The sequence below is a fragment of the Rhamphochromis longiceps genome, linkage group LG6 (genome assembly GCF_057381845.1).
Source record: "Rhamphochromis longiceps isolate RC_006_pf linkage group LG6, R_longiceps_female_GT1.1, whole genome shotgun sequence".
NCBI classification, from domain to species: Eukaryota; Metazoa; Chordata; class Actinopteri; order Cichliformes; family Cichlidae; genus Rhamphochromis; species Rhamphochromis longiceps.
In genome coordinates this window covers 29,356,564-29,615,831 of record NC_140562.1, presented here as the reverse complement: position 1 = coordinate 29,615,831, position 259,268 = coordinate 29,356,564, and the positions used below count along the sequence as shown (strand labels likewise).

Sequence of the window (259,268 nt, the reverse complement as noted above, 5' to 3'; positions counted from 1 at the left end):
TGAATGTGTCAACCACTATACCATAGAGCCATCTGTCTTTTAGCCACACAGGTCAAAAAAACTAAAGACATGCATACAAACACAACGTTTTATCAAGGCAGCAGACTCACAAACAGCCTTTTTCAGTAAATATATGAACCAATGCCTCCTCATGCAGGTTGTTTTCACAAATTTGACCAAAATTACCAAAAGTAACAACATTTTCTGTATTTTTTTTATTTGGTGTGTTGTAGTTTTCATTTTCTAATATTTTTTCCTAAATGTTTTCAATTTTGAGTTTGAGTTTGAGTTAACTAAAATAACCTCAGTCTGAACCAGACATTTCTTTGGGAGTTTGAGTTATTCCCCTGAGGTTGTCTTTCTATTAATCTGCCTGGAGGACTAAACGACTCCATGTCTTTTTGTTTTTACCACTGACATACCTATCTGCAACCTGATTATATTACTTTCTAGTGGGACAATAACAATAACACTAAACCTTGAACATTTTATTGTGGAAAATAAAACCCTTCTTAAGCACAGTCATTCCGTCTTTGTTCACCGGAGACTGAAGCCCGGCCTGTTGAATATGAACTGGGTTAAAGTTACAGACAGTAGTGAAGAGTTTTGATCAATGTCCCCAACTTATAAACTTCAGAAGTATTCTATAGTATAGTATGTTATGTTTTCTAGCTGGCTTTGTGGTGTCCTGATGACATAAAAAAAAATGTAAAACATCTTGATGTGGTACAATGTGATCATACTACCTCAAGATGTCATAGATCATAGATTGATTGTTTGTTTGTTTTCTTATAAAATTCTTATAAAATATAGACTTTTTTAGTAGATACACTTAGGAATAAAATCTCCCGAGGACAATCTTAAAGATAAAGTCTCTGACAAACAGTTTAATGGCCAGATGAGTTTATTTCCGCTGATTTTTCATAACGAATTAAGCAGATACCTCCAGTTGATTCTAAATATCAAGTCTCAATTTGTTGGTGGTTGATTGGAACTCTCAATATGATTTCAAAAGACATAAAGCTGCCAGTGAATGAGGCCATTTAGACTGAAAAAAAAAAACAACAACAAAAAAACCCAAACAATAAATGATCACAGAGAAAAACATTAAAAGTGGCAAAATCAACAATCTGCAATCATACAAAGGAATGAACTGGACAGCAGCACCAAAAGTCCTGAAAGTCGTACCAGTGCCAAAATCTCCAATCACAACATGAATCATGAATGGAAATACAGAGGAATTACAGTAGGGAGCACTGGTTACACTCAAGAACATTAGATTAGGCTTTGCCAGACATCATCTAAAGAGTCAGCACAGCTCTAAAAACAAAAAGAAACCTTTGGGCAGTTGAAACCAAAGTTTACCTGGGAAGAAGTATGAAGAAGAAAAGAAACGGCTCATGGGCATGTATGGCTGCAAGTGAAATCGGGTCACTAATGTTTATTGATGATATGACTGCCGATAGCAGCAGCAGGAAGAACTGTGAAGTGTGCAGGGCTATACTCTCTGCTTAGATGCAACCAGCTGGTGCAAAACTGATAGGACTTTGTGTTACAGTGCAAATGGATAATGATGCAAAACAAATGTACGTAACCCAAGAAGTCCTTAAAGGCAAAGAAAAGAGAAATTCTTCAATGTCAATGTCAGTCATCTGATCTCATCCCAACAGAGCATGCTCAGTTTCTGATGGCAAAAGTGAATGCAGACAGACCCACAAACAAGCAGCCCTTGAAGGTGAAGGCCACAGTGGCATAACAGAGCATTTCAAGAAAGGAAACACAGCAGTTGGTGATATTTATGGTTTCAATCACTCCTTGTGTTGAAATTGTTACTCTGACCAGTTACTTTTGAGCTTCCAAAAATCTGGGACTGCATATAAAAATGACTGCAATCCCGAAACAGTTAATGCAAAATTTTTACTTTCAACCTCTTGAATAAAAGTTAAAAGTCTGCTTTTTAGTCACATTTCCATTCTTTGATTTAAAATGTAATTTAATATGACGTATAGAGAAATCGAAAAAGCGGATTTGTCCAGAAAGTTAATGCCCAAACTGCATACTAGATAAACATATTTTCATCCAAATCTGGTATTGTCGGAAAAAGCTGGCAGTCGGGCTTTCACAAAGTTACACATTCATGGACCGTTTCCTTCCAGTATGTGAATAATTCTAATGCATTACTTCCTGGAGTAACTTTATTGTCACAGTTTATGACGGGCCATCTTTTATATGGTGTACTTGTCATTTGAATAAACAGAAACAAAAGCCGCCTGTTCAGCTTTTAACCCCCACAACAAGCTGCTGACGTGTCATTCGTTTATTCAAATATTTACTGGTGTCTTTCTAGAGAATGGTATAAATGAACAGGAGTCCAAAGATTCCCAGTTCAATACTGGGAGGAGACACAAATCCTTTTGCAGTTATATCAGGAAGGCCTTTAGATATCTGCCAAATCACACATCCGGAGCTACCTGATGTGGCAACCCTTGAGAATAAGGAAGCAAGAAAAGCAGATCTAACCTGTCAGTACAGCCTTTTGTTGAAAAGCAGTGAAACAACAGAGGGGCTCTACAAAAATACTGATTGTAAAATGCACACAGTCACAGTCTGGAGGTTTGTTTAAATACTAAAGGGGCAATTGAATGGAAGAAGGAGGCAATAGTTTGTAAACTGTGCCCTCTAGTGGAGAATGATCATGCTGTAGCTGGAGGACTAGACCTTGAATGCTTTTTAAACACAGTCGCATAACCTTGAATTACTACTTATCTTGCTGGTAAATAAGGTTGATACTACAAATGTCACCCACATGAGTGCATGTGATAAAAAACCTACAAATAAACCAGATTCATTTACCTTTCCTAATCTTTCTCATTGTATGCGCTAATGTTAAATAGTGATTCTGGGAAGCAGAAACTGAGAAGAAGGGAGGGGAAAGTGACTTTTAAAGCCCAGGCTTGTATATGAGAAAGTTAAACACTGGTTCTGTTATAAGACTGTCAGCTAGTCTGCTTTCAACAGCCAGCATGTGATCACGTCACGGGTGACAGAGCACAATCAAGTCTAATGGCGCAATGATGGGATGCCAAGGGAGAGGCTAAGAAACTGCTTGCGGGAATACATGGGAAGGAGACTGTTTGTTTACACGGGGAACATAAACTCATTATTGCTTTACAGTCAAAGGCAGCAGGAACACCTGTTGAATGACCGGCCCAGCTGATGAGACAGTGTTTCAAAAGTCTTTCTGAAACTGTGCGAGTATACTTTGAGTGTTTACGCATACACGTAAAAATCCCAGACCTCCAGGTTGAATTTAGGTTAATTGTGCATCAAGAATTCTAATTTAGTGATTCATTCTAATAAATTCCCACAACTGTTAATGTTTTCTTACCGTTATATTTATTTATTTATAATTCTTTCTTATCAGCACTGCAGTCATTTCTGCCAATAAAAAATTATATGCGGTTGTGTGCTAGGACAAGAAAAGACTTTTATTTAAAAGATATTGATATCTTATATGTTTTTCTATAACCAGATGAATACCTATGGGATATTTGGTGCTGTTAGGCAGCAAATAGCAAACATTAGACCATGTTTTACAAGAATGGTGTTCATACTTCCTCTATGCTGAAGGAGACTGAAGGTCTTTCCATTCAACTGTTGAAAAAACTTCTATATCTGTTGATGTTCTTTTGTTGTTGTTGTAAATATTCTCTCTTATTTTTTAATTAAAAGCATTCTAAATAAAAGTCGCAGCATAATTAGTGTTTGTGGAATCAGCCCAGATCGGATTAGTTTGAACTCCGAGATCAAGCTCACCTTTCAAATGTTATGTTTTTATGACCGTCTTTTCCACACTTGCTTTGAAACTAAAATCCTCTCAGTCTGGCAACCATCCACGACCTGGACTTTTAAGCTGGGTGTGATGTCTGGTCTGGTGTGGGAATTGTGACACCTTCTTTGCATTAAACGCAGGTGAGAATTGGCAGCCACCTACATAAAAAGACTCCCTCCGCCATACTGGCAAAGCACTGACAGCAAGGTTGCCATTTGGAACCTTGGACCACAAACTACCAGACAAAGATTTCTTTTTTAATTAAATGTTTTAAAGTCAATAGTGGTAAATTTTAAAATAATTTCAGTGTTTCAAGTCATTTCTGCCAGTTATCCAACTTTTCCTCAGAGTATGGCTCTCCTCATCGCCTTTATCTTTTTGTCAAGTTGGACAGCGGCGGCTCTTACACTTCCTTACAGCTCGTATGTGAAAGGATCCAGGGTTGATTTTGAGTCATCTGGCAGCGGACCAGAGGAACCTGTCCGGGGGATTGTCAAGGTTGTGCAGCTGGACCATCATACCCTGACCCAGTCTGGATTCTTCAGAAGAGGACTGACCCCCAGAAGAGCCCCTTCCCACAGTACCAGACTGCCCTTCCCTTCCTTCTTGTCTCGCGGTCGTCCAGGTCAGGCTCTGGGCAACAAGGCTCCTGTAAATCCACTACACAACCTGCGCCCTAAAAACCCCACTGAGTTAGAGCTAAAGAAGAAGCAGGGCCTGCAAATGTGGCAGAAAGTCATAGATAAAGGCGGCAAGATGTCTTTGCCAGTGAACCTGAAGGACATGAAGCAGACATGCACTGCAGTACCTTTCACTCAGGTAAGAGCCAAAGAATCATACGTTTTCAGTTCTTTGCCCATTAATATGCACATGCAAATCAGCGTCAGGTTAACTGACTTCTTACACGACTACACAGAATATTGGAAATTTCTCACTGTTAGTCACATTAGTGTTGATTTTTTTTAAAAAAAAGATTATTACAGTCTGCATTAGCTGTGGTGTTGAAGCGCTGATTTTTACTTTCTCAGAGGTAAAGGAAACATTTATGTCTATAGCTGCTGTGTTTACCCTAAACCTGACCCTCGCTGTCATCTTCCCAGCATGTGACAGCAGATGGATGCGAAACAGTGACAGTACACAACAAGCTGTGTTTCGGCCAATGCAGCTCCCTCTTTGTCCCGTCTGAAGGAGAGTTTGAAGGACTGAGTCCTGAGACAGGAGCCTTCCACCGGCGGGCCCCCTGCTCCCGCTGTGCACCATCAAAAGCTCAGACTGTTACTGTGCCTCTGCGCTGTGGAGCCGACGTCCGGGAGAAGCGAGTGATGGTGGTGGAAGAGTGCAAGTGTGAGACAGGCCGTGAAGAAAAGAGCGCCATGGCTGCAGGTTCCAGGCACGTGTAACACTGTAAAAGCTGCTGCAACAAGGCTTCATGACATTTTGTGCTGTCTGAATGCAATCCTGTGTTGCAAATCACATAGAAATTCAAGTAGGAGACAAGTTTTTAATTTGAATCAAATCACAGCCAAAGTGAGCCACTATTTTTCATAAACGATAAAGTGATTATTTTAATAGCTGGAACAAATATTTGTATGTGTAATCGTATGTGTATCTGTATTTGTGAGTCTGAATGTATTATTCAGAAGGTAAACGTTCTGGTGGCTTCTCCCACCATCGCTTGTTGACAAAGTGACCTGAGCTTCGGTCACGCATTTTTCTGTCGCAACAAAAGAAACGGTCCACACTGGACTTATGATTAAAAGTGTGTTTAGATTAATCTAAACTGAAATATTGTGATCTGTGATATTGTCATTAAAATGTCCTCTTTGTCCGCATTCCTTTTTTTCCTGGCATTGCTAATTAGTTTTCTGCCAACACTGTTGGATTTACAAGAGCAATTTAGTTTGCCTGCAAAGCTCAAGTAAAAAACATGAAGAGCATTTGTTGTTTTTTTTCCCTCCCACTCTTGTATTCAAGCATTCAAGTGTCAGCTTCTATATTTTATTAAAAAGCCGTGTTCCATCGACTTTTAGCACATAGCACTTACATCTGAAAGCACCGAACTAGACAGCAAGCAGGCTATTGAGCACAAGTACTTAGCGGTAAGCAAACATAATTGTTTCAGCATGGACCCCTGAATTATGTATAGGCACCACCTATTCTCATGCCCAATCTCTTTTCAAGCTAGCTGTGGGAATTTGAACATCCTTCACCACAGATGCACTTGAGCAAGAGGGCATGTGTGATTATGTGTGTATGTGCTTTTCCCCCCCCCCGTTAGAGCCCATAAAACCTATTATTCATTTATATCCTGGCACCTGGGCCTGGTAAAGTGAACTCATCCCACACATCCCTACATACATTCCCAGAGGAGCATAAAGAAGGGGGCTCTTTACGTCGCCTTGGCATGTTGTCAAAATGGCTGCTTAGATGGCCATTTGCATTCACGTGGGCTTTCTGAAAAAGTGAAAGCGTTCATTGCACTACGGGGGTGCATTGAGTCCCTTGGATTCCATTAGCATGTGATTAACATCTTGCGTTGATGGCTATATTTTCCGAGATTGATGGGACAAATATTTGCCCAGGTCTTAACTGTGAAGAATTAGGGGCCACTTTTAATCAGGCACTTGTTTTCTTTTTCTTTTTTTCCCTCTATACGTAGACATATAGAGAAGGTGGAGAGCTTGGGAGACTCACACGACAATGAACAAATTCCTCATAGTGAAGAGGGTTGTTTGTGAAATGTCAAAGTCTGAGTAATCTATAACTAATCATGGCTGTATTTCCCTAAATGTCATTATGCAATAGCGCATTTGCCATCAGTCCGCATGATGATGTTAACAAAGAAAGAGTGATGAGCTCACTATCTTCTCCCTGTATCACCCTCTTTCCAATCTTTTTTTTTCCTGGAAGAAGAGAGATTAAAAAAAAAGAAAAATGGGCATAGTGAGGGGAGGGGAGGATGAAGACGGTTGTTGATTGAACAAACAAGGTGCACAAGAGATTGCACCACTTAGCAAGACAGATGTCAGCCCCCTTTGCATTGTGGGATCCGGTGGAGCACTCCTGTGTCATTAAGGATGGCCTGGTTCCCATGGCGAGGGGAAAGGAAGGAGCGAAAGGAGGAGGGCCTGCTGCCAAGTTCAGCGCCTCGGGGATCAGATCAGCGTCACGGGGTGCTAAGTGGCCTAGTTAGCGCTTTAAAACGCACAATGAGCTGCCTGCTTTTTCTCTCGCTGTGTGTGTAGGCCTTTTAACTGTCAGACATGGAAATGGTTGGGAGGTATGTGTGATGGGTATATGTGTGTGTGTGTGTGTGTGTGTGTGTGTGGGGGGGGGGGGGGTTGGAGGGTGGGGTGGAACTCAAGAAATATTACTTAAGTCAAGGTGAATTTAAAGGAAACTGAATGATAAAGTGAGACTTATAGGTGCCCATTTTGCTCATTATTGAAAAGTTATATATATATTTTTTCCTTCATTATAATAATATATTAAGTGCTCATTGAAGTATTTTATGATTCATAGTAAGAAAAGGAAAATTACCACACTGAACCAGTTTGATGCTGATGAAATCTTTCCATTGATTTCCTGGCCTTTCCTACCTTTGCTGGCTACTTGGTTGGTTGTAGCTAAATCACCGTGCTACTCTGGACCATATACCGTAAGTAAAAATAACTTAATGCGTTTTTTTCCCTTTTTGTTTTTTTCTGTAGCAGTAACTGACAAAATTGAGATCACAGCATGATGTGCTAAGCTATCAGCTAGCTAGCGAGCTTGGTTAGCAAGGTGCACCCATTGCACAGAGATAAAATACCTCAAAATAGTGTTAAATGACAAATAAAAAATAACAATATAACTTACCAAACATTTCTTGGGTGGCCCATTAGTAGAATTAACCACACTGTGTGATTATACTAGCGCTACCAAATACCACTAAACGTGTGGGTAGCTGTGGTTTAGGTGTTAGGGCAGGTGATCTACCAAACTGGAAGGCATGTTGGCAAGTTGGCATGCCTGACTATCCTTAAGAAAAATACTTCATATTATCCCTGATGCAGCCATTGTGAATGTGTGTGTGAATGTTGGAAAGGGCTTAGGCATAGATAAAAATGCTATGTAAATGTATGTATGTGTGTTTTATTGAGTGAAATAGTGAACACTTTGAGTGCTCAAGTGAGTAAGAAGGACAAGTACCACCAAGTCCATTTAATTTAACTTCAATTTTATTTACATAGCATCAAATCACAGGAATTGTTGTGTCAAGGTGCTTTATTTTCTTATGGCGAAGAGACTCCCTCAATAATAGTGAGAAAACGCCAACAATCAGATGACCTATGAGCAAGCACTAGGCAACAGTGGTAAGGAAAAACTTTGGTAAAACAGTGGTAAGGAAAAACTCCCTTTTAAGAGAAAGAAATCTGACTCAGGGAGGGACAGCACTCTGCTGCAACATGGGAGGTGAGGGGACGAGTGCCAGAAATTAATAATAACTAATGTTTAAATACAGTGATGTATAAACACAGAGAATGAAAAGAAAAAGAAGAAGAAACACACTGCCCCCAGCAGTCAAGGCTTACTGTAGCATAACTAAAAGAGTAACCCTCTTTTAGGGAGTAACCTTATCTCTTAGAGCAGCAGTCCCCAACCTTTTTTGCCTCACGGACCGGTTTATGCCCGACAATATTTTCACGGACCGGCCTTTAAGGTGTCGCGGATAAATACAACAAAATAAAACTAGTACCGGTACCGAAAAAAAGAAGATTTATTCATAACACACATGAAAAGACCCAGGAAAACCGAGTTAACGATAAAAACGATAACAAAATAACGCTGAAAAACGATAAAAACCATGAAAACCATACATTTCACACCTCAACTTTCGCGGCCCGGTACCAAACGACTCAAGGACCGGTACCGGTCTGAGGCCCGGGGGTTGGGGACCGCTGTCTTAGAGCCACCTACTCCAACCCTAACTACAAGCTTAATCAAAATTAAGGACATTTTTAAGCATAATCTTAAAAATAGAGAGATTGTCTGTCTCTAATATAGAAACTGGGAGCTGGTTCCACAGAAGAGGGTCCTGGAAGCTGAAGGCTTTGCCTCCCAGTCTACTTTTAAATATCCTAGGAACTACAAGTAAGGCAGACGTCTGAGAGCAAAGTGTTCTTTTGGGGCGATACGGTACTACGAGGTCTTTAAGATGAGACTTGATTCAGCAGTTTGAAGGAGAAGGATTTTAAATTTGTTTCTGGATTTAACAGGAAGCCAGTGAAGCTCATATGGAAGAAATATGTTTTTTCTTTTTAGTCCCGCTCAGTACTCTAGCTGCAGTGCTCTGAATCAATCAAAGGCTTTTCAGAGAGTGTTTAGAACAACCTGGTTATAATAAATTACAGTGGTCCAACCTAGAAGTAACAAATGCACTGGTTTTTCAGCATCACTCTGATACACAATGTTTTTAATTTTAGAGATATTGCACAAATGCAAGAAAGCAGTCTTACATATTTGTTTAATGTGTGTGTGCTGAAAGACATATCCTGCTCAATAATGACTCCAAGATTCCTCACAGTGTTACTGGAGGCCAAGGCAATCCCATCCAGAATATGTATCTGGTTAGACAATATGTTTCTATGATTTTTAGGGCCAGTTTACCACAAACTCAGATGATGGATACAGTTTACTGGTTTGATGGAGCAATAGTGAAGCCTGACCTGCCAGCTATAATGTGGTCACACCTTAAAAATACAAAGTTTAAGTCTTAATAGATGGTACAGTTGGGGAACCTTTTAACATCTATGGGGATTTAATGTGCCCTTTTTAAAGCTAGCCTCAAGTATTTGTTGAAGGCACTGCAGTTTTTGGCACTTTAGTGCTGGCTTTATGTTTTCGCCCTGGAGCTTGTTGCTTAGTTTGGACCTGAGTGGAGTAGTGATCATGCTCCTAGATCTGGCATCTGCGGGTAAGGGTGAACAGGGGTCCAGGATGCACTCTCTGGAAATAAATTTGAATGGTGAAGAGGTATACCAGAAGGATTATTTGTAAGACCTGTTAAGTCATAGGTGAGATGGTGTGTTATCACCTAAATCCCCGCAGTAGAGGTCTACTGCTGTAGGTGTCAGGTTCTAGGTGAGAGTGTGTCTGTTCCACAGTTATAACATCCATTTCCCCTCTGATGCAGCAGTACATGTTCACTCTGTGGTGTTAGTGTGGACCAGCTGGTCAGAGTTGGCTCTGCTGGAGATGGCGCCCCGGGCTAGGCCTGCCAGCCTACTGCCATTCTGCCTGACTGCCAACCTGCCCGCCAGACTGTCTGTTGGGTGCTTAGCAGAACAAAGATAGGTGTAGCCCTACAAAAGTTTGTTATTGGATAAAATGTTGATGTAGTTTTAACCAGTAACCATAGTAAAATAACTGAATGGGTTTTTCTGGTTCTGTGTGAGTTAGACTTTTGCTAATCTGACACTGTAAGGTGAAGGGGGTTTATTTTATTTCTTTAAAAGGTTTTACAAGAGATTGAAACAACATTTAATTCAATTACAACCTGATTTAATGTGGAGAAGACGGAGCAAGACATCACATGAGATTCAGTTAAGGAACACCTTGGCAAGTCTGCTGACCATAGGCCAGTTTTTTGTGGCTTCCAGTAAAGCCAGGCCAACACTTCTTCCTTTCATTATTTTAAAAGAATGCAGATGGATTAAAAGCGCTTATACAAAGCTAAACTGTCACCAGACAATAGTCCGTGGTTTCGAGTTTACAGCTCTCAAATACCCTCCCTCTTGTGCTCTCAGCTATTTACGTGCACACACCCAGAGCCTGCTCAACCAAGGGCTACAAGCAGACCACAAATGGAAAACACAACTCCATAAATCTCATTTATTACCTTTAGATTTCACACAATCTCTTAATCAAGATTATATGACTCTATCGCTAAAATTTTGACATTGCTTAGCAGTTGAAACGTGGTAAATGAGAATTTTTTATGTTCAGAAATGCATTGCTTTAAAAGATTAAGTCTAAGCATAGAAATGTGGATTGATGTAAAAATGTAACATTGCCTGATATAAGCTCAATGTGATTTGGCTGTTCTTATGAAATATGTTCACAACGTTTGTAGTTTCTCTTAAAATAATCATGTAAACACAGAAAGAGGTTTTGAAAGCTGCAATCATTCTTCCTGCACACACCTACCACTTACACACTTAGTTATTTGTCTATTTTTCAGACTCAACTAAGAGACCAACAGTATCCTTAACCTGCTTTTTTATTATCTGATGATCCCTAAGATGCAGCATCTGTAGTTTCTCTAAAAAAGTTCTATTTCATTAAGAGTGATATTTGAGTGATTTCTATCTGCATTTGATGATATTTGTATTTGTTTGGGTTGTACTTGTGAATATATTTGTGGTGATTATTGCTGCTGAGTGTCGAGCTGTCAGTAAACCCTCTGCTGGAGTGTGATGATGATAGCAATGTCGCTGTGGCAGGTGCGGTCCTGCATGCCATGCAGGTGATGTCTCTCATGCTCACTTAGCTAATGACTCCAATTAAAGTAATTAAGAGCTGGCATGGTGAAACCTGCTCACTCTTCCACTGCCAACCCATCCATTCCCCTTCCTTTTAAGCAACACACATCAGCGCCCACCTCATACCACTACATGCCATCATCTGCTGAACTACTTCCTTCTGCTCTCTTGCCTTCCCTTCATTTTTCTCCCTCGAGCACCTCGTCCTCGTCGTTATGTCAAAACTATCCTGCGCCCCTGTTCCTTCTGAGGCCTTTGAAAGAAACATGAAGCCTAAAATCAGCTAAACGCTCCACTCCAGAAGCACTTAAGAGACCCTCAGCTCAACTTATTGTCACACAGACAGCTACGGAAGGGGAAGACCAAAGGCTGGGTCCGACAGGAGGAAGAGGCGAGTTAAAGAGGGAGAGGGGATGCAAGCCAGGTCCTAACGAGGGGAAAGATAATTGTTTTGTTTTGTTAGGGGCCCTTCTTCAGTATGGAGGGAGTTGAAATGACATGCCGCACATGGTTTCTGGATGAAGTGATGAAAGGGAGGGGTTGAGAGATGCAAGCTTGATGCAAGAGTGCTGAATTAGTAGGGAAAGGGGGTGCAGCACCAAAAATGCAGCAGTAATAGTACTGAAAAAAAAAAACCTCCAAAGAGTTGTAGTCACAATGAAAAACCGGAGGCTGCTAAGTGGTTTTTACACTGACAGATTCACAAGCTCCCATGAAACTTTGATGCACGTTTGGTGCACGTTGTTTGTTCCATTTACGGGACTTCTATAACATTTCAATGTCAAAATACACATTAATCACAGAGTATTTCAATATCACAGTCCACAAATTCCAACAGTGGGAAAGACCACTCTGAGCCAACTTGGAGACACAACTTTGGCTACCGGGCCTGGTCAGATTTATCAAAATTTATGAAACGGCAAACATATGAATCTCTGGTGTCTTGGTGTTCTTTCAGCACTTGGATTCCCAGACTGACAGACGAAGTGCCTGGATTTGTAGCTGGCGTGGCAGCACAAGCACTTTTCCAGAATCTCATCCCATTTTCTGTGAGAAAAAAAGACTTTGATGTGAACCCTGGGCTTACCTCCCCCTGTTTTCCTCATGTGTTCGCCCACTCCAGCGTAGTTCCCTTTTATTTATCTTTAACATCTGACCAGAAGCTAAGATGAGAAATAAGTAAAAGAGCAAAAAAGAAAAGAGGGGGAAAAAGAAGAGGCCTTTCACAGTGAGAAACATCACTGGTTGTTTCTCACTCGATTCAGGATATTCTTTCATGGTGAGCCGAGAACTGAAAGCCTCGCAAAAAGCCATCATCATCAAATTTACAGCTGAGCACACTTTGGTAATCTGGCTACTAACAGCATCAAGCAAATTATCCTGGTGGACTGTCTGCTTGAGCCAGACCAGCGAATCACCTCCAGAAGCCTGTCACCACTTCCATGAAGATAAATGGTATCATTACACAGTCTCCATCATGCATTAGCTGATCTGGAATCTGCTTTCTGCAAAAGTGGGAATGGCTACGGATTACACTCAGCCATCGGATAACACTGACAAAATGTGTGACAAACATTGGTAACCGTCTCTCTCTTTCTTTTTTTTTTTTGAAAGCGCTCGTTGGGATGCAGCACCGGATTATGTGTTGCAAAGCAGTTCATCTTGAATGGGGCTCATGAAACACGCATTTTTGTTCGGACTGCTAATAAGATCAGGACCACTACAGACACAATTCATCCAGCACATTTTGCCAGTGTCATAGATATCTGTCCGCAAACAGTGATCCATCAAACAGTCATCATCACAGTGGGCAGAGGAGGAGTAGTATCATGCCAGTGTGTGAGAAAGAGAAAGAAGAAGAGTGATTGAGAGACAGACATACGCATAGGGGGTGGGGGTACAAAGGGGGGAGGTGGGGGGGCAGTGCGCCAGTGTTCAAGAGAGATAGGCCAAGTGAGAAAGCGAGGCAGTGTGTGCATGCTGGAGTTTGTGTGGAGGGGTACAGAGGAGGGGTGCAGGTGGCATGGAGCTGGCGCAGGCCTGGCCCACTGTCCCCTGGCAGTGCCAGGCTCCATCTGTCATCAGCAGGAACATCTGCAGCCCAAGGTGCCCTTGTCACCCAGCGTTAGAGTAACGAGTTTGGCGTTTCCATTAGTCCAGGGCCCTCGCCTGCCCGTCCAGTTCTAGCCAAAACCATGGCATTTTGGGTGTGAGCTAGTGTGTGTTTGTCTGCGAATGAGTGTGTGTCTAGATATGAGACTGGGAGAGTGCGAATGAGGGAGCGAGCAAGCTGTGGGTGACTGGATTTGTTTGTCAGTTTGTACGCGTGTATGTGTGCGTGCGTGGCCGCGTGTGTCTGTGTTTGTAAGAGCAGGGGATGCCAAGCCAAAACAACATGGCAGTGCAGAGCGTTGACCCAGCTGGGTTGAGCCGGCATGTCGAGTCATGTCCCCTCCTGATGTCAGACCCAATCTCTGGTCCTCTTTCCTTCTCACTCTCACTCACTCTTTCCCCCTCTCTCATCTTTCTGTCTTCCATCTGTCCACCTCCCTCTTATCTGCCCTCTCTCCCTTACCTCTCTCTGGCCCTTGTAGTCTCCTCCCTCCTTGTATGAAAAGTCCTTTCACACCCAGAGTCTATACTAAAATTCTGCCTCTGAACGCTACTCATATTTTATGCCCCCCACCCCAAAAAAAAAACAAAAAACAGATGGCACTTCTTTCCCGTTTTCCTCTTTTCATCCTCCTCTCTGAGCTCTCCTCCTCCCTCCCTCTTTTCCCCATGTTTCTTTCCATCCAGCCGGTGTAGCACTGATCCTAACTGGCAGTCCACCTGTTTATTCTCTCTTTTCACCCACTCTCTAATTTAAAAAAAAAACGGAATCAATTCTGTCTCTCTCAAGGGAAGCAACATGGATCCATTATTTCTTATTGTAGCTATAACTTTCACATGACATTTTGTTAGGACCAAACACGGATTTGACAGTTATCAAATTCCCCGTGAACAAGATGGTTGCTGTTTATATCTGCGCCACATGGTGGCTCTAACGAGCAGCAATTCTTCTTGATATTAATGAACCCAGTTTGGCTGCGTTTGTGTCACTTACTCCTAGAATACTAATCAGACAAACAGGAGCGCATCCGAATAAGATAAGATTGATTATTCTTTTCCATTTTCTGTATTAAAAGAAGGCGTGCATCATAAATCAGCTCTGACAGCATCTATGAGATGTTAGCCTGAAGGTGTGAGGGAAATTAGATTCCTCTTAATAAAAAAAAGCCCCACATTGAGGACTCTAGTGTGAGCTGAGAGTCTCTGACATGCAAACGTATACACAAATGCTCACTTAAATGTGACAGACATTTTTTTTTCTTTGCTAAAGCTTATTCTTTGACACTCAAAAAAAAAAGCCCAGCCACTTCCTGTGAGAGAGGAGAGAGTTTTATGCTATAGTCCAGATTTCATTCACTCTCTTCCTTTCTTGGCCCTGTCCTTTAAAGGTTTCTCATCCCCTTATCGACAGTTTAAAAAAAAGTGTGTGGCGATAGAGTGAGTGAGATAGAAAAGGAGAGCCACAGTGAGATAAAGAAAAGGGAAGCGACAACTGCTAATCAATAAGATTTCTCCAACCTCGCTTTTTTTTTTCTCTCCCCCCGAGGCCCGCGGCATTCAAGACGAGCCAAGACGAACTTGGCATTGTCGAGCACGCCTTAAAAAGAAACACCTGCGAGGTGGAAGACTTAAAAAAAAAACAGAAGAAAAAAAAAATCCTGCTTTTCGCAGCTCTTAAAAATGTTGGCAAATGTTCCATGGGTTTTCTGGGAACAAAACAGTAAAAAGAAAGAGCTTCCATGCAAGTGAAGACAAAAGGGATGGTTTTCCATAGAGATGGAGGTGTCATTACACTAGAGACGGTTGCCAGATTTGGACTTATCTTACCCCCCTCTCCTCCCCATCCCCACGCCCGTCCTTGTAGCTATGCGATCTTAGTTGATTACCAGTGCTTCGAGCGGTGTTCAGAAAGCAAATAATGGAGAGCAAAATTTAGCTGTTGATAAAATATGTTTGTGGCTTTAGATGGGAAGATGGGATCGGTGGGGAATGCGCAGAGAGACAAAGATGGAGAAAGCTAGGGAGGGATGGGAGAGAGGAGAGAGAGGAAACTGGAGGGGGGGGGGGGGGGTAACTAAAACAGATGGCACTCTTGGCATCCACCTCTCTCTTAAATCTGTTTCTGCTGTTTTTCTCATGTGCACGAGGCTTTAACCCTGTGGTAACCTGTGTCCCAGCCTGACCCCGAACCTAACTGCTGTATGTAACAAGCTCGCCGTGTGGGTTTGTGTGTATCCGTGTTCATCTCTAGCACCTCTCTGTCTGCACACCCCTCTAATCGGCACCCTATGGAAGTGAGTATCAGCTGTTTTTAAAGCCTCGCTTTCATTTTTGATATGCATCTACATCTTATTTTATCTAAATGGGCTACTCTGGTATTTGTGCTGAGCTTGCCCTCTGCTCTCCTGACTCTCGGGAATCAAGTTCACTCACATTCTTTCCCCTCAGAAGCTCCAAATTTCTGATTTCTTTTTGTATGATTTTGCAGCGTTGACAGTGACAGATTTTCATTATTATTAGGTGGCAGAATACAACTATGTGCAACAATCAAGTACAGTCTGGAGAGTTTCTTTTTTCAGAACATCTCTGAAGGACATGCTACATTTATCTGACAAAGAAGATTACTTTTAGGTCAAGTGTCTACAAAATACAGTCCATTAATAGTGAAACTCTTACATAAAGTACATCAACTGGCAGCATTTCAAGAAGTAACACTTGCCTGTTCATTAATAAATGTTACAATAATAAAATCACACCAGCAGTGTTATATTGTACATTTTGTTGTTGTTGCTTTGGACTTTTTTGTTCACTTTTAAATCGTGCAGTCGTAGCTTTTATACTTCTTTGAGGGATCTGAATACCTCGTCCGTCACAAAAAATGAATGGTGCTCTTCGTATTTTGACTGCGTGCAAAAAGTCTCATGCACCAATTTGCAAAGGCTCTTCGTTCAGTCCACGCACTGCAGTTTCAGATCAGATCGTCTGAGCCTATTTTGTCAGTTTTGAGATTTCTCGGCAATGCAGAAGAAATATTTTTCCACTGGTGAAAGGAGACATTTTAGAAACATATTTGGGATAAAATAACTAAATTATTCGGGAGAATGTGAAAAACAACATTGCCGCTCGTGACTGATAGAAGAAATATCATCATATGGCTTCAAACACCTGGGATGTCGACTGTGTATTTAGGCCACGTCCGTTGCTCAGTAGGTAAAAACATCCATGTGCTGACTCCCATAGACAGACTACAGATTTCCCTCAATGCACATCACTTATATGTGGGGTGCTGCAATGGTGTGTGCTCATTTGCATAATCTCCCATTTAAAAAGGGATGTGCTGGAAGCCGTTGGGAGGGGGTGGTGGGGTGTTGATGGTAAGGGCCAGGGTTGGGAGGTGGGAGGGTGTACAAAGTGCCCATTGTGCAGTCCCAGGATAGGGAAAATGCCCTGTAGGGCCTGGTTTGTGCATGTGTGTGTGTGTGTGTGAGTGTTTATCTATGTGTCTGTGTGGGAGCCACACCTGTCAGAAGAGCCTGAGGGAAGCAATGGGATCACTATAATGAGTGTGTACATGTCCATATACGTGTCTCTGTGTGTGAAGCAGATATAGTCAAAGGGATTTCATTAAGAGGGACAAGAGCATTAAAAACTGTGGGCTATATCAATCTTTTATGTCCTAATTGTTTCCCTTTATTAACTTGGCTTGTTACCATGCCATTTTCTCTTTCTCAGTCGCTGTCAAAAACACACACATGGTCACACATACTCCCACTCACTTTCTCCCGCACTCAGCAGTAACCACACTTAGCAGCAGCATGATTTGATTACTTCTCTTCATCATGCCAAATCATAATCTACCCAAGACGCAGCAGGCCGATAGGATCAGACTGGAGAAATAATGGTAAAATCTGATTTTTTTTTTTATTTTTTTTTTAGGGGGGTGGGGGGGGGGGGGCTTTTGAGGAAAAGAATCCAGAAGTGCCGAAATGGCTGATGGCTATGTCTCTAATGGTAAAATGTAATGCTCAGCAATCTGCTTAATATCCCCGCCGCACTCGTTAGATTAGTGAACATTAAGGAGATTGGAAGATTTGCACTCTTTTGTTTTCCTATAGCAACACAGGGGCATAGAGACTACACTGCTAATGATAAGGAACCAGAGGTACGGAGAGGTTTAAGGTGCATGAGGGGGTTACTAAGCTGCTGCGATTTCAGTTATGGAGGATGTGAAACAGATGAACTAACGCAACTGTTGTTTAGGGCAGCCGAGATGTAACTCACACACATACACCCAAAAAAACAGAGTGAGAACCATTTCTGAGACCACACAGCGGCACAAAGATCATTGTAAATAATATTCTTTCTTTCACCGCTATGGGAAACAGTAGCAGCCCGAAGTCGTCCCCCTATTAATGACTAATTCCTCGGCTGGATTGGCTCAGGGCAAGACAGAGAGCGGTGTGTGACCACCACCAGTTAAAGCAGGGCCGTGCTGGGATTCAGAACGTTATCGGAGCTCAAAGTCCTAATTCCACACTGGGAATACTGCCATGGGTAACATAATAAGTCCACTTTAGATCTGAGGGAGAGAGAAAAAGGTTTTGTTTTGTTTTTTTATTCTGGAGTCTTGGCTCCTTCTGCGGTAAAGTTCCTTAGGCGAGTGTAAACAGATCAACAGAAAAACAGCTATTTTATTTTGCAGGCTCCCAGCAGTTGTGCGAGCTAATAAGAATAACTATTAAACTCATGTTCTGGTTCCCAGGGAGGGATTTTTTTTTCCTTTTTCTTTTGAGAGAAGGCAAATTATATGACCTGAGCTCCGTAGGGTGTTTTATATTGCTAGGGTGAAGCCAAGCTGAACACATTAGTACTGCACATATCCACTGCAAGTGCAGGACTTGTCACAAGCTTATTTTCCAAAGCCTTCACAATCCTGTCTTTCTTCTTACTGGCCTGCTCAATGCTCGAAGCTTACATAGAAAAAATAAACTGTCATTTAAGAAGGAAAAAAAAGATTATTTTGGATAGCTATCATCACTTTTTCGTTTCAGGGGGGTGAGTGTTTGGGGGGATTTTTTTTTGGCCATTTTTTCTAAAGCAGTCCTTTCTTATCGGCTGGGTGAAGCTTTGACAAAGCCCGAGATGATCCACATACCTTGTTGCTTGCAAAGGTCACACATGGCCTCGGGGGTGCAAACAAGAGGGACACAAACTTGTTCATAACACGCAAACTTTTCCTCACATTTTTATGTAGGTGGAATGCTTTTTGTATTTATTATTTCAAAACCTGATAAGTTACCCCTCTTGTAGCCTCTCCTTGTGAGCTCGACTGTAAGAGAAAGTTCATGTCCCTGACACAAGTTTGATTTTTGTACTAATTTAAGGCACCGCACTTATCTAAATAAGCAGAATAACTCATCCTGACTGGATTAAACAGCAGACATTTATTTGAGGCATTTTTCGGTATTGTTTTGCACTTTTTGTTTTTATATCATATTGTTTTGTATTTCAAAATTTATTTGAGTGATACTTTATTACTAAAGTGGTATTGCTAGTGTGTAAGTCCACGCAGAGATGGAGTGAATATGAAGCAAAGTACAATATGAAGGTATTTGAATGGTGTAGATTAGTGTGTACAGAACCATTGTTTAGGTTAAAAGCCACTGAAATTAAAAAACAAAACACTGTGCACTGATCCCATATAATAATATACTGATTCTAAGTAGCTTTTTGTTATAGAGTAGGGGTGTTAAACATACAGCCCGCAGGCTAAAACTGGCAAACTAAAGGGTAGCTTTGGAAACTGCTGACCTTTCACAGTTTTCATTTAACTGTATGGTCGCTGGTCATCTTACAAACAAAGACAAAACCCTGGCCTGTCATTATTCCAAAGTAAATAAAGTATGAAAGAGCAATAATTGTTTTTTATTGTTAGTATTCAATTTAATGACTGAGACATTTTTTTTACTCTTTAAAACTGATTTTCAGGGTTTTTACATAGTAAAAAAAAGGACACTTTCTTTAAATTCATAAATAATTTTTGATAAATTGCCTACAAGATAAACTCCTTTTTTTCTTACAATGAGGTCCCAAAGAGCTGTGCTGATGTGTTTCTACAGCAGTGTTTCTTTATAATGTGGAAAAACTGTTGCAATCGCATTCCTTTTTCTTAAGGCACATCTGGAATTAAATGTGTAGTTAAACGTCTTTACATTTAAAGTAAGGGAAACTATTTGTTGTTTTTATTTTTTATCTTTTTTATCTCCAGGTTTTGTTTCTTTTTTTTCCCAGAAAATAGCTTTACTGGTCTTTTCACTCTAAGTTAAAATTAGACTGCTTTTGGCCAATGATGTAAAATGATTTTGACACTTCTGGTATTGAGTGTGTTCATAATCTCCTAATGATGTATTCTTGCACCTGACAGAATCTAGGTTATACAATCACTCTATATGCTACCGATGCACATTATTCAGCCACAATGTGATGCACAAAAGGTAATGGAGGAGATGAAATAAATATCCAGTGGGTGTCGGTGAGACACGGCCAAAATATCTTGGAAAACTCAATATAACTATTCAATACTACCAAAGCTATAACGATGTGTGGTTTAGAAGTGTAACTGGGAGTGACACACTTTTATTCACTTTTCATATCAAGTATCATTTCATAATATTTAAATATATATATGTCTATAAATTACTGAAATACTTTTAACCTACTTTTTTTGTATTTTTGTTCAACACATTCTGACTCAGTACCATGATGATTAGTATATGGTGTATAAAATGAATATGTGCTGTTGGAGCTGTGGGACACAGCCGTGTACAATGGAGACAACGGACACCAGAGGCTCCGTTCATGAAATGTGAGATCACAGTGACATCATATATAAGCCACTAGAGGCCACTAGAGGGATAAGAGTCCATAGGATTGTACAGATGTACAGTACTGGCACTGTAAGAGGGCAAAGCGGGGTCTCTTTCAACTTCAGGGGGGATTTGAGAAGTTTTTCATTTCTTGAAAAGGTTTACAAAATATAATTACTCCTTTATGTCATGATTGATGGGTGTTTTTAGCATTCACTGGGTTAAATAGACACACAAAAAAATGACCAAAGCACCACTTTTCCATTTCTATTGCTTGAGAAAAAAGGAAATTATAGTTTCAGTTGTTAGATGTTGCACAATTTAGAGGAAAGGCAGACTTAAATCAACATGAATTCAACCTAAATTAGAGATATGTGGTGCTTGCTCAAGCTTCCCATTATTTTCAGTATTAGTAGGGAATAGATTTACACTAAAGTGTGTAGTGAAATCCAGGGGTTGGCTGTGATAGTGTCGTTTAACCAATGCAATACAACTTTGATAATCATAAAAAACAAGCAAAATTAATTGTCATATATTACTCATAATGTACACAAATCACAGTCAGTCTGACTAATATAGCCATGACCTTTGCAGTCATTGCTATCAGTTGTGTACTGTTTATGCAGTATATGAGGAATTACAAGTAAATTCAAGGATAATTACTTTGGATAAAAGTGCACTAAATAAATGCACATGCACATTCAAAGTCACACACAAGCATTAGCAGAAACAAATAAAGATGCCAGTATGAAAACATTAACCATCAGTGGGAATCCAGAGCCAATTTTAAAGTTAGCACTTGGATTTGAGACTCTCACGGGTAAGTTTAACCAAAACAAACACAGAATGTACTCGCAGAAAATACATGTATGCTGTTCGCTCTTAGCCAGTTCTTTTGTTGTTGAGTTTATTAATAATATGTCAAAGCCAAACACATGTTCTGTTATGTTTTTATGCTATGTTCAGCACTGAGACAGTGAGATTAAATGCAGACTTCAATCGCTAAAATTTTCTTAATAAGTTGTCCAAAATATATCGCAGTCATCCACAGAACAGAAGAGGAGATTAGAGTCTTCTGGAGTGTTTGCATGCGTATGTATGTTGAGGAATATAGCGATCTGTAAGCATGAGCTGCAGGAGAAAAGTTGAACTCTGTCACAGTCATTGCTGTTGTGTTTTCTACCAGCGTCTAAGCATTTAGCTGCGGTTGGCAAACGATGTCCATCGAGCACGCACACACGCATGCATGCTCACATACACACATACACAATTGTATTCTTTATAAGGTGCCCGCTGATGTCATGGCAACCCCATATCCTTAGCAAGAGAGAAGATGTTGTGTGCCAAAAAAATGCCATGGTAACTTTTTTTCTGAAAACCATGTTGCCCAGAAACCTTTGAAGCTTATTAAGTGAAACCAGTAGGGAGACCAATGGACAGAGAGAGGGCGAGTGGGGAATGAGGAACTGGGGAAAGAGAGAGACAGAGAGGGATGGTAGTGTGTCCTGTTCCCGGGCCAAAGTGGGTCTTTGTTTTAGGGAAGGGAACATTGTGAACCTGCGGTGAGGAGGGGCAGCTAGCTCACTAATGGCGCCTTCAGTGAATTCTGCCGTGGAGATGATGAGGCCAGCTAAACTTGTTATGATGGATTATCAAATTTTGTTTATAAGAAAAGGTTACTATTGACGCAGAGTTTATAATTTTTCATCTGATTTTGAGAGCTCCACAAAGATGTGGCTAAAAAGCAATATTTAGTGGAGCGTGTGTGTATGTGTGTGCGCGCACGGGCCGTCATTTGGCTTCATTTAAGTGTATATCTGTGTGTGTGAGACTGCATTTTTACCCATGATTATGTCCCTGGATGCAAAGTATGTGTATGCGTGCTCTGTGTATGTCCTGTTCTCTCTGTGCAAATGTGTCCAAGACTGTTTATATATATGTGTGCGCAGGTGTGTGTGTGTCTGTGTGTGCATGTGCCCTCACTGTGTAATTAAATCAGTCCATTTCTCCTTGAATTAGCTCGCGGCGCCAGCGGTGCTGCCCAGTGAGACAGTGTCAGGGTCTGCCAGTTTCATTAGCCCTGATGGATGACCTCATGACAAGCACCGCACTCACCTACACTTCAAAGAGAGCGCACCAACTTTGGACGTGTGGAAAAGTGAATGTGTGTATGCATGTACATGCCAGCATGTGTGCCAACAGGGACAACAGCAGGGGTTTTTCATTTCATGCCACCGTGGCCCTCTGAAACACCTCAGTGTGTGTGTGTTGCATATGTGTATTTCAGCATTGTAGTTCTGCACACAGAGCCATTGCAGTTACTTCTCTGTGTTTTCAATCATTTGTGCAAGTATGCGTGTGTGCATGCAAAACACCGCCTTGCGCTGGGTGTTGTCCTTGTTGCACCGTGTGTGTGTTTGTATGTATGCGACAGCATCACTTTGCGCATGTCTGTGCGTACTGTGTACACTGTGCACCAGGGCAGGGCTGGGCACTTAGTTAGGGTTTTTGGTGGCGATTTCCATATTGCCTGGGGTCATGTGGGCAAGGTGCCAACTCCTGGTGCTGTGGGTGCCCGCTGAGGCGTGGGGAGATTAAAGCCGGCGCACGGTGCCACAAAGGGGCTTGTCTAGTGCTTTTTAATTCCCCTAAATTAGGGCATGGTGCCAAAGCAGCTCCCTGCTATGGCAAACACTCCATAACTGGCACCATAACTACCTCTCAGCAAGACTCGTAGAATGAGGGAGCGAGAGAGAGTGAACACTGGGAGAAAACACTCCCTCTCTCTTCTCTTTGCACACTCAGTCGCACGTACTTGCATACTTGTAATCAGTAGTTTCTAGCTTTCGCTAGTTTGCTGGGGGACGCCTTGAATACACCGTTGTTAAGTTCATCTCATTAACTGCACTCAGCTGCAGTGATGTCAGAATCAGTTATGGAATGTGCATGTGAGCGTGTGTGTTAGAGTGAATGTGTGCGTGCATGCAAATGTGCATACCCTAAGGGCAGTGGCAGGCCACTAAAGTAACAGTAGGTGGACACTTGGTCTGTATTTGTGTGTGTCTGCATATTTGCGCATGTGTTTGTGTGAGCGTGTGCATTAATGCCCTCGGGGTAGTGGCATGCAGCTAAAGGGCTAGTGTACGGACACTGGGGTGTGTGTGTGTTTGTCAGGTCTCCGTGGTCCTTTTCTGTGTCTGCCTAATCCAAATCCACTCTCTGAGGTGCTGCGTTGGCATCAGTGCATCGTCTCAGCATACTGCCAGGGCCTGTTGGTTCACCATAGGATCTCTGATACCTTTGTATCCTGTCTCTTACATTTCTGTATGTGATCCAGTATTTTAGTTGTATAGAGTCATGTACAGCATTCCTTTCAAATCAATAATAACAATAAAATTAATAATAACAAAAGGAATAAGCAGGTTCTTTTCTTTGTCATTCTTGTCTTGTTTTGTTTTGGGGGGTTTTGTAAGACTTATTCAGCCTTTTGTCAAAACATAAAACCCAAGTATGATGCAATATATGGGCCTGGATAATGTTTTCTGTGCATCTGTGCATATGTGTCTGCATACAAACGCCTGTGTTAATCCCAGTCTCTCCCAGCATCTGGAGCCTTGACACAGTTTAAAGGGCTGGCTGTGTCCGCAAAGAGCTGGGCCAGTGCTCGCAAACACATACACGCAGCCGCACACACACACTCACACAGCTATCTAGGGCACCAGAAGGCCTCGGCAACGCCAAGGCAGAGGCTGCCCACTTTGGCACCATGAGGTGGGGCTGCGCTGGCGCTTTGGGGGAGAGAGAAATGGCAAGGGTGTGTGGTAGGTGCTGGGATAGAGGAGAGGAGATGGGTGGATGGGGGTGAGGTGTATATCTATGTGCGTTTGTCTGCGTATTGGTGAAGGGAGGGGAGGGCACCTGGCATGTGATAATAACCCTGGGAAAACGCCCATTCCCTCTGAAGAGGAAGGTGCAGAGGGAGGAGGGTGTGTGAGAGAGAAAGACAGAATGAGATGCAGGCATGAAAACAGGCACGTGTGTGTGTGTGTGTGTGTGTGTGTGTGTGTGTGTGTGTGTGTGTGTGTGTGTGTGTGTGTGTGTGTGTGTGTGTTGGGCTTGAGTTTGGCTGTTGAAGACACAAACTCCAATCTTGGAGCAGTCCATCCTAGTGTTCTTATGCTAATGCTGATTCTGTCATAGCTTGGAGGACAGGTGCTATATTTCATTCACAGCTAGACACGAAAGAAGAAGAAAAGGGAGACCTCATTTTGTCTCTTTCGCTGTTCATTGTGTCCCTAAAATACATCTCCATCTTCCTCTAAAGATCAAAATAATAATTCTGGAAACTTTTGGACGCATTCACACACAAACACATATGCACACAGTGCTGAGACGGGGTACTATCTCCCTCTCTTGATGCCGTCTGCACCCCTACAGACACCCCCCACACCCGCTGTACTACCTCCTCTCCTCTACGTAGCACCACAGATGCCCATGTTGCCCTGCAACAGCTGTCTCACCATGTGCCCTACCAAGTGTTGCCACCCAACGGAGGGGAGAGGAAGTGAGGAGGAGGGAGGATCAGAGTGGGAAGGGAGGGAGGGTGCTGAATTTTGGATGGGAGGAACCAGGTCATGAATATTAATTTCCCTTTTTCACTCCAAAAAGGAGCTGCCGATGTCTACATGGTGACCGCAGTTCTTGCTTTGTACTAATTATCAATGTGTAATCATAATTTTTTATTGCACCCTGGCTCACTCGCTCTTTCTGTTTCTGTCTCCCTCTGTCTGGCTGTTTCTGCGAGTCTCTCTTCTCATTTGGTTCTGGATTTGGTCGAGGTGATGGCCAGTGCCCATATTTCCCCCCCCGGTCACAGGAAGCCCTGGAAGCAGAGTGGAGAAGGAGGAAACCACAGTTGCGGGGCTCCGTCCTATTGGTGCAGCAGGTTAGCGGCACGTTTGGTGACCAATAACCAGAAGGGGTTGCATAGTAACAGCAGGACGTGGAGAGAGGGTATTTTCAAATGCAAACACTGGTCCAACATGTCAGGTGCAGGATCCAGACTCGATCCAGTGACAGAACAAAATGGAGGGCCAGGATGGTGTGCCGCCATTTTGGAGCAAAATATTTTGAGTATGCATGCCATGTCTCCTAATTATGTAGAAATAAGCAGTTTAAACTGCAGTGCAAAGAAGTGGCAACAAAATGACCTTGAGCAACAGCGTCAGCTGACAAAATAAAATCGTCGCTAGCGGTTGATTAATGACCGAATAATCAACAGTATTTTCTTTTACTGTAATTTAATTAAGTGTAATTCAAAGGTGCCAACGTCACGACTAAGCCGCTCTAAATATTCAGCAAATTACTCAAAATTCATTCAAAGACAGACATCTGTGCTCACAGAGGAAGCCATACCTGTGACTTTCTTTTTTTATTTTGAAATTGGAAAAGTAAATCAATGAGGCATTAAAGATGCCAGGACAGATGGATGTGAAAGTAGAGTACCATCCAATAAACCGATGCCACATATTCTTCCCCTGTGGTCTTTCTGCATGCTAAATAAATGCAGATGAGACCCTGAGACGCCCAAATTAAAGAAAACTAATAAAAAAGTATAGGGAAAAGTACAACAACAAAAAAAAGAGTTGTGAGTTAGTGTGGCATAGCACCCTCCTTGTGTATTTGTTCATTTAATTTTGAAGGGATGAAAGCAGACAGGCATAAAGAGGGGCAGACGTAGAGAGATCACAGCATCGTGTACCGTATTGGTGGGTAGTGTGCCACACAGTCTGCCTCCTAAAGCAATAAATCTGAAACAGCATAATAGATAAACGCAATTCAGAACACAAAATACCCTGCGAGGGAAAACTAATAAAAAACTGAGTGATTAAGTGGAATCAGAGCTCTTAGGCAGTATCTGGAGATGGGGGCTGTCGCCATACAAAGACCAGAGCGGGCCAACACAACAGATGAGAGAGCATAGGGACGGGGGGCCGAGAAAACGAGGGCTAAAAGCAGAGGGAACGAGAGACAGATGATGGAAGTGAGGAAAGGAGAGATGGAGGAGAGAGAGAAAGTGAGGGATGGATGGGGCAGCAGATCAGAGGGAGCCTCTAGTGTGTCTTGCTCTCCCTTTAAAGAAGAGCCAGGAAAACAGATTAGGAGTCCTCTTTTCTCCTGGGGAAGCACGCGCGCACACACACACACCACACACACACATACCTTCCATTTAACCACCGTCCCCCCTCCTCGTCACACAAACATAAAACTAACTAACTTTTACGCTGCACCCGCCGCTGACCTGCCCGGCCCAGAACAAATTCGCTCGGTGCTGAAGTCGTCCTCGCTCTCAGAATGGGAGGAGACACAGAGCCACAATGACAGCCTGTGTGCTGCCGTTTAGGTGACCTCACATCAGTTCACGTTTGCTAACTGTTTATGACACAAAGAAGAGTATCTGCCTGCTTCAGAAGGATGCGAACACAAAAAGCAATCGTCCGTACAAATACAGGGAGCTACTGTGTCCCTGTGAGTAGGTAATGTGGCTCATATTTTCTTCTCACTTGAAGATAAATAACATAACTTAGGGTTATATTTAAATGATTCGTCTGACTAGGTATTTATTTGCATTGTCAGATATATGAAAAGCAATTGTGTAAAAATAAACTCCCACCAGTTTCCCATCTTCAAATTGTTCCTTTTGCTCGCTTAATACTCCAAAAAAAAAAACCCAGAATATTCAAACATGGCAAGGAAACGCAGCAAATCTCCACCATGAACAAGCTGGAACCAATAAATGTCTAGATTTGGAAAAAAATAAAATAACCGTCAATCATCTAATAAATTAGTCACCTAATTATTTTTAGTTCTTAATTATAATATCCCCGTTATCCAGCTAGTAATCTGACGTGAAATATGTGATTCAGAACTGTGCTTATGCTTTATCAGTTTCACTTTGTGCGTGTATGTGGCGTGCCATCAAAACTGTGCCCAGTGTGAGCTACTGATAAACCACCGCACTGACTATAGCACAAAGACACATGCACACACACTAAGCTCGTCTCGCTTTAATTCTAGGAAAGGTGAGGTCTCTCTTCAGAAAGCCAAACGGCTCTTCGCGTCCTCATGTCACGTACTCCCGATGCATCACCAACATTTGTCTCAGAGTAAAATTTGCAGTTAGACAAATCAGTGAAGCCGTACGTTATGCTTTACTGCACACTTTGATAAACAGTAATGGAAAAAGCATTCAAATCCTAAACTTCTTACTGAAACAATAACACGCTTTAGAAGCACTAAAAAGCCTGCAGACGGTAACAACTGCTGACTTTACAACAAAGCGTCATTTTTTATGACATTGTCCACTTTTGCCATATTGGGTTTTTTCTCCAAATCACCCAGAAATTACATGAGGTGGATAAAAAAAAGTATAAAATTTCCCTCTGACCATGTAGTGATGCAACCTAATCAATAAAAAATATAAACCTCAAGCCAAACTGCAAGTATTTCAAAACTGTGCTTAATAATTGAGTTAACAGCAGCTTTCAGTACATTTACCTTCAGTCCTTTTTTCTTAAAAATACTATCAATTTAAAGGATTTTTTCTCTCATTGTCAGACAGTTCCTGCTAGAGTTCACTAGTTCAGCCTAAAAGGGAGCACATGCTGAAAAGGGTTTCCTCACACATGTCCTCTATGACTTCAAAAGAGTGCAGCCATATAAAAAAATCGTAATAATACCTAAACAATAATGAAAATTATTTCGCGAGGACCCTTTTTGACATGAAGTGCCTTCAGAGGTGTTGGATATTATTGCCAAACAATGAATATGTTACTCCCACAGGCTTCATTTAAATTATTTTTTTCACCGTTCTTATCTGTTGTATATTGTTTAGAAATCAACCTTGTGCTCCCAGATGCAGCTGCCTTTAAATTAACCCCCACATTCCCTGTTTTAACTCAAAATATTCAACAGTAGAATTTTTTTTTTTTTTTTAAAAAGAGGTTAAAAAATATGATTCCAGAATTAAGGTGATATCAGTCTTTAGGTGGCTCATATTATTTTTTCAGTTTCCTTACAGTTAAAAAAAACAAACTACTATATAAGCACTGAGGGGTGGGATGGGGAATTACAGCTTATAATAAAAACCTAAATTGTGCTCTCCTCTATAGGTCTGTAAGGCACCATAACGCCATGATCACAATGTCTCTGAGTCGAGTACCACATGTGGCACATTCATGCCCTATCTCTCCTGCCAAATTTCCTGTCTGTGTAAGCCGTATAATGTAAAATAACAAGAAATAAACATTTAAATGAATCTTCATTTCCAGATAATTTCAGAATCACCTGATGTCAGTTTAGAGGTTTAGATCATGGTGAGCGCTTTATTGCTGTCCCCCAGTGGGGGAAAAATCTCCGGATTGAAGCTGCTGCCTCGAAATCTGTAGGTTAAAAAGTCTCCATGACTCTGTAGTGGGAATGTGCTCAGCTGGCAGCAGCAATGTGAACATACTCCACCCTCCATCCGTGCCAGGGCCGGGCATTCCTCACCCCTCCAATGGCCAGTTACTACCCGCTCTTTTTCTCTGCGTTGCACACAAGCGCACACAGACTTATTCTCTTTTGGCCCCTGTGCAACTACTTGAAGCTAACTATTTCCTCCTTTCCTTCTTTCCTTGCCACATACATTTCTCCATTTCCTCCTTCCATCCATGCTTGGTTCTATTTCTATTTCCGCTCTCTTCCGTGTTTTCCCCTTCAACAACACTCCATCTCCTCAGCGCTTTCCTTCAGCTGCTCGCTGATTTGAGTTTATTTGCATGGCAGAGCGTAAAAGATGCAGACAGTGTGAGCAGGGCCAGCAGAGCCCTCCCGTGTCCATCCAGGCCGGGGCTGAGATTTGTAATGCTAGACAACACTCTGCAATGCAGGGATAAAACCTCGGCCACCGCACACAAAAAGAGCCTTGTCTTTTTTCTTTTTTTTTTCGCCCCCCTTTCCTTTCCACCGCTTACTGCACTTTTGGAGATGCAGATTTCTGCGAGGCTTTTCTTTCAGCAGGGACAGGAATAAAGACTGCAGAGAGGGAAAAATGATAGTTCCAGTTTGAGTTTGATGTATGGCCTCGATGCAGGGTATATTTTTGTTTAGCTTTCACTGCAGCACGCGGCGGTGAGATCAGGCTGGGAGTAGATGTCAGTAGTGCTGCAGTCAAGAGTCAGAGTGAAGTGGTTTAAAAAGAAGAAAGGCAGCACGACTCGGGCCTTCGGTTTGTATTTGCCATTTCTGTTGTAGATGTGCAGTCCACTCCTTCTGGCACTATTATAGATCCCAGATTTGGTTTCTTATATCTTCTTTTTTTTCAGTGTTGCTATATATACTTTGTTTGATTGTTTCTTTATAGCGGTCATGTGTGGCTTTGCAAACATAGCTGCGTGTGATCTTTACTAGTAGAATTATACATGCAGTAGCTGCTGAAGCTATTGGACTGAGCTCACAGTTTTGTTTGCATTGTTTTCTCCATTTTCTTTTTCCTTTATTTATAGTGGTTATAGATTTGGTGAATGCCTTTCTGCCACACTTGTTCAGATTAGATAAATCAGCTTCTGTGTTTTTTGGGCCATTACGTTTGACAAATGTGAGTTATTTGAGCTTTTAGTTTGGGGGCCAGAAAGAGAACCACATAAACAGACACAGATTTGCTGGGTTGTTTTCTGAATTGCTTAAAAAGAGATGATTCTTTCTAAATGCTTAAAGGATATTTCAGGTTTTTCCCTAGCACGCCCCGTCTCCCCTTCATTATACACCTCAGTATTTAGTAATTTCTTCAATAAAGTGTGTACCTGTTGATTGAAGTTTGGCAGTGCGCTCTGTTTGGCAAACTCCAGTTCTGCCTTGTATTTCGTGCCTCTAATCTTGCAAACATGTAATGACACCAAGTCCATCACTGATGAGTGAATATTTACAATATCTCAGTGCCATCCACTGAGCAGCTCCGTGTCTCATTCAGCATTAGTGTTCTTCTGATAATTAGTTTTGTCCGTGTCAATCATGGTTTGCAGTTATATTCCAGCTTGGAATGTGAAACTTGTCATTTGGAGTAAAAAGAAGAAGAAAAAAATTCCCCTGATTCGTTTTGGGGTTTACAGACAAGCATTTTGGACTTAGAAAAACTCCTTCTATGTTGTCTAAACTTTGCTTGCCTGATCCCACAATGTGCCCTTCTTTTCTCGCAGTGAGGTTTAGAGAACTTATTGCCCACATAATGCTGGGTCTTAAAACAGCGTGCTATCAGAGCCATTGTGGTCTGCAGTAATGGCTGGTTTAGGGGGTTGTGGTGAGACTCACTGCTCAGGGCTTTCATTAGCTCAAATCTCAGCCTAATTGATGCTCATAAGTTGCCTCGCATGATTAGGACTAGTGAAAGCCAACAAATGTCCTTCAACTTTTGAGGCATATCAACTAAATATATATTTTTTTTAATGTTCTATTCCAAGAAACATCAGAGGAAGGCATTAAGTCTTCTGAGACTTCTCCTCCTTCTTGTATTTTGTTTTAATGACAAATAATCTTCTCTTTATTAGCGCACTGCCTGTTTCCACTAAACGCAGCTTAATATTTAAATACCTGGAAAAACACAAACAGTTTTAAGGGCCTCACATTAAAATAAGACCAGCTGCCCAGCCCCCTCGCCTTTTTTTTTTTATTATAAATCAGGACTGTACACTTGGGTTTTAAGGGGTATTTATTATTTTCTTCTTCTTTTTTTTTTGGGTTGTATGGAAGCCCCAAACGCAATTTCATTGTTCTTGACAATGACAATAAATAAATAAATACTAAATACTAAGAAAAACATGGGAAATGTTGAAACCAGGTCAACTGCTAAACATATGGTGCCTCAGCATCAGGAGGAAGAAGTATAAATTATTATTTATGACACATTAATAAACAAATACATGCAGTTTTGCCTCTGTGTTATATTTATCAGCTTTAATTATTACATTTTAAACAATGTTTTTGCGACGGCCATCGGACTTTTTTGCGTTTTTATTTATTTATTTTTTTGTTTTTGTGGATTTTATTTATTTGAGAAAACAATTTGAGATGTATAATTCCGTGTAATACTGTCGACGTTATTTACGTTATTAAAACCATTCCGTTTTATAATGCAGGTGTAATTCTGCCTTTGAAATTTCAAGCGGAAATGTACATCTAAAGAAAACGAAGGGGGTATTTAAAGTTTCAGTTTCTCGTTTTTTCAGCGTCCTCAGAGATTCCGTGTTTTAAATACCTGTGGATTTTCCCCCATCTATGTTTTTTATTTATGCCATATTTTTACTTTAATTTTATAGTGTTTTGATTTTACGTTTTTTTCGGATTTTTAATCTCTTGTTTTATTTACGGTGTTTTTTCCCCTCAAATACCTGGTTGTTGATTAAAACACCTGTCTTGATGTCTTGTTAATATTTTTCCAACGATTTTCACTAAACAGCTTTAAAACAAAGCTACGTGATTTTTTTTTATTATTATTATTATTATTGCTAGTACAAAAACACCTTTCGATTTTTATCATCTCATTTTTTCTTTTTTTTCCGGAAGCAGATTCGTTACCTGAAGCTTGTAGAAGTTTCTGTGGGCCTGCGGTAAGTTCCGGGCTACAGTGGGCTGTGCTGAGTACACAGTGCGCGCTCACTGTGCTGTTATTTGTACTTTAATTAAGAGTTAAGAAAAAAGAGGGGGGGGGACCGTGTTGTGGGATTATTTGGGGTTTAGAGGCACAGTTTGGTGTTTTTCCAATTAACTGGTCACTCTCCAACCAGGCCGTTGGGCATGTGTGGGCTTCAGCATCTGTAAAAAAAAAAAAGAAGAAGAAGAAGAAGAAGAAGAAGAAGGGGAGAGAGAGAGACCAGAATTAATATTAAAAGTAAATAAATAAAGTATTGGGAAAGTTCAAGGTACAAACTGTGAAACTTAACAAGACGCTTGAGGTAGAAAGCCTCTGTCATTCAATCAATTAATAAAAATGTTAATGTAACATTAGGAATTATTATTAATAATAATAGTATCATTGTTATACTCATTATCATCGTCATTATTGTTATTATTATTTGTGCAGGCTCCTACTCCTCTTTCATACTTTAAGTCATTCACCAACTTTAGTATTCAAGCCAATCATTCATCTGATTGTTGAACTTACCAGTAATCGCTTACCTCGACGTCTACCTGCAGTTTGTTTTATGCCTAAACAAATAAGATCCTATTAGTTATTTAAACAAAATTATCATTGAATTAAAAATGTCAGAAATATGTAAATAATAGAGAGAGTGAGGGTCAACATTTTGAAGGCCTAGTCATTTTTTTTCCCTCTTTTTCAAAATAATTCCATAAAAATAATTTTATGATAAACAAAAGGAAAATGTGTTTGTAATACAGGTCCTTGTATCAATTAAAGGAGGCGATAAATTGTTGACCTACTAAGTGTTAGGTTACGTGGTTTCTGCTCAGTCTCGTCATATTTTGGTCAGTCTTGGTTGTCTCCAGTATTAAAACAAAATTAAAACTACAGAAAAACAAATAAAAACGACACTTGTTCGTATCTCCCTGCTGTTGGGTAACTGGGCCACAGGGGCCTCCGTTTCTAAACAATAATAACAACAATAACAACCCCGCACATGTCATCCCGCCACAGACGCAAACCGAATAATCGAAATTATGCTGAAACAAAAACAAATTCATTTAGAGATGATTAATTGATGTGGCCAAATGTGTGGGGAGGTCAGCGTTTAATTATTTATAAACCCTCATGTTGGAGGAATGTCATTAGGCTGTTTTCTCCCCCCCTCTCTCTCTCTCTCTCTAAAGAAGAGAGGCAGATAACTCCACACGCACAGCTGAAAATAAAAGCAGAAATAAGGCCAAATTCTGATTTATCCAGACGATGTGTATCAGATTCATCTGCAACAACGAAAATATTTAGTTTGTTGCTTTGATTTGAACCAGCCGTTTCTAACTGTAGAGGAAAGCCCGAAGGTTGAGTATGAAACAAGAAACGGCCAAGTTTTGAATGTGACTGGCGTGTGAACAGGTTGAGTGACCAAATCTGCACAAAATCTTCCAGATATTTTTGTTTTCTCCAGAGTTTATTTTTAAATCACTCTTATCTGCTTTTTTTAAAGTGACTTTTTCATTCTTAGATTATGTCCTTTAGGCCCCACGGTGTCCCCACAAATTCTCCTGGCCAATTTCATTTGAATCAAAATCTGTTCCAGGTGATGTATCCAAGTTTACATTAAAAGAAGAAGAAACTTTCTTAAATTGAAACTTGACATCAGAAAGCACGTGCACCAAGTGTCTTATGTGGCAGGCCTGCTGGATCTGGCCGTTGTCCTTAAAATCTCTGGAGCAATAAACAGTTTCTTAAAACACGTGGTTGCTTTTTGGTAAAGTGGAGAGAGTGGTTTTTTTTTTGTTTGTTTTTTTTAAATCATGTTGGTGAGAATGTCTGCGATATCTCAGATGAATTTGATCCTGTTGCTTCACAGCGTCACATCCTGACAGTCACATGCAAAATACCCTTAGTGCTACAGATATTGATGGAAATCAAACAAAGTAAGTTTTGGGATTGAGGAAAGCGGTCCTGCTTGGCTGCTCAGTAAATGACAGCTGACTTTTCCCCCTTTTTTATATTATCAGATGCGTGGACACACAGAGCACAGCTTATATCTATGGCCAGGTTGTCATTAAAATAACATATCATCCTTTAGTGGCCCGATCTTTGTTCTTGGGTTGTAAACATTAAAAAAAAAAACACCACACACATAAAAACCGAGCAGCTCTGCTCTCGCTCGGCCGTCCCCACAGAGTCACTCTGCAAACTTCAGGCGGTAGGTAGGAGCCGGCGCAGCTCTCTAATCCCTGCAGCCCGTGATTTAGCCTCTGGTCCTCCTAATGCTCCTAAAGCCCCAGCTGCTCTCCTGGCCGCTCCGCTCTCTCCGCGACAGACTGCACACCGCTCGCTTTATTAATAATTCACCTAATAATTCACCAGTTCGACGCTGCCGCCTGAAGCACCGGCCCCCCACTGTAAACAACTGCCCCAATTCCCCGTCTATTATTTTGTGTATGTGCGTGTAAACAGGGCGCATGCTGCTGAGGTGAGCTATTTAGTGGCTGATATTTTGGGAGGGAGGGAAGAGCAAGGCAATCTATCGCTGCCGGAGCGCACGGCGAGCTTCCATTTTTACGCACCGAGGCATCCAGAGCCCCGCCGAAGCCGCGACCGACGACGTATCGCTGTACAGGCATTCCTCTATCGGCGAGGCTGTAGCGATTTGAAGAGGCACGACGCAAGCTGCTCTTTCATCTCGTCAGCTTTGAGGAGGAGGCGGCGAGGGACCAGGGGTGTCCCCCCCGTTTGCGTGTAACTCCGTGCGTGTGCTTGCGTGTGTTTGTGTGCGTTCGGATCAAGAGAGAGGAGAGAGAGAGAGAGATACGAGGGTAAAACAGATCGGACGCGCGGCATAGGAGACAGCTGCTTTTGGACACGTTTTGGACACAGAAGCTGATCGACCGCAAAGGCTGCACACGGAAAAATAATAGAAACAAAACTTACTCTGCGTCACTTCTCCCGTCCATTATTATTTTGGGTTATTTTTTTGATTTTTTTTAAACCCGTATTATCAGTATTAATTCGGGGAGGGTTTTTTTTTTAGCATCTCCCAGTCTGCTGGAGTTTTGCCGCCGAAGGACGCACCTCGGGACTTAGACGCAGACGTCTCCCTCACTTCTTTCTGCGGGACATGGGCGCATCTGACGCCAAACAGCGGTAGACGGAAGGCTCGGAGCTGGTGTCTTCGTTTCCTTCTATCGCTTTCAGAGTGGACCGACTTTTGAAAGAGCGTGTTTTTTTCTCTATCTGGGCCTAAAGCCGACGTGTTTAAAGGTCCTTTTTTGCTTCCGGCAACAGCGAAGAGACTAAGTCTTCCTCTCTCATCTCTCACTCCCTCTCTCACTTTTTTGGAAGCTGAACTTTTAAAGGAAAATGGGGCATTGAGAGGGTTGGCAGATCTCCCCACGCTATAATGGTACGTGCTGTGTAACTCAATAGTTCCTTTCTGTTGGCTCTATAGGGTAAAGTCTATAGGGCTGGAAATAAACAAAACATGCTTGCACTTATTTCAGGGCTCTAATTTCTTTGTAAAGAACTTTTGTTGCGGATGGATTTGGTGCTAGAGTTCTGGGCCACAACACACCTGTGTGCGTCCCTGTGCACGTGCGTGTATGCGCGCGTGCAGATGTAAAAGTAACTCAACTCGTTTGTCTGCCAAATGTAATTACAAAGCGTCTAAATGAGCCGCGATTGAATAAACATTCAGTACTGAGCGCTGAGTGTTAAATATTATTCTCACACACTGCCTTGTTTTTCCTACAGCTCCGTGCATTTTATGACCAAAGTGATTTTCATTTATTTGTTAACAATAAGCTACTTTTTTGTTGCAGTTCTTTTTCGTGAAATTTCTCCCACAGTGCTCTCAAATATCTGCAGCTGTAATAATTATGTGCATGGCATGTGTTCAAAATTAATTTTCTCCACATTTAAATCAGTGCAATTCTCCTTTCTGGCGCGTTAACGTGCATCGAGTGGCCCTGTAGACAGAGTCTGATCTTTGCTGCTAAAGTCACACAAAATAAAAGCAAAGGTAAATCTTAAAGACTCGCACAGTGATCGTGTGTGGACGATTATTACTGCTGTACTGGTTATTATTATGCCCTAAGAATCGCAATAAATTAACGTGGCGCACGACTCTCGCGCGTTACTCCACCTTGCACTCGCCGACTCGAGTCTTTTCTATCAGAAGGCGGCTGCTCTTTTTTATCAATGGGCACTTCATTTGCGTAGCTGATGACACTTTATAGCGACTACAAGGGGGTGGGGAGGTGAGGTGACACACAGACCATCTTTGTGCCCTCAGAACAAGCGCTGAGAGTCCTCAGAAAGAGCAAGTAGCATAAATTAGAGCACCTCCGAAGCATTTAATATTGATCTGAAAATCGGATGATGACGATGAGCTCATTATCTCTCTAAATCCAGCAGCATTTGGAGATAAATATCAGATTTTATCATCAATATCTTCTCTAAAACTGCTACAGCAATATTGAAAATGCAAGGCTGTGACCATCAGCTTTACGTGATCTCTATTAACTCAAAGCTTTACGTTTTAAAATGTCCTAATAAAAATGCAGCATTATCATTGCTAAATCAACTTAAGAGATTGAAGCAGAAGATTCCATTATTTTTGGTATTTTGTTTAAGCTATTTTTACTCATAGATTTCTGATTAAATTTGCTAAACCTGTGAAGTATTTTAAGGTGATAGCGATGGTTGTTTACTGCAACATAGAAATAACAGACTGCACTGTGAAATACTTTGTAGATCATCCGATATGTTTCAGTATCTCACTATTACAATCCTGTAATATAACTCTTACCTCTTACTCTTGCTCACACGTCTTCACCTCAAATATCGATGCTGTTACACACAAATACTCATCTACCTTCCTGAAAGTTTGAGACCTGTTTTAGAACAGTCAATCCTTAGAAATAAAACAGTGAGAGTTTATTTAGACTGAAACCGTATCTGATTATAATGTTTCTGGGAATGCACACGGAATCTCACAAATGATAAGCACCAAAGATACAGGAGGGGAAAAAATGTATAAACTTGGCACTCGGATAATTACAGATCTGTCTCTTTATCATACTGAGTGAGTATACATAACAAAAACACTTTAAAAATAATACACACATATATATATCTATCTATATATTTATATATAGATAGATATATAGATTCGCGGTCACTGACATGATCAAATATTGCCTGTATATGCAGCATTACTTTAAAGAGCATTAGCAGAAGTGTTCATTCACTTTTTGCACATTTATCATCGGCCGCCAACTTTGCACGAGCACCCTGATTGCTCTCTACATGAAGGGCGCATAGCCCACACGTTGTCACGTGTTTTTTTTATGGGTTATAAATGTCAGCCTTACGTGACATCGAGGGGGTCACCTACCAAAAACTTTTTCTTGCCCCAGCTGCCCTGACTCACAGTCATACCTGCTAAACAACAACACAGACAGGCCCCAAGATGCTCAAGATGTCAAATTCTAGGCCGCATGTGTCTTCTGATGTCAGCTTTCCAATTATCTGTCTATATATCTTAAGGTAAGCCAAACATTAGACAATTGTTCGTAATTGGCAGTGATAATACGATGCTCATTTTGTTTTGATTCTCGGCCTATAATTTCACAGTTGGTTGCGCTGCGGTTGTTGCAGAGAAAACGTGCCAACCACAGAAGCTGTCAGTCAAATAAAAGTCAAGAAACTTATTGGTGCCAAGTTGGGAGGTGGGCGTAAACCTTTTACCAGATTATTAAATACATTTTCAAAGTACCATTTCAGTTAAGATGGAAGTGGGTGAGACATTTGAAATGAGCTCAACGCGCTGCCTCCTTGAGTCACATTGTGTGTGTGTGTGTGTGTGTGTGTGTGTGTGTGTGTGTGTGTGTGTGTGTGTGTGTGTGTAACTCCATGCTTCCCGGTCTTTGTGGTAAACTCTACTGTATTAGAACCATAACCACAAGAAAATCTCCCCACGGATCAGTCCTTGTGTGACACAATGGGTTGATTGTCCCAGCCCAAACCTCATTGTTAAATGCATTAACCAGAGTAGCTAGACCTTAGTTGAATGTGGTTTGGACCTTCAAATAAGAGAATGAATAAGGACCCATGTACAAAGAAGGGTGCCAGTGGCATTGGGTTACTTAATGTGCCAAGGGGGCGTTTGGTGCAAGCAAGTGTGTCAGTGAAATGTTGCTGGTTCAGTTCAGTGTTACAACTGGCATGGTATTATCATAAGGCCACAGCCATAGCCTATCCTGTCTAGCAAGATTAGTAGTTGACAGGCAAGTTGCCAGGCCAAGTGCATCTTGGGGTGTGTCACAATGAGCGCTCTGTTCAGACCTGTTTAACCGAACAGTTTTGGTCAACAAAGATGTTTTTTTAATAAAGCAATGCTGGCGTAGTTTCACTATCTATCTGGCATTCAGGTGATTCACCTCACCTCACCTTTAAATTAAACCGCAAACCAGCTTGTATGAATTTCTCACACAAGTCAAATATCTTTTTACTCGAGGCATCTATTTTTTTAATACACCAGCAGTCAGGCCTCTTGAACAGACTCGCTTTTCACACGATGTGCCTCCCGCCTTATCCAGGATCCCAACATTTAGTATTATTGTGTAAAACACAACTGCACAATTAAGCCAAATGCAATCTTCAGCTCTGCGTCTTGGCTGTACTTCTGACCCAAGCAAACCTTCAGGACTCACGAGTGGAGTGAAATAATTAGCCCCACTCTACTCAGCCATCCATCCATCATTTTTTTAATGCAGCCCCTCGGTTTCTCATCTTCTTTCTTAGCCTCCCTGTTTTCTCGTCACCCCCCCTGAGAAGGCTGTGTGAAAAATCGTATTTTTCCAACGTTTCTCCCCGAGGCAGCTTTGGCAGGGACTCACACGGCGGCCATTTCTGCCTTTCATACACTCCTCACACACCATGGAACAGATCGCCGGTGCGGCCTGGCATCTTTGAAGTGGTTGCCATCTCACGCAGGTTGGCTGGACTGTTTTCCTCTCCCCATCCCCCTATTTTCATCCTGTGCCTTAAACTTGGCAGTGTTGCTTTTCAGGCACCAAATAACGATGATAAAAACATGGTTGAGACACAATGGTGGTTATAATAACCATGTTTTTTTAAAAGAAAGAAAAAGAAAAAAGCGGGATCAACAGTGCTGGTAGTGGTTGTGGTTCATGATTGTGGGGCGGCCAGGATAAAGGTTTTGTGGAAACAAGGAGAGGGCTGCACCAGGTGTGTGACAAGTGTAAGTTTTTATGTGTAGGTGGTGAATTAGTGTGCAAGTGTGTGTTTTTGTGTGTAACTGCTAATGTGATATGCAGAGAGACAGAAAGCGAGGAAAGGTGGGGCGATGTGTGTGTGTGGTTGGGGGGGGGGGGGGGATCATTGATATGATGCCATTCATTTGCTTTAAAATGGAGCCACCTGAGAACAAATTCCACCATCAGGGCCTTTCATACACAAAGCTCTGTAGAGGTGTGTTTGTAAGTACATGTGTGAGTGTACGTGCAGTGCGAGAGCAGGTTTCGGAGATCTCACCTCCAAAGAATTTGGCCATATGGTCGTCAACACTAAATCCAAAGAGAGAGCGAGTGAGCCAAGGAAAGAGAAGTGTCTTCTTTTGTCAGTGAAGGCAGAAAGAAAGGCAGCTTAAAACACACCATATACAGATACCTTAGATCAGATGGCTCAGACAAATAAATAAATAAAAATCCTCCACTGCATCCCTTACTCCACATATTTGTGAAGTAGGAAAATCTGTCTCAATTAACACATTTGCATTGGGCGATGATGGACTCCAAATAGGTCACTGACTCAATCTCCCGCCTCCGAATCTTCCCTCTAAAATGTTAATTAAGCAGGGCTTTGAGATTTTTTCGCTCAGGGCTGGCCATATGGGCCGGGCATATGTTCTATATATATAGTACAATATATAATTCATACACTGCTGCAGGAGAGAGTGTTTGGGGGCCCTGGAGTTTTTTTTAGGGGTTTACTACAAAGGGAATCAGTATGTTCTGGCCTCCCCAGTGCCAGGTACAGAGCTTAGCCTATTCATTAGCTTCATGTTATTCATTGTTGTACAATAGGATTGAGGTTCATCAACACCTGTTTTTCTGGCGAACATAAAGTGGGTGTTTAAATTCCTCTTTGTTGGATGGTTAATATGAAATGAGAGCAAATTATCTACTGTTGGAGTTCAATTGTTGTTGGGGTTTTTGGTTGTTTGTTTTATGTGTGTTATGTTGCTCTTCCTGAAGTCAGGTTAAATGATAGCTAATGCTGAGATTCTGGGGGTACGAAAACCTACAAATGTACAAAAGGTTTTCTCAAATAGTCAGCGCTCCCAGTTGTCCCACTGCCATCCAGCCAGACACCCATTCACCAGCAGCACTGGGCAGCAGCAGCCAATAAAAACAGCTCTTTCCCACCCGCAGCTTTTTGGGTTCGACTCAACCAATCAGGGTAGGCTTGCTGGTGCACCTGACGCTGTTTCTGGCCAGGGACAGCCAATCACAGAGGCTCCAGCACACCTGATGCATTGTGGTCTGCTTGCTGGTAGTCAGCAGGCTCGCACTGCTGTGGACCCCACCACAGGTGTCGTGGATCCAGGCCATTATTCTGCCTGCCAGCCAATCAGAGGCGTCATTTCATTATCAGACACATGTGGCCTGGCAGAATCTGAGTGCTTGCATTTTGTCGTGTGTGTGTGTGTGTGTGTGGATCTGCATGTCTATTAGCATGGATGTGTATTTGTGGATGTGAGGGACTCTATTACCCCATTCCCATAATGCCTTGCTCTCTTATCAGCAGGCCTCTCTGACTCTGAATCCCAGCTTCATCATCATTTTGAAACTCGTGTTGCCCCCTCAAGGAGTCGAGAGCCTCAGCAATAAAAAAGGGCTAAAAATAGGAAAAAGAAAACAATGTTTATGGACTAATAAAGATGATTAAGAATCGCACAATTGCAGAAAAATGGAAGGTTTGCGAGTGCAGATTATCTGTAATAAAAAGCTGAGGGGAGAGATTGGGGAGAGAGGGAGAAAGAGAGTTAGCCATACAGACCTCTCATTGCGAAGGATATGAATAGCCTTTGTTTTCACCACAACTCAGGGCTGTGTGGTCTGCCAACGTCTGGCTCTTATTATGGGGTTTGTGTCTGTGTGTCTGCGTAAGTGGCATGCACGTGTATATCGGTGTGTGTGTGTGCGCTGGTACGTGTTGCAGTGTGTTTGCGCGTGAAGCAGAGTGAACATGGGTGTGGAAAAAATGTATATGCATATGGGCGATTATATTTTCAAGAGGGTTAGACTATATGCGTGTGCATTTCGGCATTTCCACACACATGCAGTGTTTTCTCTCTGCTCCCGTTCGCTGAATAAATGTGGCATGGGGTCTTGGGCTGGCACAAGCGCGTGTGCATGCTTTTTTATCCGTTAAAGTTGTGAAATGAAATAGGATTTCACAGAACGGCACAGCGGCTGTGGGATTTGGGCTCCCTTCGGCTAAGTAGAGTGGGATAGGTTGATCCAATCAACTGCAGAACTGCAAGGAGAGCCTATTTCACAGCTCCGGGCCCTGCCAGAACCCTGCCTGCCCGCCTGCCTGCTTGACTTAGAATACAAATGAAGCTCCCTGAATGCACACCTACACACATATGCATGCATACACCCTTGTACTTACAGACAATCTGACTGGGGATTTATAGTGCAAGTGTTGTGGAGCTTCTGTGGAGAAATGAAACCAGTTGGGGTTAAAAGACTGTTTCACACGGAGCGGGTACATTTTAGGGTTACGTCTCACAAAGAGGAGGGAAGGAAAATCACAATTTCGTTTTGCCACAATCTAAATTACACTGGTTTAAACAAATTAACAGAGTGTTGTGAGATTGCTTTAAATGTTGCAATACTTCTTAAATATACTATATGTTATTAAAGAGCAACGAAATCCAATTATAATATTTAATTTAATAAATATTAAAATGATATAAAATATATGCTGGGCTAAAATCTGTGCTGTATTTGTTCCACATTTCGCAGCATGACTTTTCAGCTACATGGAAACAATTTTAACTGAATAACTATTTCTCTGTTTTTCAGGCTACTGACACCTACCTGGTGAACGACGATCCCACTAGAGGCCCAGGGATGCCTGAATGTTTCCTCGTGTCTGATACATATAGGGTATACACATCCCCAAAATACATACACACTGCAAGCTCTCTGTATCTGTCCTTTTAATTGCACTGATGTCCCAAGATATATTTCCTGGACACAAAAAAACAAAAAAGGAACCCAGTCCCTCTCTGTTTTTCTTTTGTAGGGGGGAGGACTTTTTTAAAGTACAAAAGCCTCATTAGTGCATTCATTTGACATGGTCCGACCACAGCATAGGAAACACTATGCTACCTTCATTCTTGCCATGATGAATGTTTGTTTCTAGGGTTCCATTAATGTGTTCAGAAAATACATCCACATTTTGTGTTGACGTTGTGCTATTAGCTCGCTCATATGTCCATTTCCTCCGCACACACACACACACACACAAAAAAATTCCCACACGTCTTCATGAATGTTCTCAGTTCATCTGTCAGTTGCGCTGACATGTGGCAAAAGTGCCCTGCAAAAACACTGTTTCCTAAAAATGTCAACTTTTCCGTGACATGTATTTTTATAAGGGATTATTTAGGCTTGGCAGAAAATTGGTTTTGTTGCAGATTCATGTGGAGGACACGCGTCACGTGCAGGGCAAAAGTTAGAAGCCAGTTAAAGCAAAGAAAAATATACTTGACGTTATAAAAGTGAAATTTTTCTGGAGGATACTGCCTGGGTTACATGTTATACATATGGTAATTTTCACAAATATTTCCCCCCCCAAAAAAAATCAGCTTTCAGAATGAGTTTGGCGATAACTGCTAGACTGCCTGGAAAATTGTTCTTTTGGCCTACACGCTTCAATATGACTTGTTCCATTTTCCACTTTTAAAACAAACTAATTATGACATAATCCCAGCAAAATAAATCTATACGTCTTTATTACAGCTGAATACAAATATGGTAAAAATGCACAAATCCAAAGCCGTCAGAGTATGACATATAGTAAACACATTTTTTTAAAAAGCAGCAGGCCTAACACAGTGCTCTGCATACACACTCACAAACAGATCCATAGTCTCTGGGATCCACACTGTATATGATATGCTTGTTAGCCGTGGCGGCCGGTCAGCCATGTCTTTCTGACTGCATATGCCTGTATGCATTTGACTGGCATGCCGCTTCGCAGGCAGACGTAAACAGCTTACTCAAACAATATTTACACTGTATGCCGTAGTAAACGGTACAGTTGCACAATATTCTGTTCACATATTTCCTGCCTTTTGAAAGGCAGCCTCAACCACCTGTCTCACACATTTAGCATGCTAATGGCAGTATCAGTATGCTACATCACATTCAATATTTAATGGCCTAGCCACAGGCATTGGTAAACAACAAGGATATGAGTAGTGCTGTGTGTCAATGGGAGACCGCAACATGCTAACTTTAGGCACGCCATATGGTTTTCTCATGTGCTTTTTAATGGCAAGCGTAGTCTCAGAAACCACTAGATCCCTGTGCGCTCGAGGGGCTTTCAAAGGTGATGTTGAGACCTGACTGTTTGATTATAGGCAGAGAGTTTGGAAAGAAAGCCCAAGCGTCAGTGTTTTGTAACTTCTGCGGTCGGTTGCTATAGTTTGTTTGTTGCAGCCAAGTGCCTGTGTTGAATACTGAGATGGACACCTAATGTCAGACTGAAGCCAGAAACAAAGACAACCAGTAAAATCAGGCAGCAGAAAGGGAGAGTGTGTGTGTGATGAGGACAGCAAAAAAAAGAAAGAAAGAAACTAAAGAAAGGGAGAATAGCTGAAGATTATGAGACAGAAAAGGAGAAAGTGACACTAAAAAGACCCACTGAGAAAGAGAAAAAATGGGGTAGACAGAAAGAAAAAGAGGGAAAGCGAGAGAGCGGACAAAAGCTTTGGGGTTTGGGCCTGTGCCGTGGTGGGGTGTGGTTTGGAAAGAGGAGAGACTTTGGGAAAAGAACACTACACCTCAATATGTTTTACTGTCTTTCACTTCAATTTAGATTTTTCTCTCTTTTTCTTCTGGGTGAAATTCTTTTTCTGGTTGTTTGTGCCAATATATCTTTGACCAACAGACATTTGTGTTCATGAATGCACTGAAACTGTGAGTGTGTGTGTGTCTGTCTCTACTGTACACTATATGCATGTGCGTTTGTGGTGTAGGTTTCTATGTATGCTACATAGGCTGAGGTCTCGTAAAGTTGCACAGCTTCATCCCCCCCCAGAAAAACTTGGCATCCAAGCACGAGGGTGACTTCAACCCCCAAAACCGCACCCTTGCGCACACATGTGGGTGGGAGCAAAAACTTTTGCACAACTGGAACACATACGCACACGGAGACTTGCACATATAGAATTGTATTCACACACAGGCACACGCATGCTTCCAAATACTAATGCTCGCTCTCTCTCTTCTCACTAATGCTCGCTCTCTCTCTTCTCACACACACACACACACACACACACACACACACATGCACAAGGCAGAGGCTTATGTATAATTGCAGGCACTCTGCCTGCATATATGAGTTTGATTAGGCTGAGGAGCAGGGAGCGGGTGAGGATAAAGCCAAGCCTGATTAGAACCAGAGTGTATTGCTTCCATACAATAGAGGCACAATGAGACCGGTTTAGAGCACTTTGCACAAGTTCAGGTATCTTTTGTCGACATAAACATATACCGTATACTGGAATATGACTTGGATTCAGTTAAAAACAAAAGCAGAAATAGCAAAGCAAAATGTATCATGGCTGAAAAAAATGACTCTTAGACAGCAGAATTTACAACTTGCTGTAATAATTTTGGACTTGTTTAGGTTCATGAATATGCCTGCCATTGTAAATATTTAAGTCTGGTTATAACTTTCAGATGATGAGCTCTTTAGTTAAAACGAGCGGCACGCAGCATCTCAAGCTAAAGCGGAGCTGCAGAGTCAGGGCTCATGTTGAGCTCTGACACCTTGTAAAATGCATTAAATAAAAATAGGCGGTCCAGATTTAATGAGATGTTTCAGCAGTATGAAAAGCCGACCCTACCGCGCACGTTTACTTTACAGTAACACATAGTCAAGTTAACAATCGGGCCCCCTTCAACAAACTTGTAAGACATTTAAATAGCTTGTACGCAGAAAGCTTTGTGCCACCATCCAGATGACTGGCTGACAAAGGACCACAGCATAATCTGAGCTGTAAATTTAAAACTTTCTTCTTTTTTTTTGGTCTTTCTATTTTGGTTACACTTGGGTTTGCTTCTGCATTCTTCATAAGAGCAAAGGATATGAAAGCAGAAAAGGGATCTTTTTGAGGAAATCTGCCACCTCAATCACTTGTGTTTGCTCTGGCACTTGTGTTTGCTCTGGCAAACACAAGTGATTGGCAAAGATTTTTAAGACAGTTTTGTCAAAGTAAATATCCCTGCACCAAAAAAAGATTCCGTTTTTTTTACATGACCAAAAGACTGCAAACATAGATAGATAGATAGATAGATAGATAGATAGATAAAAAAAACATTATTTAACAGAACTAAAAGCTTAGATTTCTGCTTCCGAAGTGTTTAAATCATGTAGTAAAATATAAGCGAAATCCCATGCCACATTTACAAAAGTATTACTATCTTTAAAATACAACGAGCTGACTGCTCTGCCCGCACAGTACCACAGGCGCACATTGAGCCCCTGTAGTTCTGCAGGAATACTGTAGCTCAAGCGACTTTTCTTTGGGGGATTTAGCGAAGCGTTGATTCTTAAAGAAAGAAAAGAAAAGAGAAAAGAAACGTTTAAATAACGATCGTTTCAAACATAATGTTAGGTTTGTGACGATCTGATAGAAAAGCGGGGAGGAAGAGAGAGAGAGTGAGTGAGAGAGAGGGAGCGTTAGAGAGAAAGAGGGAGGGAGGGAGGCAGGGAGAGAGAGCAGCAAAAACTTTCCTCTAAAGTTAGCGCGGAGCTTTCACTGCAAGTGAGGCGGGGTTACAGCCTGGACTGAGCCACAGCGGCTTTGCAATGCGGCACCGCAGCGAACCTCCATCCAACTTTGTTATCAGCAACTCCAAATTTCATCTGTAGACTCCAACATGTACTCCCCTTACTGCTTGACACAGGTATGGAAGAAAATCGCCGTTTTAAGGCTCCGGCGCTTTGCTTTTTTCCCTTCCCCCCCGGTGTAGCGCGCCTCCGGTTTGTTTTTACTGTACGTGGTTTACAGTGTTGTGTCGCCTGTCGCGCTGCTACTTGTCATTTGCTGCGTACGAAGGAGCTTTTCCCAACTCTGCTCTCTTTTCCCCGATAGTGTTTAACCTCCCTCGCTCTCTCACTCTCTCTCCCTCTCTCGCGCTCTCTCTCTCCCCCTTTCTTTTTAATGGCACTCCTCCAACGGGCTTTCTTGTGCGTCTCATTGCGCATGGTTTGGAGAGAAAATGGCGCTTCTCCCAAATCTATTTTATATAAAACGGAGGTTGGAGAAAGGGGAAGAGGGGCTGGGTGTCCTGACAGCTTGCGACTAATTCCAGACAAACGGAGGCAATAACCGGTTTTATCCATAAAGCTCATGAACGAGTTTTAATGAAGCTTCTTGAGTAGTAAAATCTTCTTCTTTTTTTAAGGTTTCTAACTTACGGCTGTAGGGTGGTCTGCCAGTTTTCAGCCGCGGGGGCCTTTAAGGGTCACGTCCTAGATGCAATCTTAACTGGATTTATCATATTCTGCAACAGCAGAAACAAAACAAAGTGCTTTATTTTATTTATTTATTTTTAATTGTTTTTTGGGTTGTTTTTTTTTAGCCAAATAAGAAATTGTGGGCAAGTGTGCATGTGTGTGTTCTCGGTGGTGTCAGATTGATTAATGACAAAACGGAGGTGCCCTTTAAATAAACAACAGAACCACTCCGTAATATTTGCATAATCATTGTATGAAAGTCAGTATAGGTGGAAGCTTTTTAGGGATTCTCCCGGTTAAAAAAAGCGGGAGAATGTAATGTGCGTAATTTTAAAGGCCGTGGATCAGGTACAGGTTCTACACAGAGGAATAAGTTAAGTTAAAAAAAAGTTTAGATCAATTTGCTTTAAAACATTTTCTTTAAACTGCAGCTTTTAACTGAGATCTGTGAATATTTAGCTCACAGGTTTTCACCTAAATTCGAAATTACAGACTTAGTTTTGACCTTTCAAGGCTCATTTCCTCTAAGCATTTCTGCCACTGTGCACTAAAACGCTGCATTATCTTGTTTCACCTCATACCCTATAATGTTCCTTTGATATATATCTGTAAACTGTGCAATAGAAATAAACTCGAGATTAAAGGAAAACACAGGACTAGGACAACCTTCAAACCTTTGTTTTTGTCTTTGTTGATTTTTTGACAGAAGTGACGTAGAGCTTAGGCTTTATTTTTCTTTTTGTTTCATTTTTCATAACAGTGAATACATTGTCTTTATGAGCTCGGCTTGTGTTGTTTCAGTGAGTAAGGAGCCTTTATCTGTAAATCAAAACAGATCATATCACAGGCCTCGGGAGATCAAAGGTCACGCTGTAAATGACCTTTTTCATTTTCTTTACAGCGCCGCACTTTTTGTGCCCGACAGAGCACATACATTTAAAGTTATGTTTATTCAAGTTATATTAGAACAGTCACTGCAGAGTTAACAGATGAGGACCACAGGAGCGCCGAGCCTGCTGCTCCAGGCCACCGCAGGTCCGTTTTCCCCTTCTGCCGCTCGGCTTATCAAATTCACACACCGGGATAAAAGCACTTTTTTTATTTGCACGCACGTCACCAGCAAGCCTTTATTTAAAGGTGGAGTTAATAATTACCGTTTAATATCAGTCGGCCCATTTGTCAGTAAGAAATGATTTTTTTTAAACACAAGCTTCAGTTACCTGTAAGTTACAGCCTGCAGTGCAATAAATGCCAATTATAAGGCTTATGATGTATAATTTTTGCGCATTAATTTGACTTTTGAAACATAATAAAATCACAGTTTGGCTTCCAGCCTGCGTGTTACATTTCAATGATACAGGAAGGTCACGGCCTGCAGCCCTGCGTTTCTTTTAGTCCTACAAAATGCTTTACTGTAATATTCATACGTTTTGCAAAAAATGTATTCCAAACCATATTGTAGCTGCACAGCCTTTTGCAGTGGAGCAGAGAATTGTAATCATTCCTTTCCTTAAACAGAACAGTCTGGTTTCGAGAGCTCCGAGGAAAACATGCAGGATTCCTTCTCACAGTTATTTCAGGCCTTCAGACCAGACCTGTTTTGCTTTTTCTTTGACTGAAACTAAAGTATAATGTGTATGCATGTGTGTATGTCTCTTCTCCGTTAGTTTGTTTTTACGTAAAAAAAAACAAAAACTAAAAAACAAACCCGGAATCACAGGCATCCCTAGAAACGCGTCGGCCTCCTTCTCTTTCTTCCCGCTTTCTCTTGACTGTTCTGCCGTCTGCAGGTTTTATAGTCAGAATGACATTTAATAATCAATAGCCCATTTGATTTGCCCCGTAAAATAAGTCCAGCAGCCCTACTGCATATTTAGTACAGATAATTTTCCGAGCCTGGCGGTATGAGGCGAGGTCCGCATCGAGTTTCCTCTTTCTTTCCATTAATTAAAATTAATTGGCAGCAGATCCTCTCACACGAGCGCCGCATGGACTCGTGCTGCCCATATGCGTGATACATATTGATCTGCTTAGGCTGCTGTTACTACGTCTACGGGTCTAGTGACAGATATCAAGCAAAGCTGGTTTGTTTGCATTCTCTCGTATCTCCTTGAGAGCTCGTGTTTGTATGTCGAGTATATTAAGATAACACCAGTCAAAGATTAACCCCAAAGACGCCCGTGCATCCTGCTTCTTTCACACCTGTAATTGAAACATGACTTAAACATTTGCATTAATTTATGCTCTGCTCTTTTTAATTATCTTTTGATGCGTCATTAAAACGGAATACACGCCATTTGTGTGTGTGTGTGTGTGTGTGTGTGTGTGTGGGGGGGGGGGGGTTCACATGAGTATACACACGGATGCTGACGTGCGTAATGTAGATTGCTTGTAGCCTAACCATCCATCCATCCTTCCACATTCGTCCAGTGACTCCATTAAGAGTTTGTTCTTGATCACTGTCGTGTAAATAATTCACAAATCACAGAAAACATGTAAAAGTGGTGTAAACAACCTACAATGCATTATTAATGCTGATAAAAGCTTTTTTGGAATAGCCTGGTAGGTGACGGACCGACGAGCCAAAGTAGCGGTGCAAAACATTGCCAAACATTAGCAGGAGTTGGTTTTTTGTTTTTTTGCGTACGCGTGGCATTGTTTCACGTCCCTGTGACGGGAAATGCATTTGCATGAAGTTTTATTGCGGCTTGAAGGTCGAGGGGGGCGGGGGCGTCGTTAATTAAAACTTCTATGTGCTGCGTTTTTGAATTCGGTTATTTCAGACTGCTGTTAAGTCCCGTTTATCCAAAATGAAATGGGTTGCTAGCGCCAAATTCTGAAGCTTTTGCCGCAAAATAAGAAATGTTTAACAATGTGCCGGGAGATTGTTTAACTGCTCCCCTCGCAGTTCACGCGCAGAACATTTTTATTTGTTCACTTGATTCTCGCTTATACGCCATTCATGTCCTATTATACGCACTTCTTAAGGGTTTTAGATTTTTTTTTGGACTTCAAATGAGTCCTTGAAATTCACTCGGCCATGTGCGATTGGCTGAGCCATTAGAAGCATGAAGTGAAATGTGCACAGGCTACAATAGCCGTGCCATATAGCAATAGCACAAGGGGGGGGGAGTGAAGATGTTGCAGACAGTATCTTTGGTGATAGAGATAAAAGCATTTTTATCGCAACCAAACAGCCAAGTGAATCACTGTATATGGAGCAGCGCACAATATGTGTGGCAATCTGTGTGAAATTCACACAGCCAGTTTCTATACAGTTAGACTGTCCAAATCAAATATTCATTCTTAAGCCGAATTTTGAGATTGTTCTTTTTCCTGTTTCCACCTAGAAGTCGCCATTGTCACAAAGGGTCAAATGTTCAAGACACATGGCGTCACAGCTAACTACCTGCTAGTGTGTGCTTTTTGTGTGCGTACAGTACTTGTTTTTCCGTCCCGTTTTGGGCCACGGCTCTCCTGCGTCAGCGTAGGTTCTGGTTTCACTGGGACCGGTCAGTGACTGCTGGTGTAAGCCGAGGTGGGTCTGCATGATCTGGTAACATACCAATCCTTACCGGCATCACTTTGCACCCACACATGCACACACACTCCCTATAATCCTGCGCACACATAGCTAGTTTGCAGGCACAGCTCTGTTGTGGTGGACGGTAAGCAGGGTGAAAATGGCCAACTGCAGGCCAAGGGCAAGCAGGCAGTGAGTTGTAGGCAGAACCCAGGGGTACACTGTGTTCTTTTTACTTATTCATCCTTTGCTAGAGGCAGACAAGGTCCAACTTACGCTCCTTGGCCCCGAGTGAGAGCTGGTAGGCAGGCACGAAGGAACGCATAAGAAATGGCACATGATGATGTCAGTTTAGCAGTGTCTAAATACATTTGGATCACGGGCTACCAATAAATGTGCCTGATATGTGTGAGGGATTGATGTGTGCCTAAATTAACTTAAATTGTTACTCAAAATTTTGAAATCACATGCATAGTGTCAAACGGTAGTCTATACTAAAATTATGAGTTTTTGTTTGTAACGTCACCAAAAAAGAAAAAAATATGCAATTGAAGGACCCATAAAGCCCCAGACCTATAGCCTAAGGTAGCTCTTGGACAGTCGTCCTATGGCAGTGTGTGTTTGTTTGAATGTGGGTGAATCTGTCTTGGAGGTGATTTAAATCCAACACAGTGGCGCTCTGTTTATCCCTTATCTGTGCAGTCTTCCCAACTGCCCATAGAAAATGGATTTATCATGCTTAACCGAGGCACTTGGCACAATCCGGTAATAGGTGGCTGTCCTCTGGATGGATGAGCATGTGTTTGTGTGGCCGATATGCGCGTGTTTATGTGTGGCCTTGTGCACATGTTACCTCCTCCCTGTCCTCTGCCTTCTAGTGTGGATTAGGTTTAGGTTGATCTGTGGCCAGTGGTAGCAGGCGGCCCCTATAGCGGTCTTATGTTGGTCTGAGATAGTTTTGTTTACCGAGCCATACTGCACACACATGTATGCATGAAGATACGCAAACTCATCCGAAAAGAGAATGAACACTCACGTAATGTTATAGACTGATAGACAGACGCGTTCAGGAGCGGGAGCAGCAGCAGCAGAGTCGAAATCCCCTCACTGTGCTGATACTGGGAACGCTGCTCCGACTTTAGCCTTTGCCAGTTTTCGTCACGGGGGTGGAAAATGCTCCAAAATCAAATTTTCACAATTGTCCCTCAGAGCTTTTGTTGTGGCTTTGCTCACTATGCGATATAATTTTAATCTTGGCTGGGGTACGAATTAAGTGTGTAAAGTGCTCGTGTGATTGACTGATAATTGCATATCCTCCCTGTGCAAGACTGTTATTTTTTTCTCAGGTTTCAGAATCAGAGGTGCAACAACTAGCAGTTTACAGTCATTTAACGTGAAAAGACTTTAGTTTGCCAGCAAAAGAGATGAAATCATCAGACGAGGGAAATGTGAGAAACCACTAAGGAATCAAGAGATGAGAAGATGCAAGAGCCAAAGAAGTGCGCTGCTCTTGCATCTGCTTGGGACAGACTCCCCTTCACCTTCATCCCCACTTCTCCTTCTCCTCCACACCCCTCCACCTTCTCAATTAGCTCCCTTTTAAAGAGAAGTAACGGTTAGTGAGTGATCGGCATTGTTCGAGGATGAGCTTCAGTTGTTGTTGTTGTTTGTCTCACCCTCTCCCTGTATCTTGCTCCATCCCCCTCCTGTGTGACCCGTTGGTGTGTTTTTCGTTCTTTTTGATTTTCTCAGAGGCTTTTTTTTTTCCTTTTTTTTTGTGGGGGTAACCCCACTGAATGGGACAATGCAGCCTAGCGTGAAATTAAAGCTCTTAGTTAGTTTGGAGTTGCTCAAAAGAGGATTTTACACATGCATGCATTCATCACCCTCCCATACGCTATAGATATAGCTAATTAGAGGAAGTATACCCTATTTCGAGCATCAAGAGCCCAATTAAAAGAGTAGGGGAAACCTCAGTGAGTGAGATCTAGGCCAAATCAGCTCAGTGAAAGCAATTCTGTTTCCTTGCGTGTGAACAGTATGGCTCCTTCCTTAATCCAGGCGGGAAAATATGGACGAGGCTGATATGAGAAGAGTGCAAGTTTCATTAACATATGCATGTCACGTACTCAGTAAGAAAATCAAGAAAACATTCTGATTGATCATCCTGACAGGCGAGCGTCAGATTCAAAACAGATTGGGCTGCTCTTGCTGACTCTTCCAAGTCTCATTTTGGAAGTAGTCTGCACCAAAATGTCTGTCATGTGTGCACATTTCTGTTGTTCACGTCAAAGACATTTATTTGTGCTTTTTTCCCCCCCCCAATCAGTTAAAACAGCCTTGTGATTGTTTTGCCTCGTCGGAAAAAGTTGGCGTTCTCCTTAAACAAACAGATCATAAAAGTGTAGGCATTTCGAATTAAATGCAAGCAAAGCAATCGCAGGCTACTGTTCGACACCTAAGCCTTTGCCAATATGTTTACTGTATTTTTAAATGGTTATTGATGGCAATATATAGGGCAGGCTGTATAGCCACGACAGCCCAGTGTGTTGAATGACTGGCTAAGGTCATTTATTTTTGACTGGGCTCTGTGTACATTTGTGTGAGTTAGAAGAGGCATTGCGGTGCAGGGCTGCAGCAGCCACGGGAGCGTTAGCCAAAAAATCAACCAGGCCAAACGAACATGTCTGACATTTGTTACGGATGCGCTTGCAAACTCCCAATCACCGTGATTCTCTTTGACAATTGTAATTCCCCGTATTATTAAGTAACGCACACACATGTGTGTGCACACACATTTCTGTTCAGCCATGTGTCCGCAGTGTATCTGCGGACACAGAGGTCTGCAGTTCCAACTGCAGCCAGGGAATCCAGTTAGTGAGTCAGACTTTGTGGAACAAAGTGTGCTGCTCTCTGATTTTCTCCCTCTCACTCTGTCTGTCTCTCTCTCTCTCACTCCTGTTGAGAGCGCTGGCAGCTCGCCAGGGGTGGAAAAATCTATAAGCCGTTGCGTAATATACCATATCTTTACCTTGGTTGAACCCAGCGCAAGATCCACAGCTGTGTGAGCACACAAACAGAGAAATGAGTGTGCTCGTGCCCCGTGTGTGTGAGGCAGAGAGAAAGAGGCCACAGACAGAGGGAGAGAGACACACAGAGTGGCTTCTTTGTGGCCAGTTTTCACTGTGTACCCTCATATAAACAGTATCACACCACTTTGATCAAATGCTGCTGACAATTTTTTTTTTCTTAAGTGGACCGAGCATAGTGTTCTAATCACTCTCTGGAGAAACTAAGCTCAGGCCACATAAGATTTATCTGTTTTTGAGGCGGCCGATGTCAAAAATGGAAATCAAATTAGGTCCATGTTTTGCTTGCATGACATATGAACTCCATGGAAACGCCACTGTACTTCCAAAGTCAGAGGGGTGAGCGTATCGCTCTTCACGAGGTACTTGTGCTCTGTGCATAACTTCAGGGAGGAAATTAGAATATCGAATAAATTAAAGTGTATCCGGCCTCTCATGTTTGGCACGCTTCCTCTCATTCGATTCACAAGATTGGGGTTTGCTGTGTTTGGAGCTGTTTGTGCAAGTGCAGGCCTCGCTCGCAGTGTCCATCTGCACCTGAAGCTTCTTCGGGAGCAGTCGCTGTTTATACTCCTGTGGGAGGGAGTGTAATGTTTTGATTGGATGCCTCTGAACGCTGTGTAGCTGCTGACTTTCAGACTTTTGTACTGAGCGCGCCTTCGTTCATGGGTGTCAGCTCTGTTATAGAGATATTCTTATAAATGGCAAAAAAAAAAAAACACAAAAAAACTCCAAAAGAAACAAAAATAAATGTGTGAGTAAAGAGTTTGAGCTTCTTTCCAAAGCGTGCGGGTCTCCGTGTGATCATTTAAGTAAAACGAAATGCCAAATATTGTCTAATCAGTCCTCCATCTTAACTAATATGATCAATCCAGGCAGTGATATTAGCCATCTGAAATTCACATGATAGGACTGATTCATTTTTGATTATGCTGATTGCTATTAAATGGTCTGTAATGACTACTGATAATCCCCATATGCAGCTCAGAACTCTGGATTCGCTGGGAGGCTGTTGTTTGTTAATGCACCACTGAAACCTAAAACACATACAGATGTGTGTGTGTGGGACAAAACCACAAACCCAATCGAGATCCCTTGCCATTGTTTCAGTGCATGCTCGTGCTTAATTTTTACCGGGCTCGCTTATGGAAATGTTTGAGCGGACGTGCAGAGTAAACCCCACCACCCCCACCCGCGTATTCAACTCATTTTTTTCCCTCCCCTTCAGCTACGCAGTGTAAAGGGTCAAACTGTTAGTGTGGTGATGGTGGTTTGGACCCGGAGGGCGGGCGGGGGGGTGACAGCTCTATGAGGGAGGTAGCTTCATTTGGGTGGAAGAAGGATACTGCATCATTTTTCACCTCATGTATTGCATATGTATGCCTGTGTATACTGTGTAAACGTTTGTGAGACTGACTGCTGATATGTTTGTGTTTATTGACTCAAAGAGACAGGCCGTGGCTGCGTACACAGCGGTGTACGGGTGGCAGGGGTCCAGGACTGGGGGAAACGTGTGTGTTTAAAGTACACACAGGCCTAATTATGCTGATTTAAGCATTCTTGCGGTCCTCCCTCTGGCTTGTGGTGTGTTAACTGGCACTGGGGCGTCCAGCAGAGAGCGAGAGAGGCAGTGAGGGAGTGACGGAAAAGATTGAAAAAAAAAAAAGAAAAAGAAGACAGAAATAGAATAGGGCAACCTTAATCAAAAGACTGATTAAAATTAATAAGGAGGTCGGCAAAAAGAGAAATGGTGGCAGTTTAAAGTACTCAAACACAGCAAGAGTAACTGAAAAAGGTCCCAGATGCTAGCGAAACAGGGGAAAAACATACAGCACTATCAAACTTCCCGGCAGGTTTTTTCCCTCCTCACTTTGGGGTTACGAGCGCGCCCGCTCTTCATATTTATTTTTATATTCAGATGTTATGGATTGCTCCGGGAAAAGGCTGTCCCTTTTCCCAGCAGAGGAATTAATACTGTTTGAATGTTCTTCCTGCAGTCGAAAAAGAAGGAATTTTTGCAATGGAGTTTAAAAAGGTTTATTAGTTAAATCCTGACCGGTGCTAAATAAACAGGCTAGGGATGATTAAAATGAACCCTTGTTTGTTTACTCTCTAATTTCTGGCCTGTGTGCATGTGTGCACCTGTCTCCTGTCTTTTAAGTGGTGCAGTTAAGATTGTAAACTATCCAAAAAAACAGAAAATGTTTTTTTTTCCTTTTTTGTCGGGTGAAATTTTTTTTTTTTTAAGGAATTGTAAATACGTGTGCGTTTAGAAGGAGTTTTGCAACTTTACTTCATGAGTTTGTTACCTGAAAAGTATCCAAGCATTAAAAGGTACATAAAGAGCCTGCACAGGTTCCTCCTATAACACAGCCGAGCGGAGATTGATGATGTTGGCCAATGTGTGTTCAAGCTGCTTTTCATGCAGGTGATAAAATCCCGCTGGAGACGAAGGCAGGGCCGCTCGGTGTCTCTGGGTTCATTCACTGCACTCTCTGAGACGGGCTCAAGCAACACCAAAACTCACATGTGTTTTCATTTGAAAGACGCTCTCACTTTCATACACCTCATTTCTTTATACTTTTTTCTGCCCCCCCTTTTTTTAATAGATGTGTTTGCCTATCTTTGTTTTTCTCTATCATTCCTCATCAACTCCCCCAGCTCTCTTTTTTGCTCGCATTACATCTGTTACCTCAACCATTTCTTGTGTATTTTACCTCATTCTTTCCAGCCCCCTCTCCTTTCTTTCATTCCCTCAGGAGGAGCCATAGTCTTATCTGGGATATGTTGGATTTGGTGAGCTTAAAAGCCACTTTACTAACTCCCTGTCTGCCTCTCCTGAGAACAGCACGAGCTATCTTAAACAGTTTCACCATTCACCAGGCTTTGTCCATTGGAATGCTGCTCAATGGGCAACTTTTTACTCCCTATTGGCTTTTTATGCTAATCCTTTACCTGGCTTTCCATCTTCTGGACCTCCTTCCCTTCTCTGTTTCTCGTTCTGCCTCTTTTCTGTTCCTCCGCTGTCTAAAATACTTGATATACACATATTGGGTTTCTTTGGTGATGTGAAGGAATGCTAATGCATCATAACCATATTATAGTACTTAGAGTAGGCAAACGGTGCCAAGTGCTATCTGGAGAATCAAATCTCTGCACAAGAGCCTTTTCTCTGCTTCAGAGTGAAAAACGGTGTTCACATTTTGATTTTCCTCTCTGGACATACATAAAGCCGAAAGCCCGTCTAAAATTTGCTGAAACAATGGTGTTGTTGTATTCAATAATGCAATTTCTCCAGGAATGGGAAAGCTAGCCTAAATAAAGATGAGGCCAAATCCTATTTTGCATCTGATCCAGGGCATACTGTGCTTTCTTCTCTGTGTATGCGAATAAATGTTTGGACGTTTTGCATATACTGTTACGACAATCTGGTCACAGGGACTTTTAAAAGCATTTGAATACCGTAACTGAAATTTAGTAAACAAAATATTTATTTGAATGCTTGAAGAGTGTAACCAAATTATAAGTGCAAATCCAGAAGCAATCCTAACAGGATATGATCAGACCCCGGGCAGGCCCTCTCTGGCGTATGGCAGGCAAACTGGAGTGAGGGATTTGCTCGTTTTATTATTAGGGCCGGCTTGTGTTGTTGATGGAGCGGCTCCATCCATGTTGACTCACAGAAAGACAGCGGTGATGGCTACACTGAGCAGGGGTGTCAGGCTTGGCTGATGACTCCAACTCCCCAAACAGCACTGCAAAGGCAAACCCTTCTTTGTGTGCGCGTGTGCGTATGTATTTGAGTTAGTGGTGTGTTTCTGTGTGCGCGCGCATGTGTGTGTGTGTCTGTGGAGGCCATACTGCAGTTGTGTGTGTATCTTTCTGCGTGTGTGTCTTTCAGTCCTGACAGCCAAGAAGCTTCAGCAGCATCTGACGTGGCAGCTCTTGCTGCTTTCAGTCCAGCTCTTTCCTTCTGGCTCACTTTTCTGTGATACTATCTTTTCATACAATCACATGTTTATAAATGGAGACTGCCTGTTGTTTCATACCGGACCGGTTTTGCTGAAGGTTTATCAAGTCTCTGCAAAACTGTAAATTTCGCTTAAAATAATATTGCAGGAATACTTTTTTTTTTTTGTAGTGACGAATATTTTTTTTGTTTTTAGAACAATAAAACTGAGCAGGATACTCGAATTAAAACACACACGCACACACACACACGGACATATCTGGCAAGATCCAGTTTAAGGACTGCAAGGGCACATTTGGTTACATGTAAACAGTACTCCACTTACATGTTATACCAACTCTCAACACAATAGGGGGATTTTCTAGCTAAGGGCAATTGCAAAATACCACCTATAAATCAACCAGATGCAAGCTATTATGTAGTTATTTCCATATACTGCAGCGTAAAAGGATATACTGTTCTTTTGTTTTAAATTGTACTTTCATAATTGCACTTATACTCTATAAATTAGAGTGGAGAAAATGGCATTTTTAGTAATAACTGCAACAATCAAATACATATGCATCGTCAGTATATGTGAAACTCTTAACTTAATTTAAAGTTTGGATCAGTATCCAGGTTTTTTTTTCCCTTCCTCATTTTTTCCTCCCAGGCTGTGAGGTGCCTTTTTATCGAGGTGGGTTCCCGCCACTTTATGTCCCCTCTGAGGACATGTACTTATGGCTGTCTGCCTGTGGTGCTGTGGTGCTCCTGAGGTCTGAGCGAGGTGGTAGTTTAGGCTGGGGAAGTCAATAAGCGTGGTCACAGAGGAGATAACTGCACACACACTCTCCCAGAGGCGCCCGTCTGCATGGTGTGTCTGTCTGTCCTCCCCCTGGCTTTTATGGAAGATTCATCTTTAAAAAAGAAAAGCATTGGTTTGAGAGGATTTAACTTTCACAATGATTTGTGTGTGTGTGTGGTTGAGGGCTCTTTGTTTCTCACTTCACATGTGTTTGTGTTCTCAGTTTCCTCTGGCCTGGCATGGTGGCTGCCCCTATAGGCAGTGCCGTGCAAAATGGGCAAAGCGACCTTTAACCCTTAAACTGCTGCCTTAGAGATATGCATAACTTGCTATCAAGAGCCAAACCCCATCAAGCATTGCAGAGATTAAGACCCAGCTCTCAGGAGGCCATATGGAACAGACACCTTTAGCCCTAATGGGATCAGAGTCACATAGGAAGCCACTTGGAGCAGCAACTGACTCTTAACCCCTAACACCAACTTAGTGCAGACGAGCAAGAGTGCGCGGGCAAAGGCCCAGCTCATATCATGCCACAGGGAGCGGGCACCGTTTAACCCTCACAGTGCCAACCTATCAAGGGCGAAACTCCAACTTATATGATAAGCAGAATTAAATCTGCAAGCTTCGGAGTTCCTGATAGGGAGCTGATGTGGAACTTGGATTGTAACGCCAGGGGGTCAGTGCTCCAAACATTTTTAGTGTTCTAGCTGTACATGTGGTCACCGGGCTGTTGTTTGTTAGGGGTATTTCCTCCATAAAAGCCCTTTTCATCCAGTTAATTTCAATCTGCAGTGCTTTTATGTCCTTGTAAAACATCGGCTTCCCGAAAACAAAAGCTAAAAGTGTGTTTTTACATTTAGAAACTCGATTATGAATTATAAAAAATTGTTTTCAGACTATTTGACTCTTAACCAACTAAAATGAAGCCACAAAAAGCAGACGGACTGCCAGTCTAGTGACAAAATGCTGTAGCAATTTCATTTTATTCTTAGTAAATAAGCATATTAGGAATCAGTGCTGTTTCACCGACATTTTGAAAGTCTATTTTGCTACACTTGTAATCTCTGAAAGCATTGTATTTTTAAAAAAAGAAGAAGAACGCTAATTTTAAAACATGTAATTATGTCAAATCTAATTTCTCTCATGCAGTTTTTCCCCTTTTGTGAAAAGAGAGTGTTAATAGATTGAACAAAGACTCAGGGAAAAATCAAGGAAGCAATCAGTCACACAAAACAGGTAATAAATTCACAGGAAATATACGGACAATCGTGCCAAACAGTTTCTTTCAAACAATCTACTTAGCGATAAATGCTGACAGATGATATAATGGTTATAAAAACTGGAAGAGATCAAGAAAAACAGGGATTTCTGGAAGAGACTCTTTCCCTTTAAGAAATATAAACAGGGTATGTGTTATAGCATGAGTGGCTGTATGAGAGCGAGAGAGAGAGAAAGAGGGTAAAGCTAGTTTCTGCACTTGCCTGTCTGAAACCGGGCGAGGAATGAGTGCACAAGTTTGAATCTGGGTGAGTCAAGCTGCGCGAGGGAGAGGCAGCGAGAAAAAGGAGTTCCACGGTGAAAGGAGGGAGAGAGATGCTCGAAGATGGATAGCAGCTGAAAGAAAGGGGGAGCTCAGGCAAATTGGTCGGAGTGAGAGTGTGAGTGAAGCAGCAAAAAGCAGAGGGAGGGATAGTTGAAGTGCAACAACAAGATGAAGTGCAGGAAAGGGAAAGTGTTAGCAAGAGAGGGATTGCAGAGTAAGAGGTGAAAGGAATAAATGAAGGAATGGAGGAGTAGGTGATGGTGGGGGGCACGGAATGAATGTGTGTGTTGGGCTAGTGGTGAATCATTTGCATAAAGGGTGAGGGCACTCTGCCCAGCTTTGGGGAGAGGTTGGCATCTCGCCTTGCCGACTGGCAGAACGAGGACCAGGGAGGAATAAAAGAATGAGGGGGGAGTGAAAGAGTGAGAGAGAAAGTCTCTCAATAGTGCATCTCTTGTGCGAGGAGTAGCAGGCCTTGGCTACTGCTGGAGCAGGGCATGGCGGGGAGGGGATATCTGGTTTCATTATCTGCTCGATTCCTGCTGTATTTGCTAATCATGAGGTTCAAAGCCCTTGCTGCAGCTGTAGGCAGGGCACGGTAGCCAGTCTGTGCCGCTGGCATGTGCCGACTGGAACGCTGTAGGTGTGTGCAGCATGCACTTCAGTTTGGAGTGAGACAGAAAGTGTGAGACAGACGTTATGGCTTCCCTTTACTGAGGCAGAAAGCTGCCACACTCTGTCATCCCCCCTCAATCTCTCTCTCTGTGTTTCACACGCATGCACACTCTTAAGTGCCACACTGCCTACTTGACCTTATCAAGAATGGCTGCCCTTGTCGAGGGGAATTGCTGTATTCAGTTCTATTGCAATGTCCTGTCGGAAAATGCCACCTCCAGCAGTATCTGTTCGTTCGCGTGTGCATTTGGTGACGCTACAGAACCACACATACGGTAGTAATCTATACTGTATGTATTCATTTAGGAATTGCCTGCGAGTAATCCTATACCATACCGTCTAGCTGCAGCTACATGTCGGAGTGGTTTATTAAATAGTTGTTTGCAAAATGCAGTGCAGATCCTCCTAATTTAGTTTGAGCGCTCCCATCGCGCTGTAATATCTAAACATTCTTTCTAATTGACGGCACTGATATCAGGATTAGCATCCAGTTTTGGATCAGAGGGGCAAAAGTCTAACGTTTCACGCAGCCTTCTTTAAAGTGCCCACAAAACATTTAGCGTTTGCCACATCTAAAGAGAAAAATTCAGATATATTTAACAAGCTGTGTTCTCCGACTCCAAATTTAATTCTGTTCTCCAAACATTTTCAGAACATAAATTGGGAGTATGACTCACTTGTGAGGTTAAAGCCCTGTTTACAATTAACTGTGTAAGGTGAAATTTATGCAAATGGACCAGAGTCATAGAAAAACCACATAAACCTCAGGAAAATCCTGGCTGAACAAATTTTGGATGCTTAAAAAGAAACACAAAGAGCCCTTGATCTTATCTTTGATGTGCTTACATTTGAGGCTGAAACAGTCTGCAAGACAAACCCGTCATACAAACGAGAAAACATATTTGAGTATAAAATTACCCAGGTCTGCAGTTGTGTCAGAAGCCCCGGCTTGCTATCAGTCCTTGTGTCTCTGGAGCTGTTTAAAGCTCGCTTGCTCTGTCTTTCTCTCTCAGCCTCATGCCACAAATGGCTTCCAGACTTTCACACATAGTAATGCTTCAGTGTGTAAACAGGCGTAATTACACACGATGCGCAGACACACTTTTAACATCAATCTGTGCCGTTGGGAGGAAGAGAGCAGAAAAAGAGGAAGTTTTTCCTTTTTTTAATTCTTCCAAGGATTGAAATGGATGAAAAGGTTTTGAGGACAAAAGCGAATGAGTGGCAGGGATGAGACATTAAGGAGGACATTTCAAGAGAAATGCTGTGTGTCTGTGTCTGAATGTGATGGAACAAAAAAGGAAATAAATTTTGTTAGCGTTCCCAAGGAAATCGCATTTCATATGAACTTCTCGATGTTCCTTTTTTAATATCTCCGAGAACAGTGAGGTCACTAAATTTCCACCTTCTAATGGCGAGATGATACATCCAATCAGGCGTTCTCTTCGGCACCCGATTTTCCCATGTTTCTTATATGAAGGAAACATGAAAATTTCTCTTACCGAAACTTTTTTCTCTCTGCTGTTTCCATTTTCTTTTGTGTACAAATTTTAAAAAGGCATTATACACATATGGCATAAAATAGTTAGAACTCCATGTTTCACCAAGTCTCTGAAAAATATTTGATTCCTATAAAAAGCAAAAACAACTGAAGAAACTTTAACCGAAAATGGTTTTTTTTGAAGACACACACACACACTTGCACATGCATGCATGCACACACACGCGCACACACACACACACACACACACACACACACACACACACACACACACAATGATTCAGATCTCTCACAGTGCTTCCTTTATATCACCATAGTCTTTTTCAATATGTGATTTTACACAACAGATGTCAAAGTTGAATTACAGTTGTGACATGTCCTGATGTGCTGAAAATTTCACGAGCTTTCTCTCCGTCTTTCTCTCCTTTTCTCTCTCTCTCTCTGTGTGTGTGTGTGTGTGTGTGTGTGTGTGTGTGTGTGTGTGTGTGTGTGTGTGTGTGTGTGTGTGTGTGTGTGTGTGTGTGTGTAGCCTGATTTTACAGGATCATCTAGATATAAAATAACAGAAAACCTGTGAAAGAAATATAACTTCAACAGACAAATCTGGCGTTCAGCAATATGGTTGCATAATCTTAAAACATTATTTTAAGTTTAGGTTCAATTTATATTATAGTAAATATATTGTAAAATAAAATAAAAACAACATTTGGAGCAGTGGTACATTTAGGTGTAGCTATAAAATATAATACACATTCATGATGCCCCTTTTTAACTGATTATTGCTAAAAAAAAAAACACTTTTTAAAATAACTTATTAAAGAAAAAATTATGTCTCCCTTGAAAAAGTTTTAAAAAGTCTTTGGTATTACTTAGTTTCAAATGTATAATAAATTGACAGCATTTAATCTATTTTGGCAATTACAAGTAAGGTTAAAAAAATAACTTGTTATAGAAAGCTCAGATTTTAAAATTTGAATAATCTCTAAAAATGTAAATTATTTAGGTCATGAAGAAAATATGAGCAAATGACATTTATTACATGAATTTTGTTTTAAGTTTTTCTTTTAAATTTCTGCATGACTTTGAATCACACAATTTAAAAGAAGAAAATAAATAAAACACCCTTTTTTGCTATTAACCTGAAATATTTCACCTGCAAAACACTGACATCAAATGTAAGAATGTAATGTCTGCTTTCTTACTGTTACATCAGCGTGCAGGATGTGGCATAAAGCAGGCCTAAGTGTCGAGAAATTTCCTCCCACGTGTCCTGAGTTTATTTTTGCTCCTTTGATATTTATTTGCACACTTAGACTGATACCGCAAATTCATCTCAGGTAAACACGACAATGTGGGAAACAGGCCAAAGTTATGCTTGTTAAAATTAATTGCATCGTAAACACTGAGGCGGGTAGAAACTATTGCTCCTTTCTAAAATCGATCGATATTTCTTATAGCTAAATTGAGGCTCTTTATAAATATGTAATGAAAAAAAAGAAGCAAGCCACATAAACGCTTTAGAGCAGCTGTGATTGATTTTACTCTGATTAACATGTGTTTTCACAGAGGTAACACTTTATAGCCTAATGCTAAGCCTATGTTAGCAGCAGGAATTGAACTAGCATACATTTTTATTAGTTTATCATTAGTTTGACCCCCTTTGTAGTGGGTAGGCCTCTCAACAGAGACAGCCTCAGAGCTCTTTTTTTGGCGTGAGAAAGAGGGACGTTTGATTTGAACAGGTTTCGTATTTAGAGCAGTCGACTTCAAGGCCTGCAATTTATTTTTACAGAGCAACATAAAAAGTCTAATTCAGAAACAGACCGACGGATGCTGGGAACGACGGTCGTGGAGGTTAACGGGCGCTATCAGCCAAGAACCAAACGCTAAACATTTTTTGCCTTTCTTTTTCTGAAGATGGTGAAAATGGTGGGCTTCGTTGTTTCAGAGGTGAGAGTATTAATTTTCATAGTGTTTTGGGAAATGTAGGAAGACGAGGTGCAGGCCCTTTTCTGATGGAGGATAGGCCACACAGAGGGGTTTTTCTCATTTAAAGGATTTAATGTTGACTCGAATTTAATGCTATTTTAATTCAATTTTTGGACTCATTTCGTAGCCCCTGCTATTTAAACAGTTAAAGTAATCCCCGAGCCAGCCTTACGTGACAAACTGGTTTAATGAGTAAACTCAAACGGAGCGCTCTTGTTAATTTTCTCCGAATTGTTGAACACGGTGATTTATTTATTTTTTTATAGGTTTCTTAACTCTGGTGTTTTGTTGGTGCTTGAAGCCTCAATAAAACCTGAGTTTGGATTTCATTTCTCTGCTGCTCTCTGCGTTTGTAACGTGTCAGGGCTGGAGCGGAGTGGAGTGAGTGGAGATTGGCTCGCCCGGACTGACCGAACAAAGGTCGTCATTTTCTGAAAGACAGAGCATGGCATGCAGAGATAAGAGGAGCGCTCTCTTACATTATTGCAGCGCAGATACCTACAGAGCGCCGTGGCTCAGGCCTGGAAAAACTGCCACTGTTTCTTCTGCCGTGAAGAATTGTGGGCAAACAGGAGAAATCTTCCTTAATGAGCTGAAGGAGCTGCGGGTTTGAAAATGTCAAAAAAAGGACACATTAAACAGCGGGGTGCCACACAGACTGATTTCTTAGCCAAAATAATAAAAGATTTTTTTTCTTTAACTGCAATTTGTGCACAAACCTCAATGGCTGTGCATAATTTTGCATTTGGTCCAGTTTATGATCATAAGAAGGAGGCCCTGTAGCAGATTTAACTAAGTGATTTTAAAAGGGTTTTTTTGTTTCTTTTAGAGTGATTATAGGGGGGGGGGGGGCTGGTAGGGGTATTGTTTTTTTGCATAGTATCTGCAGTTTATTTGCTTAATGTTACAGATAAAATTTTATCTCGTAATAGGATACCTTCAGTTTTTCATCCTGTTTTTGCGGTATGAAGATTTAACAGGAGTTATGTTGTTCAAAAAATGTCTCAGGGCTCATCCGCTAAAGAAAACACGTCGCTTCGGACAATGGATTGGTTTTCATTTCCCTGATATGAATCTTGGTTATCATTTCGCTTGTCAGTAATGTGATGATATTGAGGAAGTAACTGCAGTGCTTGGCACATAGCTCTCCTGTTCTTTGTCTGTGGCCCATTCATTAAAAAAAGTCTAGATCCCTTCAGTCTTTTCAAATAAGTGGCAAACACACCTCCGTTATTATTCTTCAAAAACAAAAACAAACACACACATCCTATTTAATTCCATCTCCTCATGTTCCATTTGCCTGTTTTTTTTTTTTTCTTTCTCTTGCCTCCACCATCTTCTCTCATTCCCACATTATTCACGTGTTCAGCGTGGCTGTGTGAGGCAGGCGTATGCTAGCACGAACAATCGGCACCCGGCCCGGCTCAGCCTGGTCCAGATGGGGTCTGTACCCCCCTTCCTCCCCCAACAGTAGCAGCCAGTCAGCCAGCCAGCCAGGCAACCAACTAGCCAGCTAGCTACCCACCTGGGTAGCCAACCAGTCATTCACCCAGCCCGTCATGCGGCCTTTCAGCCAACCTGGCAGCCAGCTTGTCAGCCATTCAGTGGACCAGCCAGTCATCCAGGCTGCAGCTCCTCTGTCAGACGCTGACAGAGGGAGCAGGCCAGGCTAAATCTGATGGTCCTGGGAGCCAACCAGAGGACTCTGGCCTTTGTAGGGCGTTCACACAGACAGCCTGTCCCGTTGCACAGCAGGGGGCTTCAACTCACAATCAAATGAACGGACCCTCAACTTTGCCACATGACAAGTTAGCTTTTTATGGCTGCCCACTGTCAAGATTCCAGTTTTGACAATGTCTCTGTAATTCCTGTGAGCCTTGTGGACTAATTCATGTAATTTGGACTGCGTAAATGGGTAAATGTGTTCCTTTTTTGTAAATTGGGAGAATGACATTTAAATGCACTTCTAGGGAGTGGAGCAGTATTTCACATCAAATCATCACAGAGATATTATTTTTCTGACAAATGCATCCGATTATGTTGAATCGGCCCTCGGTGGGAGCCTTTGTGTCAGATATTTCTCGCCTGGTGCTCTGGGCACAGCTTGTACCTCTGAGGTCGTGTGAGTCAGCCAATGAGGATGAGACAACTTGCTGTCCAGAGCAGCTACGCAGGCCCATGCTCCCTCACTTTCTGCTGCTGTTAAGTCCCAATTATGTGTCATTGTGGGATTCATAATGCAGCACGATGAAAATATGGGCAATTAACTGGCTGCAGAATGAAAATATTATTGTCCTTACTATTATAAAGACCAGCATATCTAAAGCTGAATGCATTCGACTCAACTTTGCAATTACAGGAAGCTGTGTAGTCTGTTTTTGATAGTTTTATAAGGCTTAAGCTATATAGGCTACTTGCATAAACCCATCCACCACAGCATTTTGAGGCATCATTGTCAATCAGATCCAGCTTCTCACCCACAAACAAGACAACTCTCCAATTTGATAACAGAAACTTTTAATGTGTTTCTGTTTCTATGGTGCTGGAGCTATTAAAGTGGAGTAACAGGAAAAGGAAAAAAAGGAGGCGAAGGGGCCAGTTTGGATGTAAGACTGCATTTTGAAACAGGAGAGCATGTTTTTGGATGGTATTTTTTGTTTTGGGGGGTGGAGGGGGGTCTTTTTCTCCCCCCTCCTCTCTTTGTTTGTGTGGTAAATCCAGGAGCAGCTGCTGGTCTCAGGGTCTAGTGGGATTTTGGGTCTGTGTTTTCTCATGCCATCCCATGCCAAGGTGGTGTAACGCGAGCAGAGAGAGAGAGAAAGAGAGAGAGAGCGGGAGAGGGGTGTTTCAGGAGTGGGGGGTGCAGTTAGAGAGTGAGCTGGTTTGTTGGGATGGCTGTGACCATGTTGGTGACGAAGGTGGTGAGGGAGGGAGAAGTGTGGGGGGGGGAGCTTTAGGAGGCGGGTGCTGTCTGGATGCATGTAAAATTAATATCCTCTGGACTTTGCCTTTGCACTAGATTGGAACTTGTCTGTTTGGCTAATGACGTGCCTTCTGCCTGCACCACACACAATCCACCCCCTCCCGCCCTCTCTCCACTACCAGTCACCAACCATCCACACCCCCACCTCTTTGCTTCTCCCTCTGCCATCTCTCTCTTCCCTCCTTTTCAGTGCTTTGAGCGTGCGTATTGGCTGGGCTGTTTGAGACTCGATGCCAAATAGGTGGGCCCTCTGCGTGTTGGCACAGACTCAGTCAATGGTTAGAGACGGAAAGTGGAGAGGAAGAGAGAAAGAGAGAGACAGAGTTGGAGAGAAAGAGGGGGAAAAAAGAAGCTGCACTCGGGTTTGCCAGCGGTCGTGCACAGTCTTCCAACATTGATTCGGTCCTCTTGTTTTTGTTTTTTTTCCCCTTCTTCTCCTCTGTCCGCACCCCCCTTGTCCAGCTCTCTCTCTCCCTCTGCGTGAGTCTTATGCAGATCAGAATTGAACCAATAGCACGCGCTGCTTTGCCAGCCATTTTTTTTTTTATTTTTGTTTTTCATCAAGATATTTTCTCTGCATGTTTTTGCAAACAAAGAAAGAAGCTTGTTTTAATTTTTGACAATTTTATTATTTTGCTGCACTATCTGTTTTATTTTATTTGTGCACACCCAGCTCCTTTTTTTCATCCTTTTAGACACAGAGATTGCTAAACTTTCTACACTCCTTCTGCTCTGCTCTTGCACAGCACCTCTCCTGCAGCTCTTGCTACAGTACCTCCTGTGTTCTTGTGCTGGTATTACACTGCACCCCCTGGCCTGTCTCCTCTTTCTCAGCTTTTTTGCCCCCTGCTGCTTTTATTGGACAGTTTATCAGCTTCTTTTTTTTGCTTCTTTTTTTCCCCCTCACTCTTTTGTTTTCAGCATTACTTCAGCGCCTTTTTTGACTCTACAATCCAGTTATTGTACTGGCTCTGCATTTTAAGTTTCTTTGCAATCGACGGGGTGAATTTATGATGAGAGAGCAAAATGGTAACTACCATGTAATTCTTGTTTTATTCACAAATATTTTTTGATCGTTACTGTTAAGCACTTTTGAGTGCAGGCGCAGTTGTATTATTTATGGACAAATATTTTATGTTGTGGCTTTTCAGCGAGACGGCTTTAATTTTATTAATCAGAATTTGGCATGTGCGTTCTTCTTGATTATGTTAGTGTTTTAAGCATTGTATAATACGCGTGGTCAGTTTGGATTATGTTTTAGAAATGTTGTGTTTTTACTTGACTTTTTGATACTTACTATACTGCTTTTGAGAATAATACTGTTTATGTTTAGTAATGGATTAGGATGGCACTATTTTTTATTTATAACTAGCACATTTGTTTATATTTAACCAGACAAACAACATTTACACAAATATCTCATGGAGACAAGTCTCATATTTTTTCTGTCTCATCTCTTACCTCAGTCATTCAGTGATGTGTTGTTCAGTGGTTTGTGAAGTGTGTCCTTCGGTGCGATGTGTCTGTATTAGAGAGCGCAAGGTATCTTTCCGTCTCTCTCTCTCTCTCTCTCTCTCTCTCTCTCTCTCTCTCTCTCTCTCTCTCTCTCTCTCTCCCTCTCCCTCCCTCCCTCCCTCTCTCTCTCTCTCTCTCTCTCTCTCTCTCTCTCTCTCTCTCTCTCTCTCTCTCTCTCTCTCTCTCTCTCTCTCTCTCTCTCTCTCCCTCTCTCTCTCTCCCTCTCTCTCTGCGCCTCTCATTCTCTCCCTCCACTCACACGGAGCAGGCGCCGCTCCTCCATGCTGCGCGCCGGTGCTAACTGCCTCTCCTCTCTCTTCCCCTCCTCACCCCCTCTCCCTCTCTCCCCATCCTTCTCTCCCCCATTCTCCCCCTCTCTTTCCAATGCCTCCTCCTGCTTCCCCCCCTCCTCCCTCTCCTCATCCACCCTCCCCCCATCTTCCTCCCTCATCCAGGATGAATTCCACCCCTTCATCGAGGCCCTTCTGCCCCATGTCCGCGCCTTCGCCTACACCTGGTTCAACCTGCAGGCCCGCAAGCGTAAATACTTCAAAAAGCACGAGAAGCGCATGTCCAAGGAGGAAGAGCGTGCAGTGAAGGATGAACTGCTGGGAGAGAAGCCAGAGATCAAGCAGAAGTGGGCTTCACGCCTGTTGGCCAAGCTCCGCAAGGACATCCGGCCTGAGTTCCGTGAGGACTTTGTGCTCACCATCACGGGCAAAAAGCCCCCCTGCTGCGTGCTGTCCAACCCCGACCAGAAGGGCAAAATACGTCGCATCGACTGCCTGCGCCAGGCTGACAAGGTGTGGCGGCTGGACCTGGTGATGGTCATCCTGTTTAAGGGCAGCCCCTTGGAGAGCACGGACGGAGAACGACTGGTCAAGTCACCGCAGTGCACCAACCCTGGCCTGTGCGTCCAGCCACACCACATCGGAGTGTCCGTCAAGGAGCTGGACCTCTACCTGGCCTACTTCGTCCACACGCCAGGTATGTGAGAAACTGGACATCAGACACTAATTGAGAGGGATGCCAGCACGTAAACACTCGCCACATGTAATCATGTCGGTGTGCTTTTAGGATCGCGCTAACATTTTAACAATTTGAAACACAACACACTATAATTTGCAATATAGTAAAATATAGAAAATGACAAAAAACATAAAAAGAATAACGTAAAAGTAAAAATATTCAGAGACATAATAAAACCCTTTTTACTACTACGGAGGGAACGTTAAAGTAATAACTAAGCAGTTAAAAGGTAAGAAAAAAATAATAAAGTAAAGATTTATCTCTCAGATTAACAAAGTGAAAGTCCCTGCTTGCTTTTGTTCCCACAGAAAACAGCGGGTACGTGTTTGTTCTTTTAATATTTTTCTTTTCTTCATCTGTTTCTTGGGGTTTGTTTACATGACAACGTAGTATCAACAGTAATAAAAAAGAATTTGTTAGTGTGTGTCAGGGGCATACGTCCAGCGTGCTCTGGCAAGTAAGCGTTCATTATTCTGAGCGAGGCATTTGCGGCTTCATATGAGCATGTATTTTGTGTGTGTGTGTGTTTTGTTTTTTTCCTAGGAAAGAATTTGCATGCTTGTGTGTGTCTGTGTGTGTTTGAGTGACTGTTTTTTTATGAGATGAAATTTCTGTGTTTTTTGCGCAATGAATTTTGCACAAAGAAGAGTCACTGTTTATAGTATTGTACACAGTCTGTCGAGGTATATCTGCCATGGTAAGGCCATTGTAGCCAGAAATCATCATTTGGCCGCAGCCCAGGTTGTGTGTGTGCTTGTGTATTTATGTGTGTGTGTATGTGTGTGAGAGAGAGAGAGAAAGTGAACAGAGCCGTGAGCCTCCTGCTCTCAGGCCGCAGGCTGCTGCCGCCTTCACCGTCTGCCTGAACGTTAGCACCACGTTGGACCTGGCTGCCAAACTCACACTCACACACAAAACGCCAATGCTCAAAGACAGCCAGTACTATTGCAGCCACCTTCACACCCATACACACACATACAAACACAGCTAAATAAAGATACACACACACTCTTTTTAAAAAAAAAAGGAAAAAAGAAAAGAAAAACAACTCTGTCATCTCTGCAGCGCACTTTCACACGTAAAGGCAAACACGGTTTTAGTCACGATTGCGTACACACACCCACACAGCACACACGTTCGGCCAAGGACTATCACAGATACAGTTTAATACAGCCAAACATTGTTGTATCGCAGCCACCATCATGGATACACACACTCACACCCGGCCAAACATCACTATAGCCTCCAGTGCGCATACTCCTCACACACACAGCCAAAACACTGGCTGTGTTGTAGTTTTCCCCCCCACATTGCAAAAAAAAAAAAAAAAAAACTGTCAGAGAAGCCACACACACGCAGACACACACACACATAATATATCTCACAGCCAAATCTTTCAAATACACACTGCTTAACCATTTGCTGGCTACATATACAAACACACACTCATGACCTAATATTATGTCAGCTGGAATTTTCTGGAAATTTCAAACAGTGACTCAACCCGCACATATATATACAGCATATCCCAATCACTGTCCAAATACACACACACACACACACGCGCGCGCTCGTGTCTGCCGAGGCACAACTCTTACACTGGGCATTAACATTACTCTAGCCAAATGCTATCATAGGTGATCCTTAGGCTCTCTCTCTCTGACACACACACACACACACACACACACACACACACACACACACACACACACACACACACACACACACACGCAAAATATCAATCCAGGCCAAATAACTCACAGCCTGAGCCAAACCCTGGCAGCAGTTCCAGCTTCACTTTGTTGGTCTCTCTGTGGCGGTAATAAACCATAGGTTGCGGCCATATTAGAGCATACTGAGAGAATATCAACAGTGTTTGGGTTTTTGTTTTTGTAGATGTAATTGATTGTATTTTTTTTAAATTTATAATCAAATTTAATCACGAAAAAAATGTCTCTTATAAAGATTTATTGGTATACTGGTGCATTTCGGGTCAGTTCTGTTTTACGCAAATGAAAATGTCTCCCCTTGTAAATTTTGCAAAATTAGTTTAATCATAAAATGAAAACTAAATCAAATGGCACGCATATTTTAAGAGGTTATTTTTAATCTTTCAAATATTTTAAATTCATGGAGAAAGCAAAATGGCATGCTGGACAAAGGAATAAAGGAACACACCAATGAACAACAGAAAATATTTTATTCATGGTGTAATTCTGTGTATATTAGTTTAAGTAATTGAAGCTGCTTGGGTTTAAAACCGAGTGTGTAAAGGTTGCTACAGATGTTCTGATGTGTCCATACACACAAATGTAATTGAATTGCACTAAATTTCCTTTACCTGTACTGATGACGTCAGCCGTCCAATTTTCGGGTTCTTGGCATGTATTCATCACCGCAGCACTTAGTTTTACAACAGTATAGTAAAACACGTGACTACTTGGAGGCCCTTCCCAGTGCGCTGCCCATTCATAATGTCGGCTTACTGGATACTTTGTCTTATCTTATCTGACTAATACAATATATAATTATACAATAGTGTGCCTCAGCACTTTTATCTTATTCCAAAGAGCCGATTTTCACTTTAAGTCCTTGTTGGAGAGCTGCTTTGGGGTCTACACCAAGTGCAAACTTTCCGTGAGGTCAGCACACTTGTCTTTCCTTTGCTTTTAACTCACATTTAGGAAATGGGCATCAAGGCCTTCCGTTTCTCTGTTGCACTCATCTGTTACAGTGATGTGTGGTTGTGTGTTTTCCTTTTCCACTCACTTGCACAGTGAATGACAAGATGTGCTCATTGTTTGTTTTTGTTTGGTTTGTATTTTGTCGGTCTTTAGCATCTGTCTTCCTCGCTCCTCTTTGATCCCGTGCACACTTTTGTTTTGTCTCCTTAAACATCGCCTTCATTGTTGCTCTCACAGAGGTAAAGCCTCCGCTGATCTCTTTTGTTTATATTGTAGGAGACTCGGAGAGAGAGTGAGGGAGAGAGAGCACGTTGGGAAGCAGAAGAGGCTACAATAGTGATTGTTCTGTTTGGCAGCACCCGGGCCCCGTTGGTGTGGGAAGAAGAGAAAGACGTCTTGTGTTTTGTTTATGACAGAGTGGCAAAAGCTGCCACGGGGAATCTCTGGGCTTGCCGTCAGGCTTTCTCAGACTGTTCTGCAGCCAGCCAGCCTTTGAGATCCTCTCTGTTACAGAGCATAACACACCGCAGCCGTAACAGAACAAACCACGATGCCACAATACAAAACCTTCTCCGCCTGTTTTCAGGCACCTCAGATAAAGAGTAAAAAAAAAAAAGCAGACAGAGCAACATGTCTTTGAAACTGAATGACTTTGTAACTGAAATGCTGGCAGAGAAATAGATGAGAGGGAAAGAGGGGCTGTGGTGCAGTACAGTGAGTAGTGTATTTTTAGTGTTTATTAAGAGTGAGTGACTGGTATATTATAATGGAGATAGTGATCTCTTGGCCCGGAAGTGCCAAGGGTCTGCCAGAGCACCGAACACTGCCAGTGTCCAGTTGATAACCCATGAATGGAGCGCTTTGGATAGGCTTACACGTACTTCACCGTACTAGCCTGGATGTAGTTCTCACTTCTGTTACTCTGACTACTGCATAGGTGGCTGCAGCTGTACACCATCTGAGGAGAAGTTATTGCTCCTCCTCACAGTATTCAGTGGACTATTTGATTTATAATCTTTGGGCTGTTTTAGATTAAACTCAGCACATTTCTGATTTATTCGAGGTCGGAAAAATAGAAGATTAAAAAAAACATTTGTCAGGTCCAAAGTTAGCTCTATGCACTTAGTCATAGCTTGGAAAGCATTTTTCCAGCGTTTTATTTTTTTTTTTTCCCCTTTTTCTTTTGTACACCGTAAGTGTGATCATGAAAAGATGTTTCAAATGTGTTTCCAATCAAAAGTGCAGTACAGGAAATTTGCAGTCACTCTGAGGGAGGTGTGAAATGTGCTCGCCGTGCCATTTCTGCCATGACCGCTCCACACTCCACGCTCTGTAGTGCCAGATCCCGCCTCTCTCTCACTATAGCAGTAGTCATGCCTTGGACATTGCTGTGAGAAAGCCCAGAGAAGCCTTAGTGTTGTGGCCAGCCCCCCAGCCAATTCACTGACCACAGCTAGGATTCACAAATAAAACCCTACTTGCGTTCATCACTATGCAAAACTCTAGAGTTTATGGGGATGAAAAAGGTAATTAAATGTGTGAGGAAAAAAGGTGAAAAAATGTAGTAACAGGAAAGGGAGAGAAAAAGAGAAAGGAATCCTGACACTCAGGAATCACGTGAATTGTTTGTGACATCTTAAAAGTTAAAGGAATACTCTGATGGATTCCACAGGTCTTCTTTTCCCCATAGCTCGTTGTTTTTTCCCTGTGAAAATAATCTGTTGTTAATTACTTCCTGGATCTCCTCTCAGACTCCCATGACATCACAAGGTTTGAGTGGACTATCCTTGTGTGCAAGCACAGCTTAGGATGGCCGTCAGCAGTGAAGTTTTGATTAAATGAAATCTTGACACTCGGGAGGGGGGGGTCGGTTAGGTCTGAGGCTTTTCTGTTGTGTGTGTGGTGGGAACAGGGCCCACGTCAGCTAAGAAAAGCTCTCCAAATGCAGAGCAGCTTTGGCATCAGCAAATGTTTACTGATGACTCTCGTTTAGTCGGGTCTTTTGCACATCTCTGCCTTTCTGTCTGGCCTCAGGGACGCGTTGAGGTGGCTATGTATCAAATCTAAAGGGTTAAGACGCAGGGAGAGCCCCGTCACATTAGAGAGGCCGAGTGAGAGGGAGTCTTCTCACACTATTCTTGGCTTCAGAAAAAAGTCTGTGTATTTGGATAGCTATTGCTATCCGTCTAGCCAAAGCCCTGTTGTGTACTCATTCGTTCCAAAACACGCGCACACATACACAGACGCGAGGCTAACATTGGGGTGTCACAGACGCACATAGATTGATCCAAAACCGCAGGGTCTGCATTTATCTCATGAGACCATGATGACACAAGCTGACTCGAGGGAAAATTAGAAAAACAAAAAAACACGAGAAAGGCGAGTCAAAGACAATGTTGTTGTGTTTGGTGTCCCATTAAATTGACCAGTGACAACTGGCATGCTCCTTGATACGGTGCCTTTTGTCCTAGAAAAGCTCTCCGCTTTTTTTGGTTTTACATAACGATCATAAGCCTCCATTTCTTTGGCTGTGCCTGACTCGGGAGAGAGTAAAACCCATGAACAATTCTGGTCTACCCGCATCTGTTTCCTTTTGTGTGAAGAGTTTCAGTGTCGGAGATATGCGGTAAATAGATTATTCCAGTGAAATTGGGAGGCCATCACTATGGTGAAGGAGACAAATAAGACAGTTTGTGCTATTTGGCTCTTTTACTGGTTTTTCTCAGATGCCCTGTGTCTTTTTGAATGAACCCAGCTGTCAGACTTTTTTCCTGCTCCCCATGGGAAGAAGCACTGCAGCGTAAACGCAAAGCAGGTAGAGCAGCAGAAAAGCAAAAGGAAATTTTCAGCGTTCTGTGGTTTTCATGATTAGGGGAAAAAACGTCTCAAATTAAACAATTTACATTTCTTTGGATACTAATTGTGCATATCTTTTTTTCCTTATAGTATTTTAATTTATTGCAGTGCTCATTTTAAATTTACAACTACACAATTTTAGATTTCCACAAATTAAATTAACCTTTAATTTAAATTTTGGCCCAGTGGTGATGTGTTCAAAATAATATCTTGAAATACATTATGCAAATTAAAGTAAATGTATCTTTATTATTTTCACTAATTTAATAATGTAACACATTGTTGCTATTTTTCCGCCTAAATTACTCTTCGGACTGGCATGTAATACATGCTTAGCAGTTTTTTGTTTATTTGAAAGAAAAGACGAGTGTTTTCACACGCTGCCGAGCCTAGTCTAATACCTACTGTTGAGATTTAATTGCACATTAAAACACAGTAACGTTTGTTAAATAAAAATGGGTGTAGGCTAAGCCACGCCATGCAGTGATAAAAACTGCATTCTTTACTTGAGCTGAGTGGGCTTTTTAACATTTTTTATTAGGAGAAAAACTAAAGTGTAAAAAAAGAAGGGGGGGGGGGCAAGAAAAAGAGATGAAAAGAAAGAGGTTATTGAGAAAAAAGAGAGTCAGAAGCAGCGAGGGGGAGGTATTGTCTGTATTAATACTGTGTCTTCCCAGTGCCGGGTCTCTTTTCAGGCTTTTGTAGCGGCGCCAACCATGAAATGTGTCTGTCCCCAAAAACCATATACCCACTCAGGAGGGTTTCCCGACCTCAGAGAGACAGAGAGGAGGAGGAAGAGGAGGAGAAGGAGCAGGAGAAAGAGCGCTATGGCCAATGCTCAATCTCAGACAGGCCAGCCAGAAAGGAGGGAGAGCCAGGGAACACGGCTTATTCACCGGGCTGCACTCACAGCGAGGCCCTGGCAAAGGCTGCTGAGTCTGGCTAATGGCAGTATTCAGTGCCACACAGCAATAGGCGTGCTATAATAAGTACCTCAGTACTGTGTTTCAAATCCAAGGCACTATTACTTATGTTTCTGTTGTTTTTATTAAATTTTTCCCCGCATAGTTATTTTTCTTAAGAGAAGCGGTTTTGCTGAGTTTGTTTTGTTGAATTAAAAGTTGGGTCAGTACCGATTTAGAAAAAAGAAATAAAAATATCATCTATTTCATTTTATTTTACACATGTGGGTTGAAGAATAATGAAATTATTATGTGGGCGAATTTAACACGGCAAAGGAGTCTAATGTTGAAAGTGAGAGGAGTTGTGTCGGCGGTCGCTTTTGGCACGATGCTATCTCCCTGCATGGAAGACGCCAAATTTTCATGATATTCCCTGCCAACCTCCTCCCTCTGATCCTCTCTTTCTTCTCTTTTCTTTCCTTCGCTTGTTCCGCTTTTCTTTTATTCCTCTTTAAGGTTCAAATGAATGCCCTCCCCTAGCCTCATTAACACCCTGGACTTCTATTTGCAGCTACAAAAAAATGTAAAATAACTTGTAAGCACAAACATTTTAGCACTCAATAGGACCATTTTTCTCAGTTTTAATGAAAGCAGGCCATCACACATGTGGAGGCTTTGAACCTTGATTTTTTTTTTTTAGTGGCCAAAGATGTTTTGTCACCAGTCATTTTTTTATATTTCAAATTACAGAAAAACCTTCAACACTCTTTATGGTTAGTATGTAATGCCTTAGTTTATTTTTACATTTGTTTATTTGTCAGTCAAAGTATTTTTGTGTATGCAGTCAGGCTGGATTGCAGTTTAGTTTCCCTTCTGGATAAATGTAGTCCTTTCACTTTATGATATTTGCTTAACTCATTATTTAATTTGGTTGCTTATTATTTTCTGGTTAAAACATCATCACACTGAGATGGTCCGTCTTTCCGAAAAAGCCGCTCTTAGATGTTTGGAGGAAAAAGAACTTCATGAAGGCTTCATTTGATGTTTGTTACACCGTGAGAAGGAGAGCAGTTTAGAGAAGACAGAAAGGGGGGTGGGGGTGAATAAGTGAGCTAGCCGAGAAGCACAGCAAAATGCAGAGAATCAAATTTGGCATGCGTCTGTGTAAGCGAGTAAGCTTCAAATCAGTTTGGACACAGATCTAGGACACTAGACGTAGAGAAGAAAGCGGGATGAAACGGGATAGGGAACAACATGGAATTGGGAGCAGGCATAGTGTGTATATTTTGTATTTATGTTGAGCATATAGGGGGTGTAGTTAAGGGGAGGATGAGGGGGCTGGTGGATGAGGATGCGGTTTGTTGGGGAAAGGTGGTTGACGCGGGGGGTGTTTTGGTAGAGTGTCCCTCAATGACGACTTGAAAAACAGGCCGGTAAATAAATGCGAGTGGCGGTAAACAAGGCTCGGCGCTTCATCAAAAGACCCCATTCATCTGTGAACAGGAGAGTCTCTCTTTTCTCTGAGGAGACAGAAAAAGGAACCCACTGACGCTGACGAGAGGACGGCGCTTGTTTAGATAACAGGATGAGTTTGGAGTGAAATGGCATTAGTGTGTGTGTGTCTATGTGTGCGTGTTCACGTTTGAGTTTGAGCGAGCTTGGAGGGGTGTGCAGAGCAGGTGGAAAGTGGACAGAGTCTCAGCGAGTGGAGTAAGGTGGGGGCAGAGATAGTGTTTTGTTTTTTGTGTGTGTGTTTGTTCTTTATCACTACCATGGATTCAGGAAAGGATGGTGTTTTCAGGGGTTAGAATTAAGGACTAAAGACGGTGTGTGTTTGTGTGTCTAGTACAAAGCAGTGTAGTGGGTGGTGGTGGGGGGTTCTTTTGGCAACGTTTATGTGTGTAAGCACAGGCGTGCATATGTGTGAGAGTGCATATGTGCATATGTCTGCTCATTATACATGGTTATTTTTTCCAGACCAAGCACTATGCTCTACTTTGCATGATTTACAGTACTATGAGCCAAGCAGGCGTCTTTTTTTAGATTCAGAGTTTGGAAGGAGAAGAGTTTTGGGGTCTCAGGGACACCGTGGTGAACTGGCCACAGCAAGGTGTTATGCTTCACTCTCTGTTTCAGCTGTTTATAATTCAGCTCGTCGGCCCGTCGGCCAAGGGAGCCAGGTGTAAACTAACTGCTAAAAGTCCTATGGCGCATTTCTGTTGTGAAAACTTTCTCATTAAGAGGAGATGAATTTATGAACACGAAGATCAGGGTTAAGTCACCTCCAACCACTTAGTGAATTGTAATTGAAAGAGCGGAGCGGGAAGCCAAGTGAGGGGCGTCTTTTAAAAGCTTTTATTTGGTTTATGTTTAATTGTGTTACACTTGAGTGTGACTGTTAACAGCTCTGACTCTTTTAAACTTGCCTGTAATTGTTAAGAGCACGTCTTGTTTATAGTCGCGGCCTTGTGCAGTAAGACGCGAGAAGTGCATCTGTCACTTTGCAACTTGAGTGATCTGACAGCTGAGCTTTATACTTTTCATTTACAACCTTGGAGCAGCGGAAGACATGCAGTACTTTCATCTTGTCATTGACAATGTTAAGAGACTCTTAAAAACCCTTTGTGTAGGTAGCAGCAGCATCCACCACACACAGTATCGCAGTTTCTCTGTTGCCGTCTGTCTTATTTTTGGGGGATGAATGATTTAATTTTAATGTCCTTCCATTAATATGTTTTTCTACACTGACTGGTACAGGCTTTTTTTCGTTTGTTTTTTTAGTCAGAAATCCCCCCTTCTCTCTGTCCCCTTTCTTGCCACCCCAAAGTCCCCCTCCCCAGTCCACCGCCTGTTCCCCTCACGTTTATTGGACCCAAATTCGGCTGCCACCATGGCAACCCGGGCTCCCAGGGAACCTTGCCTGGGTGCAATCCAAGGTGCCTTCAGGGTGGCACTGGCTGGCGTTGTCTGCGTCAGTGGGCTGTCACCACGGCAGGTTGCTGCGACAAGGCCAGCCCGGTTGTGGCCTGCCTCAGTGGGAGTGCTAGCTCGCTAACCTCCTTTAACTAACTACTAGCTAACATGACCTGCCATATCCGGTGACAGTAGCTGCCGCTTCAACTGCTGCAGGCCTCGGCAACTGCAACGTGGGGGAAGCAGGGGAAGCGTTTCACCAGTACGCATATTGATGTGGCATGGCTGGGTGCCCATTGCTGCCTCCCACATGAAAGAAAACAGGGAGAGAGACGAGAGAGTGAGAGGGAGAAAGATGGTATAGAGATGCGTTTTCAGTGTGTAATATATGAGTATATACATTTATTTAAACAATGCTCTTCTCTTGGGGTGTGTAAACATTCAGCTGCACATATTTGGCTCCGCATGTGTTGCCAAAGCACGTGTATGATCTATAAATGCATGATTATGATCTGTGTACATCATCATGCATCTGTTGAGGCAATATGGTTTTATGACTGATGCCGACAACCATCAGTGGCCCAACAATTCGAACGACAAGTGAAATTAAAACATGATGGTGTATTGTTTAGTTCTTGTTTTTCTTTTCAGATTGCATTTTTTTTTCTCCTCCACAAAGTGTGTGACTGTATGCTTCTGTGTAAGTGCATGGCTTTGTCTGTACAGTCATCTGTTTTATCCTGTTTAATTGCAAACAAAACAAATAGGTGACACACAGACTGTTCGTACTTAATGGGATGATAATGTTAGTGCGATCCAGATTGTATGCTAAATAGAAAAGGACACTTGTGAATGGTTGTATTTATTTGTGCTTTTTCCAGACAGTGGAAATCCTGCAACACTTTGGGCACATTTTCTCTTTGCATGGATTGGCACCTGGTGCATCCACCCACCTTTTTTCCTTCAAACACACACATACACACAGGCCAAGCGCAAACTGCTGAAACCTAGTCAGTGGGTAGTCTGGTACAGTAGGGATTCGTGCAGTGCTTATTCTTACCTCAGCTTTATCCAGCGAGGCATTCCTGCTGTGGCACTGTAAACAATGCAAGGCCTGCTGACTTAGAGCATCGTAAGTGGTAACACTTTTCAGGACTATATGAAGCCCTGTATAGTTTCTATATATAACCACTTCAGAGTAACTGTGATGCTCTTTTTTTGTGGTGCACCTATAGAGTTTGGACTACAGTTAAAGGCAGGTAGCACATTTCAGAGGTTCACCCAATTAAAGCTACATCCAGAACATGTTCAGAAGCTAAAAGTAGCTGCGGAAAAGTGACTAATCGCTTAAAATTATGACTAGAAAAAGCAGTTTAGGCAGCACTCCATTTGGAGACTTTGTAGCCACTCTGAGTGCTCTCCATGCACTACATTCCAGCTCTAAACTGCACAGAGTAGTTAAGGGTAGGGCAACACATTGGCTCTGCAGGGAAGGAATGGATATCTCATCACCCTGCTTTCCTAAACTGTGAGTCGGTATCCCTAAGTTGCCTTGGGCCAATCACTGTTAACAGTTGGGCTCCACTTGATGAAAATACCAGTTTACAATTTACCTGGTCTGGGGTTCAGAAGTACTTTACTAGAGGGACTTCTGGGCAGTTTGGGTACAGCTTGGTATTAAATCTCTTTGACTGGGTCTTTTATATTTTACACCACTCTTTTATCTTTTATCAATTTTCCTCTCTCTTTGAGAACAAAGTCAGCGTTTCTTCCTTACTCCTAAGTGAGTTCAGACGGGCCAGAGAGACGGTGCATTCGTCACGCGAGGTGTGTAAGGAGATATGATGTGTGATGCATGACGGTGCAGCGTACGCGCTCAGAGCTGCCAGCTGGTGTAAAGGGGCCAGAGGTAGAAAGTTTAACAGAGAAAGAAAAGTTTGACAGTGAATCATTTAACACTGTATAAACTGCAGATGAATTATTGTTAAATTCCTCCTTCCTTTTCTGATTCTCTCATTTTCTGTAGTCTCTTTCTCTCTTTCTCTTCCCTGACCTTAAATTGAGGGTTAGATTGAGGATAGTGACGGGCTAATGAGCCCCTTTTTCCTGCAATTACACCCCTCTCTCCTATTCCCTCTGTCTCTCGCTGTTTCCATCTCAAGTTCTCTGTTTTAGCATTGTCTGTTCATTTTTTTCTTTCAGGCAAATTATTCAGTTTCCTTAATCTCTTCTGTCTCATGTTTCTCCTTTCCCCAGTTTCCCTTTTTTCCTGTCACCTTCTTAGAAAGTAGTGGTAAATCAAGATGGCACTCCATCTTTTAAGGCGACATGATGGTCAATTAAAGAAATCTGGTCCTAATTTGTAGTTGATTGCTATCTGAGATTTTGGATGGAAACTCAGCTTGTTAATAAAGAAAAAATGCAGAACCCTGCTTCCTTCTCTTTGCTCCCTCCTTTGTTTTCATTTGATTAGACTTTTTATTTTGGCTTACTCTTCGCGTTGGCTTCATGTAGTTTTGTTTTTTCTTCATTGCTCTCTGAATTACACTTACTCAAAATCAAGAGTACATTTTTAGTTTATGTAGTGAAGATTGGAAAGTATATTTTACCTTACCATATTATTCACGTGGTGCTCTTGGTTGTTGGCATATTGGCAACACATCTTGGTATACAGGCTCATTTTTTCTTTCCACACTCTCTTTCACTTAGTGGGTCTAATTTGTCTCTTAAACACAGAGAAACTTTTGTATATGTGTATTAACATGTTTAACTGGAGGTGTACATGGAAAAAATGACATGATTTCTTTTCCTTTCATGGTGCCTGGTTGCTGTTTGTGTTTAGCTTGATTGCTAACCCGCTGTGTCTTCCTCCCCACTGTGCGCTGGCCATGAACTGGAGCAGAGTTTTCAAGGGTTTCGTGGCCCTTCCTGCTTTTTAATTCTATGACATAATGTGTCTATACAGAGTAAAAACCACTGCTCTTTACTAGTCTAACATCCTTGGAACAATTAGAGCCTCGAAGGCTATGGATGTGAGTTTAAAACAGTTCATACATGTTAAGCATGCATATGTTGATGTTGGTGCAAGATCACGGTTATTTTTAATTTATTTAATGATTAAAGTATTTGACAGCATGTCACCGTCGAGGCTTGCCTTTAGCTGTATTGTCACCATGCGTTTGAATAACAGTGGTGTGGCTTAGTAAGTTAGATTAAAGCTCTGGTGCCCAGCAATCACCCAACCTGTTAAAATGGCCTTGAACAAGACACTGAATACCCAGCAGCTCCAGAGGTGTTACTCTGTAACCAACCCCAATCTTTGACCCCTCTGAGCACTGCAACAGGAGTAAAGAATTTTTAAAGGAGTTCAGTGGAGTATCACATTATTAGTAAACCCTAGCATACAGCCATGATCTTTGGTTCGTGAATACCTTGCACAGGTGATAATGGGAAGCTACCTCCTGGCCTAGCAGCAGTTGCTTCACATCTTTTCTCCGTGCCTTGTGCCAAGTAAAAGTCACTTTGAATGCTAAATCCTTGCATAGTGTGCAGTGCTAACAAGTCCCAATCTAGGCTGATCCCTATTAATACAATGGGTCATGATCAGACTAAAAACTGTAGCATTCAGCTGCCCTCCATGTGGCCTGTTGTTATGGCAGGGTCAGTTCAATGACAGCCCAAGAGATTTTAACACAAGGAGAAAAATATGCAAGTTGCTGAGTTCTGACTGTATGTAACACATATGTGGCTGTTTTTGATTAAAAGTTGTTGTTGTAATTGTGGGGCTTAAAATGCCAGGTGGCGGATGTGTCCCACTAATCCCCTATCTAATTTCGAGGTCCAGGGGTGAAGCTCTTAATCCGAAACACACACATACGCACGTTCATGGTCTTGCAAACACACAGGCACACATGTACCTATTCACAGTCACTCCAACACACACACACATTCACCCACAAACACACATATGGACATGCACGTGTCCCTGGTCCTCTCTGTTAACTGCGTTCATGCAAAGTTTTAAAACTTTCAGAAACCCCCGACTTACTTAGTAATGCTTTAATATATGCGCACACCTGCAGACACTCATAAAACATTGTTAACTTCATAAATTTATGCGCTTGTGCTTTGCCTTCATTCCTCCATAAATACATACACAAGTGTATAATATATTAATGGAAGTTGGTTGGCCTTTCTGTCTATTTTGCTTCCTCTTAGCCTTTCACTGACGTGATTACTTTTTATGACAAAGGTTGTTGCTACACATCAGGCCATATTAAGGTACACTTGAGACTGAAGAAAGTGTCAGAGATACTGGGAGATAAGGTAGTTGGCTGCCTGCTCCACCCTTTTACCTCAGTTCACCCCTGCTCCTCTCCACTCTGCTGTATGTAGGTCAGCCACACCGCACACACGCCACACTCAATGGATAGCTACAGTGTAACATGGGGAATGTCTGCAATGATTAGCCTTTCACAGCTTCTGTTGGATTTTAACTTGCGCTAAAGTTTAAACAATAAAAATGTGGTGCTTCACTGAACTTTTGTTTATCTTTGATTTTTGTATCAGTTTAACTTTATAATAGCTTTCTTCAGGATTAGTGTTTATCTGTTAGTCTTTTACTGTCTGGCGTTATTTAAATTTGCAGCCTTAAAATAAGTTTTACTTTTAACTACTAGGTGACTTTGTGCCTCTATAGCCTGTTGATAGTGGTATTTCTTTACTGTAAATGGCTCAGCATACTTCCATTTCTTCTTTGTCTTTGTCTCATCCTGTTACCTTATGGTGGCAGGTGTGGTGGCCATGTGTTTTAAGTATGTCTAGTAGTTTACAGCCCAAGCTAAGAGGGAGAGGAAGGAGGGAAGCATGCAGAGAGGGAGGAGGAACCGCCTTGCCCCGGGCGTAGGGTCATCTCAGGTGAAATGTCTCTGGGCACGTGGGCATGTCTAAAAGAAAAGAGGGAGGAGTCAGAGGAGGAGTTTGTTGAGACATGCGATAGGCACAAAAAAAAGTTTGTGATAGGAAAGGAGATCAGAAGAACAGCCAGTCTCATGAAAGAATAGCACAGATACAGTTTTCTAATCAGTTCGGGGTTTTTTTTGTTATACATACGAAGAGCCTAGATGTAGAATTTAATGGCTTGGAATTAAGGGGAGGGAAGGATATGGAGGGAGTAACTCCTGTCCAGACTGCTGTACTGTGAATGCAGAGGGAGTTCCTAATAAAGGAAAAATATGCATCTTGAGTGATACATTAAGTGACCAGGACAGTGTTGTGACTTTTTCATGATAGCAACAAGATGTGTGTTCAGACTGGGAGTACTGAGAAAGGTGCCTCGTCAGGGGACCTCTGTCAGTAACGTTGTGGAGAAAGTTTTCGAAACTCAAGGAGGGAAAATAAAATGAGGGTTTTGGGGGGGTGGGGGTGACGCATGATTTCCCAAGCTCAGATATGAAAAGAGGGCGGAGTGGTAGAGAGAGAGAGGGCGGAAAGGACAAAAACAGAGAGAATTGGGGAGGTGGCAAGAGGAAGAGAGAGGCTGCAAAGAGAGGGGGAATGTGAGAGAGAGAGAGAGAGAGAGAGAGCAAGCTTCTCTGCAGGGTGGGTTTCCTGAGGTCACAGTACTGAATATCACAGAGGAATGTGGAATGCTGAATCGCTGCCAAGGCAAACACACCGGCCGCACCACCGCTGCCCCCAATGGCTGTCAAGGGTCGTTTTATATACGCACAAAGGGAGGCAAACACAAAGTCATATATGTGCGTGAGCATATGTGGAGTACAATCACACAGAATGCCTAGCTCACACACATGCCTGCACTTGTAGAAAGATTCGTGCTGTCAGCACCTGCAGAAGACGTCACCTCTAGCAGCCGACAGCGGGGCTGATGTGATCCCATCGCAAGATGGTCTCTAGTTTGTAGCAGTTGCTGACAGCGCAGAACAGTAATCAGCCACAAAGTTTATACCACAGTTCTCCGCAGCCGTCATTAGAAGGGATGTTCTTGTTTTCAAATGAGCAGTATGTAGAATTGTTTTCATTAGTTTATGTGTGTAGAAGGACCATTAAAATGGACCGTGACAGAATAGCTGAAATGCAAGGAGCTGTAAGTTATTGCAGCTGTGACACAAACTTGCACGAGCGCGCACACACACACACACACACACACACAGAGGAAATACACACGTATAGACATGTGCGTCTACAGTTACGCACAAAGTGAATGACTCATTTACTGCAGGTTGGAAAAACATGTTAAAACACACTCACACATACACTGATCCAGTGACTCATACGCCATGCATACACATGCTAAGCCAGTGTTTGATGTTTTGTCAAGGATTTAGGTTATATCCGCCAGAGGCTAAAAATAAATGCATGAAAGATGTAGAGGCTAGATCACCTTTGAAGACTTCATTTCATGCACAAATGATGAAAAAGCAGAGAGATAAAGTTCTCATCCAAGGGACAAGAAACTCTGTACTCCGCGTTCATTCATACCAAAGTCAAATGAAAATCGTTTTAAACATGCTCATTGGATTGAGTGAAGGACAGTGAAATACAAATTCATATAGGTTCAACGGGATGGAGGATGGGATGCACTTCAGAACAGTATGCAGTCATGCATGGATGTGTGAGTGTGACCATTTTAGTGTGTGAGCATATAAGGATTTACTTGCCCCAGCTCACAGGTCCCAATAAAGGTTAACAAGACAAATTGCTAGGTCTCTGTCTGTGGTTGTTTTTCTAGCTGTTGCGCATTTAGTAATCCCACCCTTTTTCCTTGTGTGCGTGAGCATGTTTAACTGTCTTTTTTTTCCCTTCCACCTCCTCTACCCTCCCTCTGTCTCGGAGCATGCCAGGGTCAGAGGTCATAACAACTGAGCCACTCCATCGTTCTTTGATGTGGTGCGCCACACAGATGCGTGCACACACATGCACTCGTGCACACACACATGCAGACACACCAAGGTCAAGTCAAGACAAACAGCCCTCACACTCAGGGCCTTGTGCCTCAGTTTGCTCTCTCAAAGCGCTGACAGCCAAAAAAGAAAAAACAAGGCCAAGGCTTTGATGTGCTCCCATGTTTGCCACATGCACATTAGCAGGTTTTGACAACACCCCCTTAGACCTGGGAAAGGGGCACATCTTTGTGCTTCGGAGCTGCAATGTATGAGCATGAAGAATTGATGTACTTTGTGTCCACAAAGACAAAAAAACTATAGTTTATATTGAGATGAGAAATGCTCAGATGGATGTGGTTGCAGGCATGTGGTGAAAACCCAGAGTCTGAATATTATCCCTGTAAGATCAAGTGCAACATTAACCAGACCTTTCCGTTTTTGGTTGGAGGCTTGGAAGCAGGTTGCAGGAACAGGTAAAATGTTTTGAACCTAAACCAAAAATCTCTTGGACCAACTGAGTGCGATGCTTTATGCTACTATTGCAAGCCCATTATTTTGCTCATAATGTAGACAGACTATGTGACATGTCACTAGAGGTCTTCATCCAGACTATTATTCAATGCTCTTTTTTTTTCATAATCTAATTTATAAATTGGCAACTTTATGCCCTACAGGGACCTTTCCCAACCAGTGTTTGTGTTTTCTGTTTAAAGATCATCAGTCAGTGTCTAAAAGTAGGCCGGTTCTAGCGTTTGTTCACACCACAGGAGTTTAAATGAGCTCATTTAATTTGCGCAAGTGTTTGTATGCGCCCATATGTATTTATTTATGCGGTTGCTCACACATGTACAGCCAGAATGCATGTGTGTGTTTTTCATTCTGTCCACACCCTGTCATCTCCCTTCATCCCTCTGTTCTTTCCCTCCCTCGCTCTTAGCTGTGCAGTTGGGAGAGGCAGGCCCGAAGTCAAAAGTGCAAGTGTGCCGCTTGGCTGATGAGTCACAGAGAGGCAGCTTTCCCCCACTGTTTGTAAATATGTGGTTACCCTAATTGAACGCAGCTCCAGTTCCTAACAACTTTCATTTCTTCTTCTTTTTCTGAGTGTGTGTGTGTGTGTGTGTGTGTGTGTGTGTGTGTGTGTGTGTGTGTGACCACAGCTGGAGGAGCAGGAATCACATGACTGTGACAGTCGCAGTGGAAAAAAAAATTGCACATACATACAGTCACATATAACAAAGATGGAGAGATCCACTCACGCGCACACCTGGGGTCCAATTTTTACTGGGCGAGAGAGGGTTGTAACAAATCTTTCTACGTCTCTGCTTTTCCTTCTTTCTCACACACGTGCACGCACAGAGCAACTTTAACATCTCTCCATAATTACAGGCTCTAAGTTCCCAGTCTGGAGGCTGTGGTTTGGCTGCCCCTCCTCTCCCTCCATTAAGACACTAAACAGCGTGTGTCACTCAGCACTTGGACAACTCCTCCCCAGAGGTGGCAGCAGGGGGCCAATAAATGTACACTCTAATACACACATAAGCACACACACAATCACACTTTATGTCTCTCACTAACATACACACACACACACACACACACACACACACACACACACACACACACACACACACACACACACACACACACACACACACACACACAGCAGGTGTTAGTGAGGGGCCAGTAAATGTTTTCCCTGAGGGCTTTGTCTGGGTGGCACTGTCAGTGCTACTGCCAACTACCAAAGCTCATCTCTGTCCATTTTAAGATAAGATGAGATAAGATAAGGTAAGGTAGGGCAATTTATTGTCTCTCATACGAGGAAATCGTTCTGGAAAAGAACAAAAACCAATAAACATCACAACAGAAAACCTAAATGGGCAGATGTTTTTGCAAATTTGCTAACATAAATTTTACTAATTGCAGGAAAGCTTTGTAGAATTAACAAAGCCAGCCTCATGTTAACTAAATTGCAGACTACCCCAAGGTGTGATATTACCCTGTTATGAGACAGAATTGCCAAAGTATTGCACTTTGCTATTGCTATCCTCAAACTAACATTGAAATAGGAACTCCTCTAATCTCCTTGGCTAACTGGGTGAGGGAATTAGATTTTGCTAGTCACCAGCGTATCAGCCTGAATCTAGCATATCAGCTCCAATCTGATGCTCAGCCACAACAACATGCTGGTTTTGTGGGAGTGAAGCGAAGCAATGGGAAAAACAAGCAATCCCTTTTCATTTAAAACATCGCTATCACAGCTTGCATCTTGATAAACCTTGACCCTGGTGTTAATCCTGCCCATCGTGCTGATTGCCTAATTATTGGTCATCCTGAAGTTGTATATTGGACCACTAGATTGTTAGGCAATAAATTGCCAGAGTCCCAGAGGAACAAGATTCAAGCATCCAGGCAAAGAAAATCTTGCTGTGTACTCCTAATTTTGTAAAACATCCTAATATGTCTTTCTGTTAAACTTACTTTTGCTGATACGCATTATCAAGTCTCTTATCTCTTATTTTGGCCTCCTGACTTAACTGCAACTTCCTGTGATATCTGTGCAGACTCAGAATTGGGCTTTACTAAAATTGTCTCTGCCAACCCTTATCATTGCAGCATAGACTTAGAAATGTCATATTTAGGTCCTTAAATAGTTTTAATAGAACTAATTAGATTATGTCCTCCTTCTTAAGCCCAGGAGCACCTGGTACAGAATTAGACTTTATTTTAACCTATTTTTTCTTATGTAGCAGTTTTTTTTCCTACAGTCCTACCTTGACTTAACTTACTGATCCATGAGCCTTTTAGTAAACAAACATGAGAAAATGTTCCCCGGATTTAAGCCTATTGACTTCATCCTGTGCAATTCTAGAAGGCGGTCTGATACAAAATCCTTTTTAATTTATCTTACAGCACCTTGATCTTTAAAGTTTGGCTTTAAAGAACCTTCACAGACAAAGTTTGGCTTTGTTGGCGGCTGGGTGCATATGAAGATTTAGTAACTTTACCTCTTCTAACTGAACCCTGAAATCATCACCTTTAGGGCTGCCACAAACGATTATTTTGATAGTCGACTAGTCACCGATTATTTTTGCGATTAGTCGACTAAGCAGATCATCATCCATTGGACGCAAAACTACAGCTTATTGCACCAGCAGCATCTGCTCTTATATAACTATCATTAGCTTACAGCTTTAAGTGTTTATTCTTAGTTAGCGTATTGTCTGTCTTGTCTTAATGTTGGTTTAAAATGGAGCACTGTAACAAAAAATAATTTCCCCCAGGGATCAATAAAGTATTCTGATTCTGATTAAGGTCTGTGCTAACTAAAAATAAAGACAAGATGATAGTTTATTAAATTTTAATGAAATTTGCGGATTGTTTCGGTGAAGTTTAATAAACTCCTTGCTATCTAAAATATGACAGGACACTGGAGTATATTCTGGAGCATCTCACACTTCTGATAATCAGTTGTCTGCTACTAAAAAAAAAAAAGCCAAACAATAACATTTTAAGTTATCTAAGTGACTCATATATATTTAACCTGAGTAGCGAAAGACGGCGGTGGGTTTGAAAACGATTTGCGGGGAGTCCGGTGTTCTCACGGCGCTAGTGAGCCTAGCCCCCGGCTCGCTAACGAGCTAGTGGGTAACAGATGTCTCCGAAAACGTCGGAGCGCTTTTGAAAATATGTGGTGTCCTGATAAACTGAGCAGATATTTGAGGTTTACACAGCTACATTCTCGCCTGAAAATATGTTAAACGTTTATTTTGTGACCCAGAAAGAATAATAAGAGTAACATTAAAACTAACCAGCTGCCGCCATTGTTGGAAACTGCGCTGGGCCGCGCTATGAATTCTGGGACACAGCTTCTTCTTCTTCTTCTTCGGGGTTTAACGGTAGCTGACATCCTTGTACATGCAATGCTGCCATCTTCTGTTTCAGTCCGTTATTACACTCTTAAATCCTGCCACTTATTCCTGCGTCTTTTGTGATCTTACAAAGCTTCAAACGACGCGTCGACTATTAAATCAGTCGTCGACGATTTTGATAGTCGACGTAATCGTGACTAGTCGACAAATCGTGGCAGCCCTAATCACCTTGTTTGCTCAGTTATCATCATCACTAGAGAAAGATTTTGTTGATTTGAATTTGTTGCTGAGTTTTTAAAATAAGAATCAGCTTGTTAAAATCAGTTTAATGACATTAATTAATGAAGTTTAAAAATAAAACGATCTCAGAATTGCCTCTGTGGGAAATGATGAACCAGTTGTAAACATTAGGGTAGCGATACAAACAATATATAGGTTCAGATATACACTTTTAGCTGTAGCATTCTCACTTCCTGCTCCCTTGTTACACCATTGCATTGGCTCTTGGTGTTTATTCTGTCACCTGCAGCTCCATCTGTGCCAATTTTTACACTGCAATTCATCTGTACCTAATTTGAATTTGATTTGATTTACCTATGATGACTTGTGCTTGACCTTCCACTTAGGGTCATGGCACAGTCAACTCCAGGAGTTTTTTGACCCTGCACGGACTAACCAGTCTGTGTGTGGTGGAGACATATTGGTGTTAGGATTTCTGGCCTAGTCTAGTGTTGTTAATGACCGATTAATCGACTGGTGACAGTATATCTCAGTGCCAAAGCAGCTTAGCCTCTCTGAGCACAGCCAGAACACCCTGTGATTGTGTGTTGCACATGTGGGGACATTTGTGTAGCAACACCACACTGCTATAGCACATTTGCCTATCCCAAAGTACACGACGGAATGAACTGTACCAGCTGTATGTCACTAATAATTCCTCTGCATTTGTAAGGTAAGCACCATGATTACCACTGTGCAATACGATTAGCGGTGTATGATCAAAAAGCAACATGGGCAAAAGAGTTAGTGACTAAAGGAAACACATGCAGCTGTGCAGACCCGATGAAATAAGCACATATGCACGCTCATGCACACACTGGTCGGACGTTAAACACAGTTTAAATCCACTCGAGGATTACAAATCCACTTATAGTGGGTCAACTTGACGATGTCAGCTGCTGATCCCACACAGATCCTGCGGCCCTTTCACATCGCTTCATGTTGCAAATTTGAAAGAAAAAAATATGAACATGGTGAATTCCCCAGTGGGTAGTTGCAATGCATGTGTGCACGAGGGAAAAATGCATGCACATAGTCACTGCAGGGCATTACGGCCACGCTGTTTTCTGTGTGTAGTCCAGATGCTGAGACCTTGCACTCTGTGGAGACTGAGAACCGCTGCGTGTTTTACAAGAAGACCAAATAAGAGAGTGTAGCAGCAAGGAGTGAAGAGCAGAGCTTTTGCATCTGTTTTTGTATTAGCATGGTCCAGTGAAGGAGTACATCGTCTGAATGAGTAATGACACATATGATATTGACTTTAATCACATCTGTTTATGTGATTTCATCTCCCTCCATTCCCATTGGACCTCCCCTAGTTCTTGGATTGGGCTGCTGCCTGGTCTGCCAAAAATAATCACTTGTTTGCTGCTATTTACTTAAATCTGTCAAAGAGGCACTGTTGGAGCTCATGCTGTTATGGTTCTCTCTTTTGCACTGTGTGTATCTGCATTTGTGTATGCATATCTTTAAAAGGATGTGCCAATGTCTAATGTCCTATACTGTTTTGTCAGTTGTGTGTGAGAGTCAAACGTATCCAGGGATCCCAAGCCAGTGGATACACACACACACACTCTGTCTTTCGCATACACACATGCAACTAGAGCCAGCTAGCTAAAGAGTGTGATACGCCTCAAGATCTATGTGAGTAGAAACCTGGCAGACACACTGGGTTCATCTCACCATCTCTCAGTGTGAGACTAGAGGTCTGTGAAAAAAAAAACATCCTCAGACTATAACACACACACACACGCACGCACGCACATGCTCCCAGCGCCTTAGAGAAGTAAAGACGTGTCAGACAGTGGTGTTGGGGGAGATTTGTGTGGTTTGGATGTTTGCCTTGGTCAGATGAGCGATGTCATTTTTCCTCCTACTTTATGAAAAACGAAGGAGGGGGAGAGTGAATGGTCAAAGAGCATGCCAGGTGAGAGGATGCCAGGCAGATGTCAGCTCACACTTCCCCTCCCTTCTTCTTCAGCTTATGTTCTTTCTTCATTTTCTGTCTTGGTCCTGTTTAATCATTTCTGCTAACTCCCCTCTCTCTCATCTTTTCGCTTTTCACTTTGGAGTCTGGAGGCAGGCTGCTCCCAGCTGGAAATGGGTCTGAAAGCATCCAGGGATATATCAATTATTATTAAACCCACTCTTTGGTTGCCAAATACCTCATCACTCATGTGAACACATGCACAAATATGCACACATACACACACCACCTGACAAAGTGAAGCAACCACATTTCTGACAGACGATAGACATTTAAAAAGAAGAACAAAACAGCATCTTTCTGATTAGAAATTGAGGGGTTGGTCTTCCGCAATTTGATGTTAAAATGGTAAACATATGTCAAAGCTGTCTTCTCAGAGTACAAACTTGCAGAGCATCTTTTTGGAAGTCCTCTTTGTTATGCCGTTGATCCCACCACACCCAGTGGCCTGCGGTCCTTGTCCAAACTACACATTTGCAATCAATCCCAGGCTCATTAAACCCTCTAAACACACTTTCTGTGATGAAGACATTAAGACTTGAGCTCACTTAACAAAAGTCAAATGGTTGCCTTAAAATGATGAGCTAAACTGTTGTTTAAGGAAATATTTTCTTCATGTCGTGTTAAATTTTGCATCCTGCTCATTTTAATTGATGTTATTCACCTGTTTTGCATTTATTTGACAAGCCATTCAAAACAGGTGAAACATACATTAGGTACCAGATAATTTTCTACAGGACAGCTTTCCACTTTGCTACAGCAGGTATTTAACAGGGAGTTAAAACACTGAAATTATTTTTAGAGAGAAAAGCTTGTTGTTGCATTGCATTGTTTAAAGATCAAGTTAATTTTAAAAATGAATGGGGTGGAGGTGAGGACACACACCTGCAGATGTGCAGTACTTTGTATGCAATAGTGGAAGAGATCAAAGAGGTGCAATTCACATTGAAATGCATGAGGCAGAAACTTTTACAGCTTCCTGCATTTACATGAGGTTAATGAGATGAAATTATAGCATGACAGCACATGCACATCTTCTGAAATGTAAAGCTTCAAATCAGTAGTTGGTAAATGTTATGACTGTTTCACTATAGGAGACTGCATTAGTTAAAATATCAAGCGAATAAACTGCAACAGCTATAGATGCATTTTTTATTCTTAAAATATCTGAATAGTGCACAATTAGCATTGCAAGACTTCATTCAGTACACTGCAGCTCATGTATGTGAAACATGAACTCAGTTACACTTTTAGTTTAAATCAAGTGTAGATGTCTGTGTCAGTATTCCTTTTGGTAGTAGACTGTATTGCTTTCACTTCCTCCCTCCATTATTCGTTGCTGTGTCTGCACGCGCTCAGAAAAATCTGAGATAGCAGAGCTTATTTTCCTCCTGTTAGAAGAAGCCATTCATTATACTGGTCTTACTTAAACAGGATGAAAAACAACTTCCCCAGAACAAGGTAATACACCTATCACTGTGGACACGAAGCCAAGGAATCCATTGTACTTTCGTGAGCATTAAACATTTTTCCTGTTAATCACTCGACACCCACAGGAGGTAACAGGACATGGCGTCTTCTCATATCTTCCATATTTATTCCATAGTTATTGTTCAGATAACAGCTCGTCTTTAAGGAATGTTCTACAGCACAAAGTTTGTGATTCAACCAACACAGACGTCTTCCATCAAAGTGTATGAGTGGTAAAAAAAAAAAAAAAAAATTACAAACAGTCAAAAGATTGCACAAATTACCACAGCCCCTAAGAGGAGTTTAAAAAAACCTCTCTGCTAAAAATCATAGACTATTCAAATAACTGAAAATAACTACTAATAAGAAAACCTAAACAATAGAGATAGAGATTACTTTATTTAGTTTATTTAGGTTCCCTGCTACTTTAATTAGAGGTTTTTAAAATCTAATTTTAATTTTAAGTCGCAGTCTATTGGATTTAATCTGAATTTTGAATTCCAACATGTGGTTGCCTGTGAGTCATGATCTGAGGTTTTCTTGGTATTATGTCCATTCATCCAAGAATCCTTTAGGAAATTCCTTTGAATTAAGAAACTTTTTGTTTTCCAGTAGTTCAGATGTTATAAAGTTTTTGAACATTTATACATTATTTGAAATCCTTTTTTTTTTTAAATCAATGTGTTATTAATTGTATTTTGTCCTGTGTCATCCTATAATATCACTTAATACCTGTTAATCATGTCAAAAGTCAAGTTTCTGTGGTTGAACTTGAACTTGATCCTGATCCTGAACCAGAGCTGTTGCTTTCCCTCTCCTTTCTCTCTCTCCCTCCCGCCCTGTCTCTCTGTCTCTCTCCCCTCACCCCCCTCCCTCATTGTTGGGATTAAGGAGCAGTGGCCGCATCAAAGGCCTGTCACCACTAGAGTTAATGGAGCGTCACACATGTGCATTCACACACACAGATCATGAGAGACAGGTCCTGCAACTTGAGATGGGGGTATTTGGAGATTTGGGATGGGGGTATTAACAGTATACAAAGGAAAGAGAGAATGCTAAAGAATGGGTTAGAGGGCAGGGTATGGAAAGCATGTGTGAAAATGAAATGTTACAGTACAGACTCTAATAAATCCTGTGTGTGAGCATGCAATTATGAAAAAAGCTGGAGCAATGAGAGGTCATGGTTAGAGGTCGAATCCTTTAAGAGTACATGGGGGAAGTTTGTATTCATAAGAAGGAAAGAAGAGCGGCACTTGTTCAATGTAAAGTCTAATGTCATGCTTGCTTACACTTCAAACAGAAAGACCCTTTATTCACTGGAGAGAAATGTATACTGTTATCAGACACACACATGTTACTGGCAAGCATAGATTATATACATAACCACACACAATGACGTGCACCTTCCTGAAATATACTCCCACACACATACACAAATGAACGCATACCAGCAGAGCTGGGTTAACAGGGTACAGTTCCTGTTACTTCCCTGATCAAACAATGGCAGCTCTATTACAGGCCTGACAACCCAGACTATGTCGAGAGAGAGACAGATGCAAAAAGAGAAGGAGAGAGGCGGAAAGAAAGGGGGCAGACAGAGATAGAAGGGGCAGCAGGCTGAAGAAAAGCAGTCAACAAAACAGGCTTGCCAGAAAAAAAGAGGCTCAGAAGGAGAAAAGAGAGATCTTGTTACATACAGGATATACTGTAGAGTCCTCCAGGGTTTTGTCTCCTTAGAAGTTGCAAGACAGAAACTGTATTTCATTACCTGAATCCAAATAGCCACCTGTGTTGTGGGAATGACTTCGGCTGCATGTGGATTTGTGCTTGCTCTATTCACAAGCCCAGAAATATGAATTTGAGTTGTGCATGTGCTTCTCTCCAGTGTGCTGTACATTAGGAAGTGGCCAGACAGTGTTTTGTCCCTTCTGTTTGACACCAGCGTGTACAGAGCCCCTGTAAGGACACAACCTTTGCTTGGAACAAGCCACCCCTGTGTTTTCCCTCCTCCTTCTCCTCCTTCTCCTTCTGCATATCCTGCCTGCCCCGTCTCTCCAGGAAACGCTCCTCCTCCTCCCTTCCTTCCTCCCTCCCTCCCTCCCTCCCTCCCTCCCTACCTCCTCACCCCCACTTCACTGCTGTCTGGGCCTTTATCACTCCTCTGCCTCCTTCCTCTTTCTATCTATCTGTTAGGATGAAAGAGTCAGTGAGGGAGTACGTGTGAGGGAGCATTCCCTGTGTGCATAATTGTCTGCGTGTGTGTGTGGGTGAGCACTTATGTGTCTTTGTGTGTACATGCGTCTTTGTCTGTGCAAGTGTGTCTTTGTATATGTGATTAAAATTCTGTTGACTCTAGCGAGCTAGCTGTGTGAGGGCTTCCATTGAGTCAGAGCAGGTGGGCTCCTGCTTCTACAGTCCTGCTAATCACTCCTTCCTCTGGGTGACTGACTGGGTCAGGCAAAGGGCAGCTGACATACAGACAGCCCACTGTTGATGCCAAATAGTGAGGAGAAGTCAGTGGATGGTGAGACCTTGCTAGGTCCCACCCCCAAAATTGGTCAGCTGTTCCGTTTTTCATGTGGACTTTTCTGTGATTTCCTTACTTAAATGCTTAAGAAATATGTGTTCGTTTTTACAATATAAATTTTACAATATAAATTTAGTGCCCAGAGCAAAGTACACTGCTTTGCAGCACCTGTAAAAATTCATTCACAGTACAAATGTATTTTAAAATGACTCAGCCTGTCCAGCTGTCAAACAATGCTGGCAATAAGACAAACTTTCATCACTGAATGGATGTAAGAGACAGTTTTGGTTGTTAGACAAAATAGAAACTCAGCATTACATCATGTAATAGGCAGGTGTAATTGTTGCTGTGCTATTAGTGGCATCACTTTTTTGTATTTTAGATTATTCAGTAAATTGACTATAGGATGAAAATATGAAGTCCTTTATGGATGAACATAGTTATTCTGTGTGTTTGTTCTCTGATCATAGGGAAAGTTGAGGAATACTTTTGCTTCTTTCAGGGGTTTTTTTCTTTTCAAATGAATCATCTGTGTTTGTCACTTTTTCTGTGCTTGAGCTTGTCAGATCCACCAAAGCTTCAGATCAGCCTGGTGGAAGCATGGGTATGGGCATGATAAAGTTGAAAGTTTCCAAGATGGGAAGTCTGTGAACAGCATGACTGCTGTCTTGGCCACCGGTCAGATAAGCTTCTGTCATACACTGAGACAGCTCATTAACCCTGTGAGTCGACAGACTGACTACATCAGATAGCCAGTCACTCACTCAGGAGGGCTTTTTTTAAATTCTATGGATGGATGATGGATGAATTTTTTTAGTATGTTAGTATTCTTTGTTTTTTCATACTGTCATAGTAAAGTATCTGCGGTTTATGTCCATGACTGGCTGCTCCCAAAGAGAAGAATTGATTTTTGAATTTACATGTAGCAGCCAGGTTTTTATGGAGATTCACACTTTTGTGTAATTCATGTCTTTTATCTGGTTTGCGATTTTAATTGTCATGTGAGGATCAGAGATATTCACAAAGCTTTAGTCCTTTAAAGCTGGAGACAGTTACTCTAAATTGTGTGTCTTGGAATCCAAAATAATGAAATAGAGCTAAAAGTCAGAGCAAAATAAAGTCTAAAGTCTGTCATTTACAGGATGTAGGACATCTGCACACACAGCAAGAATTTGGTTGCTCTCTTGCCCGTTGTCTACTTGTCAACTATCCAGTAGCTGTCAGTAAACCTGTGGCAAATAAAATCCGCAGTGAATGAAAACATGTTTCTTGACTTGTGCCTTAAGCCGAGTTTCCTCAGTAAGCTAGTGTGCATGAAAATTTGGAGAATGAGACAGATGAAGAGAACAGGGAGATGAGTCTACCAGCCCTGGCATTAAGGGCCTTCCAGCACAGCTGCAGACTGAGACTGAGATGCACCAGTGGAAAGAGAGAAACTGCATTTGCGTTTTTCTTTGATCAGTTGGGGGAAGGGGAACCACTCATGTTTTGTTTTTTTTATGTATGTGTGTGCCTCCGACTTTATTCCATCTTTTATCTGTGTACATATACGGTTTCATGTAAACGCATAAAGAGTCTGCTCTCTGTCCTCTATAAAATTTTTATATCTGACCAAATGGCTGAAAGTCAGTCTGCAATCATCACTTACAAACTTATTGGATGCATGTAAAGATTATGAGAAGTCTTCAAAAATATGCTAGGACTAACAGCCTAACAGTGTATCAATAAAAAATATTTTTCAAGTAACGCTCAATCCTTTTAATAAGGAAAAATGGGAACCATGTATTATGTGACTCATATGCTTCAGTAATGGAATTTAAAAACATTATCCAAGTGGAGGCTTAAGTCAGATGTATGTGTATCTATTTCTGAAGTACCCAGCTATATATTTCTATTCTGGACTAGTGCCCAGTGCTGCCTATGGCTCCTTTCCTGGCTTGCTTCCAGTCCAAACTACAGATACACCAACCAGACTGGTTGAAGCATTAGCAGTGAAAGAAGATCACCTCTAATCTCTGATTTAAAAAAAATGAAAAAAGAAGAAGTTACATAAAGTATTGTGAGCTGTGGAGTATTATTTCAGATACTTTGGCTACCAACCAAGACATTCTTAAATCTGGCAGGGACTGCAGTACTTTTTTTGTGCGTGTCCCCCTCGTGCAGAAAGTACAGAGGGCTCATTGTGTCTTTTTCTGTCTGGGTAAGGAGGGGGAGCATTTGTGTGCACCATCCAGAGAGTGCGTACCTTCCCTGCAAAACCCTGCCTAAGTATGTTGTAAAGCAAAGATGAAAGTGAGTGTGTTAAATAGAAATCCACCTCCTGTTTCTTCCCTCCTTCCCCTCCCGCTCTTCCTATTTCCCTCCATCCATCTCCTTCTTTTCTCCAGCATTGGTATTTTTTTCTGTTCCCTTTTTCCCTATCAGGCTTAATGCCTGCTTACAGCTCCATTTACGCTGCATGCGTGGAAATTGGGTTGGGGATCTTGTGGGTTTTGTGTCCTTGGAGATAACCAATGTGTGGGAGGTGACAAAGGTAGTGTAAGCTGTTAGTGTGTGTGTTTTAGCATGTGCATGTGTGAGAGAGAGAGAGTCTGCTTTAAGTGCAGGAATAGATCTCTGACAAATGGAAGTGCGGAGGGGTATGCATCTGTCAGTGTTGTTTGAAAAGCCAGAAGAGTGGTAATCTGAGCGAGTCACTCCACCTTGTGTTTGATACACTCCGCATCTCAGCTCGGCCTGCGTCGCACAGCTGTGTTCTGCTTTGAGTAGTCAGGCCACTCTTTCGTTGAGCTGATGAGCTTTTGGCTTTCATTCATCAATTTCTCATCAAAGTTACATACACTGGAAAACTGTGGTGTGACTAAAAAAACAAAAATCTTGTAATCGGCCAATAAATGGCAATGCAGTCTCTCAAGAAATGAGCACCACTGGTACCAATAATGTGTTGTGATGTGCTGTCATAATGACTATAAGTGTTTTCCTCCACTCAAGTTATTTGAGCTGTTAGACAGTTTGTACTTATATAATTGATTGAGGCCCAGAAGCTAATCCTTCATGACCGGTTGCTGCTTTTTAAAATACGAATTTTAGACTTTTATGGGTTTACTTTGTTTAGATATTGTGCCGTGTTATGATTGGAAGGGAGGTTCTGTTTTAAATAAAGATTTTACTCTTATTTCAATCAAGATCACCTCTGACTGTTTTCTCAATGAGATTCAAACTAAAGTAAAAACAAAAAAAAAAAAAGCTTACATTTTGATGCCAGCTTTTAGTCACCTTACTCTAAACTAAATTAAGTTATGCATGTTTTTTCTGTTTTTTTTCCTTTCTGTCTTCTTTCAAATTCCTCTCTTTCACTCACCTTCCCATCTGTGTTTCTCTCCATCCTGAAGTGATTAGCATGGCCCCATCATCAGCATCACCATTAGTGTCGTCATGGTCCTTTATATCCCCACTAGTTCAATCGGTAATCCTCTCTAAACAATCCCTCATAGCCCTGATTCACCATTAGCTTATCAATAAGCCCAAATAATCACTATCAGCTACAAAGAAGCCAAAGCAGGAGGATCTGTGGCGGTCAGCCCAACCCAAAAGCTAATAATAAGCCCTTACTGGGCCTTACGCCTCAGGCTGAACTGCATGATTTGTGGCTGAGCACTGAGCCCCAGCCAGCTTGATCTAAAACAGTCTGACACTGGCTTATTGATCACGCACATTGATTCAGATGGGAGTGAGTGCTAATACACATGAACTCAACGCCAGAATGAACTCCATCCCAGTATGTCATTAACTTTTATTTCACATTAACCATACCACCTCAGTCCTCTTGACTCTCTCTGCCTGCTATCTCAGAAGAGAGAGTCAATCAACGAGGGCGTCAGCAGTTTCACCACAAAACCCTCAAGTGGATTACATCACCACCTCTTGTTAATGTCTGTCACAAGCCATCACCATGTTGTTGACTTCATGCAGTCATCTACTCAACTTTTAGTATAGCTAGATATTGGAACCAGTTGTATCCAGTCATAGCGAGCCACAGGCATGACCTCTTTGTCACTGAGAAGTACTGGATTTTGATTCTCTGCAGTGGAATACAGTTTCCCTCTTTCGTTCTTGCTTTCTGACTTCCATTGTTTCCTTCATCTTCTATTTGTCTTTCCATCTTTCTGTCTGCCTTGTAAAAAATGAGCAGTTTTTTTCTGGAGGTAAACACAGCCCCCATACAGCACACATCTGCAGGATTGTGTAACAGGATATGGAATTTAGTAGCCTATCTACATAAACCATTGGACGCACACCCTGTATTCTCATTCCTACAGTCTGCCAGGGTTTCCCCTATAGGCTGGAAAAGGAAAGGTGAGCAAGTCTCGAGTTACAAAAAATGTAAACAAAGAAGAAAGAGTGGGTATTGATATTACAAATTAGGTGCAATCAAAAATGTTTGCATTAAGTGAAAAGGAGTGGAAAGACATACGTTTGTATGTGTTTGAGATAGGGAGAGGTTAAATTGTGAAACAGAAATAAACAGTAATGAAGTGAGAGGAAAAAAGGAGTCAACCAAGCAGAGTGGTGACTGAGAGGGAAGAAGAATAATTAAAAGACAGAGAATGATCGAGCTTTGGGAGGAGGGTAATTGCAGGAAAGGGTGATTATTAGTTCGTCACTATCCCCAGTCTGGAGGCTCCCAGACCAAGGCCACGGATAAGTGAAATCATATGGCTGTCTCATCACAGAGCAGAAAGAGAGAGTGCTGATGAATGCAGACGCTTTCAATGAAGCAGTAAACATTAATTCAAAAACGCTCTTTGACAAATCCACCTCATTTATGCTATAGCCCATATGGCTCTATGAGTGAGCGCCTGTGTTAATGTGTGCATCTTTACATCCCTAATGCACATTCTTCATCTTTATGTATCCAACACTTTTGTTTTAGGACTCTTTCGGTGATTGCAATCAAGTGAATGAGTAGTGGTGAGTGAAATAGTCACACCATACAGTTAAGTGTCCATGAAATAAGTGCCACTGCAGAATCCTTCATTGTTGAACAATGAAGGATTCTGCAGTGGCACAAAGCTATAGGAAAGCCTCGTTGGTATGAGGAAGACAACACCTTAAATCTTCATAAAATACAATCTAGCCGTAGTAAAGAAACAGAAGGAAGATGTTTGTATTTGTTTTCAATTTAATTATATCTTTCTATACCAGGTGTCACAAACCAGGTGTGACCAATGGATTTGTTTCTGTACTGACAGTTATAGAAAATAGCAGGGGAAGTGATGACAGATTGGTCTTACTAAAAACTTTACATTTATGATAAAACCTGTCTAACTGAATATATGCTGTATATTTTATTGGTAAAACTATGGCAGAGTAGTTCATAAATTGTTTTTATTCAGCATTTATAGCCATAGAAGGCTTTGTCAGGAACTCATAAACAGAATTAAACACAATTTACAGGAAACGTTACAAATTCAGTAATGTTATAAATTTTGTTTATATTCTGTGATTATATGACAAAAGCAAATATTTGTGTAGCAAATGATATAAGAGCCTGTATAAGTGGAAGTGTTTGCCCCCATCTGTTAAAGGAAAAACTTTCTCTGAAAAGTAAATTAAATGAAAAAAAATGTTTACAAAAATATAAAGAGTTTAGTCTAGTTTCTGTACTATTTTATCTTGGTCATGAATTAAAAAACAAACAAAGAAACCAACTTTATTTGCTCTTAAGATCTGTGGTTGTAAATCCCCAGGGGAGCTGCACTACCAAAGATAACACTAATGCACTTTTAATCTCAGCCATTCACTTAGCAAGGATATTTACAGTTTTCTAGAGAAAGGCTTGCCTGAGGGAGACGCTTCAAAAACAAAAAGAGCTGCATGGAGAAGAGTGATGATGTTTTTGTTTTTTAGAGATAGCACGAGTAGCCCCAGCCTTTTAGATGAAGCTCAGCTCATTCTGCAGTGGTGTTATGTGGTTTTCTTTAACTCTTATTCACTCAGGCAGGCTAAATGATTCATTGTTTTCATTTAAGGAAGACACCTGTAGACATGTGCGCGAGTGGAGGGAGTATTTCACACATAAAGCCACTCTCATTGACATGGCATCAGATACTGATGGTTTATCAAACTCACTGAGACATGAACACATTTCAGACATCTGCTCAAGTGTGTTAAAGGTGTTTTTGTAATATTGGATGCTCAGTGCAAATGCTCATTTTTAAAAAAGCTGTAAAGTCCACATAGATGAGAAGAAAGGTAGCAGTGCTGTAAAGTGTTAATTTTAAGCCTGTGTCGGACCTTTGTTTTTTAAGTATGTTTCAATTTGTTTTCACTCAGGAGTAGTTTCATTTTTCAACCTTTAGTGTGGTTTTGAATCCCAAACTACTTGGTTAGCTTAAAGAAAAGATCATGGGTTGGGTTAAAATGAGCCTTTCACAATTCTCTATCCTTGCCTGATGAAAAATTAAGTGAAAAGGTAATCAGTGCCTGATCCACTCATCCACATGTGATGATTTAGGAGTAAGACTAGGCTAAACATACCTGCAGGCTGCCCAGTAGACCCACAGCAGCCTTGTGATTGATATACAGTATTTAGGAGTACAGTCACTGTCTGTGTGTTAGACTATTTTTTCTTTTTTTTTGTCTTTCATATTGCACTGGAAAGAAAGTACATAAACGAAGAAACGTGCATCCTGGCTTCATTTATTTCAGTCATGCTCAGTACTGTAAAAATACAATTTAATTTGCGGATAAAGACTGTCATTAAGTATTATTTCCCAAATTAACGGCTGGTAAAAGTTTAATACCAGCCCACCCTGCTCACAGTGAAACCTCAACACTACAACCAGAAAATCTCCAGGACCTGGCATCAGTCTAGAAACTTTTTCCACATCCATTTCAGTGTCAAGAATTTCAAGGCCTCTGGTCATCTCGCACCACCACACAGCATCCCTCTGTCTGTCTTTTTGTCTCTCTCTCTCGCTCTCCCACTCTGTAGTCTGTCCTCAACCAACCCTGAAGAGCTTTATGTGCGGGTTTGTTAGTTTTGGGAGCTGCTTTACTCAACATCAATCCAGGCTGGACAAGTAAATGCCTTAAAATGAGTGAAATCCCCCCCCCAAAGCTGATAGTGCAGGGATAGTACCGGCTTATGTGTTCCAGTGGGATCTGGATGGAGTTAGATTGAGAATAGTACGGAGAGCGCGAGTCGGGTGGGGGAGTGTTTCCACTGTTGAATTTAATATAAATGTACAAGCAAGAATCATATGTGCTCTCGTATAATGACTCGTATCATAAACATTTTACAAAACAGAGTGGAGTTATGCTATTGAGCTTGGACACTGAAAAGACAAAAAAGAAAAAGGAGAGGAAGTTATAACCCAGAGACAGACACAGAAACGGTGGTGATGAGATATGAGAGAAATGAAAAATTTCCATGATTTCATTGTGTCACCCTGATACTCTGCTCCTTTTTTCTCTCTCTTGTTCCCTCCATCTCTTGCCATGCTGTAACTCGGCTGTGTGTTTATTTTCTTCCCTTCCAGCTTCTCTTGCTCACATATCCATCTAGCCCCCCTCTCCTCTCTGTCAATTAGCTCATGTAAACTTTGCTTTCCCTCATTGTTTTTCCAGGGGAAAGTGCCTCTGCTTTTGATTAAGCCCAAGGCTCTGCTTTAATACATAGCTCCCCCTGCCTCCCTAACATGCACACGTGTGCACGCACGCATGCACACATACAGTAGAAGCATCGTATTTCTGCTTTACTGCGCAGCAGTAGTTTAGCTTTTGCAGCCGTGCACTGATTGACTGCCAGCTTATATGTTTCTTTCTAACATGAAGCTGCTTCATGTTTGTTTGTGCCTGTCTATTCTACACAAACGCTGCTGCATGAAGGGTTGCCATGTTTGTGGTTCAGAAGTATGCATCTACATACAAACACAGGGAGAGACACACATGCATAGGTGTGGTTTGGGTGGTAGATGGCAGTAGCACCTGTCTGCCAGCTGCTTGTTGTCCCTTGGGAGCTTCAACCGCCTGACTGACAGGTGAGGATACCCAGGGCTGAGAGGCACAACACAGCTGTCCTAGCCCAGATGCTGAGGAGGGACAAAAATCCTCTGTGTGTGTTCGTTGCCTCATTATCCTCACCTCCACTTTTTTGAGTTTTGAATAAAACGGGTGTCGTTGAGATCAGCATGAATCAAGTTTGTTAACAGGTGAAACTGACAGAGAAAAAACTGACCCTCATTTCTGCCATGTGCTTTGTTTCTGTTCTTTCTCTTATTTTCACTCATTGTTGTTTTACAAAGATCTCAAAAGATCAGTTCTTCCCTCACTTTCTTCCTTTCTTTCACTTTTGCTTTTTTCCTTCCCTACCTCCTTCTCACTCCTTTTCCTTCCTTCCCTTGTTGCCTCTCTTTCTCCGGTTCCCTCCATCTCCCCTTTTCCACATAAAGCTGTTTTTCATAGAAGCCCATGCAGCCTGGAATAGCATTCCCCCGGGCGCTGCAGGGTGAAACACTAGACTTTTCTGAGCCCAAGCCAAACAGATGCTGGCTCTTGGAGTCCCACCAGAAACAAGCCTTCATGCTTCTCCCTTTTTTCTCCTTCTCTCTCACTTTCATGCTTTTTGTCTTTTCTCTTTCTGTCCCTGGTTCCCCATCTTTCTTCCTGGTCTCTCATTCTCCCGACACTTTCTCACACTCTCTTCTCTGTCCGAGTCTCTTCCTTCTTTTCTGTCAAGGGCAACATCTTAGTTTCTTAATCTCTTTGCAGTGTCGTCAAAGCAGCCTGGTGTCTGGGCTCGAAAAGTCTGTTCAGCCTCTGCTTCGTTAAACTCCCTCCATTAAAATCCCTTTGTCAGGTGTCAGTCGCTTTGTGCTCCCACTTCTGAGGAGAGACTCTTTGCTTGGAAACAAGGAAGGAGTGGAAAAGTGGGGTTTCCTTTCTTCCTGCTTTACCTTGCTTTTTTGTGCTTTATCCTCCATGAAGTCTGTACTCCTACCTTTTGCTTTCTCTGTTGTTTTTTGTCCTTCCTAAATTCGCCTAAATCTTTTTTTTTTGGTTGTTTTTGTTTTGGCAGAACTTGCTATCCTCCCCCCCTCGTCCCCCTGCCTGTATAGCTCCTTCCTCTACTTATTTTTCTCCCTGCCTTTCTTGCTTGCTCAGTCTTTAAATTTGCTTGAACCCAGGGACCCCGACTGTTACGTAAATGGGTTAAACACAGACACACGTGCTCGAATACTGTATGTACACACTTATGCCTGCACATACCCTTTTTCATTGCGTATGCACACACGCACAGAGCGCTATAGGGCCAAACTTGGCTTTGCAGCTTTTGGCAAATGTTCAACTCTCTCCCAGTCTCTTCTATCGCTCACTAGCTGATGCACTGTTTACATGAGCTGCCAGTCACAACCAAATCAAAAGCCTTTTCCTCTGAGCTAAGAACAGTTGGGGGCCTGGGAGGTATGCAGTGAGTTGGTGTGCTAATACTGATACGACTATCGCCATTTTTGGTGGCTGAATATCCCCATTTGTGTCAAGTGCTGCTGCTCTGCAACAACCTTAGTAAGGCTGGGTCTTTTTAAACAAGTTCTCTTGGTGGAGTGGAGCAGTTTAATAACACTTAACGTTTTTTGAACATACTCTGGGCTGATTGCAGGTATTTGATTTTTACATAATTAAAATTTACTGCAGGGAAAAGTGGGAATCCTTCTGTGGTCTCAGCAATGTTTAAATTAGAGTTTCCCTGTTGATTTGAATATCTTGTTATTTATTATTGAATGACTTAATATCTTGATCATATTACACTGGTTCCTAACAAAACAGCCATTCATCCTCCTAAATGAACCCTGCGAACCCTAGGGTACATAAGCCTTTTATAAGGTTATGTAACATATTATGGTGGCTTCACCAGGCATTACATCACGGGGTTAGATTACTGGGGATCAGTTCTGCTCAAAGACAAAACTCTACCCCAGCATACACACATTGCTTCCTGCTTTATACCTATATATGCTGCTGATGAAAGCTCATGTTTGTTAAGTAAATTGTACTTGTTTGGTGAAGAGAACAATGACCTTGGGTACTAGTATCTGTTGCAGAGAGCAAACACTAAGAGTTGATTAAGTCTAAGACGGGTAAGTCTAAGTTTTGGGTTTCAGACAGCTGGTCAGAGTTACTTCCCTCTTAGTTAAGCACATGTTTGGGTAATAAAGAAAAAACATCATCAGTGGAGCTCTGACACCACGATTCACCGTGGCAACCAGTAAATAAAGAGCAGAGCCTCCAGTGTAGTCAGAAAAATGAACGTGGGCCAATATGGACCAGAATATTTTTATAAAAAATAAATGAATAACCACAGGTGTAGAAGAGAGTCAGCAAGTTAAGACGAATACCGATAAATACATTTAAAGTGTCCTCCATTCAATCATTTGCCCAGATTGAATTTCCAGTAATTAGTAATGCAGTTTGAATCCTATTAAATTGTACATGAGATTGATAAATATGTTGTCACCTGTAATATTCAGTTGTACTATGATAGGAATTAAAATGATAAAGTACAGTTTACTTATGACTTTAAAGTCATAGCTTTACCCAGTAAAAATTAATCTGATGATTTGCAAGGACAAGTTCAGACTTGAAATTTTTTGTTTTATTATTTTGTGTTTAATATAAAATAAAGAATTAATATATTTTATAATAGATGTAATTTTGCTGATAGGAATTACAAACGAAACAAGCAGCAATATAAATTGCTGTCCAAAAATTCAGCTGTTTCTGAATTTAAGCGCTTAAATTCAGAAACTACATTTGGACCAGTTTTGGAAGTCTGGGGTTTTCTCATTTGTAGCACACAAATCCTCACTCAGAAATATTTATCTTGAGTATTTTATGTGTCTAAAACTTCATACAAGTTATTTTTTTAAAACAGTGATTGCTACAGCAGTGCACAGTAAATGTTTTAGCGTGGGGAATCCACAGAGTTAGAAAAAGATAGCCTATAGATTTTATTCTGTGCTGAACACCACTAATCTGTCCTTACACCAGTATCAGATGGATTCATTAAATCATGTTCCTGGGATTTTAGTGTATTAAAGACGTTAAGTTGTGCAGGTCAATGTAATCCGATATATACTTTGATACTGAAAGTATGCATGAGGAAACGAAACAGAGTTGCTTCAGGTGCAGCATAAAAGGAAGAATCAGAGAGACTCAGATTATGTTTAAGAGCATGTTCAGTTCAAAGAGTCAGTAACACTGACAACTAAACTAGGGGTTAACTATTTATGGTGCAGAAAATCTGTAATTTCCATCATCTCAGGGTTAAACTCAAATTTTTTACCAAATTTGTTTTCTAGAACAGGCCCCTAATTGTTTGTGTTCTCTTGTCTGAGTCCAAAATGAGCGTCAGGGGCCTCAAAAAAACTGTGAGAAGAAAAAATTCAGCTGATCAGTCATGGTTCAGTCATCTCTGAGCATGTTCACACTTGTTCACTCTGAGTTAACAGCATGCATGATGCATTTAAAAAAGCCACCATCAATAAGCTGAAATCCACCATGGCAAAGGGTAAACATGGAGCAGAGCTTCTAGATTGTGCATTGAAATAGCATGTGACAGTAGAGATTTATCAGGAGCAGGGACAATGAAAGAGCCCAAGTTGGAGTGGAGAAACTGTGTGCACGCCAGTCATTCATAATTTAGCAGACTTTGAGTCCTTTAGTAGCTGATTAACAGTGGCATTTCACAGCATAGAATTAGTTAAATATGTAAATATATTTAATTGATTTTAATTATTCAGATGCAAAGTAGAAGTTGTTTCAGTCATGTACAGTAAATGTTTTGTGACATTCTGATACTTGTTTTATTTTTAGATTCTCATTGACTTCTGAGGAAATAAAACACGTCAGACAGCTCCTTCAGGTTCTGCAAGAGGACCTGAAGAGTATCTCTTGGTTCTCAGGAAGGGTCATGTTATCACAGTAACTGACTGAGACTTAGTTTAACTGAAAGCCCAGAGTTTCCCTCACCTAAGGATTAACAAGCTCTTAGTTTTCCCTAAACCCTCTTTCTGAAATAAACCCCTAGTGTGATTGTGGGAAGCTGTACTGTAACTGTGTGTTTAGCTTTAGCTTTGGATCTAAATTTCATTGATTAGGGTCATAGGCTGAGGCTAAGCAAAGCACTATTAATATGGATTAGCCACACAGCACAGTCAAATACCATGGTCCAGTTGCCATGTGGACAATCAGATAGTCTGTGCGTGTATGTTTTTGCGTCTGTGTGTGTGTGTGTGGGGGGGGGGCTTAGCTGGGGCAGAGTTGCAGGGATGTTGTGTGGGGTGATTGTGGTAAGGAGGTGAATTAGATTTAGAATTAGTATTAGTGAAGAGAAGTTAAGCGGGATGGGCTTACGGGCTAAGCGCTCAGTGGTGGTGGGGATGTGAATCCTTATATAAACACTGATACGCACACATTGAAACAGCAAGATCAATCAATACATGGAAGCTTTTTTTGTTTCTGAATATAATCTATTTAAAATAAGGTAGACAAGAAGAGATGGAAAGAAATGACTGAAGATGGCTGACAAACTAGCACATAGCTCTCTCACACACACACACACACACACACACACACACACACACACACACACACACACACACACACACACACACACACACACAAAAGTGGTGTTTTAGCAACTTGTTGTCTCTGGGTACACACATGCTTTGTCTGTGATCAGAACTCTAAGCAGACTGAGGACCTCTGCTGTCTGGCAGAAGCCTTGGGGTCGCCTGATGTCCTCTGCCTGAACTGAGTGCTCTTTTCTGGAGAAAGAGACTGAACATGGCAAGAGGTGATAGAGAGAAAATGTGTGCATGTATACATTATCCAGTAACAATCTCTGTTTTTATCTGTGTCACTTAATCAAATAACTCGTGCTAACTCTTTCACCCTCACACACGCGCATATTGACCCCGTGTGGCAGTGATGCAGCTCCCCATTGAGTGTCTATACTGCCAAACAGATGGTGGTCTGCTTTACTGTACAACTGCATCCTGATTGGTTTATCTGCTTGTCTGTGTTGGTTCCCTCTCTTGTTTGTTTGAACTCCAAGCTGTTCGGAGCTGCACTTGCTGTGAGGGTTACCACAATTGCCATTTGTTGGATTATCTTGGCGTCATTGTTCCTTTTTAAAAAAAAATTCTGTCTGTCATGTTGATTTTTTAAATTTTGGGGGGGAAACCATTCTTTCCTGAATTACGGATGTTTTGTTACTAGAAATAAATTAATTAGGGTCCACAAATTGGTGTGGTGAGATTTTTTAAAATATATATTTTGTGGTTTTATAATACTTATTATTGTATATTTGACCTCATGCACTAAGGAGGAGTTTTTTTTCTTTCTTGTGCAGCTAAATACATAGCATCAAATTTTTATCTTTGCTCATGGCGCTCCATCAAAGATTACACCCAAAGATAAACTCACAAAATGCCTGCTGGTGATAGTGACTGCTGGGTCAACTTCAGCCTGTCTGTTGCGCCTGGCTCCAGCTCCCTCACATGACCTCACCCTTTACCCCTCATCCCTCTCATCATCTGCCCTGACCGGGCTGCACAATGGACAAAGAGTGCCTCGAGAGTTTGTGTATGTGTGTGTGTGCTTATGTAAAAATGTGTGAACGTTACCAAGTGCCACGCTGTTTCTTTTTGAGCACGCTCTTGTCTCTCTTTGTGTGGTAAAAGTGCATGCACCGTGAACCAGACTTGATAAGATGGCAGTTTAGTTCCTGAATCCTGGCGCTCGAGGGCACAAGTTCATAGTCTGTCAGCTTTGCCATGTCCGTGCAAACTCCTCTCTTCCTCCTCTGTAATCCTCAGTCTGCATAGCAACAGTCAAACACACGGCGACACATCAGCAACACGGTGAGACACAGAAAATGAACATTGACATGGCGCAAAATGAGCGAACATCAACCCCTTGCCAACCTTGTGAAACTTCGCTATCATTGGCGCATACATTTTGACACGACTGTGATTGGTCACTGCGGGTCCACACCCCTGTGTACACACAAACAGACACTCACACTTATAAACACGTTCAAACACACTGTTTGCTTTGCTTGCCCTACGTTGAGCTGTCTGGCTGGCATCATCTCCAACTGCAGAGCCAAAGGGTCAGAGGTGACCACTGCTTGGCAGAGCAAGCTCCATGTCCTTCCGCTCTTCTCTGAGTGTGTCTGTGTGTTGTCAACGTGACAGCATGACCTCTTTGATCAAGTTTGCTCTCCCGGAGTTTTCCTCCATGTATATACAGTATAATATACACAGCCTTTACATGCAGCCCTGTTTTTGCTCTCCTCCTGTGTTTGCCAACAGCTCCTTTCCTCCTCTCCTGCTAGCATCTCTACTCCTTTTTTCTTTTGATTCCCCCCAACTACCTCCCACAGCGTTCTTAGTTTCTGAATCTCACCCTCCCTCTGTCCTCTTGGCACAGATTGACAGGACAGTCTCTTTGATTGTTCATACTTCCCATTGAGACTCATATTGTGGCAGAACGGAGCCCATTGAATGGTGCACTGTATGAATGCAACCAAGCAGGGGGCAGTGTCCAATATTTACTTCATGCAAAAGTTAATGTTATTTTTATGTGTTTATATTTATTGAAATTATACACTTGGATTTTTTTTCCAGATATATGACTTAGATCACTTAGATGTTATTATAGAGAGAACTTTTTTTTCAGTAGAAAATTATTTTGATTATGAGTTTTATGTATTCCCAATAGAACAATAATAATTTTCAGATGCATTCAAATGGATGTATTCTGTCTTTTCTTTCATCATTCCATTTCTCAGGAGCAAACAACTTAAGAGTTTCTCTGTAATTGGGTCTCTTGCTTTCCAGTGCAGCGTATTCACCCAGCAGACTTATTGACGTATTGTTATGTTCATAAAGTGGCACATTTGCTCTGAATTTTCATTGAAGTGTTCCCCGAGAGAAAAAGACTTGGCTGCTGGAAGAATGTTTGTTATCACTGTTATCTCAGTGGTGCTTTTGGAGGAGTTGGCAACCTTGCTCAGTATCACTTTGTGGATTTGTGTGCATGTGTATGTGTGTGTGTGTGTGTGTGTGTGTGTGTGTTGAGGATGTTTTCTCACTCTTATCGAAGTGTCCTTGGCTGCGCAAGTGCACCAACGTTCTATCAGTGTAAATCACCTTCTTTTATGTGTCTTGTAACGAACTGGAAAGAGTTTCAGGCATAAAAGTGAGAGAAAGAACAAAAACAATAATACTTAAGACATGTGCTGGTAAACAGGCAAGGATGTGTGGGCAGAAAGTGAGTGGTCTGTGTTGTTTAAAAGTGTTTGACTGATGCATTGGAACCAGGTAGGTGAATACGTATAAAGATATATTGACTATATTAGACTAACATTAGTCTAATATAGAAAGAGAAAGGAATAAATGGAAGGACAGCCAGTGCTACATGGGGGAGAGACTTACCTTAAAGCACCCCTCTGCTGGCCAGACAGGAAGTGTGTGTAACACCCTCAGCACAAAGACCCACAGTGTGTATCTAGGGCAGCAGGAAAAGGGACCGGGGGAGGAGAAATCCAAGTCTCAACACATGGCCTTCCCTTGCTCTTCAGTTCCATACTCAGCTTAGTACTGTACTTTCTCTGCAACATTTCCAGCTTTCCTTTTACAAAGCTGAAAACTGTGAGATGCTTCTCATACTCATACTTCCTTTTCTAAACTGCCTTTTAATTTCTTCCTGATTTTGCTCTGCAAAGTTTTATGATTCTTGTGCTGGTTTCTTCAGCTGCAAACATGCATTCTGCCACAGTTTCATTTAGTTATTCTTCTTTCCATTTTCAAATCATGTTCTTTCCCCTGCAAATCTATATTCCCTTGGCTCGCATATCTGTGTCTCTGTATTTCCCCTCTCTCTGTGTCTGTCTGTCTCTGTCTCTTTGTTGAGCAGTGCTCAGCTCCTGATGTTGCAGAGTGTAAGGCATTTTGATTTGAAACACTTTCTTTGAACATGATAGTACGCATGCTATGTAAGGGTCTTGCTATCTAAGGGCAAAATGCAGAAGGGATAAGCTCCTACTCACATCTCAATAATATTCACGGCTCCATATTTCTCTTTGATTTTATTCACATCACATCTCTCTCTCTCCCTTTTCATCTCTTTGTCTCCATTTTCTCCATTCCTGGCCTGCTTCTCTGCAGTCTAGAGAGTGAAGTCTGAGCTAACTGAGACGCCTGGCCCAAGGCCTTGTTGCTTTATTTGCATTTCACCATGGTTTACGTGTGCCAGGAAAATGCCACCTGGTGGCGATAGCAAACCACTGCAGCCATTTATTCAGTGTGTGTGTGTGTGTGTGTGTGTGTGTGTGTGTGTGATTTAGATGTTTGTGTCTTGTGAAAGCCACGTAGGTAGTGAGAATAGTGAGAATAAGTGTACCGCCTCTTCCTCCCTCCTTCTCCCTCCCACATGTTCCCCTTCTTTTTCCATTTCCGGCCTTTGTGCAGCTGTATTTATTTAGGCTTGACCAGGGCATTGCAGAGACACTGGTCCTTAACACGTTTGGGCCCCCACCCGGTTGACTCCTTTAAGCTGAGTAGAGATGAAGGTTGACAGGGTAATAATGCTGGTGTCAACACCACTTACAGGACAGTTATATCAGTATCAGCTCGGCAGGGGGACGTTCACACTCTGTTAGGCTAGGTCGTGAACCGTGCTGGGGGCCCCCAGCCTCAGCCACAGATACACTCACACATGCATTTCTCTTGAGCTGCTGTTAATGAAGCAGCTTAAATGTACATAATGCAAGGTCTTCATGCTGATATAAAGATAACACAACTTCACGCGTAGATACACGCAAGCTGAACACATTAATTCAGTGTCGATACACTTTTTCCACATTATTTTTAATACATTCACAGAGTACGTTTGTACCAGTGTGTGCTCGCTTGTGTATGTGTGTTAGGCTCTGTGCCTTCTTGTGTCAGCTTAAGTAGGACTCTTGCTCCTTGAGCCCTAGCGCTCCTTCAGGACTTTGAGTGTCTGTCCAAAGGCAAGTCTCGTCAGCATGACTCCAAAGCACAGAATCTCATTTACACTCGACTGTCCATATTAATTATGAATCAGAGTGCTGTCGGAGGCTTCTGTGACCGCATTGCATAGCAATGATCACTGTAACCAAATGGGATACTTAGAAGCATTCCTGCCTCACAAAACCTTTTATTGCCTCGATTACTAAATGAAACTATAAACATGCAGAATGTGCTGAGAGCTTTTGTTGTGTCTTGCAGAGAGTTCATAAAGGATTCAGATTTGATCTCACAACTCCAAAGTACAAAAACTTGGTGTAACAAAATCAAAGCATATTGCAGTGTTTTGTAAATTATCATTGACCTGTGTTGTACTGCCGATAGTGTAACAGCACGTTACCTGTTTCATCACAAGAACTGTGCTAGGTTTAAAAATGGGGACATACTTTAACTGAAATCCTTCAAACACTTTGTAACTTTGCAATTCCTTTCCATAGTACAGGCTTTTAGGGGCTGAAGATACAAAATGATTAAGTGTAGTCTCTCATGACCAAACCAATCTCCACAGTACCAGAAAAGCAGCTAGAAGCCCTCCTGATCATAGAGAAAAATAAACTTTCTTAGTTTTATCTTTTATTAAACAACAATTCCCAGCAGTGCCACTGCAAAAGATGTCTCTGAGAAACCTTGTTGAATTTTGTTTTAACTTTTTGTTGAAACTGAGGTTGTTAATGTTGTTTCATGAAGTAAAGAGCTTAGACTCAGTCTTCATCTAATGTGACTGGAGCCCAAATGGTTTATCACTTATATAAATGGCATTCTTGATGCTATGAACATCAGTAGTATTCAGCATAGATTTGTGCTCTCGCCTTCTACACACAGACATCTCTAAATTTTCCTTCAATTTTTTAATTGTTATGCAACTTAGAGGGTCACATCTCCAGATCCTTAACCATTTTTCTTTGAGCAACATCGTTGTTAAAATTGTCAGTGGTTCTCTTTTACACTGATCTTCATCCCTTCATCCCAAATCATGATTCCACCCGCCAGCTGATATTAACTCCATCACATCATCACTTATTTATTTTTTACCTCATGGCTTTTTACCCCTGTCTCATAACTTTCCACCATGCAGACTTTTTTGGAATGCATTTGAGGCCTAAAAAGCAGGCATTAATTTGTTCTTACAAATAAACTAAAGGTGTCCTGACAAACATTATATATCTTGTCTTCAAACTGTTTGGAATGACATACTGTACAAGTCAAAGTAAATTTAGAAACTCCTGCTGTATTTATTTACATTTTCCATACTGTTGCTCTTTCCAACTTGAGGTTGTATTTTGCTGTCTGCCTTTGGATACACTTCTGTTTCTTTAGCATTAAACAAGGAAAACCACACTTGTGAATAGTACAAATACAAAGATATAAATGGTTTCACCACTGAGCACTCCGTAAACATTTACATAAATTCAGACGGGGCAGTAATAAAAAAAAAAAAGGTTAATGTTTGTGTGTTAAAATAAACACCAGACTGTGGCAAAAATATTCTCACATCTGCATAGTAAATACAGTATTATAAAGACCTCTGTGGGGGAAAAAAATCCCCTGTGTTTTGTTATTTTTCACTTTATCTGCATTCTTCTTCTTTATTTTATTTTTTTTGGGGGGGGGGAATCGGTGACTTAGAGTAATCTGACACGCTTCCCATACTGGCAAGATTAACAGAATGCATTGTTTCACAGGCTCTGATTTAAGGAAGCATGCCACGACGTGTGTGTAGATGCTAAGTCTGTGACTCATTTTCAGCTCAATACAGTAAACTTGTAGAGCGGGGCAATATGGGTTAAAAATCTTAAAACTTTGATCAAGCACTGTGGCTTACTTTAATGCCACAAGTGAATGACTTTACACATCTACAGGAAACTAACTATTCATGTTTAAACCCATAAATAAAGATTTTTACTACTTATATTTCCTATTTAACAGCACACATTACCGAAGTGTGTGTTGGCTTTTTCTCTTACAGTCAGAATTTCCTAAGTAAGTTATAGGCCTAAAACCTAAGGATTAGCATAACATATATTGTGGCAGCCTGGGAATAATCTTGCAAGTTTATAAAGTCAACATTTTTGGAAAAAACATGTCTCTGGAAACCCAGTGATGGAGAAACTTTGCAGTATACAAGAAATTGCACTGGTGGAGAAAAAAGGTGATGGTAGGATGAGAACAAGGATAAGTGGGGGAATGAGGAACAGAGGAGAATAAATAAGGAGTGGGGTATGTGTGGGCATCCAGCCAGCCAAATACCCTCCAAACCTCCACTTTGACTATCACCCTCTCCACTCGTTGCCTGCGACTTCATGCATCCTCTCTAGACCATAACCCGCTCCCTTTCCCTCTCCCACTTTTCTTTCGCTTCTCTTCCCATCCTCCATACCCCCAAGCCTTGTAATCCCTCCTCTCTGCTCCTCCCACTGCTCTTCCCCCTCACTCCTCTTCCCTCCTCCTCCCCGCTCGCTCCTTCTCTCTTTTTTTCAATCCTTCCCTTCGTCTCTCAGCATCTCTCTCTCCTGGGTCTTCTTGCCATGGTGCGGTGCTGCTGGCAGAGCGTGGGCGCAGGCGGCACACAGACGGGAGCACAGATGGGCAGCAAGCTGCGCAGGGCGGCCAGGCACACCTGCTCCACACACACACGCGCGCACACATACACACACACACATGCACACACAGAGCCCTACTCTCCCAACCCGCCTCACAGCCTGCCTGGCACAGTGGCACGGTGATACAGGGACACAAACACAAATACACACAGACACACATGTATACATATATAGATACATACATTTATTTGTGCATTCACATAAACAGTTGGGCGTGTGCAGATTTGTAATACATTTTGTATATGCCAGACGAACAGTGAGCATATATAGCAGCTAATTACACCATAGATTTGTCAGTTTCCGCTGACATTTTCGTTCTCTTATGACTCTTATTGATTCAAAGTTTGGCTTCTAAGCAACTTATAAGATTTTCCTCTAAGAGTAAAGATTTGTAAAGGTCACATTCACACTTTGGTTTCAGCACATGGGGATCTGGTTAAGACTTTTAGGACAAAAGCGTTTTTGCTCACATACAGAGATGTATACACTAAATAGCAGAAGTGATGAAGACTTATTAACACAGAAACAGAAATGTTCCCTCGTATGACACAGACTTAAATAATTAAAAAATGAAACAGAAATATATATATATTAAAATAAAAAGGGTAAAAAAAATAATAAAATAACATCCAATAAAAGAGCTGAGTGAACATCTGTGTGGGATAGCCGGGGGGATTAGGAGGGTTTGGAACATTTTAAGCGCATTAAGGATTAAAAAAAGGTCAGAATGTTTAGCAACATACCGATAAACCTCTTAAGCGAAACCCAATTGGGAGGCTGTACCGCGTTATCCTGTGTTTTGGGGAGGAGAGGAGAGGAGAGCTGAGGGGGAGGAGGAGACGGAGGGGGAGTGGTGGAGTTGACATTTGTTCCAACAAGGAGGGGAATCTCAACACATACTGGTAGTTACACACATGCATGCTCACACATATGGACACATGCTGGTTTGATGTGGCTACAGAGTACATTAGCTCACTTGTTGGTTTTCATGTTGATGTTGGCAGTGTGCGTGGTTGTACCGCACATACTCACAAATGACAAGCAGTGTTTATGAATCTGTCAAACAGCGATGTGCCACTGCAGAGCCCACTTGTTACTTCTTTCATTTTTGATCAGCAATGACTAGCAAGATGTATTTTCATTGTCAGGAGACGATATGAAGATTTGCGGTCTCTCACTGTTTTATGTCTATGTCAAGAGTATATCAATTAAAAAGAAAAAAATATAGGAATTGTAATATGGATTATTGAGTATTGATTTAAATGTTCCAAGCGAAATAATCATCTTGAGCAATGTCCTGACACGTTTCAGATTTTCCTCAAATCACAGAGGTCTAGTTAGTTTATCCGTCCAAAGGACTGATGAGCTTATGCCGTAGCAAGGCATCTGGCCACAATCCACAGTCGCTACTCCTCCTACAGTGTTGGTCAGAATTTAATCAAATGTACAAATGTGCTTGAGGTCAAGGTAACATGGTTCATTTTATAGACAATAAATTGTAACAGATTAAGCCTTTTTCTCTTTGGTTTAATTGCTTTTACAATCATTGGTGCCTCAGTTTTTACACCTTTGAGCACTTTCAGTTTGTTACTGACCCAGAGTTCTTTCAGGTGATGAAATTTGTAACGGAGTTAGTCCTCACTTGAGTACACACAGCTTTAGCGTCTTCCGATGACCAAAACAGTTGAAAAAGCCACTGAGCTAAAACCTTTATCCACATCTGTGGAACAGATGTTGGATTGATTAGTTGTTTGTTGGGGAGGATTCTTTAATAGATCCATTTGTGACCTTGGAGATTAACAGCGCAGGAGGTAATATTGGGGAAAGAGTGATTAGTGAAGAAAATTTAATAGCTTAGGAATTATTATAACTAATGAGGATATCATATGTTTTTTAAAAAAATGAGGAGAAGGAGAATCCTCCACTTGACCTCATGAAAATTAGGAGGAAAGCCACAGGAATTAGTGCTGGGTGTCAGAGAGATGGTAAGAAGGATTGCAACCTAGAGAGCACAGCCACAGTCAGATGCATGGTGCTGTATGTCAAAGCCATGATGAGTTGGGTTGTGTGGATTGTAGCGGAGTTGTAAGAGAGAAAAGTCTGCAATCAGCAATCAGACAGTATAAAGAACCAGCACAGAGAGAAAGCAGATGCTCAGCTAAAACTCACTACACTATTTATTTATTTAAAATTAAAAAAATTATTATTTAAAATGATTATAAACTAATGATTAAAAATCCAAACATTTACATATAATTAGCACTCATTTACTTTGAGCGTACACCAGCATTTAGTTGTGCAAAGTCAAGTTTGTTGATAACCAGCTCTCATTTTTAGGGACTTACGACATCCCAATTTACTCTTTACTTCCAGGATGTTGCACATAAAAGTGAAATCCAGGGGAAAATTTTAGTGCAAAGCCAATGTTTAGCTAAGTTTTAGTTAATCACTGTGATACTCACTTACCTAAATGGTTACATCAACAGTGATGGATGGGCTGTATCACATAAAGTCCGTCATGAATAACTGTATATATTTGTATATTCATACACTGTTATCAGAGTAGAGTTTGCGTGGGCTTCTCATGTGCACCATCAGGACACAATGCATACACTGTTTTTCTTTGTATGTCGTCTTTTTAATTCACTGGGTTCAAGCGGCTGCGGAGTAGGCTGAAAGGTTTGAAGTCAGAGATGGGTTGCTGGTGGAGGACGCAGAGGGGCATCTGAGGGAGGGAGTGGCTGCAGGACTCTGATTGGGGTTGCTGAAGGGAGGGCTTTAGGGGGCTGCGGTGAGAAGATAAGGGGCTGGATGCGTGGATGGAGGGTGTTGAGTGTAGAGTGGGGGGTTGTGGCTGCTGTCGTAGGCTGCAGCATGCACAGCAGTGATAACCAGACCTCTGTCTTACCTCCCTCTCGCCCTGTCCTCCTCACTCGTCTCTACAGCTTTATGATGCACTGTTGAACTCAACAGTGGCACCTATTTCCAATGAGTGATGTTGCGATGTGTTGTAAGCACAGTCTTAGTAGGCTAAAGAGCCTGAGCTCAGAGCAATAGAGCCACAGCTGTTGATAGCTTCAGTATCTATGTAGGTTATCATATTGTGCAGTTTGCAGAAAAAGATTTTCAAGAGCTGAATAAACTCTGTAGGTGGGAAAATAGTATTATCAAAAGTTCTTTGCTTAGAATAAAAAAGAATACATAAATAAGATGAAAAATCAGAGCGATAATAGGAGTCTCTGTATCAATCGGTCTCATATACTGTGAGAGTTGGTGTGCCCAAAGGCAGTCAAAACCTCAGGGTGATGTTGAGAACAGCTATCAGTTTTCCTGCTGCTACTCATATGTGCCTGTCAGCTCTTATCTATACCATGAGCCTTAGCTTTCACACCTTGACAAGAGCAGAACATGTTCAGGTCATGACAGGCCAACAATAGGCAATTTAAGACAGATGGGCAGAGTTTCCAAGTGCAGGATCTTTCCAGAATGTGATATGTCCATACTGAAAATCAGTTGTTCTCCATTACCCAATAAGATTTGCAGAATATAATTTTAAACCAGAATATGGTATTATCGTTGTTAGGTAAAGCCAAATTCAGGTGATAAGAGCTTCCTGCTGTCACTGCGGTATTGCAGGATGGGCTGAACTTGTTATATTTGTTTAAAAAAAAAAACACCAATTGTGATTTCTGCCATTTATGCCGCAATTATTTGTAACATCTGTCAGGTGGCAGGAGCAGACTGGCTACAGAATAATCCTTCAATTAGTAACTTTCTTAATATCCTAAACAAACAGAACTGAGCATCAGGTGCCACACTTGTTACTGTAAATAATCAACCGTGGAAGCAAATATAAACACAGAACTGATTATGCATGTCAGTAGACATGCATAATCACACAAAACATGATAATAAGTTGTATGCGCCAATATGATTTCTTGAAGCAAATCCACCAAAGGAAATGTTGGTGTAGGAAAGAAGCTACGGACATTTTACAGTTTTTCAAAATTCATGCCTCACACGTGAATTTGTGCAGCTTCGTGGCGGCAGCCATGCTTTCTGTATTAGATTGTGAGATATCTGTAAAGCGTATTGTTCATACAGTAACGGTCCATTGCATCTAAGCGCCATATGCATAGTGTGAGAAATAGTGTTTACATTAATGTAGAGCCCTCCGGTGAAATACTACACAACGGTTAAAAAGTCCATTGAAGTGAGGCTGTTTTCTCCACAGCTTTCATTGGCCACCATATATGTTTACTCTGCGTGTGTACCTCAGTGTTTGTTCACGTGTGTGTACGTGTGTGTGTGTGTGTGTCTGAATGTGTCTGTGTGCATGCGTGGCGGGGGCGCAGCCTCATATGTTTGGAGTGAGTGCCGTCAGTTAGCTGGAATGTGGCACTACCGCCAATGCTAAGATGGCTGCCAAGCTCTAAGATGGCTGCCAGGATTACACCCAGCCAGTGAGAGACACAGAAGAGCGAGACATTCTGCATGAAAAGAGAGGGGAAAAAGAAGCTCTCTTTCATTTCTGTGCTCTTTCTTTCTTTCTTTCTTTCTTTCATTCTCGCTCTTGTCTGTCTCGCCCCTCTCTCGGTGGATAAGCACTGCTTCGTAGGCAGCGAGACAGGTCTGTTATTGTTTCTGCTCAGTAATCTGTGGCTTAGTGTGGCTGCAAGGCAAGTGCTGCTGGCAGGAGTCTGTGTGCTCTGTTATCACCTACAGCCTGCAGATAAACACCTCCTTTAGCTAGCTTACTAGCTAGCAAAAGCCTAGCTAGGCCTGAATGGACGGCCAATGGCATGAGTATCCCACATCACACCAGTCCAGGAAGTGAACTTGGTCTCAAACACCCATGTGTTTTTCTTTGTGACTTGCACTTTTACTCCAACTATCACGTGAATGAAGCCTCAGTAGACCAGTCATAACAGGTGTGCACAGCTGCACACATGTTAGGTTTGCGTTTTATGCGCTTGTGTTTTCTTTGTTATTATTTTATTTCAAAGGGACGAGCGTTGCCTCAATTTTATACAATTTTATACTCTGCGTCAAATCCCTCTGGACGAGCAGGCTGGCCTGGTCAATGTTATCTCTCGATCTGCATGTGTGTATTTATGTGTTTGTTCTTGTAAGGATTACAACATGTATTAAAGTATGAAGCAAAAATTACAGGAAGAAACAGATTGAGAGTGAGTGTTATGTGTGGTTATGTGTGTAAGGTGTTCTGTTTACGCAGACTAAATCCCTACCAGCAAGAAAGTATTAAATAGGATTAGGGAGAGGGATATGATTGCGTGGTTAGATACTAAATGGCATAGCAGCACAGTGTAAATCATCGCACCTTAAGTCTGGAGGGACAGAGGGAAACAGGAGAGAACAGTCTTAGATACAACACTGTCACACAAAAATGTGCGAATTCACACGCACATACATTCGCAAGATGTATACCATACCGCAGCACATACTGTAAGTCCCTCTTATTCCCTCTCACACCTGAAATATCACATTCTTGGCAACATGAACACACAGCTATGACTCATTGAGATGTTGCACGCTTACCAGTATGTTTTTATTAGTTTCTTAAGCATGCAAATCAGATAATAACCATTAGTCTGTCTCTATCCTTTTTGCAGAATCTGGACAATCAGACAGCTCCAGCCAACAAGGGGACACAGACATCAAGCCACCACCCAATGGTGGGTATATGCACAAGCACGTGCCTATGTTCAAACCCTCTTAAATTAGCGTTAAATTAATTTCACCGAGCTCATCAAGCTTCATCCACACTAATTAGTTTTGCTTTAAAACCGAACACCTGAAAATGCATAAGACATGACTGTTCACATACACTGACGATGAGTAGCATGATAAAAGGCAGAATTCAACTGCACAAAAGCTGCTACCAGCTGCTGAATGATTTTAGATGAATTCGCCATTGGTACTCAAGGATGATTTGCAGAAACTGGTCATGTGGCTGTAACATGAAAAATCATCAGGCTAATCAGGCATCGAACACAGGTGTATTGAATCCGTGACATCACAGGTTCCCAAAATCAATTTCCAAACTAAAAACCACAGTTTTCAAACTTTTACCTGGCTCAGCAGCGTTTTCAGGGTCCTGATGCAGCAGAATAGTTTGAATGTTAGGTATAAACATGAAATTGCAGACTTAACAGGAGGGACGTTTTACAAACTGACCTGTTGAAACAGCAGCATCCTATTACAGTACCAGGATTATATTCAGTGAGCTCCTAAGGATGACCTGTTCTTTGTGCTTTATTGCGTTGTTCTTCATTTCTATGTGCTTTATTTTAAACATCTGAGATGCTGGGAATGAAAACACCCGAATTCATAAATTACACACTTTAATCTATGAATTCGGGTGTTTTCCCCGATGGTGTGGGCCCATACTTTAGTCCATACAGTGTAATTCAATTGCGTATTCCCATAGATGTTGCTCAGCAAACAGAGTTAGAGATGGAGTCTCCTGAGTTTCAGTTTAACATTTTTTGTGTTTTTGTGTGGGGAGGTGGGTTTTCCCAAAGCTTTTGCGTGTATTTGTAAAAGCTTGATTATTTCCTCGTCTGTACAGGCCACCTGAGTTTCCAGGACTGTTTTGTCACCTCAGGAGTGTGGAATGTGGCAGAGCTGGTCAGAGTGTCTCAGAGTAAGTAGAAAAACCAGATCACGACACAGGCAAAATGCCTGCACATGAGTAATTACAATACAATGCATTTGTTTCCTCATTGAAAAAAAATCTACTGCAACAATGCAGCATAGCATTTTGAGCATATCCTCTTATCTCATGCTGGCATATTTCTCGCTTCCCTTTTCTTTTCTCCCCACATTCCCTTTATATTTGTCTCCTTGTCAGCTCCCGTAGCCACAGCGTCGGGTCCTAACTTCTCACTGGCTGACCTGGACAGCAGCCCCAGTTACTACAACATTAACCAGGTGGCTCTGGGGCGGCGCTCTCTCACCTCCCCTCCTTCTACCAGGTAAATACTCCCCACAGACATGAGTAGTGAAGGTTGTGCAGACGTACAGTATACGTTGCACAGGAAACATCATGGAGAGGTACGGCTGTCTACCATAAGTAGACCGTCTAGTGGGTGAAACCACCATGTGGCTTTAGCAGTTCTGCCTTGGTTAGTGATGCCAAGGGCAAACTTGAGGGAAGTGTGAAATCACAGTACTGTAATATTTACCAACCGTATATTGCTTGTTATCACAAAGATGGCTACAGTACACCATCTCATTGAAGTTTCTTGTTATGAGTGGTGTGCAGCTATGCACTACGAGTCCAGTCCCAGTCTTGGATTCTCTTTATATATGTGTATGTCTCTCAGCTAGCTGCTCTTGTCTTTATGAATGTGTGATGTCTCTTTCTGCTTTTTACTCTCTGGGTCTTTCTTAACCTTTTCTTTCTATCTTCTTACCTCTGTCATCTGCTGTCACTTTAGGTCTGAGGTGGAGTTGTACGCAAACCTTCCAAGGAGGTAGTTATAAACCTGAGCTTCATCTAAAAAATATAAAAGATACAACTTGGCGAGACACATGCACAGGAAAGCACGCACAAACACTTTCAGAAAGTCGTGTGTGACTGCCTCTACTTTCTGACTTTGCCTTCTCTTTCTTCCTTTTCCATTCACAGTTTTGACATTCATTGTGCTTTGTCTGCTCCAAGACTTTGTGATTTTGTTTCCCCTAAAATGCAAAAAAAAAAGTCTGTTTATATGAAAAGTTCTTACTTCTGCTAGGTGTTGTCCTTCCCATCATATATTTTTATTAAAAAAAATCCTACCTGCTCTCACTCTCTCCATTTATCCCTTCCACTTTTACTCCAACCACCAAATATCCTCTCGTGTCTGCAGCTCCACTAAGCGGAAGTCCTTAGATGATAGCGAGCTGGAGAGCCCCACAGATGATGTTTTCTACCCTGGGCGTTCGCCTGCTGCCAGCTCCTCCCAGTCCAGTGCGTGGCCTAATGACATGGAATCAGGTACCCTCCTACCCCACCCCACACCTATCCCTTGAAGCATCATGAAGCTTTTGCACTTTCTGCCTGATTTGCACCCCCAAGTCCAAACTGATCCCTCCATCTGACTTTGTCACTTCTCCCTACCGCAATCTGTTGCTGTCACTGTGGTGATGTACTCAGCCCTGGAGACCACTCATACACCTCCACTCACCTTTCTTAAGGCTCTGTGGCACAGTCTGATCACTCTACTTACAGATACACACAGTAGTTAATTTGCTCATGCTTAGTTAATATATTATTGAAAACAATGGCTGTGTTTGACTAGGATCTGTTTGTATTTAAAAGTTTGGTGTGAAACCATATACTCAAACACGTGAATATAAAATATGTAACCTTGAAACAGAAAATGTTTAAAGTCACATGTCTCGCATATGACAGAAATGCAAATACATGCCTTAATAAAAGAGAGATGAATAATAAAAATGACAATGCTAAATGCACCAAATATTTTAGTTTAGTGTCTCCATTGTTTTGGTAGTAATACTTGTGTCATTTAGCTCCGGACATTTTGCTCTTTATTCTACCTCCTCAATACCTGAACCCCTTTCTTGGTCACTTTTCTTCAAGCATTCATATGTTCTCACCCTCACCTTAACGCCACTATCATGCATACAGTTTACCTGATCTGTTGTCAATTATAAGTGATTCACAACCTCCATCATACACAAATGCTCACACTTAACTCTCTCTCTCTCTCCTGTCTATATATCTTCTCCTCTTTTTTCTCTTATTCTTCCCCTATCTCATTGTTAACAATACCCTTCTTCACTTTCAGTGCAGCACCATTTGGCGAGTGTGCAGGAGAGGAAGATAAAACATGAAAACGATGGCGTGCAGTTTCCTTACCATGGTTAGAACAACATTGATTACACTCATATTTATTTACTATTTATCAGCTTTTATGTAGCTCAGTCATTCCTCTGTGTGTATGTATAAGTGTGTGTGTGTGTGTGTATAAAATATAGATAGATAGATAGATAGATAGATAGATAGATAGATAGATAGATATACACACATTATGTGTGTTTGTGTGTTGCATAAATGTGGGGAGGACAACTATAGCATGCTAAAAGTGTGTAAAACTTTCATTTGTGTTTAGCTGTTTACTAACTGATGTCAATGATGCTGATGAAAGTTTCATTTTTTGTGGTGTAAAGTGCCAGGACTGTAAGGGAATATCCAGTTTTCTGTCATATTTATATAGTGTTACTGTGGTGGAGGGTCATAATAAACATGGGAAAAGTTCCATATAATTTGATCAGTCTGTGTGCAAATAATCCATGTGAGCCAAAAGAGCCAACTGTTCTGTTTTAGACAATTTTTTTCTTCCCCTTAGCTCATTTTTTGTGAGAGTAGATATCCCTAATATGCTCAGCTTTGAGCATATTTAAACTGACAAAGCCAGTTGGAAGAGGTTTGGCTTAATTGGAGGTGGTAGGGAGCTAAATTGTTTTATTTTAGTCAGTGGATGAAATGAGGGTGAGTATAAGATAAAAAAGCATTATTTTGAACTGTAAATCATGCAAAGCCACCCTAGTAGAGTCCAGGATAATACACATGGAGCTGGAAATGTGCACAATAGCTTCATTTAACTAACCGATTTCACCAGATTTCACCAGACTTACACTGACAACACCAGCAGGCATATTCAGTGGCTGCACCCACTCTGGCACTCACACACTTGCACAGTGACTCACTCATATGCATAAACACCCACACACAAGCGCAATGTACATAGACGACCACCCCATACTGGGACTCGCACACTTACAACCCCCCTCACATGCAGACGTTCACACATTTAAATACACGCGCTTATCATACTCCCCACCCCTGCAGGTGTTCAGGTGTCTGCCTTGCCTCCATCTCTCTGTTGCTCCATCCCTCCCTTGCCTCAAATCCCTCATTAGGACTCTTCTGTGGATCAGAGGTGTAAAACCCTTCCTCTTGCTCCCTAGTTCTCCCTTCAGCCCTTCTTCCCTGCGTCCCTTCTGTCTAATTGAAAATGTGTACAGCAGGAATAGCCCTGGGGAGGGAAAACATGTCAGAGGAGAAAAGGCGGCAAGAGAACCAGAAATTAGGCAAGTGTAAAAGGAAAAGTGGGTGGTGCAAAACAGAAGAGAGGAGAGAAGATGACTTTGGTACTCAAATGGTGAGAGCTAATGAGAGACAGGGGTTATCACGGTGTGAACTAGAGAAGCCAAGAGCCTTGGTTAGGTTTTGCCCCAGACTACTCTCACTCGAGCCTCAGCGTCTGCTCTCCTGCTCCTGCTCTACTTAGCTGTAAATGTAATTAAGAGGCTGCTCATCAGAGCCACAGCAGAGGTTCCTGCACGCCTTAGCGCACCAGAGCCTTACCTCCCAGCTTTTTCCTCTCTCACTTGCTCTCACTTCCTCTGTGTGTCTATGTGTGTGTGTGTGTATAGCGACACCCTTACTATCCAGTGCAGCAAACAGCCGTGTACACTTCCTAATGAGTTTGGCAAATAAGTGTGTAGAGTTGCATGCAAATCTGGACCGTTTGCCCAATTAATTTACAAAATCCAGGCGAAAAATTGAAAAGCCAAAAGCTTTTGTAATTGACGGGCTTTTTTTTGTGGATTTGGTAATCATTTTAAATCGTGGCTAGCACAAGAAGCACGAAGGGGAGAATGTGTGATATTTGGTAGTCTGTGTCTATTTAATAAAATATTCCACCTGCCATTGGGATTTCCTGTTCAGGTGGGGGAATGCAAACAAGCAGGCGCACACACACACACACACACACACACACACACACACACACACACACACACACACACACACACACACACACACACACACACACAGGAACCCCACAGGTGCACCTCGCAGCCTGTCCATAGCACCATTTACTCTTCTTGACTTCCACTATAACCAACAGAGCCCACACAATCAAAGGCACCCAGAGATGTATGAAGACAGATTCAAATAGATCACACAAACACAGCTACATACAGATATCAGTTAGACACACATGCGCACGCACACACACTTGCACAGCTGAAGCTTGGTCCCAGATGGTGTTTCAATGTATGTGTAGCCTTGGGATCCATGAGGATGCTGGAGACATCTGCTCCACAGGGGCATAGAGGGTTGGGGGAGGTTAGTGGAAGCGATCGAAACAACCACGATTTCATATTAGTTCCAAATGATCGCAAATTTTTCCTAAGACACCAGAGACTTGTGGTGGTGGGAGCTTTGCTTGGTTCTTTGAGTTAAGTGTTACAAGCCCTTGGAGGGATACGGCTGGACTTAGGTTTTGGACATATGCGTCTTAAATCACTGGAGAGAGGAGAATTCCCCAACTTTCCTTTACTTCTTTAAATCACTATCTCCTGTCTTTTCCAACTGTGTGTGAGTGCATGAATATGTGTGTGTTTGCGTCTGTGTGTTCTTCAGAGGCGCATCTGGTGGCAGGCCTGTTAGTGCAAAGAGACAGAAGGGTCATCATGGGAACGCTTGATTGGTTGCCAGTGAAATACTAAGGCTTGCCAGAAGAGGAAACAGTGCAGTTGTGGCACACACACACACACACACACACACACACGCACACATGCACACGTGCCAGATCAGACCATTGCATAGCCTCTGAAGTAATAAAATATTGTCTTTCCAGTCCCTTGCTGTTTATGACACTGCTATAACTTCCTATATATACAGATGTCAGTCTTCATCTGATCCTCTCTGTGGATCCTGGCTTTCATTTCTATAATTTGGATTCATTTTTTTACTTCTTAAGTGAAAACCTACAAGATTGCTTCTCTGAAAATATAATTGTATAATCCACATGGTTCTGGTTTTTACACTTTCCTCTAAATCTCAGCTTTTCCTAGCTTTCCCCTCCGGTGCCTTTCTGTCTTTCAGTCTCAGCAGTCTGCTCTTATTTCCACCTTTCTCCCACCAGTGTGACAGTGTCATAGCAATCACTGCTAACTGCTGGTGTCAGAAGTGGGATCGGGGTTGTTTTCATGCTTGGAATCTGTCTGACAGTACAATACGCCCCCAGACTCCCGCTACATTTGGGTGGGGGGTTATATGTCTGCTAAAGACATAAATGGTTCACACATATTCACTCCCACCTGCTTGAGACTTAACTCTTTCACACAGGGAGGGAAGGTTTTGCACGCCCCCACACTCCCATAGACTTTCACACGTCTCCAGCTGGAGAACTGAGGAGGAATCATATTTAATGCCTTGTTTGATGCGGAGGGGCCACAGAAATAGACTACAAAACAACAGTCTAAAAAAGTTTAAAAAGAGAACAGTGTCGCACCACTCACTTGTTAGGAAGATTAGAAGAAAACTTAGAGAAGAAGAAATTAGTCTATTGTTTCAGCAGTTAAATAAGGCGGCCTTTCAAGTGTGTTGAGACGGGTGTGAGTGTGTGCTCGCAAGAGATAATAACCATACTAAACATCTTATGACATTCCAATTTCATACGTGTTGTCAGAGCAATGCAATAAAGAAAAAGACGCTTCTGCATTTTTCACAGGTTCCGCTTTGCTCTCTTGCTCCCTTGCTCCCTCACATATTTTCATGTCTCCCACGTTCTTCTCGCCTCTCTCGTTCTCCCTCTCCTCTCCCTCTGTCTCCCCTCTCTGTCCGTCTGCTTGTCTTTCGCACTCAGCAGCTGCCGTGTCCATACTGTACAGTGTGTGCTATTTCTGAATGAAGCTGTCTTCTCGTGCAGCCAGCCTGTGAGCTTTGCTGAAGCCAGACCACAGCTAGCTGACTCTGGCTGTATGGTGGCCGTGCTCGTACACAAAAACGCTACAGTTGGCACCTGAAAGAGAGAGAGAAACAGAAAGAGATGAGACAGAAAAAACATACATTGGCACAGAAGAGATTATTATAGCTACAGATGTTTTTTGGCACTAAAACAAAAAGCCCAGATTCAGTTTGGGTTTAGGTATTTTTCTCCCTTTTTCCTTTGAAGACACGCACTTAGGTTATGAAATATTACTCAGGCCAAAGCTGGTAGTTGGGAATCCTGAAGTGTGTCTCTGAATTAATAATTACAGAATAGGATAAGGAAAAAAAGGGAAAAATCTTCTGGTCTTTTGAGTATCTTTATGTTTTGTGGTTGCAGTCCTCTGACAGACTCATTCAAGCGAGTCAATGGCCTACAGCCAGAAAGGACAGGGGGACGACAATGCACTGCCATCAACCAATGAGAAAATTTAACAATCTAATAAGAAAGTCGTCACTGTTCAAGTCCCCTTCAATAGGAATCAAACTGATTTTTTTTTTTTAGTGTAGCCAGTCAAATAAGCAACATTTTGTTGATTAAAACAACCTCTCTCTTTTCCTCCCTCTTACCCCCACTTTTTTTTTTTTTTTTTTTTTTTTGTTGATCCCATTTTTTTTCGCCAGGACTGTCCTCGCCTGGTTCACTTAAGAAGCCGGGGAAGTTTGATTTCAACGCCCTGACTTCCCAGACGAGGTCTCCCCGCATGGCGTTCACACACCACCCGCTGCCTGTGCTGGCAGGAGTGAGACCAGGTGAGAGCCCTGCCATGACCCCAACAACTCAACCTTTCCCCTCCCCCTTTAAATCTGAAAAAGAGAGAGAAGGAAAGGGAGTGTCAAATCCTAGATTGCAGTATTTACTCCCCCCAAACTCGTCCGGAGACAAAATAAATTCAGCTATCATGTGCCTGAAAATAAAAATCCAAAACGTACTTGCTGAGAAAGCAAACAAAACTTTCCAGTCTTACAGTTGCAACTGCTGAGAAGCAATATGCCTGCAGAGTTTCACCTGTTCAGTGTTACTGCTATCATCACGGCTTGGCATAAATTCCTCTCTCTCTCTTTCAGCCTCTCTCCATCCATCCATTTTTACCACCATCTTTGTGCCTGTGTTTATAATATTACCATCGCATGGTACCAGTGCTGCATCCATGCATTTGTGACTGATTTGCCTCTCATCTTACTGCTTCATGCATTTTGTCGTAACGATTGTAGAAGCCTTGCATTTAAACTGACAAAGCTGTTCACTCTGAAATAATGACCTTGACTGGATATGTAAACTTACCACCATATGGAGCAATCAATCAAGTGAAAGTGAAAATATATATTTTTGAATTTATTAAAAAAGCCAAAGACAGCAAAGAACCAGTATCTGTAGTGACGCTGCCTTTGCTATAGTGCACATTAGAGCCAGCCAGTGCTTCTTTGTTTGGTTTTCCTTCTTTTTACATTTAGACTTACACTGAGGTTGTATTTTTGTTCTTTAAAAGATATGTTTGTTAGTTCTCAGGCGCAAATGCAGATTAAAGAGATTCATAACAACTTAGAAGCCAGCAAGGGAACTGATAAAGTGTTTGAACCCATGTAGTTGCACAGGTGTACAGTGTAGCGGGTAAAATTCTCAAAGTAACCTCCAGTGTTTCCAAGGTCTTGTTTTAATAAAGGCGCTAAGGGGAAGTTGTCCTCGTAAGAGCTTTTCAGTCCTATAGGGTAACCGACATGGTTTGTTCATCTCGAGTCAGAGAATTCCCGAAGTCTCCAGGATCTCAAGTTTGCCAACAAGTCCCCGCAGACTGGTCTCACTTTTCAAAAGAATAAATATGTCCTCCTCTCCCTGTCGCTCCCTCTCATTCCATTTGTCTCTCAAAGGGATGGATTGGTCCGCTGCCAAACCAGACCTGCCATGTAAAGGTCATTTGGACTCATTGCCCTCCATGTTGAAACGTATTGAATTTTACTTGCGGAGCTCCCCAAAGTATATTTAGATAATATAGTCCTGACTGGATCTGGCAGCATTAAGCCAAGTTGTTTATCTGCTCAGAGCAGTCTCATAGCATCTAAAGAATCCAAAACACCAGATTGAATTTTGAATTGATTTCTAAAATTTCCTCCTGTTTTGCGCACGAGGTGTCAGGGACTAGCTCAGCTTTCTTTGTTTCTCAACTAACTTCATGCACTCTCCAAACTGCGTGTATGTATGTCTGTGTGTGTTTGTGTGTTAGACAGTTGGCGAAAGGTTTTCATGTAATAGAGAGGCTGTAATGAGGCGGCGTAGAGAGATTGTGCGCGTGTGTGTACATTTACACTCTTGTGGAGGACTCTCTGTGCTAAAATGGCTGCCATCCAAATGGAATGTCCCTCGGAGGCCTTGGTTCTATAAAGAGACTGGAGGATGTCGGGAGGGAGGGAAGGAGAGGGGGATGAAAAGAGAGATGGGGCTAGAAAGGAATGGGGGGGAAAGCAGTTATCAACCATGGTTTGCCTTGGATGGGTTGAAGCTGTTAACTCTTGGTGTATAGGTCTAGCGAGTGTGGCTGCTCAGGGGTACGAGCGAGATGGTTTACGTCCTGTTTTTGGCTCCAGACTCACATGGAGAGCTGCCAGATTAACTGTTGCCTGATTATATTAGTCTGGAGTGTCGGCCATTGTGGCAGCGATTACACACAGACACACAACAATATACTGTATGTAAAAAGACACACGCAAGCTGCGCCAGACACGGCAACCCATTCATATGCATACACTACAAAACTACACATACTGACATGGAAACACACACACACAAAAGAGAACCCACAGGCACGGTGCTGACACAAAAAGGCTTGAACATCAGTTTCACCAAACATGGAAACTTTGAACTTCACTTTGTGAGTACAGTATCCACAAGAGATAGTAGGTGACAGACATAATCACAGATGCTTGTACGCCAGACTCCCCTCACCTAGCAGCTTGCCTCTTTAGTTTGGTGTGCCAAATTGCCAAAGCCATAGAATCACAGCAGACAGGACAGACAGTGGAGCCTAGATTGTGAATGTGTGTGTGTGTGGTTGGCTGGCTGGCTGACTAATGTCTCTGGGAGGTGTTTTGTGGTCGGTTGGGAGCAGAGGGGAGATTCTCTCTCAAGCTTCAAACTACTGGGCAGAACCGCACAGCAAGGATACGCTGCTGATTGATTACACATCACTGACAAGCAATAAAACAAAAGTGGAAAAACCCAGTGTGTGTGTCCGTGTGTGAGTGTGACTCTGTCATACCCGAGCAGTTTGTGTGTGTGTGTGTGTGTGTGTGTGTGTGTGGGTGAGAGAGAGAAATGAAGAGGGAGCAGAAGGCAGAAAATACTGTAACACACTAGCGTTTATGTGGCTGTGAAACTGTGTGTGTGCATGTGTTGTGATGCCAGGCTTACCAGAGGTACAGAGAAATCTAGTGGGCTGATTTATAAAATGAATGGGACCAGATGTTGCTCAATAGCCAGGGATAATGCCAGTCATTTGTAAGCAGAAACAGCTTCAGTCAGTCAACCACAAGAGTGTCACAGCTATTTTCTGCGTTAGGACAATAATGGGGCCTAAATGACAACTTGGACATTGATGCCAGCTGTCTTAGCGCTTAGTTAAAATATATGCATGTTCATGTTAGCGTAGGTGTGCATGTTCATGTACTCTCTATCATAGTGTGCTGTATTTGTGTAGAAATACAACAGAATGACCTTAAGCTCACTGCATTTGTTTTCCACTTTCGGTCTCTCTTCTTTTTATGTTTCTCTTCCTCCTCCCCTTTCCTTTCCTCTCTCCTATCTACTTTTCTTCTCAGGGAGTCCCCGTGCCTCAGCCTCAGCCCTGCACTTCCCTTCCTCCTCTATCATCCAGCAGTCCAGCCCGTACTTCACCCACCCCACCATACGCTACCATCACCACCAGGACCCGCTTAAGGAGTTTGTGCAGTTTGTCTGCACCGACGGCACAGGCCAGCCCAGCGCACAGGTAAGTTTTCTATGGATCCTGCAAAAGGAGGAGCAGTGCCTGAAGGATGGTGTGCTACATTAGTTTGGAAAACAAACTACTATGAAATATTATTAAAACTGGTGTATTTATTAATGGAAGTTACTGAAGAGGATGTAGTGCAAACAAGTAAATACACAGAAGGTGCAGTAAGCCAAAACCTGCATACAGAACAATCTTTATGAAGTGAAACGGCTCCACCAGGGATGGTCGCAGGGCAAATCAACAGGAGGAGGGGGCCAGATGTGCTTAATCAGAAAAAACTCAGCTGGAGGAAATTATGGGGGAAGATGCCAGAGCACATTTTCATCACAGGCTCAATATAATATAATGCCATGCCTTCTCCCAGAATTGGAAGATTATGCCCGTCTGAAATGTTCAGATGGGGAGGGGTCTGTCAGGAACAGAAGCCTTTGTAGCGTGGCCGGCCATATTGTAGGTATGCACTGGGTTAAACGTTTACTTTAGAGAAGCAAGGCTGAAAGCTTTGGCGAGACCAGATTTGTAGACAGATCAAGATTAATTTTGTTTGGAGAGTATCCTTGGAAGAAACCAGAAGTAGATATTTAAAGACTACATCTGTGCTCCAGTAGTGATTTATTGACTGTCATCCTTTGTGACATTCCTTTACTCTCCAAAACTCTCTCTAGAGGTAAATGCCCCTTCGCAGTATGCCACGATAATTTTCTTGGCATAATGTGTGCCGTTGAGACCGAGTAATATACACCAACGAGCCACAATATGTAAACCGGTGAAAGGTGAACTGAATATTATTTATTATTGGATTACAATGGACCTGGTATATAAATGTTGGGATATATGTGAGCTTCAGAGCTAGACCATGGAAGAAGGTGGCCAGATGTGTGTCAGTCTCTTGACAATGCACGACAGGAATAAGGCAAGTTGGTGGAGGCAGTGTGGCGGTCTGCTGGGACATCTTGGATCGTGTGGATGACGTCTATAAATATTGTTCAGAAATGGTTTGACAAATATGACAAAGAGTTCAGTGTGCTGACTTCACCTCCAAACTCCTCAGATCTCAATTCAGTCTATGTGGGATGTAAAAACTAGTTTGATCCATGGAGGCTCCACTTTTTAACTTACAGGACTTACAGCTTTCAGCTCCCTTAATACACAGAACAGTTTCTGAGGTCTAGATCTGGATTTGCTATTTTGCTGGCACGAGTGGGACGTAGACGGTACTAGGCCCGTGGTTTTAATGTTGTGGCAGATAGTTAATAGATAATAATATAATAGATAATAATAGATAATTGAAAAGTAGTTATCTATTTAGCATTTTTGTATATGAGAGTAAAATGCTAAAAAAAAAAAAAGTCACACTGCAGAAGGATTTAAAAGATGATTACTGAAACACACCAAGCTGTGGGAGCTAGTGTGCAGCTGTAGATGGAGAAGAAACTCATTGCAGAAGCTGAAGGGGGGATTTTTGGGGACACAGCTGAGCCTTTTTAAAGTGCCGTGGGTCTAATTAGGTGAAACTTTAGTAAAGGGTGATACCCAGATGAGCTCCCCAATAACAATCCCATACTCACTGTGCTGAAAGCTACAGATACAATCAGCAAAACAGAGCATACAGCTGGTCTTTCAGAGGTATTTCTGAACTATTCTGACACATTAAATAAGGTACTACTGTAAACCTCTACTGCAAACTTGGCTTTTTATATTAACTTCCTCAAGCCCTTTTTCATGACCTATTATCCTTTGTTCACGTTACTTCACACTCTAAAGAAACAGTAACATCTTTTTTTATTGCATCTGCACTACATGATGGACAGGCACGCAAGCACCAAGACATCTTGTACACATTGCTGATTTTCTCCTTCTTGCGCCGCAACGACTTCCCTTAACAATCCCTCACTGTCCCTCATGGAAAACTCAGTTTTTCTTCTCCCCCTGTGTGTGACGATGTTCATCACTTTTCCACATCTTATTTTTTTCACTACTTTTGACCAGACGGCAATATTTTTTTGTTTTGTCTTAAAGCTATGTGAGTCTCCCTCAACCCTGTGTGCAAGTATGGGTGTGTTTTAGTCTGTCTGTTTGGATCCTGTATGGTTTTGTCTGTATATGAGTCTCCAGTATTTAAATGGGGCTCTGTCTGTGTGACTTTGTGTTGTACGTGTGTGTCTGGCTTCCTATATACTGTATATTCTCGGGGTGTGTCCTGCTCACCCTGTCTGTATGGTCCATCTGCAGCCTAATGGAGGTGGCCAGAGCAAAATGCCGGGCTCCTTCCTGCTGCCCCCGCCACCCCCGGTGGCTCGCCCTGTGCCCCTCCCCATGCCCGACTCTAAAACCATCAGCACGCCGACTGACGGCGGACTCAGCTCACCCGCATCTCCGTGTAAGTCACTCCCCACTCCCACTCCTCCCCACAGACCACTATTAATACCCCATATTCCCCACAGCCTTTTTTTAGAAACCAGTCCGAACCAATTTTAGGCCCTCATAGGTTTGTTAGCCCCTACCTGGCAGCAAATTTTATGTATCCCAATACCAGATGAAGTTTTTTAGGCTAGAAAAGACGTAACCATCATAGAAGTCCCAGTATTCATGTGCAGTGTAAGCTTCTGGTTTAACTCCTGGAAATGCACAGGTTTGGGGCTCCTACAATGGCTACTGGTATAGTTTCCACATAGTAAGATGGAATCTACTCAAACACTCAGCAGCCCCGAGAGCTTCAGTCCTGTTTCTCCTATCATCTTTTTGACTGCCAATATACTCTGCTGTACAGAACCAGCAAGAACCGATTTTGAGAAGGCAGAAGCCACGCCTTTGCCAAACCAGAGATCCCTTGTCAGGTTCCTTTGTATTGCTTTCTCTGTCTTCCTCTGAAATTCAGTCTCCTTTTCTCTCTTCATGTCTTTGCAAACCACCTTAACCTCCTACTTTTCCCTATCCTGAAGTCTTTTTTCTCTATTTTTCTTTCTCTGGTGTTGGGTTTCCTGCTAGCACCACAAGAGGCAGTGTAGTTTCTCTCCCTTCTTTTTCATGTGTTTTGTAGTTTGGAAGAGCAGAGCAGAGCAGGGCCCTGTGCACGTTGCCTCTGTAGCTGCAAGCCTTTGATCAATGCAGACTTTGCATGTCTGTCTGTGACAGCAGCAATACAATCTACCCCCTTCTCTCATTTCGTTTTTTGCTTTCTACTTTATTTGATATCACACCCTCCTTTCTTTGTTTCTTTTTCCTTTCTTTCTTTCTTTTTTTCTTTTTAAGGGAACAAAATTAGGGCAGTTGGCGTGGACTCCAAAAAACATCATGCCCCACTTTACCCACCCAATCCCCTTGCCACCTTCACACAAATCTCACAACAATTAAAAATTGAGAACAACAAAAAACATGAAAATCACAGTATAACAAGAACAACAACCCATCTCTCTAAACATGAATGATGAAATCTAATCAAACTTATCTAATTAGTGCTATACCGGGGGAGTGGGAGAAAGGAGTGTCGGCAGAGAGTGGTGAGGCTTTGGTTGGTTCCACCCAGACAGGTGCAGTACGAGAGTCGGGCCATGGGAGAGGCACACCAAGAGGGGGCACTGGATGGAGCAACGGGGCACCTTCTCCTCTTTTTGTTTGAACTCTTTCTCCTCTTCCTGTCCTATCAAGTCTTTCTCCCCTCCCTCCTTCCAGCTCTCACAGATTAACATGTCACTCTTATTTATTTATATGAAAATCTATATAAATAAATATCGTACTTTCCGTCTCTTTTCTCATCCCAGTGACTGTTATCAGTGTATTTTTTTCTTTCCCCTCTAATTTTGTCTTTAATTCTCAAGATATCTTAATTACAGCCATGAAACTCATACGCACGCACACACACACACGCACACACACACACACACACACACACACACACACACACACACACACACACACACACACACACACACACACGGTACACTCTCACCCTCAGTCATGCATCAGTTTCCAGCCCTGTCGCTGTCACCCCTACACATTCCCATCCCCTCAACTCACTCAAGCCATGCACAGTAAAGATTTTACTCAGCCTTCATGTTGGAGTCCAGTGAGCACAACTGCCCTAAATTTGATCCCGTGGCATTCTTTAGTGGTGTCACTGTGTAGGCAAGATGCTCCTGTGAACCTGTTAAATGCAAAAGGAGCAGTGATGATGAGTACAGTTCCTCCATAGACCAACTTTTTATCAAGTCTACAGTGAATCATTCGTGGTTCTCTGTGATCACTGTGGCTTGTTATTGAGGCCAGGGGCTGCTGAGGAGCGTCTGTGGCTAACAGAAGGCTTCTCCATGTTAGCACTAATCATTACATTATGCCCCCTTCTTAACCACAGATTAAATGGTTAGGTTGAATAACAGTGAACCTGTCCACAGCATGAACAAATCACCCATGTGACTAATACAGAATCAGTATCCCTGACCCTTTCCCACCAGTTTATTTGACAGATATACTGCAAGAGCCTAAGCAGGTTTATAGTAGTGTAGATTAAATATATAGAAATTTGAGTGTGTATGTGTGTGTGTAAAAGCATGTACACACTTGTATCTCTCTGTTTATAGCATACTCCACGCCAGGCTCCACAGCTCCCAACCGGTTTGTCGGCATCGGAACACGGGACAACTTTCTGAATATCCCCCAGCAGACCCAGGTACCCCGCCAACCTCCCTCATTTAATTAACATCCACATATCCACCTCTCCCTCCTCCTCCTCCCCCTCTGTTTTATGTCTTTTTCTTCCTTTTCCCTCACCACCCGCTGCAAGCCTAACGCTGCACAGTCCTGTGCACACATACAACTTTCCATGGTTTAAATGGACAAGCATGACATTCAGGGTGAAGGCCGTGATACAGAGGCAATACTCAGACAATGGCTGTGCACCGAAAACGTGCTACGATCAGTTATTCAGCACACGACCCCAGCAGCATAAATGATATAAGTATTGCGGAAAGCCAATCATACCTTTTTCCTCACACCGTCTCTACTCAGGGTCAGTAGTTTAGCGTGAGTATCGTACCGTTTTTATCGGGTTGTTCAGCTGTCACGGACATGGATTCAAGCTTAGTTTATAAACGTTTTATAAGCTTTCAACGTTTAACAGATATTGTCCATCAACTGTTTGCCCATTTGCTCAGCTACATTTTAATAAAGTGTTGCCCATGTATCAAGGCCTTTAGTTTCAGTATTGGTTTACAGTGCTGATACCACAGTAGCTTCCCCACAGTGACTGTAAGCAGTGCCAGTTAGTTTCAGCTCCAGCAGTGTTGATTTATCTCTGCAAGGCCCCACAGTGTGCATTAGTGCAGCGTGTGAGGCCAGTAGTGCACTACATTGTGGTTTTTTAGCTTTGGCTGTGCTCTGCCACTGGGCTGTAGTGTCTTGGGCCTACTCCATCACCAACACAACTTTTCTCATTAGGGGCTAACCGCACCTGCCTGCAGCCAACTCGGCTGTCCTGTCCTCCCCACACATGGAAACAATCTGCATTCCTCCTCGGCACAGCTCTGCTTAACCCCCCCCCCCCCCCCCCCCCTTCACTCCCCTGTGCATCAGCAGCCCACCCTCTCTCTCTTTCTCTCCCTCTCGCTCCTCCTGCTGCTCCCTTTACTAGTTTCAAGCTCCCCACCTGCACCACTCTCCTACAGATGTAGCTCTGGCACCGAGGGGAGATTCAAACACCATCCAAATGTGTGTTAGCGCATATGCACATACACTTCAACTCTGTGCCAAATCTCTTGCCCCTCATTTTCCCTCCTAAAAACAACAGGGCTTTTACAACAGCTTACATCTGTTCAAAATGCTTATTATCTCCAGCAATTGCTTATCAAACATTATTGAAAAATGTCCACTTTGAACATTTCTGCCGGGTTTACAGCAAGCACAGCGAGAACCTGGGCAAATGCTCCCAGTTACTGAGCCTAGTAGGTCAGCAACAGTGTCAGCCAGAGTGAGTAACAGAGGTCTCTGCCTATCCTGCTGTTCTCTGGCATATGGCGAGGTTCAGACGATAGTCCTGCCAGCCCGCCTTGGTGCCTGCTAGCCAACTAGCCAAGACAGAAGGAGAGAGTGTCTTCCCACTGCCGTCAGAGCAATAAGTAGAGAAAAGCTGGTCTGAGGAGCTCTCTGGTGGTGAAACCTTAGCTATGCAGGAGGAAGAGAGAGTTGGGCGGTGGGGGGGCGGCAAGCATGGAAAAGTAAGAGGGACTGAGAGAATGGGAGGGAAAAAAGAGAGAGGGGGTTAGTTGAAGCTCGCTGCACTCCACAGTCACGTCCTGGCTGTCTGGTTGCCCGCAGCAACGAGACATGATGTCATAGGCAGTTGAACTTGGACTTGAAGAGGGGGGGGCGTGAGGGTGGGAGTGGGGGGGTCACTTTCCACTGCCAAGGATTGCACTGAGAGAGCCAGAGTAAGTGAGAGAGGGGAAAAAAGAAGGGGGTTAGAGGAAGTTGGAGCCAGGAGGAGGAATTATCTTCAAACACCAAAGTAAGGTAGAGTGGTGGAGAATAGATGGAGGTTTAAGGGTTTTGAAACTTTCTCTGGGTTTTCTGATTTTTTTTTTGTGGGGTGGGGGGGACAGAGTTTGCTGTCGAAGGTGCCGTGAGTCTCTGCTCTCACCGGGCCGAGGCATGTCAGAGGCAGCCAGAACAGCTCGGTCTGTGCCAAAGCCTTCGCTCTGCCGTCTTATCAAACTCAGAAACTGGATCCCCAGAGTAGCTGCCCTCCGTAGTTTTACAGTGTAGCCTGAGCCGACTCTGGCCCACAGAGCAGAGGCATATCAGGACGATCACCTTACATGTAAACTGGTTGCCCATGACAGAACAGCAATAGTCCCGTGTTTGCTTAATGAAAAGTCTTTAGGACTGACACAAAAGATGCTGCCCTAGTTGAACTTGTAACTCTGTAATAACACAACTGTTTTTAATGAGTAAAAAAGCTTGAGTCAGCCCTCTTAAAAGCAGCAAGTGGTAAGGTAGTAACTTTTGTGACACCGTGTGTTACTGAGTTCAGTTAAGTACTGTAAGTGAAGGAGAAAAGGGGTAATAGGTGGCCCCCTAGTGGATAAATACCTGGTGTTCCCGTTCAGCATCAGGCCTTCAAACCAAATCAGTATATTTTATACCTCCTGGTTGTAAACTGTTCAGTCAGAGAGAATTTAATTATTTGAAAATGATAAAAGAGGAGAAATTATAAATAGTTTAGAAAAATTATTATTAAGAAAAGACAACTAAAAAAATATTCACAATTTGACGTTTCACAAATATGTTTTTGTTATATTTTTCCTGTCAGTTTGATTTTGTGATATGTTGTTGGAGTCCTGAACACAAGGTTGGGAATCAATGATATAATAATAACTGGCACCAATAGCACTGAGGTTTTGTTGCACATGTCCTCAACATAAACTGTTGATTGATACAAGGATTAAAACTTGTGTGTAGAATGCTGTTCTGTCATCATAGTCCATAACGCTTTATGCTCTTTCATGTCTCTGTGCATGTGCTTGGTAGGTATTCTTCTGTGTTCCTCACTGCACACTGCACACACAAAAAAATTTTTTTTAATGTGGCTTAATCAAAATGTAATTGTGGTGATGGGAGTTGAAAAACTAAACACATTTATGTTCTTTTTTTTATCTTTACAGTCCTGGTTCCTCTGACAAGGCCTCTCTGAATCAACAGCTAAAATTGTGTCATGAAAATTGGAAATTTGACAAAACAAACACATCGCCACTGAAAAAGAACAAACTGCTGACACTAAAAGGTCTTTCTCTCTCGCCAACACTATTCAAAGTACTACTACAGAACCCCGAAAAACCCCACGCTGCCCCAAGAGGACTCCCAATTCAACACGATTTGAACAGGAACATTCGTCCCCTTTTGCACAGGAGTCTTCAACAAGATTGAGTGGACAGACTCAGAATGCAAGGAGGAAGAAGAAGATGAGAAACTGTCTCACACACCGTGAATTGTCAGAAAGGAAACACAATATGGCAAACTGACAAATGACCAATTATACATTTGTTTCTTTTTTTTCTTTTTTTTTTAATGGTTTTTTTCCATTTTGTTGTCTCCACAATGAAACTCCATGCATTGGCTGGGAGATCCAAAAAAGAACAAGTAGTGGTAAATGGTGAAGTCAGATGTGCAACTTGTAAAGATTGCCACCCAAATAGCACGCCTCCATATCTGCATATCTCTCCTCCAGGTACATGGTCCCACCTGACACCCACCACCCCACACAGCCTGTCCCACCTGGAGCTCGGTGCTTGTCAGGGGCAAAGCTGTAACTGCAGCCTCGTAGTTGAGTGTCCCCTCACCCCACTGTTTCATCTGCTCAGCCCTGAGCCTCTTTCACTTCGGATTGGCCAATCATGCTGACACCATCCAGTCCAATGGTGTGACACATATGCACTAAGTGGCTGGTCTTTGTTTACCTGTCAATGTACCAGGGTGTCCTGCTATGGGAGAAACGACGGCCATGAGGCACGAAGGCAAGAAGGTGAACACACAGATAGTCATAACACTAACTCTACACTTGCTCTCTCGTCCCCTTACCTATGCACTATTAATTTTTTTTTAAGGGATGAACAGTATTGCACACTGATGGTCAGATGAGCGATTAGAGAAGTGAATCGAGGCTGCAGGTATGGGGGCTGTGCTAGCATCAGGCCCTGAAAGATACAGCACTCACATGCACACACACATGCAAGCTTGCAGGCAGCACATGCAGACCAACCTTTCCAGTAAAGTCGGTCACAAAACCACTCACAAAATCATCTTGTTTTAATCCATAGATATTGCTTTTACAATAAGGCGCACACAGCATCGGCTTCATATTATTTGCTTTAATTTTGTTTGTAGTTGTTTACTTGCGATTTTTTTTCTTTTTCCAGATTTGGTTTTGGTTTTGTCTCTGTCTCTGGCTGGATTGTTTTAACCTTCTCTTGCATGTCATAACATTTTTCTTTAGTTTGCAGTAACACATAGTATCACGCTCGAATTTCAGCAAAATGGAAACAGCAGTTTCTCAAATTTCTCATGTATGGACAGCACAGTAACGACAGCTCATCACACGCAACCCTGGCATTGCTTCACCCCGTGTCCCGTAGTCTATTCACAAGAAAACCCAGAGGATTACACACACACAGATGCACATATAAAATAACACCACCAACAACCTGGTTTAAATTTATAAAGGGAAGCCTTTATACTGGTTCTCCAAACTGCCTTTTAATGGTTTTTCATTCATTTTAAAATTTGTATTTTTAATTTGACATATTTTTCTATGTAAATGTTCACACTGAAATCGCTGTTGGTATTATTTTTTGTCATGACACAATCCAACAAAAGCCGACCTCACAAAATAACTGGACTGCCTAGCTGTTGGTTCTGTTTTTGCAGGGATAGTAAACAGGGCTGAGGGCTCGTTCTCAGCCTCTCTAGTAACATTAGCTCTATGTACTAAAACCATATATCGAGACTATAACAATATATGGAAGTGCCTCTGTATTCCCTTCATGCAATTAGTAATAAACTTGACTTCAGGTTCTCTTCCCACATATAAGCTAAAGCTACATGGGCATGGTAGCGTTGGTGCATGTGGAAATCATTGGCCTAGGACAGATCTTTATAGAGGACTGCAAACTCTTTTTTTTCTTTTTTTTTTTGTAAAAACAGAGAGAGAGATCTTATACATATATATTTATGATATATGCTCCTTTGTAACTTTTACTACGAGCTTGTTGGCAGTCTAGTTATTTTCTGAACACTCACCCCCCCCCCCCCCTCACTACCCCCCTCCCCCACCCCGCCCCACGACCTGTTTCAGTAACATCACCATATTGTTACCAATACGAATTAAACGACACACGCCATTGCCATCTGCTGCGCAGCATTATAATACCTAGATGAACATGTCAAAAATCGACAGTAGGTTTGAAGAAAAAAAAAGTGTTTGTTTTTTGATGGAAAGTATTATTATTGAAAAATATGTGTCGATTGAGCCACGTGCAATGCATTGGGTAGATCATTGTGTTTGTCTGTTAGAGATTTTTAAGAAAGCTAAGAGAAAAGAGAAAAAAAAATGTATTTGTTTCAAGTCCATATGCTCCGGGACTCTAAACTAGAGGGCCACGAGAAATCCTAGTCTTTGTAAGTTGGGGGTATTTGTTTTTATTTCCTTTGTCTCTTTTTTAATGTTATATGTGTAATCATTTGTTTATAAAAATGTGGGAGGGCTGAAGGAAAAAAAAAATGTACACAACTTCAGAAAAAAAAAATCTCTATCATCAGATGAAAAACTGGTGCTTTAACACTATAAAGTACATTCAGAACTATTATAAATGAGTGAACAAAAATAACAGACCATTTAGGAAACTGCATTATTCCTCTCTCTATTTGTATTCTTCTATTTGTATTAAGTGGGGGGAGAGGTTCCTATTCCTTAAGGTTGTGACACAAAAGGCATTTTGGTTCAACCCTTAGAAGAAATAAAGCAAACCTATACTGTCGAGCCCAAGAAACTCTTTAAATAACCTACCTGCGCACTGCCTGAAACTCACCAGCAAATCAAAACAAACAAAAAACCTTCCCAGTTAATTCATTTTATCACATACATTGGCATTGACACATGACAAGTCTCTCCCAGTACTGCGGAGATACTTCACATCCCAAAATCAGTTTTTTCCCATTATCATCCGAGTATGTTTCTAAATCTGGAGTTGGATGGAGCTCAGCAGGCTGTGTTGAGACACCTGACGTTGAAGTGGACCGAGACCTTCTGTACAGTTAGCAGAAAAGGGGTAAAAGAAGCTTTTAATCTGGCATACATATGAGGTCTGAGCCATTTGTGAAACAGGCAGCAAGGTGAGCCTCTCCCCTGTTCCACCCCCTCCTCTGTAAATGACTCTTATAGTGCTTGTGCTGTAGTGTATAGTTTCCCAGCAGTTAAAGGTTGTCCCTTGAAAGTGCCTTTTGTTCACAGACTCCATTTTGTAATCAAGATGGCCCTTTTTTTCTTTTCATTTGTTTTTTTCCTTGAAACAGCTTGAGGTAGCAGGTTGCCCCTGAGTGCTGTAAGGAGGCAAAAGGTCATCACCCATTCAGCGATCAGGGGCACCTCTTTCCTCCGGCTTCGAAAATGAATTCCCTCCATTGTTCCTTCCCTTCTATCCTCTCTTCCTTTTCAAAGCTATATATATATATATACATATATATAGTACGAAAGGAAACTGGTGTGAATTAGTTCTTTACTTTTTATTGATAAATGAGAAAAAAAATTGAAAAGGCAAAAAAACTTGTTCTCGTTCAGCTCTTGCTTTTTTCTTCCCCTCTGTCTCCACTGTCTGTTTTCTCTTAGACACTGGAGTAGTCTGTAACTGTGTGTCTGTCACTCTCGTCTCTCTCTCTCTTTCTCTCTCTCTCTCTCTCTCTCTCTCTCTCTCTCTCTCTCTCTCCTGCCCTCTCTGCTGTTGGGAGGATGAAAAAAAAATATTGCCGAAAAACTTTTGTCTGAGCAGAATGCAGTTAGCTCACATGTTATTCTTGTCTGTATGCTTCACATTGTATTACCATACCCATCTTCTTCAGCTTCTCCATTCAGCAGCTAATGTAAGTGAACAAATTACGCTGACGGGCTTTTGGGGGTGTCCCTGGGTGGGTGAGGAAGGGACGACAGTGGTTCAGGGGTTTGGGTTCAAGAGGTTTAAGGGGAAGATTAATGGGGTTGGAAGGGATAGATGAACTACTTTGGGAAGTTGGAAAGGGGCTGCATGGGCTAGGATAAGAGTTTGCTCTTTTTGTTTAAGGTATTTATTTTTTGGCTTTGTTTTATTCCCTCTTTTTTGTTTCCTTTTTTAATTTGGAGTTCTTTTCATATTTGCTATCAGGGTATGCTGTCGTTTAGGCTCTCTTTGAGTATGCCTTGGACTGTAAAATGAAAGCTACAAGCACCTTATAACCGGACTTGTCGTGCATGAGGCTGAAAGAGGGGCGATGCTTTACCAGCATAAATCCCACATCCATTTTAACCAATCTTATAAAGTGAATCTCTTTTTTTTTCTTTATTGCTATTTTTACAGTGGGTTTCACACATGGAAACCCACAGCAGTATTAGCCATTCACCACACATCAACCAGATAGAAAAAGGCCAGCATGAACCTGATCTCTCAGATTTTTGAGGATCCAGGGAGTCCCTCCATTTTTCTCCTCCGACCACCTCATGCAGGATTAATCCGTGTTTTTGTTCTGTTGTTTATTTTAGTTCTTTTTCTTCTTAAGTGTGTATGGTTTAATGGTGAATTAGGCAGCACCCTAGGCCCCCTCACTCCCAAGTCTTCTATGCCTCTGTCTATGCCCTCAGTGCAGCACCACTTCTTTGTGAGAACACCCCCAGAGCTCTAGGTGAAATGCATGTGTTAATTACAGTTTCTTTTCCATAAGAAGAAAAACACAGTTTGAGAAGAGCAGCACCTGATTGAATAAAAAGGATGTTCTTGACTGTACCATCTTGCTGTGCCATGTCATTCTTTCAGTATGTAGGATAATGCATAAAAGAAATGCCTCAGGAACAGCTGTTAATATACTTCAGTCCTTAGTGTTTCTAAACTGGACTTGCATACATTAAAAAATAACTTGTCTCTTTGCAGGGTGTTTGGAATTTGAAAGCATTCAGGCTACATGCCCCACCTCTTTGTTCCAGATTCAAATGTGGAATGTCAGTAGTGCCCAGAGGGCAAACTGCTGAATTTGGTTATTTAATCACTTTTCATGTCGTGTTATGAAATTAGTTGGTCAAAATAATTGCAAACTAAATACTTTATAACAAAGTTAGAAATTTATTTATGTCATTTTTATCTCCAGTTTCTAGTATGTTGTCAGCGCTGTTCCTTTTTCTTAAAACACCATCAAGCTGATTTCTTGAAACTTTGGTATAGAGGTGCAAAATGTGCAAAGAAAGAATATTGGTATTGCTGACATGGATCATCTTTAAAGCTTTAACTGCACTGGTCCCCGTCTAAAATGAGATGGGAAACTTATTAAACGTTATACTTGTTAAAAACCAGATTGATAGCATTGTGACCTGAGCGTTCGCATTTCACTCAATGTGATTCGCAGTGGTACAGCCTCACAGAGCTGCTAGCAGGGCCTGCAGGCTCTTTGTTGCATTCATTAAAGCAGTGGTCCCCAACCTTTTTTGTGCCACGGACCGTTTTAATGTCAGACAAGATTTTCACGGACCGGCCTTTAAGGTGTCGCGGATAAATACAACAAAATAAAATGATACGACCAAGAAAAAAAACGGTGGTATTTTGTAAATATGATAATAAACACAAATTCACTGTGTAATTTTGTAACTTTATTAGCAGCGCCAACAACATTGTGAGTAACGTCCTCCTCTCTGGCCCTTAATGCTCTCTGGTCGCTATGGTAATGCGTAAATATTTCTTTGAAAATAAGACGCACAACTACAACACAGGAAAAGACCCAGGGAAACCGAGTTAACGATGAAAACTCTGAAAACCATACATTTAACACCCGAGCTTCAACTCTCCTGGCCCAGTACCAAACCCGGGGGTTGGGGACCGCTGCATTATGGAACTCACCAAACACTGTCAAGCCTTCCTTCAAAAACAGTAATGCAAGTGTTCAAAACAAGAAAAAGTTTAATAAAAAAAAAAAAAGGGCAAGTGACAAAAAAAGGACAAAATTTGGTTCAACAGTGTTTAAATATTTGGGTTTTTTTTAAAGATACATTTACAGGTTTCAAGCACTGCAGCTGCAAGTTTGACTTAAGTATTCTGAGCTACTAGCTCATACTCCAGGAAAGGATTCCTGTCCAGCCAGCAGTAAGCACATTAGCACACGAACATAACGTTAAATACACTGATACAAACAGATAAAAAGAAATGACAATAATTTATTTGGAAGACCAAAATTAGTTTTTAAATACTATTTTTGAGCAAAACGTTGTTGGTTAATACTCTGCACGGTAATGACTTTTTACAAATGAGTGTTCACACTAAGTATGTGCAGTATGGTCCTGTGTTTCAGCGTAAGTCATGACAAATTAAAGTAAACCAGAAATAAAACATCACTGAGGTATATTCAACAACCACATTAAAAATTTCTGACAAAGTGCATGTGCTGGTGAGCTTTTTTCTTTTCCCCACATGGCAATAGTGCACTTCTTACCGGTTACAGTGCCAAAGAGCACGAGGCATCAGATGACTGCTTGATCACTTCAAAGATTTAAGATCATAAATAAATTAAAATGACTTTAGAATTATGAATCATAAACTCCTATGATTTGGCATCGATTTGATCAAGTTTCAAAATATTTTCCTTACTTCAACCAGTAATATATCCCTGCCTGTGAAAGGTAAACTGGGGGAAAAGTTAGACATTTTCTTTCCTCATATTCAATAAATTAAAAATAATGGAAAAAATACTTATGGCCGCTAATGCTACCCTCAGCCTCCTAGTAGATGCACCTATAGTATAGATTTGAAAATCATTACTTTCTTCTTTGGTTATTGTATTCACCAGATTTTCAGAAAACTTGACCTCTGACCTTGAGGTCAAGGTCACCGAGGTACTTTAATGATTTTAATGTACTTTGGCTTGTTCAGGAGTGGCTAAGGTAGGTAAGTGGATTGTCTCTAATAGCTAGTAGTTTAACTATGTGCAAATTCCATAAGCAAGGCATGAACTTCATGAAGTACACGTTTTTATGACTGAATGAGAAACACATAGCAAAGCGCTTCGTAGAGCCTAGCTAAAATTAAAAAGACAAAGTAGAAGTTCACTGCAATATAATGACATTCAAATGATCCCAACTGCTTGAAATTTCAAGTATCAGCAAGTAACTGAAGCTCCTCAGGGCATGCGCTCCTCTCCATTCTCACCTGCCTGAGCGTCAGCTTCATCGGGCACCCTGGATCCAGAACTCTGAAGAAGATGGAATCTAATTAGTCTTTTTAATAATGAAAATCAGTTTTTAAGTTTCTGCTCAGAGACAACTGACCTGTTGGGCTAACGTCTGCGGTGCAGGGTCTGTTTCCTGCACTGGGAGGTGCTTATTTTCTTCATCACCATCTGACAGCTCAGGCCCTGCACTGTCTTGCGATGGTGGAACCTGTAATCCATTTTGCATGGGTGGAAATGATCCATTCTGGATGTTGAGAGATTAAATCATGAAACTTTTTGAAGGGTCTCATGTCAGTATAACCACAGACTGTGGGGGAGACATTTACCTCTGAGAAATTTGCCTGCGATGATCCACTTGTCTCCTGAACTGGAGGATATTCAGGAGGTATTGGTATTGCAGCATGCTGAGGGCACGGTGAAGATGGAGGCTTTCCAGAAGCCAAAGTAACAGGTGGAGGGGGTGGAAGGGGTGGAGGGGGTTGCTGAACCGAGGCCTAAATGAATGAAGTGCCATTAGAGACAGTCTGATGTGCAGGCAGGCAATTCTGTAACATGACTCGAGTTACCACAACAGCACCAGTGGGTCTCTGTAGCTGCGACTACTGACAATGATTTCAGGTCTCTATTTCTGGTAGTTTAGGAATTTCTTATAACAGGAACGATGTATAATGGGCAATTAGGCTTCTTTAAATATTGTTTATTTTATTCCCAACACTTACAGAACTGAAATGCATTCAATCACCAAGAACAACTGCACAACTTAGCAATGGATATTGTTTGGGTTAGTCATATTCTGAAAAAGAGACCTTAGTGTGGCATATTAAATAATTATGGTAATCTAAATTTAAGCTTAGGTAGGTAACAATATATGTATGGATGCAATAAAAAATAAATAAAAAACAAAAGCAAAGTATTTGACTTTGAGTCCATCATAATGGTTGTTTCACAAGTAAAAGAACAAGGAAATAAAATCCACACTTGTTCTCCTGAGTTTTGACTCTTTTTATATCAAACAGCACTTAAAAATGTGCACTTTGACACATATGGGACAAAAGGACAAAACAATGCAAAACAACAAAAACAGGCTAGCAAATAGCAGCTTATCGTCCATTTGCCTGGCATTTATAGAAGAACAAGAGTTGGGCAAAACAAGACAAAGTCACATGACAAAAGTCATATGAAACATCAGGAAAATGAACATCAGCCTACGTGCCTTCATAATCCTCCTGATCTGATGTTGTTACACCATATACAACTATCACTGCTGTACATGGTGTAACTATGTAAAGCTATCACTGCTACTAAGTGACTGCTAGTAATTATCACGATCATAATCATGGTCATAATAATGTATCTGTGTTTAAAAATTGCATACTAAGGAGTAATGCTATATACACGAGGAATTAAGCACTTATTATTATATTATTATAAAGTGCTACCGAAAAAAATACATTCAATAAAGTAAAATAGCTCCATCCACTCAAAATAGAAGACAATAGTACAAAACAACACAAAATGAAAACAATACACACACACACACACACACACACACACACACACACACACACACACACACACACACACACACACACAAACACAATAAATAATAAAGGAAGTCATAAAGGAAAAAATCTACATGGAGCTCAATGACATGTGTAAAGCTCAATATAATCCGATAAGCTCGATACGTAAAAATCTAAATAAAATACAATAAAAAGCGTCTGTAAAAAATGAACATATAACGCAATAAAGTGGCTCTATAGAGTAAAATCGATCAATTAATTCAACAAAGCAACATGAAACTGAATGAAAATGGCTCAGATGACATTAAAGTACGACCATAACAGAGGGTAAGAGCAGTACGAGCATATAAAGTGGCTTCGTGTATGTGCACACGGGGTGTGAACACTTTTCTCTCGGGGTTCAGCCCACTCTCTGCCACGGCTGAGAGAAACCAGCTCCCCATGTGTAGCTATGTTTTATGTGTTTGGGCCACACACGGTATGCGCTGTGGAGTGTATATGGTGGCCATACCGTACCGTAACGGAGGCACATTAGACCCAGGTTATTGGGGATGGTGGGACAACTCGGCTGTGTAGCAGATTTCCCGGCCATAATGTGGGCCGGTCCTGCTCGCGTACAACACCTCAAACGCCTATTTTAAACCGCAAAAGAAATCAATTTGTAAAATCGAATGAGTCCGGTCATCTAGAGCAGAATTTAATGTGTTTTGGTTGTTGTTTGGTAGCTAGGTTGTCTACCCCAGCTGCAGCCTTCGCCCTGAAATGTCCGTTAGTTTCAAACATCAATCCAGATAATAGCAGGTTTTGATTTATATGCAAAGCTTAATGTTTTACGATAAAAATATAGACCTCAATAAACGTTTAGCTTGTTAATTGGTGAAAGAAAGATGTGTCGCTCGCTTACCATTGGCCAGCTCTTTATCACAAGAAGGTTAAAAAATGAGACGAAACTTTCTCTCTTCGCGTTCACTTGACAGGAACCAATATATGCCCTTCAGAATAAAAGCGTTTTATTTATTTATTTTTTCACCCAATGCAGTTATGTCAGAAGCTGAATATTTTATTCATCGTTAAGGACGTTATGTGGTTACAGTCTAAGGAGCTTGGAAAGAAAAGCATCTGGACTTCTTTAAGTGGCTTGAAGACGTTTCACCTCTGATCCGAGAAGCTTCTTCAGTTCTAGGGTAAAATGGTGGAAAGTCCCAGATTTAAGCTCTGTGGGAGTAACCCACCGAGAGGGACAATGGATCCTCTACCTAATCACATGAGCTAATGTGTGAAAATGGCTGTAGGTCACAATCAGCCAAGGTTTCGGGTGAGCTCATTGTGAAATCTAGCCCCACCCTATCATGTGATTTCCTGAGGTCAGATGGCCCAGGATGTGAGTGTGTTATGGCGTGTGGGAAGGGATCGCAAAACTGGATTGTTGATGTTGTTGATGTACGACAGTTGGTGTCGTAAACCACCGCCTCTGTTCAAAGATGGTCGCTCACAGTGGACATAAATGGCTTCTTTTACTCCTCTTTCAAGCTATCTGTCCTCTCTGTCCAAAATATGTACATTGCTATCCTTGAAAGGGTGACCTTCGTCCTTTAGATGCAGATGGACCACCGAGTCTTGTCCCGTGGAGGTGGCTCTTCTATGCTGTGCCATATGTTTATGAAGTGGCTGTTTGGTCTCTCCGATGTAGAGGTCTGGGCATTCCTCACTGCACTGTACAGCATACACCACATTGTTAAGTTTGTGTTTAGGAGTTTTGTCTTTGGGATGAACCAGTTTCTGTCTGAGTGTGTTGCTGGGTCTGAAGTATACTGGGATGTCATGCTTGGAAAAGACTCTCCTGAGTTTTTCTGATACACCGGCTACATAGAGGATGGCAATTTTGTTCATGATTTATATGTTACTCTAAATTGTAAAACTATTTTATTTGCTATTCTCTCTGTAGAGCATGTACAAAAGGGTGTAACTATTGCACTGTGTTCTGTGCATTAGATCTTCAGCTCTGCCACTTCCAGCTCAGCTTCCTGTCTTTTTGTTAGTGCTACCATCTCTAAGCTATGCATCACTGCAGGTCTCACTACCATCTTGTAAACCTTCCCTTTCATTTCACTTTCCTGCTATCCTTCTGCTACAAATCACCCTGACAATCATCTTCACCTGCCCCACTCTGCCCATGCAATCTTCTTCACCTCTCCTGTGCACATACTGTCCACTGCTGGATGATCCCCCAGGTATCTCAACTACCTTCACTACCTCTGCTCCTTGCATGTTCACTTTTCCACCTGTTTTCTTATTCTTATTAGCACAAATGTATTCTGTCTGGCTTCAGCTGTTGTTCATTTCTCTTCTCTTCAATGTATATATCCACCTCTCCGGGCTCTCTTTCACTCGCTCCATACTGTCACTACAGATCATGTCGTGTGCAAACATCATAGTACACAGAGACTCCTGCCTGACCTCATCTGTCAGCATGTCCATCACCACTGTAACCAAGAAAGGGTTTAGATCACCGATGCAATCCCACCCTAACCTTAAGCTTTATCATCACTCCTACTGCACACCTTACCACTGTCCTCATCCATGTCCTGCACCACCCTCACATACTTTTCTGCCACTCTTGACTTCCTTATACAGTACCACAGCTCCGATCTTGGTATACTAACATATGCTTTCTGTAGATCCACAAAGACACAGTGCAACTCCTGATCTTGTCTATAATTCTCCATCAACACTTACAGCAAAGCTCGCATCTCAACTTTTAATTTGAAGCTTTTACCGGAAGTTTAATGTTTGATGTTTAGAAAACTTCCTGGTGATATAGTTCCGGCTCGTATTTCTTGTAAACATAGCGTACGGTCGGACACACAGAATTGTTCTCGCTGATACAGTTAAAATTTGTGTCGCCAGTTGTTATTAAAGCCACGGTATCGCTCAGTGTTGGGCGTTTATCGCGTCCGAACGAGCTGCAGCGCTTCTCCGTAAATAAGGCTCCCCGCCGAATGACAGCTGTCAGCTAAAAGCTAGCCAAGCTAACGTTTAGAGAGAGCGCCGAGTCTGTCAGCATTAGAAAGAAGTGACAGTCTCATGGTGGTCTCATTTCAATGGGGAACTGTCTATTTTCACAAGGTGCGGATGACCTGTCGCTGCTGAACGACTCCGAGGGAGGCAGTCTGCCCGGAGAGCCCCCGCCGCCATACCAAGAGCAGCCCGGGTCTCAGGTGAAATACAGCCCGGGGAGTCCAGAGCATGACAATTGAATCCCCCCACCCTCAAGTCTAATTAGTGGTGGAGGCTGTTATTGCTGTTATCTTAAATTTGGAAGCTGAAGTTTGTGCAGCGCAGCTTTCAGGATCAGATTGCACCATGCAGAAATTAAGCTTGAATAAAGTAAATACCACAGTCAAATTACTGCTACAAAATTTTAGAAACACAGTCATAATTTGTGTTCGGGTCTTATATTTTTTTGAAAAAAGGATAAAACATTGTGCAGTGTATACGCATAATTTGCAATGTGACAATCTTTATCTCGATCCTAAAACATTGGTTCCTTTATCTAGTTCATGTCATCAGCTTATTATCAAGAAAACCAGGAACGTCTTGCTGAGAGGTGACGGTACAAACCTTTGCACCACTTTGTCACGGATATATAAGTCAGGCTGAAACTTGCCTAAATGTATTTAGGGCTTTTTAACATTTAACTTTATAAGCAAGTAAACATTTAAAAAAACAAAACCGATTTTTTGTGTTTGGCTCAACACAACCTGTCTCCTAATAGTGGACCTGAAAATCTAGAAATTATGCAAACACATTATAATGCTTGGAAATGTACACTCACTGAACACTTTATTAGGTACACCTTATTCGTACTGGGTTGGACTTACTTTTGCTTTCAGAACTGCCTTAAGTCTTTGTTGCATCCAGGTGCTGGAAACATTTCTCAGATATGTTGGTTCATATTGACATGATAGCATCACACAGTTGTTGCAGATTTGTCAGCTGCACATCCATGATGGGACTTGCCTGTCCCACCACATGTGGTGCTCTATTGGATTGAGATCTGATGACTGTGGAGGCCATGTGAGTACAGAGAACTTTTGATCAAGAAAGCAGTTTGAGATGAATTGAACTTTGAGGCAAATTCACTGAGGTCATTAAAGGATGGACCTGGTCAGTAACGATACTCAGATAGGCTGTGGTGTTTAAATTATGCCAAGGGCTCTGACATAGACAAGATATTGTGACCCAGAGAACTGTGGCTCAATGGATATTTTCTCTTTTTCAGACCATTCTCTGTAAGCCCTAGAGATGATTGTATGGGAAAATTTCAGTAGATCATCAGTTTCTGAAGTGCTCAGACCTGCCTGTTACCAACAAATATGCCACATTCAAAGTAATGTGAAAGGCTGATTGAATATTTGCATTAATGAGCAGTTAAACAGGTGTATCTCATAAAGTGACTGGTGAGCGTATATGCACTTTTTGGCCCTCAAAATTGTAAAGATGGTTAGCTTGTAGTCCAGTAATCAGTGCTAGAGGGTTCATTTATTTAGATTGTACCTGTAGAGACAGAATCTGCTTTTGCTCAGTGTTTCAGTCTTGGACATTTAAAGCATAAGGAACTCTGATATACAGGTGTATCATATTTTAATTTAAATTTTTAATTTAATTTAAATGAAGATGAAGATTCAGGTAATTTAGAAACATATGAAAACACAAGGAAATAAATAAAATATCTTTATCTGGTCCCAGGTTTTCTGATGCCACTGGAAATATAAAATCACCCTTTCAAAGATGACACGAATTGTCTTCTTTTCATTTATTTCAAGGAGCGCACTCAGGCTGTGCCAGTGTACCATCCCACCCCAGGCGAGAGCCGTCTGGCCAGTCAGCTGACTGAGGAGGAGCAAGTCCGCATCGCACAGCGCATAGGACTCATCCAGCATCTTCCCAAAGGCATCTTTGATCCAGGCTCTGACGCCTCTGAGAAGAAAGTTAAAGAGTGAGTTTTAAATGGTGGCACTCTCATTTGTTTCAATTTACATATCGCTTTGATTCCCCCCCCCCCTCCCCCATTTGATTTCCCCATTTGAAATGCAGTTACTAATAGTTTATTCAGAAATCTTTGAATAGTTCCACTGTCCAAGAACACAAAGCTTTCGCATCTTGATGCACGCTCAATCATCCAGGTAAGGAAATCCCAAAAAGTTGATTCTGTTCTTCTGGACGTAGCGTTTTCAGTGGGAGAAACATTTCGTCACTCATCTAAGGCTACGTCCACACTAGCCCGGATAGATTTGAGAACAGCGTCTGAAAACGCTCCGCGTCCACACTAGCGTTTTCAGTCATTTTCATAGAGTTGTGCGTCCACATTAAAACGGTCGAAAACACTTACATTCCAATTCAGCGCATGCGTGAAGCGCAAGAAGATTCGACCTGCCTCATTTCTCTCTGCCGCTTATTTACTTTCCGGCTCTTTGAAACGTTGCGGCAGAATGTTGAGGAAAAGCACTGAGTTTTTTAAATGGACTAACAATGAGGTGGAGTTGTTGCTGCGAGTAACACAAAAGGCTGTCAAAGTTCAGAGCAAAGCAGCAATCACAGCAATGTAAGATGGTGAAAAATATACCCTTAGGCCCCCTTCTCGATTCAGAGATGGTCTTTCCCTTTTCACATAAATGGCCTCCTTGACTCCTCTCACAAACTAGCATTCCTCCCTGTCCGGGATGTGTACATCCTCATCATTGAAAGAGAGGCCACTGGCCTGTAAGTGTAAATAGACTGCAGAGTCCTGGCCTGACGAGTTAGCTCTTCTGCGGGGACCAAGAATTGGGTCCCCTGGCACAAACAGAGTAATATAATATAAGTTGTTAAGTGCCAGGAGCATTGCTGTGATTTATACATTGGGGCAACAAAACAACCTCTGGCTAAGATGATGGCACAGCACAGAAGATGAGTTATCGTATGAGTTATTGATTGTATTTTGAGATGCTTTTTTTTGTAATATATCAAAGTCTTCGGGTATTGGTAAATCTTTTCACTTTTTTCCCCTCCAGATGTGTCATCTGCATGTTGGATTTTGAATATGGCGACCCCATTCGGTTTTTGCCCTGCCTTCACATCTACCACGTGGACTGCATCGACCCATGGCTGATGCGTTCCTTCACCTGCCCCTCCTGCATGGAGCCCGTAGATGCAGCCCTGCTGTCTACTTACGAAACCAACTGAGCGGCCCCTGGTGGCTGCTTCTGCCTAAAAGTAATGCACCTTTTTAGCCAAAACTGTCATAGCTGTTCCAACAGATAGATGAGGGGATGTGGCATGATGCAGATGTTTGTTGGGTGCTTGTTAATACACACAAGTAAACAACTGTGTCCTACAGCACACTCTGTAGGCCTGAAATGCACCTAGTCAGACTTGGAAAGCATGCTTTGGCAGAAGGAAGATGTGCCAAATACAACGAATGAAGGAGCTGTACAAGTAGCAAAATATTACTGCACAGTAATTTCACTTTCATATGACTTACACTTATTTTTGCCTTTGTGTAATTTGCACCCTCTTTCAAGATGTGTGATGTGTAGCATGTTCTCTAAATGGAGGAAATGCATAATTGTTTTGATCAAGTGGGAATCATTGTCAGAATTTCCAGTGAACACATGAAGTGAAGTAACTGCTCTCTCCAAGTAAACTTTCGATCTTGAATGTCACCTAAACACAATGCTCTCTACTGAAAAGCATACATCAGTATACATAAAACTTCACAAATCACACTTTCCTGAAGCTATGCCATGAGATAAAATGGTGTCAATTCAGCTTTTGAGCAAATTTTGAAAATTACTCCAGTTTTATTTTAGCTGCTTTGACTATATGTGAATGTTTCTGTTGCTTTCCCACAATATGAATCCTCAGCTTTTGCTTTGCCTTAAGTTTGTGCTCTCAACCCGTAGTTTGTCCTTTACAGTCAATAACAAAGACACAATATACCGTGCAATCACCCTTAAAGCACCTTGAGATAAGATGTCTGTCACCTGATACTGTGTAGCTTGTAGATTTCGATAATGGTGTTTTTTCTATGTGTGTATGTTTGCATTTTATGGGTTGTTGGATAGAGATCGTCATGTCAAGCTAACATTGTGAGTTAACCCCCTCAGTTGTAAAATGTAATGTAGTTTCCGCTCCTTTTCTTGTTTGAAGCTTTTGGATTGTGCGCCGAATGCCTTCTAAATGAGCAAGTGATGCATTTCCAAAGCTTCCACGTCTGGTAATGGAATGTGATTTTTATGCTTTTGGTGTTGGACATGTGCTGTCAGTTATCGTTGCATAATGCACAAAGATGAGAAATGGCAAAAACAGAAGCTACAGCAGTAGAAAGGAATGTATCTTCAATGTAAAGCATGATTTCAGTTGTTACACATTGACGGTATGACTGTAAAAGGAAATTTGTGATTTACTGTGCACATACTGTGCCTTTTAAGGTTGAGGTAAGCCAATTTCCTGTGAAGTACAATCATTTATGACATTACTTTTGTTTTTCTTTAGTTGTCCTCTAGGAGGAGGCAGATACCAGCAATGTAGTGATTTGTGTCACGATGAAACAGGCCTAGGATGAAGCCAGAAATGTGATCTGGCTGCTGTTAACAATCAACAGTCATTCTGTCTTTTGATTTATGACTTGTGCTACAAGTGCACAGGTTTTAGGAAATCCATGAAACCACAATAAAAGTGGATACCAAATCTTATACAAGTGTGATGTTTTGTTTCTGCATTAAATATTGTATTGAAACACATTCTCAACCTCTCAGCTGGAGAGGGTAGTGGGTTAGAACTTAAGGAACAGACAAAACTAAATTTAATTTATCATGTTTTATATAAATCTTTAGATTCCTTAAGGAACAGAGCATGTATTTATCTCAAACACCATTGCATATGACTGCGTTATAGTCTTCTGTGTTTAACTGAGCACTAAAATAATTTATTTCCATAAATGACTGATTCGTATTGATAACAGTTAAGCCCACTGAGTATAGACAGTGTGCAAGATGTTAAAACTTGATAGTTAATCCCTGAAGTGGATTGGCTGTCTACGCCTTTACATGAAAAGCTTCAAAGAATGTGTCATCACTGTCACAGCTCAGAATGAGTCAGCCCTCATTTCTTTGTGTTTTCTTAGAAAAACAGGAAATGCACAAACGTAACTGCAAATCAAGTACAGTCAGATAGAAAATGTCAGTACAATTATTATGAGCTTGGAAGTTAATATTGGTATGATCGCCTTTATTCTTTAACATAATCTGAACTCAAATATCTTGTCATTTCTCATAGTCTTCAGGAATAGTTCTCTAGGCTTCTTGAAGGATATTCAAAGCTCTTCTTTTTTTTGTATCTTAGCTGCCTGTTCAAAGGGATCCCACAGTACTTTAACAATGTTGAGGTCTGGTCTGTGGGGAGGCTAATCCAAAAGTGACAGTTCCACTGTGTATTTTTCTACATAGTGCGTTTGCATTGTTTTGCTGATTATAGTGCTGAAAAATGAAGCCGTTGGCAATTAGATGCTTTTCAGACAGTATTACAGCACTTTGCTGTGTTCATAAATTCATCAGTTTTCACAAGATCCTCAAAGCCTCTGGATGAAATGTAGCCCCAAACCACGAAAGAGCGCCACTGATCACTCATCACTTCTTAAAACCTGATTGCTACTGATTGTCATTTCAGTTTTTGTGTACTTTGACATACCTCGGTCTTTTCACTTTGTTTTGCTTCCTTAGGAATGGCTTCTTCACAACCACCCTTTCACTGAGACCATTTCTAATGAGGCTATAGTGAGCAGCAGATGGATCAACTGAAATTCTAGATATATCTCTTATGCCCTATGTGAGGTCTGCTTGAGTTTCTTCCTGTTTTTTTAAGGACGTGGCATTTATTTGTTCATTTGCTGTAGATAGCTTTTTTTAATCACGCTATTTCTTCTTTTGTCTTCTTGTTTCCTCATATTGTTTATAGACACATTTCACACCATGCTGAGATACATCAAGCTTTTTTTAAGGAAATGGGAACAAATTGGTTTCTTTGTTAAGTTGTCTTTACATTTAGACACAAAACTGGTTTGTTAGTTAGTCACCTGTTTATGCTTGAATGATCCATGGATCAAAAAGAAACTATTTGTGTATGAAAACTGGACTGCAGCCAATGTCCAAAGAAAAATGCTGAAACACCTTTAGAAAGTCTAGAAATGTATGACTCAGGATCACTTTAAAAAAGACGATAATCGTTATCAGGCAAAATGATTTATGTTTTAAACAAACAGTTTAAACATATCACTTTGGGCTGAGTAAAACTGAAATAAGGTTTTTTTTTTTAGCTTGCAACATTTGTTAAGCAGTGCTGTGGGTGGCTTGCCAGCAAGTGAGTTTATTTAGTGTTTAAATCATATAAAAAGGACTTGCTCCCCGCATCCAGACTCTTGTATGACTAAGAGCCAAATGAACAGCAGGCATGTGGTCGGGTGCCAGAACATTAGTGGACATGTCCACCAGCTGGACCCTCAACATCAGCAGAGTAATGCTCATTACTAGAATGAACTTCATGATCACTGTACTAAAGCAGAAAATTTTCACGATACAGTACGATAGAGATATTTTCTTTCAGCAGAATATTTTATTAAAAGGTTCATATATATTTACAGTATTTAAAGCACACACATTGCACATTTTCAACCACAAGGGATATCAGTGCAACAGATTCAGAAACTATTACACTTATTGTACGTATGTGTGAGTGTGAATGGTTCCTATGGATAAATTACATGAATATTACACAGTATTTTGTGATCTGTACATGTTTTTAAAATCTTACAGTTATAATCAGGTGGGGATTTTTCTGCTTTTAGGTTTACAGTACCAAAGCAAAGATTTCAAACCTCAACAGCAACACTTCATTTCACAGTATTTCTTGAGTTTCTTTTCATAAAGCGTACATTCCCACACTGACAGTAGCCAGAGCCACAAACAGTCCCAGGACCATCCTGAGCAGCGAGGAAGTGTAAATGTTTTCTGACATGTGGAGTGTGCTCGCCTTTACTGGCTTGGACTGTGTCATGGAGCTCTGCAGGTTGTTGTCAGAGACAGTCAGCATCTTCTGTAAATCTTCAAAGACCTGTAACACAAACAACAGAGCATCTATCAGCTGCTGTAGCTAAATATTAGTAAGTGTGATGGAGCTAATCTAAGGTTCAGCTGCCCTCTGAGTGGCACTTTTGCTTTACGATCTGTCCTTCCTAGATTATCACACCTCCTTACCTGAATGTTGAACTCAAAGGCCCTGACAGCCTCCTCCAGCACACCGTTCCTCTCCTCCTCTGTCAGCTCCACACTGTTCATTCGGCTGCGATAGAGCTGTTTGAACAGGTTGGGGCTGGACACCCCAGGGAAGGCAAAGAAGGACAGACCATCACCATTTTTCAGATCCATGGACTTCTGAGCGATCCGACCAAGAACCTGTCCCCCAGACAGGTCACCCAGATACCGGGTGTAAGCATGGGCAAGCAGGAATTCAGGGTTTTCTTTGCCAATCTAAAAAATGGTAATGGAGTTATCAAGAGTGTTAATTGACCATCACCTAGCAGAGATAGAAGCATGCATGTGATTCATGGAAGGTTTAAATAAAACATACCTGTCTGAGCCTGTGGCTGTATCTTTTAGTGGCTGCAGGAATGACAATCTTCTCTCTCCAGTCCTGACCATAGAAGTATTCCAGATCTTTTTCAATGGACTTCAGCCTGGCCAGTTCAGCAGGAAAGTAAATAGGTGCGACGCTCGGATGGTCCGAGTTCCTGTCCAGCTCTTCCTCCAAAGCCTGGTAGATCTCATACAGCGAACACAGGAGGAGCTGAAGAAGAAGAGACACAAAGCCATTAAATCTTGGTATCGACCCCCACAAAAGTAAGATTATTTAAACAATTGTGCTGTCCTTTTTTTAATATTACCTTATATTGCGGAAGCGTGACCTTTCCCCTCTGGAAGCTCAGCATCAGTTCTGTGTTTTCTGCTCTAACGTGACTCTCCTTAGTCACTTTTTTTATTTGTTCAGACAAGTCCCTGAGAAAAGAAATTGATCACAATTAGAAGAGAAAGACAACATTTAATGTATTGCAGCTAAGATAAAGGCAGTGACACAAGGCTAAGAGCAGTAATCATTAGAAAACATGTAGGGCAAATATGTGCATCCAAAGTAAACTTCCATTATGATATTGTGATTAGAAATGTTTATGTAGCTCATAAGCTTCCCAAACATATTCTGCTACTTGAGATATGTGTTGGATGTCACAGAGCTGATTGAAAACTAAATCTATCCCCAGACATTAAAAGAAAAATGTGCATGGAGCGGAAAAGAAGATTTAGGTTCTTAATAAAATCACAGCAGCTCAGTCTAACCTGTCGGTCATCTGCTCTGCTGCTGTATGCGTCTTCTTCTCGGTTTCCATTGTGCCCCTGAAAAAACAGTAAAGGACAGTAAAGATGTCAGAAAGGTACTTTAACAGAGCATAAATCCTTTTCTGATATGGTGAGAACACTGTGGATATAAATCGACAAAAGGTTGTCAAATTTAAAGTATGATATCTCGTTTGACTCACCAGTAAGAATGAAGTCTGATCTGTGCCCTTAGTTTCTCTCTGGATGTCCAGTGCAGTTGTGTGCTCTGCTGGCTTTCACGCTTCTCTTTATACGATCCGCTTCAGTCTCCTCCTCCCACCACCAGCTCAACACAAACAGGAACTCAGCCTCAACAAAAAAAAAAACTGGGCTAAACATGACACGGCAACATCAGCAACAATAGTAGGAGGGGACCAGGAGTTAACATGATACGGCAACTTTGAGGAAAACTGCTGAGGGAAGGACTACCAGAGTGTGAGGAGGGAGTTCCCTGGAAAACCAGGGGGGAGGGCTGAGCGCTAAACATGATGCTGCAACTTCAGATTCCAAAGTAGAGCCACACAGGGGAGGAGGAGCTGAGGCTAAGCATGACAGTGTGAGTTTGCAAAGCTGTGAGAGAGGAAGTGTTTAAACAGTGACTAATGCTGTGCATTTGATCAGAAACAAGAGCAGGTTTGTCATATTACACAAGTCTATCAACATTCAGTGACAAAGTGGAGGAGTATTTTTGACAAACAAGAGTAGATACTGTTCATTTAGTCCATGTAAACAATAGTAAAAAGCTACTGATATCATCTTTACACACAAAAGTTAAGCCCAAAACTTATTTGTGACTAGCCTGAAATAAAACAAAGCTTTTAAAATTATTTCTTCCACAATATGTCATTCATGAGTGACTGTGACTCTGAGCATTATATACAGATGTGATCAATTCATATGCTCTTGTAAACAGCCTCTACCCTTCTGGGAAGTCTTCATCCTTGATTGCCTAATAGTGCAAGTATCTAAAAGAGATTATAATCTGCAAAAATCTTCTGTCATCCACTAAAAGAGCGTCACTGCTTTTATCTTCATCCTATTGGACCCCTCCTAGAACTGTTACTCAGAAATCTTTTCATGGGGTTTTGCAATCTGCAACATTAAAAGAAGTCAGCAAAGTGTTCCCAATTTTAATTTTCCTCAGAAGCTGCTTGAAGGAGTAAAGGTCAGAGGTCTTGAACTACAGGAACAAAACTGGAACCACACTACTGTCCAACCTAGTTTAATTTGAGTTATTTATAGAGCCATCTTGAGGCAAAGGAAACAGAAAACCGCTTCACTCTGAGCAGCTCTTCCAGCGAAACAACTCCCAGCCTGTACGTGGTTGGCAGTATGCTTAAACCTTTGGTCTTTTATAAAGAACGATTATTATCATATATTCACTTTAAGTGAAAATAAGGTATGTTTGTCATATGGGTGTCTACATAGCTTTGACTATAAACTGTGCTTAGACGTTTTATGTAAAGGCCTAAATAAAAATGGCATTTAAAATACGTGACTACTTGAAATCAGTTGAGACAAAGCGATGAAAAAATACCGCTACATCTGTTTTTTGTCAAAAGGCCAAACGTTTCAATGCGTAATTATAACCTACATGGACAAAAAAATAACATAAAAAAGCACAACTCTATGTTATATATGATTTGAAAAATGTGCCACTAAACTGCAGACTGCCGTGCATCTGCTCAGCCATCTGCAGGTATAAAATCACAAAGCTTCACTCGGGCTTAACGTGACTCAGCACAGCGTAGTGACCGACAGAGAGGGAGGGCGGGCGCTAAACGTGAGTCAGCAGGCTTTGCTTCACACGTATACAGCTGAGCAGCACAGTGAGTTTACCACAGGAATGTCTGTGACAGAGCTGGCCCGAGATTTAGGAGCTTGTTAGAGGTCGTGTGCTTCATGTTACCGGACCAAAATCCGGCATTTTCCGGAATTAAGGATAGTTTTTAGTCAAACGTGGAAACAAAACGAAAGGAAGACAGACATCGATGTGAGACGTGTTTGAGATTGTTTTCTGCTCGGTCTTATCAGTTTGTATTTATTTTAGATTAAAAAAAACCCACAAGCTTCGACAACCCCTGTTTTGGGCATAGTAGAAAGCCCACTGCTTAACTGCTATTATCACAAACATTAAATTAATGTTGAACCAGAGGACTTCAAAACAACTTGTTTTCCTCACTAGCTAGCACACATAACTAGCGTCTAGCTAGCACTAGCCTTAGATCATTTATTTGCCTTGCACAGTCAGCAGTCTGCTGAAGGTGAGCTATTCATTTACTCGCCCAGGTGAGAATGTTTTATCTTCAGCAATTTAGGCCCATAAACCTTAGAGAGACGGCGAGTCCCTGCTGAAACCTTTTATTAGCTGCTGCAACCTTTTATTAGCTTTATCCAGCCTTCATGTTTGGTCAGACTAAACTTCAGAGCATATTCCATCTAAAATCCTCGCAGTAAACAGAAAGTATATGAAGTGGTCATTAAATAAGCAGACTGTACATGCTCAACTTTATCTCACATTACTGTGTTATCATGCAACTTCACTGTACTTAGAGTTCCTGCTGTCTGAATCATTGATCTCTCTTCTGTTGGTCTAGATGGATGGTGAAGCAGAAATAGTGAGTGGATGCACCCACAGAGAAAACAAAAGGTCATACAAAGACTTTTTGATGGATGTTGAGGACCTGGAGGAAGCAGGATCAGATGCAGAGGAGCATAGCACCAAGATGCTTCACCAGGTGCACTATTCTGGGGATTTTTGAATCATGTTTCTGCACAGAGTTGCAGTGCAGTGTATATTCCATTGCAGGGACGCTGTCTTTTTAACATCTTTGAATTTTAACTGTGCTACATTTTGTGTACTTTTCTGGGCAGTCATGGCTCAAGAGTTGGCAGTTTGCCTTGTAATCGGAAGGTTGCCAGTTTGAGCCCCGGCTCCAACAGTCTCGGTCGTTGTGTCCTTCCATGGGCAAGACACTTCACCCGTTGCCTATTGGTGGTGGTCAGAGGGCCCGATGGCGCCAGTGTCCGGTAGCCTCGCCTCTGTCAGTGCGCCCCAGGGCAGCTGTGGCTACAATATACAGTGGGGCAAAAAAGTATTTAGTCAGCCACCGATTGTGCAAGTTCCCCCACTTAAAATGATGACAGAGGTCAGTAATTTGCACCAGAGGTACACTGCAACTGTGAGAGACAGAATGTGAAAAAAAAAAATCCATGAATCCACATGGTAGGATTTGTAAAGAATTTATTCGTAAATCAGGGTGGAAAATAAGTATTTGGTCAATAACAAAAATACAACTCAATACTTTGTAACATAACCTTTGTTGGCAATAACAGAGGTCAAACGTTTACTATAGGTCTTTACCAGGGGCCTGTTCTTCGTACCGCGCTAAGTGAGTTAGCTGGATGAGATTGTTGACGATTTCGCGTGATCCTGGATCGTTCGGTTCCCCGAAGCCCATCCGGGACTTGCTGTCATAGCAACAGAGCCGTAAGCGTAAACCTGCTGGGGAGCAGGTTTACTTTATGTAAACAGGATTAGATCGCGGCCACGCAGGTATGTCCGCGTCATTCATACGAAAGCAACAGCGATATTCCACCACTGTTTCACCATAAATAAATAACATCAATGTAACTAAAGATAATGCAGCACTTGATCCTTTTATTGATTTCACACAGATACATACAGGTCATTCCCTAAAAAAGGGAAATGTACTATTAACATTCTATTACATGTATGTGATTATTACAGATGTAATTCATATTTCAGAGTAGTAATTGTAAATTACTTCGTGTAATCAAGATGAGAGACCACGGCTATAAAAGCGAAGGTGGATTTGGGAAGTCTGTCGCAGTCATATCCTGTCCGTTTACGCGAGCAACCCATTGCGGAAGGTGCAAGATTGATAAGGAGAGTCCTCAGAATTCAGCGTATATTGCGGGACAGACAGGATCCTTTAGCTCAGCGCGACAGTGTGCTCATAGAGAGATATCGATTTTCCCGTGAGGGTATTATTCACTTAACCAACTTGTTGACGAGGGGGTGCAGGACCACCACCTGTCTTTTTTTTTGCTCTGCCCTTTTCTTGGTTGCTGTTATGAACAAACAAACAGAGTATTCCAGGGTCTCTTTCCAAGAGACGACAAGCAATATAAGTGATAAATATTACCATTCTGTAGAATATTCTTATATTTCACTTTTACTTGTTCCCATGTTCTAGTGGGTCCTGTTGTGGCTCTAATGTGAAAGGGGATATAATATAACATATTATAATATAATATAATGTAATATAATATTGGATAATATGGTGTGATATGATAAATCTACCCTACCGCCTACTGGTGTTGGCCAGAGGGGCCGATGGCGCAATATGGCAGCCTGGCTTCTGTCAGTCTGCCCCAGGGCAGCTGTGGCTACAACCGTAGCTGCCTCCACCAGTGTGTGAATGTGAGAGTGAATGAATAGTGGCATTGTAAAGCGCTTTGGGTGCCTTGAAAAGCGCTATATAAATCCACTCCATTATTATTGTTATTATTGAATTACTTACGAGTTTGATTTGTCAGCAACTTTCTGCCAGCCCTCTCTCCTTGCTTTTGCAGCCTTTGCAGTGTTCCCTTGCGTTTTAATTAAACTCTGAAACTCCTGAAATCCCTCACTCAAGAGTTCTTGCTCTGCTGCCGAAAAATACCGAGGGCGCTCCTTCGACATTTTCGCCGACCAATCAAAGGGTTGCCGATCAATGTTTCTACTATCGATGCGTAGCCCCTGTTGGGCCACCCAGTGATCTCACATTACTTCATCCAGCTATACTAATCGTCAACAACAGGTGTGTTCGGGGAACCGGAATAGCGAGCTCAGAGTTAGCGCGATGATTTGGTCTTGGATGTTTCATTTAATCTTGGATGTAGTAAGCGACGTACGAAGCACAGGGCCCAGGTTTGCACACACAGTAGCTGGTATTTTGGCCCATTCCTCCATGCAGATCTTCTCGAGAGCAGTGATGTTTTGGGGCTGTCGCCGAGCAACACGGACTTTCAACTCCCGCCACAGATTTTCTATGGGGTTGAGGTCTGGAGACTGGCTAGGCCACTCCAGGACTTTCAAATGCTTCTTACGGAGGCTCTCCTTTGTTGCCCAGGCGGTGTGTTTTGGATCATTGTCATGTTGGAAGACCCAGCCTCGTTTCATCTTCAAAGTTCTCACTGATGGAAGGAGGTTTTGGCTCAAAATCTCACGATACATGGCCCCATTCATTCTGTCCTTAACACGGATCAGTCGTCCTGTCCCCTTGGCAGAAAAACAGCCCCATAGCATGATGTTTCCACCCCCATGCTTCACAGTAGGTATGGTGTTCTTGGGATGCAACTCAGTATTCTTCTTCCTCCAAACACGACGAGTTGAGTTTATACCAAAAAGTTCTACTTTGGTTTCATCTGACCACATGACATTCTCCCAATCCTCTGCTGTATCATCCATGTGCTCTCTGGCAAACTTCAGACGGGCCTGGACATGCACTGGCTTCAGCAGCGGAACACGTCTGGCACTGCGGGATTTGATTCCCTGCCGTTGTAGTGTGTTACTGATGGTGACCTTTGTTACTTTGGTCCCAGCTCTCTGCAGGTCATTCACCAGGTCCCCCCGTGTGGTTCTGGGATCTTTGCTCACCGTTCTCATGATCATTTTGACCCCACGGGATGAGATCTTGCGTGGAGCCCCAGATCGAGGGAGATTATCAGTGGTCTTGTATGTCTTCCATTTTCTGATGATTGCTCCCACAGTTGATTTTTTCACACCAAGCTGCTTGCCTATTGTAGATTCACTCTTCCCAGTCTGGTGCAGGTCTACAATACTTTTCCTGGTGTCCTTCGAAAGCTCTTTGGTCTTGGCCATGGCGGAGTTTGGAGTCTGACTGTTTGAGGCTGTGGACAGGTGTCTTTTATACAGATGATGAGTTCAAACAGGTGCCATTCATACAGGTAACGAGTGGGGGACAGAAAAGCTTCTTACAGAAGACGTTACAGGTCTGTGAGAGCCAGAGATTTTCCTTGTTTGAGGTGACCAAATACTTATTTTCCACCCTGATTTACGAATAAATTCTTTACAAATCCTACCATGTGAATTCATGGATTTTTTTTTCACATTCTGTCTCTCACAGTTGAAGTGTACCTCTGGTGCAAATTACTGACCTCTGTCATCATTTTAAGTGGGGGAACTTGCACAATCGGTGGCTGACTAAATACTTTTTTGCCCCACTGTAGCTTGCCATCACCAGTGTGTGAATGGGTGGATGACTGAATGTAGTGTAAAGCGCTTTGGGGTCCATAGGGACTAAGTAAAGCGCTATACAAATGCAGACCATTTACTTTTAGATTTTTAGACTAATTACAGTTTGGTAATTGTTGTTTCAGTTAGTGCCTGGGCCCAAGCCTAGATAAATGGGGGGGGGGGAGCAGAAAGGGCATTGGGTATAAAATCTTTGCCAAATCAAACATACAGATCATCAATAATACTGACAGGACAGATCGGGTTAACAACAACCGCCTTCGGTGCTGTTTGCCAGCAGGGTTGTGGTGGAGACTGTGCCACTGTTGGCTGAAGGCAAGGGAAGAGGAAGGGCGAAGGAGTCTTCAGAGTCATCCATAGAAAAGGAAAGGCCTGAATGTGGAGGTGAGAGTAGGGTCTTTAAATGTAAGGAGCTTGACTGGTAAAAGGAGAGAATGCAAAGTAAGAGAGGCAAGGATGATATGGTTTGGATGTGCAGAAGAGGGATAGCAGATATACTGGACAAAGGATATTGAGAATAGAGCTGCCAGGCAGGAAGAACAGAGAAAGACCACAGGGAAGATCCATGGATGCAGTGCTAGAGACGGGGTGAGATGGTGCCAGATCATATATACTGTGGTGGTGACCCCTAAAAGAAGTGGTCGAAAAAAGTGTTTCGCCTCAGCTGTCTATAAAACCATAAAACACAAAGATTGTTGCAATCAATTTTATAATTCGGTTCTTGCTTTGTGATGACACTGGAGGAACGCAATTATATTTCCATCAATGTCAGCATCAGTTAGGTGCTGGCTAAATGTTAAGATAATGTGAAGAGGAAAAACAGGGCCGTTTATTTGAAGTAAGAAAGATTTCTTTGTGGTCCTGGTATAAAAGAGGGAATAAACAAATACAAATGCAGAATAAACAAATAAAAAAAACTTTGGCTATGGACAAAATTGATTAAACAATCATGTGTGTTGTTGCAGAATTTAACAATCATTGCACCCCAGTACCTTTAAACCACCACTATGTTTGTTTTATAGTGTGAGTCATGCGTTATACTGATATTTCTAACGGGTTAAAAGTCATGTAAGTGCTTGTAATTTTTCCAGGAACAAAGTGGCTCCCTGAACAAGAACATACCACCTATTGGTAAGGCCTTAGCAGCTGTGTACATTACACTGTGATATGTTTGTTTCTGATGCAACTTTATTTGACATCTCTGTGTCTACAATGTCTAAGGTTGCAAAAGTAGGATATTTTATTTAACAAACGTTATTATTTATCAGAAATTCATTTATAGCATGTTAATGCACATAAAATCCTGATCATCACAGTATTTCATAAGGTGTTAAGAGTATAAAAATAACAAGGTGGAAATGTACACTTTTGGCTTAACCTGGGAATTATATGTTAATGCATTTGTTTATGATTCTTCTGTCCCCTAATTGCAGGTAGTAGTGGTATAGACCACAAACCTCATGGAGCAGACGTCTCAGGCTTCCTCCATGAATATCCAGTCTGTGTGTCACAGGACAGATGGACAGTGAGAGGAGAAGAGGTGATAAAACAGACACTAGGGCTGTGCGATATGACCAAAATCTCATATCCCGATATAAGAATTCTATCGTCCCGATAACGATATAAATCACAAAAATATAACATTTTTGTAAATTCTGTGAATCTCGGGCAGCTCGACTTGCGGGAAGTGTTTCCAGCTGCGCGTCATGTAGCTGGAGTCGAGTGTTTTAACCGATGCATGAAACTATACATTTTTAGACATAAGTTGTAACAGCCGCCGTTTTCTTTGTGAGTATTTAGACTTAGAGACTTAGAGCTTTTTATTGTCATTGTGCAGTTTCTTGCACAGTGAAATTGGGTAGCTGAACCACAAAGGTGCTAAAGTAAGAAGAAGAGAAACCAATATACAACGTGCTGCGGGGAACAGCCTGTTCTAACGTTTGAGTCTAAGGTTTATTTTTTAGCACCTGCCGGCTCTTTTTTTACTTCTCATTCGTAAATATTTTGAAAAGTCTCAACAGGATCTTGAGCTTTATTGTGAAAGGTTTATGTGGAACATAAACAAGCGGACACGCGATGGTTTTACCGTCGTTGTTGCTAACGACAACGCATAAAAACAGGCGCTTGTCCGTCCTTAGTGTGGTTATATAAAATATAAGAGAAAGAGAGAACTTTAAGAAATTAATATAGCCACTACAGTGACCATTAAAACGATGAAAAAATATTGCCGTAAAGGGTTTATTTTTGCGACACCACGAAACAAACGATAGCGTAAAATGAAACGATAGACGTTTTTATATCGTTATCCGATATATATCGTTATATCGAACAGCCCTAACAGACACATCCAAATATTTTTCTTTTTACCCACCATGGTTAAATTTTTTTTTTTTCAAATCTTTATCTATCAAAACAAAAAACAGGACTTTATCCTTTTACTTCTAACCTTGTGGCTACTTCTTTCTTTGTAGCGTATCCAAGAAAACTTGTTGCATCCATGTTTTAATGCAGAGGGAAACATTAGTCTGGTAATGTTTTGTAATTTATGATTTATAGCCAAGTACTCTATATCTCCCAATCTCACATTTAATCATTACGTTTTGTATTCCTTTCGTTTTCTTTCAGAGGAGTCCAGGTCCCATGATGGAGTACTTGGTGTATCTTAATAGCCAGCATTATGGGGCAGATTGTCCCAGTAACGGACCTGCCAGCCCCTCTGTCTCTCCAGTAGGCAACTGGCCTCATCACTCTACACCCATTCCTAGTTCACTGACAGCTATTTCTACTACTGTTAGCTCCACGATGACTAGCTTCATGACTGATTCATGTAGTCCCATTGGTTTTATATGTGGTGTCACTACTTCAGCCACAGACCCTCTAATGTCCACCCCCAAGAGTCTCTGCTGCTCTGACCAGGATCCTGCCAGTGCTGCAGCTTACCTTCACCTCCTGGGAGAATCGTTATCCCTGATTGGACACCATCTCCAGGAGACAGATGTGAGTAGATTCAATTAAAAAAAATCTTTTTATAAGACACTTAATGTCGTTTGTTCATCTCTCACATGTATTCTTCATCTTGCTTGTATAAATTCAGAAATAAGGGGTAATAGTGGTCCCAGAACCAGAACTACTTTATATCTTTGCTAATCAGAAGTAAACATAGAAGAGATTTTGATCTTAAACAGATACTGTGAAGGCCTCGATAGTTGGAGTGTATCCCAAGATAGTTGGTGGGAGTTGAAACATTATACAGTCCTACAACGTGGTGCTTTCTTTATCTTTTTCTGTCTATATTCCAAACTGGTTCACAGAGGTCTGTTTTCACAAAGCGAGTTTAACATAGCCAAGCTATCTTTCCCTTATCTAGATTAACTTGTTTTAACATTGGCAATCAGGATAAACGGTCACATGAGGCTGGTTATCAACTTGTTACGCTAACCTAGGGTGAAAAATGTTGGCAGTCTCTAACCAGTCACTATTATAGATAAGTGTACTGTCAGCAGAGTGACTCATTTTACAAAGGAAGATGAAACAATAGTGTGCGAAAAAATATCAAGAGGTTAAACTGACTGAAAAGCAATAAAGCTGCTACAGACGAAGCAGTGTGTGTGTGTGTGTGTGTGTGTGTGTGTGTGTGTGTGTGTGTGTGTGTGTGTTTGGGGGGTGGTCATGTAGTATTAAAAGTTTGCTCATTACACTGTTTTATCAAGACTACTGGAAAGCATGCAACTTATTCATTGCACTATAGGGTGATACAGGGCTCTCTGTGCATCTCTGCAGAAAATGGTGTGCATGTCGAGTAGTTTGTCTCTACTCTTGGACTCTCTATTGTGTGCTATGGCTCCACTTACCGGCCTCACTATGCACATACCAGAGCTGAGGAGCTGCACACAACACACACTGGTAAGCATTGCTGCCAATTTATGGTGCATACACATCATATCCTTTACATGTTGTTATGTGTACATGCTTTCACCTTGGTGAAATTATTGTAGTGAACTTCCAGTATATTGTTTGTTAAAGGAAAAACGCCTGCAGATTTATGCTTTACTTTGTTGACACAATGCCGCTGTTATGAATGAAACTTGTGGTATTGACAAAGTCCAATAACTGTAGCGGTACTTATCCTGTCAGTGTTTATTGTTCAGCATTGATTTATTTGTTGTTCCACTAATCAAAGCTGCTGTCACAATGTACTGTTTGTACTATAATACCTATTCTAAACATCTCGAATTTGCACCTAACAAATGCCATTTAAGCCAAAGAGAAATATTTATCCAGGAGAGATTTAATCAAAAAAGGGAAAAACTCATTTCAAAAGGTTAAAAATAATACCAAGGAATAAAACGCAAATGTTTACAAACAACTGAAGCTACAGTGTAAACATCGTAACCCATTCCATAGACTCAACAAAACTAAACAAGTTTGCGGTAATTTTATTGTTTTATTTGGACATGTGCTCCTAAATGCACTTTATTATTATATCGTTGCAATCAGCATTTTTGCTTCCTCTTTCCTTGATTTTCTTTCCTTTGTGAATGCTTTTCTTGTTTGTTTAAAGGCCTCCACCTTGGATAACATTGCGTATGTGATGCCTGGCCTGTGAGTAAAAGGAGACCCCTACTGGCTCTACACAGCAATGATAACCTGAAAAACATTTTTCTGGTAGTTGATACTTGAAAAGTAAGAGTTTTGTGTTATGAGAATTTGCCTGCACTTTGAACTTTGAAGTGAACTTTTTTCAGAAGGACATTTTTTTTGTTAATTACATATGTTAATTATGTTTAAAATGCAAATTAAATGCCTTGCATTAACTATTTGATTAGATAAGATTTTTGAACACTCTACTTTTTAAATTAAATGAATAGTGATAGAGATGTCTTGTGTACTTGGAAAACATTAGAAGTAGTGGGTAATTCACAGTAGAGATCAGGCATCACATATTTACATTTGCCTGGTAACTCAATAATAAATGTACATGAATACCATCTTATGTTTTGTTTGTACAGAATGGGTATGTATAGTCAACTTAAATATTCTTACAAAATGTTCTTGATGAGATGAGAAAAAGCTGGTTTCTTGAACATGACAATGAATTCATTGTACTCGGATGTCATCCACAGTCACCAGGTCAGTAGTCAATTCAGTAGCCACATCCTGGATGTGCAGCCAACAAATCTGCAGCAGCTGTACAATGCGATCATATCAATATCGACCAGAAACTATGAGAAATATTTCCAGCAACTTGTTGACACTTTGCCATGCAGAACCAAGGCAAGGGGATCCAGCCAAGTACTAGCAAGTGGGAATACAAGAAAATATTTGAGGATGAAGCTGTGGGGATGTGTGCAAATCTGTAAATATTACCCAGCTACTTTAATCACAGCCATGAATATATGCTGAAAGAGCAATTTTCTTGTTTTGCAAATTACTGAAAACAGGTTAACATTTGAATCCTTAATGACTAAGTGTTAGTGACATTAATCAAGAGGTCTGTTTGTAATTACTTTGATGTTGAAATGAAACTTAACAGCTCTTACTCATATGGAAGGCCATGAAGACTTGAAGTTTTATGCTTCATGATTCCGTAGGAAGAAAAGTTATTTTATTATTTTATTTTAAATTTTCCATTCGTGTAACACACAAAAGAAGCAGAATAATGTTCCTCTTGCATTTATTCTGTCTTTACATTGTAACTTTGTTTGTCTGTGACAAGCCTTCATGCTTTCATTTCTTTCTGGTTATGACAGCAACATATTTACAGACCTGGTTGACCAGGTAATATCCTTAGCAACTGCAAACCATGAAGGACACCTCCTTTAACAGATCTCTATGAGTTTTGACATATCATAGGTGTGGTAGTTAAAACTATCTTGGAACGATTCCCAGTGGCAGCTGGTTATACTGCCTCCACCCCAGGTTGGACTGCTTAGCAACCTACAAACTGAGAAACCTGTTGTATCAAAAAATATATTTACGAGTGCGCTCATGTATGAATGTGTTTAAATTTGGGAGTGGCTCAGGCGAGACACCTCATCTGAGCAGACAGCTTTTGCCAGTCGACTGGGAACTAGCATGTACTGAAGTTGTCTGCGTGAGAAATATAACCCAGTGCCAACCAAAAAAACTCAGTATTGACACAAGACAACACATGAATGCAACTTTGTAGACCTTAAACTCTTGAGTAAGTATTCGTCTTGTTGCTTAAATTGTTGTTGTAAGATTGTCTTGGTGTAAGAGACTTAATTGTTAAATTAGTTAATGTTATGCACTTGTTGATTAATTGCAATCATATTACGTTTCTTAGTTGTATTACTTTAATTACTGAAATTACATTGAAATTACTACATTGTTGATATATAATGTGTCATATTTGAGGAAATAGGTTGTTAGGTTAGCTCAAACTACATCCAGAAACTCAAACTATTTATTGCAGTTTCAGCAATAGATTCACGCCTAATTTAGAATTTGTGCCAAAGCAAGTATACTTATGAAGTACAGCACTATTTGAAATGCTTCATCAACTCTCGTTGCTGTTTGTTCAGTATGGATTTGGTTTGTACCTTTTTGCATATATGAGTCCAGGCAGAATGTTGTTTGACAGGAATGGCAAGGTGTGGTATCAAACACTGAGATGAAATTGATGTGACCCACAATCATTTCCAGTGAAACTACCAGTGAATTACTTTAGTTTTTGTTCATTCATGCACAACAAGGAACTGTAGGTATCCTGTGTGCAGAGAGACTCGTGTGGGAATAGAGGAGAAAGATTTCAAGTTAAGTTTAAGATGGCATTTTATCCGTTTCTGTTAAGATTGTATGATTACTTGATGCTTAAAATAGTAACTTGACTGATAAAATCTGCCTAGCTGAACCTGCTCAGCTGATCCAGTTGTCTGTTTTCCAGGTTTATTTGCATGTAAAGTTATGTGTGAGTTTGTCTAGGCAAAACCTAACAATAAAACCTAGTATTAAAAGACAGCTTTTATTTTGGTTGGTTGGTGTAGCTTCCTACAAATAACACAGGTGATATACTGTCCTCAATTTCTCTCTCTTTTGTTTTTTTGGACTCCTTCCTGTTTCCTTTATTCATGTCAGGGATGGGTGAACACTACAGAGAAAGCTACTATGGATCCTCGTCCTCAGACCTGAGATTGCTTCTTTTGGGGAATATCGGATGTGGAAAGACAGCATTAGCGGACACTATCCTGGCCCAGCTTTCCCCCATTTCTCCCGGTGCCTCCAGGAGCTGCCAGCTACGGCAGGGCTTCATTGAAGGCAGGAATGTGACCCTGGTGGAGGCACCGAGATGGTACTGGAGTGGTGGCAAGATGGAGGACGGTGTCAAAAAGGAGACACAGCGAGCAATGACTCTGGTACCACCAGGCCCACATGCTATTTTGCTGCTGGTGCCTGTTAATCAATTCACAGAGGTTAGTCTTGGCTTGCCCGTTAGTGATGTCATCTGTTGCTCAACTTTGTTGAAGTTGCAGTCTGTAATGTGTACTCAATAAAAAAATGTCTATCTATCAAACTAGTGGAAAAAAATGTGTTCCAAATATACAAGTTACAGATGTTCTGAAACATCTCCATAACAAGCAGTAACCAGTTTAGATCCATTTTTCCTCTTTGCCTTTTCCCCACGCAGGTGGAGACACGTGTGCCTGCAGAGTTGGAGGAACTGTTTGGACAGGAGGTGCTGGACCACACCATGGTCATGCTGACCTGTGGGGACTACTTGATGGGAAAAACAGTGGAGGTATGAGAGGTGTTCACCTACCCTCTCTTTAAGCTGATCTTTATAAAGCAGGAAAGTCACTTAGTGCCACTATAAAACGGCATAGTTTCACCTATTAACTTACGACCTGGCCCCTTATTTATAAATAAATGTTATCTCGTGTTGGGTTTTGTAAATATGCTGTCAGTAATATTTTAGGTGGTTATCTTATTCTTGGAGTATAACATATAGGAGTGATGCAAATCATTGCAGGTATAAATTCACACAAGCTGCATTGTTTTCTCACAGGAGTACCTGCAGAAAGAGCACCCAGGCCTGAGGCAGGTAATTGAGGGTTGCGGAGGACGGTACCATGTCATCAATAATCGTCAGCGACAGGACAGGGACCAGGTCCGTGAGCTGCTGGAAAAGGTATGAAGTAGGAGTGAAAAACAGTTATCAAAAAGCAACATTCCTCAAAGGGTTTGTCTGATTCAGTAAAAGTGTGAGCGTTCGTGCCCTCACACATTTTATCATTTGGATGAGACTTCCTCATTGCTTAAGTGCATTGAATTTTTTAAATACTCTATAGGTTGGAGCTTTTTGTTTTAATGGTTTCTTTAAGACTACTGAGCAAGTACGCATGCATGCATGCTGTTTTTCCAGGAACGCCTAGTTTCACATCACACCCTGTTGTAGTCTGGACTGGTTTGAATATTAGCGACGATTGTGATTGTTTTCTAACTGTGACTCACAAAACAGAGTTAAAGTTCCTGCAATAAGTTACTATTGTTTGTTTATTTATCTACAGGTGGACAATATGGCGCGGAAAAACGGGTTATACTACATGAAAACAGTCCAGGATAGAGAGCTGGAAAAACGGGTGAAAGAAAAAAAGGAGCAACTTATGGAAAGTTTCAGGGCTCAAAAGGAAGAGAAGAAAAAGACCCACACATCATCTTATACCCCAAACACAGAAAGTCAAGAGGAAGAGTACTTCAATGCCATTTCAAGAGAGAGAAGGAGGAGACAGGAAGAAAAGGAGGGAATGGTGGAAGGAGTTAAGGTGAGCCAGGTGTCCAATGAGTATGTCAGTGCCATATCAACAGAATCAAGGAGGAGAAGAGAAGAAATGGAGGAAATGGTGGAAGGAGTTAAGGTGAGCCAGGTCTCCAGTAGCCTTTATTCAACTCCAGCTCTAGAGCGACAGCCATCCTCCGAGCTCTGTGATACCGGGGAGTTAAAAAGGATACCCAGTTTCAAACTGAATCGAGGTAAATGCCACTAACCGTGTGCTGTCCTCCATTATTGTACCCTGATTCATTCTTTTAGAAGAGTTAAAAAAAAAAAAAAAGACAAAAGTGAGCAAAACTTGCTTTTTCCCCACTAGATGGAGCTATACTCTCCCAAATGTCAGAGGATAAATCAACTCAAAAAGTGATCTCTACTTGTAAGTCAAAGGATTTCACTCTCTCATATGTCACTATCAGCACTTCACTTCTTAATACGTCACTGACTCTGATTTTTACCTGATGGTTTCAGTTCACCACAGAATTAACAGCTTTGAAGAGAGATCACCCGAGGGTTCGCCTACCACTACTCCTCTTTCGCCAGTCTTCTCCTCTTCCTTCCCCTCCTCACCAACTTTTGCTGCCTCTCCTTCCTTGATCTCCTCATCCAGCTCAACCCCTTCTTCCCCCTCATTGTCCTCATCTTCTCCGGAGCTTCGTCTGGTGTTGCTTGGAAGATCTGGATCAGGGAAGAGTGCAGCTGGCAATGAAATACTGGGGCAGGAAGCCTTTGAGTCACGTCCAGACAGCCTCATAGCAATCACACAATGGTGTGAGAAAAAGAAGGCATTGGTTAAAGGAAGAAGGGTTAGTGTTTTGTTTTTGTTTTTAAGTTACTAAGATGTCTTTTTTTTTCTATTTATCTCAACATACACCCATTACAATATCTCAAAGAATAAAGTGTTTCATACTCTCTTCTTGTTTTGTTGCTTTTGATAATAGCTCTTTACATTTTTGCATGCATTTTCTCTGTCACCTGCAGGTGGCAGTGGTGGATACTCCAGACTGGTTCAATTCAGAGCGCACTCCAGATGAGGTGCGAGCTCAGATCTCCTCCTGTGTGGCTCTGTCCAGTCCCGGCCCGCATGTCTTCCTCTTTTGTGTTCCCTTAGACCAGCCTGCAAAGACCGAGCTGCAGGCTCTTGCGTCACTAGAGGCTGTTTTTGGGCCTGAAGCAGTCTGGAGACACACTTTGGTCCTCTTTACTTACGCTGATCGTCTCAGGGCAAGTGGGAAGGCCAAAAATAAGAACATTGAGGCATACATTGCTGGTCAGCGAGGAGATTTGTTAAAGATTGTGGAGAAATGTGGGGACAGATTTCATGTTTTGGAGACAGAAAGAGGTGGGGGAGAGAAGAGCAATGTTGCCGACCTGCTAGAAAAGGTGGAGCAGACAGTGAAGGAGGCCGGGGGGCAGTATTATTCTTGTCCTGCTTTTCAGGAGGCCGAGAACAGAGTGAGGCAGAAACAGCAAGAGATGGCAAGAGAGAAACGAGGCGAAAACCTAGCAAGAGTAGAGGATGTTGGCCCACTCAGCTCTGAAAGGCGAAAGCTTTATCCTTACATGCAGTCTGTTTCTGAAGTAGACGAGGAAGTGACGGAAGATGATATTGAGAAAACAAGGGATGAGGCCGAGATGAGTGTAAGTACTACAAATATTGAGAGTCTTCCTCCAATTACACTTTCGACCATATCCCCTTCACTACTTAGTTCCATAATGGAGAAGATGAGCACGGGTGCAAAGAATTTACCCAAGCTGTTGGCAGATAGCTCTGTGTGGGTTGGAGAGGGAGCACAGAGGATGAAAGATAGTGGAATGTGGGAAAAAGTTGGCACTAGTGCACAAAGTGTCCAAAAGATGGTGGTTGATAGTTCTGTGTGGGAGAAGGTAGGAGTTACTGCAGGAAATCTCTCCAAAGCAGTAGGAAATAAAGTTCCCAAGGTAGTGGTAGATGGTTCTGCATGGGTGGGATCTGGAGCAAAAGCAGCGGCTGCAAGTCCAATGTGGGAAAAAGTGGGTTCAGGGGCCAAAGTCATGGCAGAGAGTTCCATGCGTGTCGGGGCTGGAATTGGAGCTGGGGCAAAGAATTTGGCACAGAGTCCCGTGTGGGGAAAAGTAGGCTCTGGAGCCAAGGCAGGGGCCAAAATGGTGGCTGAGAGTTCAGTGTGGGAGAAAATTGGAAATACAGCTAAACAGGTGCCCAAAGTAGTCATTGGCGGGGCACTGCTGGGTCTGGTGCTCGGTGTGCTTTTGGGCGGTGTGATTGGCGGAGCTGTTGGGGCAGCTGCTGGATCTGCAGTAACAGAGGTGGGCAGGCGAAAACTCAGCAAGAGAAGCACAACAGAGAAGACAGAAGACGCTGCAAGAAACGTTGACAGAACAGTAAACAAGAACATCGACGCAGTGAGAAAACGGGGAGAGAATTTTTTGAAAACTGAATGAAGGACTGACAGATGTTTGTATATAAAATGTATAGCAAATGTAAAAGTGCTTTTTTTTTTTTTCTTGTGAAATAATATTTTCAGCTTTTTGACTGTTGTGTAATTTTTGAGGCATAAAATACTTTAAAATGAATTTGATTTGAGACGATTATAACTTCAGTTTATCGCTACATGTTTTATTGAGACACTCGATAAGTACAGACGAGTGTGACATTTATTAATAGATGAATTACACATATTGATATTGAAGCAATAATATATAAATGAAAATACTTTTCTGAATGTTGATACATGTTTGCAAGACATCAAAATATGCAAAGGAATGATAAAACGTATGACTATTTTTGATAATGTCAAAGGCAGTGATTTAACAAAACGAGTGAGTAAAAAGAATATTAAAATCTGTATATTGATGGAAATTCTGTAAATTATACCCTGAATTGGTCACAGTGTTTTTTGATTAAAAGTTGTCATCAGAAAGTCATTGCATTTTTGTGTGTTTTTGGTGCTGAACCACAGAGCATGAAAAATTCTTTACGAACATTTTTGATTTAACAACAATAGACAGTCTTTCACTTTTTAACCTTTATATACTGAAGTTGGTTTCACGTTTATGAAATCTTTGACAGTATTTTCAGCAAGCGAAACCTGCTTCATGACTACAAACATTATGACATTACTTCTCACATTCAGGTTTAGGCCGTAATGAATGTGTCAAATTCAGTTCAGTAAGAGATTTTGCATTTGTAATTATTTATTATAGCATCAGAGTATAGTTACTTTGCATCTAGCTTGAGTTCATCCTGCTGATTTTATAAATTGAGAAGTGATATTTTTCTCCCTGTAGCCTACAGGTGGATGCTGGGGGTGGAGAGTTTGAAAAAACAGGCAGCTATGCAGAAGAGCAGAGGTATTGACCGTAAAATGATTTTACCTGTGTAAGACTTAACACAGATCAAATTGTATGCTAGAACTATGAACCCTATTCCAAAAAAGGGACAGAGTTTAAGATTAAAATTAAAAAAAACAAAAAGTTTGGAAATGTTAAACTAAATTTATTCACAACAGAAGGCAGAGAACAAATGGTTAAACTGCAATGTCCAAGTCCTATCTTGTATATAAATTTAGCTTCTCAGCAGTCATGTGTCTTCTTTGTCATATTTTTTGTTTCATTATGTGCCAAATGTGTTTGTGAAAGCACCCAGCCTCTCCTAGTAAATCATGCTGTTGTAACAGATGCTGTATGCATCTATTGCAGCTTGTTGAAATATGCGATGGCTTCCCTGGAAAAAAGATGTCATCTGCATGGAAGCATATATTGTTCTAAAAGCCACATATACCTTTTAGAAATCAGCCATTTCCGTGCACACTAATGCAACCCCATACCATCAGAGATCCGGGCTGTTGAACTGAGGCCTGATAACAAGCCAGATGGTTCCTCTCCTCTTTGGTCTTGAGGATGCAGCATCCTCAAAAAGAATTTAAAAATAAGATTTGTGTAACCACAGATCAGTTTTCCACTTTGCCTCAGTTTATTTTCAATGAGCTTTGGCCCAGAGAAGATGGCAGTGTTTCTAGATCATGTTCGCATATGTCTCCTCCTTTGCATGATTTAGCTCTAAGCTGCATTGTGGATGGCACAGTGAACTGCGCTCAAAGACGATGGTGTCTCTTCTTGAGCCCATGACAGAGTCATGCCTGTATTTAATGCAGTGCTGCCTGAGAGCCCAAATGTCATGGACATCTAATATTAATTGTTGGCCTTGACAGAGATTTCTCCAGATTCTTAGACTCGTTTGATTCCATGTAGCGTAGATGATCCAAAGTCAAATTTATGTTGATGAACATTTTTCTGAAATTGTTGTTTGTAGATGCAGTTTTTTGCTGATTAGTAAACATGAGCCCATCTTTGCTTCTGAGAAACTCTGAGAAACAGATGGTGTTTTTATACACATTCATGTAACTGTCCTATTTTCAGTGTTCCTCCAGCAGTGTCTTTTTAGGAATGCTTAATTTTCCAGCCTTTTGTGGCCCCATCCCAGCTTTTTCGGATGTGTTGTGGAGATTAAAATAAGATAATATTTTTCTCAAAATAGTAAAATCTCAGTTTTTTTGATCTGTTTTCTGTTCTCTTGTGAATATGTGTTTATGACATTTGCAAATCACTATTTTTTTTTGTTTACATTTTACGCCACATCCCCAAATCTTTTGGAATTGTGTTTATAGTTTGCAGAATTCACTCCGTTTATTGGATTTATTTACGTAAGTGGGTGTGCTTCTGGTCGTAAGAGGGACACAACTGAGGGTGGGAGGAGGAGGTAGGGTGGAGGCACTGGCATTATCTCTAAGTCCCAGGCTGGCTAGCATCACCCTGCGCGGCCTCCTGTATCAGAAGTCGAGAAGGTTGACATCCCAGGAGTTTGAATTACAATTTTGAGGGTTTATTTCCTGAACTGTACTGTGCAGCCATAAAAATATTTTTGAATAAATAACAGTAGTAACAATAGTAATAATACATTTCAACAGTTTGCTTTTTTATCGGGACAAGCTTACAAGATAAAACGGGTTAATGTCTAACCCATAAATCATATATTGTTAAACAACTCAAATAAATCTAGTGTGTTATCCAAAAAATCTTTGAATAATTCAATTTGTACAACTGCAAAGTGACACACTATCTTTAATTTGCATGACCCCTGCTTCACTCTGTAATCCTGTCTGAGGTTTTAGAGTGAAGCAGGGAGGAGAAGGCCCAGCTTAGCACAGCCGAGTGGGCAGATGCAGTCACAGCAATGTTGTGAAAGCAGTTCTTCCTGTTGTATGATCCTGAAACCAAGTGTGCAGGGCTTCCCAGGGCACCCTGGTGGCTGTTTTCTCTTTCTTTTCCTCCTCCTATCTTCCCTTCTTCTATGCAGCGGTTGCTACCCCACACATCCAAACACCCATCAAACATGGTACAGTCACACCGCCACCACCCAACCTCCAGGAAACTCGTTGGCCGTAAATGAGACAGGACTAACTGTAAGCGTTTCCTGGCCAATTGATAGACAGACACCCGCACCACGGCAACAGCTGCAAGCCCCCTCCCTCCCGAACACTTTTCACTTTCCTCCACCATTCTGAACCCCATCTTCAACCGCATCCCACATCCACCCTGACTTTCCGCAAACGCAACCACACACGAAAAAAATTGTTGCCTTCACAGTTTTTTTCCCTTGTTCTTCAACATATAACGCACATACATGCACACACTGTCTTCATTTTAATTCACCACAAATTTGCTTGTGATCACAAATTGTGCCTATAATGTTGTATTGTATTGTCAGACTGGGCATTCATCTGTAAATCCTCCACCAGTATAAAAACGCTTTAAAGTCTGCTTCTTGGGAAAACCTCATTGCCTTGTGGAAAACATTTGTTTTTCGGTTTGCTGGACTTGCTACAGGAATGGCAGGGCAACTGTAGATCCATGTTCTCGGTGTCACGTCACTCACTAGTTTTATTTTTTGACTTGTGTTGTTTATGGCTTCCATGCTGAAACACTATTGTCAGTCATCTGTCATTCTGGTGAACAGCACACGTAAACAGCATGGAGTTGTGCTTTGGCTACTCGCGCTGACAGCTTTGTTATGGACAAACAGAAGGACACATGACTTACGTGCAGATTTTTCAAAATAAAGTTAAAAGAAGCGAACTTCCAATCACCATAAACCATTTTAATCTCATAATCTAGCAGTTTGGTCATTGTGTTCATTTTATGCTACTTACTGGTGAGTTTGAGCATACACAAGTATGCTAAACCGAGAGCGGCAAAACATTTGAATGTGTTGAGAAATTGTGCTGACATAGAGCAGTCTTTGGAGCGCAGTAAGAGGATGTCAAATAAGGAACAGCAAACTAAAACACACTTTATTTCTGTCTCTTACAAGTGTGTCACAATGTCAGGGCGGAACCATCGGCCCTGCTTTTCAGACAATTAGAGCAGCGAGGACATTAAGAAACGGCAACGTCAAATCACCACTGCATGCAATGCATTTCTCTGCAGGCACTCTTAAGTTACCGTAACTGCACTGAGGCAAGGCTGATTATTTACATGTAAACTTCAGAGACTGACAAAATATTTGATTTTCATGCTTTTTTCTGACAGATCTTCCATTTTTATCCATTTGCTAAGAAGATTTTAAATTCCCCGGATTACCTTTATAAGCACGTGTAATCAGGGCCCTGTTCGTGTCTTTCTTCTTCTACTGTTTTAGTTGTATAATGTTTATTAAAGGATCATTGTTACCATATTTGGATATGAAGCTGGTTTGAGTGTTCTGTTAAGTTTCATGTCTCAGCCTTCCTCAAAGCACAGTTTGGTGTTTCACTAAATGACAGCTTCACAATCAACATTGCCAGAAAAGACAAAGAAGCTCTCAAACCTGCAAAATTCCTTTAAAAAAATCCCTCTTTTTTTAAAAACTTATTCACACCTTTCTGCAATTGATCAAACACTTTTGATATCTCCGTCTCTGCCTGGCATTTAAACTCCCAGTGTTTACTGCCTTTTGGTGTCACCGCTCATCATTCGATGCTGCCACCATCCCTATCTGACTCTTGACCTTTCCCAGAATGCCTTGGGTAACCACAGAGGTCTTAGCACCAAAGCTTTCTTCACTGTCTGTGTCTCCATAGCAACTGGACGTTGCTGGGGAATTAACCAGGGCACTGATTGAGTCAGTTGAGTCTCTGTCTCTGTGGGCTAACGCCAAAGCGGGACGGGCTGACGCAGGCAGGGCAGAGTGGGATGGTGGCGGAGTGTCGCACTGAAAACGAGGGTTCAGTTTTTTGCCTGCCAAACCAGGAGCCATGCTCTCATCCTCCACATCATCCTCAGCCGAGTCCCTGCTCTTGTCTTGATCCTGGTCATTGAGCAGTGTGACCAGGAAGTTGATGTACTTCACGGCCAGGCGGAGGATTTCGTTCTTGCTGAGTTTCTTGTCAGGTGGGTGCGTGGGAATGAGTTTCCTCAGCTCCGAGAAAGCCCCGTTGACGTTCTGCTGTCGCCAGCGTTCACGGCTGTTGGTGAAGACGCGGCGGGCGAGTTTTTGGGGAGGGCCTGTTAAACACACATAAACACAGATTTAGTCCAAAAGGTGGTTTTTTTTTTAACAAATCCTTCAAATCATCACCAACTTTTTTTTAAAATAACTTTGCTAACAAAAGGGGGAGGGGATTAATTAGACTTTGGAAGAATATTAAATATTTGTTATCCATTTTTAACGATTAGATTCCTCTGCAGGAGGTTTTGGGCCATGAGCTGGTTTTCAGTTCCAAAAAAAGTGGCATATGGTGCCAGGGGTATATTCCTATACCCATGGCAAGGCAAGGCAAGGCAAGGCAAGTTTATTTGTATAGCACAATTCAACAACAAGGTGATTCAAAGTGCTTTACAGAGACATTAGAAACAAGAACAAATAAAAAGCATGATTTAAAATTGATTAAAACAAGCAAATAAACTAACTAATTAACAAACAAACAAACAAACAAACAAACAAACAAACAAACAACAGTATATAAAATCAAAACAGATAAAATCAGGCAGGATATAATGGCAGGATATAGAAAAGCACTGAGAGATGGACTAGCAAATTGTGGAAGTATGTTTTTCTCACAGGATGTGATGGCAGTGAAAAAAAGTGCATAACATTGCCACATACTCTTTAAATAGTTTAAATATATGCCTTCATCTCCAAAATGTGGACATCAATTTCCCCAAATTACAGTTCAAAACATTCAAACAATAATTATCTCCATAATAGTGTCGGATGTACACACAGAAACTCACATTCATTCATCTCCATCTCAAAGTGCGAGGAGGGTCTCCTCTTGATGCGGTTGTTGCTGATGACACCATAGCTTCCTCCTGAAGAACCCAGGTACGAACTAGAAACACAAACACTATGTGAATCATTTGTGGGATCGTATTTACAGTCAAACAAGTAAAAATAAGCTACATATAAATAAAAACAAGACACATATAAGGTTGTTTTGGCATTTCGTCCTCCTTCCTATAGCAACTGAATAGGGAGAAATCATAAAGAGTGGCTAAAGAAAGCAGGAACATGGTGGAAGTCATTAATGGAGGTGTGAATGTGAGTGGTGGCGTTGATTGAGTGTGCATGCAGAGTTTTAACCCAATCTCATTAAGCTTGGTTACTAGCTGATTCTACTTCAGGGGGGATGAAATAGATCAATGCTTCCTGCTACAAACAAACCAGAGAGGAAAGGGGAGAGAAGCTTATTCCCAGACCTCCATGACAGATGGGGAAGCCACAGATATATCCACTGTGCAAAAAAAGTCCCACTTTTTCCACTCTTCTGTGAGAAAACTGTGTAGAAAATGCCATTTGGAGTAGAGAATAGAGGAACAGTAGGAGGGCTTTGATAAAGACTGCAAATTAATGCCTTTCTTCACAGGAGTAAAAGAAGAGCTGCCAGTTGCTCGGGCCCAAAAAGAGCTTTAAGAGTTCTGGTTTGCTTCCTTTTGTCAGTTTAAGGATTAAAATTAGCTGTAATTAAAACTGGATGTATAGTTTAGAAAAGTGGTATATTCAAGTAAAGGTTTTTTACTTGGCTGCTAAATGCACACACACAAACACGCACACACACACACAAAGAAAAAAAACATTCACTGATTCAATTTGTGTTCGGTAACCAAAAGGTCTGCTGGGTAAATTTAGCGTGAGAAATGTGAGGTCCCTTCAAAACAGCACACATCCTGCTGTCATTTTCACATAACAGCGCAGCACAGCGGCTATTAATCATGATGGGAAGTCGAGAAATCCGAGCAGTTGAGGTTTTATCTGAAACTTGGCATTGCAGCGAGAAAAGTGGCATCATCCTCGATAGCAGCATGTCAGGAAGCTGTACTGTAGTGAGTTTTATAGTTTAGTTGTCCGCATCTGTTTGCAGGCTTTTTCGAAAGGAAGTCAATGAGTGTGCGATACTTTATTTTACATAATGTTCCAATTTATGCGATGGTTATTTTACATAATTTATAACTTTTTCATTTTACCTCTAGAATTATTTGCTTCCAATGAAACAAATTCATTCAATAAACATATTCATGCACTGCACTGATCATTTTAACCACACTGTCAGCAAATGTTGCAGTTTTTAATCGAGCAGATAAAAGGTAGCATTACAAATATGCATTTTTCTTCTTCTTCTTTTTTTTTTTTTTTTTTTACCTTGCATCAATCTTTTTTTTGTTGTGGATACTTTAGCTTTACTTGCTTTAGCCTTCAAATATATTAATTTGAAGTCAAAAGTAGGGCCTTGTCTAATGTTTGGATTACTCCAAAAGTAATTTAAAGGATTCTTTTCTTTTAAAAAACAACAACAACAACAACAAACAACCAACATAATCCTGCTCAACGTTTGGAGTAGATACAGGAATTTTTGAATTGTAAGGTTTCTTTGATTGCATAATTGCAGTCTATCTTCAGAAATTAGTGTCAAATTGAAAAAGGAAAATTGGGAGACATGATCCAGATGTTCCCCCAAAAATATCGTATACTAATCTGCATAAAGATCCAGACTCACTTTAATCATGGTGTAGCAGCACTCAGACTGCTCTTGTTTCAAGAAGTTATAAGTGACTCACACTGTGTATGAATGAATTCAAATTTGTATAATCTCACCTAGTGAAGAAGGGGTGACCAGACAGGTACTGATGAGACAACAGGGGCCCTGAAGAAGCAGCTGTGGGACCTACGGGACCTCCAGTAGATCCAGAAGCTCCGGGGCTGACCACAGGTAAACAGTTCAAATGGCCGCGGCGAATGTCTCCATGTGGCCCATGTAGGAGATTGGGAATTGGGTGGAGGGCAGTCAAAGGGGTATTTGGGAGTGGCAGTGGGGGCTTGCTGTGGCCAAGGCTGATAACTGGAATGTGAGGAGGAAGAGGAGAGGATGATGAGGATGAAGGGAAGGCAGCTGTGGAGGTTGGAGGGGGAAGAGGGCACGGGGAAGTCTTTGCTGGTGCCGGGAGGAGTGGAGGTGGCGAGGAAAGAGTTGGGGACCAGTTGGCTGAAGCAGCAGGAGCAGTGGTGCTCTTTGGCCCCCCTAGTTTTTCCTCGTCCTCTTCTTCCTCCGTTTCCATGGCAATGGGCTCAGGTGCAGCAGTTGTATCTGCTTGATTGGTTAACACTGTGTTTGGGGTGATGAGGGCTTGTGTCGAGCCAGGAGTAGGGACATCCGTGTGTCCCTTGTGCCCTGTCTTGTTAGTGGGTTGTGGGCTGCCGATAGCATCCAAGGATGCTGACTGCTGGCTGTAGAGAGGGCTGCTATGCTCCATGGATGCACACGATGGTGAGGAGGCAGAGGATGAAGAAGAGGAGGAGGGGCGAGGTATGTTGTGGGGTGAGGCAGGCGGGCCAGTGGAGTTCAGCTTCTCCATCATGGTGGTGAAGTCTCTGAAGGAAACTCTGTCAAGGTGTCGCTCTTCTCAGCTGCCCAGCGTGCGTGCTGCAAGTCTGTGTCTCGTCCCTGTGGTGTTTTACACGAGAGTCAATAATGTGTTTATATTCCGGCACACGCAGCTAGTCCTACAGGGCCTTAAAATTTTCTCCTGGCCTGGAGTCTTTTAACCCTTTATTTACTTTTCCTTTGTTCTACTTTTCTACAGATTTTTCAATATTTTAGCATTTCTACATACATGCATGAATTGTCCTTATTTCTCAGCATACAAGTCTTTTAACATCAGTTCAGTTTTATTTAGATTTTACAATATTATTAATTATTTCATGAATCTTCACAGTGACACCTGCTGTTACACGCTTAGGAGGTTTTCGTACAGCCTTATTACTCATGATGGCTGTTGCACAACTGTAATATAATGTAACAGAATATTGCACAATGTTCCAGTAAAGCAAATTAATTAATTTCCATGTTCAATTTAAATTAAACGTAGTTGGATAGAATTTGCAAACTTAAATAAGGGGCTAATGCTGTGATTAAGTCTCTGGCTCCAGCATATAAAGGAGGTGGCTCTTGCAGTTTGATGTGATGGGGAAGTCTGGTTTTTTTGTGTTGTTTTTTTTTTTTTTTACTGTACATCCCGAGTAGCAAATTCTTTTTTGGTTTTGAACGAGTCTCTAGTGGCTTCTCTTAATAAGTCTATCCGTCTATCTGTCTGTCCACATGTATTTTGAGGATATGAGTCAAAATCCTTTCACGGACCCCAAAAGTCCCAGAACGCTGACGATTGGATTGATATCAAAGAGTCTGTTGAACAAAACAAAGGGAAAAATGGACTCAGGATATATATTTGATGTATGTTTAGCAAAGACTATAAGATATGAAAATGTGCTTAAAGGTCAGTTTGCACACGTGCAGTGCAACAGTTTCTGATAAGCTGATGCATGGCTTAAAATCTGGATTCAGTTCATCAGAAATTTATTTCAATTGTAAATTTAGAAGTTTGATGCAATTTTAAAATGTTGACATATGGAGTAAATTCATTCTTGTACTTTACAAATTGCTGCTCGTTAGTCTGTCTTGCAAAGCTTACAGCTCATGATTTTTCAGGTTTTGCAATCGCAATTGTTCCTGTTTTCTTTTCTGGTGGTCATGACTTTATTTTGGACAGTTCCGTCTTTCGCAGTGATGTGTAGGAATGACATTTGCAGCTAATTCTTTATAAATATATATTTTTTGCAGCATATCCCCAGCAGTTTGTTAACCATTGTATTGATTTTTAAATGTAAGGCCCAGCATGTTTACTTTTGAAGCACACATTTTAAAGAGGATTCGTTTTTGTAGTGAAAGACACAAAGCAATGCTTTCAGAAGTCCCCTCATTTTTTTGGTTCAATTTACAATTGTGACAAAAATGTTATTAACTCTTAAAGTTTTTTTTTAAATTTTTGTTCAATATCTTTCTTTCTGGTAAGGCCACTTGTTATTTTCCTATATTGCTCGAGTAGCCAAACAGAGTGTATTATATTTTTACATAAATAAATAGATAACTGGGGGTAAAATGTTATAATTTAAATTAGGACAGAAATCAGAAATCCTATGTTTTCAAACAGTTAACTAGAATATATTGTCAATAATAGAAATATAATACATTATTAATATTTTTTAATGAATAGATACATGATGTATTGGACATCATGTATGTGTATTGTGCTATTATTACTAGTATTTAAATAAGCATTACTTCCTGCAAACTATTTGCGTACAATTTGAACAATAAGTAAGACAATAGGTAACCTTTAATACTTACATATACATTATGACATCCACTGTGGCTCGTGAGTATGGCGTACAAAATCCCTCAGAGTTCGAGTGATCGGAGAACGCACATGTATCTGCTCAGTGTTTAGCGTCCTCTCCCTCCTCCTTTAAGTCGCTCACACTCCACTGCAGCCTGTCAGCGTCTGTCTGTCAACTTATGAGGTCAGAATTGGAGCCACGCTGTCTGATACCACTGCTCATATTCTTAAACATTTATAAATAATTATAAATATTCAAAGAAAAAAACATTTACAAAGAGAAGAAGTCAGAGCGAGGCCAAGCGACTGGGAAACATAGATGTATGGTTTTTTTGATTGGAAGTTGCTCCTTTGAACGAAGACACACTCAAAACGTGGAGATGGAAGGTGCGGGTCTCCACCATCACCCCCTGTCCATATGTCAATCTCGTCTCTCTCCCTCTCTCTGTCTGTCTTTCTCTATCTTTCACCGTCCTGCCTGTCCTTTCCCTCGCTCAATCTCTTCGCCAAGAAGACACAATGCTGTCGCTGGTTGCCAGAGTTCTGGTACTGGCAAATGTGAGGTGGGAGAGAGAGTGAGAGAGGGGGGGGGGGGGGGGGGGGGGGGGGGGGGGAGGAGGGGAGAGAGTGAGAGAGAGAGAGCGAGAGGGAACCGTGTTGCAAGGAGAGTTTTCCGCTCCCTGCTGGACAAGAGGATGTGCTAGTACAATATGGTGGCTGCTGATAAGAGCCTCAAAAGCTGCCTGTGGCCTGTAGATAAGGAACCTTCACCACCCCTCTTCCTCCACCACCAATGCCAGCACACACACACGAATCAGCAGGTTCACGCCTACATGCATGTACGCACACATACACACGGCACTGGACTGGTCAGTCCCAAACTTTGAAGGGATCTGGATCATTTCCAAGAAAATATTTGCAGCTGCACTTATATAACAATATATTAAAGAGACAATGTGGCTGCTGCTCATTCATGCACGTGCTTTCACAAATATGCCTGTGTGTGTTTTAACGCACACATACATCGCATGCATGCACAACATGGCCACTTGGGATATCTTTGTTTAAAATATCAGCCCTTAAAGCTCGTTGTCACATTCTGATTAGCACAAAAGCCCTCAAATGATGGGCGTTTAGAGCAGACAAACAAGTTCTGTTTGCTGGATTTAGACCACATTTGAATGACTGAATGAGGAAATTAAACAAACGGGTATCTGAAATTAACAACTTATTTCAGTTGAAAAAGATAAATGTCTCACTACGATCAAAGGTCAAGCAGTGATCATTAGAAAGGTCATCTCTTCAAAGTTGGTTGTATATACTTTGAATGTGTCATATGTTTGAATAAGGCTTTCACGATTATCTTGGCTCGACAACAGAGTAAATGGCAAAATAATTGACAGGGTGCTGAAAAACATCGTTAATCACCTTAATCTTCACTGGTATAGATGTTACCTACACAAATGCTCTGAGATTTTTGGTCTGTGTTGTTTTTACTATGACATCAGAGCACACCTGTGCCACCGCCGACCGATAGATAAGTCATCATCACGGCAATTTTCCTCTCCAAGAGCTCCCAAACTTCCTTCCTCAATTTGTCTCTCACCCTTTCTCCTCTTCGCTTGTCCATTCCCGTCCAATTCTGCCCAAACTCCCTCTCTCTCTTTCAACCTCAGGGTCAGCACTTCTTTTACATTGCCTCAGTCATTTCCTTCTTAGACAGACTGAAACACAAACATTATAAAGGCTTTACAGTTACCTGACCTTCAAGGTCCTGGGAAGGAAAAGTGTTTGCTGAACAATTGCTCAGCAAATCTGTCACCACCTTCATCATCATCATTTTATTAGTTGTATTTTTTTTCCCTTTTCACCGTAATCACCTTAAACATCATCGTCGTCATCGCTATAAGCAACTGCTGCATGTGAATATGTCAAACTAACAATAGGCCTACAGAATCAGAGTACAGACGGTGTCGTCTGCTGGTCCTGGTCGTCACACTTTTTTGCTTCCACAGCTGTGGTTCCAGTTGATCACTCTCTGTGTGCTAGAACAACGCGGTGGCACCGTTGCGCCTGCAGATGCTGCATAAATTTGCGTGTAACATATAAAAAGCTACACGGGGGACAGACAGAAATCCTTTGGGATTAGCTTTTTCCTGTGCTTTACAGTATGTGTTCCTGTCACACAGTTGTATTGTTAATAACGTTTTGGTTCATTAAAGATGTTCACTTTGCTTCCGCTTCATTTAGAGATTATTTTAAAATAAGATACAAACAAATGATAATGCGCATAGTTTCGCTTTTTGACTGATTGTCGTGTTTAGAAATTTTAAAAGTCGGGACGGGTAAAGGGGTAAAAGAAGTTGGAACGAGAGGGCGTGGGGCGGGTTTAGAAATGAGAAAATTCTAAATTAAAAAGTTAAAAGGTTAGAAATGGATAGATAAACATGAAAGTTTTATATCCCCATGTGTTACCATGTCTTTACATTAATTTACTCATTTATTTACTGCAGTGAAAGCACGCTTCAAGTCTGGATAAAAGGCACTTTACATAAAAGTAAGAGAAATTTGTATATGATACAACACTGTGTCACATAGTGAGTAACGAATCATTTTACAGTTCGGATTTCCCCTTCTTCAGGTAAAACCCTTCTCAGACAGTCACAGTTTTCTCGGGACCAGACTGTCTTATTTAAAGCCCCATGTGAACACTCAAACTGTAAATGGGGAATAATAATAGAAACAAACGATAACAGCCAGCTTCCGCTTTTCCCTTGAGTGAGGAAGAAATCAAGAGATGATTGTTTTAATCTCAGCGCGGTGCCTGTCACACCCTCCTCCTGGCTACCTTAAAATACCCCGCTCAATAAAAAGAGCATCAATAGGGGAACCTCTGTGTGTGTGTGTGTGTGTGTGTGTGTGTGTGTGTGTGTGTGTGTGTGTGTGTGTGTGTGTGAATGCACCTGCAGAAACACTGATCTCATCTGGGCAAAGAGTTGAAAATGAAAATGTTTTAAACGAAAAGCTTTGGATCCAGTAGAAAATAGGCCCCATCAGCAGCATTCAAAACTGCCAAAATCTAGATCCATCTGTTATTATTTTTAAAATTTTATTTAATGTATTTATTTATTCACTTATTTATTTATTATTTTAGTTATTTCGTTTTCTATGCTGGTCATTTGTAAGAAATGTTTTTATAAATTGGTACGGGCAGTTGAACACAACAAGCCATTTAAACAAAGCCGACCTTTAAGGAGAAATGAGGCCACTGTCATCATCACGATGACCACAAATGAGTTTTCAGATAGCAGGTGTGCATTGCTACACTGGTATAAAGCACATATACAGTATACGTATACTTTATTAGGTATACCTTGCTAGTACTGGGTTGGACCCCCCTTTGGCTTCAGAACATTAGTCATTAAGGGTGTGGCATGTGGTGTTTAGAAAAAGCTGAGTTGGCACATGAAGATATCCTACACGCCGTTACACAACTACTAACACCTTGAACTGTTGCTACAAGGTGTTTGTGCCAAATTATGACCAGGCCATGTTTTTCCAGTCTTCTTTTGTCCACGTTTGGTGATACCGCATGAAGCCTCAGCATGCTCAGTTTCCTGTACTTGGCTAACAGGAGTGGCCAGTCTCTGTAAACTCTAGAGATGGATGTTTGGGAAAATCCCAATAAATCAGAGGTTTCTCAAATACTCAGATCAGATCTGAGCGACAAACATGCCACATTCAGAGTCACTTAAATCACCTTTCGTCCCAAACTGATGTTCAGTTTGAACCTTATCAGGTCATCTACATGCCCAAATGCATTGAGTTGCTGCCATGTGGTTGGCTGATTAGATATTTGTGTTTACATGGAGATAAACAGGTGTACCCCATAAAGTGGCCAGTGAATGTATGTACATGTTTGGAATAAACTGCAGTACAGTCTGTTCTTTTCAACCCAACAAACAAGCAAGATCACTTTTTTAACCCCTTTTTATTAGGCCTTCGTGGATCTTGAGAATAATATGCCAGAAAACAGAAACAGGCTCAAAGCTATTGTGACTCATTAGTGCAGTTAGAGAAGCACATATCCTAGCTTGCCTGGTAGAGTGCTTCACCACCTAGCCCTGCGGGTGAGTCTCTCCAGAATTGATTTTTCTCAGAGATGAATTTTACTGTGCCTTTGCCTGGTGTAACATGCCTTTAGAAGTGTGTGTGTGTGTGTGTGTGTGTGTGTGCGCGCGCGCGTGTATGTGTGTGTGTGTATGTGTGTGTGTGTGTGGCCTTGTGACTATGAAGTTACTTCTAGCAGCACAGTAAATATTATTTTCCTTATTTTCTGTCATTATGTCATTACTGCTTTTAATTTGACAGACATCTATCTATCATCTGTGATAATGTTCATGTATTTCCCATTATCAGATTAAAATAAACTTGGAGAACTTACAGTGAGCACATGCACATAAATCAGAAAACGCATACACACTCCCCAAAGTGGGCTCCATGGCCACATTTCCTCCGCGTCATGTAAACACTATTGTGTACCCGGTGATAGGGATCACTGGAACCTAATTGTTTGAGGCAATATTCGCAGTGCATTTCATGGAGAAAGTGACAAACAATGCTGTGAGCGCTGGTCGGGACAGACGCCTCTCTTCTCCTCCTGCTCCGCGACAGATGTCGACTGTGTTTATTTTTCCTGATTGTCCTGGAGACAGGCCATCCAGCCACAGGACACAGCAAGGAGGGTTTTAGTTTAGTTAGATATTCAGCACAAAGGAGGAGGATGGGGTTGCATTGCCAGCCTTGAACCTGATCTCTTCCCCCCACACAGCACGGTGTACACCTGATCATCTCCATCAGGACTCAACCTTAAGTATTGGAGGGATCAAGCTACAGGAAAAATAGGAAAGGATTTCAATTCTGTAAACATGAACAAACATTAGAAGATAACACCATTGTAGATGAAAAAGATCAAAAACAGGATAATTTTCTTCTGAAGAATAATGAAAAGGATATATTTTTTTGTGAGTCAAGAGGAAAAAACGGGAGTGCGTGCATCATTTCACATAATTACTGAGTAATCTCATAATTTCATAATGTCTTGTGATTTACTTCCTGAAAGTTTGTTCTCTATTACCAGCTTTCCTTTTTGCTGAGATCCACCAGTATATTTTAATTCTTACTCCCAAATCCTACACAGAACCTCTGTCTGCTATCTCCTTGTACAGGATTGGAAATTCAGCAACTAAACTCGGCACATGGGTACCTCTTAGGACCCAAAAGGTTCTTATCTTTATCACTGATTATGTCATCATTATTTTGCTTAGCAACAACCTACAAACAGGTTAAAATGACCTGTTGTGCTCCCATAGCACCTTGTAAATTGTATCATTTTAATTTCAGGACAGTAAAATAATATATTTTTTAAAGCCACAAAACTTAAATTATGCATGATATATCCTGATGTCATCATGTTGCCGAGCAACAGGCTAAAATCAAGGACCAACCAAAACAGCATGGACTTGTACTATTTGACAAAATAAGCAGGCAGATACATTATAACTAAATTAAATATAATGGCTTTTTAAATTAATTGCAAACATTTATTTTATGGCAATTTGAAGCCTAGTTAAAAATATTTTATTTTATTCAGCAGTACCTTTACAGCCCACAAGAGGGCTCTGAGTTTTGGAAAAACAGCCATTAAATTATAGCAGTAGTTTTATTTTCATTTCATTTTAATTCATTTTATAATGAATGACAGAATTCGACATAGATTTAGAAATCACTGCAGAGGTAGTTAAACCTCAGCATGTATGATCCATTTTAATGATGGGTGGTCTACAGAGATTTGATAAGCTCAGGACTTTGATTTTTCATTTTCGGTCTACTTGTAAAATAACTGACTCAAGTCACACCTTTTATCAGACAAGTTATCAGATTTCACGCTTGTCCATGTGAAGCGCCTGGAGGCTTGAAACACACCTTTAAACAGACGGTAAAATCAGTGGAGTTCCCCTTTAATTTTTGGAAACGCAGTGATTCGTGAGATTAGTTTCCCTCGTGCGTCTAATCTAATACAGATCAAAAAATCTGATCAAAACTCATCCTAAATCGGTTGCAGTGATGCTCTGTGAAACTGTTGCTCGTTCAAAAGCACAACATAACTTTAGAAATTAGATCAGTGAGGAGTCTCGTTTTTCTCTCCTATCTGTATAAAGTTCATGGTGATTCTGATTACAGTAACGGCACCTTGTACAGTGTCAGCCACATGTCGACGGTCACACATCGCTCCGTTCCCAGGATGCACCTGGCCACAAGCAAGCAGGCGGACGTGAGGGACAGCTGTTTCCTGTGCATGCTTCCTGGTTTGGCAGAGAAAAAAAAAGGGGGGGGGGGGGGGGCTTTAGTGGTGGGAGGGAGTTGGGGTACAGAGTTGGGCAATGGGGTAAATTTGTGTTTTTGCTGAGGGATTTTTCAAACAAGAAATATCTGCCACAGGTGTGAGGGTAAAGAAGGGTGTCACACATATAGAGTATATGCTACAACAACACGATCTCATAAAAGAAAAATAAGAAGTCACGGGGATCGTGGGAGAAATGTTCCTTTATTGTCTCCAGTCTTTGACTCCCCCACCCCAGGGGGAGAGCGTGGTTGGCCACCTAATCAGAGCATAATGGTCTCAATCAATAGTTTCCTTGATTGCACACGTACTGTACATTCCACATCAACAGCGCACAAACAGGGCTGTGTTTTCATGCGAGGTGCTTAAATCAAGGAAGCCTGCGACAGTGTTTCATTACATGATTATGCTGCTGTTCAAATCAATACCATGTTTTTCAATATTTCCATGGAAATAAATAACTTCAGTGAATAAGTTCAGTCAATAGGTTATTCTGAGCATAACAAGGCAAATATCTGACCAATCAGTGCAGTTAATTGGACAAAATCTGTTAATAACACTTTTCTGTTTGTCTCCTGTAAAGTCTGGATGGACGTTTTATATTTCTGAACTAAAGGAATAAAGACTAATCATTATGATGCTTTTGCAAACATGGCTAGAAAAATAAAAACCCAGTAGATGTTGCAGCATGAAACCTGTAACTAAGTATAGTTGTATTAAGTGTCCGTGAGCACGCATCGTTGAGCCTATTTAGACGTTTTTTTCCAGACTTTAAAATCGGTTTTGTGACATTCAGGAAAGACGAGCGTGAGATGAGGTGACACAGTGGAAAGACGGTCCAGCGACACTCGCTGTGTGGACCTGTCTGACTCATTTGACCCTGAGGCCGCCCGCTGACCTTTGACTCTAAGGCGTCATTACGTGCGGAACTTTACGAGAGCACTGCGGCTTTTCAAACAGCCAGCTCACATCCACTTCCACTTTTGGCAACAGAATTACAAATATTTCTACACGAGATGAGCTCTGACAATAGCCTTTGTAAGTGTGTGTATATATGAATGGATGAGTTTCTGTTTGATTCTCTGGGCCTCGGTGCCAAAACTGTATGTGTCTAAACGAGCATATGTGGACGGCCGAGGTTGCGATTGCCACTCGGCACACGTACGGTGCGTGTGTCTGTGTCTGAGTGCGTGTGTCCTTTGGATCGTGATGTGTGGAACAACAGCGTATTGTGTCTTCCTCTCTCATATTTCTCATCATCAGCACTGCCGGTGTCTAAATTCCACTGGTGTGTTCACAGCGTGACGGAGGGACTCAGCCCTGTTGTCAACCCCCACCCTGCAAAAATAGGAAACACAGCATCACTTTTCCACTTTCTCCCTCACTTTTCACCACTAATTCAAAATATATGTCTTCCTGTTTGGAGCTCTCACACTCTGGACTTGGTTGTTTGTATTGGAGAAAGGGTGCAGTTTTGCACATACTCTGTGCTGCTTTTTGAGCAGCCATTGGGGAAACACCTCCATTACTCTGACACATTAACTGTAGATGTTTATGCCTTTCGCCCCTGTATTTGTCAATATGATTTACTCATTATGTGATATAACTGCATCAGACACCTGTGATAATGACCTACAGTATTGGTCAGAACTGAATCAGTCTTACACACAGCTTTTTCATTTTCACAAGGCTTATTTCGCCTTCTTGCTAAGCATTGTAAGATTTTGGGTGCTGAACAGGCCTGCCAGCAGTCCAGACCTTTCACCAACTGAAGACATTTGCAGCACCATAAAACATGACAGAGAAGAGCTGGGACTATGCGAAAGGGTGAAGTGCTGCAGTAAAGTTGCAATGGTCCTATCTTTTATACAGTCTATGGTTCACTCTACTAAGATGTGATTATTTCCAAGCTCCATTTAGTTTTAGTTAGCTGAAGCTAAACCAGAAGTTAAAACGAGATGGTGAAAAACATTTTTAGTTAATGTTACGACTGTTGTTGTAATGTTGTCTCATATGTAAATCTGAGTGCTCAGGTGCCTTTCCTTGATTGGTGCATCCATGGGACGGACCATACAGATTGGCTAATGACCTGGAGACAACATATAAGATGACACTGCCATGGACCTCAACCAGCAGGCTTTGTGTTACCTGTTTCTTTATACAGGAGCATGTAGGGGTGGACTGCCTTTTTATTTGATTACCCTTTTCTCATGTTTTTGTTAGTTAGGGACATTTTGGGGGACGTTATTCTCTTACTTGTTAAACACATGCTCCCATCCACTCTCTTGGTCCAGAAGCTCCATAATCCAAGTGTCCCAACTCAGGTCTGATGGCATTTTTTCAGTGGTGTTTTTAACCTCTTGGGAACTTTCACTACATTCCTTACTTGATGCAGAAAGAAGAAACGAGTCAGGGATGCATAGCAAGCACAACAAGACACCAGCAGCCCAGACCTTTCACCAACTGAAGACATTTGCAGCACCATAAAACATGACAGAGAAGAGCTGGGACTATGTGAAAGGGTGAAGTGCTGCAGTAAAGTTGCAATGGTCCTATCTTTTATACAGTCTATGGTTCACTCTATTCGATTACCCTTTTCTCATGTTTTTGTTAGTTAGGGAGATAAGACATTGTCATTTGGTTTTATTCTTTTCATAAATAAGTTTTGTACATCCTTTAGATACGGTCCCTTTTGTTTGTTGTTTTGGGGTCCACCCCGAAGCTGTAGTTCGCTCCTTTCCTTTGTTAGAATTCAATCACTGTGAAAAAAAATCACCATCAAAATTGTACTGGTTGTGTGATGTGCTGCTTGGGGTCAGACAGGGGTGGATCACCCTTATATTATGGTCTGGCCACCCTTAGACAGGCCATAACACTAACTAAAATGAAAATTAAAACTAGACTTATAACTGGCTGGCTGGTGTCCTTGGGTCTGAACTGTGGGCTCCTCTTTCCAGGTGTTCGTACTGCCTGAGTGGCACCAAGGTGTGCTGTCTTGCCTCTTTTGGGTTTTCTGCATGTTTCTGGCTCAACATGCAAGTATCCACTTCTTGACGTTCGCTGTTGGTTGCAGCCACTTGAGGTTTTTGGGCTCATTTGGGTTCTCAACACTGGGCGACTTTGATGGGAGTGAAAGCATCCTCACAACATAAATCACCACACTACCTGCTTTTGTTTCAGGTTTTTTCTTTATCCTTGTTAACATGTTTGGGTACTGGGTTTACCTGTAATGCATTTTGTGCTCCAAAAGCTGTTATTTTGTGCAGCTGTGCTCCAAAAGCTGTTAGCATGACCTTTCTTATCATTAGATTGTGCCACACCAGCACCTGAGAGAAAAGCTTTGAGTTTGATTTTGTGTTTGTGTTTTGCAGGCACTCAGGAGAATAAGTCATGATGTTTCTTGTGTTTGTCATGTTAGTATCTCAGTGCTTGTCAATCCCCAGTCAACAGTGTCACCACTGTGAACAACCTTCGAGAAGTCCCTGCAGCTGCTTCAAAACTCATCACTGAGCTCGATCTCTCTTTTAACACGCTGGAGACAACAATGAAAGATGACTTTTTTTCATATGCTGCTTTGAGGGCTTTGTTCGTGAACAACAACAGAATCAAAACCATCCATGAAGAGACATTTCACCCGCTGATTAATTTGGAGAAACTGGACTTCCACAAACCAGTTGGAGACTTTGTCTTCTGGATGGTTTCAGAACCTGATTTCTCTCCACTATTTCAATCTTTTGGGAAACAAATATACAACACTGGGTCCGGTTGTTGTTAACTGATCTTGACTTTGTTGATTAAACGTTGCAAACCAGCCTTCAGTGTGTCCTGTACATGAGGTCATTTAGTACACCACAGCACGGTGAGTTTTTTGAGCTGATGAAGTTCAGCCAAAACAGGAAACATGCAGCAGGAGACAGTAACTTGTTAAAATGTTATAAAAGGTACAATTAAAGATTTTCACCCTACAGGGTTGTCAATGATCCAAGGATAAATGTCTAATTTGGTCAAAAGTTTATAAGCCATTTCTGGAGAGACTGCAGTGGAAATGTTGTCACTTTTGGACTTTGCTACCTGCAGCTAAACATTTGCAGCTAAATCATTTATTTAAAAGCAGAAGCTGCAACTGATCGAGTGAATGTTTGTCTGAAAACTTAAACTGAACTCCAAGCGTACCATTGCTCCAGCTTACCATCTTTACCTGAGTGAATCAGTTTGTTGAACAATCTAAATGATTCAGAAACTTCTGTGACATCAACTTAACTAAGGCTCATTACAAATTTCACAAAACACTGCTGAATACTTTTAATATTTTTTTTATTAGTTATTTTTGTTTTGTTGTTATTTTGATTTTAATAAAACAAAATAACATAAAGAATCAAATTGTTTCTTTGTTTTTTTAAATTTAATTTATTTTACAAATAAATTAATAATAATATTAATAATAATAACAACAAATTAGTGCTGTCAGCGTAAACGTCATTAGTTAAAATGACGTTAACGCTGACAGCACTAATTTGTTGTTCCAGAGAGCAAGCCAAACACTGGTCTAGAAAAGGACGATCTCTAGTAGTGCTGCACTACTAGTAGATTTTGTTTTAACCTCCTAGGACCTGGTGTCCACATATGTGGACATAACATTTATGAGACCAAAATACAAAATTTTGCTCTTCAAAAACCTGATATCCACTTATGAGGGAGGACATTACACTGCCACTGTTCAATCGAACTTTAAAATGAATGTCCTCATATGTGGATCTCATTTTTTTGAGAAACAAAAAAAAGATAGTCCGAATCTGATGTCTTTGTTTTCACATTCATCAGGTCCCAATCAACCCAAATGGCACAGAGAAATTAAAAATGCATGCCATGAAAGAGTTCAGGTCTTAGGATGTTAAAAATGTCCCTGCTGATGAGACCAGTGAATGTGGGGCGACGGTGGCAAGAAAAAACTCCCTCCTGGAGGAAGAAATCTTGGGAGGACCAGGCTCTCTGGGAGGACCCTTCCTCCTGAGGGCAATACTTACCAGTACTTGTCCTCCAGTGTGCGATGGTGGGCTGGGACGAGTGTTGTTTCTTCTCAGCATGATGATGACCTTCCTTCCATTTCCTGTTTCAGAACTGAGAATGAAGACAAAACTGGTTAACAAGGTAACAGGACATTTAAAAATTCTCTCACTTCAGGATGAGATGCTGTGTCTTCTTACGTTTCTCTTGTAAAACAGCATGTAGGCCGAGTGCTGCTGTTCCTCACAAGCTGCCGATCCGGTTGTGTGGAGCACCTGTGCGTCATTATAGGTGAGCCAGCGATCTGATGTAGAGTGCTGACTCTCCTCAGGATGGACAGAACTACAGATGTAGTGTCCTGAAATCACATTAAGACAAATGAATCCAACTTCTGGAAGTCAACTGATTCAAGCAAACAGTGATTTTGACTTAGTGCTTCTTAGAACATCAAAAGCTTTTGTGTGTGAGTCCTTCACTGAAAAGTAGAAAGTTTTCATTTTCTGTTTGTAACAAGTCTGTTGTTTTACCTGATTCTGTGCCTCCATAATGACTGATGATGCTGACAAGACTATAACAGCCACCACCCTGAGAAGGAACAAATCCAAAGAGTGTTAGTTTCATAAAGTCTCACATCAGAGCCATAATTAAGCTGATTTGCTGAGGCTACGTCCACACTAATGCGTTTTCGTTTGAAAACACATCGTTTTCTCTCCGCTTTGACCTCCCGTCCACACTGAGACGGCGTTTTCCTCAAGGAAAAACACAGCATCTTGAAAACGCTCTCGAAAACGCAGACTTTCTAAAACGATGATGCATTTTAGTCATGTGATGCAGTCATGTGAGCAATTAAACAAAGATAGCCGAGTGCATTTTACAGCAGTTGTTTTGATTGCTCTCAACTTTGAAAGCCCTAAAAAAGATTAATATCAGTTTGTACATGCTCCGGATAGCTTTTCTTCAAATTCTGTAATCCTCACTCACTTTTGCGCATGCGCAGGACTGGAACGTAAGCGTTTTCGGCCGTTTCAATGCAGACGCACAACTATTTGAAAATGACTGAAAACACTAGTGTGGACACGGAGTTTTCAAATCTATCAGGGCTAGTGTGGACGTAGCCTGAGACGTTCTGCAGTCTGTTTTTACCTGATTGGATGGCACCACCAAGTCCCTCTGCAGCCTGACGGGGTCATCCACCTTCTTAATGTTGTAGGTTTGTGTAAAGCCAAACCTCTTCAGATGCAAGATCAGGACTCTGGCAGAAAAGAAGAAAAAAAACACAAACAAGGTAGAAAATAAGAAGAATGAGTGTCAAACACAAACAGAAGATGGGAGAAAACGACTGCTCAAGTATTGTCTCGAAAAACTCTGATATTTGATGCGCCACAGTTTGGAAACCTGGTCAGTCGATCACTTCTGATGTGACCTTACTCACCTTGGCAGTGTATCAAAAGACGACTTCAGTTCTGAGGCCGTCCCTCCACAATCACAGCGAAATTCTATTTCTTGTTCCTGAACAACAGCACAGAGAAAACAGGCTTTATGGTAGAAAGAAATCTCAACATATGCACACACACATACGCACAAACACTAACAAAAAAGGTGTGTTAAGATCGCTGACACTACAACTCTATTGGAATTTGTGATCTTACCTTCAAGTATGTCTCTAACATGTTTATAATAGACCCCTCTGGAACAAGGTCAAGAGACAAGCTGGTGAAGTCCTCGTGCTGTGATGATTGGTGACCACAGCTACACATTTCAGGAGTAACGTAGTTAAAGTAAAGATCAGGTAGGTGGAAAAGAGGTATATGAAAATATTGCAACCAGCTCTGCGTTTCTGAAAGACAGGCTTACCTCTTGCATGTCCTCATGTTTTCCATTTTAAAAATGTGATGCTCTTCTACTGGGCAGGTATAACTTTGGCCCAGGAGAGCTGCGTTCCTCTCCAGGTGAGGTGCGAGCCTTTTGACCTCATTGAGGAACAATGTTAGGAATTCATGAGCGTCCTGAAAGAAAAGCAGAGAGATTTAAAACAGTACATCAAAATCAGAAGGTAAAGCAAAAAAACAAAATGTCCAAATAGCTGACGCACTTTCTGTGCACTGCCGGTGTATTCAGGAGCTTGACTGCTGAATGCCTTCTTAAAAGCTCTTAGGTGGTGATCTTTAAGGCCATAATCTGTTGACTCATGACAGTCCCTGACATCAATGAGCCTTCTGTAGAAAGGAAAGGGTAAACAGACATTTCTGCTGTTAGATCTCTTTGTTCTTCAGGTTTTTGAAGAAAGTAGAAGGTTGACGTAGCGCACCTTAAGAGCTGAGCTTCTGGATCTGTGCTCCACAAAACCTCCTGACGCCTGATGTCTCTTATGAACTCCTCAATGTTGAGGAGGCTCTGCAGGCAGGAGTTCATGTAGCAGGTGTTTCCGATGTTTGGAAACCTGACACACACGCACAACGTTTACAGTATCAGTGTAAAAGAATTCATTTTCTCCACTTTGACAAAGTGAGCTTTGGTCTTTGTGCACCACGTGTACTCACCCGAAGCAGTCTATAGTCCCAGTTTGACTTTCTATTATTTCTCCACCGCATGCTACACTGCTCCAAAAAGGTAAAAACACAAACACAAAATTAGGAAAGATGTCAGGATGCTGAGCAGTGTATGTGCATGGATGCATGAGCTTTGAAGTTGAAACATTTTGGAGGACGTCTTTCTCTTACCTGTTAAACACATGCTCCCATCCACTCTCTTGGTCCAGAAGCTCCATAATCCAAGTGTCCCAACTCAGGTCTGCTGGGATCGTTTCCGTGGTGCTTCTTACCTGATATAAATATATAGGACATAGCTGTGTGCCTCATTGCTCTTAATTGCTCTCATTTAACTGTGATGAGTAAATGCTTGATGACAGTGACTCTTTCCATAAAACATACCTTCCCGGATTTAAAAAGAGAGCAGCGAGACCTTTTTTGTGTCTTCACAGTGTTGCTCTCTGCCTCTGCATCGCTGTCAGTTTGCTGCAGAGGACGAACAAACATAAGTTTATTAAAAAGTACATTTTAAAGAGAATGTGTATTTCATATGTTTTGTGTAAAAGCAAACCGAGGAACAGCAGAAGATGTGTCTCCATTTTCTCTTCTTTTGGCCATTTTCAGGGTTAGCTGGTGTGGCAGCAACAGAAGCATCCGGGATGCTGATGAGGACAAAAGTGTAAATGTTGTGGAAATTTATAAGAAGGAGTACATTTTGCTAATACAGATTGCTAATAAAAGTGAATAACTGTAATGGAATACCAACATGAACAAAATCATGTATTTTATACATTTACACTCTACATTTTCAAACGCTAATCTCTGCATCCATATAAATAATAGACAAGACTAGAAGGAGTAAAAAAGATGTAAATACACAAGGTGGAAGAAAAATGCCAATAAAAGGGAAATAAAAGAGCTCCAACTCAACCACTGCTATAAATATCTCCAGCAGCATTAAAGACTGGCGCATTTCTTTACCTCTGATGAGACGTAGAAGGAATTTCCTTCTCTGCCACGTTTTGTTTGTGTAATTTCTGTTTAGAAACAAGAAAACCAACATCAGTAATGGCATAAAACAAACATACCAAGTGGGTCTCTCCATGAAAAGTGTCCAGTTAGAAAATTTGGTATTATTTCATATTATTTATCACTTTAGTGAGCTGTCAGCTCATGAAGCAGATATAGGAATATCTTTAAATAAAATAAAAACAATTTATTCATGCCTTAAATTGAGTTTTAAAGTTTGTCCTATGAGATACAAAATCCTTCATTTGGTTCTGATCAAAATTCAGTTTTTACAGAAATCATCCATGAAGCTTCAAAAATGCTTATTCACCATAAAAATATTTAGAGAAACATCCTGCAAGTCTCTTCGAACTTACCTTTCTGTGAAAAAAAAACGTTTAAACATCTTTGAACTTAATTTGAGGACATAGCTGTGTGCTAAATTGCTCTTAATTCTTCTCATTTAACTGTGATGAGTAAATGCTTGATGACAGTGACTCTTTCCATAAAACATACCTTCCAGAATTTAAAAAGAAACCAGCGACACTTTTTTTGTGTCTTCACAGTGTTGCTCTCTGCCTCTGCATCGCTGTCAGTTTGCTGCAGAGGACGAACAAACATACGTTTATTAAAAAAGTAAAGTCACTTTAAATTAACAAGTGCAATTTAAAGAGAATGTGCATTTCATATGTTTTGTGTAAAAGCAAACCGAGGAACAGCAGAGGTGTCTCCATTTTCTCTTCTTTTGACCATTTTCAGTAACAGGAGCATCCGGGATGCTGATGAGGACAAAAGTGTAAATGTTATTTTTCAAAGTGCAAATTTTTAACAAGGAGTACATGCTGGAGATTGCAGATAAAAATTAATAACTGTAATGGAACAAAATCATGTATTTTGTACATTTACACTCTACATTTTCAAACGCTAATCTCTGAATCAATATAAATTATAGACAAGACTAGAAGTAGTAAAAAAGATGTAAATACAAAACACCAATAAAAGGGAAATAAAAGAGCTCCAACTCAACCACTGCTATAAATATCTCCAGCAGCATTAAAGACTGGCGCATTTCTTTACCTCTGATGAGACGTAGAAGGAATTTCCTTCTCTGCCACGTTTTGTTTGTGTGGTTTCTGTTTAGAAACAAGAAAACCAACATCAGTAATGGCATAAAACAAAGTATATGGTATGAAAATACAAAATCCTTCATTTGGATTCAAAATTCAGTTTTTACAGAAATCATCCAAGAAGCTTCCTTAAAAGTTTCAAAAATGCTTGTTTACCATAAGAAAATATTCATAGAAATGTGCTGCGAGTCTCTTCAAACTTACCTTTCTGTGAAAAAGAAGTTTAAACATCTTTGGACTTGATGTGATCGCAGCCAAAATCTCCTCAGCTTTGCAAAAGTTCAACTGAAAACAAGCAGTCAAAGGTTGTATATTTATAAACTTTCAGCATAGAATGTTCATACCCTGAACAGCAAACATCATCATTATGATGTATGGGGCAAATTTGCATATTTTGGAATGTATGCTCATTTGAACTGTATGGTGCTCGTCTCCAAGCAACTGCTACACAAAACAGGTCAAGTCAAGTGGCTTTTATTGTCATTTTAACCACGTGCAGAGGTGCTGTACAGAGTGAAATGAGACAGCGTTCCTCCGAGACCCTGGTGCTATATATGACATATACGGACAAACCCAGGACTACATAAAGTGCAGTGTGCATAAATTGCAAAAATAAACAAGACAAAACAGTGCAAAACGTGACAGAACAGGACGAAACAGACACAAGACAATGGAAATGTGCAAAATGCTGAGTATTGTGCAAAAGTAACTTGGTGTCTGTATGTATGTGTATGAGTGTGAGATACTGCAGACAAGTGCTTGGTAGTGACATGTGTGAAGGTGTGCGTGTGCCAGTGCAGTCACTGAGTGTTCAGGGGTCTGACGGCTTGTGGGAAGAAACTTTTCCGTAGTTTGGTAGCGAGGGCCCGGATGTTGTGGGACCTCTTTCCAGAAGGCAGCAGGGTGAAGAGTGTGTTTGAAGGCTGTGTGGGGTCCTCTAGCAAGCGGGTGTTATAAGGAGGGGAGAGGGGCTCCAATGACCTTCTTAGCTGCTCTCACAATCCGTTGTAGGGTACTGCGATCCAATATGCTGCAGTTACCATACCAGACAGTGATGCAGCTACTTAGGATGCTCTCATTAGTCCCACTGTAAAAGGTGGTGAGAATGGATGGTGGGAGATGGGCTTTCCTCAGCTTCTGCATGAAGTAGAGATGCTGCTGGGCCTTCTTGGTTATGGAGCTGGGACTGGGCAAATCTTAAACTTGAAAGCCAGGTCAGAGCTGTTGTAAGATCTAGCTTTTTTCATTTGAGGGAATTAGCCAAAATAAAGCCTATCTTATCGAAACAGCATTTTGAGACAGTAATCCATGCCTTTGTTACTTCTAGGCTGGATTATTGTAACGCACTTTATTTTGGGGTTAGTGATGCGTCCATTAGGCGCCTGCAGGTTGTGCAAAATGCTGCAGCACGTCTTTTAACTGGAACAAAAAAGTTTGAGCACATTACCCCAATTTTAATTTCACTCCACTGGCTACCTGTACATTTTAGGATTGTTTTTAAAATTCTCTTATTTGCTTTTAAATCTCTTAATGGCCTGGCCCCCTCCCTACCTCTCGGAGCTACTACAACCATATACACCTCCCCGTTCCCTTAGGTCCGCCAATCAGCAGCTCCTTAAGGTACCAAAAACTAAGTATAAATCTAAAGGTGATCGTGCTTTTGCTGTAGTTGCTCCAAAGTTGTGGAATGATCTACCCTTGCATGTTAGGCAGGCCTCTTCTCTCTCTGAATTTAAAAGTCTTCTTAAAACCTATTTATTCGCTGAAGCCTTTGGCATTGATTAGAGGGGTTGACTCAATTTGTTTTGACATGTTTCAATTTATTTTAGTTTTTTAGTTATTTATTTTATCTTATCTCATTTTAATTTTCTTTACTTATGCTTTTAGCATGTACAGCACTTTGTGAACTCTGGTTTTATGTTAAAGTGCTTTATAAATAAAGGTGGTATGGTATGGTATGGTATGGTATGGTATGGTATGGTACTTTGAACGCCTCATTATAAACATCGAGCAACAGGGGACTTAACATATCCTCAAATGCTCTATAGAAATCCAATGGTAACCCATCTAATCCTGGAGCTTTATTAAGTGGCATACTGTTAATTGCACGGGTAATCTCCTCCACTGTAATTGGAGCATCTATAATCTGCTGGTCAGTAGTAGAAAGCTGTGGCAGGTTTAAATCAGTAAAGAATGCTTCGAATTTCTGTTCATCTAAACTACCTTGTGTAGAATAAAGATTATTGTAAAAGGCCCTGAATCCATCATTTACAGTGGGGCAAAAAAGTATTTAGTCAGCCACCGATTGTGCAAGTTCCCCCACTTAAAATGATGACAGAGGTCAGTAATTTGCACCAGAGGTACACTTCAACTGTGAGAGACAGAATGTGAAAAAAAAAAATCCATGAATTCACATGGTAGGATTTGTAAAGAATTTATTCGTAAATTAGGGTGGAAAATAAGTATTTGGTCACCTCAAACAAGGAAAATCTCTGGCTCTCACAGACCTGTAACGTCTTCTGTAAGAAGCTTTTCTGTCCCCCACTCGTTACCTGTATGAATGACACCTGTTTGAACGCATCATCTGTATAAAAGACACCTGTCCACAGCCTCAAACAGTCAGACTCCAAACTCCGCCATGGCCAAGACCAAAGAGCTTTCGAAGGACACCAGGAAAAGTATTGTAGACCTGCACCAGACTGGGAAGAGTGAATCTACAATAGGCAAGCAGCTTGGTGTGAAAAAATCAACTGTGGGAGCAATCATCAGAAAATGGAAGACATACAAGACCACTGATAATCTCCCTCGATCTGGGGCTCCACGCAAGATCTCATCCCGTGGGGTCAAAATGATCATGAGAACGGTGAGCAAAGATCCCAGAACCACACGGGGGGACCTGGTGAATGACCTGCAGAGAGCTGGGACCAAAGTAACAAAGCTCACCATCAGTAACACACTACAACGGCAGGGAATCAAATCCCGCAGTGCCAGACGTGTTCCGCTGCTGAAGCCAGTGCATGTCCAGGCCCGTCTGAAGTTTGCCAGAGAGCACATGGATGATACAGCAGAGGATTGGGAGAATGTCATGTGGTCAGATGAAACCAAAGTAGAACTTTTTGGTATAAACTCAACTCGTCGTGTTTGGAGGAAGAAGAATACTGAGTTGCATCCCAAGAGCACCATACCTACTGTGAAGCATGGGGGTGGAAACATCATGCTATGGGGCTGTTTTTCTGCCAAGGGGACAGGATGGCTGATCCGTGTTAAGGACAGGATGAATGGGGCCATGTATCGTGAGATTTTGAGCCAAAACCTCCTTCCATCAGTGAGAACTTTGAAGATGAAACGAGGCTGGATCTTCCAACATGACAATGATCCAAAACACAGCGTCCGGGCAACAAAGGAGTGGCTCCGTAAGAAGCATTTGAAAGTCCTGGAGTGGCCTAGCCAGTCTCCAGACCTCAACCCCATAGAAAATCTGTGGCGGGAGTTGAAAGTCCGTGTTGCTCGGCGACAGCCCCAAAACATCACTGCTCTCGAGAAGATCTGCATGGAGGAATGGGCCAAAATACCAGCTACTGTGTGTGCAAACCTGGTAAAGACCTATAGTAAACGTTTGACCTCTGTTATTGCCAACAAAGGTTATGTTACAAAGTATTGAGTTGTATTTTTGTTATTGACCAAATACTTATTTTCCACCCTGATTTACGAATAAATTCTTTACAAATCCTACCATGTGGATTCATGGATTTTTTTTTCACATTCTGTCTCTCACAGTTGAAGTGTACCTCTGGTGCAAATTACTGACCTCTGTCATCATTTTAGGTGGGGGAACTTGCACAATCGGTGGCTGACTAAATACTTTTTTGCCCCACTGTATGTTGTCTCCTTGACCTGGAGACAACATATAAGATGACACCGCCATGGACCTCAACCAGCAGGCTTTGTGTTACCTGTTTCTTTATACAGGAGCATGTAGGGGTGGACTGCCTTTTTATTTGATTACCCTTTTCTCATGTTTTTGTTAGTTAGGGACATTTTGGGGGACGTTATACTCTTACTTGTTAAACACATGCTCCCATCCACTCTCTTGGTCCAGAAGCTCCATAATCCAAGTGTCCCAACTCAGGTCTGATGGCATTTTTTCAGTGGTGTTTTTAACCTCTTGGGAACTTTCACTACATTCCTTACTTGATGCAGAAAGAAGAAACGAGTCAGGGATGCATAGCAAGCACAACAAGACACCAGCAGCCCAAACCTTTCACCAACTGAAGACATTTGCAGCACCATAAAACATGACAGAGAAGAGCTGGGACTATGTGAAAGGGTGAAGTGCTGCAGTAAAGTTGCAATGGTCCTATCTTTTATACAGTCTATGGTTCACTCTATTCGATTACCCTTTTCTCATGTTTTTGTTAGTTAGGGAGATAAGACATTGTCATTTGGTTTTATTCTTTTCATAAATAAGTTTTGTACATCCTTTAGATACGGTCCCTTTTGTTTGTTGTTTTGGGGTCCACCCCGAAGCTGTAGTTCGCTCCTTTCCTTTGTTAGAATTCAATCACTGTGAAAAAAAATCACCGTCAAAATTGTACTGGTTGTGTGATGTGCTGCTTAGGGTCAGACAGGGGTGGATCACCCTTATATTATGGTCTGGCCACCCTTAGACAGGCCATAACACTAACTAAAATGAAAATTAAAACTAGACTTATAACTGGCTGGCTGGTGTCCTTGGGTCTGAACTGTGGGCTCCTCTTTCCAGGTGTTCGTACTGCCTGAGTGGCACCAAGGTGTGCTGTCTTGCCTCTTTTGGGTTTTCTGCATGTTTCTGGCTCAACATGCAAGTATCCACTTCTTGACGTTCGCTGTTGGTTGCAGCCACTTGAGGTTTTTGGGCTCATTTGGGTTCTCAACACTGGGCGACTTTGATGGGAGTGAAAGCATCCTCACAACATAAATCACCACACTACCTGCTTTTGTTTCAGGTTTTTTCTTTATCCTTGTTAACATGTTTGGGTACTGGGTTTACCTCTAATGCATTTTGTGCTCCAAAAGCTGTTATTTTGTGCAGCTGTGCTCCAAAAGCTGTTAGCATGACCTTTCTTATCATTAGATTGTGCCACACCAGCACCTGAGAGAAAAGCTTTGAGTTTGATTTTGTGTTTGTGTTTTGCAGGCACTCAGGAGAATAAGTCATGATGTTTCTTGTGTTTGTCATGTTAGTATCTCAGTGCTTGTCAATCACCAGTCAACAGTGTCACCACTGTGAACAACATCCTGCGACTGTTTGAGCCAAAACCTTTGAGAAGTCCCTGCAGCCGCTTCAAAACTCATCACTGAGCTCGATCTCTCTTTTAACACGCTGGAGACAACAATGAAAGATGACTTTCTTTCATATGCTGCTTTGAGGGCTTTGTTCGTGAACAACAACAGAATCAAAACCATCCATGAAGAGACATTTCACCCGCTGATTAATTTGGAGAAACTGGACTTCCACAAACCAGTTGGAGACTTTGTCTTCTGGATGGTTTCAGAACCTGATTTCTCTCCACTATTTCAATCTTTTGGGAAACAAATATACAACACTGGGTCCGGTTGTTGTTAACTGATCTTGACTTTGTTGATTAAACGTTGCAAACCGGCCTTCAGTGTGTCCTGTACATGAGGTCATTTAGTACACCACAGCACGGTGAGTTTTTTGAGCTGATGAAGTTCAGCCAAAACAGGAAACATGCAGCAGGAGACAGTAACTTGTTAAAATGTTATAAAAGGTACAATTAAAGATTTTCACCCTACAGGGTTGTCAATGATCCAAGGATAAATGTCTAATTTGGTCAAAAGTTTATAAGCCATTTCTGGAGAGACTGCAGTGGAAATGTTGTCACTTTTGGACTTTGCTACCTGCAGCTAAACATTTGCAGCTAAATCATTTATTTAAAAGCAGAAGCTGCAACTGATCGAGTGAATGTTTGTCTGAAAACTTAAACTGAACTCCAAGCGTACCATTGCTCCAGCTTACCATCTTTACCTGAGTGAATCAGTTTGTTGAACAATCTAAATGATTCAGAAACTTCTGTGACATCAACTTAACTAAGGCTCATTACAAATTTCACAAAACACTGCTGAATACTTTTAATATTTTTTTTATTAGTTATTTTTGTTTTGTTGTTATTTTGATTTTAATAAAACAAAATAACATAAAGAATCAAATTGTTTCTTTGTTTTTTTAAATTTAATTTATTTTACAAATAAATTAATAATAATATTAATAATAATAACAACAAATTAGTGCTGTCAGCGTAAACGTCATTAGTTAAAATGACGTTAACGCTGACAGCACTAATTTGTTGTTCCAGAGAGCAAGCCAAACACTGGTCTAGAAAAGGACGATCTCTAGTAGTGCTGCACTACTAGTAGATTTTGTTTTAACCTCCTAGGACCTGGTGTCCACATATGTGGACATAACATTTATGAGACCAAAATACAAAATTTTGCTCTTCAAAAACCTGATATCCACTTATGAGGGAGGACATTACACTGCCCCTGTTCAATCGAACTTTAAAATGAATGTCCTCATATGTGGATCTCATTTTTTTGAGAAACAAAAAAAAGATAGTCCGAATCTGATGTCTTTGTTTTCACATTCATCGGATCCCAATCAACCCAAATGGCACAGAGAAATTAAAAATGCATGCCATGAAAGAGTTCAGGTCTTAGGATGTTAAAAATGTCCCTGCTGATGAGACCAGTGAATGTGGGGCGACGGTGGCAAGAAAAAACTCCCTCCTGGAGGAAGAAATCTTGGGAGGACCAGGCTCTCTGGGAGGACCCTCCCTCCTGAGGGCAATACTTACCAGTACTTGTCCTCCAGTGTGCGATGGTGGGCTGGGACGAGTGTTGTTTCTTCTCAGCATGATGATGACCTTCCTTCCATTTCCTGTTTCAGAACTGAGAATGAAGACAAAACTGGTTAACAAGGTAACAGGACATTTAAAAATTCTCTCACTTCAGGATGAGATGCTGTGTCTTCTTACGTTTCTCTTGTAAAACAGCATGTAGGCCGAGTGCTGCTGTTCCTCACAAGCTGCCGATCCGGTTGTGTGGAGCACCTGTGCGTCATTATAGGTGAGCCAGCGATCTGATGTAGAGTGCTGACTCTCCTCAGGATGGACAGAACTACAGATGTAGTGTCCTGAAATCACATTAAGACAAATGAATCCAACTTCTGGAAGTCAGCTGATTCAAGCAAACAGTGATTTTGACTTAGTGCTTCTTAGAACATCAAAAGCTTTTGTGTGTGAGTCCTTCACTGAAAAGTAGAAAGTTTTCATTTTCTGTTTGTAACAAGTCTGTTGTTTTACCTGATTCTGTGCCTCCATAATGACTGATGATGCTGACAAGACTATAACAGCCACCACCCTGAGAAGGAACAAATCCAAAGAGTGTTAGTTTCATAAAGTCTCACATCAGAGCCATAATTAAGCTGATTTGCTGAGGCTACGTCCACACTAATGCGTTTTCGTTTGAAAACACATCGTTTTCTCTCCGCTTTGACCTCCCGTCCACACTGAGACGGCGTTTTCCTCAAGGAAAAACACAGCATCTTGAAAACGCTCTCGAAAACGCAGACTTTCTAAAACGATGATGCATTTTAGTCATGTGATGCAGTCATGTGAGCAATTAAACAAAGATAGCCGAGTGCATTTTACAGCAGTTGTTTTGATTGCTCTCAACTTTGACAGCCCTAAAAAAGATTAATATCAGTTTGTACATGCTCCGGATAGCTTTTCTTCAAATTCTGTAATCCTCACTCACTTTTGCGCATGCGCAGGACTGGAACGTAAGCGTTTTCGGCCGTTTCAATGCAGACGCACAACTATTTGAAAATGACTGAAAACGCTAGTGTGGACACGGAGTTTTCAAATCTATCAGGGCTAGTGTGGACGTAGCCTGAGACGTTCTGCAGTCTGTTTTTACCTGATTGGATGGCACCACCAAGTCCCTCTGCAGCCTGACGGGGTCATCCACCTTCTTAATGTTGTAGGTTTGTGTAAAGCCAAACCTCTTCAGATGCAAGATCAGGACTCTGGCAGAAAAGAAGAAAAAAAACACAAACAAGGTAGAAAATAAGAAGAATGAGTGTCAAACACAAACAGAAGATGGGAGAAAACGACTGCTCAAGTATTGTCTCGAAAAACTCTGATATTTGATGCGCCACAGTTTGGAAACCTGGTCAGTCGATCACTTCTGATGTGACCTTACTCACCTTGGCAGTGTATCAAAAGACGACTTCAGTTCTGAGGCCGTCCCTCCACAATCACAGCGAAATTCTATTTCTTGTTCCTGAACAACAGCACAGAGAAAACAGGCTTTATGGTAGAAAGAAATCTCAACATATGCACACACACATACGCACAAACACTAACAAAAAAGGTGTGTTAAGATCGCTGACACTACAACTCTATTGGAATTTGTGATCTTACCTTCAAGTATGTCTCTAACATGTTTATAATAGACCCCTCTGGAACAAGGTCAAGAGACAAGCTGGTGAAGTCCTCGTGCTGTGATGATTGGTGACCACAGCTACACATTTCAGGAGTAACGTAGTTAAAGTAAAGATCAGGTAGGTGGAAAAGAGGTATATGAAAATATTGCAACCAGCTCTGCGTTTCTGAAAGACAGGCTTACCTCTTGCATGTCCTCATGTTTTCCATTTTAAAAATGTGATGCTCTTCTACTGGGCAGGTATAACTTTGGCCCAGGAGAGCTGCGTTCCTCTCCAGGTGAGGTGCGAGCCTTTTGACCTCATTGAGGAACAATGTTAGGAATTCATGAGCGTCCTGAAAGAAAAGCAGAGAGATTTAAAACAGTACATCAAAATCAGAAGGTAAAGCAAAAAAACAAAATGTCCAAATAGCTGACGCACTTTCTGTGCACTGCCGGTGTATTCAGGAGCTTGACTGCTGAATGCCTTCTTAAAAGCTCTTAGGTGGTGATCTTTAAGGCCATAATCTGTTGACTCATGACAGTCCCTGACATCAATGAGCCTTCTGTAGAAAGGAAAGGGTAAACAGACATTTCTGCTGTTAGATCTCTTTGTTCTTCAGGTTTTTGAAGAAAGTAGAAGGTTGACGTAGCGCACCTTAAGAGCTGAGCTTCTGGATCTGTGCTCCACAAAACCTCCTGACGCCTGATGTCTCTTATGAACTCCTCAATGTTGAGGAGGCTCTGCAGGCAGGAGTTCATGTAGCAGGTGTTTCCGATGTTTGGAAACCTGACACACACGCACAACGTTTACAGTATCAGTGTAAAAGAATTCATTTTCTCCACTTTGACAAAGTGAGCTTTGGTCTTTGTGCACCACGTGTACTCACCCGAAGCAGTCTATAGTCCCAGTTTGACTGTCTATTATTTCTCCACCGCATGCTACACTGCTCCAAAAAGGTAAAAACACAAACACAAAATTAGGAAAGATGTCAGGATGCTGAGCAGTGTATGTGCATGGATGCATGAGCTTTGAAGTTGAAACATTTTGGAGGACGTCTTTCTCTTACCTGTTAAACACATGCTCCCATCCACTCTCTTGGTCCAGAAGCTCCATAATCCAAGTGTCCCAACTCAGGTCTGCTGGGATCGTTTCCGTGGTGCTTCTTACCTGATATAAATATATAGGACATAGCTGTGTGCCTCATTGCTCTTAATTGCTCTCATTTAACTGTGATGAGTAAATGCTTGATGACAGTGACTCTTTCCATAAAACATACCTTCCCGGATTTAAAAAGAGTCTTCACAGTGTTGCTCTCTGCCTCTGCATCGCTGTCAGTTTGCTGCAGAGGACGAACAAACATAAGTTTATTAAAAAGTACATTTTAAAGAGAATGTGTATTTCATATGTTTTGTGTAAAAGCAAACCGAGGAACAGCAGAAGATGTGTCTCCATTTTCTCTTCTTTTGGCCATTTTCAGGGTTAGCTGGTGTGGCAGCAACAGAAGCATCCGGGATGCTGATGAGGACAAAAGTGTAAATGTTGTGGAAATTTATAAGAAGGAGTACATTTTGCTAATACAGATTGCTAATAAAAGTGAATAACTGTAATGGAATACCAACATGAACAAAATCATGTATTTTATACATTTACACTCTACATTTTCAAACGCTAATCTCTGCATCCATATAAATAATAGACAAGACTAGAAGGAGTAAAAAAGATGTAAATACACAAGGTGGAAGAAAAATGCCAATAAAAGGGAAATAAAAGAGCTCCAACCAAACCACTGCTATAAATATCTCCAGCAGCATTAAAGACTGGCGCATTTCTTTACCTCTGATGAGACGTAGAAGGAATTTCCTTCTCTGCCACGTTTTGTTTGTGTAATTTCTGTTTAGAAACAAGAAAACCAACATCAGTAATGGCATAAAACAAACATACCAAGTGGGTCTCTCCATGAAAAGTGTCCAGTTAGAAAATTTGGTATTATTTCATATTATTTATCACTTTAGTGAGCTGTCAGCTCATGAAGCAGATATATAGGAATATCTTTAAATAAAATAAAAACAATTTATTCATGCCTTAAATTGAGTTTTAAAGTTTGTCCTATGAGATACAAAATCCTTCATTTGGTTCTGATCAAAATTCAGTTTTTACAGAAATCATCCATGAAGCTTCAAAAATGCTTATTCACCATAAAAAATATTTAGAGAAACATCCTGCAAGTCTCTTCGAACTTACCTTTCTGTGAAAAAAAAAACGTTTAAACATCTTTGAACTTAATTTGAGGACATAGCTGTGTGCTAAATTGCTCTTAATTCTTCTCATTTAACTGTGATGAGTAAATGCTTGATGACAGTGACTCTTTCCATAAAACATACCTTCCAGAATTTAAAAAGAAACCAGCGACACTTTTTTTGTGTCTTCACAGTGTTGCTCTCTGCCTCTGCATCGCTGTCAGTTTGCTGCAGAGGACGAACAAACATACGTTTATTAAAAAAGTAAAGTCACTTTAAATTAACAAGTGCAATTTAAAGAGAATGTGCATTTCATATGTTTTGTGTAAAAGCAAACCGAGGAACAGCAGAGGTGTCTCCATTTTCTCTTCTTTTGACCATTTTCAGTAACAGGAGCATCCGGGATGCTGATGAGGACAAAAGTGTAAATGTTATTTTTCAAAGTGCAAATTTTTAACAAGGAGTACATGCTGGAGATTGCAGATAAAAATTAATAACTGTAATGGAACAAAATCATGTATTTTGTACATTTACACTCTACATTTTCAAACGCTAATCTCTGAATCAATATAAATTATAGACAAGACTAGAAGTAGTAAAAAAGATGTAAATACAAAACACCAATAAAAGGGAAATAAAAGAGCTCCAACTCAACCACTGCTATAAATATCTCCAGCAGCATTAAAGACTGGCGCATTTCTTTACCTCTGATGAGACGTAGAAGGAATTTCCTTCTCTGCCACGTTTTGTTTGTGTGGTTTCTGTTTAGAAACAAGAAAACCAACATCAGTAATGGCATAAAACAAAGTATATGGTATGAAAATACAAAATCCTTCATTTGGATTCAAAATTCAGTTTTTACAGAAATCATCCAAGAAGCTTCCTTAAAAGTTTCAAAAATGCTTGTTTACCATAAGAAAATATTCATAGAAATGTGCTGCGAGTCTCTTCAAACTTACCTTTCTGTGAAAAAGAAGTTTAAACATCTTTGGACTTGATGTGATCGCAGCCAAAATCTCCTCAGCTTTGCAAAAGTTCAACTGAAAACAAGCAGTCAAAGGTTGTATATTTATAAACTTTCAGCATAGAATGTTCATACCCTGAACAGCAAACATCATCATTATGATGTATGGGGCAAATTTGCATATTTTGGAATGTATGCTCATTTGAACTGTATGGTGCTCGTCTCCAAGCAACTGCTACACAAAACAGGTCAAGTCAAGTGGCTTTTATTGTCATTTTAACCACGTGCAGAGGTGCTGTACAGAGTGAAATGAGACAGCGTTCCTCCGAGACCCTGGTGCTATATATGACATATACGGACAAACCCAGGACTACATAAAGTGCAGTGTGCATAAATTGCAAAAATAAACAAGACAAAACAGTGCAAAACGTGACAGAACAGGACGAAACAGACACAAGACAATGGAAATGTGCAAAATGCTGAGTATTGTGCAAAAGTAACTTGGTGTCTGTATGTATGTATATGAGTGTGAGATACTGCAGATAAGTGCTTGGTAGTGACATGTGTGAAGGTGTGCGTGTGCCAGTGCAGTCACTGAGTGTTCAGGGGTCTGACGGCTTGTGGGAAGAAACTTTTCCGTAGTTTGGTAGCGAGGGCCCGGATGTTGTGGGACCTCTTTCCAGAAGGCAGCAGGGTGAAGAGTGTGTTTGAAGGCTGTGTGGGGTCCTCTAGCAAGCGGGTGTTATAAGGAGGGGAGAGGGGCTCCAATGACCTTCTTAGCTGCTCTCACAATCCGTTGTAGGGTACTGCGATCCAATATGCTGCAGTTACCATACCAGTCAGTGATGCAGCTACTTAGGATGCTCTCATTAGTCCCACTGTAAAAGGTGGTGAGAATGGATGGTGGGAGATGGGCTTTCCTCAGCTTCTGCATGAAGTAGAGATGCTGCTGGGCCTTCTTGGTTATGGAGCTGGGACTGGGCAAATCTTAAACTTGAAAGCCAGGTCAGAGCTGTTGTAAGATCTAGCTTTTTTCATTTGAGGGAATTAGCCAAAATAAAGCCTATCTTATCGAAACAGCATTTTGAGACAGTAATCCATGCCTTTGTTACTTCTAGGCTGGATTATTGTAACGCACTTTATTTTGGGGTTAGTGATGCGTCCATTAGGCGCCTGCAGGTTGTGCAAAATGCTGCAGCACGTCTTTTAACTGGAACAAAAAAGTTTGAGCACATTACCCCAATTTTAATTTCACTCCACTGGCTACCTGTACATTTTAGGATTGTTTTTAAAATTCTCTTATTTGCTTTTAAATCTCTTAATGGCCTGGCCCCCCCCCTACCTCTCGGAGCTACTACAACCATATACACCTCCCCGTTCCCTTAGGTCCGCCAATCAGCAGCTCCTTAAGGTACCAAAAACTAAGTATAAATCTAAAGGTGATCGTGCTTTTGCTGTAGTTGCTCCAAAGTTGTGGAATGATCTACCCTTGCATGTTAGGCAGGCCTCTTCTCTCTCTGAATTTAAAAGTCTTCTTAAAACCTATTTATTCGCTGAAGCCTTTGGCATTGATTAGAGGGGTTGACTCAATTTGTTTTGACATGTTTCAATTTATTTTAGTTTTTTAGTTATTTATTTTATCTTATCTCATTTTAATTTTCTTTACTTATGCTTTTAGCATGTACAGCACTTTGTGAACTCTGGTTTTATGTTAAAGTGCTTTATAAATAAAGGTGGTATGGTATGGTATGGTATGGTACTTTGAACGCCTCATTATAAACATCGAGCAACAGGGGACTTAACATATCCTCAAATGCTCTATAGAAATCCAATGGTAACCCATCTAATCCTGGAGCTTTATTAAGTGGCATACTGTTAATTGCACGGGTAATCTCCTCCACTGTAATTGGAGCATCTATAATCTGCTGGTCAGTAGTAGAAAGCTGTGGCAGGTTTAAATCAGTAAAGAATGCTTCGAATTTCTGTTCATCTAAACTACCTTGTGTAGAATAAAGATTATTGTAAAAGGCCCTGAATCCATCATTTACAGTGGGGCAAAAAAGTATTTAGTCAGCCACCGATTGTGCAAGTTCCCCCACTTAAAATGATGACAGAGGTCAGTAATTTGCACCAGAGGTACACTTCAACTGTGAGAGACAGAATGTGAAAAAAAAAAATCCATGAATTCACATGGTAGGATTTGTAAAGAATTTATTCGTAAATTAGGGTGGAAAATAAGTATTTGGTCACCTCAAACAAGGAAAATCTCTGGCTCTCACAGACCTGTAACGTCTTCTGTAAGAAGCTTTTCTGTCCCCCACTCGTTACCTGTATGAATGACACCTGTTTGAACGCATCATCTGTATAAAAGACACCTGTCCACAGCCTCAAACAGTCAGACTCCAAACTCCGCCATGGCCAAGACCAAAGAGCTTTCGAAGGACACCAGGAAAAGTATTGTAGACCTGCACCAGACTGGGAAGAGTGAATCTACAATAGGCAAGCAGCTTGGTGTGAAAAAATCAACTGTGGGAGCAATCATCAGAAAATGGAAGACATACAAGACCACTGATAATCTCCCTCGATCTGGGGCTCCATGCAAGATCTCATCCCGTGGGGTCAAAATGATCATGAGAACGGTGAGCAAAGATCCCAGAACCACACGGGGGGACCTGGTGAATGACCTGCAGAGAGCTGGGACCAAAGTAACAAAGCTCACCATCAGTAACACACTACAACGGCAGGGAATCAAATCCCGCAGTGCCAGACGTGTTCCGCTGCTGAAGCCAGTGCATGTCCAGGCCCGTCTGAAGTTTGCCAGAGAGCACATGGATGATACAGCAGAGGATTGGGAGAATGTCATGTGGTCAGATGAAACCAAAGTAGAACTTTTTGGTATAAACTCAACTCGTCGTGTTTGGAGGAAGAAGAATACTGAGTTGCATCCCAAGAGCACCATACCTACTGTGAAGCATGGGGGTGGAAACGTCATGCTATGGGGCTGTTTTTCTGCCAAGGGGACAGGACGGCTGATCCGTGTTAAGGACAGGATGAATGGGGCCATGTATCGTGAGATTTTGAGCCAAAACCTCCTTCCATCAGTGAGAACTTTGAAGATGAAACGAGGCTGGATCTTCCAACATGACAATGATCCAAAACACACCGCCCGGGCAACAAAGGAGTGGCTCCGTAAGAAGCATTTGAAAGTCCTGGAGTGGCCTAGCCAGTCTCCAGACCTCAACCCCATAGAAAATCTGTGGCGGGAGTTGAAAGTCCGTGTTGCTCGGTGACAGCCCCAAAACATCACTGCTCTCGAGAAGATCTGCATGGAGGAATGGGCCAAAATACCAGCTACTGTGTGTGCAAACCTGGTAAAGACCTATAGTAAACGTTTGACCTCTGTTATTGCCAACAAAGGTTATGTTACAAAGTATTGAGTTGTATTTTTGTTATTGACCAAATACTTATTTTCCACCCTGATTTACGAATAAATTCTTTACAAATCCTACCATGTGGATTCATGGATTTTTTTTTTCACATTCTGTCTCTCACAGTTGAAGTGTACCTCTGGTGCAAATTACTGACCTCTGTCATCATTTTAGGTGGGGGAACTTGCACAATCGGTGGCTGACTAAATACTTTTTTGCCCCACTGTATGTTGTCTCCTTGACCTGGAGACAACATATAAGATGACACCGCCATGGACCTCAACCAGCAGGCTTTGTGTTACCTGTTTCTTTATACAGGAGCATGTAGGGGTGGACTGCCTTTTTATTTGATTACCCTTTTCTCATGTTTTTGTTAGTTAGGGACATTTTGGGGGACGTTATACTCTTACTTGTTAAACACATGCTCCCATCCACTCTCTTGGTCCAGAAGCTCCATAATCCAAGTGTCCCAACTCAGGTCTGATGGCATTTTTTCAGTGGTGTTTTTAACCTCTTGGGAACTTTCACTACATTCCTTACTTGATGCAGAAAGAAGAAACGAGTCAGGGATGCATAGCAAGCACAACAAGACACCAGCAGCCCAAACCTTTCACCAACTGAAGACATTTGCAGCACCATAAAACATGACAGAGAAGAGCTGGGACTATGTGAAAGGGTGAAGTGCTGCAGTAAAGTTGCAATGGTCCTATCTTTTATACAGTCTATGGTTCACTCTATTCGATTACCCTTTTCTCATGTTTTTGTTAGTTAGGGAGATAAGACATTGTCATTTGGTTTTATTCTTTTCATAAATAAGTTTTGTACATCCTTTAGATACGGTCCCTTTTGTTTGTTGTTTTGGGGTCCACCCCGAAGCTGTAGTTCGCTCCTTTCCTTTGTTAGAATTCAATCACTGTGAAAAAAAATCACCGTCAAAATTGTACTGGTTGTGTGATGTGCTGCTTAGGGTCAGACAGGGGTGGATCACCCTTATATTATGGTCTGGCCACCCTTAGACAGGCCATAACACTAACTAAAATGAAAATTAAAACTAGACTTATAACTGGCTGGCTGGTGTCCTTGGGTCTGAACTGTGGGCTCCTCTTTCCAGGTGTTCGTACTGCCTGAGTGGCACCAAGGTGTGCTGTCTTGCCTCTTTTGGGTTTTCTGCATGTTTCTGGCTCAACATGCAAGTATCCACTTCTTGACGTTCGCTGTTGGTTGCAGCCACTTGAGGTTTTTGGGCTCATTTGGGTTCTCAACACTGGGCGACTTTGATGGGAGTGAAAGCATCCTCACAACATAAATCACCACACTACCTGCTTTTGTTTCAGGTTTTTTCTTTATCCTTGTTAACATGTTTGGGTACTGGGTTTACCTGTAATGCATTTTGTGCTCCAAAAGCTGTTATTTTGTGCAGCTGTGCTCCAAAAGCTGTTAGCATGACCTTTCTTATCATTAGATTGTGCCACACCAGCACCTGAGAGAAAAGCTTTGAGTTTGATTTTGTGTTTGTGTTTTGCAGGCACTCAGGAGAATAAGTCATGATGTTTCTTGTGTTTGTCATGTTAGTATCTCAGTGCTTGTCAATCACCAGTCAACAGTGTCACCACTGTGAACAACATCCTGCGACTGTTTGAGCCAAAACCTTTGAGAAGTCCCTGCAGCCGCTTCAAAACTCATCACTGAGCTCGATCTCTCTTTTAACACGCTGGAGACAACAATGAAAGATGACTTTCTTTCATATGCTGCTTTGAGGGCTTTGTTCGTGAACAACAACAGAATCAAAACCATCCATGAAGAGACATTTCACCCGCTGATTAATTTGGAGAAACTGGACTTCCACAAACCAGTTGGAGACTTTGTCTTCTGGATGGTTTCAGAACCTGATTTCTCTCCACTATTTCAATCTTTTGGGAAACAAATATACAACACTGGGTCCGGTTGTTGTTAACTGATCTTGACTTTGTTGATTAAACGTTGCAAACCGGCCTTCAGTGTGTCCTGTACATGAGGTCATTTAGTACACCACAGCACGGTGAGTTTTTTGAGCTGATGAAGTTCAGCCAAAACAGGAAACATGCAGCAGGAGACAGTAACTTGTTAAAATGTTATAAAAGGTACAATTAAAGATTTTCACCCTACAGGGTTGTCAATGATCCAAGGATAAATGTCTAATTTGGTCAAAAGTTTATAAGCCATTTCTGGAGAGACTGCAGTGGAAATGTTGTCACTTTTGGACTTTGCTACCTGCAGCTAAACATTTGCAGCTAAATCATTTATTTAAAAGCAGAAGCTGCAACTGATCGAGTGAATGTTTGTCTGAAAACTTAAACTGAACTCCAAGCGTACCATTGCTCCAGCTTACCATCTTTACCTGAGTGAATCAGTTTGTTGAACAATCTAAATGATTCAGAAACTTCTGTGACATCAACTTAACTAAGGCTCATTACAAATTTCACAAAACACTGCTGAATACTTTTAATATTTTTTTTATTAGTTATTTTTGTTTTGTTGTTATTTTGATTTTAATAAAACAAAATAACATAAAGAATCAAATTGTTTCTTTGTTTTTTTAAATTTAATTTATTTTACAAATAAATTAATAATAATATTAATAATAATAACAACAAATTAGTGCTGTCAGCGTAAACGTCATTAGTTAAAATGACGTTAACGCTGACAGCACTAATTTGTTGTTCCAGAGAGCAAGCCAAACACTGGTCTAGAAAAGGACGATCTCTAGTAGTGCTGCACTACTAGTAGATTTTGTTTTAACCTCCTAGGACCTGGTGTCCACATATGTGGACATAACATTTATGAGACCAAAATACAAAATTTTGCTCTTCAAAAACCTGATATCCACTTATGAGGGAGGACATTACACTGCCCCTGTTCAATCGAACTTTAAAATGAATGTCCTCATATGTGGATCTCATTTTTTTGAGAAACAAAAAAAAGATAGTCCGAATCTGATGTCTTTGTTTTCACATTCATCGGATCCCAATCAACCCAAATGGCACAGAGAAATTAAAAATGCATGCCATGAAAGAGTTCAGGTCTTAGGATGTTAAAAATGTCCCTGCTGATGAGACCAGTGAATGTGGGGCGACGGTGGCAAGAAAAAACTCCCTCCTGGAGGAAGAAATCTTGGGAGGACCAGGCTCTCTGGGAGGACCCTTCCTCCTGAGGGCAATACTTACCAGTACTTGTCCTCCAGTGTGCGATGGTGGGCTGGGACGAGTGTTGTTTCTTCTCAGCATGATGATGACCTTCCTTCCATTTCCTGTTTCAGAACTGAGAATGAAGACAAAACTGGTTAACAAGGTAACAGGACATTTAAAAATTCTCTCACTTCAGGATGAGATGCTGTGTCTTCTTACGTTTCTCTTGTAAAACAGCATGTAGGCCGAGTGCTGCTGTTCCTCACAAGCTGCCGATCCGGTTGTGTGGAGCACCTGTGCGTCATTATAGGTGAGCCAGCGATCTGATGTAGAGTGCTGACTCTCCTCAGGATGGACAGAACTACAGATGTAGTGTCCTGAAATCACATTAAGACAAATGAATCCAACTTCTGGAAGTCAGCTGATTCAAGCAAACAGTGATTTTGACTTAGTGCTTCTTAGAACATCAAAAGCTTTTGTGTGTGAGTCCTTCACTGAAAAGTAGAAAGTTTTCATTTTCTGTTTGTAACAAGTCTGTTGTTTTACCTGATTCTGTGCCTCCATAATGACTGATGATGCTGACAAGACTATAACAGCCACCACCCTGAGAAGGAACAAATCCAAAGAGTGTTAGTTTCATAAAGTCTCACATCAGAGCCATAATTAAGCTGATTTGCTGAGGCTACGTCCACACTAATGCGTTTTCGTTTGAAAACACATCGTTTTCTCTCCGCTTTGACCTCCCGTCCACACTGAGACGGCGTTTTCCTCAAGGAAAAACACAGCATCTTGAAAACGCTCTCGAAAACGCAGACTTTCTAAAACGATGATGCATTTTAGTCATGTGATGCAGTCATGTGAGCAATTAAACAAAGATAGCCGAGTGCATTTTACAGCAGTTGTTTTGATTGCTCTCAACTTTGACAGCCCTAAAAAAGATTAATATCAGTTTGTACATGCTCCGGATAGCTTTTCTTCAAATTCTGTAATCCTCACTCACTTTTGCGCATGCGCAGGACTGGAACGTAAGCGTTTTCGGCCGTTTCAATGCAGACGCACAACTATTTGAAAATGACTGAAAACACTAGTGTGGACACGGAGTTTTCAAATCTATCAGGGCTAGTGTGGACGTAGCCTGAGACGTTCTGCAGTCTGTTTTTACCTGATTGGATGGCACCACCAAGTCCCTCTGCAGCCTGACGGGGTCATCCACCTTCTTAATGTTGTAGGTTTGTGTAAAGCCAAACCTCTTCAGATGCAAGATCAGGACTCTGGCAGAAAAGAAGAAAAAAAACACAAACAAGGTAGAAAATAAGAAGAATGAGTGTCAAACACAAACAGAAGATGGGAGAAAACGACTGCTCAAGTATTGTCTCGAAAAACTCTGATATTTGATGCGCCACAGTTTGGAAACCTGGTCAGTCGATCACTTCTGATGTGACCTTACTCACCTTGGCAGTGTATCAAAAGACGACTTCAGTTCTGAGGCCGTCCCTCCACAATCACAGCGAAATTCTATTTCTTGTTCCTGAACAACAGCACAGAGAAAACAGGCTTTATGGTAGAAAGAAATCTCAACATATGCACACACACATACGCACAAACACTAACAAAAAAGGTGTGTTAAGATCGCTGACACTACAACTCTATTGGAATTTGTGATCTTACCTTCAAGTATGTCTCTAACATGTTTATAATAGACCCCTCTGGAACAAGGTCAAGAGACAAGCTGGTGAAGTCCTCGTGCTGTGATGATTGGTGACCACAGCTACACATTTCAGGAGTAACGTAGTTAAAGTAAAGATCAGGTAGGTGGAAAAGAGGTATATGAAAATATTGCAACCAGCTCTGCGTTTCTGAAAGACAGGCTTACCTCTTGCATGTCCTCATGTTTTCCATTTTAAAAATGTGATGCTCTTCTACTGGGCAGGTATAACTTTGGCCCAGGAGAGCTGCGTTCCTCTCCAGGTGAGGTGCGAGCCTTTTGACCTCATTGAGGAACAATGTTAGGAATTCATGAGCGTCCTGAAAGAAAAGCAGAGAGATTTAAAACAGTACATCAAAATCAGAAGGTAAAGCAAAAAAACAAAATGTCCAAATAGCTGACGCACTTTCTGTGCACTGCCGGTGTATTCAGGAGCTTGACTGCTGAATGCCTTCTTAAAAGCTCTTAGGTGGTGATCTTTAAGGCCATAATCTGTTGACTCATGACAGTCCCTGACATCAATGAGCCTTCTGTAGAAAGGAAAGGGTAAACAGACATTTCTGCTGTTAGATCTCTTTGTTCTTCAGGTTTTTGAAGAAAGTAGAAGGTTGACGTAGCGCACCTTAAGAGCTGAGCTTCTGGATCTGTGCTCCACAAAACCTCCTGACGCCTGATGTCTCTTATGAACTCCTCAATGTTGAGGAGGCTCTGCAGGCAGGAGTTCATGTAGCAGGTGTTTCCGATGTTTGGAAACCTGACACACACGCACAACGTTTACAGTATCAGTGTAAAAGAATTCATTTTCTCCACTTTGACAAAGTGAGCTTTGGTCTTTGTGCACCACGTGTACTCACCCGAAGCAGTCTATAGTCCCAGTTTGACTGTCTATTATTTCTCCACCGCATGCTACACTGCTCCAAAAAGGTAAAAACACAAACACAAAATTAGGAAAGATGTCAGGATGCTGAGCAGTGTATGTGCATGGATGCATGAGCTTTGAAGTTGAAACATTTTGGAGGACGTCTTTCTCTTACCTGTTAAACACATGCTCCCATCCACTCTCTTGGTCCAGAAGCTCCATAATCCAAGTGTCCCAACTCAGGTCTGCTGGGATCGTTTCCGTGGTGCTTCTTACCTGATATAAATATATAGGACATAGCTGTGTGCCTCATTGCTCTTAATTGCTCTCATTTAACTGTGATGAGTAAATGCTTGATGACAGTGACTCTTTCCATAAAACATACCTTCCCGGATTTAAAAAGAGTCTTCACAGTGTTGCTCTCTGCCTCTGCATCGCTGTCAGTTTGCTGCAGAGGACGAACAAACATAAGTTTATTAAAAAGTACATTTTAAAGAGAATGTGTATTTCATATGTTTTGTGTAAAAGCAAACCGAGGAACAGCAGAAGATGTGTCTCCATTTTCTCTTCTTTTGGCCATTTTCAGGGTTAGCTGGTGTGGCAGCAACAGAAGCATCCGGGATGCTGATGAGGACAAAAGTGTAAATGTTGTGGAAATTTATAAGAAGGAGTACATTTTGCTAATACAGATTGCTAATAAAAGTGAATAACTGTAATGGAATACCAACATGAACAAAATCATGTATTTTATACATTTACACTCTACATTTTCAAACGCTAATCTCTGCATCCATATAAATAATAGACAAGACTAGAAGGAGTAAAAAAGATGTAAATACACAAGGTGGAAGAAAAATGCCAATAAAAGGGAAATAAAAGAGCTCCAACTCAACCACTGCTATAAATATCTCCAGCAGCATTAAAGACTGGCGCATTTCTTTACCTCTGATGAGACGTAGAAGGAATTTCCTTCTCTGCCACGTTTTGTTTGTGTAATTTCTGTTTAGAAACAAGAAAACCAACATCAGTAATGGCATAAAACAAACATACCAAGTGGGTCTCTCCATGAAAAGTGTCCAGTTAGAAAATTTGGTATTATTTCATATTATTTATCACTTTAGTGAGCTGTCAGCTCATGAAGCAGATATAGGAATATCTTTAAATAAAATAAAAACAATTTATTCATGCCTTAAATTGAGTTTTAAAGTTTGTCCTATGAGATACAAAATCCTTCATTTGGTTCTGATCAAAATTCAGTTTTTACAGAAATCATCCATGAAGCTTCAAAAATGCTTATTCACCATAAAAAATATTTAGAGAAACATCCTGCAAGTCTCTTCGAACTTACCTTTCTGTGAAAAAAAAACGTTTAAACATCTTTGAACTTAATTTGAGGACATGGCTGTGTGCTAAATTGCTCTTAATTCTTCTCATTTAACTGTGATGAGTAAATGCTTGATGACAGTGACTCTTTCCATAAAACATACCTTCCAGAATTTAAAAAGAAACCAGCGACACTTTTTTTGTGTCTTCACAGTGTTGCTCTCTGCCTCTGCATCGCTGTCAGTTTGCTGCAGAGGACGAACAAACATACGTTTATTAAAAAAGTAAAGTCACTTTAAATTAACAAGTGCAATTTAAAGAGAATGTGCATTTCATATGTTTTGTGTAAAAGCAAACCGAGGAACAGCAGAGGTGTCTCCATTTTCTCTTCTTTTGACCATTTTCAGTAACAGGAGCATCCGGGATGCTGATGAGGACAAAAGTGTAAATGTTATTTTTCAAAGTGCAAATTTTTAACAAGGAGTACATGCTGGAGATTGCAGATAAAAATTAATAACTGTAATGGAACAAAATCATGTATTTTGTACATTTACACTCTACATTTTCAAACGCTAATCTCTGAATCAATATAAATTATAGACAAGACTAGAAGTAGTAAAAAAGATGTAAATACAAAACACCAATAAAAGGGAAATAAAAGAGCTCCAACTCAACCACTGCTATAAATATCTCCAGCAGCATTAAAGACTGGCGCATTTCTTTACCTCTGATGAGACGTAGAAGGAATTTCCTTCTCTGCCACGTTTTGTTTGTGTGATTTCTGTTTAGAAACAAGAAAACCAACATCAGTAATGGCATAAAACAAAGTATATGGTATGAAAATACAAAATCCTTCATTTGGATTCAAAATTCAGTTTTTACAGAAATCATCCAAGAAGCTTCCTTAAAAGTTTCAAAAATGCTTGTTTACCATAAGAAAATATTCATAGAAATGTGCTGCGAGTCTCTTCAAACTTACCTTTCTGTGAAAAAGAAGTTTAAACATCTTTGGACTTGATGTGATCGCAGCCAAAATCTCCTCAGCTTTGCAAAAGTTCAACTGAAAACAAGCAGTCAAAGGTTGTATATTTATAAACTTTCAGCATAGAACGTTCATACCCTGAACAGCAAACATCATCATTATGATGTATGGGGCAAATTTGCATATTTTGGAATGTATGCTCATTTGAACTGCATGGTGCTCGTCTCCAAGCAACTGCTACACAAAACAGGTCAAGTCAAGTGGCTTTTATTGTCATTTTAACCACGTGCAGAGGTGCTGTACAGAGTGAAATGAGACAGCGTTCCTCCGAGACCCTGGTGCTATATATGACATATACGGACAAACCCAGGACTACATAAAGTGCAGTGTGCATAAATTGCAAAAATAAACAAGACAAAACAGTGCAAAACGTGACAGAACAGGACGAAACAGACACAAGACAATGGAAATGTGCAAAATGCTGAGTATTGTGCAAAAGTAACTTGGTGTCTGTATGTATGTGTATGAGTGTGAGATACTGCAGACAAGTGCTTGGTAGTGACATGTGTGAAGGTGTGCGTGTGCCAGTGCAGTCACTGAGTGTTCAGGGGTCTGACGGCTTGTGGGAAGAAACTTTTCCGTAGTTTGGTAGCGAGGGCCCGGATGTTGTGGGACCTCTTTCCAGAAGGCAGCAGGGTGAAGAGTGTGTTTGAAGGCTGTGTGGGGTCCTCTAGCAAGCGGGTGTTATAAGGAGGGGAGAGGGGCTCCAATGACCTTCTTAGCTGCTCTCACAATCCGTTGTAGGGTACTGCGATCCAATATGCTGCAGTTACCATACCAGACAGTGATGCAGCTACTTAGGATGCTCTCATTAGTCCCACTGTAAAAGGTGGTGAGAATGGATGGTGGGAGATGGGCTTTCCTCAGCTTCTGCATGAAGTAGAGATGCTGCTGGGCCTTCTTGGTTATGGAGCTGGTGTTGAGGGAGCAGGAGTGGTTCTCCGCCAGGTGGACACCAAGAAATCTGGTGCTCTTGACGACCTCCACAGAAGATCCATTCATGTTAAGTGGGCAGTGATCTCACTGTGCTCTCCTGAAGTCAACGATCTCTTTTGTTTTGTCCACATTCAGAGACAGGTTGTTGACTCTACACCTCTACAGATGGCCCACAGTGCAACCCTTCAGCTTCCTAGTAGATGCACCTATATACAAATTTAAAGACCTAGGAGACTTACTTCTCGTCACAGAGTTGTAGCATTCACAACATTTTCAGAAAACTTGAACTCAAGGTCAAAGTCACTGATATTCAAACTGACCCCAGAACTTTAGTAGATGCACCAATGGCATCAATTCAAAATCCTGCCCCTCGTTCTCGACCAAGCTGAGTATACAATTATGAAACAATCATTTCCCATTTTATTTCACTATCTGTAACTAAGACAAATAAACAGTATTTGGGACACAAGTCACTATTAAAGTGGTTAGTGAGACTCCACATCTGATAACAGTATAACACACTGCTTATTTATGTAAAATTGTCATCAATAAATGTGTTCAAAACAGAAGCTACACTGGCTTTAAAAGTTTTTCTTAACTCTGACTACCTGTCTGCTCTTACCTGTTTCTTTTGCTCTCTGCTGTCTTCATCCTCCATCCAACTCTACAGCTATTGTTAGGGATGACATGATGAAACTGAAGGATGTCTGGGCACCGAAAAAAGAAAAGAAGAGAGATTGGATTAGGCTGCAGCTGGCGTGCCATTCTCTCACTTCAGGATGAGATGCTGTGTCTTCTTACGTTTCTCTTGTGAAACAGCATGTAGGCTGAGTGCTGCTGTTCCTCACAAGCTGCAGATCCAGTTGTGTGCAGCACCTGTGCGTCATTATAGGTGAGCCAAGGATCTGATGTAGAGTGTGGACTCTCCTCAGGATGGACAGAATTACAGATGCAGCAGCTGTTTCCGATGTATGGAAACCTGACACACAAACAAAAGTTTACAGTATCAGTGTAAAATAATTCATTTTGTCCAGGTTGAGAAGGTGAGCTTTGGTCCTTGTGCACCACGTGTACTCACCTGAAGCCATCTCTGGTCTGAATTTTATTTTCCATTATTTATCCACCGCCCAAATGTTTCACTACGCTACTGCAAAAAGGTAAAAACACAAACACACAATTAGACGCTGAGCACTGGATGTGCATGTATGCTAGTGATGTGACGTTCTGTATTGAGGCTCCGAAGCTTGTGTCGAGTAATGGAGGGGGCGTTTCCGCGATGAGCGTATCGAGGCTTGCTTCATTTATGGGAGGAGCTGAAAATGATGACGTCCGAAGCCTCGCTGCCCGGCTGTACCACGTGACTGGTTCATGAAGTGGTTCGAACTTTGCTGCGAGATGTGACAGCGATACAAACCCCTCAGACTTCAATCAAAATGTGGGTGTTTGATGGAGAGCTGCGGTTAGTGAGAGTTGGAGACAGCTGGGAGGCAGTTTGGAGGTTTATGAGAGTGAGGAGAGAAACTCAGGAGAGAATGGAGCCAGCTAAGAAGAGGAGGATGTCCTCCCCTGTGTGGGAACATTTTGATCTTATTCCTCCCAACAAGGTATTTCTACAGAAGATGTATTTTCATAATACTGATGGTGCAATACAATTTAAGTTAAGCTGTATTTACTTTTGTACAAGGTGAAGTGTTTGCTATGTGCCAGGGAGCTGGGATATAACAACAACACCTCATCCATGCTTAGGCACTACAGAGCTTTGCATGAGAATAAGGGGAACACCGATTGTGGAGCAAGACCAGGTGAGCCATCAAATGCCATGATAATAATAGCATGCCGTAATGTTACTAAATGATATAACAATATTATACAACTGTAATAAGTTACGTGTGTGATATTTATATTTGTGCTTTGTTTTTATTGTCTTTCCTCAGGAGAACAATCTCAAATAGATGAAGACCTGGTTAGCATGGTGATTGAGGACTCCCAGCCATTTAGCATTGTGGAGGACAAAGGATTTATAAGATTTGTTAAATCATTAAATCCTAGCTATGTTCTCCCCACTAAAAAGGTCATAAAAGCAGTGAAAATTTAGTTTTTACTGAATAAAATATGGGCAGGACTGACGCCTCAGTGTGTAGCTGTCCATACCTCAACGTTACAAAAGCACAACCACTGTCCACACCCCAACCACACCTCACCTCACAGTAAATGATCATTTCCATTTTAAGCATTTCCAAATAATCATTTTCCATACTGCCAGTATAAATATACACAGTATACTGCATCACTACAATATACATGTTTTACACACTCCTTTTGTTGTTGACATTTACAGGCTGTGTGCAAAAGGCCACACTCTTCAAATTCATGCCAACTAATATTTTTACGTCCAGTAGGTGTCCTACTAGAGCAAATGAAGCTTCAAGAAGCTTTGCGCTGGGGTGAACCAATTGGATGAAAAGCTTCAGTGCTTCATCTGCCCATCACTAATGTATGCATGAGGTTTGAAGTTTAAACATTTTGGGGGACGTTATTCTCTTACTTGTTAAACACATGCTCCCATCCACTCTCTTGGTCCAGAAGTCCCAACTCAGGTCTGATGGCATTTTTTCAGTGGTGTTTTTAACCTCTTGGGAACTTTCACTACATTCCTTACTTGATGCAGAAAGAAGAAACGAGTCAGCGATGCATAGCAAGCACAACAAGACACCAAACAAATATTCTCTCTCTGGAGAACAGCATTCGACCACCAATGCTTATTTTGACCCGCAATTTGCCAAAGTATTAAAAGCACTTACCTGGGGTTGTCTGTAATTACACCCTGGGGACATTCTGGTTGTCCTGCTCGGGGGTAGATGACCTGCACTGGATCCTACGAACTTCCTGTTAGCTTATAGTGCATTAGCTAACAGGCATATTAGCTAAAACTGACTGAAGCTCAAACAGGCTAAAAACAACATAAATAAAACCCTCAAGGATTTATTTTGGTATAGCAGTTGAGGTGGTTAAGTTATCTGTGCCTTGATATCTCTCTTAGGCTGAAAACACGAAGGGTCCGACCCCCAATTCCTTTACTCATTGCTGTTAAAGTTAAGCTAACATAGCCTGTTTTGGGTCTCCAAGTTAGAAAACGTTACACCGATTAGAGTAAGACTCATGAGTTGAATTGTAGTTACGTTACAGCTTGATCCCCAGTTTTGGCACACAGTTGAGCATATTATTTAAAATCAAATTAAACAATATTAAAGTCAGTTTATGGTAAGGTAAATAATATTTTACATTTTTCTTCAGTCAGCTATGTTGTGTGAACAGGGTCTGCAGAACAGCTAGCCTATTTTGACACCTCATTGACTTTAACAGCACTAATCTTATTCCCTCCGGGGGGGTTTTCAGCACCAGGTCTTTTTTTTCTTATTGTAATGCAGTGTTAACTCTGTGTTGTGGTGTCTCTTCTGATGTAATGTGTACACGCGGGTGGATGACCATGGAAAAGTCCGAACAAAAGGAGGATGAGGCTCATTATCAGCGTAGTTATGAACCCTGTAAACTACTAAACATTTTCAAAACTGAAATATGAAACTGAAACAAGCAAACTGTCACTGCACTAACTAAAACTGAGCTGGATTAAAAACAAAAAGTGAAATTACTTAGAATTAATTAGAAAATACTTGAGTACAATAACAGTATTATTGTCTCTGCTTTGGTCTCTTGACCACTAGATGGCAGCAAATGCATAGATTTCCATGACTCTGGCTTAAATAATTAAAAGGGCATTTTGCCCATTTCTTTTTTCTCGCATATCCTTATTTTTTTCTTTTCTTATTTTTTATCATAGCTGGGCATCCCTATTTCCTTTAAAACATTTCAAATCCATATTCATATGCTTTCACTCAATTTTAGGGCAGAATATATTACAGCTGTTTTTTATTTCTTCTTCAATATTTACATTGGGGGGGATTTGAGTTTTGAAACTGGTGAAATCTCCACACAAATAATTTAGTTTTTGGCTATTTCCTGTTACTGTTGCTCCTGTGTAAGTTCAAGTAAGTTCAAGTGATGTTCTTGTGTATGAATTTATAATGCACTCACACACACACATACTCTGCTGGTGGCCTGAGCATCACTGCTCAGTATGTGGGTGGTCTTGCCAGGTGGAGGAGAGAGCGATTAACACCAGGCCTGCCCAAAGGGAAAAGAAGGAGCGAGGGAGAGAAAATAAGAGACGTAAGACAAGATAGACATCTGTCTGCCAGATGTGCTGGGAATAAAGAAGTTAGTTTATGAAATAGACAGAAGGGAATGAAAAGGGTTTTGGTCATGGCACTCACTGACAACTGTGTTGGCTGTGACTGAAATAATACTTATTCTGTCTGTGATTCATGTTCAGTTGCTCTTTCTAAATTTCCTGTGTGTGTGTGTTTGGTCTTTCTTGTCTGTCATCTTGTTATATTCATAACACAAAGACAGCCACGTACTCACTAACACTTGCTCTCTTTCCATCTCTTCTGCTGTTCGTGCAGACTGCAATTACAGCCTACAGTATAAACCAGTGATGACCACCTGTCAAAACATGTCCAGTAAATGTGTGTCTGTTAGGAAGGTGTTGAGGGGAGGGAATGAAACAGGTTTTACATACAGAGGAACAAAATACTGGTTCCAAGTATAAAGTCATTTCTTTGCATTATTTAATAGCCACTAAAAATACTCTAAAATTTTTATTGTTGAGAACTTACACTACATGGATAAAAGTAATGGGCCACACCTCTCAATCTTTGAATTCAGGTGTTTTTAGTCTGCTTTTACAAACATTAGTGAAAGACTAAAGAGCTCACTGAATTGGACTGCGTTGCTGTTATAGGATGTCGCTACAGGAATTCCTCTGGCATTAATATCAGTATAAGAAGGTGTTTTCAGGGTAATGAAAATGTACTCAAAAGAAAGTTTCATTTGCACAACTTTTAAAAAATTTCATTTCATTTATTGAAACTAATGAACTCGTTTCAAATCAAATACTCTTTTTTTCCCCTTGAATTTGAAGCCCAACTTTGAAACAAACATGTCATACTTTCCTTCCCTGATTTGCAGTGTTTGGTTTCTTTATTTGGTGATCTTATAGAAGTATTACATGATATTTGCAAATTCTTCCTTTGAGGTTCAGCTTTTGGTTGAGCGTCTTTTCTTTTCTTCCCCCCCCCCCCCCCCCCAGGTCCTGAGGAGTCAGTGTTTCTTTCCCGTGCAGCATGTGTGAGTATGTGTGTGTGGTTTACAGCTGTTTACATAGCTCACAGTGGGTGATCTCTGTTCAACAAGACCAACCTCTGAGATTCAGGCATTTCGAAGGCCTATAAACTCTGGATGAAAGCTGAAGCCAAATTAATAAAGTTATAACAGGATAAAGATGTGGCTAGTTACACAACGCGACATTAAAACTGCCCTCGTAAATGACCGACCACTCCTGGTCATAAAACGCAGCATGAAGAAGAATACACTGTGTTTGTATACACCCTGTTCGCATTAAATCTTGTGCATGCGGGGCCTTTTCTTGGTTTGTCTTCATCCCCGCTGGATCATTTGTCCCTCATAATGAGACAATAAGTGAGTGTGGAAAGGCAAAATCAAACAAAGCTTTTACTTCATGTTGACTCCATGTGAACAACAATGGCGAGGTGTGTTACCTGGAACCGTTAAAATGCATTTTCACTGATGCTCTAGTTATTGGGTGCTATGGGTTTTATCCCACCTGGCTCTGCAGTACTTGTTGTTCTTTCTGACTTGTTAAACTCAGCCTTCGCACACAAGTTGGAAACCAATAAATGCTGGAAAATAAAGTGAATGAATTCTTTTAAAGATGTAATCCTCTGTCATGCAAATATTTAAAATCTGAATATAGAGCATGATGAAGTATGTGTGTGGCCAAAGTTAGTGCATGTGTGGCATATCGGTATGCATCACTCATATTTTGGGCGAGGAAGCAAACAGCTTCAATAGTATCCTCTCTGTCCAGCAGGGCAAACTCAGGAGAAGATCTAGAGCAGAAAAACGTGAAGGCGAGGCTGCTCTACACAAAGAGCTGAAGGAAAAGTGTATAACTTATAAATGAGCATACTTCTCAGGATGACGTGGCAAACACAGCAGCTGCAGTATTTGCCCACTTGGGGGCGGCATATTGAAATGTTTTCACCTTTCATGAACACATTGTCACAAATAGTTACCCACTTGCACAACCTGCAGATACGCCTAGCACTTTTAAGGAGACAATGATTCAAACCTCGTCTCACATGCAGTTTTTTTCTTTATCCCTGAAAATGAAATGTCTCTGGTGGCTTAAAAAGAAATCACGAGAGCTGACGCAATGAATGAACACAGTATGGTGAGCAATTAAAACAATAAGCACTTTTGTTTGTCTGCCTTTAGCAGATGCTTGCTGTGCAATGCCGCAACAATTTGTTCTGGAGCCTCGTGTTTTTGCATGTTGCTTTGTTTTTCGAGCCAGAATTGGGATAAGAAAGCAGCAGAGCTGGGGAGCTTCTTGATTTAGTTTTACAGCATGTCTTTTTAATTTACTGGGATATTACGTGAGATATGGTAAAAACAAAGCAAGAAACAGACTTTAAAAAAGATGTATTTGTGAGAAAAAAGAGAAAAAAACTGAGCAAAATGAAACCAGCCCCTGGTCATTGTGCATCAAGCCTTACAGTTTTTTCCAGTCGCTAACAAGCGTTTGTCCAAACAGTTGTCACATTTGCAAAACTCTAAACACAATTAGCACAGCATCGGTCTGTTGTGGCCATACCATTCTTACATTTCATGTCGTGTTCACCCAATATGCAGTCAGTGAACACATTTCCACAATGCTTACATTTTCTTAACAGACAAGCTATACCTCCCAACAAAATTATGGACTGTTTTTGTAGTATTTACGAATGTTAACACACAACATCCCACAATAGCAAAAACAATATTCCAAACCGTAGATACAGTATAAAAACCTCTGCTTCTGCAATGATATCAGTACAAAAACAATATCAATATCAAAAATATATATCAGCTGATAATAAACAAACAATTGAATAATTGACACACAGCTGATTTATGTTGGGTAAATTGGGCCAACGACAGCTTCTTCCATTCTGGCTTAGACTCAGTGGGGTTTATAAGGCAAGACCTTGAGGAGTGATGTTTTTGGAAACAAAAAAAAGACAAACACTGTAATGTCTGGTCGAGGAAGAGTAAGAGCAAGGGGCCCAGGGAGAAGAGCAGGCCCAAGGAGAGGGCAAGGTAGAGGTGTAAGAATGCGTGGTGGTGGCATTCCAAGGGCTGCAAGAACAGTAGTCAGTGATGAAATTCGTGCCACTATCATTGACCATGTAATCAACCATGGTCTTTCACTAAGAGAGGCTGGTGAAAGAGTGCAGCCCAATTTGAGGCGGTCAACGGTTGCCTCCATTATACGCATCTTTCAACAAACCAACAGGTAAGTATTGCATTTTACATGGATTGTTTCTATTCTCACTTGACATGTCAATATGGTCATACAGTAATGCATATGTTGAATTTTTTGTCTTTCTAAAGAATGCAATGTCTTCCACCCTCTGGGGGAAGAGGAAAGCTCCTCAGTAATGACAGGAGCTTGCCATTGTAGAAATGGTTACTGCAAATAATGCAATAAAACTGCGTGAAATTCAAACTAGAATTGTGGCGGACCATGAGATATTTGACAATATCGATAGAATCAGCCTCACAACCATTACGCGGACATTGTCCAAACACAGAGTGCGGATGAAGCAGCTCTACGCTGTTGCCTTTGAGAGGAACAGTGAGAGGGTCAAGGAGCTACGACGACAATATGTCCAGGTATAGTGTATATTCAATCCAATGTCCAGTTCTATAAGCTTTGCACTTTGCAAGTAGGTAACCTACACAATACTAGGTTACAGTACAGTATGGTATACAGTAATAACATGACTTACATAAACTTTGTTTCAGAGAGTTATGGAATTGGAGGCCAACCAGGCCCCTCATAAATTCATATACATCGATGAGGCAGGATTCAATCTGGCCAATAGGCGTCGACGTGGACGAAATGTAATTGGAAAAAGGGCCACAGTTGATGTGCCAGGACAGAGAGGGGCAAACATTACCATGTGTGCAGCAATTGCAAATGCAGGATTACTCCTTCACAGATGTCAGGTTGGACCCTATAATACAGAGCGCTTGCTTGCCTTTCTCAATGATCTCCACCAGCGCCTGGTTCCAGAGCAAGGTCAGGAGGGTGAAAACATGAGGACCTTTGTAATTACCTGGGACAATGTGGCTTTCCATCACTCGCAAGCAATAACAACATGGTTTGAAGTCCACCCAAGACTGGTAAGTCTCTTCCTTCCACCCTATTCACCTTTCCTCAACCCCATAGAGGAGTTCTTTTCTGCATGGAGGTGGAAGGTTTATGACCATCAGCCACATGACCAGATGTCCCTCCTCGAAGCCATGGATGCTGGCTCCAGGGACATCACAGTTGACGATTGCCAAGGGTGGATCCGACATACCAGGCGGTTCTATCCCAGGTGCATCGACTTGGATAACATCAGATGTGATGTTGATGAAAAAATGTGGCCTAACCCTGAAGATCGCAGAGATTAGATGCAAAGTTTTTGCCTTTTTTTTAGCCCCCCTCCCCCTCCCCCCCTTTTGATCTTGGCTTTTTGCTGTTGTTTTTTTGTTCAGAATGCTCTTGTGTGTTTCATGGATATTTTGTTCACTGTAAGCAATACTGTAAAACTTTCTCTGTCCTATCATACTGTGTTTCTACTGTACCTCCTGTAGTAAACAGTAAAGAAACATAAACTTGTTTGCTTTTTACTGGAATGCTTTTGAATGTGAACATTACTGTACATGTGGACATACAGTTACCAACCAAGACATTTCTGGTGTCAAAATGGTGGATTGCATGTTTCGCATGCAAATACCTGTAAAACTGAAACATAAAAGTCTATGCAGTTTTTGTAATGTCAATAATAGCCAGTATTTTGAAACCTGGTGTACTTTGATTGACTGCATGTACCTTGTGAAGTGAAAACAAGTGTTATTCTTTGACAGACTAATTTCATTTTGAGTCAGATTTATAGTGTTTTTGTACAGTTAGTGTGTGCAGAGAAAGATGTGTTCTATTTTGAAATGAAGAGTTAGTATATATTTAACAAAATGTATTTTTGAGAAGAAAATTATCCATTTGGCCAATTGTGTTTTGTAGGTGTGAGTCTGTGTTAAGAGTTTAGAAAAAGTATCTGAAGTATGGGTAGGCGCTTGTTAGCGATTGAAAAAAACTGTAATGCACAAATGCGTATAAAGCCTCAAGTGGCCATGAAAGAAACTGCAGCTTTTCGCACACATGCCTTTCATAAAAGTGTCCATGAATGCTTTGCTCAATAATGAAGTGAAACAAAATGTAAATGTGGCCAGAAATCTCTGCCAGTTTGCTCAAATTTGTGTCACATGCGTGTGAACATGAGATCAGTTTATCTGAGATTTATCTTGCTCAGTTTCCTGCTGTAAGTAAAGCAAACAACATTTTTGAGCACACACGAGGCCGCTCAAACATGTCTGCAGTTTTTCAGTGACAGCTGTTTGATGCTGCCACCATTCAAAATGTATGCGAGACCCACAAATCACTTCTTGCAAACATGTTTACGACATCTTACCCACCACATCCCGGCTCGTTCACTGCTGTGCACACATGAAAAAGTATAACAACACGTTTTCTCACTGTGTTTCTTGCACGCAGCTTTAGCTTGTGTATTTTATTTATGCGTTAATTATTGTGTCCTGCGTTGTGCCATTTTGTTGTTTTTGCCTGAAGTTGAACTTCTGATTGCTTTTGAATCTTTCTCTATCATTCATTTTGCTTTCATGATTTCAGAAACATTTTATTGCAGCATAATGGATCAGAAAGGATGTTTCCTCTTTGCTGCATTAACTGAGGTCCATACATCTGATTCAAAGCATATCTTTGTGAATGGAGCTGTCGCACAGCGCGCTCACACTCATACACCGTCGGCGGTCCCCTGACATGAAACAAACTCCCTCACATCGTTATCCACCTCCCATTCATCCATCCTCACTCAAAGACCAGAAAAGGATTTATTTGTGCGATCAGAAGTCTGCTGCAAAATCTGGCAACCATATGCTCGGACATATAAGTCTTTTATGCCTTTCAACTTGGTCTTTTTATTCACACATGTGCATGATTCTGCTCTTGTTTCATATTCTCATTGTTTTGAAGTGAATCTCAGCATTGTGTGGTTGATGACTTTGTGCCACTCGGCGATCCTTTCTGCTCTGTGTCTAAATGTTCGAGGGGGATTATGGTTCAAAGGGGCTGAGCTGAGCTTGTACAGATGACTCTGGCCTGCAGTTTCCCTCATGTCTACAAGTTGTCAGTAACACAGGGATGTATTACAGATTAGTTCCACAGCTCTGCTCGTCGGCTCTTCTGGCATTAATCTTATGTCGGCCTTAAGTGGATCACTAATTGCTTTAAAGAGTTCGGAAAACAGACTCCTCTGAAACATGGGATTCAGACTCACAATAGGCACGCATGCCTCTACTAATATTGCTTTTTTTCTGGGTGTATTAGGCTATGCTACAAATGAATGAACTGGACATCTTTTAGAAAATATTAGACTTAATGTATGATTTTGAGATTGCATTAAATATCAAGCATTCAGTTTTTTCCTGCCTGTAAACACAAACTGGACAAACTGGATTTTTCATGACATTACAGTTTTTTCTGAATGCTTAAACGCTAACTGTGATTCCTGTAGCACAATCTCTAAAACTATTCAGACTTATAGCAAAACCACTCACTGAGTTTGCAAAACTAAAAGCACAAAAACTGCTTTGCACTCAGTTTGCAATTTTGTAACACACACTTTGCAAAACTGTAGGCACAATTCACTGCACAACACTCAATTACCAAATTTCCAACACACTCCTAGCAAAAGTATACACATGTATGGCTATCATTAACACTAATTTGCCAACTGTCTGGCACACTTTCACATGTGAAAACTTTTTTAGATAATTCGTTCACTTTGCAATCAGCCTAAGCACTATAATACAGGTAAGCTCTGTGTGCGGAGTACAATGGAGGGAGTAGAAAGAGTGAGAAGTAGAGGAGGCCGAGGAAGAGGACGTGGAGGTGAAGAAGTAGGACGAAGAGGACGACAAGGACAAGGAGGAGCAAGAGGAAGACGAGGAGGGGGGAGAGGAAGATGAGGAGGGGGGAGAGGAAGGGTAGGAAGAGTAAGAAATAGAATTGCTGATGACATCAGAGCTACAATAGTGGACCATGTAATCAACCGTGGAATGACCCTGAGGGTAGCTGGCCAACTGGTCCAGCCTAAACTGAGCCGCTACACTGTAGCAAGTACCATAAGGACATCTTGAAATGAGAATCGGTGAGTATAGTCACTTCGCACAAAGATTTGTAGCACTGCCATATGCCAATGAGAAACACACCAATACCATTGATGTAAAAATACTGAAATTGTTACTTTACAGAATTGCTAGATGACCAGATGCTGGGGCAGAGGAAGCATGTTCACTGCAGACCAAGTAACCCATATAGTCATTATGGCGATTGCAAATAATCCTATACTTGGAAATAAACACTTGTGTTTGTTTTGATGTGTTTGAATAAACACCAGTACTTGAAGTTTGGATCCCTCTATGCTTATGGATCTATGACAGAAGTATGAGCTCAAACTGACATAGCCTACCTTGTGCACAGAGAAAGCAAAAGCCAGATGTGTTTTGTATTCATACCATCAGTGTGCAGTTGGCGCATTGTGTGCTTAGTAGATGATGGCTTGTGTGTACTGTTTGATACGGAAACACCATTTTTACGAAGGTGTGAAGAGTTAATCCAGCTGTGTTTGCTTTTGCAAGAGAACTACAATGTTTTGATGATTGGGTGACAGGTTTTCTTATTTGTGTGAAGAGTTTTGCAAAATTAGCCAATAGTTACAAAAAATGTGCTTAAGCAATCAGAAAAAACTGTAAGCACATTTTTTGTAACTATTGGCTAATTTTGCAAAACTCTTCACACAAATAAGAAAACCTGTCACCCAATAATCAAAACATTGTAGTTCTCTTGCAAAAGCAAACACAGCTAGATTAACTCGTCACACCTTCGTAAAAATGGTGTTTCCGTATCAAACAGTACACACAAGCCATCATCTACTAAGCACACAATGCGCCAACTGCACACTGATGGTATGAATACAAAACACATCTGGCTTTTGCTTTCTCTGTGCACAAGGTAGGCTATGTCAGTTTGAGCTCATACTTCTGTCATAGATCCATAAGCATAGAGGGATCCAAACTTCAAGTACTGGTGTTTATTCAAACACATCAAAACAAACACAAGTGTTTATTTCCAAGTATAGGATTATTTGCAATCGCCATAATGACTATATGGGTTACTTGGTCTGCAGTGAACATGCTTCCTCTGCCCCAGCATCTGGTCATCTAGCAATTCTGTAAAGTAACAATTTCAGTATTTTTACATCAATGGTATTGGTGTGTTTCTCATTGGCATATGGCAGTGCTACAAATCTTTGTGCGAAGTGACTGTACTAACCGATTCTCATTTCAAGATGTCCTTATGGTACTTGCTACAGTGTAGCGGCTCGAGTTAGGCTGGACCCGTTGGCCAGCTACCCTCAGGGTCATTCCACGGTTGATTACATGGTCCACTATTGTAGCTCTGATGTCATCAGCAATTCTATTTCTTACTCTTCCTACCCTTCCTCTCCCCCCTCCTCATCTTCCTCTCCCCCTTCCTTGTCTTCCTCTTGCTCCTCCTTGTCCTTGTCGTCCTCTTCATCCTACTTCTTCACCTCCACGTCCTCTTCCTCGGCCTCCTCTACTTCTCACTCTTTCTGCTCCCTCCATTGTACTCCGCACACACAGCTTACCTGTATTATAGTGCTTAGGCTGATTGCAAAGTGAACTAATTATCTAAAAAAGTTTTCACATGTGAAAGTGTGCCAGACAGTTGGCAAATTAGTGTTAATGATAGCCATACATGTGTATACTTTTGCTAGGAGTGTGTTGGAAATTTGGTAATTGAGTGTTGTGCAGTGAATTGTGCCTACAGTTTTGCAAAGTGTGTGTTACAAAATTGCAAACTGAGTGCAAAGCAGTTTTTGTGCTTTTAGTTTTGCAAACTCAGTGAGTGGTTTTGCTATAAGTCTGAATAGTTTTAGAGATTGTGCTACAGGAATCACAGTTAGGGTTTAAGCATTCAGAAAAAACTGTAAAAGCTTACGTAGGAAGGAGGGAATAGCTGAAGAGAGCTGAGTCAACCAGGGTGGTCCTCTGCTGCATACTCAGATGGGAGGCTTGTCAACACAGCGTCAGTCACCATTCACTCTAAACTCTCTCAAATGCTGCATCAGTTTGTTGATTTACTTGAAATAATAAGTTAAAATAAGTGAACTGCTGGGATCTCACTCAAATCATTAAACTAAAGTTTACAGTTTTTTCTGAATGCTTAAACCCTAACTGTGATTCCTGTAGCACAATCTCTAAAACTATTCAGACTTATAGCAAAACCACTCACTGAGTTTGCAAAACTAAAAGCACAAAAACTGCTTTGCACTCAGTTTGCAATTTTGTAACACACACTTTGCAAAACTGTAGGCACAATTCACTGCACAACACTCAATTACCAAATTTCCAACACACTCCTAGCAAAAGTATACACATGTATGGCTATCATTAACACTAATTTGCCAACTGTCTGGCACACTTTCACATGTGAAAACTTTTTTAGATAATTAGTTCACTTTGCAATCAGCCCAAGCACTATAATACAGGTAAGCTGTGTGTGCGGAGTACAATGGAGGGAGCAGAAAGAGTGAGAAGTAGAGGAGGCCGAAGAAGAGGACGTGGAGGTGAAGAAGTAGGATGAAGAGGACGACAAGGACAAGGAGGAGCAAGAGGAAGACGAGGAGGGGGGAGAGGAAGATGAGGAGGGGGGAGAGGAAGGGTAGGAAGAGTAAGAAATAGAATTGCTGATGACATCAGAGCTACAATAGTGGACCATGTAATCAACCGTGGAATGACCCTGAGGGTAGCTGGCCAACGGGTCCAGCCTAACTCGAGCCGCTACACTGTAGCAAGTACCATAAGGACATCTTGAAATGAGAATCGGTGAGTATAGTCACTTCGCACAAAGATTTGTAGCACTGCCATATGCCAATGAGAAACACACCAATACCATTGATGTAAAAATACTGAAATTGTTACTTTACAGAATTGCTAGATGACCAGATGCTGGGGCAGAGGAAGCATGTTCACTGCAGACCAAGTAACCCATATAGTCATTATGGCGATTGCAAATAATCCTATACTTGGAAATAAACACTTGTGTTTGTTTTGATGTGTTTGAATAAACACCAGTACTTGAAGTTTGGATCCCTCTATGCTTATGGATCTATGACAGAAGTATGAGCTCAAACTGACATAGCCTACCTTGTGCACAGAGAAAGCAAAAGCCAGATGTGTTTTGTATTCATACCATCAGTGTGCAGTTGGCGCATTGTGTGCTTAGTAGATGATGGCTTGTGTGTACTGTTTGATACGGAAACACCATTTTTACGAAGGTGTGAAGAGTTAATCCAGCTGTGTTTGCTTTTGCAAGAGAACTACAATGTTTTGATGATTGGGTGACAGGTTTTCTTATTTGTGTGAAGAGTTTTGCAAAATTAGCCAATAGTTACAAAAAATGTGCTTAAGCAATCAGAAAAAACTGTAATAGAGAGAAGGTCATTTAAAGCAGTCTTCCAAGAACGCATTGCTTAACTGTTCAGAGATTTTTATAGTTGGAACAAACACAGGAAAGCGTAAACTTGGGGTGTGGCATAAAGTCATGCTGGAGTCACAAAAAGCAGTGATCAGAATCATTTGGAGATCCAGTTGTCATCTATATAAGTTCCCCCAGTTTTGCAAGCTGTTCATTCTCGTTTACGTGCCCCACCCTCCCTCCCTTATTTTCAATTCTTTAACTTCTTCATTTCTACTTAGTCCATGGTGATCTGCCAGGCCCGGGAGCCGTCGCCAGTCCCCTTCGAGGCCTTCCCCAAACCGCGGTTCAATTCATGTCCAAGCATTCACCTTTACCTACTAAAACGCTGTCAAACCTAAAATGAGGACGTGGGCCCAACTAGTGAAATAAAGGTTATTGTATCTCATTTATAGTTTTAAAGTGTTACTGGGAGCATGGTAGGATGTCTTTGCAAGAGTCTTTTTAATTGAATTCACATCATGCAAAAAAACAAAGCAAACAAACCTAACTTGGGTGCTTTAAGGAGATGCAGTTGTGTTGCGTTGTATTTTTTTTTGACTTAACATAAATTTTGGCAGTGTGAAGCATGAGGGAGGGATGGCAGAGTTCACTTTCTTTTTTTATCCCTTCCTTGTTATTTCCCTTTTCAGAAAAGGGAAGCAAAACTTGGCCTGATGGCTGTGAGATAGACAAAGGTCAAACCAGATGCCAGGGAGTTCTTCAACTTCACTTATGTTCATAAAGCAGATAAATATACGTGTATGTAAATATACCACAAGTGGGGACTTAAAAAAGGCAGATTTAAAAAAGGTTCAATAATAATAATAATTATTAATAACAATTAACAATCAATAATTGTTTATGAGCGCTGGAGGTAGGAACGGAAACGGAGCAGCGTGGAGAAAGGCAATGTGCAGAGGAGAGAAAAGCTGTGAATGTGGACATTTTATGGGCTTCAGGGCAGCACAGAGTTGTGCAGCTGGTACAGATTTGTCTTTCAGGTATTACAAACTACCGCAACTTCTTGTTAGTCTTTTTCATGTCACAATCTAGCTAGGATTGAGTTAATGACAGTTATTCATTGTCCTACATCAGTTTGTAGTCTGGACCACAAAACTCCAGCGTGAACAGCAGGATGGATTTTCTCCTTCTTTAAACACTTAGGTGGCCGGTTATTCGATTTAATCGATTTAACCTAGTCAACTAATTTTTACAAGGGGTTAGATTTGATGGTGGGACTGTTGTGGAAGGCTCTATTAATAAGTTTATAAAGATATACAACTGATATTGAGCAGAACTGAATTCCACTTCCACAAGAGTCCCACTTTCTCACATTGTCATCTGGCAAAAATTAATAGCCAACGCCTGCTATGAGTTTTGAGCTGAACAAGGTATTTTTCAAGTTATAAAAAACAGAACAAAAAAATCTGCTTGCCTCAGCATATTGCACAATATTCTATATATTATTGTGCAAGATGATGAGAGCCTTTTGTAAAAATATGCAGTGTTCAGGGTATAATGTAAACAGGTTCCATAGGCAAGCTTAATTTTTAGCATGATTAAAAACATATTTATAAATTTAAATGTATTTAATTTATTTAAGAAACCATGGGCTGAATCCATCGCTGAGCCAGGCCATGGGCTCCAAATAGAGGACACCAGATTGATAGCTTCACTTTATGCTTATGATGACGATAACGATTGTTGGCACGCACTGGTGGAAAGCTTGCAGAAACAGGTCCAGAGCAGGAGGTCAGAGAAGTGTGTTTTCCTTTCCAGATCAAAATTAAACTGGAAATAAAAAGTGATCCACACATAAACAAGTGGCTGCATAAACAAGTCAAAGTGATATCTAGTTATCTGTCTGAACAATCCAAAATCATGGACCAAACCCTGGACCCAGTGGGTAGACTAGGTTTATATTGATGATGGTTGGTTTGCATGTTCATTGTGTGGGAAGCAAACTGAAATTAAACAGATAACCTGTGATGTTTTTAGCTGCAGTGAATTCAGGAAGGCTACTGGAGAGTTAACATCCAGTGATTTGGAAACCATAACAGTGTAGGCCCAGCATTAATATTTTGTTCACAGCTTTCAGTGTGTGTTTCTCCAGAACACAGCTGTAGTGTACACAATAATTAAAGAGGGGTTTCATTGTTACTACTTAGGAAGGTACAGCACAAAGTCAATAAAAGTGTGTGTCTTCCTTGAGAAGGGAAGCTGGAGACTTTGGTGAAGGCTAATAAAAATACAAGTAACACATCTGACTTTCACTGTATATTTATTATTAATAAGGGACTTGTAAGTGTGAGCCTTTCTCCTCAGAAAGAAAAGGTTACCCTCAAAACTAATGATAAATTATTACTGTGTAATACACACTCTCCAAACTGTGCCCATTTTTTCCTTGCTTGAACACATCAGTACTGAGTTTGGTTACAGCACAATCAACTGACATGACAAACATCCTCATCCATCATCATCACTACATGTTCTGTAACATTAAGACTTATAATCAGTGAGTTTTCTCCAGTTCCATAGATGCATAGGAAATTATATATTTACTTCTTTGTGCAGCTTTCAATAAACATCCAGATATCCATGCATTCATAATAACATGCCTGAAAGGCAAAGTTCACCTTTTGCACAAATTCAAACATGCAAAGCCTCGATCATTGGTGCTTTTTGCTTCAATATCAGTTTGAGTATTAACCACAAACAAGTAACTCTGTACAAGTGTGTACTGGAATGCTAGTACAAAAATATTTATATTAAAAGGGGAATTGGGAATTAGGACCCATTTAAGGGGAGAATGATCAGTAGATAATTCCAAAGCAACTATTATTTGTCCAACCAACAGCAATACCTGTGCAGTTATGCTCATAGTCCTGAAAAACAGTGCAGTTGTCAAAGGAGCCCGGAGGCCAGTACGTGAGTGTGGACCCAAGCGCAGACCAGACACAGAGACAACTGGTAGATTTAACACAAGCTTTATTTATAAGGCAAACGTGAACTTGAAAAATGCAAGGAAGGGATTCTTGGTGAGGTGTTTTGACATAGCATGACTGCAAACAGCTCATGAAGGCCTGTTACCAACTTGACTTAGCTGATAAACTGACAGAGAAGAGATTTACCATCTTAAATACTGTCTCACTGATTGCCAGGGATCAGGTTCAGGTGAGCTGTTCAGGTGAGATGAGGAGGACGGGGTGGATGCGAATGAGAACATGGGAACACTGGAAACCTACGGGCAGCTCACTCAGACCATCATAGCAGTAGATTGATTGTTTCAGTGAGTGTCTTTCTGAAGCTTGTGCTGTGTTTAGTGTTTTCATATGAAAGGTCTCTGATCCATATGTAATCTCTCAGAGCAGAGGAGGACTCCAGATGATGTCAGCGGGAAAAAGCTGGTTATGAGAACAGTAAAGATAAAGGAGGAATCATCGAAGATGATGGTTGAGGTAATAGTGATAATCACCCATTTCAGTTCTAAATTACTTGTTAATTACAGTCCTGTTTTGAACTGTTCTGTTTTATTTACTTATGAACATTTAATTATTTTTACTTATGAACTTATTTACTTATCTTTTTTAGTGGTCAGAGCTCAAACTGGTGGAAAAGGCACTTATTAAAGGACACCGTCCAATGAACCCCTGCCCGGTGTATGACAAGGCCAACAAGAAACTTTTCCTGTGTTGAACACAATATCACTGAAATGTACCAAAGAAAATGCTATGACAACAGGACCCGTCTCTGCTACATCACAAGGTACGATCTTGGAGAAACCTGGAGCAATGTGACCGATTTGACAGACAAACTGAGTGAAATAAAACACTGGTCCACATTTGCTGTTGGGCCAGGCCATGGTATTCCAGCAGAGAGTGATAGACTGATTATCCCAGTTTATGCTTAAACTTGTCGCAGTAGTGCTTCCCTCTCGCGTTGCTGTTGTAAACTAATTACATGTTTTGTTCAGTTCCCATTGTAAATCGTATGCACTCTCACTGTATAGTGGTAGTCATGGTGAAAACTGGAAATTTGGGGAACTGTTTAATACGGTATCAGTTGAGTGTGAAATGGCTGAACTTTCCAAAGACCACATCTACTGCAAAGCCTGTAATGAAAATGGCTATCGAGTGGAAGCAGTCAGTGATGATAATGGACATATCTTTACCATTCCCCAACCTGGAAACAAGCTGGACGGATCAATCGGTGGCCGCGTTACAGGACGCACTCGATGACGCAGACTGGGACATGTTCAGAAACAGCTCCGATGATGATGTCAACGTGTTTACGGAAGCGGTTGTGGGATTCATCGGGAAACTAGCGGATGATACCGTGGAGACAAAGACTATCACAACGTTTCCCAACCAGAAGCCGTGGGTGGATAAAACCATCCGCGATGCTCTGAGATCCCGCACCGCTGCCTACAACACGGGACTCACGACGGGGGACATGGACCCGTACAAAGCCGCGTCATATAACGTGCGGAGGGCGGTGAAAGAGGCGAAGCAGCGCTACGGGAGGAAACTAGAGTCACAACTCCAACAGAGTGACTCTAGGAGCCTGTGGCGGGGACTAAGTGTCACAGGCTGGGTCTCTGACCCAGCGCTCTGAGTTCATGTTTGTATTTGTCTCATTTTGTTATGTGATTTAGTTTGTGTTATTTCCTATCTGCCTTTAGTTTAGGCAGTTATTGTTCCTGGGTTTTCTATGTTTTGGGGTTTTGTATTTATTCATCACATATTAGGTCTGTTAAGTTGTGTTGTCATGTTTTAGTATTTCCTGTTTTATTCTGACAATGTCATGTGTTCTTTGTTTATTGTATTTAGCTTTCCTCTCCTGGTCCTGTCATTAGGTTTATGTCTGTCAGCTGTTTTCCCCCATGTGTCGCCACTTCCCCTGATCACCTCATGTCTGTATTTAAGCCTTTTGTTTTCTTCATGCCATTGTCAGGTCGTCTGCTCATCCATGTCTCATCTCCAGGTACCCATGTCAGTTCACTATGGTTAAGGTTTTTCATGTTTTGTTATTAGTTCACCCAGTTTAGGTTATTGTTTAGTTTTCACCGATGCCCTATTATTTTGTACCCTCGTTGCTAACCTCAATAAACGGCTTGTTTTGTTAATCCACACCACATTTTGGTCTGCGTTTGAGTCCTCCTCTGCAACACATACGGTCTGCCCCAGTCAGACCGTGACACTAAGGACAATAACGGACTATAAAGCACCAACAACCGGTATGACGAACGCGGCCGTGACTCTGGCAGACGAGCTGAACACTTTCTATGCTCACTTCGAGGCTGCAGCTAAGGACTCCAACGATGCTAGTGCTAGCGGCGCTAACGGCTGCAGACAGGAAGATACTGCCAGCACCGGAAACGTGCTCGTCATCTCCGAGCATGAAGTAAGGAGAGCCTTCAAGAGAGTGAACACCAGGAAAGCAGCAGGACCAGACGGCATCCCAGGTCGTATCCTCAGAGACTGCGCATACCAGCTAGCTCCTGTGTTCACTGAGATATTCAACATCGCTTTATCTCAGTCGGTCATCCCCACATGCTTTAATCAATCAAACCTTTATTCGTCACATGCAGGTTGCCCTGCAGTGAAATGGGACCCCCCCCCCCCGACCTTACACATATAGCACAAACATTACATGGGGATACAGGTCGGAGATTGGTAGAATCAGAGAAAAAAACATTGAAATTTACACTACAGTGGGGAAAGTGCAAGAGGAAAAAAGAGACCCCTACTCATGCTGTGCTTCCATGGTAGGACAGCATGAGAACAGGAAACAAAAAAACTCCTTTGCACAAAAAGCACATAAATGTCCACAGCACAACATTGTGAAGACATGACAAGCCACAGGGGTGGGTGGGGGGTGAGGAGTAATCCGAAGCGAACACAGCAGCCACCCTGCACAGCGCTACCATTCCAGCACGGCACACAGCCCGCCGCATTCCCTCGCAGGAAACAAGCATCGAAGGCGTTGGAAGGGGAGGGGGGATGAGTGAGTGCCTATCAGTGTAAGTGTGTGTGTGTGTGTGCGCGTGTCCATAGTTCAGCTGAGACAGTGTCCTTCGGCCTATCAGGCTAAGTAAACAGTCCTCCAGCCAATCCAGGTGTCCTTGCATGGGATGGGAAGAATAGCCGTAACACAGTCGTTATCAGGGAGTGATTGTTTGGCTCCAGCCTTGGGCCTGCAGCTGGCGCGTTATGGGGGTCCGCAATGTTCATGTTGATTTTGTTAATTTCCATGCGAGCAGCCCAGGAGAATTTTCAGGCTGCTCTTTAACACTCTGACACTGGCCTCTCGATCTCCCGTTGGAGAGTCGCGAGCCTCCCCATGATGGTATCAAACTTCTGTTCCATGGTGTTATCATTCTTTTGATTCTGAGACCTCACAACTGCAATGATCCGTTCCGCGATGTTTTCCAACTGTCGCTCAAGGGTCTCATTTTGAGCAGGCCTCTCTCTGATGTTTCCCCTCATACGCTCAATGGTGTTGTTTTGAGCCTTCACAGCAGCTGCAAGCGTCTCCAAGGTGTTGACCATATTACGTTCGTTGTGAGAGGTCGCGCCTCGTTCCTTTCCGATTCCAGCGGGCAGCCTTGGGGGGGGTTTGAACAGCCGGTTCCGCTCTCTTATTTCTCCGATAAACCAGGGCTAAGCCAACTCCGATTAGCATGAACCCTGTTATCATGGTTCCGAATAGATAGATATCTTCAGCGTCCTCGATCGACAGTCCCGTCAGGCACATGATCCTCCAGTTCTGCCACCCGTCCATCGTGTATCTGGCAGGGAAAGTCCCTCCAGGGCACTCAGGCTCTCCCGAGCCCAGATTTCTCGTTGAGAAAAGGGTGTCAATAGCATTCAGAGACCAGTTGATCAAATCCATAGTTCTCTTTTAGGTTTTAGAGAACGACAGTGGGAGGCTATTCCAGGGAAAGTAAAGAGTCCATCATTGTTCCTGTCCCGAAGAAACCCCACCCTGCTTCTCTCAATGACTATCGCCCTGTAGCCCTCACCTCAGTAGTGATGAAGTGCTTTGAACGCCTGGTCAGAGACTTCATCATTTCTTCACTACCAGACACACTGGACCCACTACAGTTCGCTTACCGTCCAAATCGTTCCACAGACGATGCCATCTCTCATCTCCTCCACACATCACTCACTCACTTGGACACTAGAAGGGGGAATTATGTTAAAATTCTCTTCATAGACTACAGCTCTGCATTTAATACCATAATTCCCTCCACACTCACCACCAAGCTGGAGCATCTGGGACTCAGCTCATCTATGTGTCAGTGGATCTCCACCTTCCTAACTGGTAGACCACAGGCAGTAAGGATGGGGGGACATGTCTCAGCCTCCACCACTCTCAGCACTGGAGCCGCCCAGGGGTGTGTTCTGAGCCCCTGAGCCAAGACGGCCTACCTGAAGGAGATTAGGAATCTGGAGAACTGGTGCCAGAGGAACAACCTCCTTCTAAACGTCAGTAAGACAAAGGAGCTGATAGTGGACTTCAGCACTAAGCAGGAGAGGAACTACCAGACCCCTGTCATCAACGAGTGCCCAGTGGAGAGAGTGGACAGCTTCAAATACCTCGGAGTTCACATCACGCAGGACCTGTCATGGTCCTGTCACATCAACACCGTGGTGAAAAAGGCCCGTCAGCGTTTCTACCACCTCAGACGCTTGAGAGACTTCCAACTGCCCTCCAAGGTGCTCAGGAACTTTTACTCGTGCATCATAGAGAGCATCCTGACGGGAAACATCTTAACCTGGTTCGGGAACAGCACCATGCAGGACAGACGAGCTCTACAGAGGGTTGTGCGGTCAGCTGAGCGCACCATCCGCTCTGAGCTCCCTGACCTGCACTCAGTCTACAGCAGGCGGTGCTGGACCAAGGCCAGGAAGATCGTGAAGGACCTCAGCCATCCCAACAACAGACTGTTCTCTCTGTTGAGGTCAGGAAAGCGATTCCGCTCCCTGAAGACCAACACAGAGAGACTGAGGAGGAGCTTCTTCCTGCAGGCGATACAGTCTCTCAATCACACCACCACACAGTACTGACCCACACATATAGTTCTTACACACACACTGGACATTCTGGACATTGTTTTCACTTCATCACTTAAATCACTTTAAGCATATTTGCACTGCACAAGACATAATGTGGATTGCACAACACTGGTCACTATATTCTTCATTTCCAGTTAATACTTGTACAGCTGCTGTTATTGTGTGTATATGTATATATATATATATATATATATTTATATTTCTTCATACATTCTTATATAGTTCTATACTGTGTATTGTGTATTTTGTTTGTACAGTTATTTTATTTTCAACTTTAATTTATATATTTTATCTTATTCTTTCCCAGTTAAATTTACCCTTCATTCTAATTTGTGTTGTACAGTTATTTCATTTTTAACCTTAATTTTTTATATTTTATTCCTTCCTAGTTAAATTTACCCTTTTTAATTTTTCATATTTATTTCCTATCTTATTCATAGCCTTTTCCTTTTTTTTTCTTTAGGTCACGAGCAGTTGTCTAAACATTTCACTGCATATCGTACTGTGTATGACTGTGTACATGACGAATAAAATTTGAATTTGAATTTGAATTTGTTCCTTCCCATTCCATGCAAGGCCACCTGGATTGGCTGGAAGACTGTTTACTTAGCCTGGCGGGGCGAAGGACACTGTCTCAGCTGAACTATGGACACGCACACACATACATATACTGATACTGATAAGCACTCACTGACGCATCACCCTCCCTATCCAACGCCACCTCCAACGCTTACCTCCCCCATGATGTGGACATCGGGTCAGCTGGAGGCGCAGTCGAAAGATTACAGCGGTCCCACATCAGATGTACACACTGGAACACTTTCCCATGTTGCTTGTGTTACACCACTCCAGGACAACTTGGTGTAAACAGCAGAACCGAGTTTATTTGGGGTACTTCAGAACCGTGGCTTTCACATACAGAGCCCAAGAATACACTCTTCTCTCTTTTCTTCTCTTTTCTTTTTTTTTTTTTAAATAGTTTTTCTTTTTCCGTGACTGCCCCCTACTGGTGGAAAAACATGTAGCAGCCAAAAATCCAAACATATAGTTGAATAACACAAATACCAACAGATTCGTGCAATGTTTTGGACATATTTTAGCTTTACACTTTACCAAGTGCTACATTCCTCCCCTGCTAAATAAATGTTGTCCCAACATTGAGAAAACATGACAATAAGAAACAGAAATAAACAAATATACTTCTCTCTTCCTTGTGACAATGTAGAGATGACGTAAGTCGGCATAGGGTTTAGCAGTGCTCTAAGATCACTTTTCTAAGATCACAAAACAAATTTCCCACGTGTGGGACTAATAAAGGTTATCTTATCTTATCTTATCTTACTTTCACGATGCACTATTGGACCTCAGGTGACAGAATCACATGTTACTCTCTTACCAGATAAGCATCGGCTTACAACAGTGCTGAGTTGTTTCCGACAGTCCACATACAAATATTACCCTCTAAGACGTTACTATCACTTTACCACGTGCACCGGAGCTTGTCAACTTAGATAGTAACCATTTAATCACAATTTACCTCATCAAACATAATGATCCAATGTCTTACGCTACCATCCCCAAAAGTATCAAATATTTGTGTCACCATATTGGTAAGGCCTTGTAAGTCCCCATACATTTTTGAAAAATAACATCATTTAAATTCAGAAAAACTCTTTCACAGTTCAATAATAACTAACTGGTACATAAGCTGCATAGTAAGGCATTTGTAGAGCTGCCCAAGGTACTCCAAACTGGTCATAGAATGGCGGTGATGCTGCACTGGCATACAATGGGTTAACACTGTGACCAATTGCTCTTTGAACTGGTTGGCCAAATGCATCATAAGTCAATATTTTCCGTGGACATCTCTTCCTCTGAGATCTTCTCGGCTGCGGTTCCGACAGTTCTGGGTTCATTTCACTGGGCTGACCTGACGAAGCAACAGTGTCTGGTGATGCTGAGGTGTCATGTTTAGCGTTACCTTGTCCATTCACCATATCTACTTGAAATTCTTCAGCATCCACTCTAAGCTCCGTGCTCTTTCGCTGAAGGTCCTGGTCCAGTTCAGTAGCAGGTGCAGACACCATTAAATCCCCTTGAGGCTGACAGTGGTGGTGCCTCACTCTCTGAGACCAATACTGCTCTTCATCATCTGAGCTCTCTATATGGTTCGATGCGTCTTGTAGGTCTCTTTGTTTTTGTGTCTGTGTAGTGTGGCTTCGTTCAGTTCTTGTTATTGTGGGAAGCGGTAATGCATTACAGGGCATTAACATGTTGCGGTGGAGGATACGGCCTCGCCCAGCACCACGCTCCGGCTTAACCTCATAGACAGGGCTGTTTTCCCCCTTTTGAGAGATCACTATGTGAACTTGATCCTCCCAATAGGAGTGTAAATTTCCCGGGCCTCCCCTCTCTGACATGTTCCTGACAAGTACCCTGTCCCCAGGTGAGAGTACAGCACTTTGTCTCTTCAGGTCATAATGTGATTTCCCTCTTGCCAGAGTCTTTTTAATGTTTCTGGATGCAATGTCATATGCTTCTTTCATTTGTTGTTGCCATTTGTGAGCATAATCCTCATATGATTTGCATTTGTTCGTCTCACTCAGTCCAAAAATTACATCAATAGGGAGATGTGGATGTCTAAGAGTAAATAAAAGGGCGAGTATCCTGTCGAGTCACTAGTTGTGCAATTATAGGCATGCACAACTTTGTTTACGTAGTCACTCCAGTTTCCTTTCTTTTCCTCATCCAGGGTCCGCAGCATTGACAGCAAAGTGCGATTAAACCTTTCCACCGGGTTCCCCTGTGGATGGTAGGGTGTAGTCTTTGAATTGGCTATTCCTGTGTACTTCTGCAGCTGTTTGAATAAATGGTTTTCAAATTCTCTGCCTTGATCGTGATGTAATTTACCAGGAAAACCAAATTTCAAGGAAAAGTCATTAAAAATTTTATCTGCTGCTGGTTTGCCAGCTTTGTTGCGTGTAGGGTAGGCTTGAGCAAACTTGGTGAAGTTGTCCTGTAACACTAAAATATACTCATACCCTCCCCTGCTCTTTTCGAGATGGACATAGTCTATTGAGACCATTTCAAAGGGTACAGTAGCTGGCACATGACACATGGGGGCCCTACACTGAACTGTAGGTTTTTTCTGAATATTACATTTGCACACCTGTGTAATGAAAAACTCAATATCTTTGTACATATTCGGCCAATAAAACCTACTCCTTGCCAAATTCATCACACGGTCCACCCCCAAGTGACCCATTTCGCAGTGAAGGTGTTTGTACACCAGTTCTTTGTGCGATTCCGGAATCACAATCTGAGTGTAAGTCACAGTCTTTCGTATCTGTCATGGTCCTGGGCCATGTTGGCCCAGTGTTCTTAGGCTACGTTCACACTGCAGGTCTTAATGCTCAATTCCGATTTTTTGATCAAATCCGATTTTTTTGTCTCCTCGTCCACACTACAAATAAAATGCGACAGCAAACGCGCTCTAGTGTGAACGCTCAAAGCGGCCCGCATGCGCAAAAGAAGATGTCACACACAACGCGCTCTGTTTAGACCAAGAACAAACAGTATTGTTTGACTGATGGCCGTTAATATAAAGACTTCGGACTTTACGTTTCCCAATTTTTGCTTTAAGTTATTTTGTTATTTACATAATAATGTAAATAACCTAATAATGATCCTTATTGCTGTTTAAGAGAGGAGCGGTGCTTCAAAGGATAGCTGCAGATTTCTGTCAGAATCTGCAGATTATACAGTACAAATAAAATGTTTACGTTGTCTTCCCAACAGTTTCACTGACATCTACACTGGATGGCTAGGAAGCGTTCGCGATGTCTTCTCGGGCGCTGATAATTGGCTTCAGTCTTGTGTCGGTGACGTAAAAGGCGGATTTAATGCGACTTGACCGTTCAAACAGCAGTCGCTTTCTAAAACATCGGATATGTATCGGATTCAGTACCACATACGAAAGTGACCCAGATCGGATTTGAAAATATCGGATTTGCGCCGTTCACACTGTCATAGCATGATCGGATATGGGTCGCATAGGGTCAAAAAAATCGGATTTGATGCGCTTTCGCCTGCAGTGTGAACGTAGCCTTAGTTTTCTTGTATGTTTGTATTTTGTTCCTTATTTAGGCCATGTTTTCTGAGTTGCCCTGTTGTGTTGTTCCCTAAGTGTTTTCCCTTCATGGCTTTTACCCCTGTGTGCCCCTCTGTGTATCTGTGAGCCCTCGTCTCTCCTTATGTTTTATTCCATGTTTCCCCTGCCTGTTATGTCTGTGTTTTCCCCGTGCTCTCTCTCCTCCTGTCTGAACCTCTGTGCACTTCCTGTTTACTTTGTGACTCTCACGCCCGTACATGTCATGTTCAGTTCACCCCGCCCTGTCTCGTTATGATTATCAGTGTCACCTGTGTTCCCCGTGTGTTCAAACTTTCCTCGTTTACCCTCTGTGTATTTCTGTCTGCGTCTCCCTCTGTTCGGCGTGACGTCGTCCCTCATGCTGTGTGTGGATCTCCCTGTGTCTCCCTGTGAGTTCTTAGTTTATGGTTTCCCAGTTTAGTCTAGTTTGTATGTTTGTTCTACCAGCAAATAAAGCTGTGTTTTGAGTTCACCTCCCCGAGTCTGTGAGTCCTGCATTTTGGGTCCAACTCCTGCCTGCCGCACAGCGATTCATGACAGTACGACGTCACCACAACATGGACCCAGCAGACTTACCCGGGGAGAGCGATCTGATACGTGTCCAACGCCTAGTCGAGTGGATAACCCACACTTCCAATACAAGGGCAAAGATTGTGGGGATAAATGCTATCGAAGCAATCCTCAAAGGAAATTCTCATCTCCGCCAGGTCAGAGGATGTTTGGACTTATTGGCCAATTTGAATGAAGCCCGGGAGGCGGCGCGAACTCGGGAAATATCAGACTTGGCCCAGCAGCAACAGACAACAGCCACCCTGGAGCAGCCGCGTCAGTTTCACCGGCCGGATGTGGTTTTTCCCGGCCCTTTGGAGCCATCTGCGGGGAAGAAACGTCGATCACGCCGCGGGTGCGCCACCCCACAGCCGGACGTTCGGACTTTTACATCGCCGGCTGTGGTGAATAAGGACTCTTTTTCTGTGTCGAACCGTGGGACTATTCGTTCAGGGGTTGTGTTTTGTGCTACGGATGGTAATGTGAACAGTTTATTAGCTGCCCAGCCTCCTGAAGCTCTCTTAGCTGCCCAGCCTCCTGAAGCTCTCTTAGCTGCCCAGCTACAAGCTGTGTCTCCTGTGTCCCCGCTAGCACAGTCATTAACTCCACCACAAGCTCCATTTTCACCTCTACCATCGCTTCAGTCATCAGTTCGGTCTGCCACTCAGTCGCCCTTAGCTCCATCATCCACACTACCACCTGTTTCTCTTCCACCACAACCGTCACTACACCCAGCCATTCAGGCTGCTACTCAGTCAGTCATTCAACCCATAGCCCTGCCATTAAGGCACTCTGTAGCCGAGCCATTAGCCGCCCGACCCGCAGCCACTTCAGCCACTCCTCCACCCGTCACACCTCCACTACAACCATCACTGCAGTCTCTAGCGCAGTCTCCTGCAGCTCTGCTTTCCCCAGTGCAGTCTCCAGTGTCCCCAGTGCAGTCTCCAGTGTCCCCAGTGCAGTCTCCAGTGTCCCCAGTGCAGCCTCCTGCAGCCCTGCTTTCCCCAGTGCAGTCTCCAGTGTCCCCAGTGCAGCCTCCTTTAGCACAGTCACCCACTCAACCACCAGCACCACAACCGTCACTACCTCTAGTTCATTCCCCTGTGAAGTCATTAACTCCACCACCTACTCCACTCTCACCACCACCGTTACTACAGACATCAGTTCAGTCCCCTGTGCAGTCGTTTACTTCTCCACCGTTAGCAGCTCAGGTCCCCGTGTGTCCAGCAGCTCAGGTCCCCGTGTGTCCAGCAGCTCAGCTCGCACCTGAACCTTTGGCCCAGTTCCCCGTAGCAGTGCAGTTTTCTAGCCAGCTTAACGTTGAGCCCGGGGTCCCAATTCTCTCTGGCTCTACATCGGCTCCTGCTGGAAGCTCGGATGAGCTCATCCAGCACTCCGCGGCTCCCGTGTCGCCATCTACCTCGTCCGCTGGGGGTTCCAGTGAGCCCAGCCAGCACCTCCTCGTCTCCGCTGGAGGGTCCGAGGGGCCCGTTCAGCCACCCGTCTCCGCTGGAGGGTCCGAGGGGCCCGTTCAGCCTCCTGTCTCCGCTGGAGGGTCCGAGGGGCCTGTCCAGCCTCACGCCTCGTCAGCTGGAGGGTCCGAGGGGCCCGTTCAGCCTCCTTTCTCCGCTGGAGGGTCCGAGGGGCCCGTTCAGCCTCCTTTCTCCGCTGGAGGGTCCGAGGGGCCCGTTCAGCCTCCTTTCTCCGCTGGAGGGTCCGAGGGGCCCGTTCAGCCTCACGCCGTATCAGCTGGAGGGCCCGAGGAGCCTGTCCAGCCGCCACCTGCGACCGCCTCGTCGTCGCCTGGTCCGGCTGCATCCGCCTGTGCTTCTGCTACGCCTGGGCCAGCCTCTGCCTGTGCTTCTGCTACGCCTGGGCCAGCCTGTGCTTCTGCTACGCCTGGGCCAGCCTGTGCCTGTGCTTCTGCTACGCCTGGGCCAGCCTGTGCCTGTGCTTCTGCTACGCCTGGGCCAGCCTCTGCCTGTGCTTCTGCTACGCCTGGTCCGGCCTCTGCCTGTGCTTCTGCTACGCCTGGTCCGGTCTCAGCCTCTGCTTCTGCTACGCCTGGTCCGGTCTCAGCCTCTGCTTCTGCTACGCCTGGTCCGGTCTCAGCCTCTGCTTCTGGTCCAGCCTCGGCCTCTGCAACCTCGTCTGGTCCGGCCTCCGAGTCTTCGTCCTCGTCTGGTCCGGCCTCCGAGTCTTCGTCCTCGTCTGGTCCAGCCTCAGCCTGTGCTTCGCCTGGTCCGGCCCCCGCATCGCCACCGTCTGGTCCTGCCTCGTCTGGTCCTGCCTCGTCTGGTCCTGCCTCGTCTGGTCCTGTGCCCACCAGGCCATGGCCAGCACGCCTGAGACTGGAGGGCCGCCGCTGCCTTCCGCGCGGTCGGCCCCCTGAACTGCTCCGTCGTCTCCTTCGCCGCCGCCGCTGCCTTCCGCGCGGTCGGCCCCCTGAACTGCTCCGTCGTCTCCTTCGCCGCCGCCGCTGCCTTCCGCGCGGTCGGCCCCCTGAACTGCTCCGTCGTCGTCCCCCCCTTCGCCATCGCCGCTGCCTTCCGCACGGCCGGCCTCCGGACCAGCTCTGTCACCTGTGCCACCCACCTGGTCGGCCCCCCGACCGTGTGACCCGTGAACTCTTGTGCCTGTGGGCTCTGGGTCGGCCCCCTGAACCTTATTTGGACTATAGTCATGTGCTCCTGTGTTTTCTGTTGTTTGTTTTTGTTTCCCGTTCTGGTCCCTCCGTCCTGGTCCCCCGCCTCCCGCCCTGGGTGGGTTGTTTTCTGTTTTTGTTTTTTCGGGTTTGGGCTGTCGGGAGCCAGCCCTTGAGGGGGGGGGGTACTGTCATGGTCCTGGGCCATGTTGGCCCAGTGTTCTTAGTTTTCTTGTATGTTTGTATTTTGTTCCTTATTTAGGCCATGTTTTCTGAGTTGCCCTGTTGTGTTGTTCCCTAAGTGTTTTCCCTTCATGGCTTTTACCCCTGTGTGCCCCTCTGTGTATCTGTGAGCCCTCGTCTCTCCTTATGTTTTATTCCATGTTTCCCCTGCCCATTATGTCCAAGTTCTCCCCGTGCTCTCTCTCCCCCCCCCTGTGTGCCCTCTATGTATTTATGAGCCCTCGTCTCCCTTTGTGGTTGTTTCATGTTTCCCCAGCCCGTTATGTCTGTGTTTTCCCCGTGCTCTCTCTCCTCCTGTCTGAACCTCTGTGCACTTCCTGTTTACTTTGTGACTCTCACGCCCGTACATGTCATGTTCAGTTCACCCCGCCCTGTCTCGTTATGATTATCAGTGTCACCTGTGTTCCCCGTGTGTTCAAACTTTCCTCGTTTACCCTCTGTGTATTTCTGTCTGCGTCTCCCTCTGTTCGGCGTGACGTCGTCCCTCATGCTGTGTGTGGATCTCCCT

At 41.7% G+C, this 259,268-nt stretch overlaps 12 protein-coding genes and 1 pseudogene across 20 annotated transcripts; 7 read left to right on the top strand and 6 right to left on the bottom strand.

Moving 5' to 3' along the window:
• Positions 1–4,013: 4,013 nt before the first annotated feature.
• Positions 4,014–5,738, top strand: dand5 (DAN domain family, member 5). Its single transcript, XM_085408625.1, has 2 exons — positions 4,014–4,651; positions 4,933–5,738. The coding sequence occupies exons 1-2, from the start codon at positions 4,184–4,186 to the stop codon at positions 5,230–5,232; spliced, it is 768 nt and encodes a 255-aa protein (XP_085264751.1). The 5' UTR covers positions 4,014–4,183; the 3' UTR covers positions 5,233–5,738.
• A 28,822-nt stretch (positions 5,739–34,560) lies between these two features.
• nfixa (nuclear factor I/Xa) lies at positions 34,561–144,282 on the top strand. Of its 7 annotated transcripts, XM_085410138.1 has the most exons (13): positions 34,562–35,416; positions 42,132–42,215; positions 68,831–69,362; positions 121,156–121,218; positions 122,115–122,189; positions 122,397–122,520; positions 122,986–123,021; positions 123,397–123,524; positions 124,339–124,413; positions 128,958–129,086; positions 132,147–132,316; positions 136,897–136,985; positions 139,975–144,282. In XM_085410138.1, the coding sequence occupies exons 1-12, from the start codon at positions 35,414–35,416 to the stop codon at positions 136,963–136,965; spliced, it is 1,488 nt and encodes a 495-aa protein (XP_085266264.1). In that variant the 5' UTR covers positions 34,562–35,413; the 3' UTR covers positions 136,966–136,985; positions 139,975–144,282. The 7 variants fall into 7 exon arrangements, with proteins under 7 accessions (XP_085266268.1, XP_085266264.1, XP_085266265.1 ...); XM_085410142.1 differs by lacking the exon at positions 128,958–129,086 and having other exon boundaries at positions 34,561–35,416; XM_085410139.1 differs by lacking the exon at positions 122,986–123,021 and having other exon boundaries at positions 34,566–35,416.
• A 1,392-nt stretch (positions 144,283–145,674) lies between these two features.
• LOC146668249 (uncharacterized) lies at positions 145,675–150,011 on the bottom strand. Its single transcript, XM_085410135.1, has 4 exons — positions 149,687–150,011; positions 147,586–147,753; positions 147,357–147,503; positions 145,675–147,280 (listed from the first exon to the last, which is right to left on the bottom strand). Exons 1-4 carry the CDS (start codon positions 149,687–149,689, stop codon positions 147,209–147,211), a joined length of 390 nt encoding a protein of 129 aa, XP_085266261.1. The 5' UTR covers positions 149,690–150,011; the 3' UTR covers positions 145,675–147,208.
• Positions 150,012–151,571: 1,560 nt separating this feature from the next.
• On the top strand, positions 151,572–156,506 carry rnf11a (ring finger protein 11a). The gene is made up of 3 exons (XM_085410134.1): positions 151,572–152,000; positions 153,609–153,781; positions 154,836–156,506. Exons 1-3 carry the CDS (start codon positions 151,884–151,886, stop codon positions 155,005–155,007), a joined length of 462 nt encoding a protein of 153 aa, XP_085266260.1. The 5' UTR covers positions 151,572–151,883; the 3' UTR covers positions 155,008–156,506.
• Positions 156,507–158,411: 1,905 nt separating this feature from the next.
• On the bottom strand, positions 158,412–160,545 carry hmox1b (heme oxygenase 1b). The gene is made up of 6 exons (XM_085410133.1): positions 160,409–160,545; positions 160,209–160,265; positions 159,761–159,872; positions 159,448–159,663; positions 159,075–159,347; positions 158,412–158,931 (listed from the first exon to the last, which is right to left on the bottom strand). Exons 2-6 carry the CDS (start codon positions 160,256–160,258, stop codon positions 158,740–158,742), a joined length of 843 nt encoding a protein of 280 aa, XP_085266259.1. The 5' UTR covers positions 160,259–160,265; positions 160,409–160,545; the 3' UTR covers positions 158,412–158,739.
• Positions 160,546–162,042: 1,497 nt separating this feature from the next.
• On the top strand, positions 162,043–173,645 carry hmgxb4b (HMG box domain containing 4b). 2 transcript variants are annotated; one of them, XR_014912138.1, is made up of 9 exons: positions 162,084–162,240; positions 162,845–162,985; positions 167,622–167,661; positions 167,964–168,070; positions 169,002–169,058; positions 169,156–169,527; positions 170,311–170,433; positions 171,092–171,213; positions 173,629–173,645. XR_014912138.1 is itself a non-coding variant. In XM_085410131.1 (8 exons), the coding sequence occupies exons 2-8, from the start codon at positions 162,845–162,847 to the stop codon at positions 171,134–171,136; spliced, it is 885 nt and encodes a 294-aa protein (XP_085266257.1). In that variant the 5' UTR covers positions 162,043–162,076; the 3' UTR covers positions 171,137–171,212. The 2 variants fall into 2 exon arrangements, 1 of the variants encoding a protein (XP_085266257.1); XM_085410131.1 differs by lacking the exons at positions 162,084–162,240; positions 173,629–173,645 and adding an exon at positions 162,043–162,076 and having other exon boundaries at positions 171,092–171,212.
• On the top strand, positions 171,140–178,224 carry LOC146668245 (GTPase IMAP family member 8). Of its 2 annotated transcripts, XM_085410130.1 has the most exons (8): positions 171,140–171,213; positions 173,629–173,963; positions 174,179–174,289; positions 174,557–174,679; positions 175,059–175,521; positions 175,638–175,697; positions 175,790–176,124; positions 176,300–178,224. In XM_085410130.1, the coding sequence occupies exons 2-8, from the start codon at positions 173,631–173,633 to the stop codon at positions 177,758–177,760; spliced, it is 2,886 nt and encodes a 961-aa protein (XP_085266256.1). In that variant the 5' UTR covers positions 171,140–171,213; positions 173,629–173,630; the 3' UTR covers positions 177,761–178,224. The 2 variants fall into 2 exon arrangements, with proteins under 2 accessions (XP_085266256.1, XP_085266255.1); XM_085410129.1 differs by lacking the exon at positions 171,140–171,213 and having other exon boundaries at positions 173,622–173,963.
• A 3,418-nt stretch (positions 178,225–181,642) lies between these two features.
• Positions 181,643–188,558, bottom strand: lyl1 (LYL1 basic helix-loop-helix family member). Its single transcript, XM_085410128.1, has 5 exons — positions 188,299–188,558; positions 188,035–188,192; positions 185,448–186,294; positions 183,590–183,687; positions 181,643–182,860 (listed from the first exon to the last, which is right to left on the bottom strand). Exons 3-5 carry the CDS (start codon positions 186,206–186,208, stop codon positions 182,316–182,318), a joined length of 1,404 nt encoding a protein of 467 aa, XP_085266254.1. The 5' UTR covers positions 186,209–186,294; positions 188,035–188,192; positions 188,299–188,558; the 3' UTR covers positions 181,643–182,315.
• Positions 188,559–198,955: 10,397 nt separating this feature from the next.
• LOC146668243 (ubiquitin carboxyl-terminal hydrolase 12-like) lies at positions 198,956–204,324 on the bottom strand. Its single transcript, XM_085410126.1, has 18 exons — positions 204,298–204,324; positions 204,044–204,099; positions 203,676–203,745; positions 203,483–203,566; positions 202,940–202,995; positions 202,530–202,620; positions 202,361–202,444; positions 202,151–202,251; positions 201,971–202,027; positions 201,739–201,870; positions 201,523–201,646; positions 201,285–201,436; positions 201,080–201,179; positions 200,863–200,939; positions 200,574–200,682; positions 199,958–200,015; positions 199,631–199,788; positions 198,956–199,544 (listed from the first exon to the last, which is right to left on the bottom strand). The coding sequence occupies exons 1-18, from the start codon at positions 204,322–204,324 to the stop codon at positions 199,539–199,541; spliced, it is 1,542 nt and encodes a 513-aa protein (XP_085266252.1). The 3' UTR covers positions 198,956–199,538.
• Positions 204,325–210,438: 6,114 nt separating this feature from the next.
• Positions 210,439–215,804, bottom strand: LOC146668242 (ubiquitin carboxyl-terminal hydrolase 12-like). The gene is made up of 18 exons (XM_085410127.1): positions 215,778–215,804; positions 215,524–215,579; positions 215,156–215,225; positions 214,963–215,046; positions 214,416–214,471; positions 214,006–214,096; positions 213,858–213,920; positions 213,648–213,748; positions 213,468–213,524; positions 213,236–213,367; positions 213,020–213,143; positions 212,782–212,933; positions 212,577–212,676; positions 212,360–212,436; positions 212,071–212,179; positions 211,455–211,512; positions 211,128–211,285; positions 210,439–211,041 (listed from the first exon to the last, which is right to left on the bottom strand). The coding sequence occupies exons 1-18, from the start codon at positions 215,802–215,804 to the stop codon at positions 211,036–211,038; spliced, it is 1,521 nt and encodes a 506-aa protein (XP_085266253.1). The 3' UTR covers positions 210,439–211,035.
• A 6,100-nt stretch (positions 215,805–221,904) lies between these two features.
• LOC146668241 (ubiquitin carboxyl-terminal hydrolase 12-like) lies at positions 221,905–231,143 on the bottom strand. Its single transcript, XM_085410125.1, has 23 exons — positions 231,041–231,143; positions 230,785–230,897; positions 229,318–229,386; positions 229,041–229,218; positions 228,862–228,946; positions 227,241–227,321; positions 226,987–227,042; positions 226,619–226,688; positions 226,426–226,509; positions 225,882–225,937; positions 225,472–225,562; positions 225,324–225,386; positions 225,114–225,214; positions 224,934–224,990; positions 224,702–224,833; positions 224,486–224,609; positions 224,248–224,399; positions 224,043–224,142; positions 223,826–223,902; positions 223,537–223,645; positions 222,921–222,978; positions 222,594–222,751; positions 221,905–222,507 (listed from the first exon to the last, which is right to left on the bottom strand). Exons 5-23 carry the CDS (start codon positions 228,895–228,897, stop codon positions 222,502–222,504), a joined length of 1,611 nt encoding a protein of 536 aa, XP_085266251.1. The 5' UTR covers positions 228,898–228,946; positions 229,041–229,218; positions 229,318–229,386; positions 230,785–230,897; positions 231,041–231,143; the 3' UTR covers positions 221,905–222,501.
• Positions 231,144–245,966: 14,823 nt separating this feature from the next.
• LOC146668240 (sialidase-4-like) lies at positions 245,967–253,502 on the top strand (annotated as a pseudogene).
• A 2,379-nt stretch (positions 253,503–255,881) lies between these two features.
• Positions 255,882–259,171, top strand: LOC146668239 (uncharacterized). Its single transcript, XM_085408833.1, has one exon. It carries the CDS (start codon positions 255,882–255,884, stop codon positions 258,777–258,779), a length of 2,898 nt encoding a protein of 965 aa, XP_085264959.1. The 3' UTR covers positions 258,780–259,171.
• Positions 259,172–259,268: the final 97 nt, after the last annotated feature.

Excerpts from the sequence above, each read along its gene's own strand:
- dand5 (XM_085408625.1), top strand. The coding sequence starts at position 4,184 with ATGGCTCTCCTCATCGCCTTTATCTTTTTGTCAAGTTGGACAGCGGCG. Across the intron at positions 4,652-4,932 it reads CTGCAGTACCTTTCACTCAG|CATGTGACAGCAGATGGATG; the intron begins GTAAGAGCCAAA and ends TCATCTTCCCAG.
- nfixa (XM_085410136.1), top strand. The coding sequence starts at position 68,657 with ATGCTGCGCGCCGGTGCTAACTGCCTCTCCTCTCTCTTCCCCTCCTCA. Across the intron at positions 121,219-122,114 it reads CATCAAGCCACCACCCAATG|GCCACCTGAGTTTCCAGGAC; the intron begins GTGGGTATATGC and ends TCGTCTGTACAG. Across the intron at positions 122,521-122,985 it reads ACCTCCCCTCCTTCTACCAG|GTCTGAGGTGGAGTTGTACG; the intron begins GTAAATACTCCC and ends CTGTCACTTTAG.
- LOC146668249 (XM_085410135.1), bottom strand. Across the intron at positions 147,504-147,585 it reads CGCAGGCAAATTTCTCAGAG|AATGGATCATTTCCACCCAT; the intron begins GTAAATGTCTCC and ends CTCAACATCCAG. Across the intron at positions 147,281-147,356 it reads CGCAGACGTTAGCCCAACAG|AGTTCTGGATCCAGGGTGCC; the intron begins GTCAGTTGTCTC and ends CATCTTCTTCAG.
- rnf11a (XM_085410134.1), top strand. The coding sequence starts at position 151,884 with ATGGGGAACTGTCTATTTTCACAAGGTGCGGATGACCTGTCGCTGCTG. Across the intron at positions 152,001-153,608 it reads AAGAGCAGCCCGGGTCTCAG|GAGCGCACTCAGGCTGTGCC; the intron begins GTGAAATACAGC and ends ATTTATTTCAAG. Across the intron at positions 153,782-154,835 it reads TCTGAGAAGAAAGTTAAAGA|ATGTGTCATCTGCATGTTGG; the intron begins GTGAGTTTTAAA and ends TTTCCCCTCCAG.
- hmox1b (XM_085410133.1), bottom strand. The coding sequence starts at position 160,258 with ATGGAAACCGAGAAGAAGACGCATACAGCAGCAGAGCAGATGACCGAC. Across the intron at positions 159,664-159,760 it reads TCACGCTTCCGCAATATAAG|CTCCTCCTGTGTTCGCTGTA; the intron begins GTAATATTAAAA and ends CTTCTTCTTCAG. Across the intron at positions 159,348-159,447 it reads ACAGCCACAGGCTCAGACAG|ATTGGCAAAGAAAACCCTGA; the intron begins GTATGTTTTATT and ends ACCATTTTTTAG.
- hmgxb4b (XM_085410131.1), top strand. The coding sequence starts at position 162,845 with ATGGATGGTGAAGCAGAAATAGTGAGTGGATGCACCCACAGAGAAAAC. Across the intron at positions 162,986-167,621 it reads GCACCAAGATGCTTCACCAG|GAACAAAGTGGCTCCCTGAA; the intron begins GTGCACTATTCT and ends TAATTTTTCCAG. Across the intron at positions 168,071-169,001 it reads GGACAGTGAGAGGAGAAGAG|CGTATCCAAGAAAACTTGTT; the intron begins GTGATAAAACAG and ends CTTTCTTTGTAG.
- LOC146668245 (XM_085410129.1), top strand. The coding sequence starts at position 173,622 with ATGTCAGGGATGGGTGAACACTACAGAGAAAGCTACTATGGATCCTCG. Across the intron at positions 174,680-175,058 it reads TCCGTGAGCTGCTGGAAAAG|GTGGACAATATGGCGCGGAA; the intron begins GTATGAAGTAGG and ends ATTTATCTACAG. Across the intron at positions 175,698-175,789 it reads TCAAAAAGTGATCTCTACTT|TTCACCACAGAATTAACAGC; the intron begins GTAAGTCAAAGG and ends TGATGGTTTCAG.
- lyl1 (XM_085410128.1), bottom strand. The coding sequence starts at position 186,208 with ATGATGGAGAAGCTGAACTCCACTGGCCCGCCTGCCTCACCCCACAAC. Across the intron at positions 183,688-185,447 it reads GGTCACCCCTTCTTCACTAG|TTCGTACCTGGGTTCTTCAG; the intron begins GTGAGATTATAC and ends TTGTGTTTCTAG. Across the intron at positions 182,861-183,589 it reads TGAGATGGAGATGAATGAAT|GCCCTCCCCAAAAACTCGCC; the intron begins GTGAGTTTCTGT and ends TGTGTTTAACAG.
- LOC146668243 (XM_085410126.1), bottom strand. The coding sequence starts at position 204,324 with ATGTTTAAACTTCTTTTTCACAGAAAG. Across the intron at positions 201,180-201,284 it reads AACATGAGGACATGCAAGAG|CTGTGGTCACCAATCATCAC; the intron begins GTAAGCCTGTCT and ends TGAAATGTGTAG. Across the intron at positions 200,016-200,573 it reads TGGTGGTGCCATCCAATCAG|GGTGGTGGCTGTTATAGTCT; the intron begins GTAAAAACAGAC and ends GTTCCTTCTCAG.
- LOC146668242 (XM_085410127.1), bottom strand. The coding sequence starts at position 215,804 with ATGTTTAAACTTCTTTTTCACAGAAAG. Across the intron at positions 213,525-213,647 it reads TGGGAGCATGTGTTTAACAG|TGTAGCATGCGGTGGAGAAA; the intron begins GTAAGAGAAAGA and ends TTTTTGGAGCAG. Across the intron at positions 212,180-212,359 it reads TCTTTTGATACACTGCCAAG|AGTCCTGATCTTGCATCTGA; the intron begins GTGAGTAAGGTC and ends CTTTTCTGCCAG.
- LOC146668241 (XM_085410125.1), bottom strand. The coding sequence starts at position 228,897 with ATGGAGGATGAAGACAGCAGAGAGCAAAAGAAACAG. Across the intron at positions 225,387-225,471 it reads ACATCTTCTGCTGTTCCTCG|CAAACTGACAGCGATGCAGA; the intron begins GTTTGCTTTTAC and ends CGTCCTCTGCAG. Across the intron at positions 224,991-225,113 it reads TGGGAGCATGTGTTTAACAG|TGTAGCATGCGGTGGAGAAA; the intron begins GTAAGAGAAAGA and ends TTTTTGGAGCAG.
- LOC146668239 (XM_085408833.1), top strand. The coding sequence starts at position 255,882 with ATGGACCCAGCAGACTTACCCGGGGAGAGCGATCTGATACGTGTCCAA.